This window comes from Thamnophis elegans, chromosome 14, assembly GCF_009769535.1.
Source record: "Thamnophis elegans isolate rThaEle1 chromosome 14, rThaEle1.pri, whole genome shotgun sequence".
NCBI lineage: Eukaryota > Metazoa > Chordata > Lepidosauria > Squamata > Colubridae > Thamnophis > Thamnophis elegans.
The window spans coordinates 29,810,114-30,043,110 of record NC_045554.1 but is presented as its reverse complement, the minus strand read 5'-3'; the positions used below and the strand labels follow the sequence as shown (position 1 = coordinate 30,043,110).

The following is a 232,997-nucleotide window of genomic DNA, read 5'->3' as shown; positions in this document are numbered from 1 at the left end:
TGCCACCTGTTGCATCTAAAAACTTGAAGAAGTAGCCTCTCTCTAGCCAACGTCTTTTCGTGTCCACGGAATAAGCCTGGCTGACTTTGTTTAACTTCTGAAATCAGCCAGGATAGGTTAAATGCCACTACTTTAAATAGCATCGGGAGCATTAGGTTAGAAACTGGGAGACCGGGAGTTCTAGTCCCACCTTGGGACTAAAGCCAATTGGGTGAAATTTGGTTGATCAGTCTTTCCTCAACCACTTCTGAAATATCTGGCCAAGAAAATTGAAGGGACTTATCCAGGCACTTTTCGAGAATCAGACACGATCAAGAGAGGGGAAAAAAGTTGTGTAAGTGGCTGTGTAAGTGGGATGAGCCACGGTGGCGCAGTGGTTAGAGTGCAATACTGCAGGCTAATTCTGGTGACTGCTGGCTGCCTGCAATTTGGCAGCTCAAATCTCACCAGGCTCAAGGATGACTCAGCCTTCCATCCTTCCGAGGTGGGTCAAATGAGGACCCAGATTGTTGGGGGTGATAGGCTGACTCTGTAAACCGCTTAGAAAGGGCTGTAAAGCAAGGTAAAGTGGCATATAAGTCTAAGTGCTATTGCTATTGCTATGAATGTCAAATGGTGGGCACACCAGGGCAGTCAAAGCTCCACCCCTTTTTAACAGGAATGGCACACCTTGTGTCAAATGTGACTCCCATAATTTCAACAATGATCACACTGGCTGGCAATTTGAGGCATTTGAACTTGACACACTTGAATCTTGCGAGTTTAACAGACTGATGGCTTTGGGAACAAAGCTGTTGCAGAATATGGTAGTCCTGCCTGCTAGAAATACTTTGAAACCTCCTGCCAGAGGGGAGCAAAACAGAAACAGACTGTGGTGTGTGTGTGTGTGTGTGTGTGTGTGTGTGTGTGTGTGTGTGTGTGTGTAACAATGCTTTCAGCTCTAAGTACAAGGGCAATGCTTATCTTCTCCAGAGGAAAGGGAAAAATAAACGATGTTGTTAATACACAACTGCCAGCATTTCCTAGCTTCTCCGGCTGGGCGGTGTGGCGTAATCAAGGTGCGGCACACAAATTAATTAAATCCTGACCTAATTTTCCCGATACTAGTCATCCAAAGGAAGGGTCTATGGAGGATTGGCTTTCCTTCTCATTCCAAAATCAAGTTATTTCGCTAACCGGGATAAGAGTCCCCTGTCCTAAGATACTAAAAAGCAGAGACATCACCCTGACAACAAAAGTGTGTCTAGGCAAGGCTATGGTTTTCCGAGTTGCAATGGATGGCTGTGAAGGTTGGACCATAAGAAAGGCTGAGCGCCAAAGAATTGAGGCCTTTGAACTCTGGTGCTGGAGAAGACTCCTGCGAGTCCCTTGGACTTCAAGACGATCCAACCGGTCAGTCCCAGAGGAGATCAACCCTGACTGCTCTTTAGAAGGCCTGATCCTGAAGAGGAAACTCAAATACTTTGGCCACCTAATGAGAAGGACGGACTCACTGGAGAAGAGCCTCATGCTGGGAAAGATTGAGGGCAGAAGAAGAAGAAGAAGGGGACGACAGAGAATGAGGTGGCTAGATGGAGTCACTGAAGCAGTAAGAGTGAGCTTAAATTGACTCCAGAGGATGGAAGAGGACAGGAAGGCCTGTAGGAGGCCTTCCTGTTCTCTACCATGGGGTTGCGATGGGTCAGATACGACTTCGCAACTAACAACAACAACAACAACAACAATATCCTAAGATCAGAGATCTGTCTCCTCGGGTATCTGAATCTGAAGTAACTCTTTATTTTCAGAGCATTTCTAAGCATCCAAACTTCACATGCATTTGGGGGCTCGCAAATGTCAGGAATTCAGATCTGTGCTGGGTTGGTCATAACTTCAAATGGTCGCTAAGCAATTAGTAGTAAGTCGAGGACTAACTGCCGTGAATCATCCATCCAGAAAGTTTTATGCTTTCTGGGTTCTCCCAGAGAAATCTCTTTGGAGGGCAAAAGATGGCGAGCAAATTCATTGGCTGGTTGATCTGATCTGCTCACAAATACACCAGCGGAGATTCCTGTTTGAAAAAAATTAATTGGCCCAGGTTTTATGGGTTTCCAAAAGGAATGGACACGTCTTGATCAGATGCTTGCATTTCCTGGGCTTCGAAATACTTTAAATAACTTGCACAACCTGTTCCAGGGTTTGCAAGAACACCTTTTAACTTGCCTAAGTAGTCTAAGTCAGAATTCTTCTTGCCCTCTGCCTTTAATTCAAGTTTAATGAAATACAGACCGGCTCCACCATTGGTTACAGGAACAGGAGTTGTCTCATTGTTTTATCGTTTAATGAGTCCCTAACCTCAGTTCTTCCCAGATCAGCTGCAGCTCCCAGGGGCTTGGGATCCTATCCACGAGAAGGGATAGGACACAAAAGGACTTATATGAATCTATAAAGTTTATGATTGTTAACAATGTGATCAGCAACCGTTTCCTTTAAGGTGCAATTTAGGTGACTTCGGTGGAGGGGCAACTGAACAAGGCATGCTCGGGGAAATAAGTACATTTGTATTAAGACAGGTGGTTATGTGGGCATGGCATCCATGCCAATCCAAATAAATGCAGCTTGAATTTTGAGAGTTAAGCTTATCCTGGTTGTTTTTTTGTTTTTTTTTAAGGTTCTTTGTGTCTGAGCTTGTTCCCGAAAAATCAGCTGCTTCTGCCTGGGTGCGTTTTTAAGGCGACGTTGCTTTTCACCCAGATTTTGTAGGCTAATCTTGCAGCCTAAGAAACTATTGCGTGTTCTGGCAATGGGCCAGGCCGTTCCCGAGAAACCTGATCGGCTTCATTTCGTTGGGATGAGAAAGGAAGAGAGTGTCTCTTCTTCCTTCTTTTTTTCCCTTTTCTTCCCTCCCTCCCTTCTCCTTTCTTTCTTTTTCTTTCCCTCCCTCCTTTCTGTCAAGGTTCCAAGTAACACTCCCAGCCTGACTCTTTCTCTTTCTTTCTTTCTTCTTTCTTTCTTTCTTTCTTTCTCTTTCTTTCTTTCTTTCTTTCTTTCTCTCTTTCCTTTTCTTTTTTCTTTTCTTTCTTTTTTACCTCCCTTCCTTTCTGCTTTCTCTCTCTCTCTCTCCTTCCTTCCCTTCTTCCTTTTTACCCTCCCTCTCTTTTCTCCTGCTTTAACCCCAAAGTGATTTGCTGTCTTGGAACTAGTCTCCACCAAAGAAATAAACGGGGGCAGAGATTTTATATACTTATTTCTTAAAATTTATTTTCCACCTGCCTCACCAGGGGGGCTGCAGGGCCCTTGTCAAAGCGCTGCCCTTCTTCCCCTTACAATGACCCCAGGAGTTTCTGATACAACTCTCTTAGCATCCTCAACTGGCTTGGGGCGCATGGGCCCTGGAGTCCAACGCCCTGCCCACACTGCCTCTCCTGCCCACCTCTTCCTTCTTCCTTTCTTTCCTTCCTTTTCTTTCTTTCCTTCCTTTTCTTTCTTTCTTTCCTTCTTTCCTTTCTTTTCCTTTCCCTCCCTCCTTTCTTCTTTCTTTTCTTTTCCCTCCCTCCCTTCTTTCTTTTCTTTTCTTTCTTTCCTTTTCTTTCTTTTTTCTTTTCTTTTTCTTTTCCTCCTTCCTTTCTGACATTTCTAAGTAACACTCCCAGCCTGACACACTCTCTCTTTCTCTCTCTTTCTTTTTCTTTCCTTCCCTCCTTTCTTTCTTTTCCTCCTTTCTTCCTTCTTTTCCTTTCCCTCCTCCCTTCTTTCTTTCCTTTCTTTCCTTCCTTTTCTTTCTTTCTTTCCTTTCTTTTTTCTTTCTTTTTCTTTCCCTCCCTTCTTTCTGACATGGTTCCAAGTAATACTCCCAGCCTGACTCTCTTTCTCCTCTCTCTCTCTTTCTTTTCCTTTCCCTCCCTCCCTTCTTTTTTTCTTTCTTTCTTTTCCTCCCTCCGTTTCTTCTTCTCTCTCCTTCCTTCCTTCCTTCCCTCCTTCCTTTTCTCCCCCCCCTCTTTTCTCCTGCTTTAATCCCAAAGTGATTTGCTGTCCTAGGACCAGCCTGCGGCCGCCTGCAAACCCCCTGCCCGCGCGAGCGCCCGAACCTCCAAGGGCGCCCCCTGGCCGAGGTGGGGGGGCCGGCGGCCGTTCCTGCCCCCTCCGCGACGCGTCACGTGGCCTTCCCTCCCTCCGCCCCGCCGGGCCAACCTCCGCAGCCGCCGCTGCCGGAGAAGCAGAAGTGGAGCCCGGCGGCGGCGAGGAGCAGCGACCCGACCCAGCGGGTGGAGAGCCGGTGCCTCCGGGGAGGAGGGGGAGGCCAGTTCGCCGCCCCGCCGCGCATCCCAGCGCGCTCCGTCTGCAGGAACCGCCGCCCCGGGCAGGAGCGCAGGTGAGGAGAGGTCCCGACCCGAGACAGCCACCGGGGAAGGGCGCAGGGAAGAAAGAGCTGCTGGACTCGCTTTCTAGATCTGCCCCTTCGGGGGGGGGGGTCTTCGCCGCCCCCTCTGACCCGGGAATCTTATTTTGGGGAGGGGTCTCCCCGCCTATATTGGGGGTCCAAGAGACCCCGGACGAGCCTCTTTTCTTGGGGGGGGGCAGTCCGGCCGGTGGGCAGGAAAGTCGCCTCTGCGGTGCCCGGGGAGAAGAAGCCCCTCGCCCCATTTCAGAAGGTAGAGGTGGGGGGGACACAGGGGTCCTTTCTGGGTGGCCGTTGCGCTTTTGGGGTTGCCACGACCCTCGCCAGCATTGTTTCTGCAGAGAAAACGCACTCATTTCCGGGGTTTGACGACGGTCGTGGGAGCGGGCTGGGGAAGGGAGGTTTGGGTTTGTTGGGTGAGGTACATCGTGCGAAGGCAACCTTGGGCTGTGGGTGGCAATAACCTTGGCTCCGTTTGGGTTGGAAGCCTCTGGACCCAAATAGGGGAATGTTGCATGTGGAGACTCTAGAAAGAGTGCAGAGAAGAACAACCAAGATGATTAGGGGACTGGAGGCTAAAACATGAAGAACGGTTGCAAGAACTGGGGATGTCTAGTTGAATGAAAAGAAGGACTAGGGGAGACATGATAGTAGTGCTCCAATATCTCAGGGGTTGCCCCACAGAAGAGGGAGTCAAACTATTCTCCAAAGCACCTGAGGGCAGGACAAGAAGCAATGGGTGGAAACTAATCAAGGACAGAAACAACTTAGAACTGAGGAGAAATTTCCTGACAGTGAGAACAATTAATCAGTAGAACAACTTGCCTCCAGAAGTTGTGAATGCTCCAACAATGGACGTTTTTAAGAAGATGTTGGATAACCGTTTGTCTGAAATGCTATAGGGTTTCCTGCCTAAGCAGGGGTTGGACTAGAAGACCTCCAAGGTCCCTTCAAACTCTTCTATTCACAGTGGTTCAACCAACCAACCAACCCCTCCCCCCCTCTTTTGTAAAATCTCCTCACAATTAAAGTTAGCCCTGGCTTCCCCATGTTGTGCACATCCCCGGGGCAGTTGAAAAGAAACTATGTTTTCAATAACCAGGGTACAGATATAGCCAGGATGAATGAAACCAAGACTCTGCTCTTAAAAAAACCTGAAAGCCCTTGAGCAATGAAGCCCTGAAGCAATGTTGCACTGCATGGTGTGTGTGTGTGTGTGTGTCTGCGTGTGGTTTGCTGGGGCTCAGCTTCACACTTCGTCCAGTTGTGGTTAGTCCATTTCTTAATTTTCTCTTCGCTGCTGACAGTTGCTGACGATTTTTGCAGCTGCTTTGTTGGGCCTGGCTCTGCCCTGCAGGGATATTCCACCCGTTGTTCTCAGTGACACACACACACACACACACCGTCCTTCCTTTGCTGTGGAGAGTTGGCACCTTTGCCTTCTGGGCCCATCTGTTCTGCTTACTTAATTGCAGGGAGTCATTGGATGTAAAGCCATTCATTTAGCAACCGAGTTTATTTTTTATTTTTTTTGCGTGTACCCAAAATGTTTAAAAAGCCCATCATCACAATTACATTCTCAAGGAGCAAATATGAAACTGCGTGCTCTCCTTGGTGCTCTCTGAGTTTGCTTGTTTTCTTGCAGACCGTTTCATCACCCAAACTAGGTAACAACGTCAGTGATATGGTAGAAGAGAGGGGTGCTTGTGGAAGGGAGGAGGAGGAGGAGGAGGAGGAGGAGGAGGAGGAGGAGGAGGAGGAGGAGGACTGTGGGGTCCTTGGTGCTCTCTGACATTTGTTTTCTGCAAACATTTCATTATTCAAACTAGGTTACAGCATCAGTGCTTTAGAAGGGAGGGCAGGAGGAGAATTGTGGGGTCCTTGGTGTGCATTGAGCTTGCTTGTTTTCTTGCAGATGTTTCATTACCCAAACTAGGTAACATCATCCATGCTGAAAGAGTGGGGTGCTTGCAGAGAAGAGGAGGAGGAGGAGGAGGAGGACGACGACAACTCTAGGGGTCCTTGGTGCTCTCTGAGCTTGCTTGTTTTCTTGCAAACGTTTCATGACCTGACTAGGTAACATCATCCATGCTAATAAGGAGTGTTGTTTGCTGTCAATTTATGGTCCGGTGGCTTGCCCTGCCAGTGTTCATTTGGATCAGGGGTGGGTTTCTCGCCCCGTTCCAACCGGATCGGTTGGAACGAGGCCGGCGGCGTCCTCGCGCACGCACGCGGCACGCGCATGCGTATTAGCGTCTGCGCGATGCTCCAGCTGCTCCTGGAGGATCGCGCAGGCGTTCTGCGCATGCGTGGAAAGCACGAAATTAAAAAAAAACGGGTAAGGAGCGGGCGCGGGTGTGCGGGCGCGCGCGGGCGCGGGGGGGGGGGCTTCGCCGTTCCCGGAAGTTACTTACTTCCGGGTTCGGCGACCAACCGGATCGCAGGGACCGGTGCGAACCGGTTGAAACCCAGCCCTGATTTGGATGGTCTTAGAGATTCTGCGTTTGGGCTGTTTACTGCTGGCTCTTTGGCAGTTTCTTGATTAGGGTCGGATTGTTTGCGTGATTGTTGGTCTGATATTAACCTTGGAATTAATCTATGCTGATCTGGGTGCTGATTGCTGGTGGGGAGATTGCTTGGGCCCTTCCCTTTTGGACTGCGTGATAGTCTTTTGCATATTTATTTATTATTTGTTTTATTTAATTGATTTAGTTTGTCAAACATCTGCAAGGTAACAGGGATAAGTATAAACATGGGCATGAACGCAGGAAAAGAGTCTCAATAAGTGATTACAAATAAGTATAAGCATAGACATGAGATGAGTACAGATCAATGGGGACAACAGGACAGGGACGATAGGCACTCTGGTGCGCTTATTCACAGACCTCTTAGGAATGGGGTGAGGTCCACGGTAGACAGCTTAAAGTTGAAGCTGTGGGGCTTTGAGGAACTAACAACGGAGTCAGGTAGAGAAGGCCCGGCGTTGACCACTCTGTTGCTGAAGTCGTATTTTCTGCAATCGAGTTTGGTGCGGTTTACCTTGAGTTTGTATCTATTGTGTGCTTGTGTATTACTGCAGTTGAAGCTGAAGTAGTCGTTGATAGGTAGGACATTGTAGAAAAATAATTTTGAGCACTATGCTTGGGTCAGGCCGAAGGCGGCATGGTTCTAAGTTGTCTAAGCCCAAAATTTCAAGCCTGGTGCATAAGGCAGTGGTCTCCAACCTTGGCAACTTTAAGACCTGTGGACTTCAACTCCCAGAGTTCCTCAGCCAGCAAAGCTGAGGAACTCTGGGAGTTGAAGTCCACAGGTCTTAAAGTTGCCAAGGTTGGAGACCACTGGCATAAGGGATTCTATTGTGAGCAGAGGAATGGAGGACTCTTCTCCTGAAATACCTCTGGACTCACTCAATGGTATTCACGTCCAATATAAAGTGTGGATTCCAGGCAGACCAGCTGCATTTGAGGATTATAGAGATGTTATTAATGTCTGTGTGTCTAACATGAGACTATTCATTCTATTTACAAAGTCAGAGCCTCGACTTACAACAGTTCATTTAGTAACCATTCAAAGTTACAACGGCACTAAAAAAAAAGTGACTTAGGACAGTTTTTCACACTTTGCAAGAACCCCATAGATCACGTGATCAGAATTCAGATGCTTGGCAACTGGCTCATAGTTATGACGGTCGTAGTGTCCCTGGGTCATGTGATCCCCTTTTGCAACCTTCTGTCGAGCAAAATCAACGGGGAAGCCAGATTCACTTAGCAACCGGCTTACTAATTTATCAACTGCAGTGATTAACTTAACAACAGAGGCAAAAAAGTCGTAGAGCGGGCAGAACTCACTTAACAAATGTCTCACTTAAGAACAGGGATGTTGGGCTCAACTGTGGTCGTAAGTCGAGGACTACCTGTATTTATGAAATCAATACATGATGGGGTTTCCTCGATGTGCACTCAGTTTGAAGTTACAACTGCACTGAAAAAAAGCAACTTACGGCCAGTCCTCGCACTTACGACTGTCACAGTATGCCCCACAGTCACATGATCAGAATTCGGGTGCTTGGGAACCAGCATGAATTTATGATGGTTGTGGCATCCCTGGGTCACATAATTGTCATTTGCAACCTTCCTTTTTGTGGCCTCCAGCGGCCAGTGGAGTTGGCAGCAGATTCGGACAGTGAGGAGGTTGGGGAGGAAGATGGGCCAGTCCTGGAGTCTGGGGAAGACTCTGATGAGGGCTCTGAGTCGGAGGCAGAGAGGGGAGTCAGAGCCGTATGCCAGTTATCAGCTGCCTTCAGAGTTAGACATCAGTGAGGCAGATGAACAGCTGGAGCCTGTTCCCAGTATGGGCATGTGCAGAGTTGCCAGACGAAGGGAACAGTTAAAGAACAAGGGTCGACTTGGGAGTAAGGCCACAGGTGAACGATGAATGGCCCCTCCCAGAGGGAATAAAAGAGGAGCGAAAGGGGAGTGGAGTTTGCAGGAAACAATTAGTTTGCTTAATTGTTTCGTGACTCTCCGAGACTCCTTGCCGAGTTTTGCAGATAACAACCTGTTAGCTCTCCAAGCCAGATAAGGTCTGTGACTGTAAATCCACCCTTGAAAAACTTCACTGAATGTGAATGAGCAGAATTCACAGGAAATTAATAAAAGGTTTTTTTTTGTCGGGACAAGCGGTTTGCTTCATGCTCTTGGGAAGCCTCGGTCAGAATACTTCCCCGCCAGCTTCCGACAAGCAAGTCAAGGGTGAGGGGGAAGCTGGATTCACTTAAGAGCCAAGGTGGCGCAGTGGTTAAATGCAGCACTGCAGGCTACTGCTAGATCAGCAGTTCAGCGGTTCAAATCTCACCGGCTCAGGGTTGACTCAGCCTTCCATCCTTCCGAGGTGGGTAAAATGAGGACCCAGATTGTTGGGGGCAATATGCTGACTCTCTGTAAACCGCTTAGAGAGGCCTGAAAGGCCTATGAAGCGGTATATAAGTCTACTGCTAAGTCTACTGCTATTAACAACTTCATCATTAACCACTATGGTGGTTTGCTCAAGAACCATGCTGGCCGGGGAATTCTGGGACTTGAAGTCCGCCCATCTTAAAAGTGGCTGAGGTTGAGACACGCTGGCAAAGAGCGTTTTCTTGCTCCGAGGCCCAGCCCTTGCAAAAACAAGGAAGGAAACTAGTTGTCCACCCTTCTTCCTTGCTGCATTTTCCTTTGATCCGGTGGCGAGAGGATTAGCAGCAACACAAGGCCAGCTGTGAATTGGGGTTAAAAATAAAGAAAAGTAGTTGTCTGGTGAGAGAGAGCCGTTTTGAAAGCGTTTGGCTTTGCAGCAGAAATAATTAACACATTATTTCTGCTATTTCTTTTGTTCATCCCAGTGGTGGATTCCAGCCACTGGGAGCAGTGGGCGCCGTACAGGTATGGTAACTCGTTTGGCCCATCCGCCCGCCTGCGTTCCATACCTGTTCCAACCGGCCAATTGTGCGCACAGCCCTGCACGACCTCCAACAAGCAGCTGGGTGTTGCAGGGGCGGTGAAGTGCACATGCGTACGCAGTGCGCATGCACAACCAGGACGCCCATCCCCGTGCTCAGCGTACCGGTAGCGACGGGGAGAGGAACCCACCATTGGTTCATCCCCTTCTAGAAGCGAAAGTTGGAGTTTATTGCTCAAAGTCAACAGATAGGTGCCCAAAAATAGTACGGGGTCATCCTCGACTTACCACCACAATAGAATAAAATAGAATAATAACTCTATTCTCAGTGTACACTGATAGGCATATATTAAAATGAAATTCCGTTGCATGCAGCTCTCAAAGGGCTACCAACTGCAATCTACACTACATAAATATAACAAAATAAATAAATACAAAATAGAGCGCCAAGATTTTTTTGTTAAGTGAGTCAGTTGTTAAGTGAGTCTTTCCCCACTTTATGACCTTTCTTGCCATGGTTGTTAGGTAAATCAACGCAGCTGCTAAGTTAGTTGGAAGTTTTTTAAAAATGTTGGATAACCATTTGTCTGAAGTGGTGAAGGATTTCCTGCCTGAGCAGAGGGTTGGACTAGAAGACCTCCAAGGTCCCTTCCAACTCTGCTATTCTATTCTTTTCTATTCATTAAGGTTGTCAATTCAGCCCGACTTCCCCATTTATTTTGCTCGTCAGAAAGTTGCAGAAGGGGATCAGATGACCTGGGAATGCTGCCACCGTTATAAATACAAGTCAGTGGCCAAACCATCTGCATTTTCATCACATGACCATGGGGATGCAGGCACGGTTGTGTGAAAAATAGTCACGGGTCACTTTTCAACCTCCCACCTCTGCCGCCATTTGTAAGTTCCTGTAATTTCGATGATGCTATTGTAACTTCCAAGGGTCCCTAAACAATTGGTTGTAAGTCGAGAGCTACCTGTAGTTTTTAAGGTAGAGCTTGTTACATGGCTGGCTGGGGAATTTTGGAACTTGGAAGTTCGTATTTCTTAAAAGTTGCCAAGGTTGAGAAACACAGTAGAAGAGAGTTTGTAAGGGAACAGGGGCATGATGGCTCAGTGGTTAAAGACGCTGAATTTGTCAGCCCAGGTTTGAGACCCGAGCGTAGCACAGCAGAGTGAACTCCTGTTACTTGCTTCAGCTCCTGCCCACCTAGCAATTCAAATGCATGCAAATGTGAGCAGATAAATAGGTACCACTTTGGTTTGGAAAATAAAACAGCATTCAATGCACTTTGGCATATAATACAACAAGATCATACATCTGAGATCATCCATTTCTCTTTATCATAACACATTTATTCCATCATTTCAAGAGTTGGTATCTGCTTGAAAGAGATGGTTGTTCTACAGATGGCATCTGCCCCCGGCAAGATTGGCCAAAATGTTTAGTAATATGTCCCGAAAGTGTTGGAAATGTAAACAGATATATGACACATATTACCAAATGTGGTGGAGCTGTATAAAGGCAAGGAAATTTTGGATAGAAATTCATATGTGGTAGGAAAAAATGAGCAGACAACATATAGGGTTTAAGCCAGAACTATTTTTATTAGGCATTATTTCAATGGTTATGATAAAGGGACAATATACCTAATATTACACATCTTGACCACAGCAAGACTTATGTATGTGCAGCAGTGGGAAAACAAACAAACAAAAAAAACCCTTCAGGAGAGGAGACGATAAGGAAGATACTAGTCTGTGCGGAAATGGACAGACTTAACACTAAAAATAAAAGATAAAGGAGATACAGAATACTAAGCTACATGGGATAGATTCTACCAAGGGTTAGAAACACGAGATAGACGTTGGAATGTGAAAGAATCAGTTTAGGTGGACATGGAAAAAGATACTATGTAGGTATTAGAATGGAGAGTGCAAAAGGTGGCTTGAAGTTCAACATTACGAAAACTAAGATCACCCTCTCAATTCCTGGCAAATAGATTGGGGAGGAGGGGGAAATGGAGGTAGTGATCGATTTTATTTTCCTTGGTTCCAAGATCACCGCAGATGGGGACTGCAGCCAAGAAATTAAAAGACGCTTGCTCCTGGGGAGGAAAGCTAGACAGTAGACTAAAAAGCAGAGACATTACCCGCCAACAAAAGTGCGTCTAGTCAAGGCTACGGTTTTCCCAGTTGCCAAGTATGGCTGTGAAAGTTGGACCATAAGGAAGGCTGAACGCCAAAAAATTGAGGCCTTTGAACTCTGGTGCTGGAGAAGACTCCTGTAAATCCCTTGGACTGCAAGACGATCAAACCGGGTCAGTCCTTGAGAGATCAACCCTGAGGAGATCTTTAGAAGGTCAGATCCTGAAGATGAGACTCAAATACTTTGGCCCCTTAATGAGAAGGAAAGAATCATTGGAGAAGAGCCTAATGCTGGTAAGGATTGAGGGCAAAAGAAGAGGACAACAGAGAATGAGGTGGCTGGATGGAGTCACCAAAGTAGTAGGCCTGAACTTAAATGGACTCCAGAGGATGATAGAGGACTGGAAGGCCTGGAGGAACGTTGCCCATGGGGTCATGATAGGTTGAACACAACTTCGCAACTAACAACAACAACATTAGAATGATAGATAAGCTGACATACTAGAATACGATGGTCAGAAATTACTGACAACACTAGCACTGTTTAAAATAGCATATATGTCATTTTGTTTTTACCTTTGTTTTGTGGCATGTGGAACTCCAGGACAATTACACTGTATTCAATATATTTATATGCAAACAGTAAAAATATATTTAAAAAGAAAAAGAGATGGTTGTTACTCCATTGAAGCTGGATTTATAAAACCTGAGCCTTTATTACCAATCTGCCGGAGGCTGCAATGTACTTCTGTTTTGCACATATTTCATATAAGCAGGAAGACGAAGCAGGAAATTGCACTTCATGTGCAAACCCGGGATCAGGCCTTTCCAAGCAACATGGCCATGATGCAATAAGCTCATTTAAGGTCCTGCCTTCAACCGTGTTCTTTCTCTTTTGTCCTGCAAGATAATAGTTTGCATTCGGTGTCCGCCTCTTTTATCTTCTCAAGCCCCACATCCTAGTCAAGGAAGCTAGGATTGGAAACACATCTTTGCCCAGAGTTTGAAATTGAGGGATAAATACTGGCTGGTTGACCATCATTCCTAGTTCAAAGAGAGTGAGAAAGTAACTTAACTCATTCCACACGACGAAGGAGTAGATTGCTAGGAAGTGGAAGTTGCATTGGGATACACGTCTTCTCATGTGCAACCTTGACTTGACAGGTGAAAGGATCAAAACTTTTGAAAAAGTCTGGGAAATTACAGTTCATGTCCAAGCCATCGTTCAGATTTGGTATAGACAGAAGAACTACTGATTGAGGAACACGGATTTCTGTTCATTAATGGAGATGAATGTTTGGTGTTTGTTTATTTGTAGCACACTTTAATTTTTAAAAATAACTTCAGGCAGCAGGCATATCTAACACACCTCCGTCCTCCTATTTTCCCCACAATAACAGTCTTTTGAGGTGGGTTGGGCTCATTAGCAGATTAACAGAATTGGAAGGGACCTTGTGGGTCAACTAGTCCAACCCCCCAAAGCAGGAGACCCTACACCAGGGAATCAACCTATTCTCCAAAGCACCTGAGGGTAGAACAAGAAGCAATGGGTGGAAACTAATCAAGGAGAGAAGCAACCTAGAACTAAGGATAAATTCCCTGACAGAACAATTAATCAGTGGAACAACTTGCCTCCAGAAGTTGGGAATGCTCCAACATTGGAAGTTTTAAAGAAGATGTTGGATATCCATTTGTCTGAAGTGGTGTAGGGTTTCCTGCCTGAGCAGGGGGTTGGACTAGAAGACCTCCAAGGTCCTTTCCAACTCTGTTATTCTATTCTATTCTATTCTATTTCTGAGAGATCATGACTGGGCCAAAGTCACTCAGCTGGCTGTTATGCTTAAAGTGGGACTAGAACTCACGGTCTCCGGGCGATTGGCCCAAAGTCAACCAACTGGCTTTTATATCTAAAGCAGGACTAGAACTCATTGTCACTTAGTGATTGGTCCAAAGACACATAGCCAGTATTTATATAAGGCGGATCTTGAACTCATGCTTAACCACTAGAAGTAGTTTATCAGTTTCATGTATTTTTACGAAAGTGCAATTAATATAAATATATATTATAGTTTTTATATTAGTGCAATTAATATAAATGTGTGTGTGTGTATTGGCCAGCCACCTTGCATGCCTAAGGCGGGAGTAGAACTCACCATGTCCTGGTGATTGGTCCAAAGTCAACCAACCAGCTTTCATGGGTAAGGCATGTTTTGAAGTCATGGCCTCCCTTACCCTAAACTGAGTGTTGGTTTTGCTTACAATAATTGCATTTTGGCATAGCCCCTTCCCCCCCAGCCCTTGTAGGGATGTGCCCAGTTTCGTGCAGAAGTTTGCAGAAGCTTATTTCATGCTGTTTGCACCTGTGGAAACGCAGACAGGTGAGAGCATGGCGTGTAAGCCACTTTTACAGATTAAGTAGGAACAGCGGTTGTGTGTGTCATCTGTCGGAATGCATTTGCTTATTTATTGTAGTTTGCAGGTTGCATTGTGCTCGACCCTTCTTTGGGTCATTTCAGGACTATTTCTCCAAATTGTGTTATTTTTAGGTCATAATGCAAATGAACAAAACGTTTACAAAAGTGAGTATAATATTCTCTTCGCAGCCACAAGAGGCACATTTATTCAAGGTATCAATATTTACTCAGAGTTGCAGAGGAATGAAGAAAGTGACAGTTGTCCAAACTTTACTTGAAATGGATTGAGAAAATGTATTACTGCATGCAGCTGTTTAAATTCTCCCAAAGATTTGTTTCATGCCCAACCACCAAAATCCTGTTCTTCTCTTAATCTGTTTGTTTTAGAGTTGCCTCTTTTGAGACCAAGGTGTTGTTGTGCCTCTCTTTGTTGCTGCCAGATGTTCATCCTGTGTAAGCAGTTACGTTTGTTCTGCATTTTCTGTTTAGGGCACAAATGTCTTTTCAGGTGTTGAGTACATTTTTCTGGTGTGATCTCAAAAGATACAGAGAAGCTAAAAGCTTTGAGGGTTTGGAGGCTGCGGATTGAGAGAGTTGCATTTTCACTATAAGGTGTTCTTTGTCCACAAAGATTTGGAGAAGGCTGCATTGTGTGTGTGTTTTTTTCCTACTGGCAATTTGCAGTGTAGAAGACAAAGATGCGTATTGTTGTGGTTTGCTTCATGTCTCCCCACCCAACAGGGAGCAAAATGGATGTTGCACCAATATCTGTGTTGACTTATGCATTGTCTTAAAGTCACGAAAAGGTTATGTCCAGAGCTGCTTTGTGTGTGTCTCTGTCTGTGTAAAAGTATAGAGACTAAGGTGTCAATTTATTAATAAGGAAACTGAAAGGTGTTGATTGCAGGAAAGCATGAACAGTGGTAGGCAAAGAAGATGAAGAAGAAAAGAAGGGAAATGCTATGGTAGAAATGTTTTTATTGCCTTATTGTATGATCCAGTAAGGCATGGACAGTGATTCATGCGGTGGCCTAATGGTGGGGATGCTCACCTCCCACTCAAAAGGCTGAGAGTTTAAACTTAGGTAACTGCAGATATTTCTCTCCTAGGGTGCAAAGAAAAAGATATCTGCTGTGAACTCAGCATAGGCATCAGGAAGGGAACCAAGCCAGTAAATGCTAAACTCCATCCAGTCACCCCAATTCTACCGCGAGTTAAGGGATAAGAGTCGTAAAAGGGAGTTTTATTGTATGGTGTGCAGTAAGTAGAGGCTATGATTCCAGAACAAAGCATGATGCTTTCTGTTGCTATCACGAATGCATGACTCTTATATAGAAAAATCCACAGTTTCGGATGACATACAAATCCACCAGTTAGGTTTTAGTACGGTAACGATTTAAAGTTAAAATTTAATTCTGTGTCAGATATATTCTTAAAGGATGAAATTATTCTGAGCATTGAAGCATATTTTTATAACATCTGTTTTTCCAAGGAAGGAAAGAAGTATATACTGTAGCATCTTTGAAGTAGTTAGCATATACAAAGCTAATTCAGTATTCTTTGAAAGGATATATGGTTTTGTAAAGTTTAATTTTAAAAAATTACTGATTGTAATGGGAATTCGACTTCCAAAATTTGGTGCTTTTAATGTGGATCATTTTTACAAAATGATTTTTACATTTTAAAGCTTTACAATAACATAACAAAATATGAAACATATTTTGTACTTCACGTAATACAACTGCTTCTGAAAACAAATCCCTAATCTTTTAGGTTTACAATACTTTTATCTTCTGGATTTACTTTAATCTCCCAGATTAAGTGATATATAAATTAAGCTCCAAGTTAGCGATTCTGATTTGGTATGTTTAGCTCATCCTCTGAAGCATGTCACTTTCCTGTTTATAATCGTGTCTTCTCCTATTTTTTTAAAACGTTATGATCTTTTACGCAAACTTGTAATTAATGAAAGCAGTTTGCTTGAAGAATGTGTAGAGCATAGAATATAAATTAGATGACTTGCAGTATTCAAAGGCTTGTAAAGTTTTACTAACAAATAGAAAGCCAATCAAAAAAAGTTTATCCATCTCAATGTCACAAACTGTCAATGTCACAAACCATTCCTCCATAATGGATAATGTTGAATCTAACTCTGTGCATTTAATAATCTTGTTGCAGTAATCCGATATTGAAGTAATTTTCAATGGCTTTTTCTAATTGTATTTCCATCAATCTTAAAATGAAAAGTTCCTGCTTGAATTGAATGTTAATATGCAAATCCTCTGTATTAAAGTGTGTACTTGAATCAATTTTTAAAACTTTTTTACATGTTTGCCAAACCCGATAAAATGTGCATTTACAACATATATTTTGAATGCCTTTATACATTTAGAATTCTAGATGATCCCTCTAGCATCAAAAACCAATGATATATTATTTTGTAGAAATTTTCTTTAAGATCACACAATGTAAATTTTAGCCCTTTCAGCCACTTATTTTGCAATTGATCTATCATTATATTATAACCAAAATTCTTAGCCTCCGTTATCATACGCACTTTAACCTGTTCTTCTTCTGTTTCAAAATTTCAACTACAAAAATATACATTTTAGCAACTACATGTTCATCATCAGAATATTAACTCTTCCTATGTGCTTTTAAAAATTACAGTCTTTTTTACCTTGAGATGCCATTTCCTCAATTTAAAAAAATGTAAATACATTGCTAATTAGCAAGGATGAAATAGAGATTTCGTTGGATCAAGGTATGTAAAAAGAAAGATTAAATACCCCGTTAGTGTCCCACTGCTATTTGCAAAAATTAAATGAAGATTTATTTACTCTGCCCTCACATTTAGTTTGGACTTTGCTGATAATTTAAAATGGTGCTGGAGATGCGTAAAGCAGAACTTGTAAAAACTTGATGCATTTTCTTTTCCTGATTATTCCTCTTATCTTGATGAGCTAAGTACATTTTCTTTCAAACTTTATTAAGATGACTAAAAGAGACGTCTGTATAAGGCAATGATTAACTTTACGAGTGGAATTTGCTGCATTAATATTCTGGCTACCTTCACACTAATTTATAGAGCAGTCTGGTAATGTAAAGCATCCATTGACTTTATGAATTAGTTCTGTGAAAGTTGTTTACAAATTATGTAACAGTCTGTGTTTCTTTTTCTGTCTCAAAACAAAAGCAACAAAATTTGTTTTGTGTATTTCACAACAAGGGAAGCGGTGGCTCAGTAGCTTAGAAGCTGAGCTTGTCTATCAGAAAGGTCGGCAGTTCAGCGGTTCGAATCCCTAGCGCCGTGTAATGGAGTGAGCTCCCGTTACTTGTCCCAGCTTCTGCCAACCTAGCATTTCTAAAGCATATAAAAGTGCAAATAGAAAAAATAGGGACCACCTTTGGTGGGAAGGTAACAAGATTCCATTCGCCTTTGCAGTTTAGTCATGCTGGTCACATGACTATGGAGACGTCTTTGGACAGCGCTGGCTCTTCGGCTTTGAAGCGGAGATGAGCACTGCCCCCTAGAGTCAAGAATGACTAACACATATGTGCAAGGGGAACCTTTACCTATTTCCCAAAACTTGTTAATGTAGAAATATTTTTCTTTAATTGAAATATACAATTAATTGAAAGCTAGAATATATATGGAATTAGAGAATATTATGTTTGTTTGAGCCTGGGTAGTAACCAAGAAAAATATGATAGGTTGGAAAAAATACTACTATCTTAATCCAGATAACAAAAACTGAATTCAAGTAATGTACAATTTACTTGTAAGTATACAGTTCATAATCTAGAAGAATAGACAGTTTTAATGTACCATTTGATGCACATTAAATGATTCAATGAAAATATGATATATGGGGGTGATTTATATTAATTTAACATTTTAAAAACCTAGGGATTTCTATATATATCTTAGTCTTATTTTACATTTGGGTTACATTTCACCACTAATTAACTTGTTAAACACTCCAGTTTTAATTTGTAAAATTTTACCCGCAGTATTTTTTTAAAAATGCATTAAAAAAAAACCCCTCTACTTCTGCTCAGAGATGACCCTAAAAGAAAGAAGTAAAATCTGAGGACCCAGATTGTTGGGGGCAAGAGGCTGACTCTGCAAACCACTCAGAGAGGGCTGTAAAGTCTAAGTGCTATTGCTGTTGCTCTTCCTTCTATTGATCAATCGTCCGTCCATCCATGATGTGCAGTGCTTAAGAATGCAGTAATGCAGGTTAACTCTGCCTACTGCCAGAAGTTCAGTCCTGACCAGCTCAAGATTGACTCATACTTCCAAAGTTGGTAAAACAAGGACTCAGATTGTTGGGGGTAATAGGCTGACTCTGTAAACTGCTTAGAGGGAGCTGTAAAGCACTGTAAAGCGGTATATAAGTCTAAGTGCTATTGCTATAATTGGGAAAAACAGGCTTCCCTAAAGCTGGGCAGGAGAATAAATCCAGTTGTAACCATCCATGTGTAAAAGAAGGAGTGCCAGAAAGAGGAGTTAAAAGAGGGATAGAATCCCTAAGTAGTCACAAGGAACTACCGTATTTTTCGGAGTATAAAACGCACCAAGATTTTGAAGAGGCAAATTAAAAAAAAAAGTTTCTGCACTCTTCAGACCTCCCCAACACGGCCCATTTTTCATGAAAATGGGCCCATTTTTTGTCAAAAAAGGGCACGCATAGCCTTTAGGAAGCTTATAGAATGTTCCTTGGGGCTGCAGGGGGCAAAAACGAGCAAAAAACCAGCCCATTTTTTGCTTATTTTTGCCCTCTCCTGCCCCCAGGCGCTCTCTGCAAGGCTCCTAAAGGCTATGCACGGCCATTTTTGCAAAGGGGGCAGGGTTTCCGGAGGCAAAAAAAATGTATTCAATGTATAAGACGCACCCAGATTTTCATCTCTTTTTTGAGGGAAAAAGGTGCTTCTTATTCTCCGAAAAATACGGTAAGTCCAATCTCCTTTGAATTCCACAAATCCTTATCTAACTCCAAGCAGATGCTAACTGTTAGTCGAGAAGAATCCAGTGCATAGGCGTAAGTAGCAATAAATCAATTTAATTGGACCTTCATGGCCGGACCTCATCTTTCACATCTGACACCACATCAGTTTTATCCTTCCAGGACAAAATGCAACCCATAATCTTGCGGATCCATGCTGCGACTTTAGGAGGTCTCTGAATTTTTGCTGACTTGTCTGTGATGGCTCAAGTTTTATCGGCTTCTATGACAACCCTGGATTGGTCTCAATTTTTTTTAAAATTTTGTCTGACTCATATTGCTGGGCGTACACTGGATTGGTGTTTTTGTGGTCTCAACTTACTGTGGGTTTGGGCTGTCTTCAAAGCCCTGCTGGGTTGAGGGACCTCCTTCATTCTTGGAATCTGATGGGCTTGATTGAAGGACTTCTGGCTAACATAGGCAGTAGCCTTGCTGGTGCCTGGAAATAAGGAAATGGGATGTCAAAGTATACACTCCAAGCCTGAATATTCTCTTCCAAGCCACAGTGCAGTACACAAACTCCTTGATGGTTTTCTGAAGAAATGGAATAGTTCTCCATCACAAGGAGACGGTGAGAAATAAGAAAACGTATTCATTGTTTCGTTTATGCTCCCTCCCATATTTGGGCATACCAGGTGCTTTGACATAACACTTAATACACACACACACACACAGAGAGAGAGACATTAATTGCACTAATATAAAAACTATAATATAAATTTTATATTAATTGCACTTTCGTAAAAATACATGAAACTGATAAGCTACTTCCAGTGGTTAAGCATGAGTTCAAGATCTGCCTTAGATATAAACACTGGCTGTGTGTCTTTGGGCCAATCACTAAGTGACAATGAGTTCTAGTCCTGCTCTAGATATAAAAGCTAGTTAGTTGACTTTGGGCCAATCGCTTGGAGACAGTGAGTTCTAGTCCCACTTTAGGCATGACAGCCAGCTGAGTGACTTTTGCCAAGTCATGATCTCTCAGAAATAGGATAGAATAGAATAACAGAGGTAGAAGGGACCTTGGAGGTCTTCTAGTCCAAGCCTCTGCTCAGGCAGGAAACCCTACACCACTTCAGACAAATATGTTGTTATCCAAGTGTTGGAGCATTCACAACTTCTGGAGGCAAGTTGTTCCACTGATTAATTGTTGTCGCTGTCAGGAAATTTCTCCTTAGTTCTAAGTTGCTTCTCTCCTTGGTTAGTTTCCACCCATTGCTTCTTATCCTGCCCTTGGGTGCTTTGGAGAATAGCTTGACTCCCTCTGCTTTGTGGCAGCCCCTGAAATATTGGAACACTGCTATCACGTCTCCCCTAGTCCTCCCCTAGACTAATCATGCCCAGTTCCTGCAACTGTTCTTCGTGTGTTTTATCCTCTAGTCCTCTAATCCTCTTTGCTGTTCTTCTCTGCACTCTTTCTAGAGTCTAAACATCTTTTTTACATTGTGGCAACCAAACTGGATGCAGTATTCCATGTGTGGCCTTATCAAGGCATTACAAAGTGGTATTAACTCTTCACGTGAGCTTGATTCTATCCCTCTTTTTATGCAGCCTAGAGGTGGGCTACAAGTTTTGAGAGATAATGGCTAGAATACAAGTACTTGAAGTGTGGATGGAAGTAACCAAGCATAGGCCATGGACCATTTTAGGGCAGAGGTGGGTTGCTATCGTTTCGGCCTAGTTTAGCCAAAGTGGTAGTGGTATGCCGGCCTGGGTTGCAGAACGGGCAGTGACCCAGGCTGGCCACGCCCCTGAACCGGTTCCTCGGTTGCTGCCGTCACCATCATTTTTTGGAGTTCTGCACATGCGCAGAATAATTTCCATTGAACTGTGCATGTGAGCCGTACACACAAGCGAACCGGCAGTAACTCCGGCTGAAACCCACCCCTGTTCTAGGGCAGTGAATTTGGGGCCAAAGCATATTTTTTTTGCCCAGGCATCTGCTCCAGGTTGGCTAGTAGACCTCTCATAAGTTGTAACAGATCTGTTGCATTTTAGGAAATGATATCTTCATTAATTCTTAAGATTCAACCTACTCATCATTTTGCAAGAGGAAAGAGCCAAACACGATGTTGTTGTACCAAATCTGGTACTGCAGTTTGAAAAAGCACACCATCACCTTTACTCTAGATCAAGAGAGCCATCCAATTTTGGCAACTTTAAGATATGTGATCTACAACTTCCAAATTTCCCCATGGCCTGTGGGGAATTCTGGGAGTTGAAGTCCACAGGTCTTTAAAGTTGCCAGGGTTGGACACCTCTCCTGATTAGAATGAGGATGGTGGTGAGTGAGAGACAGGACCTAAAATATCATGGACAGTGATTTTCTTTAATTACCAATTAATGAACGAGAGGCACTTCTATCTTTTATTCATTATTTAGAATTGTGGAATTGTGGAGTTGGATGGAGCCACAAAAATGATCCATCTTCTGAAAAGATTCATTTTAATCATCCTTGAGTGGTGACTGTCCAGACTTCTTAAAATTCTCCAGCGATGGAGAACCCACAACCTCCACACCAGTGGTGGGTTATGATCGGTACGCCCCAGTACGGGCCCCATTGCACCGGTTGCAACAGGATCCGGAACCCATCCCTGCTCCACAGCCTTACTGTTTTATGTGGATAGATCAAACTAGCAAGAATTGTTCTTTAAAATTAAATGAATTTAGGTAGCTATAACTTAACACCTGTTATATTTTTGTCCCAGTTTTTGTGGGAGCAATGGAGAAGAGTCCTTGCCCATAATCCCTATTACACCTTTTATGTATATGAACATTAATGCCATGTCTTCCCCCCGCTCTGACTCTTCTCTCAGATTGAACATCACAGGTTCCAAGTCCTTATAGTGAATGCCTAAAATCTCACAATCATTTTTGTTGGCCTTTTCTGAACCCGTTCTACTGTGTCCAGATATTCTTCTGGAAACGAAGTGCCAGAATAGCAATCGCATTTAGACTTTTATACCGCTTTATAAGCAGTTTACAGAGTCAGTGTATTGACCCCAACAATCTGGGTCCTCATTTTACCGACCTCAGAAGGATGGAAGGCTGAGGCAACCCTGAGCCTGGTGAGCTTCAAACTGCCAAATTGCAGGCAGCCAGCAGTCAGCAGAAGTAGCTTGCAGTACTGCACTCTAACCACTGTGCCACCATGGTTCTTATCCACAATGTCCACTTTCAGGTCTCATCGGCACAAAGTAAAGATAAAGGTTTCCCCTGTCCAGTCAGGTCTAACTTTAGGGGGTGGTGCAATCTCTGTTTCTTAGCCATGGGACCCAGTATTGTCGGAAGACGCTTCCATGGTCATGAGGCCAACATGACTATATGCCATGGTGCACGGAACGCTGTTACCTTCCCACTGAAGTGCCTATTTATCTACTCTCATTTACATTCATTTGAACTGCTAGATGTGCTAGAGCAAGTAACGGGAGCTCACCCCGTCGCAGAGCACTCAGGTCTCGAAACTGGGCTGCCAGCTGACAAGCTTTGCATCTTTTAACTGCTGAGCCATCACGCCCCCCGCAGCACAGAATAGAGGAAAATTAGAATGTTGGTTTTATTCCTGAATTGTGTTGGCTCTTTTAGCAGCTCTCTCACACTACTGGCTCGCGTTCAGTTTGTTGTCGATAACCAGCCTTCTTCTGTTTCGCTCTAGACCAGGAGTCAGCCGCCTGTGGCTCTTTCATCTTTCTGCTGCGGCTCCCTGTTGCTCAACAAAATATGTGTCACAACTGCTAATGTACGACACCCGCCAACATGCACTTTATTGACCTTTTCGACCCCCAGGAGGCCAACCATGGATAAATCCAACAAAAGAAAAGTTTCAAAAGAAAACAGAACCTTTAAATTCAAATAATTATGCTTGTTTTGTGGGAGCTCAGGAAATGGTCAGGCGAGGGAAGGATTTTGTGGCGCACGGTGTTTTCTTTTCTGTGGGAAATGGGTCGAAATGGCTCTTTGAGTGTTTAAGATTGCCGTCCCCTGGGCTATACGTTAATCAGCATTAGAATTGTTTTATGTTAGCCAGCAATTGGCTCACTTCTGCTTCTATAACAGCAAGGTGTTGGCATGTTTTTCTTTTCTATGGCACCGAATTTGGATAAAATCTTTGGTTGCAGTAGTCCGGGACCGGAGGAGAACCTTTCAACCTTGACCTCAGGAGCGATTGGTTCACGCAAGACTAGTTTCACTTCTTGAAATTCTTTTGTCTTTTCAAGAGGAAACTACAGCAAAATCGTTTGTAACCCCAAAGGGCCAGGTTTAAAATAATCTCATCTCTCTTCCTCCCTGCTTCCCTTCCAGCCTTGTTCTGAAGATCGGCTCTCTTCAACCTGAAAATGTCCAGCCGAAGTATGGAGTACGGGCAGCTCCCTGAGTATGAGAAGAGTCAGATCAAAAGGACCTTGGAGCTGGGGACTGTGATGACTGTGTACAGCCTGAAGAAAAGTAATCCAGAGAGAAGAACAATTCAGGTCATTATGGAAACCAGGCAGGTGGCTTGGAGCAAAACGGCAGACAAGATAGAAGGATTTTGTGAGTATCTGCCTTCATGGCATCACTGTAAATATTGGAACTGATCATGTCAACCGCCGCGGGGAGTGCAAGGATTTATTGCTTTTATTTTTTAAATTCTCTATAAGAATCTGAACTACTAAGGTAACAATCAAAGCAAATTGGCAGTATATAAGAGTCAAAGGAATTCAAGGTGGGCTGGACTTAGATCTCCTCTGGGTGCGAAAGGACTCATGACTGATGACGCGTTTGACTTCTCCCTCGGGCTCAGCCTGGTCATCGCCTATAGATTACTTGCAAGCATTCTTGGAAAGGATGAGAGGAAGACAATAGATGTTGCTACAGGTAGTCCTTGACTTATGACTGCAATGGAGACTGGAATCTCTGTAGTTAAGCAAGGCAATTGTTAAGTGAGCCATGCCCAATTTTACGACCTTTTTTGCCACAGTTGATAAATGGATCGTGCAGTCAGTAAGCAAATTTGGATTCTCCCCTTGACTTTACTTGTTAGAAGCTGGCTGGGGAAGCCACAAATAATGATCATATGGCATCAGGATGGTGCAAATACAACTGGCATGCATTTGCAATCTGTAAGTATATTTAAAATACACACTAGTTGCCAAGCGCCTAAATTTTGATCCCGTAACTGTGGAGATGCTGCAATAGTTATAAGCACAAGGATGAAGTTGTAAGTCACTTCTTTTCAGTGTTGTTGTAACGTCGAAGAGTCCCTAAACAAATAGTTGTAAGTCAAGGACTATCTGTACCATAGTCACCAGCCTCATGCTCCTAAACTACCTGTCCTTTAGCATAGAGGTATGGCTGCAGGTATACAGTGGCTCAGACGCTGAGCTTATCGATCAGAAAGGTTGGCAGTTTGGCGGTTCGAATCTCTAGGTAACGGAGTGAGCTCCCGTTATTTGTCCCACCTTCTGCCAACCTAGCAGTTTGAAAGCATGTAAAAATGCAAGTAGAAAAATAGGGACCACTTTGGTGGGAAGTTAACAGCGTTCTGTGAGCCTTCAGCATTTAGTCATGCTGGCCACATGACCACGGAGACGTCTTCGGACAGCACTGGTTCTTTGGCTTTGAAATGGAGATGAGCACTGCTGCTTAGAGTCGGTAACGACTGGCACATGTGTGCAAGAGGAACCTTTACCTTATGGCTGTAGGTAGCAGGAAAATGAATTTTCCCCGAGATTACAGTTTACTTTAGTTTACAGTTTAGATGTGATTAGGTATTTTAATGTACATCTGTTTCCAGAATTGACACTGCTGTGCATTTGTGGCTTTAATGACAGCCAAAGAAATTCTGTGTTCATGCTTCTCTAAATTCCAGAGCACCTCTTCTGAATCAAATTGAAAAACATTGTGCAACACTAATAAATAATAGACTGAAATACAGCTTGCTAATGAGATAATCCATGTGTAATGGAAAAAAAAATGGCTTAATGCACTGGTTCAGTTCAGCTATTGCATCATATCATGGTTAAGTACCGTATTTCCCTGAAAATAAGATGGGATCTTATTTTCTTTTGACCCCCAAAATAAGCACTTGGCCTTATTTTCCGGGAGGTCTTATTATTTTTGAGGTGCAGGAGGCAGTAAGCTTGGTCACTTCATGGCTGCTGCTGTGTTGCAATATTTTCCAAGAGGGCTTATTTTAGCGCATGGGCTCAAAAGCCCGATTGGGCTTATTATCCAGGGAGGTCTTATTTTTGGGGAAACAGGATAAGCTTATTTAGGGTTTGCGAAAGCATTAAGTGTCTCCAAAATTACATATCCTGGCTGATTGTAATTTACTTAGTCAAACGGTGCACTGTAAATGAGGAATATAAACTATAGTATAGTTATAGTATAATATCGTTTACTTGCGGCATCTGAATGGAACTGTCTCATTGTTTCGCTTGTTCCTAAGATACATTTGCCATGTTTTGAGGCTATACTAGTCTTAACAAAAGCAATTGTGCATTTGCTAAACATATGTAGTAGTGTGGTGTACCAAATAAAGTTGTCATTTTATTGTTTTGGCATTTGATGCAGCCCATAGTTAATCTCCATAAAGAAGAGCCTGTGATGTTAAAGCTTCCTTTAATTGGTGAGAATAATTATTAATCAGTGGCTGTACATGTAAAACATAATTTAGCATGCATGGCTTGGTCCATCTACTACATAAACTGGAAGGAACTTCTCTTTTCACAATTACTAGCACAGTTGTTAATATCTCAAAATAAGATCAGAATATAGTCACATTGATAAGATATTCATCATGTCTGTACAAATGCTTCGAAATCAGATGATATTTATATGTTGCTCGTTTGCTTATCCATCCATCCATCCATATATCCATTATTCCATCATTTCATTATAGCATCCATTATTCCACCCTTCCACCCCATTCAATATTTAACCTGTCACAATAGCTTAAAATCATGTTAATTGGACACTAGAAGTTATATCCAGTGTGTTTTTATGAGTGGTCCTTGATGGGCTCTGAGTTTGATTGTTTCTTGCAGACTTTTCATTACCCAAACTAGGTAACATTATCGGTAACACTGGGAACCCTGATGATACTACCTAGTTTGCAATGAAATGTCGGCAAGAAAACAACCAAGCTCAGAGAGCACCAAGGACTCCTCATGTCAACCCTGAGCTACAAATATTCTCCTTTAATAGTGCGTGTTTTAAAAGGGTAGCTAAAGAATTAAGTTTTATAGGTAGTCCTTGGCTTATATCCATTCAGTGACCATTCTTGAGCCATGGTGACGGCTGCCTGCAATTTGGCAGTTCGAATCTCACCAGGATCAAGGTTGACTAAGCCTTCCATCCTTCCAGGGTGGGTAAAATGAGGACCCAGATTGTTGGGGGGCAGTAGGCTGACTCTGTAAACTGCTTAGAGAGGGCTGTAAAAGCACTGTAAAGCGGTATATAAGTCCAAGTGCTATTGCTATTCCTCCCTCTCTCCCATCCATCCATCCATCCATCCATCCATGACGTGCAGTGGTTAGAAGGCAGTATTGCAGGTTAACTCTGCCCACTGCCAAGAGTTCGATCCTCACTGGCTCAAGGTTGACTCAGCCTTCCATCCTTCCAAGGTGGATAAAATGAGGACCCAGATTGTTGGGGGCAATAAGCTGACTCTGTAAAACCGCTTAGACAGGCCTGTAAAAACACTGTAAAGCGGTATATAAGTCTAAGTGCTGTTGCTATGGCTATTCAGAATTACAGCGATGCTGAAAAAGGAACATATGACTGATCCTTGAGGTTTTGGCCATTGCAATATATAAACTGGGCACGCAGGTGTCAGGCTCATGATTATGGCATCACAGAGAGCCGTGGTTATAGGATCACCATTGTGAATTTCCTTGCTGGCCTCCAACAAGGAAAGTCAGTGGGGAAGCCTGCAGGAAAGTTCACAAGGGGATCTGGTAGGTACCTCTCATTCTTCTGTGTTTGTGCCACTTACTAGCCTGTCCATGTTTGCGTGGCATTATGCCCAACACCCCATGGCCTTCCTGTACTTGCACTGTCCTTCCTCGGGTTATCCTAAACCATATGCAACCTGCACAGGGCCTCTTCTGTCCTTACGAAGCCCCCTTGTGCTCCTTAACTGGTTAACAAAGCCCTCTTGTGCTCCTTAACTCCTTAACTTCCATTTCTCATTTCATAACCAGTGCATCTTGGGGTTATGACAGTAACCGAGACTGCTGGGATTAATGTCGCTAAGCAATGTGGTCCCCAGGACTTTGCACTTTCAAGACTCGCTTAGCGATGGCAATTCTTGTCTTGACGGCAGTCATAACCTGAGGACTACCTCTACCAATGTTACCATTTCTAAATGAATTGATTTCTTTTTGATTCAAGAGGAATCAAGTGGAATTTAAGTGGATCTCAAAGAGTGGATTTCAAACTGAACCAGATTTTTTTTCATCAGCATGCAGGAAGGTAGAATTATCTTGGTTTCATGCATGACTGCAGTTTAAAATAACTTTTTAAGAAGTGCTAATGTATTAGTAGGAACGAAATTCCCTTTGCAAATGGGCTTACATTCATTCTTTAAAAATTGCAGTCTTGAAGCTTGTCTCTCTCTGTGTGTGTGTGGTTGTGTGTATGTGCATATATACCCTGTTTCCCCAAAAATAAGACCTCCCTGGATAATAAACACAATCGGGTGTTTGAGCGCATGCACTAAAATAAGCCCTCCCCGAAAATATTGCAACACAGCAGCAGCCATAAGGTGGCCATGCTGGCAGCCTCTTGCACCTCAAAATAATAAGACCTCCTTGAAAATAAGGCTAATCGCTTATTTCGGGGGTCGAAATAAAATAAGACCCTGTCTTATTTTTGGAGAAACATGGTGTATGTATGTATGTATGTATGTATCTATGTATGCATATCTATTTGTGTGTGTGTGTGTGTGTGTGTGTATGTATGTACGTATATATAAATAAATGTGTTTGTGTGTGTAACATTTTTATTGCTGATTTGGAAATGTATTTTTTGCTTTTGTTGTGAGTTTTTGTAGAATGCTTGTGGGAAACTACATGGGTTTTACATTTTTATCCCACGATATTTATCAGTGTAAAGGTATTCGAAATTGTTGGCTTACAATTAGGTAACTTCAAATCATTAGGATAAAAGCTGAAACTAATTACAGTAAGCATTGTGGTTGAAAACTTTGCAGTTTTCATAGTGAAAGCAGCTTGTTACAAATTGTACACTGTACAAATCAGAATGAAACCGCCTGCTAGGAAAAAAAATCACATGGAGGTCTAATAAAAATTCAACACACCTTTGGATAGGTGTCAGTAGAAAAAGAGAGCTTTATAACACAGCAGGGACGTGTAACATATAAAACATGTAAAATTCTGTTCTTGTTTTGCAGCTATGTAAAATGATGTTGTTAGTTGTGACGTTGTGTCCGCCCCATCGCGACCCATGGACAACGTTCCTCCAGGCCTTCCTGTCCTCTACCATCCTCTGGAGTCAAATTAAGCTCATGCCTACTGCTTTAGTGACTCTGTCCAGCCACCTCATTCTCTGTCATCCCCTTCTTCTTTTGCCCTCAATCTTTCCCAGCATGAGGCTCTTCTCCAGGGAGTCCTTCCTTCTCCTTAGGTGGGCAAAGTCTTTGAGTTTCCTCTTCAGGATCTGGCCTTCTTAAGAGCAGTCAGGGCTGATCTCTTCTAGGACTGACTGGTTGGATCGCCTTGCAGTCCAAGGGACTCACAGGAGTCTTCTCCAGCACCAGAGTTCAAAGGCCTCCATTCTTTGGTGCTCAGCCTTTCTTATGATCCAACTTTCACAGCCATCCATTGCAACTGGGAAAACCAGAGCCTTGACTGTACACGCTTTTTTTGGCAGGGTGTGTAAAATAATTAAATTTAAATAGATAAAAAATCCTGTTTACATTTATATAACGGGCATTCCATTTAATGGAAAATTCCTTCTATTTTATTATTCTTCAGTTGATAACTTTAGGATGTGTGGACTTCAACTCCCAGAATTCTCCAGCCAATTCTGAATGTTCACAAGTCCAAATCTTAAGAGTTGGCAACTTTGAGAAACATCATTACCTGAAAGCTCTTTGAGTTATAATTTATGTTATAATTTATTAGAACAAAACGGGTTCAGTTTGTACTATTGCTTTACTGCTGGTTGATGTTGTTTTGATTTTTTTTTTGGTAACCTGATTTTTCTGCATTATCTGACCTTTGATTGAAATAAACTACTTAAAACCAATTGAACTAATTGATTCTTATTCCCAAGGAACAGGGCATAGCATTGCAGCCTGGATTACTTCTAGATGTTTGATCTCTTTCAGAGCCGATGTCCCAAGCCCTAGCATTTTGGAAAATGTGCAAAACATCTACCATTCCAGTTTGTGGTTTTTGCCTTCCTGCCACAAATATAGAGTTGGACCATGGCCCCCCTTTTCCCCCTTCAAAGCAGACTGTTAACTGGTTCACTGCAAATTTTAGCTTGTCTTTTTTATCCAATCCAAAATGTAACACACACACACACACACACACACACACACACACACACACATATATATATATATAATATATATATATATTATATATATATATATATATATATATATATATATATATATATATGTATATATATATAATATATATTATATATATATATATATATATATATATATATATATATATATATATATATATATATATATATATATATATATATATATATATATATATGGCTCTGTGTGTGTGTGTGTGTGTGTATGTGTTCCAGCATAACTCTGAAATGCCTTGAGCAATTTCCACCAAACTTGGTACACAGATGATTTACACTCTGGAAACAAATACTGTGGGTGTAAGATACCCCTAATACCCTCGTTGTGTGTGTTGTGTTAAGATGCAGCCTGTTGTGCCTTAAAATGGCTTCTACTATACTGCCTTAATGGCTTCTACTGCACTGTGCAGTGGAGTTGCTAAGGTAATGGCTTCACAGTACTCCACAAGGGAGTTCCCTCTGCTAAGGGGGAAAATCCAACATTAAAAATTACATTTCCTCCGGACATCCCCCCCCCCATAAATAAATACCCAGGCAACGCTGAGTTATCAGCTAGTAGTTCATAAAACTGTTTAAGACAAATATCTTTTGTGGGTGATCCGTTCTGAACATACCGCAGGACTCGTGCCTATAATCCTGAATTTTGCAACATAAAAGAAAATGGTGATGGTGAATTTATTCTTTGGTTTTAAAAGAAGTTACTTGGTTTCCTCTAAGGAGAGTTAAGAATACATTATACTGCTTTTCAGCATGTCGAAAACATTACGGCTTACTGAATAAACTTGTATATTATTCCCTTTCCTCTTTGTCTTAAGATGCAAGATTTTACATCTAAGCTGCTTATAAATTTCCTTAGAATTTCTGAGTCTAACTTCTACCGTGTTTCTCCGAAAATAAGACAGGGTCTTAGTTTCTTTTGACCCCCTCAAAATAAACGTTTGGCCTTATTTTCGGAGAGATCTTATTACTTTTGAGGTGCAGGAGGCGGTGAGCACCTCATGGCTGCTGTTGTGTTGCAAAATTTTCGGGGAGGGCTTATTTTCAGGGAAACAGGGTATTTTTACAGTTTCATTTTCCCCGCTCCTATGTAAGCATTTTTGATGAATCTAGGGTCTGGTTATTACTGGAGCTGATATAACAGAGCCCTTTGAAATGCAATTCTGAAATGCAGAATTATTAGGCAGTCTTATGGTCCTGCAGTGTCATGGCTAATTTGTAGTACCTAACACTGAAAATGTGAGACAGATGAAAATTGAGATAAGGAAGGTAGGACGTTCCTTTGAAAACTTGTTAGTTATGCACCAGGTTTTGCACAAGAAACTCATCTTTTGCACACCTCTGAAGGCAGGTATCTGAGCATGTGGGAACTCCCTTTACTGCTTTCCTGGTAAGGATCCTTGGTGCTCTCTGAGCTTGGTTGTTTGATATCAGATGTTTCATTATCCAACTAGATAACATCATCAGTGCTACGGTAGTAGGGAGTGGGGTTTTTTCTCTGTTTATATATAATAGGTTGCCCTATCAGTGTTGGTGGGAGTGTGGTTTTCTCCTTGGTAGTTCCTTGATTAGGGTTTTGGTTTCTGCTTGATTGGCTGATATTAGTCCCTCACCATCACTGAGAATGTTACTTAGCTGGATAATGAAATGTCTACAAGAAAGCCACCACACTCAGAGAGCACTAAGGACTCTATAGCTCATCCCTGAGCTACAGATATTCTTCTCCATCGGTCTTTTCTCAATGTCTGTGATTATGCCACTAATAAGGTAATAGTTTCCCCACACATGTGTGCTAGTTGTTTCTGGCTATAGGGGGCGGTGCTCATCTCCATTTCAAAGCTGAAGAGCCAGCGCTGTCCGAAGATGTCTCTGTGGTCATGTGGCCAGCATGACTAAACGCCAAAGGCTCATGGAACGCTGTTACCTTCCCACCAAAGGTGGTCCCTATTTTTCTACTTGCATTTTAAGAGCCGAGGTGGCACAGTGGTTAAATGCAGCACTGCAGGCTACTTCAGCTGACTGCAGTTCTGCAGTTCGGCTGTTCAAATCTCACTGGCTCAGGGTTGACTCAGCCTTCCATCCTTCCGAGGTGGGTAAAATGAGGACCCGGATTGTTGTTGCGGGCAATATGCTGACTCTGTAAACCGCTTAGAGAGGCTGAAAGCCCTATGAAGCGGTATATAAGTCTAACCGCTATTGCAATTGCTATTGCTATTTTTTATGTGCTTTCGAACTGCTAAGTTGGCAGAAGCTGGGACAAGTAACGGGAGCTCACTTGGTTACGCGGTGCTAGGGATTCGAACCAACAAACTGCCAATCTTTCTGATCGACAAGCTCAACGTCTTAGCCACTGAGCCACCGTGACCTTTTACATAATAGATACTAATATATACCCAACATTAACTATGTAGGGATTTGTCAATGCAAGGAATGACTTTACTCTCACCACCAAAGTCACAGACCACCGTAGTTCTACTGAGTAAACATTTGTATCACCAGTGAGTAAAGATGAGAAATGGAAGTCCTCCAGTAGTTTCTATAAATCTCAGGGCCTCCAAAGCTATTCCCTTTTTGACAACACAATAGGAAGAAGAAGATGGCATGGCAAAATACCAAAAGTAGCAACCCTGGGAGCAAGAGGTCCTGTCCAGATCCAGATATTGCTGGGTCTGGAGGAAAGAAGAGAGCCTTTCTTTAAACATGAAAGGGAAGATCAAAGGCGAGCAAAGGAAGCCAAAATTACATGCTCATCGAAGCCACAGCTCTTAGGTGCCTGGCATAGGAAAGCAAAAGGGACACGGTGGCTCAGTGACTAAGATGCTGAGCTTGTCGATCAGAAAGGTCGGCAGTTTGGCGGTTCGAATCCCTAGTGCCACTTAACAGAGTGAGCTCCCGCTACTTGTCCCAGCTTCTGCCAACCTAGCAGTTCAAAAGCATGTAAAAATGCAAGTAGAAAAAAATAGGAACCACCTTTGGTGGGAAGGTTACAGCATTCCATGCATCTTCAGCATTTCATCATGCCGGCCACATGACCACAGAGACGTTTTCGGACAGCGCTGGTGCTGGAAATGGAGATGAGCACCAGCCCCTAGAATCAGGAACGACTAGCACATATATGCGAGGGGAACCTTTATCTTTACTATAGGACAACATGTGGACAGTTCACAACCAGTTAAAGCCTGCTGAGATAACTCAAGAGTCAGGATGTGGAAGCAGGAATGAGAAGAACCTTTTTATTCATTATTATACTAACAAAGGCGGGGGGGGGGGAGCTTGTGAGATTGGGAAAGCTTTCCTTGAGTAGTCTTTAAAATGGAGTAGTCCTTATATTGGAGAAATCCCAAAGGTGCTTTTTAAGGAGGCAACTGGACTTCCTTGGGTTTTTTTTTTTGAAGACGTTTTGCTTCTCATTCAAGAAGCTTCTTCAACAAAAAAGTCCAGTTGCCTCCTGAAAAAGCACCTTTGTGACAACCATGACCTGGATGATTCAGAATCTCTACAGACCTTTAGCCATATTGGAGAAACAGTAGTTAACTTGGATTATTTACCTTACTCTAGGCCAGTGTTTCTCAACCTTGGCAACTTGAAGATGTCCAGACTTCAACTCCCAGAATTCTGGGAGTTGAAGTCCAGACATCTTCAAGTTGCTAAGGTTGAGAAACACTGCTCCAGGCTGCTGTGTTCCGTGCAAAAATTGCATGCAAAAAAAAGCAATCCCTCAAGCTTCATATATCCCATCACACGATTCTCATCGTGGACTCTTTACCAAACAATCAAATGATTTAACACTGGAATATTCAAAGTGTTCCAAGTCTTACTGATCTCCCGGTGGCTGAGAGAAAGTGGTTCATCATCCTCTAGTAAGGAAGGAAATGTGGCTATTCTTGTCATCTTCCCTCTCATTGGAAGATGGTGTGTACCTTGCTTATAATCTTGTAAATAAAAAAAATACAATAGCAGAGTTGGAAGGGACCTTGGAGGTCTTCTAGTCCAACCCCCTGCCTAGGCAGGAAACCCTATACCATTTCAGACAAATGGCTATCCAATATCTTCTTAAAGACTTCTAGTGTTGGGGCATTCACGACTTCTGGAGGCAAGTTGTTCCACTGTTTAATTCTTCTAACTGTTAGGAAATTTCTCCTCAGTTCTAAGTTGCTTCTCTCCTTAATTAGTTTCCATCCATTGCTTCTTGTTCTGCCCTCAGGTGCTTTGGAGAATAGTTTGACTCCCTCTTCTTTGTGGTAACCCCTGAGATACTGGAACACTGCTATCATGTCTCCCCTAGTTCTTCTTTCTATTAAACTAGACATACTCAGTTCCTGCAACCATTCTTCATATGTTTTAGTCTCTTCCCCATATCATCTTTGTTGCTCTTCTCTGCACTCTTTCTAGAGTTTTCACATCTTTTTTACATCGTGGCAACCAAAACTGGATGCAGTATTAATGTGACTTTGGTTGTTAGAAACTAGCTGGGAAGGACTTAAATGGCCACTATATGACCCTGGGATGCTGCAACCATTTTAAATGCATGCCACTTGCCAAGTGCCCGAATTGAGACCCTATAACATGATGGCAAACCTATGGCACGCATGCCACAGGTGGCATGCAAAGCCCTCTCTGCGGGCACACCAGCTGTTGCCCCAGCCCAGCTCCACTGTGGATCTGCACATGCCTTTGCCGGCCAGCTGGTTTTCAGGTCTCTGCCGCACAGACATGGGAGGGGAGGGGCGCATGTGGGGGATGCATGGGGGAGCATGTGCGGGGGTCACTAGCATTGCATTTTGGGTGTGTGTGTGCATCCCCCCCGTGCTCTGTTTTGGGCCTGGAAGGCCTCCTGCACCAACCTGAAAGCCCAAAATGGGTAGGGCGGGCGGGGCCAGAAGTGGGGTCCCACCGGTTCTGACCGGTTTGGCCGAGTAGGTAGTAACTCGGCCTGCCATGCCCCCAAACTGGTTCTCTCCTATGGCGTGTTGCTGAGCGAACTGGCAACCGGAATCCACCCCTGGGCAGGGCGCGTGCGTGGGGATGTGCGCACATGCACTGGGATAGGCACGTATGCGCTGTGGTGCAGGGTGCATGCGTGGGGGGGGGACTTGCATTGCATTTGGGACTTGCTTGCGTTGGTGCATGCTCTTTGGGCACTTGGCACAAAAATGGTTAGCCATCACTGGTGATACGGCTTCCTGTTTGATCAGGGGGTTGGACTAGAAAACCTCCAAGGTCCCTTCCAGCTCTGTTATTCGGATGAGTTGACTTGTTGTGAAGTCCACGCCAGGCCTTTTAGCATAAAGGCAACCTTCGGTGCTCCTTGTCTTTCCCCAAGGAAAAGTTCACACTAAAACCCTAGCCATGTGCAATTTCACATCCTCCCTCCACTTGCTGTGCTCCCGAGAGGGAGAAAGTGGATTTCCTTTTCCTGCACTATCACTGAACTGTCACTTCTGCCTTCATGGGTGATTCGCGACAGAGCAAACCTAACCTCCATTAGATTCATGGACACTTCCTCTTTGGTGAGAAGCAGCAACACTGCAAATGTCATTTTATCTCTTGCTCTGTTAAGAGTTGTAACTTCGGGTTCGATCGGCTAGAAAGGCCGCCAAATTGCGAGAGTCTGTATCCCCCGGACGCTGCGTTTTATGCACCCCCCTCCAAAAAAACAGCCTTAAAAATACATCCTGAACGAAAAGCCATTTCAAAGAGAATCACAGCTTTCCCTGTTCATATAATCCAGGCTGCCATTTTTTCTTTCTTTCAGTTGTTCTTGTCTGCAGTGTCATTCATTGCTTAAAGCTAACTTCCTGACCCGTGTGTGTGTGTGTGTGTGTGTTTGTTTGTTCCCCACCCATCTTGGTTTTTGTTTTGTTTTTTGCTCCATCTCTTTGGAAATAAGCCATGCAAACAGCTGTTGCTCCAGCTGCGTATTTTACTGGGTGCTCTTCAGATGGTTTAAAGTTTAAATATAGTCCGTCCCTCTGCAAAAGTGAACGTTATTTGCTCTAAGCTGACATAATGCAAAACGTCCATTTCCTCTTTTTCCCCCACACGGCAGCCCTGCAGGAGCCCTCAAACATAACTCAGTACTTGCTGTTCCTACAACGTCATAAGGCAAGTTGTTAATCCACTGGTTTATTGTTCTCGCGGTCAGGAAATTTCTCCTTAGTTCTAGGTTTAAAGTCTGTAGAGATTCTCAGTCATCCAGGTAGGTCATGATTGTCCCAAAGGTGCTTTTTCAGGAGGCAACTGGACGTCCTTGTTATTTTTCTCTTTTGAAGAGGTTTCGATTCTCATCCAAGAAGCTTCTTCAGCTTTGAAGGGATAGTGGGGAATGGAAGGATTTTTATTCCTTGCAGACAGCAAGAAATCTGCATCCTTTTAGAGGGTCGTTGAAGCACTTTTTCTGTGGGTTTTTTTCTGTGTCCTCGGGGTCACTTGAGTAGTGCAAATGTTCCTGTAGTCTGCAATTTTTGCAGTTCTGGGTTGCTTCTCTCCTTGATTAGTTTCCATCCATTGCTGTTGTGGCCCGCCAGTGGAGCTGGCAGCAGATTCGGACAGTGAGGAGGTTGGGGAGGAACATGGGCCAGTCCTGGAGTCTGAGGGCTCTGTGTCAGAGGCAGAGATGGGGCCAGAGTTGTATGCCAGTTATCAGCTGCCTTCGGAGTCAGACATCAGTGAGGCAGATGAACAGCTGGAGCCTGTTCCCTGTGTGCACATGCACAGAGTTGCCAGACAAAGGGAACAGCTAAAGAATAGGGGTCGACTTGGAAGTAAGGCCACATGTGGATGATGAATGGCCCTTCCCAGAGGAAATAAAAGAGGAGCGAAAGGGGAGTGGAATTTGCAGGAGACAATTAGTTCGCTTAATTGGTTCATGACTCTCTAAGACTCCTTGCCAAGTTCTGCAGATATTGGCCTGGCAGCTCTCCAAGCCAGATAAGGTCTGTGACTGTAAATCCTCCCTTGAAAGGCTTTGCTGGATGTGAATGAGCAGAATTCACAGGAAATTAATAAAAGGGTTTTTTGTTGGGACAAGGAGTCTGCTTCATGCTCTTGGGTAGTCTAGGTCAGAACACTTGCTTCTTGTTCTGCCCTCCAGTGCTTTGGAGAATAGTTTGACTCCCTCTTCTTTGTGGCAACCCCTGAGATATTGGAACACTGCTATCATGTCTTCCCTACTACTTCTTTTCATTAAACTAGACATACTCAACTCCTCCTTTAACCTGCATTAATTGCCACAATGTCTCCAACTCCTTCCATTTTGGTAAATCTTACTTTGCTCTTGCCCCTTTGGAGAAATTGTCACCGGGACTTGTGATTGACCCTTCATTTTCTCTCCTACACCCCAAGTGAAAAACTAAAATCAGTTAACTTTCACCTATATGGAAACAGAGGTGAACATTTGCATAATTGGATGGCATGACGGTAGAAAGTCACAAGTGCTCTTCCACCATCATCTGACTGCCTATTTTTACCAATTTATCTCCCCTTGTGCACCTGCCTGATTAGAAGCCATCCCTGGGGAGGAAGCTTAACGTTGAAAATCAAAGGAGAAAAAGAAAAAAAGTGGCAGAACAACAAATACACCTTCCAGCAGTCCTTTCCATGAAGTATGCATAAAACCTCTAAATTCTTCATCATATCTAAATTGTAGATCTTTTTTTTTTTGCTTTTATTTCCTAGATGGGAAGGAAGGAAAGAAGGAGGAGGGAGGGAGAGAGAGGAGAGAGAAGCATTGATGGAATGAAGATATTGTGAACCTTACCAGCATTTCCCTGTCCTTCTTAAAATCTGATATACTTTTGACTTTCAGTGAAACGTCCAATGCTTAATCTGCAGAACTCTGAATATAACATCTCAATTGCAGAAAATATGACCTCAGCAACAGAGTGGTCAGTGCCTGGAATGCACTACCTGACTCTGTTGTTACATCCTCGAACCCCCATAACTTTAACCTTAAATTGTTTAGCGTGGACCTCACCCCATTCCTAAGAGGTCCGTAAAGGGGTCGTGCATAAGCGCACCGGTGTGCTTACCGTCCCTGTCCTACTGTCCCTATTTATTCGTACCCATTTCCTGCGTTCATGTCCATGTTTATACTTAGACTTGTTATCTCGTACGTGTTTGACAAACTAACTAACTAAATACTGTACTGCAATGTGCTCTACATGGGGCTGCCCTTGAAGAGTATTCGGCGACTTCAGCTAGTCCAGAATGCAGCCGCGCGAGCGATTGTGGGTGCACCTCGCTTCACCCACATAACACCTATCCTCCGCGAGCTGCACTGGCTACCTGTCGATCTCCGGGTACGCTTCAAGGTGCTACTTGTCACCCATAAAGCCCTTCATGGTAGTGGATCTGGGTACTTGAGAGACCGCCTACTGCCAATTACCTCCACGCAACCTATTACATCTCATCGATTAGGCCTCCTCCGAGTTCCATCTGCCGGTCAATGCCGACTGGCAACTACGCGGAGGAGAGCCTTCTCGGTGGCAGCTCCGACCCTATGGAACGATCTCCCCATGGAGATTCGTACCCTCACCATGCTCCAGACCTTCCGCACAGCCCTCAGAATCTGGCTATCCCGTCAGGCCTGGGGCTAAGACTGTAACCCGCCCGAATGGTATGAATGTTGTGTTTTTTAATTATGTATTGTCTTATATGTTAAAAGTTTGTCTCCCCCTCCCCCTTGGGTTGTGAGCCGCCCTGAGTCCCCCCAGGGAAAAGGGCGGCATATAAATAAACTTCAAACTCAAACTCAAAAAGTCAAACTCAAAATAAATAAATCTAATTTTGCCCAGTGGCTTAAATTTAAATTTGCTTTAAAAAACCCTGCAAAAGCCTCTCTTGATTCATTTTGAAGGATGGGGTGTGGGAAATGGCAGTAGGACTAGAAATTAGCACATCATAGCTATTAACCACAACACTGAGTATCTTGTGTGTTTTATATTTGTGTTGCTTGTTACCTGTTTTCGCTTCCTATTCTCAGGATGGTTATAGAAGCCTAATATTTATAAAGAAGCAGTTTAGCTATTAAGAAACAGAAATCCGAAGGAATAACAGAATAATAGTTAGAAGGGACTTTCTAGAGTTCTTCTAGCCCAACCTCCCTGCTCAGGCAGGAAATACTATACCATTTCAGACAAATGGTTATCCAACATCTTCTTAATAATCACCAGTGTTGGAGCATTCACAATTTTTGGAGGCAAGTCGCTCCACTGATTAATTGTTCTCACAGTCAGGAAATTCCTCCTTAGTTCTAGGTTGCTCTCTCCTTGATTAGTTTCCATCCATTGCTTCTTGTCCTGTCTTCAGGAGCCTTGGAGAATTTGTTGACCTCCTCCTCTTTGTGACTGGCCCTCAAATACCGAAATACTACTATAAACTCTCCGCTAGTCCTTCTTTTCATTAAACTAGACATATCCAATTCCTGCAACTGTTCCTCATATGATTTAGCCTCCAGTTGCAGTAAGCAAGGCATGCAAAAATAATAAAGCTGATACGCATAGCTGAAAAAAGTTTATTTTTTTCAGATTGAGGTACTAAGCTGCCAGGTGTATTTTCAGCTATGTGAAACTCAGTCTCAAGCAAGGTGAAACAAGAATTAAGCTAACAATATTGTTTTGACTGTTTGGGGTCGGTGAGACAGAATTTGCAAAGGAAACAATGGCTTTTAACATTTTCCATATCCAAGGCTGATTCGTGAAAATACTGGTCATGTTGACTTTCCGGGAAGAAAAACTCAAAACAAAATCCCATTGTTTGTATTTGCATTCTGTTTCACACCTGTATTTTGTGAACAGATGGAAAGAGTTTGGAAAAAAAACCCCAGCTTTCTTTTGTATTTTCTGAAAATATGGAATCAAACTTCCTTTGTTTCAGATGGTATCTGTTTTATTTATTCAACAGTGTTTATATCTTGCTACAGCTGGCATTGATTCAGGGATAGGGGTGTACTTAGTTAGATTTTTCCCTAAATCTCTATATAAAAATGGCTCACTCTCTCGCTCTCCCTCCCTGTGTGTGTGTGTGTGTGTGTGTGTGTGTGTGTTTGTTCCAGCATAACTCTGGAACGCCTCGAGCAATTTCAACCAAACTTGTTATAAAGATGACTTACTCACTGGAAAAAAATATTGTGGGGGGTAATTCACCCCTAACACCCCTCGGTGTGTGTGTTGTATTAAGATGCAGCCTGTTGTGCCTTAAAATGGCTTCTAATGTACTGCTGTAAAATGGTTTCTATTATACAGGGCAGTGGAGTTGCCATGGTAACGGCTTCACAGTACTCCACAAGGGGGCTCCCTCTGCTAAGGGGGGAAAATCCAACATTAGAAATTAAGTTTGGTCCGGACTTTTCCCCCCTATAAATAAATACCTGGGCAACACCGAGTTATCAACTAATTTGATATAAAAGAGGAAAAAATGGCTAGACACATCTTCTTCCCATTTTTAATCTTAACGTCAATTTTTTATTTGGCTTTAACTTGAGTCAGCCTTTCCCCTTTTCCTTTCCCTTCTCCTTGTTAATCATTGAAAGTTGGGCCAACATTCTTTTACAAACAAATATGTAGTGAACCCATCAACTATTATCTATCTACTGTGCCCTTTTATGTAGGTGCTGAAGTCTGGAGGTGCTTGAAGATGGCAACGGATATTGGCAGCAATTTGATAGTGGTTATAGTGCAAGTAGTCCTCGACTTACAACAGTTCATTTAGTGACCATTCAAAGTTGCAACAGCACTGAAAAAAAGCAACTTAGGACCCATTTTTCACACTTACGACCATTTCACCATCCCAATATCGTGTGATTTGCATTCGAATGCTTGAGAACTGGTTCATGACGGTTGCAGTGTCCTGGGCTCATGTGATCCCCTTTTGTGACCTTCTGACAAGCAAAGTCAACGGGAAAACCAGACTCACTTAACAACCGTGTTACGAACAACAGCTGCAGTGAGCCACTTAACAATGGCAGCAGGAACGGTCATAAAATGGAGCAAAACTCACTTCACAAATGTCTCACTTAACAACAGAAATTTTGGGCTCAATTGTGGTTGTCAGTCAAAGACTACCTGTACATGCTGGTTCCCAAATGCCCCAATTTTGATCAGGTGACCATGGGGATGGGGCACCTGTCATAAGTAAAAGTTATTTTTTCAGTGCTGTGGTAACTTCCAATGATTGCTAAACAAATGGTTGTAAGTCAAGGATTACTTTTCTCTCTATATATATCTATATCTATATCTATAAAAGCCAAATGCCACTCACTCATCACGAAATCTTCAGAACTGTAATGCCTACAAACTTGAAATTTGGCACGTATGTTCTTGTTCGATTCTAGATACTCTTTAAGAAAGGATTTTGCGAAATGACCATCAGATCATTAGTATTTCTTATATAGTAATTAACACATTCTGATGCTAAGGAGTTCTACTCCCCCTTCCCACCTGAAAAGAACTCTGTTCCAACTGCCAGTTGCCTCACATTCCGTTACCTCAGTTCAAACTGGCAGACGTTCCACTCCTTCACTCAGTAGCAGCCTGGGGCTCCTTACAGTACTAAACGTCAGTACCTCACCAAAATGTCTATGCCTTCCTTCCACCTATGGAACTGCTTCCGGACTCAAGGTGGTAGGAGAGATATTCCCTTATGTGTTTCAACCACCGACCACCACTGAGCCAACGGATTGAACCGGAGTGAACCGGATTTCTCCTGCATTGCCGGATCACACAGTTTTGTCACAAAGCATGGGTATCCAGCTAGTATGTATACATTTGTGTGAGCACGTATGCACATTTATATGCCTACACACCCAAGCACATCTGCATTTGCTCACACTTGCACTTTACACTTATTTGCTTACGACTCTATCATATAAATAGCATGGGAGATAATTCCGATTGTAGACTGAAACACTCAATTTATTTGTGGCTGTTCAAACTCTAACCCTTGACCTGTAGGAAGATTGTCTGCTCTTACATCCAGTTTGCATAGTGGAATGAAACCACTTCCTCTCTTCTTGAGTCAGTGTTTTATCGGAAGAACGCACACCAGTTATGTTTCAAATAAAGTTGACTCTTTTTTTGGCTTCCTTTCTGTTCCATGTAATGCAATTATGTTAATAAAACCTAGCATGAGGAAGCATTTGCGAACGTTTTCAGACAAAATGCTTTGGTGGTATTTAGAAATCCTTTTCTAAGAATGGGCATGGCTCTGAAACAGTGCTGGAAATAAACCTGACATTTGAACTTGGTGCTCTGCTAATGTCATGTTAACTTCCCTTTCATTTTTTTTATGGGGAACAACCCCCTACCCCAAACCTTTGAAAAATACAATATGGACAAAGCTGACGCCCGCCTTGGCCACTATCAGACCGAGGTTAATTTTGAAGACCAAAATTCTTACAGAAGCACCTGTCCTACAGAGATCATTTCAACACTGATGACTTTAAATAACTTCTTTAGAAATGTATGAAGAGCTGTTCCATATGAAAACAAGACTATCTGAATATAATTTATGTAAATTTTAGTCAAATATTGAAAGAACATGTAAGAAGTCAAGAATTACAATGCTGAATATGTATTTATATAAGATAGATGATAGATAGACAGACAGATAGACAGACAGACAGACAGACACTGTTTAAGGCCAAAATGCTAGATAGGCTCTTCAGAATCAAGAGTTATGATGCTGAATATACATTTATATAAGATAGATAAATATAGATAGATGATAGATAGATAGATAGATAGATAGATAGATAGATAGATAGATAGATAGATAGATAGATAGATGATAGATGGATGGATGGATGGATGGATGGATGGATGGATGGATACTGTTTAAGGCCAAAATGTTAGATAGGCTCTTCAGAATTAAGAGTTATGATGCTGAATATATATTTATATAAGATAAATATAGATAGATGATAGATGATACATAGACAGAATAGATAGATATTCAGCATCATGACTTTATGATCTATATATCCAGCATCATAACTTACATGTATATATAAGAGCTCTGAAGTGGATTGTCACCCCATAAATAGAATTCAGATGTCTTTTAACATCTGGTTTAGTGTGATCTTACACATCTTGTAATTAACTGAACCTGTTAATCATTTTTAGCACATTGTTTAGGATCAGCAGAACATTTCCAAATTCTTGGGATGAATTGTCAGTGTAGGAGTTCTGGGTACTCCATTGTTGGAGGTTTTCAAGAAAATCTTGGACGACCATTTGTCTAGCATGGCATAAGGATTTCTTCCTTGGGCAGGGGATTGGACTAGAAGACCCCCAAGGTCTCTTCCAGCCCTATGCTTCTATGATTATTACATGGTGTAATTGATAAATATAGCAATGGTAGAGTTCTATCCAGTGATAAGTTGCCACCTCTTTTAATTTCATTTAGCCAGGTTGAACCTTCAGCCTTTCTTCTTGTGCTGTGACCTGCTTGTCCTTCTTGGAGTAGCTGCTGCTGCTGCCATCTGTTAGGGGTTAAAAAAGCTCTTTTGTGTTCTGTAAACAATGTTTGAGGTGTAGAATAGCCAATGGATGAGAAGGAGCTTCCTGGTTGATTAGAGCTGCTGCCAGAGGACTTCATGATGATGGTTTGGAAAGGTGCAAAGATAAACATTCTTGAAACTCTGGTTCACATCTAACATTGGGTCACCCTTGCAAGGTAATACAGACAAGAAGCACAGCCAGAAGTACTAACTAGCCTTAAATCAGTGGTGGGTTTCAAAAATTGTTCGAACCTACTCTGTGGGTGTGGCCTCCTTTGTGGGAGTGGCTTGCCACCCATGTGACCGGATATGAAGATGCCGACGACACTTGTCAGAACCACCTTAAATTACCTCACACACAGCACTGGCATGCATAAGAATATGATGTAAACTTGTTTTTTTTAAAGGCATCTTTGGTTTGCGTTAAAACAACTTCAACACACGCAATGTTCTGATTGCACCACAAACGCAGTAGTCATCCTTACCTTTCACAGAGGCACTGAGTTTTATAAATATGAGCATGATAGTGTAGAATAATCATATCCAAGGACCAGTGGTGGGTTTCAAAAATTTTTGGAACCTCTTCTGTAGTTGTGGCCTGCTTTCCGGGTCCACTGGTGGAACCTCTTCTAACCGGTTCAGTAGATTTGACGAACCGGTTCTACCGAATAGGTGCGAACTGGTAGGAACCCACCTCTGAACCAGAAGTACTAACTAGCCTTAAATCTACAGTAAAGTTACATTAATAAAATTTTGCAAGTCTGAAGAGACATCTCTAACCCCTCACCTTTACTGTCCAAGAAACAGGGAAGGTCTCTCTCCTGAGATGTTTGCCATTCCTTCTGTAGATTCATCTGACCATTGTCTACTCTGCAGCTCCTCCTCCTGTTTCGTAGGATCGTTCCAATACATGTAGTGACTTGCTTATTATTTATCCACTTACTTATTAAGTGGATTTATATATCCACGCATCCACCTGAGAATCAGCAAACCGAGATTAAAAACAAAATTCAGATGTACAAACAGTTAAAAACTAGGGAGCATCTTAAGAATTCTCCATGGTAGAATCAATAGGGAAGCAGTGGCTCAGTGGCTAAGATGCTGAGCTTGTCGATCAGAAAGGTCGGCAGTTCGGTGGTTTGAATTCCTAGTGCTGCATAACGGAGTGAGCTCCCGTTACTTGTCCCAGATTCTGCCAACCTAGCAGCTCGAAAGCATGTAAAACATGCAAGTAAAAAAATAGGAACCACCTTTGGTGGGAAGGTAACAGTGTTCTGTGCGCATTTGGCATTTAGTCATGCTGGCCACGTGACCACGGAGACATCTTTGGACAGGGCTGGCTCTTCGGCTTTGAAACGGAGATGAGCACCACCCCCTAGAGTCGGGAACGACTAGCACATATGTGCAAAGGGAACCTTTACCTTTATGGTAGGCTTATTCACAACCACACCAGAACCCCATTAAAATCCTGGCCCCAGTGCCTAAAACTAGATGTTCACCCTTTTCAGAAAGGGATGGGTCGTCCTTATCTCAGGGAGGTGGGGGGGGGAGCAGAGAAAACTTACAGAATCATTTAACACTTTGGTGCCAAAAAAAAAATGGGAACAGGGTTGATATCACTTGGATGATGGTTGAATGGTCTTTGGGAGGTGCCTTAAGTTGCAAGTACAAAAATGATCCTTATATACAAATGCAAAGTTCTACTTGCACTCCGATGATCAAGTGAGAAATACGACTAACCAACTCTCTCTAGTTTTTTGCTGGTTAGATGGCAATGTTTTTTGGGCTGTTGTTCAACCTCAGACGAGTTTCCTATAGCAGTTTTACCCAAGAGTCTGATTATGAAATGGGATTCAGTAGCCATCCTGGAGGAAGGGGCTTGTGCTGAAATAACCCTTTTTTTAAATAATTTATTTTTTATTTTTTCATCTTTATACAAATAACCACATGTATATTGTTACATAACCAAAACTATTTTTAAAATATTTATGTCAATTTGTCTTACCATCAACCCCCAAAAACTATTATTGGCTCTCCTGCTCTCCATACACCATATTTGTACCCTATCCATCACTTTCTTCTCCTTCTCTCCTCCTCCCTATCTCCTTTCTTCCCTCTGTCGTCCTTCTCCTCTCTCTTTCCACTCCTTCTTTCTCTCTTCCTCTTCCCCCCTCTTCCCTCTCTCCTAATCCTTTCTTCTTCCTCTTGCCACTCTCCTCTCTTTCACACTCTTCATCTCATTTACATGGTGAATTTCATGCTGAAATAACCTTGACATTTTAGATTTCTTTCATTGTTTTTTTCTTTTTCTTTTTCAGTGGATTTAACGGAAATCAAGGAAATCAGACCAGGGAAAAATGCGAAGGATTTTGAACGTGGAAAGGGGGCACGTCAGAAGGAGGAGCACTGCTTCACCATTTTTTATGGCACTCAGTTTGTTCTCAACACTTTAAGCCTAGCAGGTAAAACCTATTGTGTCTGAATCTCCCCTTTAAAATATAGGATTGTAACGTTACTCCTTCCAAATGCGTGTTGGCATCTTCATATTTATTTCCAACTGCAAATATTTTTTTGAGGGAGACTGGTGCTACCTGTAAGGATAACAAATAAACAGAATAGAATTATTTTGGAAAGCTGCAAAGATCAGACATCCCTGAAATTCTGGATCACATCTAACATAGGGTCAAACTTGCAAGGTAGACCAGACAAGGATCACAGCCACAAAGTACTAAGTAGCCTTAAATTTACAGTTAAGGTTAAGTTAACAGAATTTTGCAAGTCAGAAGGTACATCTCTACCCCCGCTCACCTTTACTGTCCAAGAAACTAGGTAAGGTCTTCTTCTGCGGACTCCCCTGACCACTGAGGTAGTCCTCAACTTATGAACACAGTTGGGACCAGGATTTCCTATGCTAAGTAAAAAAGTAAGGCATTTATCAAGTGTGTCACCCCATATTTTCCCATCTTTTTCTTGCCAAGAAATCATTTATGATGGTTGCGGTATCCCTGGGTCATGTGATTGTCATTTGCAATCTTCCTGTTGTGGCCGGCCAATGGAGCTAGCAGCAGATTCGGACAGTGAGGAGGTTGGGGAAGAACATGGGCCAGTCCTGGAGTCTGGGGAAGGCTCTGATGAGGGCTCTGTGTCAGAGGCAGAGGTGGGGCCAGGGCTGTCCGACAGTTATCAGCAGACTTCAGAGTCAGAGATCAGTGGGGCAGAAGAACAGGTGGAGCCTGTTCCCTGTGTGCGCATGCACAGAGTTGCCAGACGATGGGGACAGCTCAGGGACAAGGGTCGAATTGGGAGTAAGGCCACAGGTGGATGGTGAATGGCCCCTCCCAAAGGGAATAAAAGAGGAGCGAAAGGGGAGTGGAGTTTGCAGGAGACAATTAGTTCATTCCTGCATTCTTGCCAAGTATCGTGGCGTCTGAAGGATATCGGCCTGGCCACTCTCCAAGCCTGATAAAGGTTGGTAATTGTAAACTATCTTGAAAGACTGTGGGCTGGGAATTTGCTGGAGAGGAATTCTTTTTTAAGATGTGTGGACTTCAACTTCCAGAATTAGAGTTAGAATTAGAACTAGGAATAGAACAGAACAAAATAGAATAACAGAGTTGGAAGGGACCTTGGAGGTCTTCTAGTCCAGCCTCCTGCTCAAGCAGGATATCCTATACTATTGCAGACGAGTGGCTGTCTAGTCTCTTCTTAAAAACCTTCAGTGATGAAGCAGCTGCAATTTTATGAAGGCAGGTGGTTCTGATGGTTAATTGTTCTAACTGTCAGGAAATTTCTCCTCAGTTCTAAGTTGCTTCTCTCCTTGATTTGTTTCCACCCGTTGCTTCTTTCCTGCTCTCGGGTGCTTTGGAGAATAGTTTGACTCCCTCTTCTTTGTGGCAGCCCCTGAGATATTGGGACACTGCTATCATGTCTCCCCTAGTCCTTCTTTTCATCAAACTAGACATACCCAATTCCAGCAACCGTTCCGCATATGTTTCAGTTTCTGGGAATTGATGCCCACATATCTTAAAATGGCTGAGTTTTGGAGGGAAAAGGCTCCAAAAGTTTAAAACAGTGGTTCCCAACCTTTTGGGCACCAGGGACCAGTTCCATGGGAGAGAGGTTTTTCCATGGATGGGAGGAGGCATGGTTTCACATCCTGCCTGCATCCCACGGATGGGGCTTTGACAGTGCCAGTCCACGAACGTGGAGGTTGGGGACCCCTGGTTTAATGTATCTTTTTTAATTAAAAAAAATTTCAAGGAATTCCTCTCAGACATTTTGCTTTCCTTCAGAAGTATGCAATTTATTCTTGTGCGGTGGGATAACAGATGTTTCTCATTTTTGGTGATGGTTTCCTTTCCATGGCAGCTGACTCAAAGGAGGAGGCGGACAAATGGCTTTGTGGGTTGAATATTTTGTATCAGGAAGCTATAAACGCAGGCACCCCAGCAATTACAGAGAGGTATGTGGAAGAGCTTCTTTGTATTTATATATAGCAGTGTTTCTCAACCTTGGCAACTTGAAGATGTCTGGACTTCAACTCCCAGAATTCCCCAGCCAGCATTCGCTGGCTGAGGAATTCTGGGAGTTGAAGTCCAGACATCTTCAAGTTGCCAAGGTTGAGAAACACTGATATATAGCAACAGAATAACAAAATGACAGCGTTGGAAGGGACCTTAGAGGTCTTCTATTCCAACCTCCTGCTCAAGCAGGAGACCTATATACCATTCCAAGTGGCTATTCAGTCTCTTCTTAGAAACCTCCAGTGATGAAGCAACCACAACATCTGAAGGCAAACTGTTCCATCCATTGCTTCTAGTCCCGTCTTCTGGTGCTTTGGAAAATAGGTTGACCTCCCCTCTTTTTCATGGCAGCCCTTCAAATATTAGGCTGTTATGTTACTCCTAGTCCTTCTTTCCACTAGACAGGAAAAACCCAATTATGTACACCATACATACACATGTCATTTAACTGATCAGTTACGGTTGCTGACAACGAATCATTTTAACTCAGTTTTCGGATGGGTCTGAAGTATCTTCGTCTCTCTCAGACTTAAATTCACACTTCTCACATCATCATCCTCTTCCTTCTTCCCCTTCCCCTTCTTCTGCTTCTCCATCTTCCTCTTCCTGGGCTGATTGTACATAGGTAATGCTAACATGCTGTTGATGATACATCAACTCCATGCTGAAAGTGATCTCTGTACTCGTAAATAAGAATTTGTCACATTCACATTTATAATTCACTAGCCGATAGCCTGGTGTTGTCCAGATATTTATTTATAGGAGGGAAATGTCTGGACCAAACATAAATTCTAATGTTGGATTTTCCCCCTTACCAGAGGAAGCCCCCTCGTGGAGTACTGTGAAGCCATTACCATGGCAACTCCACTACGCTGTACAGCAGAAGCCATTTTATGGCAGTACAGTAGAAGCCATTTAAAGGCACAACAGGCTGCATCTTAACAGAACACACATCCTGAGGGATGTTAGGAGTGTCTTACCCTCACAGTATTTTTCTCCAGAGAGTAAGTCACCAGTTTGGTTGAAATTGCTCGAGGTGTTCCAGAGTTATGCTGGAAAACACACACACAGAGACACACACACACACACACACAGCCCCCCCCCCATCCTATATGTATGTATGTATCAGGGGTGGGTTTCTCACCCCGTTCCAACCGGTTTGGTTGGAACAGGGCCGGCGGCGTCCTCGTGCACGCGCGCGGTGCACGCCTGCGTACTAGCATCTGCGCGATGCTCCAGCTGCTCCTGGAGGATCGTGCAGGCGCTGTATGCGTCCTGCGCATGCGTGGAAGCGCAGAACCCGTCAAAACCGGGTAAGGACCGCGGGCGGGCGTGCCCTTCGCCGTTCCCGGAAGTTACTTACTTCCGGGTTCGCCGACCAACCAGTTCGCAGGGACCGCCGCGAACCGGTTGAAACCCACCCCTGGTATGTATGTATGTATGTATACACACACACACATACACAGAGCCCCCCCATCCTATATGTATGTATGTATGTTGTATTTGTGCTGATAAATAAATAAATGGAAGGAAGCAGTATGCCTCCTCCCATATTTGGGCATACCAGGGGTTGTGACACTAAATACATGTACATATATATACATCCAAAATATTAGATAGGCTCTTCAGAATCTGTTCTATATGTCACAGAAAAAAAAGATAAATTTGGTACTGTTTGCACTTCGTAAACAGTTATGTATTGAAACAGGAGCATTCATTAATGTTTTGATGTTTCATGTGTTGAAATTACAACACATCATTAAGTCTTCTGTTTACAAAACTAATCCTGGCTGTATTTTTATTGGCTCTTTAAAGCTGGCTGAGGAAGCTGATTTATTCGGTGGATCAATCCAGAAGAAACAGGTACTTATTCATTTTGGATTCTAAAGCTGCTCTGTTCCCCCACTCCCCTCTATTATGTATTTTTGTTGTAATTAAGTCACTTAAAAAAAAAGAAAAGTCATTTAATTTCCACTATTAACTAAAGTTTGTCAGGAGCTTTGGTGTTCAACTGAGGTGGAATAGAATAGGAATAGGAATAGGAAGAATAGGGATAAGGATAGAGTAGACTAGACTAGACTAGACTAGAATAGAATAGAATAACAGAGTTGGAAAGGGACCTTGGAGGTCTTCTAGTCCAACCCCCTGCTTAGGCAGGAAATCTTACATCACTTCAGATAAATGATTATCCAATCTCTTCTTAAAAACCTCCAGTGTTGGAGCATTCACAATTTCTGGAGGCGTTGTTTCAGAATCTCAATTGTGAAAGCAATGAAATGAATCATAAAATCAAAGGACAGGAATGGACCTTGGAGGTCTTCTAATCTAACTTCCTGTTTGTCAGGAGTCCTCATTCCATCCTGGACTTTTCTGTGGTCATTAAGTGAACTGTGGCCTTTAAGTGAACTCATTGTTCAGTATACTGCAATTTTGCTAAAAACAAAAAAATCAGTGGTGGGATTCAACCTTTTTTTACTACTGGTTGTGTGGGCATGGCAGGGGAAGGATAGTGTAAAATCCCCATTCCCTCCCCACTCCAGGGGAAGGTTACTGTAAAATCCCCATTTCCTTCCAATCAGCTGGATCTCGGGAGGCAGAGAATAGATGGGGGCGGGGCCAATCAGAGGTGGTGTTTGCCAGTTCTCCGAACTACTCAAAATTTCCGCTACTGGTTCTCCAGAACTGGTCAAAACCTGCTGAATACCACCTCTGATTTAAGTGCTGGGTTTTTAGCAAAATCGTGGTAAAACTTTATTGTATGATTCTGGGACACCAGAAAGATGGTTAATGCAACAGTGTTGCCCATTTTCTGAAGTGCGATCACATGATTGTGGGAGTGGGGGCAACTGTCAGAAATACGGATCTGGGTCATAAATCCTCTTTTTCAGGTAGGTTGCAACTTTGACTCACTAAATGACCAATTATAAACAGTTTATTTCTGCAGACTTAATTTAGTAGAATGGAAAACTCCTTCCTATAGAAAGTTGCTGTTTTCCATGTAGCATTTAGTCCCCAAAGTCCTCATTTTATGTATAATAGTATACTAGCCTTTATTGTCATTGCACAACATGCAATGGTTTAGCCTCTACTGGTGCAGTCCATAACAAGAATACAAGACAATGTGAATAGTATAGGAAATAATCCTTATAAAAGCAATTGGGGAAAAAACCCCTAGTCATACGTTTCTATATGTACGTGGAGTGATTGTGATTATGTTTAGGAGTCTGATAGCCCATAGGCAGAGTCTGTTTTTAAACCTGTTTGTCTGGCTGGCTATACTTCTGTATCTTCTGCCCAATGATAAAAGTGAGAAACACTGACCTGGGTGTGAATCATCCCTAAATATCTTCCTAAGTATAATTCTTACTTGGTTCAGTGCAGGTAGTTGTCACTCCCTGCCTGCTAATCCCATGCCTGCTAATCCCACAACAAGAGTCCCCAACCTTGGCAACTTTAAGACTTTAAACTTCGCAGGCTCAGGAATTCTGGGAGTTGAAGTCCACAAGTCTTAAGGTTGCCAAGGTTGGTGGTCCCTGGTCTACAGAACACCTGAAGGCAAATTCTGATGGTGACAAAGATGCTGGTTGGAAGTTTATGAGATTCTCAACCATCCAGGCCATGGTTGTCCCAAAGGTGCTTTTTGCACAAGGCAACTGGACTTTTCTGAAATTTTGAAGCTTCATGGACGAGAAGCGAAATGTTAAAGGTGGAGGGGAAACACCAAGGAAGTCAAGTTGCCTTGTGGAAAAAGCACTTTTTGAGATAGACTGGTTGGAAAATTCAAGAAACAAGGCTTGTGCAAATGGGCACCAGTGCTGGGTTATTGTGCATCAAGTCAGAAGATGCCAGAGCAAGCTTCCCCAGGAACTGAACTGTGGTGTGACCGAGGTTGGGTTTTGAGTCTCAGGAGAAGGCTAAAGGGCTCAGCCCATCCTGTTATTTGATCCTAGACCACAACACCAAGCTGGCACCTTTGTTTAAATAAGAAACAACACAATAAAGAAAGAGTGTGATGAATGAGAGGCCCAAGGGGCAGGGGAAACTTTGCTGCTATCCTCGGCTGACTCTTGATTGTGTTCATAATACCAAATGGTAACACAGCTGGTGTTACCTCAAGGTAAGGGAAGTGAGATGATCTGCCTCTAACTTTCCAAATATTGCATTTTGTGGAAAGTTTGGGAATCTTTGCTTCAGGTAGTCTGGGATTTTTATTTTTATTTTTTAAAAATGCCATTTTGAATGAACAGTTGACCCGAAGTTATTTATTTTATTTTTTTGTGGTATGCTTCCCAGAGGCGAAATAAAAATGAGTCAACTGAACAGCCAGCCACTGTTTTCCTTCTAAAATATGGCCTTGTACAATGAAAAGACAATTTATCAACGTAGCAACTGACACGGGTGAATTAGTGAAGTGTACCTTTCCTGCCTATTAGAGTGCACTTCATGGTTTCTATTAAATTTAGTCACTGTCTGAGTTCAAGGTAGCATCTGTCATTTTTCCCTGCACATGCTGTGCAGTGTGAGCATAATGTAGTAATTTTAGCATGGCCTTTAGGCTTTTTTGATGCCTTCCTAGTGTTATTCCTTCACACCGTTAAGGGCCAGACTGTGAGATCAGAAAAACACACAGATGCCGACTGTCTCGTGGAATCAAAACTTTCATTTAAGTAGGGATTTTTCCATAAATTGTTTTTTCTGACCACTACAGCTGCTTTGCAGGTGGGAGTCAATGTTGATTCTGGCCAGCATTATAAACCTTTGAGCTGTGTTTCACTGATGTTGTGTTTTGCTGTTTTTAAATCATGGCAGTTCCATGCTGTTCTTTTGCTTTATCTGTTTTGGTCCTGAAGCAGACTTTTTACTCAGGGTCATCAGCAGAAGGCTGTCCTCTGATAGCTTTCCATTCTGAAAGCCTGAGAGTTGGTAAAAGGGACTACATTTGTGGAGCCCTTGGTGCTCTCTGAATTTGGTTGTTTTCTTGCAGATGTTTCATTACCCAACTAGGCAACATCATCAGTGCTAGAGGGCAGTGGGGATTTGCAGGAAGGAGGAGGAGGAAGATTGTGGTGTCCTTGGTGCTCTTTGAGCTTGTTGTTTTCTTGCAGATGTTTCATTACCCAAAGTATGTAACATCATCAGTGTTAGAAGGGAGTAGGGTTTGCTCTCTACAAGGAATCAAGGAACCACCAAGAGCACTCCCACCGATAGGAGAAGCCACTAGTGTATAAGCAGAGAACAAACTCCACTCCCTTCTAATGAAATGTTTGCAAGGAAACAACCGAGCTCAGAAAGCATCCAGAACACCACAGTTCATCCCTGATCTACAAATATTCTCTTCGGTTGGAGATTATATTTTCAGGAGCGATCCCTCATTTATGAAATGTGCTCTTCACCCACCTGATTGGGAAAGTCTCCATTTCTGATGCTTATCTCAAAGCCCTTCAGCTTCCTAAGCAATAGCAATAGCACTTAGACCCCACTTCAGAGTGCTTTCCAGCCCTCTTGAAGCGGTTTACAGGGTCAGCTTATTTCCCCCAACAATCTGGGTCCTCATTTTACCCACCTCGGAAGGATGGAAGGTTGAGTCAACCTTGAGCCTGGTGAGATTCGAACTGCCAAACTGCTGGCAGCCAGTGATCAGCAGAAGTAGCCTGCAGTACTACACTCTAACCATTGCGCTAAGAGATTTTTTTTACCGTCATAGGAACATCCTTTCACAGCTACTCCTCTTTTAGCGACCACAGTTGGGATGGACAACCCAGTTGGTGAATAAATAAAGTTGAGTAAATCTAGAAGAATGTTCTTAGTATTTATTCTTTTCTTTAAATTCAGCATCAGCTTGAGAGAGTTGAAAACGATACTTCCGTCCGTTAACTTCAAAGTGAACAGTGTGAAGTACTTGAAAGATAAATTTGCGGTGAGTATTGGTTTAAGCGGCATGTCCTGCAGTTTACCTATTATCATATATTTTACATAGTTCCAGAATAATCCATCTACTGGGTTTCATTGGAGAACAGATTTTTTTTTCTAACCCTAGCCCTGGATGTTTTGTTACTAGCCTTTCCTAGAACTGCTGAGAGAAGACTGTAAAGCACTGTGATGGGTGGGAATTTTAATAGCAATAGCATTTAGACTTCTATGCCACTTCACAGTGCTTTACAGCCCTCTCTAAGTGGTTTACAGTCAGCCTATTTGCCCCCAACAATCTGGGTCCTCATTTTAACCACCTCGGAAGGATGGAAAACTGAATCAACCTCAAGCCAGTCAGAATTGAACTGCTGGGTCAACCTTGAAGTAAGATTCGAACTGCCAAATTGCAGGCAGTCAGCAGAAGTAGCCTGCAGTACTTCATTCTAACCACTGGGCTGCCATTTGTCCCCCCCCCCCACAAATGAGGTTTACCTGCCATTTTTATTTATTTATTTAGGTCATTTTATAATCTGATATCTTCAATCTGAGCTGTTGAGTTTATACAGATTCTAATCTTTGAATACTGTAAACTGCTTCAAGGTTTGGGAACCAGGCAGCCTACACATTCTTCTTCTTCTTCTTCTTCTTCTTCTTCTTCTTCTTCTTCTTCTTCTTCTTCTTCTTCTTCTTCTTCTTCTTCTTCTTCTTCTCCTCCTCCTCCTCCTCCTCCTCCTCCTCCTCCTCCTCCTCCTCCTCCTCCTCCTCCTCCCTCTCCTTTTCCTCCTCTTTCCACTCCTCCTCCTCTTTCTTTTCCTCTTTCTTCCACTGCTCCTTCTTCTCCCCCACCTTCACTAAGCTCTATAGCTACAGACTTCTAAGTATATACTTTTTTTCAGGGGGGAAAAAATGTGATTGCTACTTTTTGAAGGAGCGAGCTGGAGAGTACGGCTACTAAAGATGGGCCAGGAAAGATTAGAGTGGATGTCTGGAAGATATGCTGTATTTTGAAATTGATCTTCTTCAGAGTTAATTTCTTTCTGGCTTCTTGGTGGGGGCAAAAAAAGCCCTCTCCCTCTCTCTGTCTTCCCCACTTCTTCTACTGGCAGCTCTTGGAGCCAGAAGGATTTAAACCTGTTTGCATGATGCACTGTTATCTTCAGGAAATGTTACTGTAAAAATTACAGCCCAGCCCAGGAAGGGGCTGGGAAGATACTAAACTGGCATACTTTTGATTTGTTCCTGGATGTGATTCTGCCCGTTTCAAAAGAAAACAAAGAGAACTGGCTTGCTCAATGCAGTGAAACAGCCATTGGAGCGAGGGAGGGTGGGAGAAAGGAAGGAAGGAAGGAAGGAAGGAAGGAAGGAGAGAGGATGGAAAGAAGAAGGGAGGGAGTGTGGCGGGAGGGAGGGAAACAAGGAAGTATGGAGGGAGGGAGGGAGGGAGGGAGGAAATAGAGAAGGAAGGAAATAGGAAGGGAGAGAGGAAGGAGAGAGGATGGAAAGAAGGAGGGAGGGAGGGAAGTAGGGAGAGAGGGAGGAGAGAGGATAGAAATAAGGAGGGAGAAAGGAAATAGGGAAGTAAGTAAGTAGGGAGGAAGGAGGAAGGACGGAAAGAAGGAGGGAGGGAGTGTGGGAGAAAAGGAAGGAAGGAAGGAAGGAAGGAACCAATCCACTGCAAGGCTAGGTACCATATCTATTCTGTTTGTATTATGCTGAAAATGAGATTGAAAATAATGAAGAGTTCCTCTTCCTCCCTCTCCTCCTCCTCCTCCCCCCTCCCTCCTCCTCCTCAGTGCTACTGAGTTTTGTCCAAACTGGTCCCTTAGATTTTGAAGCCACGATGTTCTTCTTCTGCTTCTGCCTCCTCTGCCTTCAATCTTTCCCTAGAGGACTAAGTGAAGGATGCTGTATTTTTCTGGGTGTCACATCCCATGTCCAAAATATATTTCACTATCTTTCACTTTTTAATGGCTTAGATGATTTCCTTTGGCTTTCCCAGGCGGCTCATTAAAGCCTCATTTCTGATTTTGTCAACCCAGTTTATACGGAACAGCTGCCTGTAAATCCACATTTCAAATGCTTCTAGTTTCTTCAAGTGGTTTTCTGTCAGAGACCAACTCTCCACTCCATAGGGCAGGATAGAAAAGGTATAAAATCTCACAAGCCTGATTTTCAATCTTAGGCTTATGTCGTGACGGCAGAAGATCTTTTTTATTTTGAAGAATGCTGTTCAAGCTTTCTCTATCCTTGTCTTTACTTCACTGATCATGTCCCAGCTTTCATGTAAATTAAAACCAAGGTACATGATCCTTTCAACTTTTTATAGTGGTATTCCTTCCAAATTTATCAGTGGTAACTTAATGGGTTGTTTGCTGATGACCATGATCTTGGCTTTTGAGGTTCAAGCCATTTTTTCAGATATTTCTGAGACACTGTTGTCAAGGAGCTGAAGGTCTTCATGCTTACTGGCAAGCAGAACTGTATCATCAGCATATCTTATATTGTTGATCTGAACACCGTTTATTTTGAGGCTGCATCAATGTTTTCCAGGGCTTCATTGAAAATTGACTACACATTTAGGCAAGCCAATTAACAGAAGCCATATTCTCCAGTTGTGCACAAATACAAAATCTTCATCAAAATTACAGACTTGGCAGGGACTTAGGAGGTCTTCTAGTCCAACCCCCTGCTGAAGCAGGAGACCCTATTTCATTTCAGACAAAATTTTCAATCTCTCCTTAAAAATCTCCAGTGATGGAACATCCACAACTTCCGAAGGCAATAACTTCATCTGTGTAAAGTTTGTGTAGATCTGTCTTTCTGCTAGGTTAGAGGGTACTATATGCCATTCCTCCAGCCTGGGACAGGATAAATGGCTTGAGAGTAGGTGTAGCTTTGGGAAAAATCTAAATGCTGCCTCCTTACTTACGGTTGGGTTATTTTATTTTATTTTTATCTGCAGGAAATAAAAGCTGCTAAAGAAGAACTTAGCTTTGAGCAATTTCATCTTTTCTACAAAAAGATTATGTTTGAGCAACAGAAATTGGTAAATGTTCTGCTCTTATCTTACTTCCTCTTTATAGGCAGAGTGTTGTTCTGTGTTGTAGCCTGAATGTAGTAATTAGCTAGTACATATGTTTTCAGTCTTATATTGAATTCAAGCATGATACCAAACTTCCTTACTTTAAATTGAGTAGATTCAGAACTGTAAGGGTCTATTGTATATACAAACACATGTGTGTGTATGTGTATGTATGTGTGTATGTATGTATATATGATAGACTTTTACATATATATATATATATATATGTATGTATACATGTATACATGTATACATGTATACATGTATATGTATATAGCAATAGCAGTTAGACTTATATACCGCTTCATAGGGCTTTCAGCCCTCTCTAAGCGGTTTACAGAGTCAGCATATCGCCCCCACAGTCTGGGTCCTCATTTCACTCACCTCGGAAGGATGGAAGGCTGAGTCAACCTTGAGCCGGTGAGATTAGAACCGCTGAACTGCAGATAACAGTCAGCTGAAGTGGTCTGCAGTACTGCACCCTAACCACTGTGCCATCTCGGCTCATATGTATATGTATATGTATATGTATAATCTATAAAACTCCTCAAGCTGGTGTTTTTGGCTTAAAGCGTGGCTGGCGCTGCCGTCTTTCTATATAGAATTTATAGAATTCTTTCTATTTATAGAAAGATGGCAGCTCCGGCCACGCTTTAAGCCAAAAACACCAGCCTGAGGATGGATATTTTCTATATATATAAATTCAAAGTTCAAACCCTTTATTGTCATTGTACATCATGTATACAACAAAATTGGTTTAGCCTCTACTGATGCAGTCCATACAAGAATACAAGACAATGTGAATAATATAAAGAATAATCCTTATATAAGTAGTCAGGAAAAAAAAATCCCTGGTAATACGTTTCCATATGTACATCATATTCTGTGCAACATGTATATTACTCTGGTGTATTATCTTATATCATGGTATATACATATTACTACACTAAACTGGCACCAGTGAAATTCATCATATTAATCAGTTTGTGGTGCTATATTCAATTCTTTATAGATATATCTAAAGATTTAAGTAGGTTGGCAAAAATGTAAGAAGAAGCATGTTTTCCAAAATAGAACATAAATAAAAAAAAATTAAAAAAAGCTTTTGATGATTTTCAGTTGTTTAACCAACCTATTTTTCTCCGGGCAATAATTGTTCTGTGCAGAAGAAAATTATTTGTTCTTAATTCATCATTTTTCTCTTCCCAGATTCTGGATGAATTCAAAAAGGATTCTACTATGTTCCTCTTAGGGTGAGATATTGCATGAAGCAATTTTATTCACATCTGCATTTAAAGTGTTTTGATCAAAATCTTCCTTAAAACGTAATCATGTTGTGTATTCTGTTTATCACAGTAGATAAACTAATGAGGCATATTTGACCACGTGTATTATTTTATGCAAGGGATCTCGGCTTAGTAAACCACACTGAGCAAATGTCCTCCTGGAGTATGTTATACCTACTCATATTGGTATAATTTACATGAACGCAGGGTTATGGCTTATTGAAACTGAACAAGCCACGATCTGTAAAAGAACTTTTAAGTCAAGAGTTTGTTGCTTCTCATTTATTTGAGCAGAAAAACATCATCGGATTCTGAGGCACAAAATTTACACAGAGCTTTTAGTCTTTGGTCTAATTATCCATTTACTGTACAGAAAAGATGGGGAAAAACAATGCATTTCCATTCTGTTTCTTTATATAGTCATTGGATAAATCCTACGATTTAGGATTTTCTGGAAATGCAATTCCAGATTTACAGGTAGCCCTTGATTTATGACCACAATTGGGATTACCTCAACTGTCATAAAAGCAGGTTGTCCTCGACTTAACAACTGTTTAGTGATGGAAGTTACAGCAGCACTGTAAAAAGTGACATGGCCATTTTTCACTTTTGAAGCATCCCCATGGTCACATGATTTACATTTGAATGCTTGGCAACTGACTCATATTTATGACGGTTGCAGTGCCCCAGGGTCATATGATCTCCACTTGCAGCCTTCTGACCAGCAGTATCAGCAGGGGAAGCCAGATTCACTTAACAACCATGTTACTAACTGAACAACTGCACTGATTTCCCTTAACAAATCCAGCAAGAAAAGTTGTGAGATGGGACAAAACTCGCTTCACAATTTTCTCACTTAGCAACATCCGGTTCTGGGTTCAATTGTTGGTCGTAAGTAGAGGACTACCTGTATGTACCGGTTGGAAAGCGCCAAAATTTTGATCGCATGACTGTGGGAATGCTGTGATAGGCACAGACCCATTGTAAGTCACTTTTTTCCACTGCTGATGTAACTTACAGCCAATCCTCACGCTTATGACTATTGAAGTATCCCCGCTGTCCTATGATCAAAATTCAGGCCCTTGACATAGTGGCATGTATTTACAATGTGTTCGAGGCTTCACAAAATCATGAAGGCGACTCCTTGTCCTGACAAAACCCCTTTTTATTAAGTTAACGTGAATTCCTCTCATTCACATCCTCTCATTCACATCCAGCAAAGTCCCGGCAAACAGTCTTTCAAGGGTGAATTTACAACTACAGACCTTATCAGGTTTGAAGAACTGCCAGGCCGATATCTTCGCAACACTGTTCAAGAAAATAATTGGCAAGGAGTCTCTGAGTATCACGAACAAAGCTTCACACTAATTAAGCAAACTAATTGTCTCCTGCAAACTTTACTCCCCTTTCACTCCTCTTTATTCCCTCTGGGAGGGGACATTCACCGTCCACCTGTGCCTTTACTCCCGAGTCGGCCCTTGTTCCTTAACTGTTCACTTCTTCTGGCAGCCCTGCGCATGCGCACATCGGGAACAGATTCCAGCTGCTTGTCTGCCTCACTGATGTCTGACTCTGAAGGCAGCTGATAACTGGCATACGGCTCTGGCCCATCTCTGCCTCCAACACAGAACCATCATCAGAGCCTTCCCCAGATTCCAGGACTGGCCCATATTCCCCCCAACCTCCTTACTGTCTGAGTCTGCCACCAGCTCCGCTTGCCTCTGACGGGACATAACACAGTGATTGCAATATCATGGGGTCATATGATCACCATTTTGTGATTTTTCCAACCAGCCTCCTACACGCAAAATCCTTTTTACAACTGCACAAATCACTTAATACCTTGGTCTACATACCAAATGAATGACGCATTGGGATCCCCATATCAAAACACCTTCTGTGCGGCTAGATCTGAAAATAACATTGAACATAGCACAGTACTTAAGCAAAATGTGGGACTGATTGGGGGTAGATATAAGGGTTATACTGAAATATAATTTCATCATATTTTATCTCTATCTCAAATTATTGCATTTTGTTCCAATTTCGTTTTAGACTGTATTTTATCCCATTCCATTTTAAATTGCTTTATCCAATTTTAGTAATAATTTGTTTCTGGAACTTCTGAACTTTGATATGGCCCAAGGGCTAATCAATAAAATGAGTGATAATGACTTAAAACTGCAGTGATTCCCTTGTCAAAAATGGTCATAAAATTGGGTGAGTCACATCCAATTTTATGGCCTTTTTTTGACAAGGGAATCATTTGACAGGGATTTGCTTGTCAAAAAAGATCACAAAAACAATGGGATTTTTAACCATTGCTCTGCTAGCAACGGGAATTGTGGTCCTACGGTAGTTTTGGTTGTTGTGCCATCATCTCTGCGCCTCCATCCTGTGAAAAGAGGCAACAACTTCAAAGAGTCACGTCTGTGTTTACAAACCCCTGATCAGAACTTTTTCAAGGTGTTGCACAGTCCTGTTTTCCTAGTGCTATTTAAAATTCAAGGGACGCAGTGGCTCAGTGGCTAGGATGCTGAGCTTGTCGATCAGAAAGGTCTGCAGTTTGGCGATTCAAATCCCTAGCGCTGCATAACGGAGTGAACTCCCGTTACTTGTCCCAGCTTCTGCCAACCTAGCGGCTCCAAAACACGGAAAAATGCAAGTAGAAAAATAGGGACCACCTTTGGTGGGAAGGTAACAGCGTTCTGTGCATCTTCGGCATTGAGTCATGCCGGCCACATGACCACGGAGATGTCTTCAGATAGCGCTGCTCTTTGGCTTTGAAATGGAGATGAGCACCGCCCCCTAGAGTCGGGAACGACTAGCACATATTTACCTTATTAAAATTCAGGAAATGAAACATTCGTTTTCTCAGATGCAATCATTCTTTGCTCTCTATCTTCCTTTCCCATCCAGTGTTTTAAACCTTTCCCATCTTTTCAACTGGCATTGCTCTAATAATTTTTCTCTTTGACCTACCCCGCAATTTGGGAGAGGGGGGAAATAGTTAAGGTAAATAGTTCCAGAAGAAGATAATTACTTTGAAATGTTGATAATTAAATCCTTTTTTTTCAAGACGTTGGAGCCGGGAGTTCGTTCAGATGTCAGCCTGCTGCAGTTGTTTTGGGTTGAAGACAAGGCTTCTCTTGTTTACCAAATCTTAGCCTCAGCTTTGTCAGAATACATTCTGAATATTTTCCCTCCCGTCAAGTTGCTTTACCTTTTTTTGTTGCAGAAACACAGATCGGCGGACGCTTCAGCAGTACATTTGCACGATTTTCAGAGATTTCTGCTACACGAACAACAGGTGCGAAGATCTTAATGCTCTTGTTTTTTCAACATACATGTATGTATGACATCGTGGTTAAATATAGTAGGATCCATTGATTGGCTCATGGCAGAGCAAAAGAGTCATGATTAGACTCTTATTTGAGAAACTGGTGCTGACAATACATTTTTATATCTGAAGGAATCAGCCTGGCTCTCCCTGCTTCTGGTATGATACCTATAATACCACCCTGCTTTAGTATAATCCCTGCTTTTAGTGTAATGCTCTGCTTTTAAGATGAGCCAGAATGGTAGCAAGGTTGACTCAGCCTTCTATCCTTCTGAGGTTGTAAAATGAGAACCTAGATTGTTGGGGCAAGAGGCTGATTGTGTAAACCGCTTAGAGAAGGCTGTGAAGCTCTGTGAAGTGGTATATAAAGTCTAAGTGCTGCCATTGCTATCATGGAGCTAGAATTATGTATGCACAAAATTGAAAATCGGAAGTACATCTACAGATGAAATGGTAATAAAGAAAATAGGAGTGTGCTGAAATGGACAGGTTAATGATGGGACTTAAAGATAAAGGAGAAATTACTCAATATGGGACTTATTGTATAAATGGTTGGATAATAGGTGGAGAGCTTAGAAAATAACCAATGAAAGAAGATTAACAAATTAGAAACAAATACAGGTATGAAGATATACATAAGAATATATATTGTAAGCAATAGTATTATCGTACTAAATGTGGCGATAGATTAAATGTATAGAGTGATAAAAGTACAGAGTGTTATGGTACAATAATGGATATAACTATGTCATAATGGATAATGGATATAACTATGTCATACAATATCATGTATTTAAAAGAGATTATACTATATGATTAAGAGAATGACAGTTACGATTAGGGTGTATAACACTACGTGTATATTTAAAAGGACTTGATACAGCCAGTGTACCGCTGTTGCAAAATTGAAATTGTGATGTAGTATAAAATGTACAATAAAACATTTATTTTAAAAAATATACTGCTTGTCAGTGGGGACAAGGTCTAGAATTTCGGTCTTCCAGTTCCTGATCCAGTACTGTCACTAGCTACTACAGCTCTTTGGCTCTTGAGCAGAGAGGGAAGGATTCACCCAAAGTCCACCACGGACCTTCTGTTGATTGAACGAGAATTGGAATTTGGGCCTAGTCCAACACTTTAACCATTGTACCCCAAGTGTTCCCATGTGGTGACATCACTGTTTGTTTCAAAGATGATAATGTTAGAGATGAACAGACATCTTTGATGATCCTCTTTGTAATTTCAGGAATCTTGGGCACAGGATCTTAATAAAGTAAGAGAGCGGATGTCCAGATTTATAGATGACACTATGAGGGAAACAGACGAACCTTTCCTCTATGTTGATGAGGTAAACAGGATTATTTCTTTGCAATATTTCTCCCATAAAGAATTTTATGGGGCTTCATCGTCCAACCAAAATTCTAAATTTCCAGTAAATGGTCTCATTTACTACTGACTCTAGCAATATTTAAATAGATCACAGTATCTCCTATCTAATGTCAGTTTTGCATTCCAAAGGTATAGTTTGAGTGTATTTGTTGTGAATATATTGCCCTCAAGATGTAAAAATCTTTTCTCTACAAACTGGCCATTGTCCTTAAAATCATCTTACTTGCCGCCATTTTTAGGGCAGCTGTGCAATTAAACCATACATTGGACCTCCCGGAAATAAAAACCATAGCAGTAATATAAAGCATCAGAACATTTTAAAATTCTGGAGCCTATTAAAAGATCTTCATCGACCGTTTTCAAAAATATAAATCAATCACAGGAAGTGTTCCAGCAAGATCTGAAGAAAAGATATTCAAAGACTTTTCCAATATTGGTGGGGTAGCAGAAACTTGCCATTTTTTCCACACCAAGGGCCCATTTTTTAATTAGTTTAGTTAACATGTCTGAAGGGTAAATCATACGATGAACGACTAAGGGAACTAGGTCTGTTTAGCCAAATGAAGAGAAGGCTCAGGGGAGACATGATGGCAGTCTTCCAATATTGAAGGGCTATCACAGGAAAGCAAGGGTTGATTCTTCTCCATAGCGCTTGAGGGCATGACAAGAAGCAACAGGTAGAAGTTTATCAGAGGGATATTCAACTGGAAATGAGGAGGGATTTCCTGACACTAGAAATGATTAATCAATGAAATAGCTGGAATTGTGGTGTGCTCCATTGCAGGAGTCTTAGGCCATTTGCCTTGGGCAACGGGTTGGGCTGAAGACCAACCTCTAAGGTTCTTTTCAACCTTAGGATTCTTTGTGATGATGGCTTTAGAGATTTTTTTGCCTTGGTTTTACTTTGAGAGTGTTCAGATGAAGAATAGACTTATGTGTGTGTGTGGGTGTGTATCTCTCTGTCTCTTTCTCTGTCTCTCTGTCTCTCTGTCTCACTCTGTTTCTGTATCTCTCTGTCTCTCTTTCTGACTCTCTTTTTCTGCCTCTGTCTCTCTGTCTCTCTGTGTGTGTGTGTGTGTCTCTCTCTCTGTCCCCCCCTCTCTCTGTCTCTCTCCATTCCTAGCCATGATACAGGCCAAATATTTATTTATTAATTAAATTAAGTATGTAATAGAATGAATTTTCATGGACTCTCTTTCTCTGTCTCCTTGTCAAATCTTCTGAAATCCCTTCATTCTTGACCTCTGTTTCCCCATTTTTATTTCTTTAAAACAACTACACAATGACAACGGGAATGATGGGGTGATCATGAATAGTTCATCCTAGGTAAATAACATTATTTACATTTCTCCATCTCTCTGTCTCTCTCTGTCTTTCTGTACTATAGTTTCTTACCTACCTTTTTTCAAAAGAAAACACCATTTGGATGAGAAGTATGCTTCTGCTGACCCGCAAGATATGAATAATCCTTTATCCCATACTGGATTTCTTCTCTCATAATACGTAAGTTGTCAGTCTTTGATCTGACTGTATTTTATGATTGTGATCATGATTTATCTCGTTGCTTGTATGTATATACATTGAAAGCTTATGCACCTGAGACAAATTCCTTCTGTGTCCAACACTTGGTCAATAAGAATTCTATCTCTTTCTATCTATCTGCTATCTGCTCACCTTTGATAACATGAAATCTGCATTTCAGGTTTTTTTGTTTCAAGTTTTTTATTTTGTTTTATATATACGGTATGTATCAAAGTTCGTGAACAGTGTGGCACCTGGGTGTCATACGTTTCTAATAAAAATAAAACTAGTAGAATTACTAATAGTTATTACATTCAACCAACTTATATATTTCTAATAATAATACACATTATATTAAGTTATAGTCTATCATTATTTAATTATTCCATGTTTTCTCTTGTTGTTGCTTTTATTTTATGTAAAAGGTATTCACGAATATTCCCACTTTTCTCTTATTTCTATTTCTTATTCTAACTTTTAATCATGTTGCCCTCTTTATTAAAAGATGCTTTCTTTCTATCCTACCTAACTTCTAATCATTTCACCTACCTATAAGAGAAGAAGAGAAAGAGAAAAAAAGCAAATCAGACAACAACAAAGAGAAAATCATCTATCCATCATCTCTTGCCCACTTCAGTATTTTAATTGTTATACTTTTTTTTTTTACTTGCCTTCCATATTCCTCTCTTGCGTTGTTATCTCTGTCTGCATCTATTTCCTGGCTGTCAATCTAAGTATTTCTCCCATTTCTACCCTCTTCCACTGCTAGTTTCCAAAATTCTGCTCAAGCCCCTATTACACAAATTCCTTGTGTGTCCAATCACACTTGGCCAATAAAGAATTCTATCTCTTCTGTCTGCTCACCGTTGATAACATGGAAAGCTGCATTTCATTTTTGAATGATTTCTTTCTGGATTAGATATCTCCATGGTGATCAACTTCGTAGCGAATCCTCCCAGAAGCGTACATCAGATGTCTCCGAATGGGGTGTCGGTGTATGAATGTGAGTAATCTCTTTCTCCCTCTTCACCCCCATACGTAAAAATTCATTAATAATGGAGAATATGTGTAGCTCAGGATCGACAGGAGGGGAATCCTCAGACTTTAAAATTACCATAATTTTAAAAGTATAAAAAAATTTGAGGGGTGCTCCCTGAGCTTGCTTGTTTTCTTTCAAACATTTCAATACCCAAACTAGGTAACATCATCAGTTACACGGTATCAGGCAACACTGATGATGTTACCTGTCTGATAATGAAATGCCTGCAAGAAACAACCAAACTCGGAGAGCACCAAGAACCCCTCATAAAAAAATTACATTTTCTTAAATTATGGTATTTATTCAATTATGGTAATGTAAAGTCTGAGGGGTCCTTGGTCCTCTCTAAACTTGGTTCTTTTCTTGCAGATGTTCATTATACTGCACTGATGATGTTACCAAGTTTGGTATTGAAACGTCAGCAAGCTCAGAGAGCACCAAGGACTCTCATTCAACCCTGAGCTACAAATATTCTCCTTTATTGGAATCTAAAATCTTTCAGGAACAATAATATTTTTTAGAGGATCATTATATTCAAGTCTTTGTTTATTAAACTAATTCTACTTTTGGTCGCTGAAATGTGCCTGCCAGTTTACCAAGGAAAGATAAACGACGGATACTAGAGTCGTTTATTAAAATAAACTAATTGCATCCATTCTTATGAATTTTCCCTGTTGAATTACTCCGGACTTTATTGTTCACAAGCAGCCACGCTGTGAATGTTTTTGTACTGCTTTGTTATCTCGTATATCAAGGAGCTAATCCTGGAGTTTCTTGCTTTGATTAGTAAATCAAGTCCTACCAAACGGTGATTCAAAAAAGCAGAAAGTCGGGCACAGAAACTTGTAGTTCCAATCCAGATTTGCACTCTGTGCTGCGGATTTTGTTGTTGTTTTTGCTGTTCTTTTGCTCTTCAAAAAAAGAAATCCTTCTTCTAAAATGATCCCGCTGACACGGAGAAGCAGAAGAGAAATGATAAGACTTTCCTTTCCACAATTCTTAGATTCTACTTCTTTGATGTCCCAATAGTTCCATTGCCTTTGAAAATTAATAGCTTTTAAGTACTGTATCTAATTTGTCACTCACACGTCTCATTTATTTATTGGGCAATTAAATATTTAACTCTGGGGTCCTTAATGCTCTCTGAGCTTGGTAGTTTATGGCAGCATTCATTACCCAAGTAGGGTAACATCATCAGTGCTAATCTTACCTCGTTTGGGTAACGAAACATCTGCAAGTAAACCCATCAAGCTCAGAGCGTGTCAAGGACCCCACAGTTCAACCCTGAGCTACAAATGTTCTCTTCTATCAATATTTAATTTTGTTGCAATTAAATATTTTACTTTTTGTTACCTGTCTTAGTGGATTGCTGGGCTGGTCCAGACGGGAAAGCCCCTTATCTATCACGGATGGACACGAACCACCCAAAATAAATTTGATGACGTTGTGCAGGCAATCAAAGTACTACGCATTTGTAGCGTTGAGTAAGTGCTGATTATTTTAATTACTTGAGAGGTAAAGCTTTTCAGAATTTTCTGCCTGCAAAAATAAAGACAGTATTTTGAATCCCTACTTACTCTCCCCTCTTTGTTCTTTAAACTTTTCAAGCGTGTTTGGCATTCAAAACATTGTCTTAACAGATTAGAAAAGATTTCACAAAATTCCTCCTTGCAAAATCAGGATGCCTCCTGGCTATTGTCAATCGCTTTAAGCAACTTACGAATTATAATAAATTAATTAAATCATCTGTCCTATTGCAACTCTGTGGTGCCGTATTATGGTGATTTTATCATAGTTTTTATTTTAACATTTTATCTCGTATATTGTATTGCCGCATTCTTTCTATCTATATGTCTTTCTGTGTGTGTCGTTGCTGATGCTTTTATTTTAAACTTATATTTGAGTTTGTAGGTACAGTGGGTTTTATTAGTATTGTGTATCAGTGTTTGCATGACCCCTGTAGATGCCATGCACTAAATAATGATAAACTTGCTTGCGTTGCAAGCTTTATTTGATTTTTGCAATGCCATATTGGTATAAAGAGCACCAGTTCTGGGAATCCAGCTGCCCTTTTCCACTGAAAAAACTCATATGACTCACAGTGGAAGATTAGATTTAAATAGATAAGTGGACAATAGATGCAAATAGATACGTGACCAGTTATGAATGGTTTATTGACTCTGTTAGTAAAGAACTGTCAAATTGTGCAAACAGATTTAAAGCCCGCCTACCATATTTCTTCAATTTACATGTAATCAATGTGTGAGAATGACCTTGGGAGAGTAGGGAAAGAGATGCTGCTTGGGAACGATTAGATGAGAACGTGCCCTAGCCCCAGCTGCATAACAGGCAGAGAAACAATCCCGAAAGGAACTTCCTATCTTACCAGGCTGTAAAAGGACAGAGGAAATTTGTGGGTTAGTTCCCCTTGATAACATGGAAAAGTGGCATTTCATTTTGGTATGCTTGCAAGATTCTGTTGATATAGCCTTAAAATAAAGCAGAATTGGGTTCAAATTCCAGACTCTTTTCAAGTTGATTAGCTATAGACCAGTGGTTCCCAATATGGGGCCCATGCCCCACAGGGGGGGGGGCCAATTTGGATTTTTAATGGGGGCAATTTGACCTTGTATAAACCAAGTTAATGGCCTTTTAGGCTTCCTCCGCGTGAGTAGAGTTCACTTTTGAGGTGAAGTAAGAATTATATGTCACAAGGAGGGCATCAGGATTTTAGAGATGCTTAGGTGGGGCAAGGCCAAAAAGGTGGGGAACCACTGCTGTAGACACAAGGTTGTAGGGCCTACTCTTATAACGGCTATCTAAACCAATCGTTCTCGCTCTCCCACTTTAAGATGGGTGGGCTTCAACTCCCAGAATTCTCCAGCCAGCCATGCGGATGGAGAATTCGGGAAGTAAAGTCCATCCCTCTTGAAGTTTCAAAGGTTTAGGCTAACACCCAAAGATGCTTTTGTCCCAAAGGCAACAGACTTCTGGTTTTTTTTTTCTTTGAAAACGTTTTGTTTCTTCAGAACTGCAGAAGCTTCTTGGGTGAGAAGCAAAATGTTTTCAGAGGACAAAAACTAAGCAATCCCAGTTGCCTGTCGGTGAAAGCATCTTTGGGACAACCGTGACCTGAATGATTTAGAATCTCCATAGACCATTAGACTAACTCTAGACCAGGGGTGTCAAACTCAAGGCTCCGGTGGGCCGGATCCGGCCCGCTGGGTGCTTAGACCCACGACCTGGAACTGCAAAGGACTGGCCCATGGTCCCTTTGCCAGCAAAAACTTCATTCAAAGCTTCATTTTTTGGTGGCAGAGGATTGCAGGAGGCCATCCCAGCCAAAAACGGATCCTGTTTCCACTGGCAGAGCACTCAGGCCACCGCAGGCGCCCCCAAGGTGAGTGACATCGAGCCGGCCATGGCCCACTCTGCCCCCCTGAGGTTAATTTAAAACCCTGATGGGGCCCTCAATGAAACCGAGTGTTGACACTCCTGCTCAGTCAAGATGTATCCAAGGGAATTCTTATTACCCTCTTCATTAGTATTTCTCTCCTTTTCTGAAGCTACCCCGTGATCTTGTCCATCGAAGAGCATTGTAGCGTGGAGCAGCAGCGTCACATAGCAAAGGTGTTCCGGGAAGTGTTTGGAGACCAACTTCTAGCAAGGCCTGTGGAAGCCAGTGCTGATCAGCTCCCATCTCCAACTCAGTTGAAAGGAAAAGTCATCATTAAGGTAAGTTTGATTTGGCAGTAAAAAATAAATAAATGTAACAGAAGGCAGAGATGTAATTGTACTCCCTCTGTTGAAGGGAACTAAGATGGAGGCAATGATGAAATTCATTTTTTTAACTACTGGTTCTGTGGGCATGGCTTGGTGGGCATGGTTGACTTAATGGGAGTGGCTTGGTGGGCGTGGCAGGGGAAGGATTCTGCAAAATCTCCATTCCCACTTCCTCTGGGGCCAGCCAGAAGTGGCATTTGCTGGTTCTCCAAACTACTCAAAATTTCCACTACCAGTTCTCCGAACTATTCAAAATTTCTACTACCAATTCTCCGAACTACTCAAAATTTCCGCTACCGGTTCTCCAGAACCTGTCAGAACCTGCTGGATTTCACCCCTGGATGGAGGTTTTCTATTCTTGAGAACTTTCTCCCTGGATGATAGAAAGTATAAGATTTAGGAAATGCCCAAGATTTTTTATTATTATTTCTCTTCTCTAGCTTTGGATTTGGGTACGGTGTTGGCTTTCTACAATTCATCCATCTGTCCGTTCTTTCTTTTAAAATTGTATTTAATAAAAAAGAACAAAGAGAAAAGGAATCAAGCAATAATAGAAAAGAAAAGAGGGCAAAAAAAGGCAATGCCACATCAAACAAGGTTATATAGAAAGGCTTTTGATGCATTTATGCAGTTCTACAAAACAGTTTCAACAAAGGATAACTATATTTCATTATAACTATCCATCTGTAAACTACATCTGTAATTTCAGCAGGTCCTTGACTTACAACTGGTAGCTTACTGATTGTTTGAAGTTATAGTGGACTACACACAAATATACACACACACACACAGACTAAAATATCTACTGCTATCTTTTCCAGCAAATGCATTATTTTTAAAATATCGTGATAATTAATCTAATACTAATAGCGCAGGATTGGCATTCAACAGAAGCGGTACGCCTTAAATTTGCTAGAGTTAAAAGCCAGCTTTCATCCAGATCAGAATTGACCATTCTTTAGAACAATTTCATTCCTAACCAACGCCCACCGTAAAACAATTCATCTTGTCCTTAATAATTCCGAGCGGTGAAGCAGGTGTACATCTTGGCAGGTTTCTCTTTCTCGTGAACAAATCCTGGAAATACAGAAAATTTCACTGGGAGTAGCAAAGGAAAGCGACTTTTGCATTTGTATGTTTCAAAGTCGAATTGTTGAGAATTAAGCACTATTGTAATATTAAGCTTGAGTGCCAGAGATCCTCAGTCATGGAAACTTTAAATTTTCCAAAGCAAGGAAACTGTATACAGTGAGGTTTTAGCCCAGGGCTGTCAAACTCGGTTTCATTGAAGGCCGCATCAGGATAGTGTTTGACCATGGGGGTCCAGGGTGGGCGTGGCCAGCTCAACGTCATTCGTGTCAGAGGCGCCTGTGGTGACCCAAGCACTCTGCCAGCAAAAAGGGGCTCCATTTTCGGCTGTGATGGCCTCCTGCAACCCTCTTCCAGCGAAAATGGAGCTTGGGAAGACCACCCATGATACTTGTGAGCTCTGTTTTGGGTGCGATAGCCTCCATGCAACCCTCCAGTGAAAACGGAGTTAGAGAAGGCTGGCCATGGCCCTTCCAAACAGCCTCTTAGTTTAGTGACTTAAGTGCCAGCCCTTAGATTATGCTACAATTTGGGTCAACAAATAATGTCTTTCTTGGTCATTATCTGGGAAAGTGAAGTGAGAAAGCAGTTGGTCTTGGGCGTGGAGCAGAAACTCTTAATGATGCTCGTGTTCTTTAAACGGCATTGTCTTCTTTAAGGGTGTTGTTTAGAGTAGAAGCTCAAGGGAAAAGTCTTGGAGAACTCATCCAAGGTGTTCGTTTCTCACGATTGCTTTCTTCATTTACACCAGCATAAAAAACTGGGGCCTAAAGGTGATGTCGATGTGAACACAGAAGATAAGAAAGAGGAAAAGAAGCAACAAGGGGAACTCTACATGTGGGACACCATTGACCAGGTAACCAATGTTCCTACTTCTCCTGTTTGGCACAGACGTTCCTTTGTAACTGGCATTCATCATGGAGAAATGAGGAGGGAAAGAGATATTTTGAGGAGTGTATTGCTATCTTTTTCTGATTTGGGAGCGAACGTGTCTTTAAACTATGTTTGGCCTTGTAGAAATGGACTCGCCATTATTGCGCTGTAGCCAACGGAAAGCTCTCCTTCAGTGATGACATAGAACAGAATGCCGAAGAAGAACCATTGAAGGTATGTAACTTATGCACTTATTTTTTATTAAATTTACGTGCCACCTGACACCCAGCAACTCTGGAAGATTAAAATCAGAATTAAACCAAAACTTAAAATAAAATCAGAAGTTAAATCTAAACTTAAATAAAAATATTAAAATTACATCAAAAATTGAAATTAAATTGATCAAATTAAATCAAAGCTAGCAACAGCTATCCCATTGCCAAAGTGGGCGGTATTTCAACCAGCAGTGAAAATGATTGGCAAACTATTAATCCTATCAAATCTGACCAAGGTGTTTATCACTACAGGTAATCTTTGTGTCAATGTTCCAACTGATGAACCCAACCAAGCAAGCACAATTGAGATGATCCAATCTCTTAATACAAAACTTTATTAAGTACATCATTTTGGCACCGATTAAGACAAAACCAGCTTTAGCTAATTCCGGTGTAACCCCACATAATTGAAGTATAGAGTTCTCCTCGCCCTATTAATGCAGGTCCAATTGAGTGTCATTTTATTGTTATGAGGAAGTGTCTTTGGGTTTTCCAAACACCTGCTGAAGTGTCCTTGGCTCTCACGGTTTGTCTTCTTGGTGTCTGGAGTCTACATTTTACCTTCCCTCCCCCCTAGTTCGTTGGCAAGCTGAGAAGCGATAATAGTTGCAACATCATAAGCGCACTTTGAACTTGACACTTTGACTTACATTCATGCAACCATAGTTCAAGTTAGATTGCTCGGGAAAAGTCTCTTCAAAGGTATGGCCATCGTACCACCACTATAGTCACATGATTGCAATTTTGGTGCTTGGCAACTAAGCCAGATCTGTTTAACCGTGTGATTCACTTAGTGACCGCAGTAAAAAAATGCACATAAAATGTGAGCCAGTCATGTGATGACTCCCTTAACAACTGCATCACTTAGTAACCAAAATTCTGGTATCGGTTCTGGTCGTATGTCAAGGTCGAGCTGTACGTGATCAATGGAAGGTCAAATTGAAGAAGGGTGAAATATTCTTCGTTATATTTTAGGAAGTGAAAAGTACAGAGCTACACTACGGTGAGAAATGGTTCCATGGGAAGATGGCAGAAGGGAGGACCACCGCTGAAAGGCTCCTGCAGGAATATTGTGCTGAAATGGGTGGCAAAGATGGGACCTTCTTGGTCAGGGAGAGTGAAGCCTACCCAAAGGATTACACCCTCTCGTTCTGGTAAGGGCTAATTTGGAACACACTTTTCCTGTTTTGGTGCACGAATCAAGTTTTGTCACTTTGGGGAAGAAGGTGTATTGGGGGGGGGGTGTATTTGTCAGGGTTCCACATAATAATCCCATAGCAAACAAAACTCCGAGGCAGGTAGATTCCTCAAAGAATATTTATTGGATATATTATATTGGCACAGTTCTGGTGAAAACCAACTCTGAAGGTTCCCGTGGTTTTCACCTAATTAAAAGAAAAAGGTTTTCCCCTTCCCCAAGCAGTCAGTTACATGGTCCAGTCAAGGTGCTGACCGATTGCCTGGTAACTTCACTCCTCCTCTCTAACCAGGTGTGAGAATGTCCTTGGTTCCCAGGAGAAAGAGTTTTATTTTGGCTACAAAACCCCAGCTATCTCTACTCCCCCATCCTTAACCTTCAACTCCAGTGTGGCAACACTGAAGTCCAAAATGGCTTTGGCCAGGTCAGCTTCAGGGTTGGCAGTACTAAAATTACTGTTGTTGCGCAGTGTTGTGTTGTGAGGCTGAATCGGGCTCAATGTAATCCACAAACGGTCCCAGATTCTGCTCCTTTTGTCAACCTTTTATGAAAGGTTATACATAATTGGAAGTGGAAAAACAAACATCCTGATTCAGATGGGTCAATTGTGTAGGGACTAAGCAAGCTGTTTCCTGAATTTGTTCTTAGGTTTTGGCTGTCTTCGAAGCAAATCTAAGGAAGTAAAACACTTTAAAGCCGTGGCTTTTCAATCTTAAGAAGTCTAGACTTCAACTCAAACAACCAGCCTACGTTTTGCTGAAAATACCAATTTTCTTCTGGTTTTTTGTTTTGTTTTGGCCAAAAGGAGCCCATAAGCAAATCATGGTTTGCTTAACAATCTCCACAAAAAAGGTTGGTGGGAAGGCAACAGCGCTCCATGCGCCTTCGGCATTTAGTCATACTGGCCACATGACCACGGGGATGTCTTTGGACAGCACTGGCTCTTCGGCTTTGAAACGGAGATGAGCACAGCCCCTTAAAAGTCGGGAATGATTAGCACATATGTGCCAGGGGAACCTTTACCTATAATTGAGTTGACCCAGTTTCCTTCCATCTTCTTTCTCTTTTCTTGATGCAAACAGTTGCAATTCCCAAATTAAAAGAAGAACGAGGGTTCTTTTTTAAAAAAAACGTAACATTCTCTTTTCCTCGTTCGTCCTAGGCGATCGGGTAGAGTCCAGCATTGCCACATCCGCTCCTCTACAGATGGGGACAGCATCAATATTACCTGACCAATAACCTCACCTTCGACAGCATTTCTGACCTCATCCAGCATTACAAAGAAGCCCATTTACGGTGTGCTGAGTTTGAGCTGCGTTTGACTGATGCCGTCCCGAATCCCAAACCTCACGAATCTAAGAAGTACGTGGAACCAAGAGGAAATTCCAGGGGGGGGTGAAATGCTATTTTTAATACTGAAGCTTTCCGTTTGGTCTTTGCTACGGTGGCTGATGGAGAATTTGATTTAAGACAACAGGGAAAGTCAGCTGAACTGACCGCAGTGATGACTTATGCCTCGACTGTGCAGCTTTAACCTCAGGAGCCTGGAAAGAGCTGCAAACTTTCTAGGAACAAGTTCTTTAAGATAATCACTTGGCCAAGAGAGAATGGGGAGACGTTAATTGAGCGGGATTCTCTCGCTTTACTTTCTTTCCTTTTGAAACCACAGTGGAATGGGCTTCTGGATGGGTTGAGTGCTTCTTCTGTCTTCACCTCTGAAACTGCTCCAGATTAACTCTTAGGATTTTTCCGTCTACACCTTTGAAATTAGGTTTAAGGGGGTAGGTTTTGGTGAAGTTGTTTCTTTGTCTTCAGTTAAGCTGGAATTGAACTGGGAGGCTCGCGATGGCGAACCTACAGGTAGCATGTGGAGCCCTCTCTGTGGGCATGCGAGCTGTCGCGCTAGCTCAGCTCCACTGCGCATGTGTGTGCGCTTCCCGCTGGCCAGCTGATTTTCGGGTTTCTGCTGCACATGCAGGAGACCATTTTTGGTCCCTGGAGGCTGCAGGGAGGCATGCTAGGCCCAAAACAGTGGGGTGTGTCTGTGCATGTGTGGGGGGCAGGGCACACAGGGTGAGTGGGTGTCACGCGCACATTGTATTATGAGTGTAGGCACATGCGCTAGCTCATGCACATGCATGCTTTCGGCACACAACAAGAAAAAAGTTAGCCATCACTATGGTAGGCAAACCTTATCTTTGTACGAGCTTCCTACTTATATTTGACCACTGGTTTGGAAATCTTTTTTTCCCATTTTTTAAAATTCTCTCACATACCATTGTAACTATACGTTCACATAATTGTTATTCTTCTTTACATTTGTCACTCTTATACATTTGTTATTCATTGAATAGGTTAGAATATACAGTTTGGGTTGCTTTATTTACCATCCCTTCTGCCTGTTGTAACATCACCTTATTTTCCCTTTCTTTTCTCCCTCCCTTCTCTACTTCCTCCCTTCCTCCTCTCCTTCCCCTTCCTTCTTCCCTTCCCTTTCTCCTACTCCTACTCCCTTCCCCTTCCTACCTCTCTCCTTCTCTTTCTCTCCTTCCTTCCTCTCCTTCCCTCTTTCTTCCTTCCCTCCTCTTCCTCCCGTTATCTCCTTCTTCTCTCCTTTCTTTTTCTGTTATTATAGATGTCTCTTTCAAATCTCAGTTTATGTTTTCTTGGGGTGGTATTTCCACAAACCCACATATCATTTAGTATCATTTCTTATTCCCTTACCTTCGCTAATCTATCCTATGTTTTTTTTTTCCTGGTTTGAAAATCTAAACGACTGGATTTAGACGGCAGGAAGGGAAACCCCCAGCAGTATCCACATTCAAGAGTACCTTGTTGATTGCAGAAAGAAGGAATACTGTCTTCCTTTCACCCCGAAGCTGCATCTTCATGAGATTAAGTTTTTTGAAACTGCAATCACCTTTTCTCCTCTCTTAGTTGGTATTACAGCAACCTGAGTCGCGGAGAAGCGGAAGACATGCTGATGCGGATTCCAAGGGACGGAGCTTTCCTGATTAGAAAGAGAGATGAACCGGATTCCTATGCCATAACTTTCAGGTAAGAATAAGACGCACGGGATAACGATTAGATGAATTTTCGGAAGGGCATTGTGGTTGACTTCACAGAAAAAAAATCAGACAATGGAGAATCTTGTGGTATCTGAAGCATTAATTCACCTATTACTGCATACGCTTCAAAAGAGCCTGCTTGACTTTGTTAGATTAATCAGATGACAATGGTGTCATGTTTCATGGGTTCTTGGGTTTCATGGGTTCTTGAATGTCTTTAATCAGCCCTCAAAGTTGCAGAGATGGATAAGTCTCAGGTTAAGCCCAGCAGATCCTCTCTCTTCTAAAAATAAAAATAGCAATAGCACTTAGAGTTATATACCGCTTCACAGTGCATTTACAGCCCTGTCTAAGCAGTTTACAGAATCAGAATTGAACTGCTGGCAATTGGCAAAATTAGTCTGCAGTACTGCATTCTAACCACTCTGCCACCATGGCATGGATACCATAACATAGCAACAAGCAATAGCATTTAGACTTATATGCCGCTTCATAGTGCTTTACAGCCCTCTCTAAGCGGTTTACTGAGCCAGCCTCTTGCCCCCAACAATCTGGGTCCTCATTTTACCCACCTCGGAAGGATGGAAGGCTGAGTCAGCCTTGAGCAGGTCAGGCAATACTGCATTCTGACCACTGCACCACCATGCCTCAACTACTTCTTTTTCATCTAATTCAGTCCAAACCTGTTAAGCTGGAACTTGAGAAACATGGCTAATTATTATCCAGGTTGTCCCAACTGCCAGTAGGACAAGAAGAAGGATGAATCCTATTATCTAGTGTGGTAGGAAAGGGTTTGGAGGCTAAGTGAACAGCCAGGAGAATGGAAACATTTTCAGACAAGAAGATCTTATAATGGCCTGTGAGAATGACCTTGAAGGGCAGGGAAAGAGTCAACCTAGACAACTGTCACACAAATGGTGCCCAGCCCACAGAAGGAAAAAGGACATAGGATGTCTCAGAAGGGACTGTCTGTAGTTTTCTGAAAAGTAAAGAGAAGATCTTTCAGACTTTCAAGACTCTGTTAACGTAACCTTACAATAAGGATAGTGTTGGTACTCATGGTTGTGGTTCTTGTCTGGTCTACCTCAAAGGGTCAACAGATCCTCTAAAACTCCCTTTGCAAATATTTTAGGCTTCTTCACCTGTGGATGCCAGGAAATGGAGTCATCCATAAACAATCATCTCTGTTTGCAAAGGCTCAGCTAAACAGAAAGCCAGTTTGGTCTATTGGTTAAGGCACCAGGCTAGAAAGTGGGAGGCTGTGAGTTCAAGTCCTGCCTTAGCTGTGCAAGTCTGTTGGTTGACTAGGGGCCAGGAGACAGTGAGTTCTAGTCCTGTCTTAACCATGCAACCATGCACCTGGGTGACTTTGGGCCAGTCTCTCTCTCCCTCTCTCTCCCCCCTCCCCTCTCTCTCCCCCTCCCCCCCTCCCTCCCTCCCTCTCTCTCTCTCCACAACCCATCACACAAAATTGTTGTAGGAAAAAAATGGAAAGAGGAAGGCGTGTTGGATCTTCTCTGCCTTCTTCAGTTACTTGTAAAAAATAATAAAGGGCGGGGTATAAATTAATTAAATAAATAATCTAAGGTTCCAAGTAAGACCCCCAACGAAAGAAGACTCCGAGGCTTTCAGTTCCTCAAAGTTCCATTTTATTAGAAGTGTCATATTGCAACATCTGGAAAAACCCGAATCTGAAAGCTTCCAGGTTTTCCCCACCCAAACGAAAGCCCAAGTCCCTGCCCAGCACCCACATGTCCATCACACGAGAAATCATGCACCGTCTCAACTGGAGATGCCTCCCAGTCACACCACTCCAAGTGCAAGGCAAGACCCCCGTGACTCTCTGAGAAAGGAATGTTATTGAGACTATATATCTCCCATATTCCATATAACCCCCCCCCCTCCCAGTTTCCCACAGCGGTAAATGTGGCAGGCCGGGATGCCCAAGGCAAAAGATGGCTTCCAGGCCTGGCACAATCTGGAATTCTGAGGGCCGTTCCTGCTCATGCATTAGATTGCTTTAAAAAGAAGCCCATTGCTTGTTCTTCTGCAGAGCCGAGGGAAAAGTGAAGCATTGTCGAATTAAGCAAGAAGGCCGCCTCTTTGTCTTGGGAACCTCTGCTTACTTTGAGAGTTTGGTGGAGCTGGTGAACTACTATGAGAAGCACCCCTTGTACAGGAAGATGAGGCTGCGATATCCGGTGACAGAGGAACTTCTGGAGCGTTACAGCATGGTAGGTCTCTTTTTAAGGAGGGTGCTAAAAGCTACCTATGGAACTACCTTAAGGTGGCTCAGGGGCTAAGACACTGAGCTTGTCGATCAGAAGGTCGGCAGTTCAGCGGTTCGAATCCCTAGCGCTGCGTAACGGGGTGAGCTCCCGTTACTTGTCCCAGCTTCGGCCAACCTAGCAGTTCGAAAACACGTCAAAAAATGCAAGTAGAAAAATAGAGAAGGTAGTGGGAAGGTAACAGCACTCCATGCGCTTTCGACATTTAATCATGCCAGTCACATGACCACCGAGATATCTACGGACAGCGCTGGCTCTTCAGCTTTGAAACGGAGATGAGCACCACTCCCTAGTCGGGAACAACTAGCACATACATGCAAGGGGAATTTTTACCTTTAATTATCATCTTATTTTTCCCCCATTCCTCTTTGGCCCTTTTTAATCCCCGAATCCTGAAATCATCCATTTGATCCTTTCTTCTTTCAACAAAACATCTGCGTAGGATTTTCAGTCTTTCAATGGGAAAAAAAAATATCATTGTGGCTTTTGTTCTCTGCCCAAACAAGTCAATTTCACCATTTCTGCAAGTTCGGTTAATTTTATCATCCATTGTAATAATAAGGTTGCCCTCCCTTGAAGGTATTTTGTTGATTTTCCAACTTTTTCCATATAATAACCTTATCATGGTTACCATATACCAGTGTTTCTCAACCTTGGCGACTTTAAGTCCTGTGGACTTCAACCCCCAGAATTCCCCAGCCAGCTATGCTATGCTGGCTGGGGTATTCTGGGAGTTGAAGTCCACAGGACTTAAAGTCACCAAGGTTGAGAAACACTGCCATATACGATGTTGGCAGAGCCTTTTGGAAGTTTTTACCCCACCTTAGGGCTGAGAGAGAGTGATTGGCCCAAGGTCTCCCAGTTGACTTTGTGCCCAAAACAGGACTAGAATTCACGGTCTCCTGGTTTCTAGACTAATACCTTAATTACTAAACAAAGCAGGCTCCTGGCAAATCCTTTGCACTTTGAAAATTGATGAAATACACATAATCACAAAATACGTTGGCAATGAAAAAGTTGATGCCCTCCAAAAACCATCAGTATTGAAGTAATATAGGAACCAATTTTGATCCTGCTAGGAAAAAAAAATCATCTTACTAATATTATGTACCAAACAGGCATAATGATTTCTTTCTAACTTCTACGTTCCTAGATAATTAATCTCTCTAATTAAGGGATATTGTCTCTTTATTGTATCTATAAAAATGGCTGGGTGTGTGTATGTTCCAGCATAACTCTGGAACGCCTCAAGCAATTTCAATCAAACCTGGTACACAGATGACTTACGCTCTGGAAACAAATACTGTGGGGGTAAGACACCCCTAGCATCCCTTGGTGTATGTTTTGTTAAGATTCAGCCTGTTGTGCCATAAAATGGATTCTACTGTATTGCCATAAAATGGCTTCTACTGTACAGTCCAGTGGAGTTGCCTTGATAACAGCTTCCCAGTACTCCACAAGGGGGCTCTCTCTGGTAAGGGGGAAAATCCAACATTAGAAATTACATTTGGTCCAGACATTTTCCCCCTATAAATAAATACCTGGACAACGCCAGATTATCAACAAGTTGTAAATAAAGTTAAATGAACAATGCTAAAATAATTATTGTAAAATCAATAATAGTTTTTAAGAGCATAGCATATTTATAGGAAGACATGCAGCCAAGGTACTCATGCAAGTAGTAAAATTATTGATCTTTTAATATGAGGCAGGAATCCCTTAAAGCTGCCATAAACACACAGCATTCTTTAGTTGCAATTCACCACTTTAGAACAGTCCTTAAAATAATGTATTCACTTACTTTGAGAGCACAAGATTGAAAAATGGAGATTTCAATTCAGCCAACCTCAGATTCTGATTAAAAGACTCCATCATTTTATACCCCAAGCAGGTAAAAATAAGCCATAGCAAAATCTTTTCTGGCTGTATGAGAAATAAATGTGTGGGAATGATTGACTGATTCTATCTTGGATTGTTAAAATTCTCTTGTGTTATATATCACCGTGGCTGCCATCAAACAACACAACAATCACTTTATGGCTTCAGTTTATGGTGGCAACTAGACAACATGACTCTGAGTATAAAGTCAGGTACTTTTTTGAGCAGAAGACTAAGAAGAAAAGAGATCTAGATCTTAAACACAATGAAATTATCAGTCATAATTTCTCTTTTCTAACTAGCTCAAATATCAAAAAAGATCCCCGAAAATTTTGCTCAAGTAACACTGGACTTTTTGGGGTCAGGGTGAATCTCAGAAGTGGGGAGAAAGGGAAAATCCAGTAGATTTTCTGGTATTTAGTTGCTGTATGTTAAAGTAGGTAATATACTGAAGACTCAAGATGTTGATGGTAATTTCATTTTATTTTGATTTTCCATTTAGGAGAAAGATCCTAACTCTTTATATGAAGTCAAGATGTATGTGGAGCCCACCGAAATAACACCTTCTGTGGTGAGTGACATTCATCTTGATCTTAGCAAAAAGAATGGGGAGCTAATTACGCTTCATCTATCATTTTTCCATTCAAACGTCAACAACATAATTCATACCTTGTGTCAAAATTCACCTGGCTTGTGTATTTGAAATGTTTTTTCCATTACTTCTTTCTCAAAGCCGCAGAGAACGGTTAAAGCCTTGTACGACTATCAAGCTAAGAGAGATGATGAACTGACATTCTGTCGAGGAGCCTTAATTCATAATGTCTCCAAAGAAAGTGGTGGCTGGTAAGATTTAGATGATGATGATGATGATGATGATGATTAGGTTAATCTTTGGTGAGATTCACAGCCTTTGAGGCTGGTTGGTATCTCAACAGCTCAAGCCCTAACCAAGGACCTAGGAACTGTTAAGGTATTATTATTATTATTTGTATTTGTGTGGCTTTGTGTGTGTGGCTTTGTGTGTGTGGCTTTATAAGCGTGGCAAAGGAATGATACTGCAAAATCCACATTCCCCCCCCCCAAACAAAAGAAGATCAGCTGGGAGGCAACAAGGGTGGCGCCAGCCTATTTTCCGGTTCTCCGAACTATTCAAAATTTCCGCTACCGGGTCTCCAGAACCTGTCAGAACTGGCTAAATACCACATCTGCTCTAAATGGTTTACAGAGTCAGCCTATTTCCCCCAACAATCTGGGTTCTCATTTTACCAACCTCAGAAGGATGGAAAACTGAATCAATATCGAGCCAGTCAGAATTGAACTGCTGGCAGTTGGCAGAATTAGCCTGCAATACTGCAGTTTAATCACTGTGCATCATGGATGGATGGAGGAAGAAAGGGAGGGAGGGAGGGAGGGAGGTAAGTAGGAAGGGGAAAGGTTACTGCAAAATTCTCATTCCCTCCTCACCCCACTAACCTGCTTTCCAGCTCCATTCTCCTGTTCAGGGCAACAAAAGAAAATCAGCTGGGGGGCAACAGGGGCGGGGCCAGCCTATTTGCCGGTTCTCCGAACTGCTCAAAATTTCCGCTACCGGTTCTCCAGAACCTGTCAGAACTGGCTGAATACCACCTCTGGTGGAGATTCTCAGTCATCCAGATCATGTTTGTCCCAAAGGTGCTTTTTCAAAAGGCAACTGGACTTCGTTTTCCTTGAAGACAGTTTCGCTTCTCATCCAAGAAGCTTCTGCAGTTCTTCAGTTTTTCAGAAGCTTCTTGGATGAGAAGCGAAACATCTTCAAGGAAAACAAAGAAAGTCAAGTTGCCTTTTGGAAAAGCATTTTTGGGACCTACTTTTGTTGAAACTGTTATATGCATTACCAGCAATGTGCAAACAGCTGGCATTATATAGAATGCCTAGAAACGTCTTCAGAATGCATGACGTTGTTAGGCAAAATATGAAATATTGCTGTTATTTTAATATGTTATACACTTTCTTAGGCATTGGAACGATCTCCCCGTGGAGATTCGTACCCTCACCACCGTCCAGGCCTTCCGCACAGCCCTTAAGACCTGGCTAGCCTGTCAGGCCTGGGGACAAAGATAATTGCCCCCACCCGAATGATGAATGAATGTTGCTTATTATTTTACTTTATGTATTGTATGTGTTATTGTTTGTATATCCCTTCCCCTCATTTTATGTAAGCCGCCCTGAGTCCCCTCAGGGAAAAGGGCGGCCTATAAGTATTAATAAATACTCTAAATACTCTAATACCTAGGCATTATGCAGAATGAGAAGAAGTATTTAGGCAAAGTATGAAAAGGGGATCATGAAAAGGGTTAGGATAAAGGTTAGCCTAACTCTAACCCTTTATTGCAAAGACATACATAAGAATCACTTTCCTTTGTTCATTTTCCTCTTTATTGTTTCTCCCGACCAGCCCACTCGATGTAGTCCAATCTAAAATTACATAAGCTTCTGGTTTTCACAGATTTCAAAGCCTTTTAAAGTAAAGAACAGTTAAAATCAATGTAGGTGGCACAATTTATAATCGGTTTCACAGGAACTGAAGCGACTTTAATAATTGGGGGGTGACAGCCTGTAAGTGCTAAATCCGTTAATCGCAACCACTTTGAAATTGTGTTTTTCTGGTTAATTATCTTCTCCAGAAATTTTTCATGCTTGGTTTATTGCGATTACATTGCACATCTCATCTCTGCTTGGAAGCAAGCAGTATGTTTTAGAGGCTGCATATATTATTTTATGATTAGATGTGATGATTGCTAAAAGCATCCTTCAAGGCTTTTCCGAGGTGGGCAGTTTTAAAAGATTTAAATCTAATAAGCAATTGATGAATAGAATGGAATGGAAGGGGAAGGGGAAGAGAAGAGAGCTGGAAGGGACCTTGGAGGTCTTCTAGTCCAGCCCCCTGCTCAAGCAGGAGACCCTATACCATTCCAGACAAGAATAGAATGGAATGGAAAGGGAGGGGGGAAGGGAAGAGAAGAGAGCTGGAAGGGGCCTTGGAGGTCTTCTAGTCCAGCCCCCTGCTCAAGCAGGAGAATCTATACAATCTCAGACAAGTGATTGTCCAGTCTCTTCTTAAAAACATCCAGTGAAGGAGTGCCCATGATTTCTGAAGGCAAGCTATTCCACTGGTTAATTGTTCTCACTGTTAGGAAGTTTCTCCTTAATTCCAGGTTGCTTCTTTCTTTGATTAGTTTCCAACCAGTGGTTCTTGTCCTACCCTCTGGTGCATTGGAAAATAATTTGACCTTCTCTTTTTTGGGGCAGCCCCTCAAATACTGGAATACTGCTATCATTTGATTGATAATTTGTGCGTTGTTACTTTGATTTTTCAAATCCCACTCCTTAGTTCTTTCTCCTCGTTACTAGGTGGAAAGGTGATTATGGATATAAGGTCCAGCATTATTTCCCATCCAATTATGTTGAAGACATGTCATCAGAGAGCATGGAAGAACTTGAGAATCAGGTAAGGAATTTTTGTTATGATCTACATCAGTGGTGGGATTCAAAATTTTGTACTACCCGTTCTGTGGGCGTGGCTTGGTGGGTGTGGCAGGGAAAGGATACTCCATTCCATGCCCACTCCAGGGGAAGGTTACTGCAAAATCCCCGTTCCCTCCCGATGAGCTGGGACTCGGGAGGCAAAGAATAGATGGGGGCGAGGCCAGTCAGAGTGGTATTTACCGGTTCTCCAAACTATTCAAAATTTCCGCTATGTGTTCTCCAGAACTGGGCAGAACCTGCTGAATACCACCTTTGATCTACATGTTAAATGTATTGCTGAAGTTCCTAATCCATTAAAAGGATTAGGAATCTGGATCTGGATTCTACCTGTACAATTACTTCCATAACTTTGTTCCACATATGAATAAAATAAGACATCTGTCTATGATTCTTAATGCTTTTCTATGTGAAAATAATTTCACGTAGATTTCTGTATCCCTCTATGCTTGGACACCTTTTTGTGTTGATTAAAATATTGACATATACCCTTTGTTTGCCAAAAGCAGGGAATAATATCCATTCACAGAACAGGAGAAGCAATAAATACATTTGCTATTTAAAAACCTGTAAAATCTTAATGCCAATGAATATTTGAGTAACTAGAACGTTATAGCTGTAGCATTTTGATTATACAACCATGCAATGCAGTTAGAATCACTAGAATGAAATAATTACAGGTTAATGGGTAAGGTGGGCAGTAAAGAGATTTCTTTCTTTGTTGTACTTTACTAATCTTATCCTATACTAGGATAACATATATTATGTTATTGTTTTGTATGCTATTAATAATAATTGTATAGTAGAAAGCCAGGAACTCTTGATAAGTATAAAATATAAGGTGTATTTTTTCTTTTCTTTCTTAATTTGAGCTTTTTAATTTTTAAACTTTCTTTTTAAGATTACAATTTGTGGGGGGAAAGGTAAAAACCTTACAACTAACAAATTAATAGATGTCCATCCAAAATATGTGCTACCTTTCCTATCACCGCTGTCTATTTAACAGGAAAAAAAATGTTACTAATTTTTCTCCAAAGCTTTAAGTTAAAAACATTGATAATAATTTCTCAGTGATTAAATTTCACGGTGAGAATTTATTATTCTAAAATGTTGCTTTTGGAATTTTAATGGATGCCGATGGGAATCGGGTTTGTTTATTGTACTCCTACTTATGAAGAGGAAAGTTTTTTTTTTAAAAAAAAACCCTTTATAATGGTATACAAATCTTTTATTTCCAGATCTTTGAGGACAACCCTTTAGGATCATTATGTCGGGGCATTCTGGATCTCGATTTATATACAGTGGGTATGTAGATGCTGGGCTCCAATATTTTTTGCTCCTTAAATTAGAATTAATGTAGATGCCATGGAAGAAAAAAATGTAGCTCTAATAGAAAACCTTAGGATCTTCCTCCTCTTCTTCTTCTTCTCCTCCTTCTTCTTCTCCTCCCGCTCCTTCTCCTTCCTCCTCCTCCTCCTCTTCCTCATGTAAGTTCTTCGTAAGGACAATACCATTGATTATCTTCTAACTAGCTTATGAAAGAGAGATCCAACCTAGAACCAAAGAGAAATTTCTAATCAGCGACTTACTTCCAGAAGGTATGGGTGTTCCATCAGTTTTTAAGAAGAGATTGGACAGCTATTTGTCCAGAATAATGTAGGGTTTCCTGCTCGAGCAGGTGGTTGGATTAGAAGACCTTCAAAGTCCCTTTCAACTCTGTTATTCTGTATTCTCTGTACTCCACCTCTACATAGATTTTTGACCTATTTACCCTAGTAGCATAGCTTTTCCTTATCATGTTTGCGGTTCAAGAGGGTGAACAATGCTTTCCAAGCTAATAAAGGCAATCCCCATGAAGAAACTTTTGAAGGCACGATAGAAAAGATACAGTTGGAATTTCATGGCCTAATAAAGCAGGCCCAGAGGCCTTGTAGAACACTTCGGCTAAAAGAATGTGGAGTAAATTCCACATTTTTTCTCATTTTCAACAGTGAAAATGCCTCAAGGAAACCACGGGAGGAGTTTCGTCTTTGTCCTGGAGCCCAAGAATCCTGAAGACCCCCCCATTGAGTTCGCCACCGATAAGGTAGAAGAATGGTTTGAGTGGTTTCAGAGCATCAGAGAAATCACCTGGAGAACTGTTGAAGAGGTAGGTGTCAAGCCTGCAGCTATCTTGTCTTTTGGATCTCAGGCCTGCCACACTTTCTATTATTCTGCTATGCATTTTCTATTGTGGGAAAATGGGAGGGGGGGATTGTAAGGAGTGAGATGCTATGTAGCCATAACAAAATTCTTTCGAGAAAGCCAAGGTCATCCTTTGTTTCTGCACCCCTGCACCTGACCGGAATTGGATGGGTGGAACTTGTGGACTTGTGGGTGTGGGGGAAAGATCTTGAACTTTCAACTGGGTGGGGAAAACTGGGAAGCTTTCAGATTCAGGTTTCCCAGATGTGCCAACATGGCTCTCTTCATAAATTGGAACTTTGAGCAGTACTTTGCCTTAGACTCTGCTTTACTTTTGGATGCTATTTAGAAACCTGACAGTAGGAACTCTGGCCCCTCACTAAGCACTACTCACCCATTCAGTTTAGTCTCCGAGCTTTGTTAGTTTATGTTAGTAAACTAGTAAAATTATTGCTCAAGCGTTTAGTCTTTTGGCTCAAAGATCAGTTTTCCAGCCAGTTACACCACTAACCAAAAGTCTGAGTAGAGATTCTCCTTTGCAGACTTATTTTCCTTAGAAGTAATCCTCAACTTACGGCCACATTTTGGGCTAGAATTTCTGTGGCTAAACAACATGGTCATTAAGTAACTCGCACCTCATTTTGCGGCCTTTTTTTGGGGGGGGGCACAGTCGATAAGCGAATGATTGCAGATTAAATGAATCATACGGTCGTTACACAAATCTGGCTTCAAAGCCCTCATTGACTTTGCTTGTTGGAAGCCAGCTGAGAAGGTCGTAAAAGATGATCACATGACCCCGGGATTATGCAACCATCTGGTTGCCAGGGGTTTGAATTTTGATCACATGACCATGGGGATGCTGCAGCGGTTTTAAGTGTGAGGACTGGCTGCAAATCACTTTTTTCATGTAAGTTTGAATAGCAATAGCCTTAGGCTTATATACCGCTTCACAGTGCTTTACAGCCCTCCAAGCAGTTACAGAGTCAGCCTCTTGCCCCCAACAATCTGGGTCCTCATTTTACCAACCTTGAAAGGATGGAAGGCTGCGTCAACCTTGAGCCGGTCAGGATTGAACTGTCAGTGGGCAGAGTTAACCTGCAATACTGCATTCTTAACCACTGCACATCATGGATGGATGGACAGATGATCGAAAGAAGGAAGAGCAATAGCACTTAGACTTATACACCACTTCACAGGGCTTTACAGCCCCTCTCTACGCAGTTTACAGAGCCAGTATATTTCCCCCAACAATTTGGCTCCTCATTTTACCAACCTCAGAAGGCTGAGTCAACCTTGAGCTTGGTGAGATTCGAACTGCCAGATTGCAATCAGCTGGCAGTCAGCAGACGTAGCCTGCAGTTCGGCACACTAACCACTGCACCACCACAGCTATGAATAGTCATTAAACGAATGGTTATAAGTCGAGGATTACCTGTATATGGTTCAACATCACACAACTGTCCTTCAATTGCTCTATTATTCCAAATTAGTTTTTACCCCCAATTGTCATTCTCATCCCACAAGGGCAGCATGGCATTTCTGACAGTTAAACTAATCAGGATACCTGGAAATCAAATAGTAGGAACATTTTTATGTTTTGGGATGATTGACAGGGAGTTGTTCTTTTTTTAAAAAAAAAGAAGATAAAAAAGTTCAGTGTGATTTAATCGGAGATATTAGTTAAAATATTGGGAGATCTTGTGACAGGATTTCAGTAGAATCCAGCCTAAAGTTGACGTCCACTGAATGATTTTGTGAGGTTTCTTTTCCTGTTAGGTGTCATGATCTAATGTATACTCTCTAAACTTCGCTTTTTTAATTACATTTTAAAACAGAAAACTTTAAAAGGATACTTGGAAAAGAAGCAGTTAATTGCCATGGAGTTATCTGACTTGGTGATCTATTGCATACCAACGAGCAAAACCAAAGACAACCTTGGTAAGCCATTTTAACCCAACGGTTGGCTTGCTAAATCCAAAACAATATTTGTTGCTTTTAGAGAGGAGAGGTGATCTTCAAAAAAACTCTTTGATATTTGCATATTTTCCAATTTTGCAAACCGGGGAGATCTGCAACCTAAGGGTTTTGGAAAGGTCCTTCTAACTATGATGTCTAAACATCCGTGGCACAATTTCTTCCTATTTGAAGTGAGATGCAGGGGGAAATTGCTGCATAAGCCATTGGAAGTCATCTCACTGTCTCTTTTCCGCCTCGATGTAGGGTGGGATCTATTTTGCAAACTTCTGCCACCAGCATATTAATTTTGCAATTTAATTTTAATTTAACCGAAGGCAGCAAACGTATCTAACTCACATTCTTTCTCTGGAGTGAGTTGGGCTGAGAGTGATGGGCTGGCCCAAAGTCACCCACCTGGTTTTCATGCCTAAGGTGGGACTCAAACTCACAATCTCCTGTTGATTGGCCCAAAGTCACCCACTGGGCTTTCATGCCTAAATTGGGACTTGAGCTCACAGTCTCCTGGTGATTGGCCCCAAGTCACCCACCTAGCAGTTGTTGGAAGAAATATCCATCTGGGTTCAGTTCCAAGTGGGGGGAAAAGACACTGGATTCATGGACGTTTCTTGGAAAGAAGATTTTGATGGTGAACAGGATCACAAGGCTTGAGATCCTGGGCAAAAAAGAGCAGAGATGCTGAGGGTGCCTGGGTTTTATGTCCTCTGTTGGGCTTTGAATTTGAGCTTGTGTTCTGATTGGTTGTCAGACTCCCATGGGGCCATGCAGGGTAGCTTTGTAGGTTGTCTTTTGAGTCCCAGGCTTGGTTGAGCTTTGCTGGGTGATGATGTAATGAAAGGGCTTTGGGATTCCTATTAATGGCTCTGCCTGAAGGAGGTAGATCTTTGTTATGTAGAATAGACTGGCTCAGACCGTAATGGCCCATTGACAAAGGTGGTGGTGGGATGAGTTTCAGCCTCCCTTTTAGCGGGATATATTCTGCCATTTTAATATTTCCTAAAATATCTCATTTTCCTAAGAGTGGGGGGGTGCTCACTTCTTACACTTTCCTGGCTAAAGTAGCATTACTACTTACTATCCTGGCGCTTTGGCCATTAGGATAAACTGAGTCTCCTATTGCAACTCTGCAGTAAGTAACTGTATATTTATGAAATTGCTTTTTCCTGCACCTTCTTTTTGTAGATAATCCTGATTTCAAAGAAATTCGCTCTTTTGTGGAAACCAAAGCAGAAAGCATTGTCAAGCAGAAACCGTCTGATCTCCTGAAGTATAATCAGAAGGGACTGACTCGAATTTATCCCAAAGGGCAGAGAGTGGATTCCTCAAATTATGACCCTTTTCGCTTCTGGTTTTGCGGGGTGCAGATGGTGGCTTAATTTCCAGACACCAGGTAAAACAAAAAGGCAAACTTCTCATTCACTTCGCAACCTGCTAAACTGATCCCACTGAGTGTTGAGAGAGAGGGGGGAGGGAGGGAGGGAGAATGCTGAATATCTGTTAGTTTTGAAATTTTCGGAGTATAAGACGCACCTAGCTTTTGGGAGGAAAACGGGGGGGGGGGGAATCTGCCTTTGCCTCCTTGCAGCAAACAGCAAACAGCCTGTTTCAGCAGCACAGCCTGATTAGCACAAGCAGCTGATTGTTGGTTGGATCAGCCTCCTGACCATCAGCTGTTTCAGGCTGCAGGGATTGCCATAGCCTATGGCAGGGAATCGGAATGGACGGAAATGGGGCGCATGGAGGCCGAAAAGTTGCACACAGAGGCAAAAATGGGTGCGGAGGCAAAAATGCGGAGGCGCAATACTTGGCGGCCGAAACGTGAGAGGCCAAAAATGGGGTGCGGAGGTCAAAAATGGGGGGGTGCGGAGGCAGCAATAGGCATTGGCAATCCCTGCAGCCTGAAACAGCTGATGGTCGGGAGGTCGATCCAACCGACAATCAAGCTTGTGTGCTGAAGCTAAAAATGAAACAGGCTGTTTGCTGTTTGCTGCAAGGAGGCAAATTGCTGGGAGGCAGAGGCCAAAGGATGGGGCTGGTGGGTGGGTGGGGCTATATTCGGTGTATAAGATGCACCCAAATTTTCACCCTCTTTTAGGGGGAAAAGTGCATCTTATACTCTGAAAAATTCAGTAATTTGTGTTTCTATGAAATATAAGCTGTATGTTCTCTATCCAATTTTGAAGTCATTATCTTCTTAAAATGAGAAGCTGGATCAGTTTCTTTGTGGCTTCTATACAATCAGGTTTTTTGAGGACTGAACTAATTCTATGTTATACTACAGTATATAGATTTTCCCCGTATGTTCATTATCATTAAGGTTTTCTTTCCTTCAGCGTTTAATCATCGACACATACATATATGTAGTTTTTTTATTGCCACATCGCTGATGTATTTTGTTACCCATTTGTAACTAAAGAAAAAGTTCTCTAAAAATCCAAACCATACTGTTAACAGTTCCAGTAAGTGGCAAATGACGTTTGTCATATTTCACTGAAATGTAATATTTCAGGAAACAAGGAAGTGCAGATTTATCCCCAGATGCATTCAAACCTGACAGTTCTCAGTTGCCAGCATTAATAGTTTTTTATTCAGTGATTCACCTAATAATTGCAGTGATTTGCTTCAAGAGCAAAAAAAAAAATCCTAAAATCTGGCACTATTTAATGATCACCTCATTTAGAGATCAGAGCTCCAGTCCTTCTTCTTGTCACATGTTGACGACTACCTGCCTATTATAGTTCTTTCATTTCCATTGAGAAGGACGATGGCTGCATCTTCTTGGGAAGTACCCCATACTTGTTCAATTGTTTCGCATTGCTCATTTTCGTCCTAAGTTGGTGTAGAAAAGCTCCACCCCCTTTTTATTTAGGAGATTTTGTTTTCCGTCAATCCTTTCCCTTGGTCAACCCTCTAACCGTCTGACTAATGTCCTTTTTTCAACCTCCCCGTTCCAAATATTCTCCTCAGATAAATACATGCAAATGAATCAAGCGTTGTTCTCACTGAACGGTTGGACTGGCTTCGTGCTTCAGCCGGAAAGCATGAGAAATGAGGCCTATGACCCCGTGCCAAATGAATGCAAGAAGAAGCTGCAGATGATTTTGACCGTGCGGGTAAATGTTTCCCCCCCACACCATGAATGGCAGACAAGGAACACGGGGAGGGAGGGGGGTGTCCATAAGAGGTTTTCCTTTGAATTAATACTTGGCAGCCTTTGTTAGATTAGGGCTTCTGCAAATACTGCTGAAGGACTGGAGCCATTTCATGGGCTGAGGGAAGAGCTTTTGTGGTATCTGCCAACAGCCTGTGGTTTTTATGCCCAAGATAGCAACAAATTTTAGTCTTAACATGTGGGCTGGGGTCGGCAACCTTAAACACCCAAAGAGCCAAAAAGGTCCTAACCGGAAGCCCCCCCTTTCAATTCTGGAGCCAACCGCAAGTCCGGTTTCCCCACCATAGAGTCTCCTCCTAGCACGGTGTCCTTTTTCTTCTACCTGTCCTAAATGAAAGCCCTATCAATTGTGGAGCTGACCGGAAAACCCGCCCCTTGCCATGCCCTGCTTCCCCCCCCCCCAACTGGAAGCTCCTTTCCAAATTGTGGTGCCGACTGGACAGGGAGCCACAGCAGAGGGATGAAAGAACCACATGCAGCTTCAGAGCCGGGTTGCTGACCTCTGATGTGGGCAAACAAATTATGAATTACTGTACTTATTGGGCCTCTGTCATCAAAGCACCACACTTTCCAAGGATCTGCTCAAATGTCAGCCATCAAGTTGATTGTCACCTTTCTAGTTATATGTTTGCTGAACCAAAATTGGCTTTTTGTAAAATCATCCTCATTAGATTCTGCGATTGTTCTGACTACTATGGCATACTTTGCCATAAGCAAGTTTCCTTGCTTAGATTTCTTGAATAATTTTTCTTAGAAGAGAACATTTGCAGCTCAGATTTGAACTGTGGGGTCCCTGATGCTCTCTGAGCTTGTGGTTTTCTTGCAGATGTTTCATTACCCAACTCGGTAATATCATCAGTGCTAGAAGCAGAGGTGGTATTCAGCAGGTTCTGAGCAGTTTTGGAGAACCGGTAGCGGAAATTTTGAGTGGTTCGGAGAACCGGTAAATGCCACCTCTGACTGGGCCTACCACCATCTATTCTCTGCCTCCCGAGTCCCAGTGGATCGGGAGGGAATGGGGATTTTGCAGTATCCTTCCCCTGCCACGCCCACCAAGCCATGCCCACCAGCCATGAACACCAAGCCACACCCACAGAACCAATAGTAAAAAAATTGAATCACACCATTGGTTAGAAGGTAGTCAAGTTTGCTTTTATTTTATATATCAGTGGCTTTCCCTGTCACTATTGGTGGGGTTGTTTTCTTCTTGGTAGTTTCTTGATTAGGCTGTTGCTTATTGTTTCTGATTGTATGTCTGACTTGATTGGGGTAAACCAAGGAAACCTCACTTTCTTCTAGCACTGATGATGTTACCTAGTTTGGTAATGAAACATCTGCAAGAAAACCACCAAGCTCAGAGATCACCAAGGACCCCACAGTTTTTATCCTGCCTTTTATAGGGTAGTAGTAGTATAACCTCTATTATTCAAATGCTTGGTGTGATTATAAATTTAAATTATTACAAAATCTGGTTTTGACAAAGCCCAAGCAGCTTCAGCGCTTAGCTAAACTGGAATCAATGGATGTGATTGAATCTTTGCTGTTGAGCTAGTTGTGCCTTAGGTAATTGGAGGAAGAAGCTGTTAAATTATTATCTGGTTTGAGTAGCAGCTTCTGGATAGGTGCACCAGTAATTCAGTATGATTTGGAATAATTTGAATATTGTCTGCTGCCTTGAAACAGGTCATTGCTGCCCGACATCTTCCCAAGACTGGCAGAAGCATTGCACGCCCATTTGTAGAGGTGGAGATCTGTGGGGCTGAATATGACAACAACAAGTTCAAGACAACTGTTGTGAGTAAGTACTGTTTGCTGCTCTTTAAAAGTTGGACTGCACTGTGGAAGAGGGTAGAGGCGGAAGGAATATCTAGTTTGAACATCCAAGAAGCAAACATAGACAGAGACGAAGATCTAAGAGGGGAACGTGGAAGGCAAGTCAAAAAAAGGATAGCAATTAAAGTAGTGTAGTGGGTAAGAGACGATGGATAGATGATTTTTTAAAATCATTTTGATTTGCTTTCCCTTCTCCCTCTCTTTCTATTAAAGCATAGCAATTAAAAGTATTGAAGCGGGCAAGAGACGATGGATGATTTATTTTCTTTTTGTGTTATCAACTAGTTATTTATAAAATAAGAAAGGTGGGTTATAAATAAATGAAATAAATAACTAACAAACATTCGGCTGGTAGGATCCGAGAGTCTCTTTTTGCTGTGGTCCCCGCCCTTTGGAATATTCTTCCGCTGGTGGTGAAGTGTGTCCCCCACACTCCTGGCAATGTGGAAGAGCTTGAAAACTCAGCTTTTGTGGGTGGGGGTGCCATGTTGACTCACGGGGTAGAGAAGATCCCTACCCTCACATCACCCATCATCTTTGTTTTATCTTTCCATTTAATTCTCCTAATTCTAATTGATGTAAGAGAAGGAGTCGCGCAGAACATGGAGGTGGTGTTCAAAAAGGGATCAACCTAGAATCTGTGAAGATTGGTATATAAGTGCTTTTACCCTTCCTTCCTTTCCTTCCTTCCCCCTCCCTCCCTCCCTCCCTCCCAGTGGTTAGAATGCAGTATTTCAGGCTAACTCTGTCCACAGCCAGCAGTTCAATCCTGACCAGCTCAAGGTTGACTCAGCCTTCCAGCCTTTTGAAGTTGGTAAAACGAGGAGCCAGATTGTTGGGGGCAATAGGCTGACTCAGTAAATCGCTTAGAGGGCTGTGAAGCGATATACTGTAAGTCTTAAGTGCTAGTGCCAGTGCTGGAATAAATGGCTGAACCACAGTGCTTGATTTGGTATTCAGATTTTCAAGCCAGTGTGTGGACTCAAGGATATAACACAACATACATTTTCTTACAGATGACAATGGCCTTAATCCAGTTTGGGTACTCCAGGAGCAAGTGAAATTTGAAATTTATGACCCCAGCATAGCATTTCTACGCTTTGTGGTCTACGAAGAAGACATGTTCAGCGACCCCAACTTCTTGGCACACGCGACTTTTCCAATCAAAGGAGTCAGATCAGGTGGATATCAAATACAACCAGATCAAACATGGAATTTTGAATACAGGTAGTCCTCGACTTACAACCTTTCATTTAGTGACCATTTGCGTTTACGACGGAACAAAGCGACTTATGACCAGTTGTCACGCCGTTCCAGTATCCCCATGGTCACGTGATCAAAATTCAGATGCTTAGCCACAACCGCCTCCTATTTATGACGGTTGCAGTGTCCCCGGTGTCGTCTGATCCCCCTTTTGCGACCTTCTGACAAGTTAATGGGGAAGCTGGAGTCACACTACAGCCATGTTACTAATTTCACGGAGGCAAGACAGGTTGCGAAGTGGGGTGAGACTCACTTAACAACCGTCTCACTTAGCAACAGAATTTTTTGGGGTCCATTGTGGCCCCATGTTGAAGGCTACCTGTATTATATTCATGTTCAGATTTCTATAACATGTCTGACTGAGGCTGAAAGAGAGAGAGCTTGCTATCTTAGCTCAGTTGCTTGGGCTGAAAGTGAGAATAGAATTGCATGGCAATCTTCGCTCTGCAAGTTTTAACAGTGACATCTCAAACACTTTCTCAGCTCTTTTTTTTTTTACCTATGGAGAGTAAAGCACTCTCATAACACTATTTCCTTTTCAGTTTATCAGGATGTGAGTCTTAAGTACGAACTTGATTGTTCTTGCTTGAGAGGTTTAAATACAACCAGGTTTTGTTATTGCATTGGCCAGCTAATTGAGGATTTTTTGTGGGAGGACGGGTGGGAGTGGGGGCTATACCACATCTAGGGCTCAGTGGCTAAGACACTGAGCTTGTTGATCAAAAAGGTCGGCAGTTCAGCGGTTCGAATCCCTAATGCCGCGTAGCGGAGTGAGCTCGCATGACTTGTTCAAGTTTCCACCAACCTAGCAGTTCGAAAGCATGCAAAAATGCAAGTAGAAAAATAGGAACCACCTTTGGTGGGAAGGGAACAGCGTTCTGGACACCTTTGGCATTTAGTAATGCCAGCCACATGACCACAGAGATGTCTTCGGACAGCGCTGTCTCTTCGGCTTTGAAACGGAGATGAGCATCATCCCTTAGAGTCAGGAACGACTAGCACATCTGTGCGAGGGGAACCTTTACCTTTATACCACATTTAGGGGCCTAGAAGCTAAAACATACGAAGAACGACGCAGGAACTAGTATGTCTAGTTTACAACAAAGATGATTAAGGGACTAGAGGCTAAAACGTATGAAGAAGGTTGCTGGAACCTACTTTAATGAAAGAAGGACCATGATAGCAGTGCTCCAATATCTCAGGGGCTGCAAAAAAGGAGGAGTCAAACTATTCTCCAAAGCACTTGAAGGCAGGACAAGAAGCAATGGATGAAAACTAATCAAAGAGAGAAGATGCAACTTAGGACTAAGGACACATTTCCTGATAGTGAGAACAATCAGTGGAACAAATTGCCTTTGGAAATTGTGGGTGCCACAACACTGAAGGCTTTTAAGAGACAAGACAGCCATTTCAGTAATAGTTTAGGTCTACGAGAACATGGGGGTTGGATTACATGAATCTCCACGGTCCCTTCCAACTTTGTTGCTGTTACATCTGAACTTTCCTCCTGCTAAAAAATAGATAAAATTGTCTGGATAGCTTCTATTCTCTTTTGCTTTTGACCTCTTGCAGAAGTGCAGATCTCTTGTGGCTGCTTGTGGTTTTTTCCAGCTCTGGGGCATGGGATTGTCTTGCGATCCTTCACGATGCCTTCTCTTTCCTGCTGCTTCCTAGTAAACTCTGTCCTTTCAAGATAAGAACAGGTGAGCCTCAGTCTGTCCCCTCAGGTGTGCAAGTCCGAGACTGCCTGGAAGTGTCCATTAAAAGGCTTTTAATCCCGCCCTTTTAGGTTATCGGTCAGTCCCCCTCAAAAACGGATACAGCGAAGACATAGAGTTGGCTTCTCTTCTAATATATGTGAAATGCAGCAGATCTTGGTAAGTGGATATCTAATTCCACCTGTCAGTAGCTGGTAAAATCCAAGGGAAATAACATTTTGGTGAAGTATTGGTGCGTTTGCCACCTTGAATCTCTCTCTCTATAAAAATGGCTCTGTGTGTGTGTGGTGTGTGTGTGGTGGTTGTGTGTGTGTTCCAGCATAACTCTGGAACGACTCTAGCAATTTCAACCAAACTTGGTATACAGATGACTGGAAAAAATACTGTGAGGGTAAGACAACCCTAACACCGCTCGGTGTGTGCTCTGTTAACATACAGCCTGTTGTGCCTTAAAATGGCTTCTACTGTATTGCCAGAAAATGGCTTCTACTGTACAGCTCAGTGGAGTTGCCATGGTAACAGCTTCACAGTGCTCCACAAGGGGGCTCCCTCTGGTAAGGGGGAAAATCCAACATTAGAAATTACGTTTGCTCTGGACATTTTCTCCCTATAAATAAATATCTGGGCAATGCCGGGTTATCAACTAGTTATTTATAAAAATTAAGAAAGGTGGGTTATAAATAAATGAAATAAATAAAAGTGGTGTTCAAAGGGAGGGTCAGCCTATAATCCCTACAAGACACAAACGAACAAAGCTCCCTTTAAATCCATGGATGGACCCTTATCTAACTCGAAGCAAGTGCTAAATGTTTGTTTGAGAAGATTCCTGCGCATAGGCTGTTTAGCAATAAATCGGTATGATTGCACCTTCATGTGTGACCTGGTCTTTCACGTTTGGCAACTGCCCAGGGTGAATGAATGAATGAAGAATGAATGAATGAATGAATGAATGGGTGGGTGGATGGATAAACAAACAAGCAAGCAAACACATTGAGCTAAAGATGCTTTTTCAAGAGGCAACTGGATTTTCTGGGTTTTTTTTTTTTGAAGACGTTTCGCTTCTCATCCAAGAATCTTCTTCAGCTCTAGCTGGATGGTGGGGAATGGAAGGATTGATACACCTTGCAGACAAAGCTGGTCCTCTGCATCCTTTTAGCGAGTTGTTAAGGCCACCTTCAGGTTTATCTGTGTCGCCAGGGTTACCCAAGTAGTGCAAATGGGCGTGGTGTCTTCTTGGAACTGCCGAAAGGACTGCGTTGTAGATTGGAGATAGTTGATGTCACATTTCTCACCCTCTCTTGAGGGGGGGGGGCGTTCAATTTTCACCTAGATGGCTTCTTTGACCCCCCTTTCAATCCAGCAGTCCTCTCTGACCAAAATGTGGACTTTGCTGTCTTCAAAAGAGTGACTTTTGTCTTTCAAATTCAGATGGACTGCTGAATTGTCTCCAGATGGGTTTGTTCTCCTATGCTGTGCCATGCGGTTTATGAAGTAGTTGTCCTTTGGGACAACCATGACTTGAGTGACTGAGAATCTCCATAGACATAAATAGATTGAACCTTACAATTCGTTCGCTCAGTCGTTGGATTAGTTTCAGGAGTGTGAAGATCTGTCCATGAATCTCAAAGACTCTGTGCCCAATCTTTCCTTGCACAGCACCTCATTTGGAAAATATTGACATGGCAGCTTTCCAAGATAAATAAGGTCTGTGGTCATAAATATCCTTTGAAAGACTGTTTGCCAGGCCTTGGCTGAATGTGAATGAGAGGAATTTACGTTTGTTTAATAAGAGGGGTTTTGTCAGGCCCAGGACTCTGCCTCGTGCTTTTTGAGGAAGCCTAGGTCAGAACATTGCTTGAGCAGCAGATCCTATAACAGCAAAGCTATAAAAGAACATAAAAAGAACTATAAGTGTGTTCATGTTGATTTGTTTTAAAATAAAAAGTTCCTGCCTTTCCAGGAGTGACTCAATCCAGCCAATGTCCGGTATGACTTAATAGCAAAAATTGAGATGACTGAAATTTGCATCCGCACAATTCTTAAACCGCCTCTGGCTTCGTCCATCAAATCTTGATTTTTGCTTCCCTGTCAGTTGTGTTCTAATGTTGCCTACACTCTTTCTTTTTCTCCTCTAAAGGAAAGCGAGGAAGATCTGTATTCCTCCTTTCGGCAGCTGCGTCAACGGCAAGCAGAACTGAACAATCAGTTGTACGACACCCGGCGAAACGCCCGGGGTACCAGTCGGGATGCTTTGCTGAGAGAGTTCAGCGCAAACGAGGGGCAACTGCAGCTCTATCAGGAAACCTGCAACAAGAGGTATGTGCCAGGCCCAAGGAACCAAGAACGACACCAGAAGTTACTTCACAGTAGTTTGTTTATTGTTGCTTGCCTATAGACAAAATCTTGCCAGACTAAAGCCCAAATCTCCATAATCTTTGGATATACCATGTGAAAGGTTAGGGAGCGTCCTCCCTGGTTCTCTTCCTGCATGCCAGGTATTCAGATCGACATGTCTCTTTCTTAAAATGATCCTCTCCGTCCTGCAACTCTGTTTCACATCTGATCACTGTATGTTGGGAACCACAGCGACGATTGAGGGATCCTCAAAGAACTTGATTAAGTAACTGAAAGAAGTGGGAATAGAATTGAATCCAAAATGACTATCCGTACTGGAAGTCAACTAGATAACAAATTCTGTAAGTCTATCCTTAGGAGAACACTCAATTCAAAGTCACTATTTTCAGAAAGCCAGAAAATGCCATGCTTTATTTGCAGCTTTGTATTCTGCTACTAGTTTGGTGGTTCGAATTCCTAGCGTCGCGTAACGGAGTGAGCTCCCATTACTTGTCCCAGCTTCTGCCAACCTAGCAGTTTGAAAGCACGTAAAAATGCAAGTAGAAAAATAGGAAGCGCCTTTGGTGGGAAGGTAACAGCACTTTGGCCAGCCACATGACCACGGAGACGTCTTCGGACAGCGCTGGTTCTTCAGCTTTGAAACAGAGATGAGCACCGCACCGCAGAGTCGAGAACGACTAGCGCATACAGTATGTGCAAGGAGAACATTTAGCTTTACCTTATTCTACTGCACTCCATATTGAGATGCTTATTAAAGACAGGAGTAAGCATTTAAATAAAAAGATTATAAAACCAATCAGGCACCTTGGAATCAGTCCAGGTCATCGTTGATGAATGACTCAAATGATGTGGTTTCTCCCACCAGCATTGGTTAGATGGTCCTGTGAGCTTATTTTGGTTGTCTGAACTGCCTTTGGTACAATAAGCTTGTTATATTGCAGTTGTTATTTGCTGTTTTTGGTGTTGTTTAAATTGCGTGCACTAGCTTGAGTTGCTTGTCAAGTGGCTCATTATATAAAATGAATACATACGTAGAATAGCTTGAAACTTCCGAAGTGTACAGTGGCACCTGCAAATTTATCTCCTACCAATTTATTACTCCATTTCTACTTTGAATTATTTGCATTTAAGTAGTTTTAAGAAATCACCGTGCTAAGGAAGAAGAGAGCCCATGCATGTTATGTTGCTTTTCTGATTTCTTTTCCCCTCTGCTTTCTTTCAGAATGAGAGAGAAACGAGTTAGCAACAGCAAATTCTATTCTTAGAAATCGGAGTTTCCTTTGACGGGTTATACCTAAAAGTGCCTGGTAAGAGCCCCTAACTTGCCCTGAAAATATTGCTTAGATTAGAAGCTCTGTGTCTTGGAAGATGTCAAAAAGCAATTTCCTAACAGATTTTTCCATTTGCAGTGAGAAGAGGTTCTAGCTTTATTATCTTATGTTCCAAACAAAACATGTATATAGAGTGGGTAGATTAAAAAATATCAGCCTTGGAGGACTTCTAGTCCAACCCTCTGGTCAAGCAGGAGACCATTCTAGCTGTCCATTCTCTTCTTTAAAATCTCCGGTGAGATTTTTCTCACAGAGAGGAAACTTCTAAATTTTAGGTTTGACCTCTCCTTCATTAGTTTCCACCCATTACTTCTTGTTCTGCCTTCAAATGCTTTGGAGACTAAGTTAGATATATAGATTTTTATATTGCACTAAACACTATTTTATCTTTTTTAAAAATTCATTAGTGGTCCGTGGGATTTAAAGTTATGAATTTAATGGTCCCTGAGGTTCTAAAGGTTGGTAGCCCTTGATCTAGTCCAACACCCCCCACTCAAGCAGACCCTACACCGTTTTTGACAGATGGCAGTCCAGTCTCTTCTTGAAAGCTTCCAGTGATGAAGCTCCCACAACCTCTGAAAATCTGAAGTTGAGCCTTTTCCTCTCTGTGTCAGCCACTCACATATTGGAAGACTGCCTATTGTCTGCCACCCCCTATTCTCTTTGTTAGTCTAGACCAGTGTTTCTCAACCTTGGAGACTTGGAGCTGGCTGGGGAATTCTGGGAGTTGAAGTCCATAGGACTTCAAGTCTCCAAGGTTGAGAAACACTGGTCTAGACATACCCAGTTCCTGCAACTGTTCATTGTACTGTGTTTTAGCCTCTGGCTTCCTAATCTTAATTCCTTATTTTAGTTGCTTTTCTGTGCGCTAATTCTCAAATCTCAGCACTTTTTTTTATTTTTTGCATCATGGTGACCAAAATTGGAGGCAGTATTCCAAATATGTCAAATCAGTAAACTCGAACACTGCATATCCACGACGGGGTCCAAACTTCCTTTTTAAAACAAACACGAACCCTAAACATAAACTTTTAAAAACATAACATATATTTTTTCCCCAAACCTAAAGAAACTCAGCATTATCCTTTTCTTGTGCCTTTGCTAGGTGACACTGTATCGCTTGCCTGACGTTTTCTGGGACAGAAGGCATCCACAAAGTGCCTCAACCGGATTAAACGTTTTTGAAATGACATCCTGAAGAGAAAAAGAGCTTAAACCTACCTGTGCTGGATTATGGACCATTCCTGATTATTCCTATGCAAGATCTAGGAAAACAAAATGTCAGAAAAAAAAAAAAAACAAGCAACTTTTTGTGTGTGCATGTTTTTTTTTTGTTTTTTTTTTAAAGTTGTAAAATCCGTTTCGGAGTTACGAGGCTGGAACGTTATTTATTTTAAATGTATGTGTACGTCAAAAGGAATGAGTGTATGTATAAGGCTGAATGGCACTAAATTTACAGAGATTTGTACAATTTTCGGGGATTAAAACATGTAAACCATAAATGTATATATTTTGACTTGGGTGACTTTGTAAAATGGCTATTTTTTGGCAGGTTTGAAGGCCTTGGTACATATTAAAATGATTATCTCATTTTATTATTGAATTCACTTTTTCTTCCAGTTTCGACTAGATAGATGATAGATAGATCAATAGATCAATCGATAGATTAGATAGAGACAGACAGACATAGATAGAAATATAGATAGATAGATTAGATAGATAATAGTGACAGACTAGATAGATATAGACAGAGGCAAGAGACTAGATAGATAGATAGATAGATAGATAGATAGATAGATGATAGATAGAGAGATAGATAGATATAGATAGATAGATGATAGATAACCTGTACATCATATACGTGTGTGTGTGTGGTGTGTGTGTGTTGTATTTGTGCTGATAAATAAATAAAGGGAGACTAGTATAGATCTATTTCAAGCTATTTAGCTCTCATCAGCTAGCCATACCCTTACTGGGATTTGAACCTGTGCTGTATATATTAGGCAGTTGTGTTAACCACTAAGCCACAAGGGTCTCCTCCTTTATCAGCTGAGCCAGGGAAATAGGTATGTATATAGTGACACAACAATAAATAAAGGGAGACTAGTATAGATATTTATTTATCAGCACAAATACAACACAAATGTAACAAAGGCAACAGTAAAAATATTGGCTTTCTGTCTGGATGGTCTCTTGTGATGAGCCGATAGACAGAGAAAGAAAGCAGTATGCCTCCTCCCATATTTGGGCATACCAGGGGTTGTGACACTATATGTATGTATGTATTATGTGTGTGTGTGTGTGTGTGTGTGTGTGTATATATATATATATATATATATCACTATATATACTATAGCACTATACACACACACACAAACAAAATAAAATTTCTTAATAATAAAACCAACCAGAAAGATTGAATAGCTTATCAGCTATCCCCAACTTTGTGGTCCAAAAATGTTTTTGAATACAGTCCTCATGTCTTCTAGCCAAAAGACAAGGATAATGGAAGTTACACAACAGTTTAGTGATGGGACGAGCCTTTGAGAAAAGCAAACTTGGCTCAATGATCTCCATTTCGACAGACATCCCAGTTTGTCCTACAGCTTTTATCCAATGGGCTGTAGGTTCTTCTAGAGTAGGAGTCAGACTGTTTAGAGAAGAGGTTTAAATTATTATGGCAGAAATACTTACCTTCATCATGATAAACAGTTCCATTCACTTCAGGTCATCCAATACAGATTCAAAAGTATGCAACGTTTTATTGGAAAAAGAGCGATACAGACTGTATCAATAAGTACAAATGAATGGATGTGAAAACTAATTTAAAAAGCTGTACGTTTCGAGTATAAAATGTCCTTTCCTTAATGTCTACACTCTTCAAACTGTATATGGTGCACTTAACATGTTTTGATAAGTGTAACCTAGTATATATTTGCCTGCAGTTTGGAAGAGAACAAAGCTAGCAGTAAACCTTTAAAAAATACCCCTTAAGAAAAACCTCTAAGCCGACAGTTGCAAATGTTGCCAGCAGGGTCTCTTTGTGCGCGACCTTAACAAATTATTCTAGGTGATCTTTTATTGCCATGGATTCTAATCAATAAATAGAGAGAAAAATAATAAATAGGTCATAGAGAGTCTATTTCAATCCGAGACCCCCAGTTTTGAATGTAACACTGCAAGAAACCGTTGTGTTATAATTTAAAACCGATGAAAGTATAAATTCTTTATCCAACACTGAAATTGTGGCTGTCGTGGGTTTACAAAAACTACACACATAACACATTTTAAAAACAATGCAGGGTTATTTTCAGGTAGAAAACTGAGCAGAAAAAACCGCACCTAGCAGTCCTATTAAAGTCCCCGTAAAATCCTAACGGAGAAATTGGTTTGTTCTAAATCCTGTTACCTAATAACCAAATCCAGTCCTCCTTTAGCACAAGGTACACAACATTAAAAAATTTTGTACTTGGTTTTTTGAAAAAAAAATAATAATACAAAAACCTCCTGCCTTGAAACTGCACACAAATCTGTCGGAATAGAAAAGCAGAAGCCAACCGGCACCCCAGCCTCTGTGATTAAATGTGTGTCCCTGGCAGAGATATTCAGATACATGGCAAATGGAAAAATTCACTGGAATTTGCGTTCACATCTGTAGTGTATTGGGGCACACGTGTGAAAACCGAGGAACAGAAAGCAAGAGGAGTCAAAGTCTTCTCCATCTGGAACGTCCTTTCTCGTGAAGCAGGTAAAATAGTAGCTAGAGAGGATCTTTTTGGATCAGGAATAAATAGTAATGACTTCTCGGCCACCTCCTCGAACAAGCAAGACTCGCTCCAGACCTTCCGTTAAAACTTCAAGAATTCCATGTCTGGATCAGAGCGTTAAGGAAAAGAAATCATCAATCTATATGTATATATAAAAATAAATGACTTTCCGTGTGTGTGTATGTTCCAGCATAACTCTGGAATGCCTCAAGCAATTTCAACTAAACTTGGTACACAGATGACTTACTCTCTGGAAAAAAATACTGTGGGGGTTAGACACCCTTAACACCCCTCGGGAGTGGGTGGTCTGTTAAGATACAACCTGTTGTGCCTTAAAATGTCCTCTACTGTACTGCCTTAAAATGTCTTCTACTGTACAGTGCTGTGGAGTTGCCAGGGTAACGGCTTCACAGTACTCCACAAGGGGCGCCCTCTGGTAAGGGGGAAAATCCAACATTAGAAATTGCAGTGACGTTCATGGGAGGAGAGTTGGGATAAATAAATACCCAGGCAGCGCAGAGTTATCAGCTAGTATCAACATAATATGGAGCTGCTATGGAATGTCAAAACGTGCGTGCCGAAAAGATATTCTGAAACTGCAATATATTGGTTAACCATTTTGTCTGAAGAGTTTCCTGCCTAAGCAGGGGGTTGAACTAGAAGACCTCCAAGGTCCCTTCCAACTCTGTTATTCTATTCTACTCTACTCTACTCTATTTTATTCTATTCTATTCTATTCTACTCTATTCTATTCGCAACATTAGCAGATATGCAGGTAGTCCTTAACTTACAACAGTTTGTTTTAATGACTGTTCAAAGTTACAACGGCAGTAAAGAAGTGATCTACGACCAGGTTTCACACTTAGACCACTACAGTATCCCTGTGGTCATGTGATCAAAATTCAGACTAATTCATATTTATGACAATTGTAGTATTCCAGGGTTGTGTAACCCTTTTGTGACCTGACAAGCAAAATCAATGGGGAAGCCAGATTCACTTAACAACCATGTTACTAACTTGACAACTGCAGTGATTCACTTAACTGTAAAATGGGGCAAAATGCAATTAACAAATGTCTCACTTAGCAACATAACTTCTGGGCTCAATTGTGGTCATACGTTGAGGATTACCTTTATACAAGGCTCATAAAATAAGCACACGCAAAACATTCGGAAGTGCTGTGGAAGGATTTTTTTTTTGCCTTTTATGGAACTCCGTGATAATCCAGTCTGCTGGATCTCGATAATATCAAGCTTTGAAATAGTGTGATGACATACAGCTTGTTGCATTTGACACCTTGTCTTTGCAAGCTGTGAAATCAATTGTTATTAAACTGCTCGACAGATCTGAATACTAGCTGAAGAAACCAACATTTCACTTGGAAAGCAAGAAAGCCCCAGAATTATATATATATATATATATATATATATATATATATATATATATATATATATATATATATATATATGTGTGTGTGTGTGTGTGTGTGTGTGTGTGTGTGTGTGTGTGTTGTGTGTGTGTGTGGTGTGTGTGTTGTATTTCAGCTAATAAATAAATAAAGGGAGACTAGTATAGATCTATTTCGAGCTATTTAGCTCTCATCAGCTAGCCATACCCTTACTGAGATTAGAACCTGTGCTGTATTACATATTAGGCAGTTGTGTTAAACACTAAATCACAAGGTTCTCCTCCTTTATCAGCTGAGCCAGGGAAATAGGTATGTATTTATTTATATGGATGGTCTCTTGTGACGAGCCGATAGACAGAGAAAGGAAGCAGTATGCGTCCTCCCATATTTTCTATGTGGCTTTTGGGTCCATCCACATGTTGTTTCTTTGAACCTCAAATACATTTTTGGTTATATACCCATGCAATGAAATACTGGGGGGCGGGGGGGAACCTTAGTGCAACATAAATTGAACTGCAATTAAAATTTACTGCAGGGCAGTTTTATATTGAAGGGATACTTTCCTGGAGCAGCTTTTAAGTGTGTAAATCAGATTGTAAGAGATAAATAACAATTACAAGGAAAAGTTGCACCAACCTGAATTATGGTCCATTATTAATGAATCGTTTTTCTTAGAAAGTGTACAGTAGCGGCCAAAATTGTGGAAACCTTTTGGGAAAAGTGTACAGTGTTTTTGAGGTTTGATGGTTTACAACACCACTTTTTTTTGGAGTAGTACCATAAAATTATCTATCAATGGAAAGAAAATCTAATCAAGAATGTAATGCAATAACTTTTATGAAGGATTTGCTGTTAGAATAGCAGTTATAAGAAGAAAAGTGAAATACATAGAAAAATGAGATATACAAAAAATTATCACCATAGAAAAACGAGATCTCAAAAAATTATCACCATGTCAGTTAATAGTTGGGTAACCTGATTGTCTCATTGCCAAAACAATAACACTCATGCTCATTGGCTACAATCAGATGAAAGAAAGCTACCTGATATAACGTAAGCAAGTGTGCTTCTTTTTTCTGTTATTTGGCTATAACTTTTCATAGAATACAGATAATTAAACAAACTTTGTTGCATTACATTCTTGATTAAAATATCTTTCCATTGATATATAATTTTATGGCATACTAATGAAAGTGGCGTTATTAACCATCAAACCTCCAAAATACACTTTTCCCAAAGGTTTCCACAACTTTGGCAACTATTCAGTGGTGAAATCTAAAAAAAATTGCCACCAAATTTTCATTTCTTATTTTCTCCATTGGTATATTTTGCTATAAACAGCATACATCCTCTAATTCAATTTCAGCATTTCTTTCAAATTTTTTCTACCATTAACAATATACGATCATTTCTTTATTTCTTAATTAGTTACGTAACAATAACAATCTATTACTATTCTATTAGTCTCTTTAGTCTACTAATATAACTCTTTTTCCCGGAAAAAGAGCTCATAGCTGATTCGCGCGATCCTCAAAGCTTTTTTTTTTTTTTTTACTAACGGTTCGCAGAACCAACAACAAGCCGAACCAAGCCGAACCAGGAGGATTTCACCCCTGCCACTACTGTATTTTGGGCTCTTGACGAATCCAAGAAATAGGAGTCCTATTGCTCACTAGCGAGTGGAGACCTAATGAATTTAGATGACTCCATCAGAAGGTTCTACATTCAGATGGTTCTACACATTTACATGGAATCATGGATTGCGTTGAAAAGGATACAGTTCTCATCCCCCTCTGTGTTTTTGGGTGGACCAGGCATGTTGAGAAGAACAAGTCGGGCATCGTGGGATCGATTTACAATGACTTCATTCAGCTTCACAGCGGTGTGCATCCTCCGGACATTTGACTGGTCCCTGGTGGGTTCAAAATTACAAAGAAATCAACAAAAGGAAAGTAGCTTACCCCAAGAAACATTGTTGGATCCAGTTTAATGTAGCAGCTAAAGGTGCCAGGTTAGAAACTAGGAGACTGTGATTTCTAGTCCTGCTGGGTGACTTTGGGTTGGTCACTCTAGTTTAGCTCTCGTAGAAGAAGAGATGGACAAACCATTTCTGAAAACGCTGCTACGATAACGTAAGAAACTTGTCCAGGCATTTACTGCCAAAAATCAAGACTGTTTTGAAAGCCACACACGGACTTTGTTTTGGGATGCTTCTCTGCCTGAAGTGTTATTTCTTCATCATTGTGTGTGTGTGTTCCATCCTATCAAAAAACCCCAAAAGAACTTGCTCAGGTGTCAACAGTTGTGCATTCAAAACGAAGTGCAAAAGATGATGGCAATGATAATTATAATAATGTATTCCACCCTATTTACATATGAAAATGATTCAGGAAACAGCTCTTTCCATTTCATGTGTTGGAAAGCAAAATTACTCCAATGCATACACTGCTCTTAGTTAAGGTCGTGTGTGATTGTATGCATGTATGTTTATGGACTCGATGCTGCATATGGACCAACATTAAACTTGGCCGCTGACAAAAACTGGAGCCAACCTTAATACTGCAGATTGTAAGAGATGAAGAAAAGTAAACAAGCAGGAATGATTCATAACAATCTATTCCAGAGATGGGGTGAAAACAGTCTTCACTTCCTGATTGCATGGAGTTAATTAAGAATTGCTTCAGATTTCAACTTCAGGCACTTTGGGAAGGGAAGGAAGGGGAGGGAATACAGGAGGAGGAAGAGAAGCAGGAGAGAAGGGGAAGACCATTTTAAGACTATCAGTAATTTACAGAAGGTCTCCCTCTCTTTTATACACATTCTAAACAGTGTTTTGGGAGCAATTACTGAAAAGTACAACAAAGCTATTATCCCTAGATCACAAAGCCCTAAGAATAAACATACCCTAATTGGCAAAGGCTCTTAGCTAGTAGGCACAGTGCCATCTGAAATTACTATCTCAAAGTTGGGTATTCTCTACGTCCAAGTTGACATTTAGAATTGCCCCAATCCTGTAAGCAGATTCTTGGTTCAGGATATGCCCTGTCAGAACAGAAAACACATGTTAAGGACCTGTTTCTGATCAGGGAAAGAGCCACTGATGGTTTTTCTGGGAACATGTGAGTACATATTTCAATAAATGCAGATTACACCCTCTCATCAGCTAGAATTTTGAATGGTTTGGAGAACCGGCAAATACCACTTCTGACTGGCCCCAGAGTGGGGAAGGAATGGGGATTTTGCAGTATCCTTCCCCTGCCACACCCACCAAGCAATGCCCACAGAACCAGTAGTAAAAAAAATTGAATTTCACCAATGGACTCAAGTTTTGGTTTGTAGCTCTTTTGCTACCAGGAACTTTAAGATTTGTCTAAGGAGGGAGAGAGCCTACACTTACAGTCTGCTTCCTCATCAAAAAGTTTCCCGTTTCCATTTATCAAATGGATGGTGATGTTTAATTAGACAATGCCACATCTTTGGGATGTTTTGGGAACTCTCTACCAATTTAATTAGCGGAGGAGAGCATGTATCACTACATAATTAAGGACTTTTGTTCTTGGCAGTATAGTGGTGATTTCTTTCAGCTGAACCTTTTCATCCAGGACAAAATAACAGTAATATGTTTAGATAGTATCAAGCAAAAAATAAATAAAAGCATCAGGATGAACATAGAGCCAACTCAAAGAAGATTTTCTGCAATATTAGTGATCCAAAGGATTTGGGTCAAAATAAAAACAGCAGAGTTTTCATTCCAGCAGAGATCTTGGATGCTTACGGTTTAAGACTGATAAGTTCTTTGAAGTGTTCCACCACATGATTTCCCATTTGATTCTCAAAGTCATGTTTAGCTTTTGTCCAAGTCATTTGGATCTTTTCAGGGATTGCTTCGCCTTCATCTTCCTCGTCGGAGTAAAGGCTCTCTAATCTTACGATCGAATGTCTGTCCTTCACCAGCTGAGCCTAGAAGAACAAAAGGTGGGAAATGGTTGTTCTTCAAAGGATTGTGCCCCGCTAGTCCAGGGGGTCAGCAACCCGTGACTCTGGTGCCGCATGTGGCTCTTTCACACCTCTGCTGCGGCTCCCTCTTGCCGGGCGGCTGCACAATTGATAGGATTTTCACTTAGGACAGGTACAGAAAAAGGATGCCACACTAGAAGGAAACTCTATGGTGGGGGAACCGGACTTCCGGTTGGGAGGGGGAAGGATGCCACCCTAGGAGGAGACTCTCTGGTGGGGGAACTGGACTTCCGGTCACCTCCAGAATTGAGCAGGGGGCTTCTGGTTAGGACCTTAGTGGCTCTTTGAATGTTTAAGGTTGCCGACAATTGCGCTAGTCCAATGGGAAATATTGTTGGGTTGTCTGCTTGGAGAATCACTGGTGGGACACAGATTGGAAGTAATTTGGGATGAGCGAAATGTCATGACCGATTGGTAGCCAGGTCAGATAGACAGAATGTCACTGCAGCCAATGACCAATAAAAACACAATCAATAAAATGAACTACAGGAATTATTAGCGACCATTTGGGGAGTGAAGCTCACAAATACCGTAGCAAAATTTTACTACTTTTAGAGAAAAGACGTTTATCTTGCTTATTTAAATAAAAGTTATGAGAGAGCCCTGGGGATTTAAATAAAAGAAGGGAATCAACTGGAGATGAATGTCCCTGTAGAACTGGCAATACAGAAGAACTTGGGCTGTGTCCCAAAGGTGCTTTTTCAAGAGGCAACTGGACTTTCTTCTTTTGAAGATGTTTCACTTTTCATCCAAGAAGCTTCTTCAGCTCTTCCAGTCCCACCATCCAGTCAGAGCTGAAGAAGCTTCTTGGGTGAGAAGCAAAACGTCTTCGAAGAAAAAAACAAGAAAGTCCAGCTGCCTCTTGAAAAAAGCACCTTTGGGACAACCAAGACCTGGAGGACTGAGAATCCCCATAGACATTTAAACATGAGCTGTGGTTTCTGTAACACCCTTATTATTGTTAGATTCAATTTTGTACAAGGATTTACAACATCTCACAATGCAGGGCATCCTTTCAACGCCTCCATGGCTTGTCCCGGCTGCCTATAGAAAATCTTACAGCCTGTTGATTTTGCCATCCTTGCTTCAAACATGAATATCTGGAACTCAACTGATGGTCACTCCGCCATCATTTTACAACGGCGATTAGAAGACATACCTCCCTGTCTCTTTCTGTTTTGGTCAGCCTCATCTGCCTCAGCATCTGAGATCTCTGTTCCATCATCAAGGTCCGCTCGTAAGTGTAGGCTGAGATGTCACTGTTTTGCTAAAGGGAGGGAAAAGACCATGTTGGAACCAGGCTCGCAATACGTAGACTGGCCCCCGAAGGACAGGAGAAGTCCATTACCATCTCCACCACTTCTACTTCTGCCTCGATTCGGAGGTGGTAAAGAAAGACCGCCAGGTCTTTCTTCATTTGGATGCTGTTGTCGTCCATCTGGGCCACGGTGAAAATTCGCATTTTGCACTTTCGCCAAACCTGCGGAGGGGAATTTTTTTAATCCTTTCAGAAACATTCAGTCCTCTCTGTAGAATTCAACGAATTTGGTAAAGCACACTTCTATGCAAGGGTTATTTGACAGCTTCATGCAACTATGCAAATACCGAATTTTTCAGAGTATAAGACGCTCCAAAGTATAAGACGCACCTAGCTTTTGGGGAGGAAAACAAGGGGGGGGGGGAGAAATCTGCCTCCCAGCAATTTGCCTCCTTGCAACGAACAGCAAACAGTACAGACAATATACATATATTTTGGTAGTGTTACATTTCAACTATACTTGTACAAATGCTGTTAAAATTGATGTGCTTTCTGGAAGTATAGTTATCCTCTGCTATTTAAAAGAAGATACAATAGCACGGGGCGTCTTCAGATCAAGCATTTATTTTAAAAAGCTTTTTCATTTTGTTAACTTTTCTAGAAAAATAATAACGCAGTCTTTAAAAAATAAGTCTAATAATTTGAACATTCTATAGGCATTTATAGTTATTGACTTACCATCTTGCAGCAAACAGCAAACAGCCTGATTAGCACGAGGAAAAAAAATCTGCCTCTGCCTCCCAGCAATTTGCCTTGTGGAGCAAACACTTTCAGTTTAAGTGCACCTCCTGATCATCAGCTGCTTCAGGCTGCAGGGATTGCTATAGCCTATTGCAGCCTCCGCAAGCCCCATTTTCCCTGTTTGCTGCAAGGAAGTAAATTGCTGGGAGGCAGAGGCCAAAGGGTGGGGGACAGTGGGTGGATGAGGCTACATTCAGTGTATAAGATGCACCCAAATTTCCACCCTCTCTTAGGGGGGGGGAAGGTGCGTCTTATTCTCTGAAAAATACGGTATATGCAGGCCCATGAATGGCATGAGAGATGGTTTGGCCTGGTGGTTAAGGCACCAGGCGAGAAAGTAAGAGACCGTGAGTTCAAGTCCCATCTTAGCCATGAAAGCTGGCTGGGTGACTTACGGCCAGTCATGCTCTCTCAGTCCAATTTACCTCACAGGACTTGTTGCCGTGGGGAAAAAATAAGAGGAGAAAGGTGTGTTGGATACGTTAGCTGCCTTGAGTTACTTATAAAAATAATAAAGATAAGAAATAAAAAAAAAACTAAATAAATAACGACAATCTACTTCTGGCAAGGTAAGTTTCTATACATTGTGAGAGGAGGAATATATCCATTGGAAAGTTGCAGGTAATAGGCCTAGGAATGAGCTTCCAGGCGTCACTGAACCAAAGTTTTAAACTAACATAATTGCAAAATGCACCAGACATATTTCTACTGTGCTGACTTGTGTGTGCTGCATTTTCTGCAAAGTAGATACGTGTAGGGATATATTTAGAGCAGGAAGAATGAGATGGTGGGAAATGAGGAACTGAAAGTAAGAAGTGCCTGAGAGCTTCAAATGCACATGGGGGTTTTCAGAGAGTGACGGTCAGTAAGAAAGTAAGAAATATCAAGGAAGTGAAACTATGGAGTGTGTATGTCAGTAAAAAAGGTCTAAGAAATGTGTCTTGAAATGAGAATGGGGTCCTTTGCTCAATAGCAGCCTTTGTAGGACCTTCTATCTGTCATAGGACCCATTGCAGTGGTTTGACAATGTGAGTTTTCTGTTGTTATTCGATCTTTTGCTTCTTTCTTTTGCTCCAATTGATTAGAAAAAAATAAACCTCTGATCTTAAAGTAAGATTTATTGCTTGTGGTTTCATCTTTGGGGTTGTTTTTTTTTTTGAATGAGAATTTTCCTGTGACAACATCCTGTATAAATATTTGCATGTAAGCAAGAACAGACTATTCCCTGCTCAGCCTTTTTAAACACCAACATTTCCATGCAATCCCTCTTTGTACATGGGTCGCAAGACACATATCATTCCCAATTCCCTACTCATAGGGCATCCGCATCGATCTTCTGGTCTGTGGGCCACAGGGATGGGTAAGATATCTAGTCTGGCCACTTTATGTGGGATTGCGGGAAAGCCACCAACTTCTCTCATTACAATAAATATGAACCCAGAAATACATACAAGTACTACATGATCTCCTGCTTGAGCAGAGGGGGGAGGGGCTTGGACTAGGAGACAGAAGGATAAAAAGCATTCTTACTTTATGCTGCTTGAGGAGAAACGGAAGCAGCATCAACATGCCTCCATCATGCACAATCCACCACACGTCGATATTCCCTTCATTGTAACGCTCATGGTTGCTGGGATAGAAGGACACATTTTTGGGTACAAGCAAGGCGAGGTGGGCTGCAGTTGTGCAACGGACAGTGTCTGAAATTAAAAAGAGGAAAGACATTATTGCTGAGAGTCAAATCTGATTGGCTGCAGAACTGGACTTTAATTGTATCTCATACTGGACAACCTGCTATGCATTGGTTATTGTTTCAGAGATATTTCCTTATATTTTCATAGATAAACAGAATCACCGTGAACGACTAGCCAAAAATACAGTGGAAGGAAGAGTGACTTCTGACTTCCTGCTGGCTTCCCCATTGTTCCTTATGGAAAGCTAGTAGGGAGCACTGGAAATAATTGTCACTAATAGTGACAGTGCAGTAGCACTGAAGCAGCTACAACTGTGCCAAATTTCAGTGCCCTACGGGGCAGGCTCTTTGATTTTAGACTCATTCGGTGAGTTACCTCTTCTGAGAGATATGGATTTCAAAATGATTGCCGCATGATGCACCATTTTGTTCCACTGAAGATTACAATCAGATACGGGAGCATTAATAGTATATACAGTAGATATGATCCCCGATTGGTTGAGATTACTGGAAGAATGACAGGACTGGAAGGAAATGGTCACCACCCACTCTCTGTTGAGTACAGAGTGACAAGTAGGCCACACAAAATTAAGAGGTAGCTAAAAGGACTGAAGAATTTTGGTGCATTGACTCCAAACAAACAGAACAAAAAACCGTATCGTTGGTAAACTTAACTAATATTTTAAAGACACAAAAACAACATTGCATGAATTTCAAGTTGGCAATGCTGTTGTGGTCCGGCAGGAGCCGTTGGAGCTGCCGCCAGACTCTGACAGCGAGGGGTCTTATGAGTTGGCCCTGGAGGAGGTGGAGGACCCTGGACAGGGTGCCGACTCCAAGCAGAGTGAGGAGAGACTGGTTAGCCACCAGGTGGCGCCGGAGCCTTAGATCAGAGGGAGTGATCCGGAAAACACTTGTGAGTTGTTTTGGGATGCACGCCATAGAAGGGCTACTCGGCGGCAAGAACTGCGTAATTATAGGAGATGATTACACTCAGCTGATGCTTATTAAGATCCTCTCCTGATTATAAAAGAGACTGCTTGTGCCATGCCCTTTTGCAGAAGTCAACATTCACGATTAAGAGAAACCAACTTGGCGAATTGGTTTGCTGTGAGAGCTTGTTGCATTGCTGCCTAGGTTTGTAGGACTTGCTGCCAGAGTGCTTATCTCTTTGTTTATTTTGGGCTTGCAGCCAACTAGAGTCTGGACTGATTAAAAAACATTCTCTTTTACGTTTGTTTTGGCTTTCGTTCCTGGACGGAGGAGCGGGGTCAGAACACAATGCTATTAACCTGGAAGAGTATAATTCTAGGATAGAAGAAATATTTGGCACCTTTGCTCTACCAGGAAAATATAAGTCCTTGACTGCCCCCCTCCCAAAAGAAATTCTGATCTATCATGGCAGTCAATCCATGTTGACAAATCTGAGTTACTCAAAATAATATCCTAACTTGATAAACAGTAGTTCCCACAGTTCTTAAAATAAAATTGTAAAGATGACATAAACCAATAATAATTGACATAGGCTAAAACTGAGATCAGCCCTTTGCTGGATTTTGGCCATAATATCCCAAGATCATTCTGTGCCCCCTTGTTTCTTGAGAAATATACAACTATGATTAAATGATGAAATAAGAAAGGATACAGGAGACTTAGGAAGCATCCCACATATAGAAACTCTTTTTTTCCGGCGGATGGAAATTTTAGTAAGATTAAAGTCCATCCAAATCAAGAGTTTTCAACAGAAGTCCTTGCAAACTCACAACAGCATCAAAGTCTGGCTATAATATACATCTGGATAAATGGCAAGAATTATGAGAAAGGAATAGGAAAATAACATTGTCAATATCGTGTAAAGAAAACTTATATAAAATGTTTTATAGGTGGCATCTTCCACCTGCGAGAGTAGCTAAAATGTTTAGAAATTTAGCACCAAATTGTTGGAAAAGTTATCATAAATTAGGCATGTACTACCATATGTGGTGGTCATGCCAAAAAATAAAAGAATATTGGCAGAAAATTCAAAGGTGGCTGATAGAGATAACCGAAGAGGAAATAGTATTCACACCAGAACTATTTCTTTTGGGAATCATAAACAATAAATATAGCAAGGGGGTAATTTAGTTAACAATACATATTATTACAGCAGCAAGAATGGTCTTTGCCCCAAACTGGAAAAACAGGGAAATTCCTCAAGAAGGGGAAATAATTAGGAAAATTCTGACTTATCCTGAAACGGATAAATTGATGTGGGAATTGAAGAATAAAGAGGAATCAGAATATTACAGGATCTGGGACAAATTTTATCGATGGTTGGGACAAAAAAGGAAAGACCCAAAATAAGCAATGATTAAGATTTATAGAATGGAGATTAGAGTTATGTATGAAACTACAATAATGAAAATGTATAAGATAAAAACAAAGCAATATGGTTGGAAATATGATATATTTATATTTGTAAATACGGAATAGATCAAAGGTTAAAAAGCATGGTGGTTGTAATGTATAACTTTATATCTTAGTATGTATGGCATTGATCTTGCCAGGATAGTTACACTGTGTCCAATGTTTTAATTTGTGTTCAATAAAAAAACTTTATTTTTTAAAAAAACAGTATCAAAGTTCTTCTTTTGAGTAGCAGGACAGCCATATTTTGAATTCTAATTAATCAATTTTAGACATTCTACTATTCACTATGGAAAACAATGCTTGAATCATGCTTAAGAAAGAAAGAAAAAACTCAAGGAGAATGCTAACCAACATCCTTTGAACTTACCTATAAAGGTTTTCCAAGATCTAGGATCTTCACTCTGCCTCCAGCCATAGGGCCACCCCAAAACCACAGTATTGTGCTTCATGCCACCCAATCCACAGGACTGTATCAAGTGGGAAATGCCATCACGGACTTTATTAGCCACAACAACTTGGCAAAATCCTTTGACCTTCTCAATTTCAATCATATTCTTGATGGCCTGGAAGGCAAGCAAGGAGATCCAGGGGTCATCATTATGGGAAGCTGGCCAGAAGACCATTGAAAACACCAAGATCTGTCCCTTTTACAGATGATCAATCAAACTGCATTTTAGAAATACCTGTTGACATCCATAAGATCACTGGTGCAGAGATTTTAAACCAATGTATACTTAAAGAAGACTATTTATTTAATCACAATAGGGTGAGAAGAAACTAAATTGAATGCACAAGGACCCCCTCAATGAAGTGAATTGTACTCATGCTATTAAAATGTAGAACCTAGAATAATAGGGTTGGAAGAGATCTTGGAGGTCTTCTTATCCAATCCCCTGCTCAGGTAGGAGACCCTATACCATTCCAGACAAATGACTGTCCAGTCTCTTCTTCAAAACTTCCAGTAATGGAGCAACCACAACTTCTGGAAGTATGCTGTTCCACCGATTAATTATTCTCACTGTCAGGAAATTTCTCCTTAATTCTAGGTCTTCCACCCATTACTTCTTATCCTGCTCAGAGGTCTTTTGGAGAATAAGTTGACCTCTATGACAGCTCCTCAATTACTGGAAGACTGCTATCATATCACCCCTAGTCCTTTTCTTCATTAAACTCAACATATTTAGTTCCCTCAATCATTCATTGCATGGTTTAGCCTCCAATCCTCTAATCATCTTTGTTGCTCTTCACTGAATTCTTTCTAGGGTCTCAACATCATTTTTTTGTCTCATGGTGATCAGAACAGTATTCCAAGTGTGGTAGCAGAATCAATTAATAGAAGCTTGTTCCTGTTTGCCCTCTGAAATTATACCACAAATACTGTACCTGTGAGAGTTCCTAGATGAGCTTAAAATACTCCACTTAGGGTACTAATAAATCTGGCTACAGTAGCTTTGACTGTTCGTTTCTGACAAATAAAAGCAATATATCCCCCACAATTAATTAGTTAAGATGTATCCAACCAAAAGTAATGTTTAAAACAAAAATAAACATGTTATTTAAGCCATGACATCTTCCTTTCACCGCAGCAACAGAAAATTTAGCTGCTGCCCACATAATGAATGGTTTGAAATGCTGAAAGAGAAGTTCATATAACATTTATGAGGGTGCTTGGTTGTTCTGCTATTGAATTTTCAAGAGTTTTGCTTTGGGGTCTGTCTGCCTGCCTGTTTTTGAAGTCTTGTAAACATTTTTTACAATGTTTAGAAATTTTGGGCTTGGACAACCTGGAACTACGCCGCCTATGGTCTGACCAAAGCATAGTCCACAAAATTGTTTAGTACAATGTCCTACCTGTCAATGACTACTTCAGCTTCAACCTCAATAATACACGGGCAAACAATCAATACAAACTCAAAGTAAACTGCTCCAAACTTGATTGCAGAAAATACGACTACAGCAACAGAATGGTCAATGCCCTGAAATACTCGACTCCGTTGTTGCATCCTCAAACCCCCATATCTTTAACCTTAAACTGTTTGCCGTGGACCTCACCCCATTCCTAAGAGCTCCGTAAAGGAGGTGTGCATAAGCGCACCAGCGTGCCTACCGTCCCTGTCCTACTGCCCCCATTTATTCTTACCCATTTCCTGTGTTCATGTCCATGTTTATACTTATACCTGTTATCTCATACATGTTTGACAAACTAAATTAATTAATTAATTTTAAAAAAATTGGTCCAAGATCCCAGAAGATAGTATCCTTCACACCTGGTTTCGCCATGCCTCACCTGTTCAGCCGCCTGAGCTTCTCCATAGCTTTCCAGAAAGTTGCCTTGTATGGCAGTCCCTACAATGGTCAATCCCTTCCCGGCTTTGAGTTGTGAGGCGAATGTCAAGAGTCTGGGGTATTTCACATGCAAATCCTCATCCAGCTTCAGCAACACCAACAGTTGGGGTCTAAGAAGGAAGACAAGGAAGCAGATTTTGAGAGACAGAGGTCAAGCCCTCCAACAACAAACCAGAATAAATTAAGCCGCTCTGCAGAGGACTGGCCCTTTGGGCTGTTCCCAAGAGACTTTGAGACATTTCAATGTCCATCCGTCCGCCCCCCCCCCCCCCCGGCCGCCACCCCGGCTCATTTTGGCTCATTGCAATTTGTTTCACGCAGAAGGTTTGGTCACAGCCAAATCCAACACACAGAGGGCACTGGTTTGATTTTTAAGTACCCTGAGACACCACAAAAGGCATCATATTAGTGCTGCAAATATTCTGTGATTCAGGCAATCCCCTTCCCATACTTATATTCTTATATTCTGTCAGAGCGTTTGCAGTGTGGCTATTTATTATGACACAACGCAGGAACAAAACACAGCACACAGAGACTTAAGACATTTAACAGTGGTTTATATACAACATATATCAGGGGTCAGCAACCTTAAACACTCAAAGAGCCACAAAAGTCCTAATTGGAAGCTCCCCATTCAATTCCGGAGCCAACTGGAAGTTTGGCTGCCCCACCATAGAGTCTCCTCCTAGTGTGGCGTCCTTTTTCCTCTACCTGTCCTAATCAAAAGCCCTATCAATTGCAGAGCCGAACGGCAAAAGGGAGCCACAGCAGATGGATGAAAGATCCACATGCGACTCCGGAGCCACAGGTTGCTGACCACTGACATATACAGATATATACATGGTAGCAAATAACTGACAAGTAATCAGTCTTCTTCTTAACCTTACATGGAGAACTTAGCAATGGATTCAGGACACAAGGAGAGAGATACACTAAGAGCGAGAAATACGTCCTCTCTTGGCTGCTTTATATAAACACCTCTTAAAGTGGTAAAGACTTTTGTGGACCCCTTCATAGTCTTAAAGTGGCTATACCAATGCTGGTTCATCTTCATTGCATCAGCCTTGCATTTCAGAAGCTTTACAGTTGCATCAGCTTTACATTGGCTGGTCAGCTTTAAGTCATCATTACCCTGGCAACCTCAAAGTTTAGCAACTGCAGAAAAAGCAGTCCTCAAACAGAGATTGACTATCTAATTTTGAATCACAGAGAAGTGGTCATGAAGTCAGGAATGCACTGACTTCCCCAGGGGGGGAAAAAAAACTACACAACATTTACAATAAATTGAAAGAACCCACCGCCAGTTCTTGGTATGGGGAGGACCTTCTTCCAATCTCAGCAAAGCATACCGGGCAGCGCTTAGAGAGAGGCCCCGAATCCCATCACCCCATTCCTTCTCTGCCCTAGTAAAAAAAGAGAGCGTCAGAATGGTTGGAGAAGAGCAGGTAGAGCTGGGGAGGGGGTGGCATTAAATGTGTCATCAGCTTAGAGTCATTACATTGCCACAAACAGTCAAAGCCCTCCTGAATTCCATTGATCTTATCCACAGCCAATTTAGCACTCCACTTTAGTTGACCAGATTCTTGTGTTTAGGCTGGAATAAATCTATGTTGCAACATAAGATTATTCAGATCCTTTGCTCCTGTCAATTCAGGGCACTATTCTTTTTCATCGATTCAATACAGGTGATAGTCCTCAACTTATAACAGGTTACTTAGTGACTATTCAAAATTCTGAACTACCTACCTTGGGAGTTTTTATGTCCCAGAGTGCTAGCTCCCCCTCTCCCTATAGACACATTATTTCCAGGGAAGCACCACTTAAAACAAATGTCTTCTTCACACCCCCACCAATGTTGACAGGGCCAGCTACTTTATATAAACAAGAAGCAAACTTCACACTTTCATTAAAAATTTACTTACCCTTGATACTCAATGTACTTGTAGATCATGCCAGCAATGAGCATGGCCACTAAAGCGTAATACCAGGAGGAGATGAACATCAGGGCAAGGCAGATGCTCATCCCTAAGAAGGATAGGGCCCTAAGAAAATAAAACTCAAATTGTTAATAGGTCTGCGAGGGTGAACCTGTGGCACACGGAGCTATATTTGCCGACACGTGAGCCATCAGCTCCAGCGCATATGTGTGCACCGGCCAGCTGATTTTTGGCCTACTGGGGGGCTAGGGGAGGCTTTGGGAAAGCCTCTGGAGCCTAGAGGGGTGAAAAACAGGCCCAACAGGCCAACCGGAAGTTAGGAAACAATTCGTTTCCAGCTTCTGGGGGGTCTCCAGGTGGCCAGGGAAGGCAGTTTTCACCCTCGCCAGGCTTCAGGAAAGCCTCTGGAGCCTGGAGAAGGCAAAAACTCTCCCTCCCTGTGTTTGTGGGGGGTATGTGCACATGCGTGAGTTGGTTATGCATGTATGTGCGGGGGAAATCGGGCACGCATGCGCAGGTGGGTGGGGCTCATTGCATTGTGGGTATGGGCACCCGTGCACAATTTTGGCATGTCTTTTAGAAAAAGGTTTGCCATCACTGTAATAGGTTATTAGGGCTGGATCCAAACATAGAATTATTTCTTGAAGGACAGCTGGAAGGATGAAAAGGTTCCAGAGAACCTGTGTTGGTGGCAATGCAAGATTCTGTAGTCTCTGTAACAGTTTATTTAGGTATTCAGGTTGCAGATATTATCCATGTGACACAATAAAGTATGAAACAAGACCAGAGAAGCATAATAGGCTAAGGCAGGGGTCACCAACCTTTCAGAGCTCAGGGACCTTAAATGCATAACTTTAAATCCCACGGACCACTAATATGATCTGCCTAATGGGTGGGCGTGGTAAGGTGGTCATGTGACTGGGTGGGCATGGCCAGCTCGATGTCACTCATGTCGAGGGGCACCTTGCCAGCCTCTACTCACCCCTCCTCACCTGCCTGCCGGGCTCCTTAGGGCCCCAATAGGAAGCAGTTGTTGGAGCTAAGCAGCCACCATGAGAAAGAGCTGGCAAAACAGCTCAGTTCAAATGGGATCTGACCGAGGAGGAGGCTCAGCAGAAGCACTCACTGAGGACTACGAGCATAGGCTTTCCAAGCAGAGGAAAGACCTGTAGGAATGCAAGGCCAGGTATTGGCACCTGGAGGCTCAGCGGGCTGAGATGGTCAGCCAGTTCCAGGCCATGATGCAGTCCCACAAGGCCCTTCAGCTTTTCACCACCAGCAGCGCTTCTCTCCAGCCTTCGCCCAAAGTCCCTCACCAGGAGGCTGAAGCAGACCCCAAGTCGGAATTTCTGCCCCCCTCCAACCCGCAGAAAAAGACCAAGAAGTGGGAGACTCTGCAGCAACACAAACATTCATTGCACGTATCCGGCCCAGGGGCTGTAGTTTGCAGACCCCAGATTTAGTACAATATAAAAAAAAATGCAAATACATTTTCTGCGCACCACCAAAATTTTCTCGTGGGCCACCAGTGGTCCATGGACCACGAGTTGGTGACTGCTGGGCTAGGAGACATTTTCCAAGCATTTCTGGTTTCACAAATTCCCAAGTGTTTTGGGCTTTTGACTCGTAACATCTCATGATCATGAAGACCATTTTAGAAGCAACTTTCCTCCTAGCTCATTTACTAAAAAAAAAAAAACTCTTACCAGTGGTAATACTTAAATCTGGGACGCCAGTTTGGAGTTCTTAAGAGAGTCTGCACTGCGCAGGCCAGGTTGACAAACAGGTAACACATTAGGAAAAACCTAATTTGGGATGGCAAAGAGGAAGGAAGAGGAGAGGAGATCAGTGCATGAAAGTTGGCAGTTGCCCATTTCTTCATTCTGAATTTCATTTGAACACCTCTTTGCTTTCTGGGGCATCTTATTGCAGCAACTCCTGCTATGCACTATTTGCAGCCAGAATTTCTGCAGGGGATAGTCAGAAATGCCAAAGGTGGCAATAACAGTGTGATGAAAGCTCCATTCATTTTCCATGGGTGATGCACTTAAAAAACCTAATGAAGTCTCAACCACATCACTACGACTCATCTTGACTTTTGTTAACATACCCTGCTGATGTTCCTGACTTGCCGTGAAAATGCAGGAAAGGAAAACAACAGAAGAATGAAAAAGTCTTCTGAGTTACCAAATATTAGATTTGTTCGAAGACTGTCACACAGCAATATGAGCAATAACTACATGAGAAATAACTGCAGTAATAGATTCCTCAGGTTTAACAGTGATGCATCAGAATCAACGCTAGGTGGCAGTCGAAAATGGTCTTCTGCCATAGGGCCCCAATAGAATAAAAACACACAATCCACTTCTTATTTTGATTGCAACATTTTGTGGTACTTTTAAAGTGTATCCCAGGAAACACTCAGAAACCTACTGAGAATGACCCTAGTTGTTTCTTCAATATTACTGATGTTCCTTTGCAATCCACTAGACAAAATGACTCAGAACAGCTTATGTGCCAAAGATATGAAGTCATATTTGTGTTTAATAAAGCCAAATCTAGTAATAAGGTCTGAAATCTCACAAGGCTGACACATCTCACGAACATAAGAGTTCTGGCATAAGCTGTCAAGAGATTTTGTGTGGGAAGGCTGACATCTAATGAAATGTTGGCCTTCACTCAAGTTCTCAGTCATTTTTAAATTCCAGTTTTTATTTTTGAAGCTGCTTCAAAAAGTTTCTTAGTGTTTATATCAAGTTTCTTCAGCTTAGATTCCTCCAGATGCATCAGTTCAAGACTTACAATCCCTTCTCCATAGGGCCAGAAATGATAAAGAATGAGCAATCTTCTAGATGTCTATGGAGATGTTGAAGTCATGGTTGTCCCAAATATGCTTTTCTGAAAGTCACTGGATTTACTTGCTTTTTCTTAAAGGTGAAGGTAAAGGTTCCCCTCGCACATATGTGCTAGTTATTCCCGACTCTAGGGGGCAGTGCTCATCTCTATTTCAAAGCCAAAGAGCCAGCCCTGTCCGAAGACATCTCCGTGGTCATGTGGCCGGCATGACTAAACACTGAAGGTGTATGGAATGCTGTTACCTTCCCACCAAAGGTGATTCCTATTTTTTTACTTGCATTTTTACATGCTTTCAAACTGCTAGGTTGGCAGAAGCTGGGACAAGTAATGGGAGCTCACTCCATTACACAGCATTAGGGATTCGAACTGCTGAACTGCCGACCTTTTGATCGACAAGCTCAGCATCTTAGCCACTGAGCCACTGGGACCCCTTGTTTTTTCTTATTCAAGGAAAAAAACCAAGAAAGCCCAATTGTCTTTAGAAAAGCACCTTGGGATCAATCCTCTAGGTATCTTCTAGAAGTTGGGAACTCAAACTCTCACCAATGATCTGGTTGTGTATTCTCATCTTTAATTCCCATCATATTCCAAAACTTCTCCAAGAGTGAAAGAATAGAGAGGCTACTTCAACCTCTTCCATCTCCACTCATCGGAGATCATAATCAAAACTTTTGATGACCACTCATCAAAACTTTCAAAATTTTCAACTTGGCTCAAAGGAAGAGACTTACAAAGCTGGACTATGCATGGTGTGCTTGGTCAGAGGCCAAAGTCCCCCTTGTATCTAAAACCCAACATCTTGCAAACTTACATAGAAAGAATTGGGGCCACCATGTCGAGGGAGGCAATTAGAATGCCCAGCTCGGCAATCAGGGCTGTGAGCAGAAGAGCCCAGGTTGGTTCTCCATTTGCCTTTCCGTGGCCAAACACCTGTTTTAAAAAAAAGTGGGGGGAGGAGAGAGAAACAGAGACTGAAGAACAAAACTATTTTATATGCCATCCTTTCATGATGAGTCACTTGAGCACCGTTCATGAGGAACTGGTTGGGTTCATCTCCTGTTTGGTCAAAACAGTGGCTTCCTCCTCATTTCTGAGAGAAACATCTGTTTTTCTTTAGTCTTCATTTGGTACCGTAGGCTGATGAGAATTAGTTTCATACTCAGGAGTACGACAACTTCCCTTGGCTTCAGTTCCAGAAGTTATTGTCTTGCCGTCTTTAGCTCAGCCTCAGTGAGAACGTTGTCTAGCAAAGCCACTTAAATCCAGCATATGGTGCTGATGTTTTGACAGAAAAATTGATCCAAATGACAGAGAAACAGCTTCTGATTGCAAGAGATCAGCATATGTCTCCATTCACACAATGACTTCCAACACCAGACTCAGAGATGGTATTCAGCAGGTTCTGACCAGTTCTGGAGAACTGGTAGCGGAAATTTTAAGTAGTTCGGAGAACCAGTAAATACTACCTCTGGCTGGCCACACCCCCATATATTCTCTGCCTCCCGAGTCCCAGCTGATTGGGAGGGAACGGGGATTTTGCAGTAACCTTCCCCTGGAGTGGGGAGGGAACAGAGATTTTACAGTATCCTTCCCCTGCCACGCCCACCAAGCCATGCCTGGACTATAATATTTTTTTTCTCTTTCCCAGCCAGTTTAAGTATATCTGGGATTCAGGACAAGTACTGGAAATTAAGTTCAGAACAAAAGCTATTGTAAGTCAGAAAGTTATAAACTGTAGAGAAACTATAACAGCTTCATGGAGATTGACGTTGAAGTGCCTTCAAGTCAGAACTGTCCCAAAGGTATTTTTTCAGGAGGCAACTGGACTTTCTTGTTTTTTTTCTTTTGAAGACATTTCGCTTCTCACCCAACACGCTTCTTCATAGTGGGGAATGGAAGGATTGATACTCCTTGCAGAAAGCTGATCATTTGCATCCTTTCAGAGGGTCATTGAAGCACTTGGGGGTTTGTCTGTGTCTTCAGGGTCACCTGAGTGGTGCAAATGGTTCCTGTAGTCTGCAATTTTTTCCTCTGGAAATCCATTCCTGCTCCCACACCATTCCAAGGGTCTTCATCCCAAATTGTATAGCTAAAACCACCTTTGGGACAACCATGACCTGGATGACTGAGAATCTCTACAGGCTTTTAAAGGAAAGATTGAGGACAAAAGAAGAAGGGGACGACAGAGAATGAGGTGGCTGGATGGAGTCACCAAAGCAGTCAGCGTGAGCTTAAATGGACTCCAGAGGATGGTAGAGGACAGGAAGGCCTGGAGGAACATTGTCCATGGGATTGCGATGGGTCGGGCACGACTTCACAACTAACAACAGACTTTTAGCTGTACAATTTGGGATGAACACCCTTCAAATGGTGTGGGAGTAGGAATGGATTTCCAGAGGGAAAAAATTGCAGACTACAGGAACCATTTGCACCACTCAGGTGACCCTGAGGACACAGGTAAACCTCCAAGTGGATTCAAGGACCCTCTTAAAGGGATGCAAATGATCAGCTGTCTGCAGGGAATATACATCCTTCCCTTCCCCACCGTTCTGTCAGAGCTGAAGAAGCTTCTTGGATGAGAAGCGAAACATCATCAAAAGAAAAAACAAGAAAGCCCAGTTGCCTCCTGAAAAAAGCACCTTTTGGCACAACCATGACCTGGATGACTGAGAATCTCTACAGACTTCGAGTCAGAAATATATTATCTTGCAAAATCTGGTCTGTGATGTCTAGTTACAAAATTAATTTGGGCTCAGAGGAATGGTGATCTTGGAGCCTTTCCTGCAAATGGGCTCTCATGATTGCTGTCTGTTCAGCATTTGGGTTATTTTCATGCCAATGACACGCTTGCTTTTTCAAATGTAATAGAAGCGCAAATTCTCAAGATCAAACATTCTAGGAAGCTCCCTTTTTTTCCAGGCAGTTTCTGCATCCTTTAGTTCCATAATGGCAAATGTCTGACACGCAGAGCCATATTTGCCGGGAGGGCAGCCCTTGGCAGCCCTCAGCTCCAGCACACTTGCACACACAGGCCAGCTGATCTTCAGCCTTCCGGAAGGCTGCAGGAGGCTGTCTTCGCCCTCACCAGGCTTCGGGAAAGCCTCTGGAGCCTAGAGAGGGTGAAAAACAGGCCCAACGGGAAGTTCGGGAATGAACTTCCAGTTGGCCCGTTGGACCTGTTTTTCACCTTCCCAAGGCTTCGGAGGCTTTCCTGAAGCCTGGGGAGGGCAAAAAACTCCCCAATGGGCAAACCAGAAGCTCATTAGAAAAAGATTAGCCATCACTGCTCTAGTTCGATGCATCAAATTATTCCAATTTTCACTCTTTAAAAAAATGGACTAACCCTGAGGAATGGAATAATGTTATCTTTGGCAATTGCTTGAAGGAGACGCGGAGCTCCAGTGAGGCTCTGCAATCCTGCTCCACAGGTAGAGAAGAAGGACCCGATCACGATGACCCATGGCGTGGGCCAGGCCAGCGTGCCCACCACTATGTTCTTGTTTACGGCATCACCGTACCTGTGAGGAAGAGGAGAGACTTTGTCATTTGAAAAGAGATTTGAAGTTGTTTCGTGTTTCCATCTGATTTTCAATTATTTTTCCAAGGATGTCAACTTACTCTACACATCAAGCAGGGGATTTCAAAGTTTTTTAGACCATGAAACATGTTAGCACCAAAAATAATCCCAAAAACCTTTAGTCATACATACATATATGACCTACATCTATCCATCTATCTATCCATCCATCCATCCCTATCTATCCATCCATATCTATACCTATACCTATCTATCCATCCATCCATCCACATCTATCTATCTATCATCTATCTATCATCTATCTATCTATCTATCTATCTATCTATCTATCTATCTATCTATCTATCATCTATCTATCTATCTATCTATCATCTATCTATCTATCTATCTATCTATCCATCCATCTCTCTATACATTCATATCTATCTATCCATCCATCCATATCTATCCATCCATATCTATCCATCCATCCATCCATCCACCCATCCGTCTATCTATCTATCTATCTATCTATCTATCTATCTATCTATCCATCCATCCATCCATCCATCCATCCATCCCCTCTCTCTATCCATCCATCTATCCATCCATATTTATCCATCCATCCATCCATCCATCCATCCATATCTATCTATCTATCTATCTATCTATCTATCTATCTATCTATCTATCTATCTATCTATCTATCTATCTATCTATCATCTATCTATCTATCATCTATCTATCTATCTATCTATCTATCTATCATCTATCTATCTATCTATCTATCTATCTATCTATCTATCTATCTATCTCCTTTCCTTTACTTCTCTTCCTTCCTCTTCCCCTTTTTGCTTCTCCTCCCTCCTCCTTCGCCTCTTCCTCCTCCTCCTCAATCATCACCATCAACACCACTTATTCTCTCCTAGAAACCCATCACTTTGAAAACCTCTCACAAAAGGGACTAGTAACCAAACTAGGTAAAAGTTAGCATGATCTAGCAATATAAAGTGCTGAACTTGGATTGGGTTGATGTGTACTGCATTAAACTCTTAAGGAAAAGGCAGAATACAAATACAAGGAAGCAAACAGCAGAAGAGCTGGTCTTTTTATTAGATCATCTCAAGTTTTACAAATTAGCCTCACTCTTTTAAAGTTCCCCCAAAACTATTCTTAGGAACCCGATAAATGCCATTTTATTCTTAGACTGCACAGGGCCAGGATCCAGAGTCTTTAAAGGCAACTTGATAGCATTGGTAATGTCTAAAAGTTCCCATTCTCTACATTTTAAGAATGTAAGATAATACCAAATGTGGCTTAGCTGCATTTTTTCCCCTTTCCTCCCATCTGTTTCCACATTATCTGACAATGATTTCTTGGAAACGTAAAAGTCTGCTACTATTTTGCAAAGCTTGGGTTAAATAATAAAAGTGCTGTCCTTGCGAAATGGCTCAAATAGAGACATTCAAGGGTATACAAATGCTTTTAATGCAATCATAGAAAGGTATTGGAAGGACATGGGTCAATTCTGCAAATTCATAGCGGCTGAGCAATTCTGGGAGTTCCAGGTGAAACACATCTGGATGTTGTCAGATGCAAAATATAAATAATGCATGCAAAGTATAGATTATTTGCATGATTACCCTGTTACAGTCACAGGACACCATAGGGCAATGTTTCCCAACCTTGCCAACTTTAAGATGGGTGGATTTCAACTCCAAGAATTCCCCAGGCAGCCGGGCTGAGAGTTCAGTCTCAGATTAATTCAGAAAGAACAGTGCAAATTCTTACTCATCTTTGATGAGTAATTCTGGCTCAATTCTTTGCGCATCTCTTGGCTTCACCTACCATAACATGCACTTTGAGGAATGACACAATTATTCTTTTAAAAGGCTAAATAAATAAAAGGGTCTTTAGTAAAAAGCTAGTTGATAGTGGAATTTATAATTCCAGGCGGGGAGTGTGCTGCCCCAGCAGTATATAGATAGTGTAGGAATTAAGAGCTGTCTCCTTTAAGAAACTACCTCCTGGGAAATGTAGGCAGAGGCTGCCTTATGGGAAATGTAGTGATCATATCCGTGTTTCTGATTGGCCGCTGGGGCGTTCTGCCTGCGCGCAGAACAAGTCAGTCATTTTAAATGCCATTGTGAACCAGAGAAGCAACGCATGTGCCTCCGCTCAAACATGGGAGCCAATTCATCATCTTTTTACACCACGTGATGGGACAGATTATGGAAAGGGATAAGTATCTTAACACTGAACTGTAAGTTTTGTTATTAAGAATGCCTGATAATAAACTTGATCTGAATGAGATTCCTAAGCGTGGAGTTAACTGCATGCCCTGAGCAAGCCTATAACGCTCGAGGCAGAACAGTAAGGAGAGAGACTAGAAAACTGCCTTTAAAAAAAAGAAAAGTGAGGTTTTAGAGTTTTAGCCATTCGTGAGCATTTTATATGGTACTTTTTAAAAGACTGCACGATATCATTCTTCACATATAATAGTCCTGTGTGCTTAAAGTCAGTAATGTTTTTTTAGGGAAAAAATACATTCCATGTAGGTTTGTCAAAAAGAAAAATCAGATATCTGTACTGCAAAGGAAAGTAGCAATAGGAATCAGAGGGAAAAAAATTGACTCCCTTCCTTGAGAGGAAAATCTGGAATAATTACTTACTTATCTCTAAGAACAATGCCTTCAATGCAAGCTCCAAACAACAACACACAGCTGAAATCTGTGAGGTTAATCAAGGTTAAGGAAGAATTTTGATGCAATGAATTCCTAAAGGTAAAGGTTCCCCTGGCTATATGTGCTAGTTGTTCCTGACTCTAGGGGGTGATGCTCATCTTCGTTTCAAAGCCGAAGAGCCAGCGCTGTCCGACAAAGTCTCCATGGTCCTGTGGCCGGCATGACTAAACGCCGAAGGTGCACAGAGTACTGTTACCTTCCCACCAAAGGTGGTTCCTATTTGTCTACTTGCATTTTTTACGTGCTTTTGAACTGCTAGGTTAGAAGAAGTTGGGACAAATAACAGGAGGTCACTCCGTTATGCGACACTAGGGATTTGAACTGCCGAACTGCTGACCTTTCTGATCGACAAGTTTAACATCTTAGCCTCTGAGCCACCGCGTCCCTCTATATTTATAGTAATCAGCCATAAATATCTCTTCTTCTTTTTAAATTCATGTTTTATTTGCAGTTTTCTTTTAACATTCCCCTTATCTTCAGCTAAGTCACAAAAATAGTCAGACTCTGCCAGTACAATTTGCAAAGTAAAATAATAATGATCAGGACAGCACAAAAGTCACCTGGATAATTTCTAACAGGCTGCCATTCCTCTTGTTTTCACACTTGTTCATGTGTTTTGTACGGAAGGAAGAGGTTGAGCAAGTGAAAAATAAGTGGAATAAACCCTGATGAGGGCTTAACACGTCTGTTTTTATATCTTTGAGAGGGGCAAGAAATAGAATAGAATAGAATACAGAATAGAATAGAATACAGAATAGAATAGAATACAGAATAGAATAGAATACAAAATAGAATATAGAACAGAACGGAATAGAATAGAAAGACAAGATATATTCGTCAAGAATCATAAGGTACAACAATGATAGTCATAGGGTACAAATAAGCAATCAGGAAACAATCATTATCAATATAAATCGTAAAGATACAAATACCTTGGAGGTACAAGAACAGGTAAATGAAAAGCATACCTACAACCAGCAGGAATACCATCCTTTGTTTTTTCCAAGGGAACCTTCATTGCTATTCTAACATTCTCTTTCCTTTTCAAGATTCATAGAGTCAGGGCAGATATTATTGGTCAGAGGAAATAGTCTGACCCCGAAAATGAAGCTTTTGAAGTACTAAAACCGTAGCATATACATTCCTATGTTTAAAGGATACAGACAAGAGATGTGGTGGCGATAGCCAGAATGGTTCCCACTGGAATAGATCTTTGAGCATCCTTGAGGTCACCTGATCGGTTGGAGCCGGCCATGATGCCTTCAAAGCAAAACAGGAAGACAGATATGACTGATACTTACAAAAAAACCACCCAACAACACACCAACATACAGCCAGAGACTTCAGCCTCTGTATCGCCTCACCAGTCACAGAGGGGAAGAAGATGCCAACAAGGACAGTGAAGGAAGTTGCTATGTCCGCATACACATACAAGTGAAGGTTGTTCTTATTTCCAGCTACGTCAGCAGAAGGGTAGCTTGCCTTTTCCAGGATCTCGCCTTTCTCCAAGTAATGACCCCACACATTATCTGGGGTGGTGGAAACAAGACTCATTAGGAATAAATGGGGAAAAAAAACCCAGCTCGCTAGGTGTCAGATCCCTAAAAGTGAACTGCCATTCAATTAGGAGGAGGGGGGCCTCGGAGTTAAATCACTAGCTGTATCTGTAATAACTGAGTTTTACAACTTTACAACTGGTTTCCTGTCACTGGAAGACTGAAGGTCCCAGCATCTCTGGAGGGATGTTTATGATAGCCGTGTGGGATATCTTACTTTAATGTCTAACTAGAGATAGCCATGGGAACGTGTGTTTTAGTGACTCTCAGGGCAGAAGAGTTAAGGAAACATCTTCACACTTGTGTATTGGTCAGAATCTGCATTCAGACAAAGGGGAGGGGTCATTATCAGCTTAATCCCACTTGCATTGCCTAAAGGTTTTCAGATGCTGCTTTGCCTCTAATGGTTTCCATCCTGACTGATTAAAGGTTCCTTTTGAAATAATCCGTTTCAAGAGTCTTTACTTTCTCAAGTTAGGAGAGGAGCCATTACACTAGGTTTACTAAGCACCAAGCAAAGTTTATACATAGGGGCTAAGCTTAGCCAAGAAAAAGTTGGTCTCCTTGGTGGTCCAGAAATGAGAAAATTCTTTACCAAACAGAATAGCTAACAACTCTGGTAGATTCCATACCATTAAAAATCTGACAAGTCACAATGGGAGATAAGACAATCAAAATAGCTGTCATAACAACAGGAAGTTCCTCCCATTATATATATGTCAGGGATCTGATGAAGACATCAGACAGGAAGTTCCTCCCGTTATGTATAAATTATGGATCTTCAAACTTGGCAACTTTAAGACATGATCTTCATTCATGGAGTTCATGATGGTGACTTCAGGGAGTTGAAGTACAAAAGGCTTCAACTGTACACTATACAACTGTACACTATCACAGCCACTATATTGTCTTTTTAAGGGGAGTTTGGTATTCCCACATTTCATTGTTGCACAAAGCCAGAAAGTATATCATTTCCACGTCTTCATGTCCTCCTCCTCTTCCTCCCTATCTTCATTGTATGTATCTGAGATTATATCATTCCTCGTATTATGCAAGACACAGCACACGGGGTCTTCATTATCTTTAAAGCTCCCTATTGTTTAGAGCATGTAGGCAATTTTGAACCTTCGTGTTGTTGTGGAGCAACAAGGCCAATGATCTGGGCTAAAGAATTGAAACCCAAAACATCTCAAAAGCATGAGATGGCTCAACCCTTAATTGACTCACAATCATTTTACAAGGTTTGGAGATTTTCTTAGCCCTAGAGGGAGATGCCAGATGTGGGATGTGAGACCTTCAGCCCAGAAATCACACCGTCCTTGAACAATGGATAAAGAGAATGTTTCTGTATTGAGGTAGTTGTTTTAAGCATTCAGTTGTGTCCGACTCTTGGGTACTTTATAGACAAGGGCTCTCCATGCTACCCTGTCAAGCACAGCATCTTTCAATTATTGGATGTTCATCCTTGTATCAGTTTTGATGTTATCAGGCCGGCGTGTTCTTGGGTTGCCCCTTCTTATTCGACTAACCCTTCCTAGCATTGCTGCTTCTCCAATGAATTTGGTTCTGTGGATTTAATTAGGAAAACAGATCCTTCCCATCTCCTGTCCTATTTAGTTCAATGGAATGTAATCAGTGTTTCTCAACCTTGGCAACTTTAAGATGTGTGAACTCCAGCTCCCAGAATTCCCCAACCAGCCATGTTGGCTGAGGAATTCTGGGAGCTGAAGTCTAGACATCTTAAAGTTGCCAAGATTGAAAAACAGTGGTGTACACCAACAGGACCTCTCTAAGGTTACAGACTCAAGTTTCCCCCCATACAGCTGCAACAGGTCCTCCATAAAGATCCCTGAATATGGAATTGGTGATATGGCAACCTTGATGTGTTCATCGATGCTCTTACTTCCTTTCATCCCCACGTTATGCCATGGTGTTAAGATTACCTTTCAAAATTCCACTTGCTGCTCCCGGGATACCAACAATCTCGGTCACGTTATTTAAATGAAAATATTCATCGCAGTGGCCGGAGGTTGTGTTATAACCTGGGCAAAAGAGGTTGGTGAGCTTGGTGGGGACTGTCTCATTGTTGATCACTGTCGTTTTGGCACACATATCAAACTGGTCCCTTGAAAGAGTCCGATTGCCCAGCATGCACACCCTAGGGGGAAAAAAGGACATCAACGTGAAAGTTTACACATTTCTATTCAAAGAAAAATATCCCCACCTCACTACCCCAACATTTCTCAAAAAGCTGCCAAAAACGGTTCATTAAAAATATGCAAGGATATATCTTTGTTTCTAATCTTATTAGACCTCCTTTTGATGAACATCATGAAGTAAAGGTAAAGGCTCCCTTCAAACATATGTGCTAATCATTCCCGACTCTAGGGGGCAGTGCTCATCTCCATTTCAAAACCGAGGAGCCAGCGCTGTCCAAAGATGTCACCGTGGTCATGTGGCTGGCATGACTAAATGCCGAAGGTACACAGAGCACTGTTCCTTTCCCACCAAAGGTGGTCCCTATTTTTCTATTTGCATTTTTATGTGCTTTTAAACTGCTAGGTTGACAGAAGCTGGGACAAGTTCACTCTGTTATGCGGTGCTAGGGATTCAAACCACCGAACTGCCGACCTTTCTGATCAGCAAGCTCAGCGTTTTAACCACTGAGCCATCTCGTCCGCTAAACACCACGAAGGTTGCAGGAATAAGACTAATCCAGCATCTGACTTCTCAAAATAATCAGCCAGGCGTGTAAAACCGAGGGTGAAAACATCAACATTTGCTGATACACAAAAAGAAACTTTTCGCTTAGCTCTTAGCTAAATTTATCCCCTTAATCAGTTTTCAGAAGAAGATGCCAAGTTCTAATATTAGCAATGAGGGATGGGGGAAAAAAAACCTTCTACCCTTTTTTGTTTTTACAAGTTGCATTCTTTTCAATTAAAGTTCCAATTTTGGTTTAGGAATTCAAACTTTTTTTCTATTCCAACCCATCTGAAAAGTTATTCAACTGGAGATATAAATATATATATTAAGACACAGAGGAGGAAATATAAAGATTAAACAGATGATAGATAATATTTTGTATTCTTATAGGGTAAAGGTTCCCATCGCACATATGTGATAGTCGTTCCCGACTCTACGGGGCGGTGCTCATCTCCTTTTCAAAGCCGAAGAGCCAGCGCTGTCCCAAAATGTCTCTGTGGTCATGTGGCTGGAATGACTAAATGCCGAAGGCTCACGGAACACTGTTACCTTCCCACCAAAGGTGGTTCCTATTTTTCTACTTGCATTTTTACATGCTTTTGAACTGCTAGGTTGGCAGAAGCTGGGACAAGTAACGTTATGCGGCACTAGGAATTCGAACCGCTGACCTTTCTGATCGACAAGCTCAGTGTCTTAGCCACTGAGCCAATGCGTCCCCTTCTGCATTCTTATACCAGAGCACAAAACAACACTGAACATTTATATATGTGAGAACTTAAACAAGCAAAACAAAGAGAAACAAATGCAAACTTTGGACTTTTTCTATGTTCTCCCCTTTTGTGTGAACATTACTTGACTATATTACCACCACACACATCATTTGTATATTTATTTATAGTGTATAAATATCATTGTAAATAAACAAATAGAATGCACAAATAATGGAAGATTCCTTTTGAACCTTACTGCTTGTACATTTTGCCCAAAAATAGTTTCTAAGCAGGTGCCTTAACAATCTGGTAAGTTTCAAAGATTCAGAAACTTTGTTGTTTTTACTTCAATAGATTTCACAAGGTGGGTCTCCTAGAAGTAATTTTGTATTAATTTAGTGCAAGAAAAACAAAGTCCAGTGACATCTCGGTTTTCTAAAATAAAAACCCACAGGGCCACTAATGACAAAAGCAAAGCCTTTAAATGACCCCAAAATAATTAATACATTTAATAGGAATTCCATTGATAGGTTCATTGTTAGGAGCTTCTGCCATTACAAGTAGTCCTTGACTTATGACTGAAGTTGAGCCCAACATGTCCAGTTCTTAAGTGAATTTTGCCCAATTTAATGACCTTTCTTGTCACTGTTGTTAAGTGAATCACTACAATTGTTCGCAACTTTTGTCAGAAAGTTGCAAAAGGAGAAGTGATATGATCACACTGCAACCATCATAAATATGAGTCAGCAGCCCAGCGTCCGAATTTTGATCACTTGACCATACAACAGTTGTAAATGTGAAAAATGGTCATAAGTCACTTGAACGGTCACTAAATGAATGGTAATGAGGACTACCTCCTTAACATCCAACTTGCCAGACACAAACAACTAGAGCACCTCTGAGAATGGGTGAAATCGAGTTCTTTATTGTTGATAATCAGTTTACAAGAATTCACCACATAGTCTTCCTTTGGGGAATCTAGATATTGACCTAAGGCTTTGACCTCAAGGGTCCCTCCCTCCCCCAAATGGGTGCCTCCTTTAATGGACTGTATGCTGGAATACCTTTTAACCAGGGGTGAAAGGCTACCGGTTTGGACCAGTTTGTACAAAAATGCTACCGGTTCGCCCAAACTGGTAGCAAAAAAATGCTATTGGTTCAGGCAAACCAGCATTTCCGACAATCAACTGTGACACATGATTTATATTAGCTAGAAAATAGGCGTGTTCGGTAACAGGCTCCGCCCATCTGCCCAGACATCATCATGTCCGTTTTCGATGCTCTGCGCAGGTGCAGAGGTGGTGTGTGTGCTCACATTTGTGAACCAGTAGCGAAGGTAAGTACTGTATTTTTCGGAGTAAAAGACACTCTGGAGTATAAGACGCACCAAGATTTTGAAGAGGTAAATTAAAAAAAGGTTTTGCCCTCTGCAGGCCTCCCAAACCCTCTGCACACCTCATTTTCTGTGAAAAACAGGGCATACATAGGCTTTAGGAGGCTTGTAGAGTGCTCCTGGGGGTGCCCCACCCCCCAAAAACGAGCAAAAAACTGGTCCGGGGTTTCAGGAGGCCAAAAATGCTGTATTCAGTGTATAAGATGCACCCAGATTTTCACTCTCTTTTGGGGGGGGGAAGGTGTGTCTTATACTCCGAAAAATACAGTAGATTTCACTCCTGCTTTTAACCCTCCCATCGTGGCCTCCTCTCTTCCGTCCCTGGGTTCTCTCAGGCACAAGCAACCTGACCCACTTGTGAATAGTCTCAAACAGAAGCTTTATTGTTGGTTACCTATATTGCGAGAATCTTGCCCAATGGACAGCATTCTCTGAGGAATGGTCAGATACGACTTCAAGGATTCTAATTGTTCAGGTGTTGCTACTTTCTGCAGTGCAAGGACTCTAAGCTCACCTCCCCCCTCTTAACACCTCCCTCCAAGCTGGCTAGAGATTTTACCACACCTGGCATTTACAAGTTGACCTCCCCAAGTACTTCTACTTACGGGAAAAAAGGTGGACTGAAGATGGATTTAATTGACCCAGCATAGATGGATAAGATGGAAATGATGACACAAGCCAAAAAGAGTGAAGCAAACTTGTTCACATATTTTACACCCACAAAGACCACAAGAGCCATGAAGCTGAGAAATAAGGTCCCATAGACTCGCATATTATTCAGTGTGGCACTGGAAGTATCATGGGCCCCAGTTGAATGGAAAATGGCGGCCTGGGGAGCAATATATGTCTGAAAAGAGTAAGAACATGACTTTAGTGTTGGCAACAAAAACAAGCTGTGCAAGGCACACATTGGGAAGTCAAGAGGTACACAACATCCAGAAGTAAGTCAGACACCATGGCCCTTCCCCTCCAATTAGGCCAGCCACTAGACGATTTGAGATGGAAGCTTCCAGAATTTCAACCAAGATGACTTCTGAACCATCATGGACCCGGGAAACCTGGGAACGGTCATCCTAACACAGTGCTCCTCAACCTCACTAAATTTAATGTGTGCAGACTTCAACTCCTAGAATTCCCCAGCCAGTTGAAGACTTCTGGGATCTGAAGTCCACAGATCTTTAAAACTGCTGTGATTGAGAAACACTGTCCTAATGTGTCTGAAAAGCTACTGCTAAAGGAACCCTACAGAGGAGATGCCTTTGCACAACCAATAGACCTTAAAAAGAAGATATATTGTAGAATTCCATTCTTACTTCTTAAACATGGATTACAATCCCATGGTACTTGAACTGGGATTATGTCCCATTCAGTTCAGAGGGTCTTACTTCTCAATAAACATAAATGGCATATCATCACCATCACCAACCCTTACAATGTACCTATAAGTGTGAGACATTAAGAGACAAGAAACTACAACTTATTTTAAAACTAGTTGATAACCCAGCGTTGCCGGGCATTTATTTATAGGGGGAAAATGTCTGGAGGAAACGTAATTTTAATGTTGGATTTTCCCCCTTACCAGAGGGAGCCCCCTTGGGGAGTACTGTGAAGCCGTTACTATGGCTACCACAACTCCACTATGCTGTACAGTAGAAGCCATTTTATGGCGGTACAGTAGAAGCCATTTTAAGGCACAACAGGCTGTATCTTAACAGAACACACACCAAGGAGTGTTAGGGGTATTCTACTGCCACAGTACTTTTCTCCAGAGGGTAAGTCATCTGTGTACCAAGTTTGATTGAAATTGCTCAAGGCATTCCAGAGTTATGCTGGAACACCCACAAACACGTAAAACACAGAAGGGCAAACTGTAGTGTTCTTCTCCAGATCTTTGAGATACCAGCTTCAGCCGGTCCCACCCAGCAGGGCGGGGAGTAAAATATGATGGGAGATGGAATCTTAATAAAAAGTAAAGAATTATGAGTGGCCTATCCTTGCTATCTAAACACCACCAAGAGCAGCATGTCAGGCCAGATAACGCTTTGAAGTTTTAAGAAAATAGATGCTTCAATTAGCAGAAGCAATAATGGAACAATTTCAACGAATCTCTCTACATGTTCATTGGTAATTCTAATACATTGTGACTTCTCTGGCAATATATTTGTTCACTACTTACTAGTAGGATCTCAATGGCACCCAGGATGTACATGGCACCTGCGAATGTTGTTCCCAAGTAGAAACACAGTCCCACTGCACCTCCAAATTCAGGACCCAGTGATCTTGAGATCATGAAGTAGGAGCCACCAGCTACCACACAAAAATGCGAACAAAAGTGAAAAGTTTTTCTTAAGCAAATAAATTAAACAAACATATACAACATGACGATGCTCACCAGGAGATGAGAAATTCTAGTCCCACTTTAGGCGTGAAAGCCGATTGGATGACCAATCACCAGGAGATGGGGAGTTCTAGTCCCACCTTAGCTGTGAAAGCCAGTTGGTTGACTTTGGGACAATCACAGGATGGGGAGTTCTAGTCCCACCTTAGCTGTGAAAGCCAGTTGGTTGACTTTGGGCCAATCACAGGAGTTGGGGAGTTCTAGTCCCATCTTAGCTGTGAAAGCCAGTTGGTTGACTTTGGGCCAATCACCAGGAGATGGGAAGTTCTAGTCCTACCTTAGACATGAAAGCCAGTTGGTTGACTTTGGGCCAATCACCAGGAGATGGGGAGTTCTAGTCCCACCTTAGCCATGAAAGCCAGTTGGGTGACTTTGGGCCAATCACTAGGAGATGGGGAGTTCTACTCCCGCCATCCATGAAAGCCAGCTGGGTGACTTTGGGCCAGTCCTTTCTCTCTCAACCCAACCCACCTCATAGGGTTGTTGTTGTGGGAAAAACAAAAGGAGGAAAGTGTGTTGGGTAAGTTTGCTACCTTGAGTTATTTGTAAAAATAATAAAGACGAGATAGAAATATACATTTAAATAAATAAATAAATAAAAACTTTCACAGCTAAAAGAAGCAGAATTTTTTCTGGAAAACTAAATGTCAGGATGTTAACAGGCTACTACAACAGACTGTCTCTGAGAGCCTGATTTGTATAATGCTGGGAAAAGTGGGCAGCAAGGAAAGAAAAGGAAGAACAGAAGCAGAGTGAATGAAATCAGAGCAGTGGTGGGTATACCTGATGAAAGGCCTAAAGGACCAGGTTGGCAATAGCAATAGCACTTAAGACTTATATACTGCTTCATAGTGCTTTTACAGCCCTCTCTAAGCAGTTTACAGAGTCAGCCTATTTGCCTCCAACAATCTGGGTCCTCATTTTATCAACCTTGGAAGGATGGAAGGCTGAATCAACCTTAAACCGGTCAGGATCGAACTTCTGAAAGTGGGCAGAGTTAGTCTGCAATACTACATTCTAACCACTGCGCCACCACATCTCTGTTCTGGGGAAAATCTATCTAGGTCGTTGATATCAGCTTGACAGCAAGTCATTCATTCATCTTTTCCCCCATTGGGACTGAGCTTCAAAATCATAATCATGGCAAATAAATCACAAAGTACCTGGAACTACCCCATTGGTTGCAATTGCGCTCATTGATATAGCTGTCAGCATGGTCTGTGAATGACAAAAGCACAGTTTAAATTATTATTATTGTACAATTGTATCACAGCGGCCAGTTGTTTCGCTGGATTTGGCATTGGTTACTAGTCGGGCCCCACCCAGGGGCCTAGGACGTCGTAACATATTTTCGTAATATGCGTGCAGATCCAAGCAGTGCGGCTTTTTGCATTTGACTGATGGTGATTTTGTCAATTTTTAACTGTTTTAAATGTAATTCCAGTGCTTTTGGAATAGCACCCAGTGTGCCAATTACCACTGGAATTACCACTGCTGGTTTGTGCCATAGTCGTTGAATTTCGATTTTTAAGTCCTGGTATCTTGCGATTTTTTCATGTTCCTTCTCGGCGACCCTGCTATCACCTGGTATTGCGATGTCTATGATTGTGACCTTATTTTTCTCAACCAGTGTGATGTCTGGTGTATTATGCGCCAGTATTTTGTCGGTTTGTATACGGAAATCCCACAAGATCTTGACCATCTGATTTTCTGTGACTTTTTCAGGCTGATGTTCCCACCAGTTTGTTGCTGTTTTAATATTATAATTTTTGCACAAATTCCAATGGATCATTTGTGCTACTGAATTGTGCCGCAATTTATAATCAGTCTGCGCGATTTTTTTACAGCATCTGAGAATGTGATCAACAGTTTCGTCAGCTTCTTTGCAAAGTCTGCATTTGGCATCATCAGAGGATTTTTCGATTTTTATTATTATTATTATTATTATTATTATTATTATTATTATTATTATTATTTATTAGACATATACTGCTTCATAGGGCTTTCAGCCCTCTCTAAGCGGTTTACAGATTTTTTAGCAAATTGAGTCAGCAACTTGCCCCCACAGTCTGGGTCCTCATTTCACCCACCTCGGAAGGATGGAAGGCTGAGTCGACCTTGAGTCGGTGAGATTTGAACCGCTGAACTGCAGATCACAGTCAGCTGAAGTGGCCTGCAGTACTACACCCTAACCACTGCGCCACCTCGGCTCTTATATTAAATATATATTATATATTTATATTATATATATTCTTATATATTAAATATATAGGAATGCAAGAATCATCAACTTTAAATACACCACATGTTTGCAAAGGGATGTAACCGAATCTTTTAGTTATTTGTCTTTCCAACCCAAAAGAATGTTATTATATAAGGGGTTTGGGATTCTGTATTGTCCATCCAACAGAAGGATAAATTTCTGGAAATTGAACAGAACAAGACCAAATTCGGTATGGATGAAAACACATATATTTTTCATTATTACAGGGAATTCCAGCAATTTTAGGGGTTAACAGATGTTTCCTCCACCGATGAGGTTACAGTTTGTGTAATGAAACATCTCCAACAAAACAACCAATCTTAGAGACAAACAAGAACCCACAGTTGAAGCGTGGGCTACAAATATTCTCCTTTAATGTTTCCTTCACTGGCATCAAATGGGCCTATTTTAATGGAACGGAAAAAGCACAGAAGTAGAAGAATGTGCCAATGGAACATCAAATTTAGTCTTTAGATATAGAATTCCTTGATTCAAAGTACATGTTTATCCAACCAATTTGTTGAGTCCTAGTTTCCATCTCGCAAGCCTTGGGGTTTCTAGTAAAAAAAGAAAGAAAAAGGAAAATATAGGGAAGAAATCCACCAAGCTGGAAGCTGCCCAGTCATAAATTTGGACATTGAGATATCTCCATCGGGAAGGTTCTGGATAAAAAGTCATAGCATGGTTGGAAGACAAGAAAGTCGGTGGCATCTAAAGGATGTTTCTCTCTAGGCCCATGATGACAAACCTATGGCACAGGTGCCAGAGGTGGCACACAGAGACTTCTCTGCGGGCATGCAGTGTCACCAGCTGCTCTTCTGGTTTCCAGCACACACATGTGCGCCAGCCAGCTGGTCTTGGAAAAACAGCCTGAAAATGACCCAAAAACGGCCAAGAACCAGGCCGTTTTTCAGGCCATTTTCAGGCTGGTTTTGGCCTGGAAAACATCTTGAAAATGGCCCAGAAAATGACCAAAACTGCCCCCAAAACAGGCATGCACATGCTGGCCAGATAGTCCTTGGGTTTCTGGCGTGCACACATGCATGCATATTCTAGTTTGGGCACTCGAAAAGGATCGCCATCCCTGCCCTAGGCCATATACTCACACAACAGCAGCAGATTAAGACAATAAGGAAGGCCTGGAAGACACCTGCTGTCCCCACTATCCATGTCAGCCGAAGGAAAAGGATGACCCCAAAGATATTTTGCATGCATGGCAGGTAGACGCCCATCAGGGTACCCATACTGGGAGACTGAAAAAAAGAAGACATCATCTCAACAAAGTTGCACGATGGACTCTTGTGGTCCAAGCACTGTTCCCCCCTCTTCAAGGATGCCTCTTGGCCAGGCAGTCATCTCCTGTGAGAAAAATTAATCATCTACACCCAAAGCTTGTCCTTTTCGTCTAAAAGTCACCTTGTAAGCGCATGGAGATTTAGCCAAGGGATTGGTTACGATTCATGGGCTTCCATCAGAGGCTGTCTTTCTGCCCATCTAAATCAAAGGTCCCCAACCTTTTGGGCACCAGGGAACGATTCCATGGGAAGGGGATTTTCCATGGACCAGAGGGGGGGGGCGTGGTTTCACGTGCTGCCTGCATCCCACGGATGGGACTTCACTTGTTTACGGGGCACGGTTTCTGGCATGCCGTGACCCAGTGTTGGTCCACGGATTGGGTATTGGGGACCCCTGATTGTCTGGGCCTTGCAAAGTTGAATCTTCACAAAGAAAAACTGAACCCCAAAACTGAAGAAAGCTACATACTTTTGAAACTTTACTTCTTGAGCCTTCGGCATTTTCTGCTTCTTCGTGTTCCTTGGCTCCCTGAGTGAGATTTGTGTAGCTGACCAATTTGCCCAATAAAGAAGACACCTTCGGACGAATATCCAGTTCTTCCTACAAAGGGAAACATGCAAGAATGCATTGGCCAACGGGTGCAGTAGAGTTTTAGCATTTTGGTCCTGGAAATGCTTCGCCTGTGTGCTTCAACTCTTGCATGGTGCTCTCTGAAGGGAGGCCTAAAGCAATCTACCCCCATGGTACTAGTTCAGCATCCTTTCTTGGCATGTCCCAGCAACATGGGCGAAACCAAAACCAAAAGATGAGGGGGATGGACCTCCCAGAGGAAGAGGGACAATCTTGGTTGCCACCAAGCCAACTTCTGGAAAGGCTAACTAGGCAAGCAGGCTGATGGGCCAATGGCAGCATCTCTCTGTAGCCATCTCTATGGAAATGAATTCACAAAATGGACCATCTTGTTACAACCCACAAAATAGCCTGGCTGCTGAGCATTTTGCTTTTTTCTAAAAAGGCCATGAGACAGAATAGAGATATAATTTGAGAGCGGGAATTATCCTAAATTTTGGCAGTTTTCTAGCATCCTAGCTGGCCAGCCAGAAAAAAACAACTGAAAACATTCATCCTAGCTTTTTTTTATTTCTATAAATGCATTCATATCAATGAATAGTTTCATTTATTTTTATTTCTCGTCTGTGCAATACTCAGCATGGGGATCAATTTTTAAATGTGATCTGTTACCCCACCAAATTTCTAAAATAAAACAGGATCTTCAGAAAAAATATATTATAGCATATTGCTGAAAGCATTCTTAGGATGATTTGATTATTTTTAAAGGCAGGGATGACAATTAAATTGGTGTATCTATGACTGCCATGGTAAACTAGTGCCTTGTGCCGAGTCAATTTTTTTAGGAAATTTAAAAAAAATCAATCATGGATTTCTAAAGGGGCTGCCCCAAAGAAGAGGGAGTCAAGCTGTTCTCCAAAGCACCTGAGGGTAGAACAAGAAGCAATGAGTGGAAACTAATCAAGGAGAGAAGCAACTTAGAACTTAGGAGAAATTTCCTGGAAGTTAGAACTATTAATCAGTGGAACAACGGTGGAAGTTTTTAAGAAGTGACATGATAACCATTTCTCTGAAGTGGTGTAGGGTCTCTTGCCTAAGCAGGGGGTTAGACTAGAAAACCTCCAAGGTCCCTTCCAACTCCTATTCTATTCTATTCTATTCTAGTCTATTCTATTCTATTCTAGTCTAATTCATTCTATTGTAGATTTATTGCCAACATTCCTCGTGATTTAGATCTTTGGTAGAGCAGTGTTTCTCGACCTTGACAACTTTAAGATATGTGGACTTCAACTCCCAGAATTCTGCCCTAGAGTCATGGATCCTGTCCAATAGAGCAGCTTCCATAAACAAGGAGCTTCCTGTCCTTCCATATGAAGCTATCTCCCCATCCTCCTCTCCCAGCCAGCTAGAACTGCACTGCCAAGATAACATCAAGAGTCAAATCCCAAACCTGTGAGTAGCCATCGTCCCAGGAGTTATTGTAAGACATGCTCATCTCATCCCATGGATAACCCAATTCTCTTTTCTGAGCTCGTATCCAGGCATCAATTCTCTACTATGATGCGAACCAAAGTTCCATTACAAGCACTGGAGCAGTGTTGCTCAACCTTGGCAACTTGAAGATGGGTGTAGGTCAACTCCCAGAATCCCCCAGCCAGCTGGGAAATGAAGTCTATTCATCTTCAACTTGCCAAGGAAGTGTAGAGCTTTCTTCAACAAATGACTTACAGATACAACCTTAAAGCTGATTGATTCACAGATAACATCACCGCATCCCTTTAAAATGACATTTTATACTTTGAAAACTTTCTAGGGATTGAAGGGATTACAATCAAATCAAGACATTTATGACTGCCCATGGTAAATTAATTCCTTCTGTTGAGTCAATTGTTTTTAAAGGAATTTTTTTTTAAAAAAAAATCAATCACGGATCTTTGGTCATTTATTCTGCAGATTTATTGCCAACATTCCTCATTTTGCAATGCAAAATATTAATTTTTCATATGTAGCTGCCAGAAAACTATGAGTTCTGGTCTCGCCTTAGAGCTGGGTGACCTTGAGCCAATCACTTTGTCTCAGCCCTAGGAAATAGGCAATGGCAAACAATTCTGAAAAACCTTGGCAACAGAACGGCAGGGACATGTCTAAGCTCAAAAAATTGGATCAGAAAAGAAAAAAAACAACAACTAGTTCAGTACCAACTGTACAAGTTTCCACATAGTCTTTAAAGGTAGTCATCAGTGGTGGGCTTCAAAAATTGTTCGAACCTACTCTGTGGGTGTAGACTCCTTTGTGGGAGTGGCTTGCCACCCATGTGACCAGATGGGAGTGGCTTGCCGCCCATGTGACCGGATATGAAATTATGAATTAGTACTTAGGTCGGTCCAAGTAGCTATTCAGAACCTCTGGCATTAAAGCATGCAAGTCTTAAAGCTGTCAAGTTACAAGATCCTTGCACCCCTAACCCTTTAGAAAAAAAAACTAGGGGTCTTCAAACCTGACAGCTTTAAGACTTGTGGACTTCAACTCCCAGAATTCCTCCTCCAGTCACGTTGGCTCAGGCACTCTGGCATTGAAGCATGCAAGTCTTAAAGCTGTCAAGTTACAAGATCCTTGCACCTCTAACCCTTTAGCAGTGGTGGGTTTCAAAAATTTTTGGAACCTCTTCTGTAGGTGGTCCACTGGTGGAACCTCTTCTAACTGGTCCGGTAGATTTGACAAACCGGTTCTACCGAATAGGTGCGAACTGGTAGGAACCCACCTCTGCTAGTCACGTACAGAGCACATTATAGTAAAGATTACTACCAAGTAATGATAAGAACACAAGAGTGATGCGGTGGCCTAGAGGTGGACTCTTGCCTCCCAATCAGGAGAGTGTGAGTTCGATCCTGGGTAGCGGCAGATATTTCTCTCTCTGGGCACAACGAGAATACATCTGCTAAAACAATCTCTGGATTGGCGACAGGAAGGGCATCTGGCCAGTAAACACTCAGCTCCATTCAGTTGCCCAAGACTCCACCCCCACAAGGGATTACGGGGTCTTTAAAAGAAGATGAGGAATGATAGGAACATGAGTTACAAAATACTTCCTAATTTAGATCAATATTTTTTTTCTCTTTTAGATCAAACTTTTCCTGAACAAAAACATTTATTATGGATGCTGAGAGTCTTTGCACATCTTTGTATGTTTAGGTAACAAACTGAAGGCATAAGGGGGGAAAAAGCTCTATAGTTTGAAGTGAGGCAGAACCTCCTTGATGTCCTTCAAAACTCCACTTGTTGGACAAGCGCCAAAATGAGCATTCTGGAATGCTGAAAAACTGACCCCCCAAAAATGAAATTTCAAGCATCGTTACCTCAAATAAGGCCAGGTTTCGGTCGTAGTAATCTCCTTTGCCTGGATCCGAGCTGTTGAGGAAGGGGCAACTCTCTTTATGGTTGCCATGTCCTGAAGAAAGAAAAATAAGGGTGGACGTCATTTCAGGAAGGAGGTGGCCAGATTTCCTAAAAATGCCCCAATTGATTAATAGGTATCGAGTCAAGTCTTCAATACAAAACTAGTCATTTATTAGGAGCATCATTAGGCAAATCTGTTCGCAGTCAAATCCATGCTTTGTTTGATTTAATCCTGAACTTTATCCCTGTTTCTTCCCTCCCCTCACTCTGTGTCATAAATCACATTCCCCTATAAGATGCACCTCTCCCCAAACCAGCTGCAGTGATCTGAGATCCGACTCCAGGCGACAGTATGCATGAAATGCACTCCCCCTCCTTCTCTCCCTATGAAAACACTGGGAGTTGACAGAGATGGTATTCAGCCGGTTGGAACCGGTACGCCGAACCGGTAGTGGAAATTGCGAGTGGCCCCGCCCACTCACCCCCGGCTCTATGCCGACATATTTAGGCACGTTTTCAAGCCGTATACATGTATACAAGCCATGTGCACGATCAAAGCACATACGCAGAAGGCTGAGTGCATGTGTGGATGCACACACTCACATTTGTTACCCAGTAGAGAAAGTACATGAATATTATCCCTGGAAGAGAAGTTCAGGAGAATTCTGAGAAACAATAGGGAGGGAACTATCCCTCCATTGCATTTTACATTGCTGTAAATTGGACTTTGGGATTGGTGGTGGCTCCTTCTCCTCTTGTGTATAAGACATGGCTTGTCAGCCAGCTAAAGTGGCATAAAAGGATTTGCCTTCATACAACCCAAATCGTTTCTGGTTTTCTATTTGATGTTGATTAGAAAATGTCTTTATTACAAAGGCTTCTAGGTCTCTTCACTCATAAAACTCTAACCAGTTTACTAGCAGTACATTCAATACATATCGTGCCTTTGCAATAAATCAAGCTTTATCCAGTGAAACGTATCAATAAAAATAAACATTGGTGATTCAGATAGTTAACCATGCCATTATAAAATTATGGTATTATCAAGCAGATTAACCTCAACTATAACAATGTTTAATTTCAGGAATTGTAGAGGTCTTGGTGTTCTCTGAGCTTGTTGTTTGCTTGCAAACATTTATTTACTTGACTTTATCTATCTTTAGGGATGAGGTAGCTCAGTGACTGAGACGCTGAGCTTATCGATCAGAAAGGTCTGCAGTTTGGTGGTTTGAATCCCTAGCGCCGCATAACGGGATGAGCTCCCTTTACTTGTCCCAGCTTCTGCCAACCTAGCAGTTCAAAAGCATGTAAAAAATGCAAGTAAAAAAATAGGGACCTTTGATGGGAAGGTAACAGTGTTCCGTGCGCCTTCAGAGTTTAGTCATGCTGGCGATATGACCACAGAGACGTCTTCGGACAGCGCTGCTTCTTTGGCTTTGAAATGGAGATGAGCACTGCCCCCTAAAGTCAGGAAGGACTAGCATATATGTGCGAGGGGAACCTTTATCTTTACCTTCTCCTTCTGTTTCTCTCTCTTTCTCTCCCTCATTCTCTCTAACTTTTTTTCTTTCTCTTTATCCTTAACTTATATTTTTAACTGTAACTTTAACTTTATCCTCCTCCACCACCACCACCACCTCCTCTTCTCTATTGGATTTTCAGAAACTCTTGCTTTATTTTCTGAGCGGTTCTTCATGCCACCCTCCACTCCCACCAGTTCTGGAAATGCTCTCAGAATTTCATTCCTGCAGAAGACCAGACTTCCCCGAGGAACCATCAAGTTCTCTACAATATTGTGAAAGTAGCAGGAGGCAGCCACTGCAACATTAGCAGACTTGTTATTGTTCCTGTGAAAATAGAGCATCAAAGGCACAGTCATTTTTTCCCCTAAGATCACCTTCATTTAAAGTTATGAGAAATCTGGGCTCTTCATATTGTTCCAGCTCATAAACCTTGTATTAGCCTGGTCCAATTTTCTACCGTCCAGGTGGCTGCCAAAACTCAAACTCCATGGTCAATAGCTGGCCAAGTTGTAGTCTCTGCGAACAACCACTTTAAACTCAATGTAAATCGTTCTAAACTTGACTGTAAAAAATACAATTTCTGTAATTGAATTGTCGAAGTCTGGAATGCCCTACCTGATTCAGTCGTCTCAGCTACATGTTTTCACAGTTTCAGTCACAAACTGACTTCCGTGGACCTTACTTCATACTTAAGAGGTGTGTAGAGGGGACGTGTATAAGGGCACTAACGGGCCTATCGTCCTGTCACTGTATTTTTATATTATTCCTGTTTTTGTTTCTGTTTGGCAAATTACAATAAATAAAAAATAAACAAACAAACTGGAGAACGCTGAGTAGGGAAATGTGGTACCCAGTTTTTCATTTCATTCCAAGCTCATTGTCTTCTTTTTGCTCTACAATTCATTTGCTCACAATGCTATGGACAATTGCAACTCCGATTTGGAAAAAAAAAGAGGATTTACAACCATTAGATTACCAGACATATTTAACAAAGCATTTGGCTAATGAAATAGAAACTCATCTGACTGTTTGCATTTTTAAAGAATTCTAACATGCACCTGAGAGTTTGGAAGAAGGACAGAAAAAATTAGCCAGGTTCACTTTGTGACTCCATTGGTGAAGTCCAAGAAGCCCACTTGGAAGAGACCTTCCAATTCTCAGGAGAATTGGAAAGCTTTGGAAGCAGAGAAGAACCTTAAGCTCAAAATCTGACAATGCAAATTTTGCAGTATGACTCGTGCAATATACTGCACAAGTCAAAAAGAGGGCTGTGAAAATATATACAGACCCTTCGCATCCTGGACATAAATTGTTTGGACTCCTACCCTCAAAACGAAGCTATAGCACACCAAGACAACTAGACACAAGGACAGGTTTTTTCCCCGAATGCCATCACTCTGCTAAACAAATAATTCCCTCACTACTGTCAAACTATTTACTAAGGCTGCATTACTATTAATCTTCTCATTGTCCCTATCACCCATCCCCTCCCACCTATGACTGTATGACTGTAGCTTTGTTGCTTGTACCCTTACGATTTATATTGATTGTTTCCTAATATAATTAGATTGTGTACCCTAAGACTATCTTTAAATATTGTACCTCATGATTCTTGATGAATGAATCTTTTATTTTATGTACCCTCATATGCACCAGAGACAAATTATTTGTGTGTCCAATCACATTTGGCCAATAAAGAATTCTATTCTATTCTATTCTATTCTTTTCTATTCTATTCTATTGTATTCTAGTCTAGTCTAGTCTAGTCTCTTCACCTCCTCCTCCTCTTCTTCTATTCTATTCTATTTCCCTATTCCTATTCTATTTCCCTATTCTACTCTATTCTATTCTATTTCCCTATTCCTATTCCTATTCTATTTCACTGTACCTATTCCTATTCCATGCTATGCTATTCAATCTGCACTGGACATCTTTTAGATATTCAAACTCCTCAAAGGAGGAATCATAGGCTGCAAGTTGTCTCATCAACTACCCAGGATCTCTCGTTCTCCAAATTTCAAATCCCAACCCATCTCGCTCCAGAGCTGGCACTTTGTCCCTTTTTACATTTCAGGTACAGCAGCTCTTGGGGGAGCAATGACTAGTGGTTAAAGACACTAAATTTGTCAGCTAGCAGGGTTTGAAACCTGACTACTGCATGACCAGGTGAGCCCCTGTCCCTTGTGCAATTCAGGACTCTGGGAATGAAGTCAGACCAATGTTTCCAACAGCAAAGTTTTCATAGCTGCCAAGTCAGATGAGGTCAAGAACTTTATCATTAACCATATTCTGTTGTTTTGTTTCCAGAAGAGGCCAATCAATTCCCAACAGCTCTAGGCTTTTGTCCTGAACTTCACAATCGAAAATGCAGTTAACACCCCATGACCAAATCCTCTGTTCCTTCCAACACCGTTTTTCACAAAAATTGATTATTTACAATGGAACGTTAATACATTCTTAAATTTTTCCCATGAACCAAGAGGCAACTTACATGTCGACCAATCATAATGTGTCACAAGCAATCTTCTAACATACATCTTCCTTCCTCAGACAGACTCTCTCACCCACATTCAATATCCTGGCTTCCTCTCCTCACCCCCCCTGGTTCCAGACAAATCACCACCCTACTTGCAAACTGCAAAGAAACACAAATCGTATATTGTCCTAGTAAGCTGTTGTCTGAAAAAGCTCCAATTTTTCCCAAACAAAAGTTGAGGAAGGAATTATAGACTGGGTTCACACATATGTACAACCAGATCCATTCAAAATTATGGTTTGTTTGACCATGGTTTTCTGCAACTGTATCACAGCGAACTACATCACAGAGTCATGTTCAAAAAATGTTTTAGCTTTATTTTACATAACACCGCGGTTGTTTTCACTTAATTTGTACCAAAGTACTTATAAATACAAAGTACTTGTAAAAGTAGGGACACAGTGGCTCAGTGGCTAAGAAGCTGAGCTTGTTGATCAGAAAGGTCGGCAGTTCGGCGGTTCAAATACCTAGTGTCACAGAAATGGAGTAAGCTCCCATTACTTGTCCCAGCTTCTGCCATCCTAGCAGTTCAAAAGCACATAAAAATGCAAGTAGAAAAATAGGAACCACTTTAGTGGGAAGGTAACAGCGTTCCGTGCGCCTTTGGCTTTTAATCATGCCGGCCACATGACCACGGAGACATCTTCAGACAGCGCTGGCTCCTCGGCTTTGAAATGGAGATGAGCACCGCCCCCTAGAGTCGGGAACGACTAGAACATATGTGTGAGTGGAACTTTCACCCATTACTTACTTGTAAATATTTTGATGGTTTAACAGTAGATATCTTTTTTATAATAAGGGAAAAGTACATATGGCATTTGCAATTTAGCAGCATTTTTAATTCAGCTGAAAACTTCTATGCTTTCATCTTATTTCTCAAAAATGTTTTAAAAATTAGTTCTGATTTTAGATCTGGTTCACAGCTCAACCATCAACATCCATTTTTTGTTACTGCCTAACTTTATGAAATTAAACTTTCCTAAAAGATGAAAAGACTTCATGGGTTGCCCAGCAAGAGAATTCTACCTAAAATACAAGGGGACTGACAAAATTATGATTGTAACCCTACCTGTTAATAAGAATTCTTTTCTATTCTCTGACATGTGGCTCATCATTCTCTCTTATTCACCCAGCCCTTGAAATCATATTGTAAGCCGATATGTACAACACCATCATGTTGCCGAGAACAAGACAGATGTAATTGGGTACTTCCCCTGGAAAAATCTACTCTGCTCTCTGGTGCTACAGCTTCACAGTATTGATCAGTAAATGGGAATTCAACAAGCAAGCATGAAACCAGCTAATGGAGCTGGGAAATAGATTCTCCTTCCCCTCCCCCACATATAATCAGAGCTTTGCTAAAATGTTAGGAAGAGATTTTGAGAAGAGATGTCATAGAGTGCAGAGAAGAGCAACAAAGATGATTAGGGGACTGGAGGCTAAAACATATGAAGAATGGTTGCAGGAACTGGATGTGTCTAGTTTAATGAAAAGAAGGACTAGGGGAGACGTGATAGCAGTCTTCCAATCTCTCAGGGGCTGCCACAAAGAAGAGGGAGACAAACTATTCTCCAAAGCACCTGAGGGTAGAACAAGAAGCAATGGGTGGAAACTAATCAAGGAGAGAAGCAACTTAGAACTAAGGAAAAATTTCCTGACAGTGAGAAAAATCCATCAGTGGAACAACTTGCCTCCAGAAGTTCTGAATGCTCCAACACTGGATGTTTTTAAGATGATGTTGGATATCCATTTGTCTGAAGCGGTGCAGGGTTTCCTGCCTAAACAGGGGGTTGGACTAGAAGACCTTCAAGGTTCCTTCCAATTCTTCTATTCTATTCTATTCTAAAAAGCATGAAAATGAAATGCCTGTGGATACGCCAGTGCAAATTAGATAGTGCTCAATCAGTATATTTATGGCAGTTGATTCTCAACAACATTACAATATATTATCACTGTGGAATGAATCATATAGAATCATAGGGCTGGAAGAAGCCTTGGAGATCTTCTAGTCCAATCCCCTGCTCAACAGCAGGTCAAAGGAGGAGCTGCTGAGGGACAGAGATGATAGCTGCTTTTTAAAAATTATGATTGAAATCGAATTGATTTAAACCAAGCCTTTTTACTGGTGATTTAAATCATGATTGAAATCAACTCGATTTAAATCAAATCCACCCTGGTCAGGATTGATTCCCTTTAGGATTGACTAGTTGGATCTCCTTGCAATCCAAGGGACTCTCCAGAGCTTTTTCCAACACCACAATTCAAAACCATAACAAAATTAACAATAATTTTTTAAAAAATAACAATTCACAGGGAAGGTTTCTTGTGGGTTGTAGTAGACTAATAGATGCTATGTATTTGCTCCTGGAAGAAAAGTGGAATAAAGGCTAACCAAAAAATAAAAATAAAATAAGAATTACATAATGTTCAAGCACAGACAAAAGTAAACATGAAAGTAACACAATATGGTACTTGGAACCAGTACAATATCTAGGACTCTCCAGAGATTTTCGGATGCCAATTCTTATTGTCTAGCCATCAGCTATGCCAGCAGCGAGTTCTAGTGTCTGTCAATCATTTACAAGGTTCAATTGTGTCCCGCAGATGACAGAAAAGGAGAAAGGGAAAGCTACTGAAAAAAGAAGAGCATCTGATGATTAGAAGGACTAATGGAAGGAGGAGATAAAGCAAAGAATATCTCCGGCTGAGCAAAATAGAAACAGGAAGTTGTGATGCTTCAAAGTATGTTAGTTTCCTGCTTGTTTGTTCAGCATCTTCATCATCCTTTGCAAACTAAAATCATTTTTAGGACTGTGGAGTCCTTGATGTTCTCTGAGCTTGGTTGTTCGCAGATGCTTTTTTTACCCAACTGTGTAACATCTTTTGTCTTTAGGAACTCTTGTTTGCTTAATAAGGGACACGGCGGCTCAGCGGCTAAGATGCTGAGCTTGTCGATCAGAAGGTCGGCAGTTCATCGGTTCGAATCCCTAGCGCCACGTAATGGAGGGAGCTCCCGTTCCTTGTTCCAGCTTCTGCCAACCCAGTAGTTTGAAAGCATGTAAAATGCAAGAAGAAAAATTTGGACCACCTTTGGAATCTTCCCACCAAAGGTGTTTCCTATTTTTCTACTTGCATTTTTCACGTGCTTTCAAACTGCTAGGTTGGCAGAAGCTGGGACAAGCAACGGGAGCTCACTCCATTACCCAGCACTAGGGATTCAAACTACCAAACTGCTGACCTTTCTGATCGACAAGCTCAGTGTCTTAGCCACTGAGCCATCGCGTCCCCTAATTGACAGTGTTAGAGAAGATAATTAAAGTTAGTTCCATCAGCCTTTTGGGTAGATATCCCAAAGGTGTTTATTTCGAAAGGCAACTGGACTTTGTTTCTCCTTGAAGACATTTTGCTTCTCATCCAAGAAGCTTGTTCAGTTCTGGATGAGAGGTGAAACATCTTCAAAAAAGAAAAAAAAACCAAAGTAAGTCCAGTTGCCTTTTGAAAAAGCACCTTTGGGACAACCACGATCTGGATGACTCAGAATCTCCACAGACAATTTTGGTAGATACCAGTCTCGGCTCCTATTTGAACAAACAGCAATTTGAAATATGCCACAGCAAGCCTCAACAAGTCAGCCCGCTAAAAGAATTAACAGGGCACCAAAAAAAAAAAAAAAAAAAAAAAAAAACCAACCCAAAACCAATTGGCTCCCATTCCCTGCTTTTTCAAATGTAAATATGACATGGGACTTTGATCCTTCGGAGTTTGGATCCAGGAAAAGAAGGGGAGCATGCTGTCCCAGGATACCTCATGCTGAACACGTTTCCTACGAAGATGCAAATACGGTGTGCAATGAACATGTTCAGCCACGTTAGGAGGGGAGTGTAAGCATTCATCCTGTTCTGTGTGAGCAATGTTTGGGTGCAAAATTAGCCAGCAGGCACAACTCAAATCTATACAGATAGTCCTCAAATCACAACCACAATGGAGACCAAAAGTTCTGTTGCTAAGCGAGATAGTTAAGTGAATTTTGCCCCATTTTATGACCTTTTGCCACAGTTGTTAAGTGAACCAGTAAAGTCAAGTGTGAGACAGCAGCCAAAAAAGCCAATGCAAGCCTAAATTGCATTAACAGAGTGATACAATCAGATGCAGAGAGATACTAATCCCACTCTATAAAGCCTTGGTAAGACCACACCTAGAGTATTGCATCCAGTTTTTGTCACTACACTATGAAAAAGATGTTGAGACTCTAGAAAGAGTGCAGAGAAGAGCAACCAGGATGATTAGGGGATTGGAGGCTAAAACATAAGATGAACGGTTGCAGGAACTGGGCATGGCTAGTCTAGTAAAGAGAAGGACCAGGGGAGACAGGATTGCAGTCTTCCAATATTTGAGAGGATGCCACAGATAGGAAGGGGGTCAAGCTATTTTCCAAGGCACCTGAAGGCCAGACAAGGAATAATGGATGGAAACTGATCAAGGAGAGATGAAATAAGGAGGAATTTCCTGACAGTGAGAACAATCAACCAGTGGAACAGAAATTGCCTTCAGAAGCTGTGGGAGCTTCATCACTGGAAGCTTTCAAAAAGAGACAGGACTGCCATCTGTCCGAAATGGTGTAGGATCTCCTGCTTGGGTGGGAAGTTGGATGACCTAGAAGGTCCCTTCCAACTCTACTGATCTGTAATCTGAATCGCTGCAGAAAATACGACTTCAGCAACAGAGTGGTCAATGCCTGGAATGCTCTACCCGACTCCATTGTTACATCCTCAAACCCCCATAACTTTAATCTTAAACTATCCACTGTGGACCTCACCCCATTCCTAAGAGGTCTTTAAGGGGCCGTGCATAAGCGCACCAGCATGCCTACCGTCCCTGTTCTACTGTCCTGTCCCCATTTATTTGCACCCATTTCCTGGGTTCATGTCCATGTTTATACATACCTGTATAAATAAATAAAATAAATAAGCAAGATTGAACAAGGACTTGATTCATTTCTGCTTCTCTTTTCCAAATGCCAACACCAAGGTAAACTGTGGATTCTACTCACGCAAAGTCATCAAACTGGGTTAGAGTTATGTCCCAGTCAAATCCAAAGATAAAAATGCCAAGAATTCTTGGATCAAGCTCTCTGCCAAGTATCTAGCAGACCCTTTCAGTCCATCACGAGTAAATCCAGTGCAGTAAAACTAGAAAACATTTGAAAACCTGTTGTAAGATTTCTCATTTGTTCGCTCAATCCCAGCACCTGAAAAGCATTTACCACTAGTTGGAATTATTGTGCTGCACTTCCCTGGGTCTCCCATTCTGCTGCATTTCGTTTATCGAAAGAAATAATGAAGGGGAGGAGAACAGGACATTAATTGGTGGAGAGGAAAAAAGAAAGAAATAATTGGTGCGTCCAGCCATATTTTGCAATTTGGCAAAGGGCCTTAATCTCCATTTAGCATTGGGTTTATTGCTGCAAACCTCCAGGTTTAAGCTGTTCATTAAAAAGTAATCACATCCCTTTATGTGTGTTTGTGCACATGTGGACTCTGTAATTTCTTTTTTAGAGCATTAGAGCTGGTTGCTGCTCTCCAAGAGACCAAACTGCACAACAAAGGCCCGGAGTTTGTATCTGTCTTTTGCCCATGTATTCAGCGAGGGCCAACAATCTACTTGTGAACCTCCCAGCCTTTTGAAGTTTTAACTTGATTTTTATTTCTATTTATAAACTTTAATCTGTTTTTAACCCATGATTTTATTCATGCAGTTATAGGGTTTCCTGATGATATTGTGAACTGCCCAGGATCACTTAGATGAGACGGTAGAAATTAAGGATTGAATGAAGGGAGGGAGGGAGAAAGAGAGGGAGAGAAAGAAAGAAGAGAGAGGGAAGGAGGGGGAGAGAGAGAAAGAAGAGGGAGGGAGGGGGAGGGAGAGAGAAAGAGAAAGGAAGGAAGAAGAAAGGAAGGGAGGGGAGGGAGGGAAGGAAAAGAGGGAGGAAGGAAGGAAGGAAGATGCATCTCATTCCAGTTAGATTCAAAAAAGGGCATAAAACCAACTTTCCTATCTAAATGTCCTAATTAACCCACTTAAGTTTTACTTCTGACTACACCAACATTCAACAGCCCAACACAGTTTGTAGGCAGATTCTGCCAACTCTGCCCTCTGAATAAGAAACTGGTGCCTTTTAATCATTTGTAATCAGTAGTCCAGACTAATAAAAATTGATTAAAGGACAATGAAATCTGATTCCACTTGACCTCCACTGCTGACAAGGCCAACCTCCAGTCTCTTGTCAAGGCAGATCTGATTATGCCAATGCCAGCACTTTGGCAAGAACCAGCCAAATTACAGAGCTGCAACCTAGCAGGAAGACAAAAATCAACAGCGGCTGCCTCCCAAATTAGATTAATAACATCCCGCCTCGTTTGTGGTTTCTGAGAGAAATATTGCCTCAAGATACACGATTTCCTGCAGAATACCAGAAGCCTTACATTTCTATCAAAAATTCCACATATAGGAACTCTCAACTTTCCCCATCCTTTATGCAGGAAGATTTAATCATTTCAATACAAGGGTTCTGGATTCTGTTGGTTGGCCAAGCGAAGCCATCACTGGGAATGGAGTTTGGGGCATCCCTCGGGATGGAGTAGATTTTAGAGTGGGGTTTGCAGTTTTTATCATATTTTCACCCGTAACTCTTCAGCCAAACCAGGCTAAAGATTTCAGGCCTGCCCCTTTTCCTGGAAATTCTAAAACTTCCCTACAAGAGATTGAGAAGCTATGTTTCCATATGTAACCACACAAAAGTGGCCACCAGTTGTTAAATCATGTTTAATGTTGATTTAGCATAAGGTGAAGGTAAAGTTTCCCCTCGCACATATCTCGTTGCCAACTCTAGGGGGCAGTGCTCATCTCCGTTTCAAAGCCTAGGAGCCAGCACTGTCCAAAGACGTCTCTGTGGTCATGTAGCTGGCATGACTAAACGCCGAAGGAGCACGGAATGCTGTGCCCTTTCCACCAAAGGTGGTTCCTATTTTTCTACTTGCATTTTTTTTTACATGCTTTCCAACTGCTAGGTTGGCAGAAGCTGGGACAAGTAACGGGAGCTCATTCCGTTACACGGTGCTAGGGATTCGAACCGCCAAACTGCCGATCTTTCTGATCGACAAGCTTAGCATCTTAGCCACCAAGCCACCACGTCCCTCATAGTTAGGCGCAGATATGAAGATCTTCAGTCATCCATGTAGATTTGCCTGGAAGTACGACCATGGTTACCAGGATCAATTTGAAGGGGTGTATTCACACATGTTTAGCTCTAAAGGGCACATACAAAGCATGGGCATCTAAGAGAACCCATATTGAGGTCACATCCAGCATATTATCATTGGGTCAGTTCCCTATGGTATTATGACACATGTGAAATCTTGCCTGCTGTTCCACATACACCATATCATCTCATGAGATGAAATACATTTATTCATCTTATGGAGTTTATAGACTGCTCTGTATAGGAGAAGGTAACAAAGGAGAATCTGGGGTGGAGTTAAAAGAGGGATCAGTCTACAATCCCTACATAGTCACAAGCGGACTAGGTCCAACCTCCCTTGAATTCCATTGACCCTCATTTAACTCCAAGAAGATGCTGTTGTTGAGAAGATTCCTGTGCATTGGCTTTTAACAATAAATCAGTTTACCTGGACCTTCACCTGTGAACCTAGTTTTTCCTGCCTGACATCTGACTGTTAAACACTCAGAGGATCATAATACATCCCGATATAAAGATTCTGTAAAGTTGAATTAATAATGGCAACATTGGCCTACGCGCTTTCTCTTTAACCTAGCATTAGAAGAATTAGAAGAGCAGGCAAAAGGTTTAAAATTAATTTGGGAATCAGATTTGGGAGAAATAAATGATAATGATTGGAAAAATATTTGCAATAGAAGAGTATATAAAAATATGTGAGTTAGAGTTAAAGAAAATGGATATAAAGTGATATGGAGGTGGTACCTACCACCACGTAAATTAAATCAAGTGTATGGCAAATATACAAATATTTGTTGGAGCTGCAAGAAAGATGTTGGAACGGATAAACATATGTGGTGGGATTGATATATGGGACATGGTTTTTAGAGAAATTAAGCACTGTTGAATGTAAATCTAGAGATGTCACTGAGGATTGCATTATTGTTGCTGGTGGAAAAAGAGGATATAAATGAAACAAAAAAAAGGAATTGATTATAAATTTGAAAATGGCAGCTAGATTAATAATGGCTAAGTATTGGAGACGAAATTGAGATATTCAAAGAAATGAGTGGTATAATGAAATTTGGAGTATGGCAACAAATGATAAATTAACAACAGAAATTAAACTTTAAAAAGGGATGATTAACGTAAATAATTATAATGGAAAATGGGGGGATTTTATAAAATCAGGGTTGGTGGAAGGCAAAGGGAATAAATCTACTGCAGGGTAATCGGAAACAATACTGCAACCCCTTGGCTAGATTTGTACCTCAAATTAAATAATGATTTGTTTAATGGGGATGGTGGGGAGGGAGGGAGACATCAAGGAAAGAATTCAAAGACTGCAAAACAAAACAAAAAAGGAAGAAAGAACACAGAGATTACAAACTATTTTTTTTTTCAAATGCAAAAGCCTACTTTAAAGAGAAAGTCCTTAGGTAAATGTTGACATTGTCAATCACCCTTTGTTGCCATTAAATGCGAATAAAATCCTTCAAACACACTCCTGTTTTCTCCAGCAATTTATTCCCCCCCCCCAAAAAAAAGTATTATTTCAAGGTTTGTAGAAAAGCCCATTTAGAGGATGACAGGAGAGAGAGAAGGCTCAAGAATTATTAACAAAACAGCATTTTTGTTTTACTTTTACTTATTTTCTTGAAATTTGGGGTTTGGACAATCTGGAACTGGGCCGGCTGCGGTATGATCTAAGCACAGTACACAAAATTGTCTGTTACGTCTTACCTGTCAATGACTACTTCAGCTTCAACCGCAATAACATACAGGCAAACAATAGATACCAACTCAAGGTAAACTGCTCCAAACTCAATTGCAGAAAATATGACTTCAGCAACAGAGTGGGTGACGCCTGGAATGCTCTACCTGACTCCATTGTTTCATCCTCAACCCCCACACAGCTTCAACCTCAAACTGTCTACCGTGGACCTCACCCCATTCCTAAGAGGTCTATAAGGGGGCCTGCATTAGCTCATCAGCGTGCCTACTTTCCCTGCCCTACTGTCCCCATTTATCTGCATCTACTTTCTTTGATCATGTTTTATGTTCATACTTATATTTATTACCTTGCACATGTTAGACAAACAAATAAATAACAATACAAATAATCTCTAGAGAGGAAACATCTTTCCTTATAGCAAAACTAATATTTGTCATTTAAAAGTCAGTGGAGATTCCCAAAACTTTTGTCACACAATAGTTAACAAACCACAAGTTTCACTGTCGCTGTTTCAAAGCTTCAACTGCCAAAGTCTATTGGGGAGACCAACTGGCCCAGTTTTTGGAAATGAATTATAATAGTTAGAAATGAACTGTGATCATTATTATTAATATGCATAGTCGTGCAGTCAGCCAGATGTTTAGGCCCGATATGGCATTTGTATCCATATTTTCAGTCCTTCCCAAGTCCTTTTAAGTACTTCTGAAATAGGCAGATATTATTATTGATGGTGTTAAAGATATCGTCGCAGGATGGAAGCTGTTCCCGTTAAGCTGCCTTTTGCAATTGACTGAGGGTGAACTTGTCAATTCTGATGGTGTTCAAGCAAAGAAGTATTGGAGTAGGATTCTCATCTTGATATAGAAGATTCTCAAAGGTAAATATAAAGATAAAACCAATAACTTTCCTTTGGATTAATGGAAAAAGACTCCGGGGGGGGGGGAGGATTGGAACTTTGATATTAAATATATACATATACATATACATATACATATACATACATACATACATACATACATACATACATACATACATACACACAGACACACACACACACATATATATATATATACATACACACACACATATATATATATACATATATATATATACATATACATATATACACACATATATATATAACCCTATTGGCTCACTGGGAGCCATCCAGGCAGAAACCCTTTTTTTATGTTGCCTTGTTACATTTGTGTTGGAATTGTGCTGATAAATAAATAAAGGGAGACTAGTATAGATCTATTTCAAGCTATTTAGCTCTCATCAGCTAGCCATACCCTTACTGGGAATCGAACCTGGACTGTATTGCATATTAGGCAGTTATATTAACCACTAAGCCATAGGCTCTCTTCCATATATATATATATGCAGGTTTTGGTGTATTCGGGTCTTTTCTCGTGTAATATTGAGAGTATCTTGGCGACGTTTCGACGAGGTCCCACTCGTCATCCTCAGGCTGGTGTCTTCGGCCTCGTGCCTATGCGTAAAAAATGCAAGTAGAAAACGAGGAACCAGCCTTGGTGTGAAAGTAACAGCAATTTTCTTACTAGTGTACAAATTTGACCAAGGGTGCATGCCTCGGTAAGCACATTCCTCCATTTTCAGTCCAGAAAATTATGACACCAAACAGAGAAAAAGAGCAGACAGGAATAATTACAAAAAACAGGTTTAAGAGGAGAATGTTAGTTATGTCTGCATTACAAATGACAAGCAGCATTTGTTTTTTTCCTAAGGCAAAAATAGCTTTTGGGTTACATAAAACAAAGGACCTGTATCATATAAAACTTGTTTTGTATAAAGGCCTTTTTGTGCCGCAGAATGGAATCGTAAGCTTGGGAAAATAAAAAAGGCAAACCAAAGTGTTTAAAAATAGCAGCCAGCAAACTCAGAATATTTTTAATTCTATTTTTAAAAACACCCGGCTGCTTGTTTCAGGATAACCATAATGGAAAAGTGACTAATTCCTGATTGTTCATTATCTGGCTTGATTGTTCTACCAGTTCTCCTTCATGGTGACAAGAATTCAGCTGCTTTTGAAACTGCTTTCAAAGGAGGAGAAAAATGTCCAGCTGAGGAGTTGGCCAAGGGCGGTGTGAAGGTCCTTTATTGAGGACCAGTAATCTCTCCAGCCTTCAGCTGCCTCCCACTTTTCCAGTAAATCTCAAAAGAAAACAAGAGGGTACTCCTAAGGGCTTTTACCCTGGCCTTCTTGTTAGCAGAAAGTTTCTCTTTTGTCCTTTTCTGTAGAATTTCCGCTCTCCAATCTCCCTGCCCCCAGGTTTGCTGGAGAACCTTGGGCCTCTACTTTGTAAGCTCTTCTCTGAGGTTTCTTCCGCATTTAAAAAAGCATTTGTAAAGCAGCATTAAGCTGTTGTGATCCATCAGGTGGAAAGCAAAACCATGCTCTAGTTACCAAACCACTGTAAAGTCAGCAGTTGCAGCCTTGAAATTACATGTTACCTTTTTCTATTTAGACAAAACTATGTCATTATTTAAGAACCTCCATTCAACAAACAAACAGGCTGTTCTTTAACTAAACCAAAAGTCCGGCAAAAAAAAATACGGATACACTTGAGGGAAGATATATTCCTCTATATCCTCTAACTAGGATATGCTGATTACATCCCTAAGGGCTGAATTTGCATAACATTCATAGCCCATGACTTGCAAAGAAACACACGATTTACACATTCTGGTCTAAAATAAAACTGGCCCACACTTTGCTGGAGTGATGATTTGTGAATGGAATCTGATGTTTTCCATTTTCATAAAGGTCTCTTTAATAATGGTACGCTTCCGTATTCTATTTCTCCAAGGAACTCCCAGCAGTTCACTCCTCATTCATAATTTACTCATGAAAATTGCAGGATATGAATTGAATAAATATTGCATGAAGTTTGGAGTTTCTAAGGAATGCTCCATCAAGAACAATGGCTGGAAACTGGAGAGAGGAAGGAAGGAAGGAAGGAAGGAAGGAAGGAAAGAAAGAAAGAATAATACAACTGTTTACTGCTGATGGCAGGAATAGATAAACTGAGACCCTCCATAAATTGCTAAATTGCAGCTCCTAGCATCCTTTAACACTGATGATTCTAATTAAGACTTGGAAATTGTCATTCAGCTAAAACAAGTGATAGATTTCCCCAACTCTAGTTTAGATTTACATTATAAAAAGATTCTAGAAAGAGTGCAGAGAAGAGCATCCAAGATGATTATGGCAACTAAAACATACGAAGAACAGTTGCAGGAATTGGGCATGTCTAGTGTAGGGAAAAGAAGGACTAATGGGTGACAGGATAGCAGTATTCCAATATTTGAGGGGCTGCCACAAAAAAGAGGGAGTCAAACTATTCTGCAAAGCCCCTGAGGGTAGGACAAGAAGCAATGGGTGGAAACTAATCAAGAAGAGAAGCAACCTAGAATCAAGAAGACATTTCTTAACAGTGAGAACAATTAACCAGGCTTGCCTTCGGAGGTTGGGGGTGCTTCATCACTGGAGGTTTTTAAGAAGAGATTAGACAGACTCCTGTTTGAAATAGTTGGACTAGAAGACCTCCAAGGTCCCTTCCATCATTGGTATGCCATTATTTTTTTATTTCTGTTAAGTGATGTCCTACGATTGGTACGTTATGGCCTGAACACAAGATTATCAACCCCTTTTAGCCACTTATGAAGAACTGGCGTTCTTCTTGGCTCTAACTGCAACATTTGGAATGCATCAAGAGCGGTGTCCTACCATTGCTACAATTTTATCTGAAACGCATAGGTTATCAACCTCTTTTAGCCACTTATCAAAAACTCGTGTTCTTCTTGGCTCCATCTCCAATTTTCAGAAAGCAAGAACACAACAAGTATTAAGGCCAATTCTTACAGGGAGAGGCATCCTCAAACGATTATACAACCCTGGGAGAATCAATCTATCCGCAGCACTGAATTGCTGATATGTTCTGTTTGTCAATGTCTGAACTTGTTTTTGTTCAACAGTAGGACAAGGGAAAATATTCCCCGAAGCTGTTTTGTTTTTTCCTTTAGCATACACATTTCCAAACTTTTCCTTTCTCATTTCAAATTTACAGTACACAGAGACAGTTTAGAGAATGGAAACCACCAATTTAATCTAAATGGTTTAGTGTCCAAATAACCTTGCCTGATGATGTGGGTGTTGGCAGAATACACATGTTGAGCTCTACAGATGATTCTGTTCTACAGAGGAATTATTGAGTTTGTCGTCTGCACCTCCATAACTGTCTGGTTTGGCTCTGCAACCCAAGAAGACAGACACAGACTTTGAAGGATAATCAAAACTGCAGAAAAAACAATGGCTACCAACCTGCCTTCCATCAAGGACCTGTATACTGCACGAGTCAAAAAGAGGGCTGTGAAAATATCTACAGACCCCTCACATCCTGGACATAAATTGTTTCAACTCCTACACTCAAAAGGACGCCATAGGGCACAGCACACCAGAACAACAAGACACAAGGAGTTTTTTTTCCTGAATGCCATCATTCTGCTTAACAACTAATTCCCTCAACACTGTCAATTTACTAAGTCTGCATTACTATTGTTCTTCTCTTCCTTCCTAGTATCTCTCTCTTCCCACATATGACTATAACCATGTTGCTTGTATCTTTAAATTTTATATTGTTTTATTTGTTTCCTAGTATAATTTGATTGCTTATTAGTAACCTATGAATATCACTAAGTGTTGTATCTTATGATTCTTGATGAATGTATTCTATTTTATTTTTCTTTATCCACACTGAGAGCATGTGCACCAAAGACAAATTCCTTGTGTGTCCAATCACACTTGGCCAATAAAGAATTGTATTCTATTCTATCTTGTCCACCACGGAAGGAAACAGATTTTAGAACCAACCCGCAAAGCAATTCTTCTGAAGACGGATCAAACCTTACCTGACTAGCAAATTTATTAGGATTTTTTTTTTGCAGATTACAATAGGTTGATGTTACACAGGTTGAGACTTGTTTGACAATACAAGTAAGATAATGCCCTTATGCACCATATTTTTCAGAGTATAAGACGCACCAAGGTTTTGAAGAGGCAATTTTTTTTAAAAAAGTAGGTAGGTAGATAGAGGGATAGAGAGGGAGAGAGAAATACAGTTGGTAGCTAGGGAGAGAGAGAGAGTAGGTAGGTAGGTAGGTAGGTAGGTAGGTAGGTAGGTAGGTAGGTAGGTAAGTAGGTAGGTAGATAAAGGGATATCGAGAGAGAGAAATAGAGAGAGAGAAATACAGTAGAAAGGTAGGGGGAGAGAGTGAGTAGGTAGGTTGGTAAGTAGAGGGAGGGAGGGAGGGAGGGGGAGGGAGGGAGAGAGAAATACAGTTGGTAGCTAGGGAGAGAGAGAGAGTAGTTAGGTAGGTAGGTAGATAGAGGGGGAGAGAGAGGGAGAAATACAGTAGATAGATAAGGAGAGAGAGAGAGTAGGTAGGTAGGTAGATGTTTCCAGGTGTAATTATCCATGTGCTGGAGAAGGAAATTGCTGACAATCTGCAGCACCTAAGACTTTGTTTCTGCTGGCACAGCACTTGATCAATATAATTCTAATCAATCGGTTAAAGAGCTTTCCAAAATGGCCCGGTTTTTTGCTCATTTCTGTCCTCCCCAGCCCCCAGGAGCTCTCCGAAAGCCTCCCCATAAGGCTATGCACAGCCATTTTGGTGAAGGGGTGGGGCTTTGGGAGGAAAAAAAATGCTGTATTCGATGTATAAGACGCACCCAGATTTTCAGCCTCTTTTTTGAGGGAAAAAGATGTGTCTTATACTCCAAAAAATACGGTAGCTGGTCTGTTCCATTTAGAAATAAGTGACCCAAAGAAGACTGATCACTAAACAGGACAGCTCTTCAGCCGGCAACATTCAGAACCCAAAATGATGTAATTGAAACAGTTTGTCAGCTGCAAATCCACCTTAAAAGAAATCATCTGGTTCAGAAGACATATCGCATAGTTTCACATTGGCCACGTTTAAACCAGCATGTTGTGTGAATCAGTTACAGGTAGTCCTCAACTTGCAACAGTTCATTTAGTGTACTTCAACTTGGGGAACTCTGGGAATTGAAGTCCACAAGTCTTCCAGTTGTCAAGGTTGGATACCCCTGGTTTAAACAAAGCACCGCTTAGTGCTGGGGTGTCAAACTCAAGGCCCGTGGGCTGGATCCGCCAATGGGCTGCTTAGATCTGGTCCATGGGGCTGCCCTGGAATAGTGAAAGACCAGCACATGGTGTCTCTGCAGCTCTTTTTTGCTGGCAGAGGATTTTAGGAGGCCGTCACAGCCAAAAATGGAGCTCTGGAGTCCATTTTTTGCCAGCAGAGTGCTCGGGCCACCACAGGTGCCCCAACATGAGTGATGTCAATCCTGCCATGCCCATCCTGGCCACCTCCCCTGACATCAAACACACCTGATGCGGGCCTCAATGAAATTCAGTTTGACACTCTTGGCTTAGTGTGAATCCAGCCTCTTTCTCTGTCATAGAGGCTGGGAAGTTTATATTGCCAGCAATTCACCTCCATCCATCTCCTTTCTTCCTCCTGCCCTCCTCCTCCTCCTCCTCGTTGTTGTTGTTAGTCATGAAGTCGTGTCCAACCCATCGCAACCCCATCCAGGCCTTCCTGTCCTCTACCATCCTCTGGAGTCCATTTAAGCTCACTCTTACTGCTTCACTGACTCCATCCAGCCACCTCCTTCTCTGTCATCCCCTTCTTCTTTGCCCTCCATCGTTCCCATCATGAGGCTCTTCTTCAGTGAGTGGCTTCTCATTAGGTGGCCAAAGGACTTGAGTTTCCTCTTCAAGATCTGGCCTTCTAAAGAGCAGTCAGGGTTGATCTCCTGTAGGACTGACCGATTGGATCGCCTTGCAGTCCAAGGGACTCAAGGAGTCTTCTCCAGCACCAGAGTTCAAAGGCCTCCATTCTTTGGCTCTCAGCCTTCCTTGTGGTCCAACTTTCCCAGCCATCCATTGCAACTGGGAAAACTAAGCCTTGACTAGATACCCTTTTGTTGGCAGGGGGATGTCTCTGCTTTTTAGAATCCTCCTCTCTCCCCACAATTGTTAAAATCAAAACTATAAGCATTCAACTTTTAAAGAAGCAAGCAAAAACTCCCCACCCGGAGTAACCCCTATTCCTTCCAAAGAGCTTCCTTAGATCAGACCCCACAAGTATTGGGGGACTCTACCCACCCAGCATCATCTCCCAAAGGATGGGAACTGTAGCCCAGACCTTGGGGGGGGGGGGGGTAGGAATGTTAGTTTAGAAAAGAGTTGGCGTGGGTGTCCTAGAAGAGGCTGATTCAATTCTGCCTAGGAAACCATCCTTAAACTTACGCCTCCTGAATTTCAACCAAGCGCCTCCCCCGCCTTCCTTTCCAGCCGGGCGGCTTCTAAAACTCTGCGTACCCTCAGAGACCTCTTGCCTCCCGGTCTCCAGGCGGGATGCAAGTTTAGCGCCCAGCAAGCCTCTTCTCCAGCGCTGGCGAAGCGCCTCTCCAAGCGGGAGCAGCCGCGCCTCTCCAAGCGCCTGTCGCTCCACCGAGTGCCCGGGGGCGCTGGGAAGCCAGCCCGCCCGACCGCCCCGTCCAGCCAGCCCAACCGCTTCCCCGCTACTCACCGTCGGAGCTGACCGAGTCGTAGGCATCGCGCTGGCAGGAGGCTCGGGGCGCGCCGTCCGCCCCGGGCTGGCTGTAGTCCACCCAGCTGAGCCCTTCCAAGGCATCGTAGCCGGCCCGCGACTGGTCCTCCACCGGCACCACGGTGAAGTGCGGCATGGCCCCCGGCGGGACGTCGGAGGAGCAGCCGTCCCCGCCTAGCTCTCCCTCCGACGCGCCCGGGGCTTGGTCGGAGCCGCTTCGACGAGGCGAGCGGGAGACGCGGAGCGGCGCAGCAGCCTCGGCCGAGCCAGGCTGGCATTCCAGCGGCCTTGGGGTCACTTCCTCCCAGGAAGCGCGGCTCGGCGACGCCCCCCACTCCCGCTCCCAGGGACTGCAGCGCTCCCGAGGAGGGAGGGTCGGGTCGGGCAGGCGCCGGGGAAGGGGCTCCGGCTGGCTTCGGCGCCAGGGGGACTCGCTTGGGCGGCGGGCTCCGACGCGCAGCCCCCACCCCGAGGGTCCTCGCTCGTCCCTTCACTTTGGCTCCGGGAAAAAAAAAGTTTTCCGCCGCTCAAAGTTGCTGCGGAGTGGGGGGTGTTCTTGGTGCTCTCGGAGCTTGGTCTGTTTGTTTATTATTTGCTTTTATTTATTTGATTTTTTATTTATTATTATTATTTATTTATTTCATCAAGCATGAATTAGATAACAGATACAAGTATAGACATGATTATGGATACATGAAATGGATAGGAAGACAAGGGAATAGTAGGACAGGGACGGTAGCCAAGCTGGTGTTCTTGTGGACGAGGTGGTGCAGTGGTTAAATGCAGTACTGCAGGCTACTTCAGCTGACTGCAGTTCGGCAGTTAGGCTGTTCAAATCTCACCGGCTCAGGGTTGACTCAGTCTTCCATCCTTCTGAGGTGGGTAAAATGAGGACCCGGATTGTTGTTGGGAGCAATATGCTGACTCTGTAAACCACTTAGAGAGGGCTGAAAGCCCTATGAAGCGGTATATAAGACTAACTGCTATTGCTATTGCTCTTAGGAATGGGGTGAGGTTGACAGTAGACAGTCTAAGGTTAAAGTTTTGGAGGTTTGGGAAGAAACCACGGAGTCAGGTAGTGCATTCCAGGCATTGACCACTCTGTTGCTAAAGTCGTATTTTCTGCAATCGAGTTTGGAGCGGTTTACCATAAGTGTGTATCTATTGTGTGCTGGTGTGTTGTGGTGGTTGAAGCTGAAGTAGTCATTGACAGGACATTGTAGCAGATAATTTTATGTACTACGCTTAGGCCAGATCAAAGACGGCAAAGTTCTACTTTCTCTAAGCCCAAACATCCCTTGCAGACGGTTCGTTACCCAAACTCGGTGAAATTGACCCCAGGTTGTCTGTCTCCCTGCCTCTTCTCAACACTTCACCCTGGATTCTCATGTCTCCCCTTGCCTGACTTGCTCGCTTTTGGAGTGCGAGCCTGGACCTAGCCTGACGAGCCCAGCATGGGAGTTGCACGGCCCTGCCTGCCTCAAAGACAACGCTGGCTCATTTGGGGTGTTGTGTGAATGCAACTGATTGGGGTTTGTTCAGCCCACCATGGCTTGCTCCAAAGTGTCAATTCAGCTTCTTATGTTTGAGCTGTTGTGTGAATGCAATTGATGGGGGTTTATTCAGCACACCATGACTTACTCCAAAGTGTGAACTCAGCCACTGTTCAGCTGCCAATAATTCCGCTATAGTAACAACATCATCCTCTTTATTTAGACATTTCCACGCTGACTACTAGGTAAATATTTTCTGACTGAGAAGTCTGTTTGCTCACTTTAGGCTGGAGTTACCCAATGGGGTACCTTACCTGTGATTGTTGAATCAAACATAGATGGGTTCACACACTGCATGGAGGCTTAACATGGTTAGTGGTTTTGGCTTAGCAGGCTAGGTGACCAGAATTGTGGCAAATCATGGTTTATGCATTTACAAGACCAGCCCAGTTTGGTTTACCAAATAAACCTTGATATAGTGTAACGTGTGAACCAAGTCATAATTTCCTCTGGGCTGAATTGAACTGGGGAGAGGAATGCAAAAGGATTTATGCTCATCCATGTTCGTTCTTGCAGATGTTTCATACTGTTCAGTATCTATTTTGGATAATGAAACATCTGCAAGGAAAGAACCAATTTCAGAGAGTACCAGGGACCCCTCATTTCTGCATAACAGTAAGATCTTGGAAGAACGATTCAGGAAACAGGTCATAGTTGCTTGGATTCTTATTTTTTGGTGTTTTCCTGGCACTGTCATAGTTTGTGTGTGTGTATGGGTGGGTGTGTAATGTCCCGCAGTTATCTACGCATTAATAATGATCTAGTAATATTAATAATATCTAGTAATTAGTAATATCTAGTAATAACATCATCTTGGTCACTCCCACCAGGTCACATGGGTGGCAGCCTGGCAGGCCACTCCCATCTGGTCACATGGGTGACAAGCCACTCCCATCCAGTCACATGGGTGACAAGCCACTCCCACAAAGGAGGCCACGCCCACAGAGTAGGTTCAAACAATTTTTGAAACCTACCCCTGCTTTGCATATAATATGAAAGCAGATTAAATGCTGCATTTGGCCTGCAGACAAATCCTTGCTCATCATTTTGCCTTGCTGGAAGAGATGTGAGAATAAATGAGGATGATTTAACCTACTGAGTTAACACTTACCTAGACAATTCAGTTAAGACACAAGCAAAGGTGTGTTTGACAACAGGCCAAACATGAGTAATTTTTAACCTTGTGTTGTTTCACTGTGGTTCTTTTTGTTGTGCAAACCCAGATGATGAGATACATGGTGGAAATGCAATAGCATTTGGGATGTTTTGGTAAACGAAGCTTGGAGTTACAATGTTTAATGTGTTCTGCAATTGCAATCACAAGCCAGTAAGTCGAACGTAATAAAAGAAGACCTGGAGCTTAAGAAATGGGTGGAAAAAGAAAACGGAGAATTTCAGAAAAGAGTTAAGAACGTGGATTGCAAGAGGCTGTTTAGAAACATTCACGCTTCTAGAAATTAATTGGAAAACCAAGACAATGCATACGCCATAAAGAATTCTCAAATTCTTCACATATTCCTCCTCAAATAAACATAATAAAAACAGAGAGCATGTAACTTTTTCTGACTCTATCTTCCTCCATCCCACGGTTTTTTCTAAATGCAAAAATGAAAATATTGGGGCTTTTTTCGTGCACAGGAATACAGAATAGAATAGAACAGAACGGAACGGAATAGAATAGAATAGAATAGAATTCTTTATTGGCCAAGTGTGATGGGACACACAAGGAATTTGTCTTTGATGCCTATGCTCTCAGTGTACATAAAAGAAAGATACATTTGTCATGAACCATAAGGTACAACACTTAGTGATAGTTAAGGGGTACAAATAAGCAATCAAATCATAGTAGGAAGCAACATAAATCATAAGGATACGAGCAACAAAGTTACAGTCATTCAGTCATAAGTGGGAGGAGATGGGTGATAGGAACGATGAGAAGATTAATAATAATAGTAATGTAGACTTAGTTAATAGTTTGACAGTAGTGAGGGAATTATTTGTTTAGCAGAGTGATGGTGTTCGTGTCTAGTTGAAACCATTTATGTCCAGGATGTGAGGGGTCTGTAGATATTTTCACAGCCCTCTTTTTGACTCGTGCAGTGGACAGGTCCTCAAGGGAAGACCATTGTTTTTTCTGCAGTTCTAATTATCCGTTGAAGTCTGTGTCTGTCTTGTTGGGTTGCAGAACCAAACCAGACAGTTATAGTGGTGCAGATGACAGACTCAATAATTCCTCTGGCACACAGAATCTCAAAAAAATCTTCATCTGCATGTATCTGTGTGTGTGTGTGTGTGTGTGTGTGTGTGTGTGTGTGTGTGTTGCATTTGTGCTGATAAAGAAATAGACTAGTATAGATCTATTTCAAGCTGTTTAGCTCTCATCAGCTAGCCATACCCTCACTGGGATTCGAACCTTGGCTGTTTTTACATGTTAGGCAGCCCAGGTTCGAATCCCAGTGAGGGTGTGGCTAGCTGATGAGAGCTAAATAGCTTGAAATAGATCTATACTAGTCTTCCTTTATTTATTTATCAGCACAAATGCAACACAATAATGGTTTCCTGCCTGGAAGGCTCCCAGGGTGGAGCTGAAAGGCAAAAGGGAAGCAGTATGCTCCCTCCCATATTTGGGCATACCAGGTGCTTTGACATAACACACACACACACACACACACACTCACACTCACACACACTTGTAAAGACTCATCTCCATGGAATTTGGTTGAAAGTGATGAAACCTTCTGATACTCCCTAAGAACAATTTCTATATTTCTCTTTTATATAACTGATTCCTATACAAGTAGTAATTGATTTATGGCAGCCTTTGAAGCCAAAATTTCTGTTGCTAAGCCAGACAGTTGCTAAGTGAGTTTTGCCTCATTTTACAACCTTTCTTGCCACCGTTATTAAGTGAATTGCTGCAGATATAAAGTTTAGTAACCTGATGGTGAAATGAATCTGGATTCCCCATGGACTTTCCTTGTCAGAAGGTCGCAAAGTGGGATCACATGATCCTCGGACACTGCACCCATCATAAATATGAGTCAGTTGCCAAGCACCCACTTTACACCTATCCTCCGGGAGCTGCACTGGTTACCGATTGGTCTCCGGATACGCTTCAAGGTGCTAGTCGTCACTTATAAAGCCCTTTATGGTATTGGACCTGGTACTTGAGAGACCGCCTGCTGCCAATTACCTCCCAAAGACCCACTAGATCACACAGAGTGGGCCTTCTCTGGGTTCCGTCTACCAGCCAATATCATCTGGCCACTACCCGGGGAGGGCCTTCTCTGTGGCGGCTCCGGTCCTTTGAAAACGAACTCCCCGCAGAGATTCGGACCCTCACCTCTCTCCAGGCCTTCCGAAAAGCCGTTAAAACCTGGCTGTGTCGGCAGGCCTGGGGGTCGATGAGTTCCCTTCCCCTCTCGAATCGTGTGGCTGTTGGTTTTTTAAATGCCCTGTACTTTTGTAGTTTTTGTGTTTTTCCCTTCCCCTCCTTGGGTTTGTGAGCCGCCCTGAGTCCCACCGGGAATAGGGCGGCATATAAATAAAATGAAACTCGAAACATCTGAATTTTGATCATGTGACCTTGGAGATACTAAACCGGTCATAAGTGTGAAAAACTATTGTAAGTCACTTTTTTCTGTGCAGCTATAACTTAAAGGTAAAGGTACCCCTTGCACATATGTGCCAGTTGTTCCTGACTCTAGGGGGTGATGCTAATCTCCGTTTCAAAGCCGAAGAGCCAGCGTTGTCCAAAGGTGTCTCTGTGGTCATGTGGCCGGCGTGACTAAATGCCAAAGGTCAACGGAATGCTGTTAACTTCCCATCAAAGGTGGTCCCTATTTTTCTACTTGCATTTTTTTACGTGTTTTCAAACTGCTAGGTTGGCAGAAGTTGGGACAAGTAATAGGAGCTCACCTTGTTACGCGACGCTAGGGATTTGAACCACCAAACTGCTGATCTTTCTGATTGACAAGCTCAGCGTCTTAGCCACTGAGCCACTGCGTTATTCCCTTTGGCTATAACATCACGAAACGATTGCAAGGACTGCATGTATATATTTGGGGAGGGATCTGCTCTTTAAAAGGAAATGAATATGGGAAAACTTGATCCTATCCCGTTTGCAGAGCTTTCTCACGCTTTTTGAGAACCCCCCTTAAAAAAAGCACAATCAAAAGCCGAGCATTTAATTACAATTTGATCTCAATCTAAATTTGCCTTTCCTTGTCCACAAACGAATTGGCAAGGGCTTCCTGCATACAATGGCTTCCCTTTTTTCCAGATGCATGACTGAAGATTGATTTCCGGCTCCTGGTTAAGGCTAATTTTGAATTATAGGGTAAATTAGATCAAATGTGGAAGTTGATAGAATTATTTTTAACCTACTTTTGACAGGAGCCTCTCCTGATTTATGCTTGTTGCTGGCTTCTGCCTCCTCCTGGTTTTTTTCCCTACTGGATCTATTCTTCTATTCTGGTCTTTATCACAGGAGTGGGCAACTATAGCAATTTCATGACCTATGGAGTTCAATTCTCAGAATTCCCAAGCCAGCCATGAATTCTGGGAGTTGAAATCCAGAGGTGGTGGTGTGGCCCGCCAGTGCAGCTGGTGGCAGACTCAGACAGTGAGGAGGTTGGGGAGGAAGATGGGCCAGTCCGGGAGTCTAGGGAAGGTTCTGATGAGGGCTCTGCATCGGAGGCAGAGATGGGGCCAGGGCCCGCCAACAGTTATCAGCTGCCTTCAGAGTTGGAGATCAGTGGGGCAGAATAACAGCTGGAGCCTGTTCCCAGTGTGTGCATGTGCAGAGTTGCCAGACGAAGAGAAGAGCTAAAGAAAAGGGGTCGACTTGGGAGTAAGGCCACAGGTGGACGGTGAATGGCCCCTCCCATAAGGAATAAAGAGGAGTGAAAGGGGAGTGGAGTTTGCAAGAGACAATTAGTTAGTGTGAAGATCTGTTCGTAATTCTCAGAGATTCCTTGCCAAGTATATAGCGTTTGGAAGATATCAGCCTGGCATCTCTCCAAGCCTGATAAGGTCTGTGGCTGTAAATTCACCCTTGAAAGACTCTTTGCTGGGACTTTGCTGGATGGGAATGAGAGGAATTCACATTAGCTTAATAAAAAGGGGTTTTGTTGGGACAAGGCGTCTGCTTCATGATTTTGTGAAGCCTCAGTCAGAACAGATGGTAAGATGGCTATAGCTGGCCGCCCCTGTCTTATCACAATTATTCCTGATGGAAATTATAACCCTGCAGATTCCTAGAGATTATTCTTTTTCTACATCCATAAATCTTAGTAAAAAGTATTATAATAGTCATTCCACCTCTTTCATATTTCTTATGATAATTAATCCAAGAGTGTAAAACGAGGCAAGACTTGGATTCCTTTGGTTGTGGACATTCTCTTGATTTTTTTTTGACCCTGTGAGACACTGTTTCTCTTTTTCTAGCCTCCTTCCTTTTTCTTTGGCCAGTGATAATTCAAGCAATGAGAGACAGATTGGTGTAGTGGTGGAGGCGCCAGGCTAGAAACTGGGAGACTGGGAGTTCTAATCACAAAACCCACTGGGTGACTTTGGGCCAGTTGTACTTCTCTCTGCCTTAGGCAGATGGCAATGGCAAACCACGTCTGAAAATGTTGCCAGGCCACTGCTGGATTTGTCTAGATACTTTCCAGTTATGTACTGTAGCGATTAAGGCATCAAACCCAGGGTTACAAACCCAGAAATCATGAGTTCTGGTCCCACTTTAGGCACAAAACCAGCTGGGTGATTTTGGGCCAGGCCCTCTCTCTCAGGTCTAGGGAGGAGGCAATGGCAGATCACGTCTGCAAAAACCTTGCTAAGAAAACTGCAGAGTCTCATCCAGACAGACTACGAGAATCAATCATGATTGAATGGAAAAAGGAGGGGGGGATTCCAGCAGTAGGCGGTAGCATTGAGCCAATTATGGAAGCCATGCATGGAGGTTGTTCCTGTATTGGATGGAAGACCTGGGAAATGGAGAGAAACAATTCCAGAAGAACTCATTGGGTAAAAGTAAAGATTTCTTAGGTCCATTCATGTACGATTTTAGGGGTGATGCTCATCTCCATTTCTTAGTGGAGGGAGACAATGTTGTCTGAAGATGCTTCCATGGTCATGTGGCAACATGTTTATATGCTGAGGCTCACAGAACCCTGTTACTTTCCCACCGAAGTGGTACCTATTCATCTACTTGCATTTGCATGCTTTCCAGCTGCGAGGTGGGCAGGAACTGAGGCAAGGACGGGAACTCACCCTGTCACGTGGTGCTCGAGTCTTTAACTTTAGCTGTCAGCTTTCCAGCTGACAACCTCAACACCTTTAACCTCTGAGCCTTTGCATGGGCAAACCATCATAATGCCCCAAATCCTGCATCAATGCACTCATCATATAGATTAGAACTCAACTTGAAGGCGAATATTTAGCAATAGCAATAGCACTTAGACATATGCTGCTTTACGGTGCTTTCCAGCCCTCTCTAAGCAGTTTACAGAGTCAGCCTATTGCCCCCAACAATCTGAGTCCTCATTTTACCCACCTCAGAAGGACAGAAGGCTGAGTCAACCTTGAGCCTGGTGAGATTCAAGCTGCTGGCAGGTGGTGATCAGCAGAAGTAGCCTGCAGTTCAGCACTCTAACCACTGCACTACCACGGCTCTATTTCTTAATAAGGTAAAGGTAAAGGTTCTACTTGCACATATGTGTTAGACGTTCCCGACTCTAAGGGGTGGTGGTCATCTCTGTTTCAAAGCTGAAGAGCCAGCGCTGTCCAAAAATGTCTCTGTGGTCATGTGGCCGGCATGACTCAACACCAAAGGCACACAGAACACTGTTACATTCCCACCAAAGGTGGTTCCTATTTTTCTACTTGCATTTTTACATGCTTTTGAACTGCTAGGTTGGCAGAAGCTGAGACAAGTAAGTAAGTTTGTAAGTTTGTAAGTTTAATTTTATTTATAGGCCGCCCAATCCCGAAGGACTCCGGTGATGGGAGGTCACACCATTATGCGGCGCTAGGGATTTGAACTGCCAAACTGCTGACCTTTCTGATCAACAAGTTCAGCATCTTAGTCACTGAGTCACCGCGTCCCTTTGGCTATAAGTTAGAACATCACTGAACAAATGATTGCAAGGACTGCATGCATATATTTGGAAAGGGATATGCTTTTTAAAAGGAAATGAATATGGGAAAACTTGATCCTATCCCGTAAAGGTAAAGGTTCCGCTCGCACATATGTGCTAGTCGTTCCCGACTCTAGGGGACGGTGCTGATCTCCCTTTCAAAGCCAAAGAGCCAGCGCTGTCTGAAGGTGTCCTCCGTGGTCATGTGTGCGCATGACTAAATTGCTGTTGCCTTCCATGAAAGGTGGTCCCTATTTTTCTACATGGTTTCAAACTGCTAGTTGGCAGGGGCAAGTAACGGGAACTCACCCCATTACTGAGCACTAGGGATTCGAACCGCCAAAGTTTAGAACAGGTTGGAATGGGGATGTATGGAGGGGCGGGGTCTTGGCTCTTATTCCCTTCTTCTGGGATGTAGTCCACTGCTTCTCATAAATGTCGTTGCCGGGAACAGGATGGATGGCTTAGCCAAGCTGAGCGAACAATGCAAGATTGTTTTGTTCAGCTGCCCTTCCAAGAGCAGGAGCTGGGTTTTTTTATTAAGACTGAACTTTCCTTCCTCATCTTCTCAGTCGCCAAGACAGACTGTGCAGGGACTCCGAATGTGAGTAATGCCTTAAGTTCTTGGCAGGATTTGTCTGGCCATCATTAATTCAATTGCCCCAAATTTTCTGGGTTCACACAATTAAATTGGTTTGAAGTGGCATTGACTCTTCTCTTCAGGAAGGTAATTGTTGCTGCTCACCATAAAAGATGCACATGTTTCCCGCTGGCCTGTATTTCACAGTATTTGACAACCACAGAGTTTCATTTTTGTGTACATCTCATTTTTTCATGGTTGGTTTAGCACTTGTTACAGATGTTTAGGTTGTAAGTCTCCCCCCCCCCCCTAGTTTATTGATTCATACATTGTATGTTTATTTCTCACTTGTGGGTTTTTAAAATAAATTCTTTGTGGTTGCTTGGTTTTGTTTTGTATTTTTCTTTGTGTTTTCAAACTTGTAATAAGTATGCAAAGGAAGAAAGAAGGAAAGAAGAAAAAGAAAGAAAGGCCCTTCAGAATAAGATCATTGACCCATCCAGTTCAAAATACTGCTTCTGAACTCCCAAATTCTTGGCTCCTACAAGCAAGATTTAAGTTAGGAAAGAAGGCTAGAAGATATCTTGCTTTAGGGGCACCCCAAGTATGTGGGTGCCCATCAAGTATGAGAAAGGAATTCTGCAAATAAATTATTTCATTCAATTGTGTCCAATTCTCAGAGATTGAGCAAGTCCCTGCAGTTTTCTTGGCAAGGCTTTTCAGAAGTGGTTGGCCATTGCTTCCTTCCTAGGGCTGAGAGAAAATGCCTGGCCCAAAGTCACCCAGCTAGCTTCATGCCTAAGGCAGGATTAGAACTCCCAGTCACCCAGCCTCTAGTCTGATGCCTTGACCAATACACCACACTGGTTCTGCAAATGGGGTAAAGGTAAAGGTTCCCCTTGCACATATGTGCTAGTCGTTCCTGACTCTAGGGGGCAGTGCTCATCTCCGCTTCAAAGCCAAAGACCACTGTCTCCGTGGTCATGTGGCCAGCATGACTCAACACCAAGGTGCACGGAACGCTGTTACCTTCCCACCAAAGGTGGTCCCTATTTTTCTACTTGCATTTTTTACGTGCTTTCGAACTGCTAGGTTGGCAGAAGCTGGACAAGTAATGGGAGCTCACTCCATTATGCAGTGCTAGGGATTCGAACCACTGAACTGCCGAACCTTTCTTATCAACAAGCTCAGTGTCTTAGCCACTGAGCCCCTTGGTACCTCCATGAAAAAGGTTTACACACACCCCTTGTAGAAGCACACCCTACCTCCTTTAGTGAGCCAACTGGGAAGAAGACTTCTTAGATGATCTTTCGGTATGGTTTGTACTTATGGAAGAAAACGCTCTTTCAGATAACCTGTTCCTCAACTGTTGAAAAGTTGAAACTACGCTTGGATTTGAAATCTGGAGACAGAGGCAGCCAAAACAGAGAAGGAAGAGCTGACATCACCCCACAAGCTTTGATTGAACAACATGTAGTGAGTTCCTTCTTTCTAAGGAGGAGTGAAGAAAACAAGAACTTGGCCACTGAAGTCTTGCTTTTTCCCATAGATTCAGCCGAAGGTCCTCACCCTCTAAAAAACCAACCCACTTTCCCTGGGAAAAAAAGAAGTCTTCGCTAAAATGCAGAAACAGGCTTTGCATGTAGCAACTCCCTCTTATCACTAGAAAGAGGAACTTTCCCAGAAAAGATTGAGCAAGACATTCACCTCCCAGCTTCAGGATGAGCTCTGGCAGAAACCAGTGGGGGTAAGGGTACTTCCACCACGAATCTTCTGCCATTAAAAGGTGACAGAGGTTATAAAAGAGAAAATGGACACATCTGGGTTCTTTGAAAAATTGCATTAAAATCAGCAGTGTGGTTGTGCAATAAACATTACATCTGAAAGAGTTTTGGACAATAGAATAGAATGAAATAGAGTAGGATAAGAGCAGAGCAGAACAGAACAGAACAAAACAGAACAGAACAAGAACGATTCTTCAATATAAGCCACAAGAGGGCACTACCATCCAGAATATGACTTTTAGACTAATTCAATCAAATGAATCATATGTTGTTGTTTTTTTTCAGTCCTCCTGGACTGCATCAGCAAAATGTCCCTTTTGATGTGACTTTTCGCAGAAGTTTCTACTACTTACACTAGATTAAACTAAGTCCTGACTAAGGGCATTTTCACCCCTGCAGTGTTCCTATATCCAAATATTAACCAAGGAAAGTGAAGCTGGCCCCGATCCTCCTATTTGCACCACATTGTAAAGTCTTTAGATTTTGCTGAGCATTGATTAATTCTCAGGTGAATGGCCATAACCATCTACTTCACAGCTACTTAAATCCAGAAATCTTTTGGCACTGAGCCTAGTCTGGATGCAACCTGATCTAAGGAGATCTGAAAGCTCTTTACAAGATCCAGGTATCCAAGTAATCCTCCCTTGGAACATGATTACTGTTAAAAAATCAGTAATCAGAAACAGCAGATAGCAAGGCACATCATGTTAAGGGTGATGATGGTGGAGAGTTCATGAGTGGATGGATGGACGGATGAACAGACAGACAGATTATTTTATTTATCAAATTTATTTGTTACCTATCTCGCAGTTCATAGAGAGATTATAGCAGATAGAGAGGATAACAAGTGAGAGAGGATGGATGGATGGAGGGAGGGAGGGAGGAGGGAGATGATAAATGATAGGTAGGTAGGTAGATAGGTAGGTAGGTAGATAGGTAGGTAGGTAGGTAGATAGACAGACAGACAGACAGACAGACAGACAGACAGACAGACACCATGTTTCCCTGAAAATAAGACATGGCCTTATTTTCGGGGATGTCTTATTATTTTGGGGTGTAGGAGATGGCGAGGATGATCATCCCATGGCTGCTGCTGTGTTACAATTTTTGGGGAAGACTTATTTTGTGGGGAAGGCTTATTTTTGGGGAAACAGGATGATGGATGGATGGATGGATAGACAGAAAGACAGACAGACAGACAGACAGACAAACAGACAGCAAGGAGAGGGGAGGCTTAGCATTACCAAATTGTGATTTATACGCATCAGCAGTAACAATAACACGGGTGGAGGATTAGATAGAGCTAAAGAATAAAAGAATTTTCACCTTAGAAGGCCATGATTTGCAAGCAGGCTGGCATACATTCCTATGGGATGATAAAAATAAAACACACAAAGACTTTCAAAATCATTTAATCAGAAGAGCGTTAATGCAAAAACGGCTAAAAATAAAAAAAAATCCACTATGTGAAAATCCCGAATTGGCTATCACCGACAGAAAGGACGACTCACCCAAATTTTATAGATTTGAACAAAATGCTAAGATACAGAGACTTAATTGATAGACAGGGAAATTTAAAAACAATTGAAGAATTGGCAGGTCAGAACATGAAAGTTGACTGGCTAACTTACCTCCAGATAGATAGATAGATAGATATAGATAGATAGATAGATAGATAGATAGATAGATAGATAGATAGATAGATAGAGATAGATATAGATATAGATAGATATAGATAGATAGATAGATAGATAGATATAGATAGATAGATAGATAGATAGGCTAGATAGATACCATATTTTTTGGAGTATAAGATGCACTTTTCCACCTCAAACAAGAGGCTGAAAATCTGGGTGCATCTTATACACTTTTTACATTTTTTGCCTCCTGAAACCCGACCCCCTTCACCAAAAGGCCATTTAGAAAAATCAGAGATTTTTCATGCTTTTACTGTGGTTTTAATATGGTTTACTATAAGTCAGAAGAAAAATGTGGGTTAAATAATTACATCAAGGCAAACAAAGAAGAATGATCACTGAGGTTTGCAAAGAAAGAAAAAAGAGTAAACAGGACCATGAAAATGGACAAGTTGACAAACTTGTAGAGAATTGGAGAAGTAAGTAAAGCATAGCATGGTCGGTAGATTGAAAACAAAGTAGGCAAGACCAGGGATTGACAGTTGCTATAAGGAAGGAAACAGATGGGTTAATTTTGCAGCGTAAGAAAAAGCAATGCAAAAAAATGTGATGAAATCAAGGATTCATTAGCGCCAAAGGCAGGTTTTTTGCTCTTGTTTTGGTAAAGGAGGATGATTTATGTTATTAGGGGATGTTTATAAATAATGACACGACAGGATAGCCACTATTAATCTACTGGCATTTGTGCTCAAACAATCATTTCCTGAATGTGGTACGTTTCTAAAATAAATTTATGGAAAATGATGTTAACATTTCCTGGGATTCCTGAATACAGTCAGTTAGTTACCTAGAACACAACAGCACATCAAATATAAACATATTCAAAAAGAACAACTTTGTAGTTGTGGCAGTATCTGGGGACAAGAGGAACAAAACAAAAGAACTGGAAAAAGTTATAAAATATAAATACCTAGCTGAGATGGAAAAGATCTTGCAAAATCATCCATAAAGCTCTTGGTACATTCAGCAGACAACAAACAGATGACACACATTTTAAACAATAAATTGAGGGGTCCTTGGTGCTCTCTGAGCTTGGTGGCTTTCTTGCAGACATTTCATTACCCATCTGGGTAACATCATCCAGTTTGGGTAATGGAACGCCTGCAAGAAAACCACCAAGCTCAGAGAGCACCAGGGGCCTCTTATCTAGACTTGTTTCTGCTTGGAAACAGCTTCTGGATTTTTGTTTGAGTGGAATGAAAAGGAAACTTTGACTTTAGGTTTTGATGATTATAAGGATTTTTTCATTAGCGTTGTGAAAGTATAAGGCAAAAGATTGAGGTTGTAATTTTATGTATTTTACTGTATTGAAAAGTGTCAGGAGTCAGCCCCTTTTTCTTCTCTTTGCATCTTTTCTTTTCTTTTTAAACTTTTGTGGGGGGTTTCTGTGTTTTTATAATGAAACTTAATAAAGATTTGAAATGCCAAAAAAGTCCTTGTTAAACAGCCTGAATGAGCTCTAAAAAATGTTATCTTCCCCAGGATTTAGCAGAGCACTGCTGTCAGTTTGGAAATCCTGAATTGTTTCTTATTTCCATTGTTTAACAGATTAATAGATTAACAGAGTTGGAAGGGATCTTATAGGTTATCTAGTCCAACCCCTAACTCAAGCAGGACACTATACACCATTTTTGACAGATGCCAGTCTAATCTCTTCTTGAAAGCCTCCAAGGATGAAGCTCCCACAACTTCCGAAGGCAACTTCTGTTCCACTAGTTGATTATTCTCACTGTCAGAAAATTCCTCCTTATTTCAAGGTTGAATCTCTCCCTGTTATGTTTCCATGATGTCAGCTTCTGCTTTGCTGTCGCTTCAGCTGCCATGAAACGGGGAGGGAGGGCATGGTATTTGGGAGGGGTTACTCATTGTGCTGGAGGAAAGTTCTGGAGTTCATCGACGTTCGGACTGCGCATGCGTAGGTGTTTCCCGCCTGGACAAACGGCACCAACATTCCATCTTCGTGATGCCTTTTGAAGTTATCTCACACCTGACACTTGAAAGACTTATGATTGGACTGGGATGGTGATGCCAAGGGGTGGGGAATGGGCTATTCTATATATCAACTGTTTTCACGCCTAGTTGACCAGACTTCGCTATGCATTCTCTTTAACCATTTTTAATTAGTAAAAGTACATTTGATTTCTACGAATGGAGTCTCATGGTTTTCCTTTCCTAATTAATAAATGGAGAAGATCTGACACATCCATTATTCCTTGTCTGGTCTTCAGGTGCTTTGGAAAATAGTTTAACTCCTTCCTCTCTGTGGCAGCCATTCAAATATTGGAAGACTGCTATCCTGTCTCCCCTTGTCACCCCCTTGTCAGTCAAATGGTCTCATTTGCCATCAGATCCCTACGCCATCACATGGATTAACAAAAAGAAAAAAAGAAATTCACAATACTAATCCATTCGTATTTACTTGAAGAAACAACTTGGAGGAAGTCCCACAGAATTTAACTGGAATTAAATATCATCGTGAATGTGACAGGATTTCATTCTGAGCTGAGCATGTAAGTATGCATGTACCCAGATGATGTGTATGGAAAATAAGAATCTGTTAGAGCAGGTCTTCCTTTGGTACCCCCAAATCTTCTCATGCTTTTAGTGAACATCTATGGAGAGTCTCAGTCATAGAGGTCATGGATGTCCCAGTGCTTTTCCAAAAGGCAACTAGACTTGGTCTTTTTAGCACTTAGCAATACCACTTAGACTTATATACCACTTCATAGTGCTTTTACAGCCCTCTCTACAGAGCCAGCCTATTGCCCCCAACAATCTGGGTCCTTATTTTACCCACCCTGGAAGGATGGAAGGCTTAGTCAACCTTGAGCCTGGTGAGATTTGAACTGCTGAATTTCAGGCAGCCGGCAGGCAGCAGAAGTAGCCTGCAGTACTGCACTCTAACCACTGCGCCATCTTGGCTTCCTTGAAAACATTTCGCTTCTCATCCATGAACTGAAGAAGCTTCTTGGATGAGAAGTGAAACATTTTGAAGGAGAAAAAAACCCAAGAAAGTCCAGTTGTGCAGAGAAAGCACTTTTGGGTCATTCTTTTAATGTTTTGTGCAAATGAAGCAGGGAGCATTGACGGTCTCAGAGTTAGTGGCAATAAATAGTGTTGTTCTTCGTATCTGTCTTAACTTTGGAAGAAGCAGCTCTTGGCACTGTGGCCGGAATCAACATCAGGGTAGCATCATGTACATTCCTAGAGTAAAGACGAAGATTTCCAGTAGCCCCATGCGAATCAGACTGCAGGAATTGTTCCTTGATGAAGTTGGAGGCCTCAGCTCTAGGCGACAGGTGTGAGCCACCTGTTCAAGTGGGATTTCCACTTCGCTTGCCTTCTCTTGCATGCTCTTCTTCACCTAGGGAAGTTCAGAGTTAAAGCCAAACTCACAAATCCCTTCTCAAAAATACAAACATCTGAAATCGTAATTATTGTGTTTGTGTACCACCCACCTCCCTCTTTGGGGCCACTCTAGGCCAGTGATGGCTAGCCTTTTTGGTGCTGAGTGGGCAAAGTGTGTGCGTGAAACTCCAAAATGCAATGCAAGCACCCTCCGGCATGCGCCCTGCCCCGTTCACCCGTTTTGGCTTCCAGGTTGGGGAAGGAGGCCTTCCAGGCCCAAAATGAGGCACAGAGGCACCTTGTGCCCCTCCCACATCCCGTTTTGGCTTCCAAGGTGGTGCGAAGGTCTTCCAGGCCCAAAATGGCATGGGGCGGCATGCATGCACACATGTGCTCAAACCCTCCAAATGCAATGCAAGCACCGCACGCACATGTGCACACACATCCCCCGCATGCGTCCCGCACATGCGAAGCAGAGACCCGAAGATCAGCTGGCCACTGGGAGGTGCACACACATGCACAGTGGAGCTGCGCTGTTGTGACTGTTGGCATTCCCGCAGAGAGAGCCTTGCGTGCCACCTGTGGCCATAGGTTTGCCATCAGGGCTAGTTCATCAAACATCAAGCTCATTACCATCCTTCAACCAAGAGAAGCAGCATTTTATGATGTCCACCGACAATTTAAGATTGTCACTGTGGGCGCCAAGATCTATCGGGGTGTTTGCCATCAGGAATTAATATTGCTAAGGAGCAAAGCTAAGAATCAAATGTCCTCGAACGAGAAGCGCTTACATTTTCTACTTCTTTGAAAACACGAAGTAAGTTCCCCCTCAGAATGCCTCGGAGTTCATCCTTGGACCAGCCTCTCCTCAGCAGTTCTTCAATTAAGTCTGGATATTTTGAAACATCTTCCAGTCCCGTAGGAAATCTGTCAGTCAAGACATGAGCGGCACAAACTAAATGTCTATTTCTTAGCAAAACCACAGCCAGATTAGGAAGTAAGAAAATTCATTGTCAGCTTTTGCTTCTAGTAAAATGGCTGTTCATGAGAGACTCTCAAGCATTCTATAAATGTATTTTTTTTTAAAGGAACTGGACAATTCCAATAATTTTATCCAGTTGTACCTTGTGACTTTTTTCCCATCTGATCTAAATGATTTTTGATGCTAGGATAAATACAAAGGGTTCCTTCTGGGTAGAGCAAGGTTATTTTCACACATATTTGTAAAGGAGAAGTGGAAGATAATTCACATGTACTATTACACTGCGAGCTATACAGAGCTTGTAGGTCTGCATATATTCTCCCCTTATTAGAGAGATTGCCAGGGAGGGCAGACAATTTTTATCTAGGCTTTCTCCTCCAGGACACTAACCCGGTTACCACGTATGCAGTGGCAAAGTTCTGTGCTGCTGCAATGTCCATAAGAAAAAAATTGGCTAAAGTATAGTACCACCTTGTACCAATTATCTGGACATACCTTTAACAATCTTTGGGCCATAATGTTATTATCCACTTTTAATGTAAATACTTTTAATTATATTTTAATGTTAGTATTTTTAATTAGTGTAAAGACAAATGTATATTGCTGGTCTTTGACCGTAATAAAGATCTTTCTTACTTACTTACTTACTTACTTACTTACTTACTTTACTTACTTACTTACTCACACATATTTAAACATCTGCAGAACATTCTCACACCATAAAACTACCATTCATTTAATGATTTTTCTGAAAAGAGTTGTAGCAATGCTGTAACTAGCCTGCTCTCCATATCTACCCTGTGGAGGGAATGGACAAAATATGCTGTCCCAGATAGAAAATATATAAAGCAAAAGTAGTAGTGGGTGAATTTTAATTTGAGATGGGTGACAGGACAAAATGCCACAGTCAATAGTTGATTGTCATATGTGTGCAGTTCTGCTTAGCTATTACTCATTGTTTATTCAAGAAGGGTGCCAGCTTTTACCACAAAGCTTGCTATTTGATTTAAGAATGCAGTTGTTGCAGGCTATTTCTGCTGACTGCTGGTTGCCAGCAGTTTGGCAGTTTGATTCTCACCAGCTCAAAGCTGACTCAGCCTTCCATCCTTCCGAGGTTGGTAAAATGAGGACTCAGTTTGTTGGGTGGGGGACAATATGCTGACTCTGTAAACCACTTCCAGAGGGTTGTAAAGCACTGTGCAGTGATATATAAGTCTAAGAGCTATTGCTACCTACCTGCTCAACAGGACAACTAAGTGCCACAAGAACCAACTAACACAGTGTTTCTCAACCTTGGCCAACTTGAAGTCTTGTGGACTTCAACTCCCAGAAGCTGTGCTGGCTGGGGGATTCTGGGAGTTGAAGTCCACAGGACTTCAAGTTGGCCAAGGTTGAGAAACACTGATAACAGAATGAAAGTTCTCTTCTATCCTCTGGAATTTTGTAACTTAGATTGACTGCTCTTTATTCTTTGCCTGCTGGGTGGAAACATTTTCCCAGCTGCACAGCCTATGAGAAATTGGGATAGACCACTAGGCCAAACAGCCAATGCCAGGTGACCCACAGGCTCAGAAGGATGAGGAAGAGGTCAGAGAGCATGGGCTTCCTAAAACGAGGAGCGTGCCGCTCATCCTTGTCAGGCTAAAACCAAGCACACTCATCTACTTTGAAGCCTGATGTTACAACATAAGTAGCTGCAGCTGGTGGTGATGGGGAAATGCTTTAGGAAATGGTCAAAGCAAGCCAAATGACTCTCTGCAAAGGAAGTAAGAGTAACATTTTAAAATAACTTTGGAGTCCTTGGCGATCTCTCTTTTTGGTTGTTTGCTTACAAACATTTCATTACCAACCAGGTATCATCCATGCTTGTGTAGGCTTTGCTCCCTGTTTATATACATACAGTGCAGAGCAGAGGTGGGTTGCTAATTTTTTTATTGAGAGACTTGAGAGACCGCCTGCTGCCAATTACCTCCCAAAGACCCATTAGATCACACAGGGTCAGCTTTCTCCCGGTTCCGTCCACCAGCCAATGCCATCTGGCTACCACCCGGGGGGGGCCTTCTCTGTGGCAGCTCCGGCCCTTGGAACGAACTTCCCGCAGAGATTCGGACCCTCACCTCTCTCCAGGCCTTCCGGAAAGCCGTCAAAACCTGGCTGTGCCGGCAGGCCTGGGGTTGATGAGTTCCCCTCCCCTCTCGACCTGTGTGGTTGTGTGATTCTTGGTTATTTTAATCACTTGTATTGTGTTCTATGTTCCCTTTCCCTCCTTGAGTTGTTCGCCGCCCTGAGTCCCTCCCGGAAAAGGGCGGCAAACAAATAAAATAAATCTAAATCTTATTACCGGTTCTGCATGCGCAGGAGCATCCGGGCAGGTGGGTAGAGCCTCCCACCACCACTATTACCAGTTTGGCCAATCTGGGCTGAACCAGCAGCAACCCACCTCTGTTACAGAAGTGCTTATCAGCCAGTTCTGACAGTTCTGGAGAACGGTTAGTATAATTATCAAACTAAACATATTAAATGCTAAACGTGGCAGTTGGAGCACTTCTTTAGGTTTCCATACATCTGGAGCCTAAAGCACACACACAACAAAGTGCCAAAAAGTTCAAAGGTGGCTCATTTGAATATAAAATGTTCCGTTTCCTTTAAAAAAAATGGTTTTGCTTTGAATTGGGTTGGTTCAAATGTCGCTTGATGGTCTTTGGGACTCAGCAAATGGAATTATTGTGAGTTCAAAAGCACTTCTCAAATGATTGAATATGAAGTACATTTCAAGCCCTAATAACTTGAAAGGGAAATGTTTTGCACATCACCAAACAGTACTGTATCTACTTACTAACCGAGTTTCTCCATCATAGTCACCACCAATTCCTATTGAAGATGAACCTGCAATTTTCTTTATGTGGTCAAAGTGATCTGGAATTTTTTTTTTCAAGAAAAAGAAGAAGAAGAAGAAGAGATAACATCAGAACACAGCATGGACAAAGGGGAAATGCTTCTGTGCGAGGAGCAGGCAGAGTTGGAGGGTGGAGTAAACATGTCATCAGTTTAGACTCCTTATATTGGCACAAACAACAGTCCAATCCGTCTTGAATTCCATTGGCCTTAATCTTCATAATACTTAATAATACTCGGGCAAACAATCGATACAAACTCAAGGTAAACCACTCCAAATTTGAGTACAGAAAATAAGACTTCAGCAACAGAGTGGCCAATGCCTGGAATGCTCTATCTGATTCCATTGTTACATCCTCAAACCCCACACAGCTTCAACCTCAAACTGTCTACTGTTGGACCTCACCGCATTCCTAAGAGGTCCGTAAAGGGGCGTGCATAAGTGCACCAGCGTGCCTACCGTCCCTGTCCTACTGTCCCCATCTATTGTATTCATTTTCTTTCGTTTATATCCATGTTTATATTTATATCTGCTATCTTGTACATGTTTGACAAATTAATAAATGCAAATACAAATCTAGTGCCAATTTAGTGCTGACAATTATTTACTAGATTCTTGTGTCTAGGCTTCAATAAATCATTTCTGTTGCAACCTACACAAATGGTTCTAAGTCTTTGCACATGAGAATGCTTTATCCAAGTTCCCACGTTGACTTTACTTGTCAGAAACCCAGCTGGGAAGGTTGCAAATGGTGATCATGTAACTTTGGAGATGCTGCAATGGTGTTAGGTGCATGGACCAGTTGTAAGTGTTGTGGGGTGCTGGCGGCCTGCAGAGCTGACAGCAGAGTCAGACAGGGAGGAGGGTGGGGAGAGAAACATGGGCCAGTCCTGGAGTCTGGGGAAGGCTTGGACAAGGGCTCTGCATCAGAGGCAGAGAGGGGGCCAGGGCCATCTGGGGTTATGTGCTGTCCCCAAAGCCTTCAGAGTCGGACGTCAGCAAGGCAGAGGAATAGGCTTCCCCTGTTCCCAGTGCATGCATGCGCAAAGCTGCCAGAGGCAAGAACAGTTAAGACAAAAGGGACGACTCAGGAGTAAATATTGGCCCCTGCCATAGGACATAAAGGAGGAGCAAAGTCATGTGAGCCTTTGCAGGAAGCAACTTGGTGCATGCTGGTCAGTTACCTTCTGAAGCTCTATTTTTACTTTACTTACTTTACTTTACTTTACTTTACTTTACTTTACTTACTTTACTTTACTTACTTTACTTTACTTTACTTACTTACTTTACTTTACTTTACTTTACTTTACTTTACTTTACTTTATTATGATTTATAGGCCGCCCTTTTCCCTGAGGGGACTCAGGGCGGCTTACAATACATGGGAACGGGGGTGCAAAACAAAAACACAAGACAGTGCATAAATAAAAATAAAACAATAAAACACAACTTTCATTCACCTTCGGGTGGGGCAAATTAGAATCTTATCCCCAGGCCTGACGAGGATAGCCAGGTCTTGAGGGCTGTGCGGAAGGTCTGGACGGTGGTGAGGGTACGAATCTCCACGGGGAGATCGTTCCAAAGGGTCGGAGCTGCTACTGAGAAGGCTCTCCTCCGTGTAGTCGCCAGTCGGCACTGACTGGCGGATGGAACTCGGAGGAGGCCTAATCTGTGCGATCTAATCGGTCGAAGGGAGGTAATCGGCAGGAGGCGGTCTCTCAAGTACTCAGATCCACTACCATGGAGAGATTTATGGATGGTGAGTAGCACCTTTGACTCTTTGGTCCATGTGCCTTGCCAATTAAGTCTTTGGCAGCGTTTCAAGGAAGATAAAGGTAGGTGCTTATCAGCCTTATCCGAAAGACTTTGGCAGCCTACTGTAGGACTCTTTACAACTATTTGGGACTCATTACAAGTTGTGAATGAAACTAATTCACAGCCTCTGAATAAAAAAGAGAGTTTTTGGGACCAAGCATGTGCTTTTTACTGTATCAGGAAGCCTAGATTAGAACTGTAAGTCACTTTTTTCAGTGCCCTTGTAACTTGGAACAGTTGCTAAATGACAGTTGTAAGTCAAGGACTACCTGTATATAGAAACAGCACAATGTTTGCAACCTGCAACAGTTGCAATGTTAACTGTCTTACTTCCACAAGCCAAAAACTTCATAGGGAACGTCACCATTATAATTCCACGGTTCTCTTTCTAAAACAAGGGAAAGATTAAATAAATCAAATATCCAATTCTGAGCCTGTGCAATGCCTTAGATTTGTTCCCAAAAATTGTTTTGCCGCACATGGGGTACAAATATAGCAAGTGTCTGGAAAGTCTTTGAAAATAGCTGGGTTGTTTTTCAGGAAACTTGCTAAGGGGAAATAAAAGTAGGTCCATGTCAAGGGACGATATCTGGAATGGGTTTCACCTACCATGGAAGCCTCTCTTGATGCCTATCAAGGTCCCTGACCCAACGCATCAGAGAAGTTATACGTTGCAAGCAAACCACTTCTCTTACTATAAGGGTCTTTCCCAAGTTGGCAACTTTAAGACTTGTGGACTTCAATTCTCACAGGGTGGAGAATTCTAGGAAGTTCCAGAAGTCTTGAAGTTGCCAAGTTTGGAGACCCTTGGTCTTCCATCAGCCATCGTTTCCAGGAATGCCTTTCGGTCTTACATCAACCTCTGGCATTATCTGAAATTAGGCAGATCAAGTGGTTTGTAACCTGTGAGAAGTGAGAATTATCCCTGTAAAAGATAGAGCAGTGATAATGCCATGTTTAGCCTCCAGGTGACCTAAGACACTGCATTGGAATATTAAGTAAGACATTACATAGAATGTTCCCGGTAGTTACAATAACAAGTTTGTTTCGCACAACCTGGTTAACAATAGCTGGCAGGTTAGGCTGTCTGTAGTCACACTAAAAGTAACAATGCTGACTATAGTAGTAGCTGTCAAACAGGATGTAGAATACATCAAAAGGGTTAGAGATTACTGGAAATGATTGGATGGAAGTTACAGGAAGAGGACCCTTACGTAACCAGAATTTAGCCAATTGGATGAGTGGGCAATAACAAGGCTGAGCTTCTGAAAATGTATATAACTATCATGTATTCTATGGAAGATGCCCTCCTTTGCTCTGCCTTAATGAGTATGGAGGTCCCTTTTGCAAAAGATAATAAATGGCTCTTTATTATTGTTCAGCTGTCTCTTCGTAATTTCACACCAAAAGGGTTATTCTCTAGGGATTATTCTCACATAACCCAATGTTTTGTTTGACAATATGCAATTTAGGTGACCAGGAATATGGAAATCCAGGACTTTAAAAGGGTCTCTGGTTGAGGGATCCTTTCCTTTCGTGCATGATCTGGAAAACAAGACTCACAAGCTGTAGGAGAATGTCATCTGGACATTCCTGGCATGGTGGCAGGACAGAGTTAGCAGAAGAATGGCTGAAAATGACAGGTGCTCTGGAGACCCTAAGAACAGTTTTTGCTGGTCTCTTGAGAGGTGTGCGATAGGTCTACCCTCATCCCCAGGCGATTCATCTCGCTCACCACTTCTAGAGAAAATACAGTAAATATTGTGGTACAGTGACACAGAGGACACTCTCTCACCAAAGCTGGGACCGCACTATCCTCCCAAAAAATCACACTAAAATGTTCGTGCTGTTCAAAGTTTTCTTCCAAACAATGTTAGGGTTAGAATAGCATCCAAAAATTAATTCAAAGTTTGAGGCAAAGTATTGCTCAAAGTTCCAATTTATTAAGAGAGTCATGTTTGGCACATCTAGGAAACCCGAATCTGAAGGCTTCCCTGTTTTTCCACCTAGTTGAAAGTTCAATATCTTGCCCACACACCCACAGGTCCATCACATGGTCCAATCCTCCACTGCCATGGTGGCCGTTTCACCCATTCAGTTCTGGCCAGTGCAGAGGTGCAAAGCCAAAGGATGACCTTGGCTTCTACAAATAATTTTGTTATGGCTACATAGCATTTAACTCCATCAATCCCTCCCCCCCACCAATTTCCCACAATAGAAAATGCATAGTAGAATAATAAAAAGTTGTGGCAGGCCAAAGATCCAAAGGACACACATCTCCAATTCAAGTCGTCTTCTATTTTCTTGTTGGGATGTCCAATCAAGAGGGTCAAGATTGGCATGTCTGCCCATGCGCAGATCTTCTACAAGAAGAAATGCTGAAGGAATATTTCTGGAGGCTAGAAGGGTGGGAAAGACTGAATTAGGATAATGGTTGCTAAGGGATGTGGAAGAAATTGGAAGAAGAATTTGGTAAAAAGAAATGGAAGAAGAAAGATGTCAGAGAGAAGGCAGAATCTATCTTTAACTCAACTTAATAGACGATTGGGCTTAATGTTTCTTCCAAATATCAATGAAATAAATTGCAAGGCCGAGGATAGGAACTGCTTCATATTAATGAGATATTTTGGTTAGAGAGAAGAATAAAAATGTTTCTAGATATAAATGGAATGGAAATGGGCACTCTGTATTACTTCCAGGTAAACAATGCAACCGATACCTTTAAGAATGTATTTATTCTAAATTAAAATTATTTATAACTTGCTTTCAGGCTATGCAATCTTTCCAAGGAGACTTTTATTTTAATAGGAAGAATTCTTCAAAGCAGGAGTGTCAACCTTGGCACTTTAAGACCTGCGGACTTCAACTCCCAGAATTCCCCAATTCTCCAATGGACCATCAAACAATGGACCATCACTTGAGGCACATATGACCAGGCTCACATATGTGAATAGACAAGGCTTATTTCAGACCTATTATGCCAAGACCTGACTCTTGGAGAAGGCTTTGATACTGGCATAGATGGAAGAAAAGAAGAGAGAGGACAATTGGCAGTAATGTTGGTGATAGATGCACTGTTGGAAGTCTTGAAGACTAGATTATAGACAGATTTTCGTGAAGATCTATTATGTACTCTCTAAGAGTCAACAACTTGATGGCATGTACCACCACGATCTTCATTATAATTAAATACTGGTTATGGTGGATTTCTCATCAAGATACCCTTGGTAGATTAATTCCCAGATCTCCCTTATGTAAGAGGGACGTCAGCAGGACCAATATCAATTCAAGTCACTTGTTAAATTACACTTAAAACTTTCTCTTACGATGCCGAAAGGAGTCAAGCCTTTAACATCAGGATAGAAATTATTTCTGCCTTTCGTTGAAGTTCTGCCCTAAAAATAAACAAAAAATAAGGACTTTTATTCAAGTGAAAGGTGAAAGGTTGAAAGGTATTCAAATCAAAGGTTGTACAAGCATCATGAAAATATTTCAAAGTTTAGACAGGTCAAATTTTAACATCTATGGAGATTCTTGGTCATCCAGGTCATGGTTGTCCCAAAGGTGCTTTTTCAAGAGGCAACTGGACTTTCTGGTTTTTCTTGAAGACGTTTTTGCTTCTCACCCCAAGAAGCTTTTTCAGCTCTGAATCTTAACCAGTATTCTGGAACATGTAACAGTATACAGGAATTTTAACAGTATTTTAAAATATACAGTACATGTAAAACAGTCACAATTTATTTATTTAATCATATTCTTATTTATGTAACCCTCCTCCAATAAACTCCAGACTTCATCCATTTAATTTATCTAAAATATGATTGGCACCTGATTTTACTACTTTTTTTGCCACAAATCACTGGAGTTGATAAGTGACTCACCAAGTCCTTAAGATAATCCAACTTCCCCCATTATTTACATGGTTTATTTTCACATTTTATATTCCACATTTTTTTTTTTTAAAAACCCTCCCATTTCCCTCTACCATGCTTTACTTGTCGAAAGCCAACTGGGAAAGTCCCAAATCATCATCAAATGACCCTGGGGATACTGCCATCATTGTTGATATATACCGGTTGCCAAGTACCCAAATTTTGATCGTGTGATTGTGAGGATGTTACGACGCTTGTAACAGTGATGGGATTCAAGTTTTTTTTACTACCAGCTCCGTGGGCGTGGCTTGGTGGGCATGCCTTGGTGGGTATGGCAGGGGAAGGATACTGTAAAATCTCATTTCCTCCCCATCAGCTGGGATTCAGGAGGCAGAGAATAGATGGGGGGGGCCAGCCAGAGGTGGTATTTACTGGTTCTCCAAACTACTCAAAATTTCCACTACCAGTTCTCCAGAATTGGTCAGAACCTGCTGAATACCCACTTCTGGTTGCAAGGTGGTTTCAAATTCTTACTTTTGCATTTTTTCTTAATCTAGCTTTCTACAAATACATATCATCTGAATCCATTGAAAAATCCTGCCATTTTTGGCTCCCCAGCAGAATTCACTCCAGCTAGGAAAAGTCTGGTTTGCCGGCTGAATACCACCTCTGGTTTGTAAGTGTGAGAACTGGCCATACATCATATTTTTAATGCTGTTGTAACTTCAAATGATCACAAAACAAATGGTTTTAAGTTGAGGACGTCCTGCAATTCATTTTCTTAAACCATACAAACACTATATTTGCAAGGGTGTCCAACACAATGCCTGCAGGGGTCAAATTTGCCCGCAGGGTGCTTACATCTGGCCCACAGGGTCGCCCTAGAAACAGCAAGGTGTCTCTGCCAGTGAAAATGGAGCTCCGTCTTCACTGGCAGAGGGCAGTAGGAGGCCATCATGGCTGAAAACAGAGCTCGGGAGCCGGTGGTGAGTTATGGCAGCCACTACTGCTGGTTCGTTGTACTGCATATGTGCAGTACAACAAAATTGCTCTGCGCATGCACAGAAACGAAAAACAAAAGGGAGATCCAGTTTGGGAGCATGACAGGCCTGGGTCACTGCTGGTTCCAGCAACCCAGGCTGCCAAGTTACTATGGTTCATCTGAACCAGTCCGAACTGGCAGGAACCCTCCAATTTTGGGAACCCATTTTTGCTGGCAGAGCTCTCGGGCCACCACAGATGCCCAGACACGAGTGACATCAAGCTGGCCACACCCATCCTGGCCTCCGAGGTCAAACACAACCCTGATATGGCCCTCAATGAAATTGAGTTTGACACCCCTCATTCAAAATAACAGTGGTGATGTCATAACAATCCATCTCCGAAAGAACATTTTTATCCGTGGATTACCAGGGAGTGTTGCACACATGCGTCAAAGTCATGTACCGGGCGCCCAGATCATAGAACATCCTCAAGGTGGCCAGACTGCTGTCCATGGAATGACCGCCTTCAATGCCGATCAAGCATCCTATCTTCTCGGGGCGAAGACTCTCAATGCCTGGAGTCGAAACAGAAAGAGAGCATTCTACTTTAAAAGGCAGATCCTCAGAGGACACATATGGTTTAGAGCAGGTGTGACCAACTTTGACAACTTTAAGACTCGTGGACTTCAACCATGGGGATTCAGTGCCATCATAACTTCAAATGGTCACTGAGCAAATGGCCATAAGTCAAGGACTTCCTGGATCTTGGGAAAGGGCACGGCCAACTGGAGTTCTCAACAAAAGCATTCAAGATGGCAACGTTTTGATGGAGATCCCCCTTGCATAGGTAAAGGTTGAGATCTGTTTCCAAAATCTGAACTTCTGGTCGGACACTACTTCCTGTTCATCCATAATACAACTATGTGGTCTTCACCAACAGCATGGAATAATGGTCACCCAAGATATTTGTAACTGGACTAGGGTACTACATGGAGGGTAGGAATTTTGGGTAGATATGGAGAGCCTCAACTCATACTTCATATCCATGTGATGTATTGAAAGAGGATGAATATCTGCTTATCCAGCCTTATGTTCCCATCAATACTTATCGGGCTACACATATGCTGAAAGTGTTGTGCCAGGTTTTATACAGGTGGCCCTTGGCTTACAACAGTTCAAAATTACAATGACACTGAATCTCCATGGTGATTGATCACAATTCAGATGCATGGCAACTGGTCCCTATTTATGACGGTTGCAATGTCCTGGAGTCTTGTGATCCTCTTTTGCAACCTTCTGATAAGCAAAGTCAATGGAGGAAGCTAGATTCACTTACTAATTTAACCACTGCATTGATTTGCTTACTAAATGTAGTGAGAAAGTTCGTAAAATGGGGCAAAACTCACTTAGCAACAGAAATTTTAGACTCAATTGTGGTCGTACATCGAGGACTGCCTGTAAAACAGCCTCTAAACCAGGAGTGACTAATGTTGGCAGCTTTAAGAGTTGTGGACTTCTGGTTTTGCTGGTTATGATCAGTTCTTAGACTTTTGGCTGTTCTGATATCTCCACAGTCATGTGATTACCCCCCACATTTATATTTTACAACTGCATCTTTTAGCGATGGAAATTCCAGTTCCAATTATCACCATGAGTCAGGGACTAACTGTAAGTTGCTTCTCCTTCTGGTTAACTTTCTCAACAGTCTGCATTCTATCTCAGATGAATAAATCCATCCAGTATGCTTCATGGTCACAATAGGTAAAGGTAAAGGTTATCCCGCACATGCATGCTAGTCATTTCCGGCTCTAGGGGGCAGTATTCATCTCCGTTTCTAAGCCGAAGGGCCAGCGCTGTCCAAAGTCGTCTCTGTGGTCATGTGGCTGGCATGACTAAACATCCAAGGCACACGGAGCACTGTTACCTTCCCACAAAAGGTGGTCCTTATTTTTCTACTTGCATTTTTTACATGCTTTCGAACTGCTACCTTGGCAGAAGCTGAGGCAAGTAACGGGAGCTCACTCCATTATGTGGTGCTAGGGATTCGAACCGCTGAATTGCCGACCTTTCTGAGTGACGAGCTCAGCGTCTTAGCCACTGAGCCACTGCATCCCTTATGGTCACAATAACTAAAGGTTATTATGATTTCTACCCCACAATTTTTCCTCTTAAAGAAGAAGCAAACAACCCATCATTGAAGACGATATATGTATCTCCAGCCTTGGGTTGCAGATTTTTGCAAATCTTTACACCTTTAAAATTAAGGAGATAAAGTTAATCTCCTCCAAATGAAAAATTGTATGCTATAATTTTTGGCTGTGTATGTTCCATCTTCCCACCTACTGGGAGGTTTTTAGTGCCTGTCCTGTTCTAAAGTTTTCCTTTGATACTCCTCCGAGCCTAGCGATACTCCCCCCCCCCCGGTAAATATTTTAATGATTAACTAAAGGGATTGCAAAAGAATGAGTTTGCTACATATTCTTGAGTTTACAAACAATTGCATTCTTATGCTGTTAGGTCAATTATGTTGTTTTTCATGAAAACGGGAAAAGAATGCAGGTTTCTTATCCCTTATATTTCTGTCTAGGATTTCTTTCTCTGAGCACAGGAAACCAAATTTACCCTCCGAAGATGTCAGCAGTTCCAGTTCTTCATAGTCGTCACACATCCGTTTGACTACATCGATTTGTTCTAGTGTCAAACGCACAGCGTCTTTGTTCTGTGCGCCACAGAGAACATAGACTGACCAAAACTGGGAAGATTTAGAAAACAAGAATGAGTATAAACTATGTTTGCCAGCTTGAGTTATTTATAAAAATAATAAAGGCAGGGTAAAAAAATCGAATAAACCAGTAAAATAAAGATAGCAACTGCTTTTATCAATTCAATACTTTGCTTCTTTGTGTCATGTGAAACACCACGTTTTTTTTCACCAATGCGGATGTAGGAAGTTAGCACCCACCCCTCTACTAGAAGAATGAAATAGTTTGAGAAATATTCAAAGGGCAGAATATTATATTCCCTGGGATGATAAAAGAAAACATGTTTTAAAGATAGAAAGCAGCTCCCTGCCCCCAGCAGATATTTGGTACCCCTTAAGAAAGACTGAGCCAGCCTGTCTACAAGATGAAAGACCTTCAGCAGGGTGATGGGATTAAGACATGACCCTCCAGGACATAATAGGATTAACCAAGGGGTGAAATGCTCTGACGTTTGCTACCGGTTCACTTTGCTACCGGTTCGCTTCACACGTCAAACACATGCTTTGCACGGACGTGCACCACAGGCACTACTGCGCAGCCCTGAAAAAAGAGGATTAAGAATCCTTTTCTGAGTCTGAAAAGGTAAGTGGAACAGTGAGGGGGGAGGAAACAGCTGTGTCACATGATTTAGATTTGCTCAGAAGCAGGATTTCCTGTTTTTTAGAGAATATAAATCACGTGGCACAGCTGATTGTCAGAACATTTAAAAAATGCTACCGGTTAGAACGAACCAGTAGTTTTGATGATCAGCTGTGCAACAATCAGCTGTGCCGTGTGATTTCTAATTGCGCAACACAGTTGATTGTTGCACAGCTGATCGTTGGAGCTACCGGATTGCCCGAACCGTTAGCATTTTTTATTACTGGTTTGGGCGAACCGGTCTGAACCAATAGCATTTCACCCTTGGATTAACCCATTTAAGCAGCAGAGCTCACCACATGGCACAATCTCCATTGCATCACCCAGCAAACTTCAACCAAACTAGCTCAGACAAACATGATCCCTACATGGCCCTATGAGAGTCTGACAACAGCCAATAGAATACATGTTTTTGCACAGGAACAAGAAGCTCAAGTGCAAAGCCCAAGAGAAGGTATAAATACACCCCACACATACACACTCAACTCCTTGTGTTCAGCTGCACCAGAGAACCATGTGCTTAGTGGTTCTGCTTCATCATTAAACCATCTTTCCAAAGCCTCAATGTTTCTAGTGTCTTTTCCTCAGCTTGGAATTGAACCATATGGATATTTCTTCCAACGCTGCCCAAGCTCCATTCTGGTATGTATCTACTTCTTAGCCCTTACCTTAGCTTGAAACTCAGGTAGCGCTTACCTGCACCCCAACATGGCCAGCCTGGAGTTTCTCAATGTTGGTGTTGGTACCGCCGAGTGTCTTCAAGTCAATTGTGCTGAGCTTGTTGTGGTGAAACCATCTTAATTTCAAGGGCAGATCATTGTGTCTGAAAGGTAAGACAGAAATTGTCACCTTCCCTAAAGCTGATCTTGGATTGATGGACTATATTTTTTTTGGCACTGAAAATTTAATCTACTACAAGAATGGTTCCTTGAAAGGGCTGCAGCTGGACATTTTCCTCTTCCTAAACATTGAGAGGGACATGGTGGCTCAGTGGCTAAGATGCTGAGCTTATGATCAGAAAGGTTGGCAGTCGGCAGTTTGAATCCCTAGCGCTGCATAATGCAACTTAGAAGTTTGAAAGCAGGTAAAAATTCAAGTAGGAAAATCGGAACCATCTTTGGTGGGAAGTGTTCCATGAGCCTTTGGCATTTAGTCATGCTGGCCCACATGACCACGGAGACGTCTTCAGACAGCGCTAGCTCTTTGGCTTTGAATGGAGATGAGCACTGCTCCCTTGAGTCGAAACAACTAGCACATATGTGTGAGGGGAATCTTACCTTTAACCATTGAAGAGTCACTTCTGATTCTTACTACTGCTAGCACATACATGTAATCCTCAACATTGTTTAGTGACCACTTGAAGTTACAAGGCGCTTTCACACTTATGACTGTTGCAGTATCCCCATGGTCACATGATCAAAATTCAGACATTTAACAACTGATTCATATATATGACAATTGCAATGTCCCTGGGTCCTGTGATCCCCTTTTGTGAGCTTCTGATGAGCCAGTTAATGGGGAAGCCAGATTCAGTTAACAACCATGTGACTCACTTAACAAACTATGTGTTCCCCTTAACAATCATAGCAAGAAAGGTCGTAAAATGGGGCAAAGCTCACTTAGCAACTGTAATCACTGAGCAACATAAATTTGGGTTCAATTGTGGTTGCAACACTCGAGTATTACCCTTACCAGCTTCCAACAATATCTAATTCCCTCACTAGTGTCAAACTATCCACTAAGGCTGCATTACTATTACTATTAGTCTTCTCATTGTCCTATCACTCACTCCTCCTACTTTGACTGCAGGACTGTAGCTTTATTGCTTGTATCCTTACGATTTATATTGATATTGCTTGTTTACTGATTGCTTATTTGTACCCTATGACTATCATTAATTGTTCTACCTTATGATTCTTGATGAATGTATCTTGTCTTTTTATATACACTGAGAGCATAGGCACAAGACAAATTCCTTGTGTGTCCAATCACTTGGCCAATAAAGAATTCTGTTCTGTTCTGTTCTGTTCTGTTCCGTATTCCATTCCATTCCATTCCATTCCATTCCATTCCATTCTACTATTCCTAAATCTAATTCTAATTCTAATTCTACTCTATTCCTATTCCTATTCTATTCTATTATAATTCTACTATATTCTTATTCTATTCTATTAATAATTCTAATTCTAATTTGATTCTATTCCTATTCTACTCTATTCCCATTCCTATTCTATTCTAATTCTACTCTATTCTTCTTCTATTCTATTCTAGGACAAGAAATGAACATGATCAAAATCACTTGGAAGTGTGCTGCGATGCTTGAGGCTTGATTATAGAAAATCAAGGACACCACTCTGAGAGAAAGTGATTGATACAAGGCCAGCCAGTTGGCTTTGTGTCTAAGGCTTGACTCAAACTCACAGACCCCCCCCAATTTTGGCTTGATATCTTCCCCACTACTCCAAACTGGCTCTCAATACAATTACTGCCATTGTACCACCCTGTGTAAACTGATTGACATGTGTAAAGGTAAAGGTTCCCCTCACACATATGTGCTAGTTGTTCCTGACTCTAGGGGGGCAGTGCTCATCTCCGTTTCAAAGCCAAAGAGCCAGCATTGTCCGAAGACGTCTCCATGGTCATGTGGCCGGCATGACTAAACGCTGAAGGCGCACAGAATGCTGTTACCTTCGCACCAAATGTGGTCCCTATTTTTCTTCTTGGATTTTTACGTGCTTTCGAACTGCTAGGTTGGCAGAAGCTGGGACATGTAACAGGAGCTTACTCCGTTATGCGGCGTTAGGAATTCAAACCTGAACCGTAGACCTTTCTGATTGATAAGCTCAGTGGCTTAGCCACTAAACCACCGTGTCCCTTTTGACATGTGTAGCCATCAGTTTAAAGCCAAGTATTAAAGAAAGTGAATTTAGTATAGCCAAAGGAATAATCTTGGGTCAGTCCCTCTCTCTCAGCCCTAGGAAGGAGGCAATCCCCTTCCAAAAAGCTGCCAAGAACATTCTAGGACTTCCCTAGACATCATGAGGAGTTACTATTTACTTACTACTTGCTCAACACTGACACAAAGACACAAAGAGAGAAAACAAATAGAAAGTTATCAGAATATGCCAATCATTAGGCACTGTTCTCATCTCTTTTCAAGGCCATTGATCCAATGGCTGTTTGAAGACATTTCCATGGCGTTATGGCTAGCATGGCATCATGGAGCACGGTTACCTTCCCACTGGAGTGGTACCTATTAATCTACTCGCATTTGCATGCTTCTGAGCTGCTAGGCGAGCAGGAGCGGGGGCACGGAACAGGAGCTCACCCCGTCAAATGGCACACGGGTCTCGAACCTAGACTGCCAGCTTTCCAGCTGACAAGCCCAGCATCTTAACCGCTGAGCCACAGCGCCGTTTTATCAGACTATGATTCTGGTACAAATCGTGGCTTTGCTGTTATGTGTCTGCAAGGAAGGAAATCCACATACCCATCGATTAGCCGAGATGCCGCATGAGTTCAAGAACTTCACTTCTTAAGGTTCCTCCGTAGCTGTGGATTCCAAAATGTCCACAAACAGAAAGAGTAGCCCCAGAAGCATCACCATCACTGGGTCCCAAGGAAGTCCACAAGCTAAATGAGATGCCTCCAATATATGTATATTTTCTTGGATAAAAACGGAGCACGCTGTTTCCTTCCAAGTTCTTCAGGCAAAGGGTTTCAAACCCAGCGAAAAGAAGTGATCAATCTCTGAAAATCTTCACTCAGTTGGCCTGCTGCGGACAAGGGAAGAAAAGAGAAGACGACAATGTGGACAATCTCGTGATGCGTTAAAAGGACACAATATACGTTTCTCTCAGGCTTTTCAACACAGAGAGCTCAGATCCAGAATAACATTACATAAAAACTTCTGGGAATCTCTCCCACACAGAAAATGCACACCCACGTTTTCCTGCAACTTTGCCGAATATTTTTTTTTTTACTATTGGCCAGATTTTTGTCTGGGCAGCCCTAATATTTACAACAAACAAGCCACATTGGCACCATACTCATCAAAATGTCAAGGAAGGACACTTAAGTTTGAATACAATCCACACCAGGATTGTCGAGCCTAGGAAATTTGTTTTCATATATATATTCCAAACCCACGCATCCTCCCTTCCATGCACAAATGTGTCTAAAGATCAGGGCTAAAAAAAGCATTTGCTGGCAAACGAAATGTTCTTTCATCTTAAAAAGAAAGAAAGAAAGATAGCGAAGCTTTTCCTCCATTTGCAGTATCAAAAATAACTTTTCTTTCATCATATTAAGATCTCCACCTCAGATTCCCAACCACGCTATTACTGAGTGTTCTAGGCTTCAAAATCCACACACAAGTAGTCCTTGACATACAAGAGTTCATTTAGTGACCATTCAAAGTGAGCATTTTTCACACTTAACAACTATCACCCTTGGTATAACGTGATGAAAATTCGGAGGCTTTGCAACTGATTCACATTTATGACGGTTGCGGTGTCCCGGGGTCATGTGATTCACTTTTGCGACCTTCTGATCAGCAAAGTCAATGGGGGAAGCCAGATTCACTTAACAACCGTACTACTACCTTAATAACTGCAGTGATTCACGTAACAACAGTGGCACAAAGGTCTTAAATGGAGCAAAACTCAAGTTAACAACTGTTTTGCTTAGCAACATAAATTTGGGGCTCAGTTGTGGGTCGTAAGGCAAGGACTGCCTGCATCTGAAAGTTCACAAGACTAAGAACCCTTGTGAAAATTTGCTTTTTGGAAGCAAACCAGACCTTCCCTAGCTGGAGTGAATTCTGCTGGGAAGCAAAATGCGAGGATTTCTTCAATGGATTCAGAGGATATATATTTGTAGAAAGCTGGACTAAGAAAAAAATGCAAAAGTAAGAATCTGTAAACACTTACAACCCTTAAGGGCTAACATCTCAGAATGCTAGTTAAATGTCACGACATAACATCAGTTGAAATTCTGTGGATATTGGCTCACGAAAAACTGCACTGTGATAAAGCGGTTGGGTTGCTGGAGGTTTGCAAGGGTTCTGGAGAACCTCTAGCTAAGATTCTGTGCAGTTCGGAGAACTCCCAAATCCCACTCCTGGCTGGCCCCACCCCATCCTGTCCACCAACCTCGCCCCTCCCAGGAGTCCCCATGTGGCCCATTTTGGATACAGGTAAGTACAGGGCATGTGCAGAGGCTTGGAGAGGGCGGAAAATGGGCCCACCGGAGGTTCAGGCTCGTTTTTGGCCTCCAGAGGGCCTCAGAGCCTGGGAAGGCCGTTTTCACCCTCCCGGAGACTCGAAGAAAGCCTCCAGAGCCTGGGGAGCAGAGGTGGGTTGCTCCCAGTTTGGCCCGGTTCAGCTGAACCATTAGTGGCAGTGGTGGGAGGCTCCGTGTATGTGCACAAGCGTGTGACTGGTGAGCGTGCGCACGAGCATGAGTGAACTGGTAGTAAACCAGTTAGTAACCCACTATGCTGGGTAGGGCAAAAATGGTGCAGGAGGCTGATTAGGTCATGCCACCATAGCCACGCCCAGCCAGGAATCGGACAGAGAACCCCTTGCTAAAATTTTTGAAGGCCACCCCTGGATAAATGTGTTTGTCTTGTAAGAGTCACAACACCGTTTGCACAACTTTCTGTTGTGCTTTTTACAAAGGCTGCAAATGTCACATTTACTTTGGCATCTATTTGGGACATGTGGTTTATTTTTGGGAAAAGGCACTTGCTTTCTATCCATCAAAGGTTGTGGCAATATGCGTTACTATAGCAGAGATGTTTGTAATATTTTACAATAACATGCGGAACTGATTGTATTAGAGGAGCCAAAAATGGGCGGTTTCTTCAATGGATTCAGAGGATATGTATTAGAAAGCTCAGATTAAGAAAAAAAAAGGCAAAAGTAAGGATCTGAAGCCACTTTAGAACCCCTAAGGCAGTGTTTCTCAACCTTGGCAACTTGAAGATGTCTGGACTTCAACTCCCAGAATTCCCCAGCCAGCGAATTCTGGGAGTTGAAGTCCAGACATCTTCAAGTTGCCAAGGTTGAGAAACACTGCCTTAAGGGTTAACATCCTACAGTGCTAGCTAGATGTAATGGAAAATGCAAATATGCAAGCAACAAAAATAGTTAAGAAAAACAGATTATGCAGCACGACTAAAATCTATAAAAGGAAATGCGGGGGCAGGTGGGTGTGTTTAAATCGTTTTTTCGTGCCATTAAATATGGATTTACTTGGAAGGATGTTGAGGGAAGGCGATTGGGCAGAGAAAAGATATCTTAATCATTTCTTCTAGAGCAGGGATTGTGGGCTGGATCCGGCCCATGAGATGCTTAGATGTGGCCCATAGGGCCAGCCTAGAAACAACAAAGCACCAACCCGTGGTGCATTTGCCAGCAAAAGGCGCCCCCCCCCCCCACGGGCTCCATTTCTCTGGCAGAGGGTTACCAAAACAAACTAAAAGCTAAACAAAAGGAGAAACGTTTCCCCTTTTGCATGTGAGCATCCAAGAAGGGGCAGGAAAGGAGAAAGGGAAAGAGGAAAGACAAAGGAAAAGATGGGAAGAGAACAAAGAAAAAAACAAGGAAAGAGGGGAAGGAAGAGGAAAGGAGAAGGAAGAGGAAAGGAAGGGAGGGAGGGAGGGATTAAGGAAGGAAGGAAGGAAGGAAGATTATAATGAGAGGGATGTGGGTCTCAGGTAAGTCCTGCCACCACTTGGTCACCACAATGCCCCCAACACAAGTCCTGTGTCATGTACTATGCCACACCCAATCCTGGCCACACTCAACATGGCCTCACCCCCAGCTACACACACACACACACCAGTGGTGGGATTCAAAAATCTTTACTACTGGTTCTGGGGGCATGGCTTGGGGTGTGTGGCTTGGTGGGCATGGCAGAGGAAGGATACTGCAAAATCCCCATTCCCTCCCGATCAGTTGGGACTTGGGAGGCAGAGAATAGATGAGGCGGGGCCAGCCAGAGATGGTATTTATTGGTTCTCCAAACTACTCAAAATTTCCGCTACCGATTCTCCAGAACTGACCAGAACCTACTGAATACCACCTCTGACACACATCCAGCCCTCCGAGGTCAAATGATGTGACCCTCAATGAAATTGAGTTTGACACTTCTGTTCTAGAGGATTTTCTGGACCGTATTTCTTCTGCAGAATTTTAAGTTCCAACTGAGTCTCTCATGTTCATTATCCTGTATCTCAGCTGTTTTCAATCTGTCCTCCAGTTGTATTTGAGATTACACTTCCCATAATTGTCAACAAACAGCTGAAGGGCACCAGAGTGGAGAAAGCTGCTACAGTTCCTTGAAAGCACGTTACACAACATTCCTCTGAAACAAATTTCTTGAACAGAAGATTGTATTGCAAAAACAACAAAGATGAGGAGCCTGGAAGTTGAGACGTGCATAAAAATAACTCTGTGAATGGGAACCATGTACCTCTTTTAGATGTTTAAAGAGGGAAATATATAGGATAATGGCATAAACATCATGTGAAATACTGTGGAAAGCTGCACTTTGATAAATGTGTTAATCTTTTAAGTCACAACACCCTTTGCAGAACTTTCTGTTGTGCATTTTACAAAGGCTGCAAATGTAAAACAGATTAACAGAGTTGGAAGGGACCTTATAGGTCATCTAATCCAATCAAGCAGGAGACCTACACCATTTCTGACAAATGGCAGTCCAATCTCTTCTTGAAAGTCTCAAATGCTGGAGCTCCCACAACTTCCGAAGGCAGCTTCTGTTCCACTGGTTGATCGTTCTCACAGTCAGAAGGTTCCTCCTTATTTCTAGGTTGAATCACTCCTTGGTCAGTTTCCATCCATTATTCCTTGTCCGTCTTCAGGTGCTTTGGAAAATAGCTTGAAACTTCCTCTCTATGGCAGCCCCTCAAATATTGGAAGATTGCTATCATGTCTCCCCTGGTCCTTCTCTTCACTAGACTAGCCATGCCCAGTTCCTGCAACTGTTTTTCATATGTTTTACTCTTCTCTCCTCTGCTCTTTGCACTTTTCTAGAGTCTCAACATCTTTTTTATAGTCTGATGACCAAAACTGGATGCAGTGTGGTCTTACTAGGGCTTTATAGAGTGGTATTAGTAGCTCCTTGATCTTGATTGTATACCTCTGTTAATGCAATTTAGGATTTACTTAGGCATCTCTTTGGGATATGAGATTTATTTTTGGGAAAGGCACTTGTTTTCTATTAATGAAAGGATCCAGCAATATGTGTTGCTATTGCAGAGATGTTTGTGATATTTTACAATAATATGTAAACCAGGCCTAGTCAACAAACAAGCCCCACCCACCACGTAGGCAGTTTCAATACGAAACAACAAAGGACACACAGCCAGCACCAATCAGCACCAATCTACCAATCATTATACAACCACACAACCAATCATTCCACCTACTGAAACAAAGCCAGCACTCCACAAACCCCAACCAAGATTTTTAGAAAGACGGCAGCTCCAACCACACTTTAAGCCCAAAACCCAGCCTGAAGATGGTGAGTGAGACCTCGCCGAAACATTGCCAAGACAATCTCAATCTTACATGGGAAAAGACCCTAATATAACAAGACCAGCATACCTACACCTGTGAAAATCTATGAAAACAAATATATGTTTGTTATAATATAAATATTAATATAAAAAACAGCCCTTCAGCATTATATTTCATACTGCAAAATGGATATCAAAGATTAAGGAGTGTCCTAAAGAGGCAGGCTTTCTTCTCCTCAGTTCTCACCCCTGAAATCATCTGCCCTTACTTTTGATAGTGCTTGTTCTATTAGATTTGGATCCTTCCTACCATGAAATTCTACCATTTCTAACAAAATGAAATTCAATGCAGAGAAAAGTAAAGTCTTACACAGGCAAGAAAAACCAAAAGGAACACATATAACTGGGTGAAAACCAGGCTTAAATAGCAGTGACTCTGAGAGGGATCTTGGAGTCTTAGTGACAACAGGCTAAACATGAGCTTGCTGTGTGCAGCGGCAGCCAAAAAACCCCCACGCAATCCTAAACTGCATTAACAGAAGGATACAATCAGATCCAGGGAGATACTAATACCACTCTATAAAGCCTTAGTAGACCACACCTAGAACACTGCATCCGTTTGGTCACTACACTATAAAAAGATGTTGAGACTCTATAAAGAGTGCAGAGAAGAACAACCAGGATGATTAGGGGACTGAGACTAAAACTTAGGAAGAATGTTCCAGGAACTAGGCATGGCTAGTCTAGTGAAGAGAAGGACAGGGGAGACAGGATAGAAGGGTTCCAATATTTGAGGGGCTGCCACAGAGAGAAGGGGGTCAAGCTATTCTCCAAAGCACCTGAAGGCCAGACAAAGAATAACAGATGGAAACTGGACAAAGAGAGATTCAACCTGGAAATAAGGAGGAATTTCCTGACAGTGAGAACATCAACCCATGGAACAGAAGTTGCCTTCAGAAGTTGTGGGAGCTTCATCACTTGAGGCTTTCAAGAAGAAATTGGACTGCCATTTGTCAGAAATGGTGTAGGTCTCCTGCTTGAGCGGGGGGGGGGGTTAGATTAGATGACCTATAAGGGCCCTTCCACTCGTTAATATGTTAATCCGAATTCCAAAACGATGACCTGCGGAGTAGTCATCATTTCTCCAAGACAGATACATCAACAACAGCATATTAAGCATAGACCCTACCTTCAGACGATCCCGTTGCCTCTTCACAACACAGATCAGTGAATGGAAATGCTGTCCCCTTTCTGAAATCCTACCCTACCATTAAAATATGTCTATATAATCAAAATGCAGATCCTTAAGATTTTCAATAAGTTATCCAAAGTCTAAACCTGATCTACTTTCTGACCGCTTCCATTTTTCCATCACCCAAAGACAGAGGACTTCTTTCAAAACGAACCCATTGTTTGGCTTTAGGCTTCATTTGTTATTATCTGTCTACAGTACAGATATTTTAGGATGTGGTTCATATAGCCTTCTCTTTCTTTCTGGCGTGTCTCAATAGTGGGCTAAACTCCAGATCCTCTGAAGGATTAATGTATGGTTACCGCCACCACCTCCCACAAAATGCATAATTTCCCTTCCCTTATTTGTAGAAGGGGAAAAGCTCGTGCATTGAATCTTACCAAACAGCAGTATTCATTGTCCGCAACACTATGACGCATAATGCAAGTTGAAGGCACGTCTGTTTCTGAAGGATCAGCATGTGATCATGAGGACAGATGATGGGACGGTGGATTAGGAGGGAGTTCCCCAGTTGGTCTACTATCTATTCCTCACGTTTCAGCTCACCAGAAAGGGGAACTAGTAAGATAGCAAAGGGCAGGCTAGGGCAGAGAGAGAAATCTGCAATTGCGTTCCCATTTTCTTTAAAAAAAAGCTAATTTTTCCTTCTTATAAGCCCACCAAGTATTCATTCATTCATTCATTCATTCATTCATTCATTCATTCATTCATTCAGTTTGTCACTCATGTACAAGATAACAGAAGTAAGAATAAAACATGAATAAGAACACAGGAAATGGGTATGAATAAATGGGGACAGTAGGATAAGGACGGTAGGCATGCTGGGGCGCTTATGCACACCCCCCTTACAGACCTCTTGGGAAAGAGCCCACGCTAGTCAGTTTAAGATTAAAGTTATGGGGTTTATTGGCAGGGTAAGGAGACACAATGCCAGTCAAGGAGATTGTCATCCTTCCATTCCAACTCTGACAATTCTGGGAGGAAAAGGAGTTGAAGCTTCCAAAAGCTAATGTACAAGGGGAAGAAGGGGAAAACAGAAAAGAAAATACTAAATATACAAGTATATATTCAGGAGCGGGGGGAAAAACACAGTTAGGCTAGATTAGTGAAGGTAAGGGAATAAAAAATGATACTAAATTATATGTGGGTTTGCGGAAATACCATCCCAAACATAAACTGAGGTTTGAAAGAGACACCTTTAACAACAGAAAAAGAAAGGGAGAAAGGAGAAGAGAATGAGAGGAAGAGGAGGAAAGGAAGATAGAGGTGAGGAGAGGAGGATGGACAGGAGGGAAAGAGAAGGAGAGAGGGCAGGAAGGGGAAGAGTAGGGGAGAGGTAAGGGAAGAAGGAAGGGGAAGGAGAGGAGGAAGGAAGAAAGTAGAGAAGGGAGGGAGAAAAGAAAGGGAAAATAAGGTGGTGTTACAACAGGCAGAAGGGATGGTAAATAAAGCAACCCAAACTACTGTATATATTATAACCTATTAAACGGAATAACAAATGTATAAGAATGACAAATGTAAAGGAGAATAACAATTATGTGAATGTATAGTTACAATGGTAGAGAAGAGAATAAAAAAATGAAAAAAATGAAAAAAAAACTTAAGACCATAAGTGAGCCCAACATTTCCATGACTAAGTGAGGCAGTTGCTAAGTGAGTTTCTACCCCTCCCCCCATTTTACAACCTTTCTTTGCCCCTCTTGTTAAGTGAATCACTGCCGTTGGTAAGTTCGTAACACGGTTGTTAAGTGAATCTGCTTCACAATGCTTATACGAAAGATGACCTCCCAGAACACTGCAACCGTCATAAATATGAGCCAGTTGCCAAGCACCTGGATTTTTGATCATGTGACCCTGGGGATGCTGCAATGGTCGTAAGTGTGAAAAATGGTCACAAGTCAGTTTTTCATTGCTGTTGTAACTTCAAATGGTCACTAAGTGAAATGTTTTCAGCTGAGAACTACCTGTAGTTTTTCCTCTTTTGAGGAGGAAGAGGCTGAAGTTTGGAAGAGGTTTGAAGCTTCGTCTCCAAATGTTTTGGGAGTCCAGAAACTTATGCTGGAAGTAGGGAAGAGTCATATGGATCAATCTTTCTAACAGATATTATTTTTCCCCTTTACAATACAATATGCAATGGCAGAGTTGGAAGGGACCTTGGAGGTCTTCTAGTCCAACCCCCTGCCTAGGCAGGAACCCTATATACCGTTTCAGACAGATGGCTATCCAACATCTTCTTAAGATTTCGAGTGTTTGGGGCATTCACAACTTCTGGAGGCAACTTCTGTTCCACTGATTAATTGCTCTAAATTTTCTTTGCTGGTACTTCATATTTTCTTTCCCCTCCTCTTTTTCCTTCCCTTATTTCCTATTGTTTTATTTTTCTTTAGATTTTATACATTGATAAAACAATATTGATCAGTCTTTCGGTTACATCGCCAAAGATTAAAAGTAATACGTTTCTAAATATTGGGAAAATGGGAATACCCCACAAAGGAGGCTGTAATCCCCCAAAATTTTTGACTGTGCCAAAATGGTTAGATTAACCTTTAAAATTAAAGATACAGACTATTATATGATTGGAATAAATTCTAGGAACAGTTAGAAGCAAGAGGTAGGAATTAGAGAAAAATAAGGTCTTAAATGTTAACACTGAAAATAAGAAGGTAAATAACTACAATTATAACAATCAACCAAAATGTAAATATTTTAATGTAGGAAGAAACTGAGCTAAAAGCTTTTTGATTATATTATTACTATGTTACTGTATCATTATTATTGGTATTAGTTTGTATTTCAATGTTTAACACCACTCTTAGAGTTAGAGTTTTATTGATTAGTATGCCGCCCACTCCCGAAGGACTCCGGGCGGCTTACAATAAAACAAGGGAGGGGGGATAATACACAAACAACATTTAAAATATACAACAGTCACAATTTCCAAGGGGCTGGATATTTCGAGAGCCTCCCGGCCTGCTCTTCTCTTTTTGGTCTTTTTTATTTGTAAATGGTGCACTGTTTTTCAAAAAATTGTTTATGAATAAAATTTATTTTTTTAAAAAAGAAGTAAATACGTTTCCTCAATCCAGATTTTGCCTACAGCTGAAAGTCCAGTATCCTATCAATAGAAGAGAATGTTTATAGCTCAGGGTTGACCTGTGGTGTCCTTGGTGCTCTCCGAATTTGGATATTTTCTGGAAGAATACAGTATCTATACTCGTGGCATTCAGCTTTCTTCCTAGTTTAGAGTTGCATCTATCACTGACTATAGCAGTGGTTCCCAAACTTGGCAACTTTAAGACTTGTGGACTTCAACTCCAGAAGCTCTGCTGGCTGGAGAATTCTGGGAGTTGAAGTCCACAAGTCTTAAAGTTGCCAAGTTTGGGAACCACTGGACTATAGATAAGTTCATCAGACCATAATTTTTCTGGCACTTTAATTTATTTCTTAGCCTTTAAGGCACCATAAGCCTATTTGTTGTTTTTCTAGCTTAGATCACTTCGCTATTTTAAGACCCAGTTTTCACAGCTACCTCTTGACATTTCTAAGGTATTTCTCATATGGAGTGACAAAGATCTTGAAATGGGGGTGGGGGGTGGACTGAACGTGTTAAAGGTAATAATGGATAAGTATTTGTTTAGACTTTCTACCTTAGCCTTTTCTTGTTTTGTTAAATATTTCTTTTGCTATAGTTTTTTTTTAATAAACTGAAAACTACAGAACTGAATTCTCCTTTTCCAAAGCCCCTGAAGGCCAGACAAGGAATATTGGATGGAAACTGAACAAGGAGAGATTCAACCTGGAAATAAGGAGGAATTTCCTGACAGTGAAAACAATCAACCCATGGAACAGAAGTTGCCTTCGGAAGTTGTGGGAGCTTCATCACTGGAGGCTTTCAAGAAGAGACTGGACTGCCATCTGTCAGAAATGCGGTAAGATCTCCTGCTTGCAGGTTGGACTAGATGACCTCCAAGGTCCCTTTCAACTCTGTTAATCTGTTAATATTAATATATTTTCTAAAGGAATTAAGGTAGTAGCCAAGAGATTATAGTTACCTTTATATCTGGCTATCTTCTGCGATCTAAGCCAGCCTACGAGCAAAGTCTCTCTTTGTTTTATGCCTGTGGCTTCAATGAAATTGCAGAGGAGGTTGTGTGGAGAGACACACCGTGCTTATCATTTGAGCACGGTGTGCAGTGTTGCAGGCTACTTCTGCTGACTGTCGGGTGACTGCAATTTGGCATTCAAATCTCACCAGGTTCAAGGTTGACTCAGCTTTCCATCCTTCCGAGGTGGGTAAAATGAGGACCCAGATTGTTGGGGGCAAGAGGCTGACTCTGTAAATCACTTAGAGAGGGCTATAAAGCACTGTGAAGTAGTATATGTCTAAGTGCCATTGCCTTTCCTTCCTTCCTTCCTTCCTTCCTTCCTTCCTTCCATCCATCCATCCATCCATCCATCCATCCATCCATCCATCCATGACGTGCCGTGGTTAGAATGTAGCATTCTGCCCACTGCCAGTAGTTTGATCCTGACCAGCTCAAAGTTGACTCAGCCTTCCATCCTTCCGAGGTCAGTAAAATGAGGACTCAGATTGTTGGGGGCAAGAGGCTGACTCTGTAAATTGAGGACAACCTGCACAATTGTTGCCATAGCTACAATTTCTAAAGGATGATGTATCAAGAGATAATTAGCTGGAATTGTTTACACTTTTTCTACTCACCTATGGAGATCCTCAGTCATCCAGGTCATGGTTCTGCCAAAGATGCTTTTCCAAGAGGAAACTGGACTTTTCTTTTGCTTTTCCTTGAAGATGTTTTGCTTCCAATCCAAGAAGCTTCTTCAGTTCTGAGCAAAGAAGCTTCTTGGATGAGAAGTGAAACATCTTCAATGAAAAACAAAGAAAGTCTAGTTGTCTTTTATAAAAAAACACTTTTGGGACCTTTTCTACTCACTTCTTAGGATGTTTACTGTTAAATTCTGCTTACTCTTCTGTTATTCCCTCCCTCCCCTGGGATGGCAGTTATGGTCTATTTTTTAATTTTGAGAAATACTCCTTAGAGTTCTCTGGAAATAATGATGACTGTCAAAGCTGGGAATAGTTTTGTAGCACGTCAGGAATCTGTATTTCTTGGAAACTCATCCCCCTTGAACAAAATTATGCTGAATTTCTGGAATTCTTTAATGCTTTGTCTTTGTCTTCCTAAACTATGAGAAAAGGGGCTGAAAGCTGAGAAAGTTTGATATCAGTCCTAATGTTGGCAAAGCATCAACATTTCATGAGCTTGCCTTATGGAATAAATTAACTGTGAAAAAATAAAGGGCTAAAAGGTTATGTAAGGGAAGAATCTGCAAAGTAGTAATGAACAAGTTGTTCTGAATTATGAAGAGATAGTGAAGTCCTGAACATGTTTTTCCTGATAAGACTCTGGAACATCCCACATTCATCCTGTGGGCAAAGAACATTTGTGGAAAAGCTTATCTTGATCAGATGGATAATGACGAGACTTTGATGATTGGTCATGGCACTGAGACATTTAGGGGCACTGGATCATCCTAGACTAAGCTAAGTGAAAAAAATGCTAGAGAATTCCTGAAAGCCGGGCATTCAGACAAATCGGCCATCAACAGGCACATAAAGATAAACAACATCTATACACCATTCAAAAGAGATAACCAAGAAGACCCAAAAGAAACAAAAAGACCAAAATACCTCATCGTCAGCAATTAACACCCAGATTATTACCATTGATGGAACACCAAGATTAACACTTGACCAAGCTGTAAAGAACATGCCAATCAAGAAACTACCAGTTGAGGCAACAATCAACAGTAAACCACAACCGAATCAACAAGACCATTCCCACCAACACTGATAAGGTAATCCACTTGTATGTAAACAGAGAGCAACCCCGCACCCTTCTAGTACTAATGATATTACCTAGTTAGGTAATGAAATGTCTGCAAGAAAACAACCAAGCTCAGAGAGCACCAAGGACTTCACACCATGGTGGGCTACTGCCAGTTTGGACCGATTCAAGTGAACCGGTAGTTGTAACCAGTGGCTGGACCTGCCCACCCACCCACCGTGGGGCTTTCACATCCTATATAATCGCCAGTTTTTCAGTGCCGTGCGCATGCTCATATTTTTGATTCTGGGTGAACCGGTTGTTACAGGATGTGATGCCCACTTCTGACTCCACACACTGGGGTAATCCAATATTATTATTATTCCTTAAGGACAGCTGGTAGGGATGTGGTGGCTCAGTGGTTAAGACGCTGAGCTTGTCGATCAGAAAGGTCAGCAGTTCGGCGGTTTGAATCCCTAGTGCTACATAAGTACAAACCAGACCTAAAGATCATCTAAGAAGTCCTCTTCCCAGTTGGCTCACTAAAAGAGGTAGGGTGTGCCTCTACAAGGGGTGTGTGTGAAACTTTTTCGTGGTGGTACCAGGGGCTCAGTGAGCTTGTCAATCAGAAAGGTTGGCAGTCCTAGCACCTCGTAATGGAGTGAGCTCCCATTACTTGTCCCATCTTCTGCCAACCTAGCAGTTCAAAAGCATGTAAAAATGCAAGTAGAAAAATAGGAACCACCTTTGGTGGGAAGGGAACAGCGTTCTGTGCGCCTTCAGCATTTAGTCATGCCGGCCACATGACCACAGAGATGTCTTTGGACAGTGCTGGTTCTTCAGCTTTGAAACGGAGATGAGCACCTCCCCCTAGACTTGGGAATGACTAGCACATAAATGCAAGGGGAACCTTTACCTTTAAGGGCAGCTGGAAAGAAGAGAAATCTGAAGATTTTTCGTCACTCCATCCAAGTTCATCTTGAAGACTATTTCAGGGATCTTCCCATGCCTTTTAGCCCCCTGGCTAGGCACAAGAAAAATGTGAGGCAGGTAAGGTTTGGAAGATGGAGGATGCAAATGTGAAATGTTTATGATATATCATCTGATTCTCATGTATACAGAACCTATTGGACAGAGCAAATCTTGGGGGAAATATTCAGCCCCTATTTTAAATGGGTTTCCTGGAACCTAAGAGAAAAAAAGGTAGTCACTTGCAAGCTATTACAAGCAAGAAAGCTCACATATTGTTTCTTTTTATTCAGCAAAATGAGTAGCCACTTCCCTAATAGATCAATGGGTGGTTAGTTAAGAGGATTAAGAAAATCCCACCCAATGAATGGAGAGGTAAATTAATGGCTAAAGCAAACATATCCAGTTGCCAAGAACTTCTGTAAGTTAATTCCTTATTCCTTTCAATAAAGAGGTTAAATAAATCTGCTTTTTATTGTCAGCAGCTGTTAAAGGCTTAGCACTAACTTTCTTCCTTTTATAAACCACTGTTTTTCTTGGCTAATAAGCAAGGGGGTTAATCCTTTCCTGCTTACTATTTCATATACTACTCAGAGACATGTGCTCCTGCTCATGCCTCTGATTGGGATCAGACAGGCTACCTTCCATGAAGATAGTTGCCCATCTCCATCAGGTGGGACCCGGGCAACATGCCTTTTCTGCTGTGGCTCCCTCCCTCTAGGACATCATTCCCCCTGAGGTGTGGTTAGCACCATCTTCGTTAGCTTTCTGGAAGTGGTCTGACCGAGGCTTCCTGAGAGTATGAAGCAAACTCCTTGTCCTGACAAAAACCCCTTTTATTAATTTACTGTGAATTCTGCTCATTCACATCCAGCAAAGTCTTTCCAGGGAGGATTTACAGTCACAGACCTCATCTGGCTTGGAGAGTTGCCAGGCCGATATCTGCAAAACTTGGCAAGAAGTCAAAGAGTCAAGAACCAATTAAGCCAACAAATTGTCTCCTACAAACTCCACTCCCACTTCGCTCCTCTTTTATTTCCTCTGAGAGGGGCCATTCATCGACCATCTGTAGCCTTACTCCCAAGTCAACCCCTGTTCTTTACCTATTCCCTTCGTCTGGCAACTCTGTGCATGCGTACATTGGGAACAGGCTCCAGCTGTTCATCTGCCTCACTGATGTCTGCCTCAGAAGGCAGCTGGTAACTGGCCTCTGACACAGAGCCCGCATCAGAGCCTTCCCCAGACTCCAGGCCTGGCCCATGTTCTTCCCTGGAGTCTGGGGAAGGCTCTGATGAGGGCTCTGTGTTGGAGGCAGAGATGGGACCAGGGCCGTCTGACAGTTATCAGCTGCCTTTGGAGTCGGACATCAGTGGAGCAGAAGAACAGCTGGAGTCTGTTCCCAGTGTGTGCATGCACAGAGCTGCAAGGAGAAGGGAACAGCTAAGGAACAAGGGCTGACTCGGGAGTAAAGGCACAGGTGGATGGTGAATGGCCCCTCCCATACAGAATAAAAAGGAGCGAAAGGGGAGGGGAGTTTGCAGGAGACAATTAGTTCAATTCATTAGGGCGAAGATCTGTTCCTGAGTTCTTGCCAAGTAATTGCCGCTACAGCGTGGTCTTTGGAAGATATCGGCCTGGCAACCCTTCCAAGCCTGATAAAGGTCTGTAGCTGTGAAATCTCTTGAAAGATGGTTGGCCTGGACTTTGCTGGAGAGGAATTCCCTTTAACCTAAACAAAAGCGGTTTTATCGGGACGAGGAGTCAGCTTCATGATCTTGGGAAGCCTAGGTCAGAACAAAAATCACTCAAGAACCGGGAGGGAAAAGCAATCCCCTCTAACCTGGGGCCTTCCAGATGTAACCCAGCCTATGGGAAACCATAGCTGGTCACAAGCCCGGATAAATGGGGAGTGTTGGTTCCCGTGGCGACGGAACCGTGAAACAAGCTGAGAATCCAATGGCAGGACAACACACGGATAAACAACTCTGTAATCCGTGACGTTCTGCCTTTGGCCTTCACAATGCAACGGTCACTGCCTTGTGGACATTGACATTTACGAAGATTAAGTCCAAGTCCAAGTCTTCCAGATGTGTTATGTTTACCACTTTCATCATTCCTAGAGAGCAAAATCACAACAGGAAGTTTATCCTTGCTTGCTTGGATGGAGGCCAGGTTATGGAAGACTGATAATAATAATGGGTCCTTTTGGAGCAGGGATTTCATTCAAGAAAATCACCAGCACTTTGTGATCTGTCCAAGGTCCTGCAATCTTTTCCCTTTGACTTCTGTGCTTTTCCTAAACTTTGGAATTGTATGGATTGCCAATCCCATGGCTCTGCTAAACCATGCCTGTTTTAAACTGGGACAGCTATACCAGCTACAGTGGCCAATCCTGAAACTATAACCCCTGGTTAGCCATGGGTTCACCAATATTTATTAGTGTTCTGCATTAAACAAAAAGCTAAACAAAGCACATTATGTGCTTTGTGTAGCATAAATCAAACCTGGATATGTGTGTATGTGTGTGTGTGTGTAGTCAAACTATTCTCCAAAGCACCTGAGGTTGCCTCCAGAAGTTGTGAATGCTCCAACACTGAAAGTGTTTACGAAGATAACCATTTGTCTGAAGTAGTGTAGGGTTTTCTGCCTATGCAGGGGGTTGGAATAGAAGACCTCCAAGGTCCCTTCCAACTCTATTGCTCTATTCTGTTCTAATATTTTTAACCACAATACAAGTACAATATGTTCAACCAGATCAGCTAAAAACTTTCAGACTGAATTTGTACAATGTACAAAGCTTAAAAAAAAAAAACCATCACAAGAACAAAACAAAGAAATGATGAGCAGGGGAGAAACCAAATCCTGGTGTAAATTGTTATTTTTTCTCATCAACTGTACCAAGCAGGGAAACTGATTGATAGTTCTCTGAACTCCACAGCACAAAGTGGCAATTTAAATGCATGTAATGTCTGCCCTGTGAAATACATCCCCTCCCTCACTGCAAAATGTCACTGCCCCCATCTCAAAAAAAGCAGAGATTGTAGAGATCATGTTTTCCCATCACTGGAGGCCTTTAAGCAGGAATATGTGGGCTTTGATTTCTGCTTTAAATTATTTTCTAATAAATAAAACCCTTTCAAAAATCTTAATGGGTTCAAAATGTTAACGATGGTCAGTCATTAGCTGGTTTATGATGGCTTAAGAAATGGTGGGGGCAATGCATCTCTAGGTTTGCAGGCTTGTGGACAAGAAAGCTTGGGAGATGGATGGATGGGCGGGCAGACAGACAGACAGAAAGACAGAATGCATCTGTCTCTTGTCTAGTTGAATTAATGCTTTGCTTATTTTGATTGATAATTTAGAGAGGGAGGGAGGGAGGGAGGGAGAGAGAGAGAGAGAGAGAGAGAGAGAGAGAGAGAGAGAGAGAAATCCATTGCAATAGCACTTAGATTTATATACCTCTTTTCAGCGCTTTACAGCCCTCTCTAAGCGGTTCACCAAGTCAGCCTATTGCTCCCAACAATCTGGGCCCTCATTTTACTGACCTCAGAATGATGGAAAGCTGAGTGAAATTTGTGCTTCAGGTCAACCCTGAGTCAATTTTGCCATGAGTTCTATCAGAATCGAACTCATGGCAGTGGCCAGAATTAATCTGCAATACTGTGTTCTAACCACTGCACCACTATGGCTCTTAGAGAGAGGGGGGAGGGAGAGAGGGAGAGACACACAGACAGAGAGACATAGACAGACAGACAGATTGATAGATAAAGGGGGGGGGGACAGAAACAGAGAGACAGACAGACAGACAGACACACACACACACACACAGCATGTAGGATGGTCTATCATCTAATTGCATTAATAGTTTATTTGTTTTGATAGATAACTAAGAGAGATAGAGATAGAGATAGAATGAAGAAAAACAAAAACATGGAAAAGAGATGTAATTATAAGAAAATAAATTGTATACACGGGGGTTCTTACACATATATAAGTGTATATGTATGAATGTTTAATGTAATTGTTTCAATAAAACATTACCTTACTTCAATGTAATTGTCCATATATAATCTTGGCCTACAAATATAAATCATTATATTTGCCTTTCCAATGTTGAAGAAATGTTTTGTTAATAATAAGAGTCTGGGGAACCTATTTCCATCGTTCAGCTGTCAATGTAGTAAGCATGAAGTAATTGATTTAAGAGGAAAAAAATCAGTGATTTTGGTTTTGTTCTAATGTTGTTGTTGTTAGTTGCAGTCGTGTCTGACCCATCGCAACCCCATGGACAACATTCCTCCAGGCCTTCCTCTCCTCTACCATCCTCTGGAGTTCATTCAACCTCCCATCAACTGCTTTGGTGACTCCATCCAGCCCCCTCCTTCTCTGCCATCCCCTTCTTCTTTTGTCCTCCATCATTCCCAGCATGAGGCTCTTCTCCAGTGTGTCCTTCCTTCTCCTTAGGTGGCCAAAGTATTTGAGTTTCCTCTTCAGGATCTGGCCTTCTAAAGAGCAGTCAGGGTTGATCTTCTCTAGGACTGACCAGTTTGATTGCGTTGCAATCCAAGGAGTCTTCTCCAGCATTGTTCTAATGTAGGATAGCAAATATAGAAAGAAACTGCTCTTCCCAGCTTTGTTATGCCAGAAGCATTTGAATTTCTATTTTCATCCAGGATTTTTTTCTCTTCTGCACTGTTTATTGTTTATTAAGGATTGTTTATTAAGAAGCAGAGGCCAAAGATTCAGCCAACATGTCATTTTAGCTCAATCCAAATCAAATGTTTTTCCCAAGAAGAATGTATAAACTGTACTCTTTAATGCACTGTACGTACTAATGTATGTAACAGATTCAGTTTTGCAATATTCAAACAAGGATAGGCAGATTTTCTGCTACTGGAAACCACTGTGTTTTTTTTAAATTAAAGTTTTTTAATTTTTAATTTAAAACAAATACAACATCCTTCTTTACATGCTATAGAAAGTGTATCAGTTGGTTACAAATAGACTTTTGCGCATCTCTTCCGCAGTCAAGAAACATAGTTCATGTTAACTCGAGCATTTTAACTCAAATATTCATACATGTCACCATCATCATATATCCATTTTCATTTGACTATAATTATTATTTAAAAAAAGATAATGATAATAATAATTTTTGTTTCTTAAACAATACATGCCGACACCAGTGGGGAAAAAAAAAATTGAAGAAAAAGAAAAAAAAAGAAAAAAAAAGAAAAAAAGAACAAAACAAAAAGCAAAAGAAAAACAAAAAAAAAGTAACACAGGTATATATCATAGAAAAAAAAGTATATCAGCTGGTTACAACATGTTTTGGTGCATCTCTTGCATTAATTCATATTATAATTAATTCATATCATAATTCATATTAATTCAAATATCTTAACTCATATGTTTACCATATTGACATCATTATACCTCCACTTTTAGTTGACTACAGTTATTTAAACATCCTTCATCCTTAACTATGCCAAAGGTTTAGTCCATAACCACATGCTGACATCTCATTTACTTGTTTGTAAAATCCTCTATTAACATCAAATCCTCATATCCTGTTTTAGCTGAACATCCATAATATTTAATACCAAAAATTCCATCTTCCATGCAATGTAGTTTATTATCATGTTTTTAAAAAGGATTTATTTTTCAATCTCTGAATTCCACTGAAAAGGAATAATAACAAAGCAGAAACCAGCAGTCAAAAGAAAAGCAAGTTTTTGTGGCCTCTTATTTACTTGCCCCCCAAAATAGGAGTGTTCCTTAGCCTTTCTAAATTGATGCATGGCTCAATACACTGTCCTTTCTTTGTTTTTATCTAAAATATAAATATCTCTAAGATATAAATATCTCAGGGGCTGCCACAAACAAGAGGGAGCAAAGCTATTCTCTAAAGCACCTGAGGGCAGGAAAATAAACAATGGGTGGAAACTAAGCAAGGAGAGAAGCAACTTAGAACTAAGGAGAAATTTCCTGACAGTGAGAACAATTAATCAGTGGAACAACTTGCCTCCAGAAGTTGTGAATGCTCCAACGCTGGAGGTTTTAAAGAAGATATTGGATAACCATTTGTCTGAAGTGGTGCAGGGTTTCCTGCCTAAGCAGGGGGTTGGACTAGAAGACCTCCAAAGTCCCTTCCAACTCTGTTAGATGATGATGATGATAATAATAATAATAATAATCATCATCATCATCATCTTTGGTGAGATTCACAGTCTTTGGGGCTGGTTGGTAGCTCAATAGCTCGAGTCCTAACCAAGGACCTAGGAACTGTTAAGGTAATGTCGGAGGATATAAGCTGTTCCAAGTAGGGTGGTTTTTTTGTAGAATCAGAATGTTCAAGTCCGATAAATTTAGAATTTTCAAATAGTGAGGTAGCCCTTTAGTTATTGCTCCAAGGGCTGCTATTATTATTGTTATTGTTATTATTATCTTTTATTAATTAAACATGAAACTCAGTCAACTGAACATTTAAAGATGTGTCACAAATACCATTGACTGGCATTTGTGGCACATCTTTCATCTAAGTTGTATGTTTTACATAACGACCAGTGGATTAATTTAGCAACTCGGTTGTGTCTAGCTTTGCAATCAGTTTGTGTGATTTTGCTGCATTTACACATTAAATGTGAAACAGTTTTGGATTGTCAGTGGATGTTTGTATCCTCCCGACCCCTGGTCCAGGAAGTTGCCAAGAGTCAGACACAACTTAGCAACTGAATAACAACAAAAAAAACCTATGAGAAAAGAACAGGGCTTCAGTTGCGTGTCTGTAATTGCCATCTTGATCTTTTCAGACAACTCCCTGTGCACACCTCTGTTCCAAGCTTAATAACAACTTCAGTCATAGTAGACTAGTTAGCAGTGGTATCAAAGGAAGCACCACTTTTTTAATGAGATTACAGCAGATGTTACGTGTTCTGCTAAAGTCAAGACTGGCACAGAAAGGTTTGAACTGCCAACCTCCTAAGAAAAGATCCCACGGGGAAGAGCAGCAGGAGAGGAAAGTATTGACTTTTCAGTTTCAAATCAGTGGCAAATCTTTTGTTTCCATGGCCTCTGAACCTGCAGTCAGGCTGAAAAACCCAGGCTGCTCTTTACAGATGCTGTGGGTTTCAAACACTGCTTGTCAGGTTTCACTACGAAAAGTTTGAAAAGACTGGGAAAAGAGCCACTGGCAAACTGGGTTCTGAACATGTCAAATTCCACTCCTATTTGGGAAGTAAAAGATTTGTGCCCTTTTCCCCGCACATGATTCATGAATGCTTTCAAAACAAACCTTTGCACAAGAACAATCTGGATGACAAAAAGCCAGGGGCATTTTTAAAGCTAAAATGTTCCTCACATTTGTCATCTGGCATTGTTTGCAAAGAAATAAAGGAACCTTGGAGAGGAAAAAAAAATCTGAGGGATCTTTGCAAAATCTCTGGTTAAGGCTGGGAAAAGATCTTGGCTACTTAAAAAGCAATAATCAGATATTATTATTTCTTTTATTCATTAAGCATGAAACTCAGTCAACCGAACATTTAAAAATGCATCACACATACCATTGACTGGTGCTAAAGGTTGATATGGGTTGCTGCCAGCATCCTCAGTATCAACCAAGTATCTTCTTAAAATATATGATGGTCCTAGTAGCAGAGTTTTTTGCAGTTCCGCTGGTTTTATTGCACGATGCTGCAATTTGTTGATTTATCTTATACAATTCTTGGGCATGGTACCAAGTGCCCCAGTGACAATGGGCATCATGGTTACATGTTTCATTCATAGCCATGTATTTTCAATGGTCACAATATTTTGTGATTCTTTATAGTTTTTTTCTTCAACTCTGGCATCTCCAGGAACAGCAATATCAATAAACTGTACACTTCGGCCCTCTACAACCATGATATCTGGCATGTTGTGTTCCAAATGACGATCTGTCTGTATTCAAAAGTCCCACAAGATCTTCACCTTCTCATTTTCGATAACTTTTTTCACTTTGTGCTCCCATGACTTTCTGGATACAGGTAGATCGTATTTTTTACGTAATGACCAGTGGATTAATTTAGCAACTTGGTCATGTAATCAGTTTATGCGATTTTGCTGCATTCACATATTAAATGTGAAACAGTTTCAACTTTGTTATTGCAAAGTCGGCGTTTTGGATTGTCAGTGGATTTTTGTATCTTCACTTTCATGGCATTAGTTTGTAGTGCTTGTTCTTATGGTTTTCTTGTCAGGCTGTTGTTGTTGTTGTTGTTGTTGCATGGTTAATCTTTGGTGAGATTCACAGCCTTTGGGGCTGGTTGGTAGCTCAACAGCTCGAGTCCTAACCAAGGACCTAGGAACTATTAAGGTAATGTTGGAGGATATAAGCTGTTCCAAGTAGGGTGGTTTTTTGTAGAATCAGAATGTTCAAGTCTGATAAATTTAAAATTTCCAAATAGTGAGGTAACCCTTTATGTATTGCTCCCAGGGCTCCAATTACAATTGAGACAACACACCATTTCTTTTTCCACAGTCGCTCAACTTCAATTTGCAAGTCCAGCTAGTTTGTGATATTTTTTTTGCTGTTTATCTTCAATTCGTGCATCTCCAGGTATTGCAATGTCAATGAACTATACTTTTTTCTTTTCAACTATTGTTATGTCAGATGTGTTGTGGGCCAAGTGCCTGTTAGTCTGGATTCTGAAGTCCCACAAGATCTTGACTTTCTCATTCTTTAAAACCTTCTGAACCTGATGTTCCCAGTGGTTTTTGCTGTACTCAAATCCAAACTTTTGGCACAATTTCCAGTGAATGATCTTAGCAACACGGTCATGGCACTGTAGGTAGTCAGTTTGTGAAATTTTGCTGCACCCACTGATCAAGTGGTCGACTGTCTCGTCTTTCTCATTACAGAGGTGACATTTGCTGTTGGTGGTAACATGTTGAATTTTTGCCTTCATGCAGTTTGTGGCTAAGGCTTGTTCTTGAGCTGCCAAAATAAAGCCTTCTGTTTCTTTTTTCAGTGCTCTTAACCCAGTTCCAAGTTAGCTTTTGGTCAGCTTTACCTTCAATACTTTTCAAGCATTGGCTATGCATAGCTTTGTTTTTCCAATTTTCAGCTTGTTTCTCAATTACTTCTTTCTTATATTCAGCTTTTGACTTAGTTGTCTTTAAAAGGCCTCCTTTATTTACTTCCTTAATCATTGGTTCTTCACTTTTCTCGATGTAATCATTCAAGCTGTGTTTTTTTTCTTACACAGTCTGTTTTACTTGTAGAAGTCCTCGACCACCCTCTGCTCTTGGTAGATATAATCGGTCAACATCACTTTTAGGGTGCAAAACATGATTCATTGTCAAAAAATTCCTTGTTTTTTCTGTCCAAATTGTCCAACTCCATCTGGGTCCAGTCAATTATTCCTGCAGAGTATCGAATCACAGGTATAGCCCAGGTATTTATGGCTTTTATGTTGTTTCCTCTAGTCAATTTGGATTTTAATATCTTGCGAATTCATTGAATGTACTTGGCTGAAGTTAATTCCTTGACTTTATTATGCATTAAGTCAGAGGCCTCTAAAATCCCCAAGTACTTCTAGCCTTCTTCTGGTTTTACTGCCTTTATCATTTCTTCATTCTCAAGTTCTATTCCATCATCTTCTATGACCTTGCCTGCTTTGGTTGCCATTGTTGCACATTTGTCAATTCCAAACTGCATACCAATGTCTTGGCTAAATTCTTTTGTGATTTCAATTAATAAACTCAGTTCAGTTTTGTTTTACCAAACAGCTTTGAATCATCCATGTACACCAAGTGCGAAATTTCCAGTCCGTTCTTTGCAAGTTCATATCCAAAGTTCATCTTCTTCAAAATGATTGTCAGCGGTAGCATTGAGAGTATAAAAAGTAGGGGTGAAAGTGAATCTATATTATTATTATTATTATTATTATTATTATTATTATTAGTAGTAGTAGTAGTAGTAGTAGTAGTATCATCTGTATTATTATAGTGTGTGCAGTCAGCATGGGTGACTTTCGGCCAATTACCAGGAGACTGTGAGTTCTCAGGTGCATTAAGGTGCATAATGTATGTTTATTACCTTGAGTTATTTATTTAAAAAAACCAATAAAGATAGGATATAAACAAACAAGTTCATATATGTTCTCTGTGCCAGAGAAGGGTGGGCGAGATGTGCTTTCACGACTTGCAAGATTAATATCAGCCTTGTGTGGTACTCCAGACGAGAAGATCACTCAGGAATCCTGGCTGTCCCTTTATTGTAAGATAACCTTAATAGAATCTTGTACACTGGTCTGTGTGAATTAGCCTGGTGACAAGGCAAACCACCTTCCATGGTTTCAATCAATCTGAATACAGCTGGAAGGAACCTTGGAGATCTTCTAGTCCAACCCCCTCCTCAAGCAGGAGACCCTATGTCATTCCTGACTAATCTCTTCTTGAAAACCTCCAAGATGGAGCAATGGAGCATTCACAGCTTCTGCAGGCAAGGTTGTTCCATTGGTTACTTGTTCTCACTGTTAGGAAGTTGTTCCTTATTTCTAGGCTGGCTCTCTCTTTAATGGCCTTCCATCGATTACTCCTTGCCTTCCCCTCAGGTGCTTTGGAGAACAGATTGATCTCTTCTTCTCTTTTACTGTCCCTCAAGGACTGGAGGACTGTTATCACATCACCCCTAGTCCTTCTCTTTGTTAGACAAGACATTCCCACTTCCCTCAACCTTTCGATTTAGACTCCAGTCACTTCTTCATCATCTTTTTTTAAGAAGTTTTTTTTTATTTCCATATAAGTATCCACAAATATACCATTACATCTTAACAAACACTATTATGTAGTATCCATTATTATATCAATTCTTCTCACCTTCTACCCACAATAACTCTCATTTGCTCTTCTGCTTTCCATACACCATATCATACCCTTTCCCACACTTGCACTACCTCCTCTCCCTCTCTCCTCCACTCTCCCTCCTTCCTTCCCTCTACAATCTCTCTCTTCTCTACTTCCCCTTCCTCTCTCCTTCTTCTTTCTCCTCTTTCTGCTCCTTCTTTCTCTCCTACACTTTTCCTCTGCTTTCCTCTCTCCTCTCTTCCCTTCCACACTCTCCACTTAGCTTACAGGGTGTATTTCAGCATCTGAGCAGACTCAGTTTAATATTGATGCTGTTAATAATCACATTCCAATAATCATCTTTCATATTAGTAATTATACATACATCCTCCTTTTAAATGTATACATATATAGCAATTCCATTATTATTACCCACCCACCCCCTTCATCATCTTCATTGCTCTTCTCTGCACTTGTATTTTATTAGCTTGTAGAAAACAAACGTTATAAAACAAAATTTAAGGAAGGAATTTTTTTTTATCGACAGAGGTAAACAGTGTGCCCCCCCCCCACAAGAGACAAAACTATATGGATGTGTAAGCATAGTGGATGAAGTATAGGTTATTTTCCAATAAAAAAGAAGAAAATTTTAGTGAAATGATAGAAGTTTTGCAGAGCCAAAAATACAGAGCCAATAAACCCCAATGGAAAAGAGCATCGATTACATGAGAATGCTGTGTGTTTGTGTGTGGGTGTGGGTGTGTGAAGCCAGAGGAATAATTCTCTCATTTTCAGTTCTAGGACACAGTGTCTTATGCCTAAGGATATTTATCCATGTAGTAGAGCTGCATTACTATTATCATTTGATTTTTCCTATGAACTATACTCCTATTGCTATCTTTTGATTATATCACTTCGGTGTTTGTAGGTATCTTAAGAGTTTATGCCCTGGAGATAAATTCCTTGTGGGAGGGTGGAGATTCGTTCTCTGATCTTGTGGGTTGGTTTCCGAACGTTTCATTACTGGGCTAGGAAACATTACAAGCCCCCACCCAGGGGTGGGTTGCTCCCAGCATTATTGCCAGTTCGTTGGCCGCAAAAAAAATTCATGTGTGCTCGCTTTGCTCAAGCACCCATTAGAGGCATGCTCTGCGCATATGCGCATTTGCACAAAAATAGGTCTATGCATGTGCAAAACATTAAAAAAAGATAAATAAATAAATTTGTGCAATTACAATTATTCTGTGCATGCGCAGAAATGAAAATCAAGATGGCGGCCCCATAGGAGAACCAGATTGGGGGCATGGCAGGCCTGGGTCACTGCTGGTTCCAGTGACCCAAGCCATCAAACCACTACCAGTTTGGCCGAACTGGTTCGAACCGGTAGGAACTCACCTCTGCCCCCACCCCACCCCAACCAGCACTTTATCTCCCAATGACCCTCACCTGACGTAACCTCCCCATCACCAGACTCACCACAAGACCCTCACTTGACACACCCACAGTTGACCTACCACAAGACCCATCACAAGACCTGGACCTGATGTGATCTCCCATCAGAAGACCTATTGACCACGTGAAATCCTTATAAACAGAATAAAACTGGCACTGACATCTTAAATTCCACTGAAAATGTTACCTAGCCTGGTAATGAAACATTTGGAAACCAACCCACAAGCTTGGAGAATGAACATCTGCCTTCATCCTACACCCAAGCTACAGATATTCGCCACCGTCACAAATTCCTTGGGTGCCCAATCCAGAGGTGGGTTGCTCCTGGTTCGGCCCGGATCGGCCAAACTGGTAGTAGCGATGGAGGGAAGCTCCGTCCATCTGCCCAGCCGCTTCTGCGCATGTGCAGAAGCATTGCGCATGCAAGAGAGAGCATGAGTGAAATGGTAGCACCAGGAATTGAAACCCACCTGTGGTGCAATCCTATTCTATTCTATTCTATTCAACCCAACACTACACTACACTATTTTCCATTCCATTCTATTTTATTCTATTCTACCCTGTCCTATCCTACTCAACACCACACTACACTATTTTCTATTCTATTCTATTCTATTCTATTCTATTCTATTCTATTCTATTCTATTCTATTCTATTCTATTCTATTCTATTCTATTCTATTCTATTCTGTTCTGTTCTATTCTGTCCTGCCCTATCCCTACTCAACACTACACTATTTCCTATTCTATTCTATTCCATTCTATTCCATTCTATTCAACCCAACACTACACTATTTTCCATTCCATTCCATCCCATCCCATCCCATTCTATTCTATTCTATTCTGTCCTGCCCTATCCTACTCAATACTACACTACACTATTTCCTATTCTTTGCTACTCTACTCTACTCTACTCTACTCTACTCTACTCTACTCTACTCTACTCTACTCTACTCTACTCTACTCTCCACAGTTTATTTCTTCTTATTGAGTCTTCTGAAAGTTTATCTTCTGCCCGGAGTATCCACTTGACCATTTCCCCATTGCCCCAACAAATATACACTGAGTCATTTTTTCACTCAAGCCCAGTGAATTTGTTTGATGCATGATTTTAACGGGTTTTTGAGAAAGCCCGATGCTACTTTGCAAAGCCCGTAATCAAATTCAGAGAGAAGAAGAAAAGCTTTGTTGAAACACAAGCTCTTGGCACTCAGGCATATAAATCATACCTAAAAGACTCTTGTGCTAGTGGTGTAACTCTCTAATTGACATCTGTTTTGGAATGGTAGGTTGACCCAGCCAACAAACCTGTCTTGATATTCTGTCCGAGAAGCCAAAGAGACATGTGAGGTCCTTGACAAAAATTTGGACTTCATTCTCTTAACCTTCAGGTGGTTAATGTTAAGGAACTGTTTTCTTTTCAATGAATTACACAGAAAGCTTTGTTCAAAGGTAGCATAGGGGGGGGGGGGAAAGCAAATGTGTGAAGTGGAATTAAGAGGACAATTGTATCCTTTTTCAGGGCTCTCTTCCGAAAGTTATCATGGACCAGGATTACGACTGAATCATACAAACAGTCTCTTCAGGGCGAAACAGCATGAAAACCTGTTTTGTCTGCCCTGAATATTATGTCAATCACTGGGTGACTCAAGCACCTGCAGCTTAAAATTACTTCAAGTTGGTTTTCTGCTGATCTACTACAAGGACTCCATCTTCTGGTGGAGGGCTAGAAAGCCAACTAGAACGAAATGCAAGATAAAAGGATAAAATGATAATTGGAACAAAGCAAAGATATTCCAACAATCACGACTAAGGGTAGTGATGCTGGAGAGCTTAAGTAGATTTTTCTGTACTGTTCTTTTAGCCATCTCCACCAAATTGCCCAGGGAGATAAACAACTGTATATTATTTCATGACTACAAGCTACCAGTTGTTATCACAAAAGTTATTCCCATGCAATACACTACCTTAATAAATAAATACAAACAAAAATACCAAGCAATATCAAGCTAGGAATCTTTTTTATATTACAGATTTCGATGTCTCTGCTGTGGTATTGTTGATACACAGATGAACTCACATATGTGAGTTCATATATATACTTTTGCTTCCAGATTTCTCCTGCTCTGATTTCCTGAACAATTTTTTAAGGAGAAGAGGGAGATGTTTTTGGGAGGTTTTTCTGCTAAAGATCCTCAAGAGAACCAAGAGTACAATTTGTAATAAATTGTTCTGGATTTGTGTGTGTGTGTGTGAGAGAGAGAGAGAGAGAGAGGGAGGGAGGGAGGGAGGGAGGGAGAGGGAGGGAGGGAGAAGGGAGGGAGGGAGAGAGAGAGAGATGATAGATGATAGATAGATAAGAGGGAGAGATGATAGATAATAAATAGATTAGATAGATAGATAGACAGACAGACAGACAGACAGACAGACAGACAGACAGATAGATAGATAGCTATGATAGATAGAAAATGCAAGTGGGAGAGATGATAGATGATAGGTAGGTAGATAGGTAGGTAGAAGATAGATAGATAATGATAGATGATAGCTAGCTAGCTAGCTAGCTAGATTGATTGATTGATAGATAGATTGATTGATTGATAGATAGATGATAGATGATAGATGATAGATGATAGATGATAGATGATAGATAGATAGATAGATAGATAGATAGATAGATAGATAATGCAAATTTAGAATCCAGTCCAAATTTAGGGATAGATCACTTATAAGCTCAACTGTCAAAATCAAAGATCAGCATCAATACCTGTTTTCCCACCAGAAACTAATATTACAAATTGTTTGCTTGTAAATCTCTACAGGAGTGTACGTTTGCCATGGGAATACAGTGCTAGCATTAAGATAAATAGAAGGGATGGAGGGAAGGATACAGGGAACAGGACGGGAAGGAAGAAAAGGAGGAAGGGAGGAAGGAGGAAGGAAGAAGGAAGGAAGAAGGAAGAGGCAGGAAGGGAAGGAAGGAGGGAGGGAGAAAGGAAGGAAGGAAGGGAAAAGGAAAGGAAAAAGGAAAAAGGAAGGAAGTAAAGAGGAAAAGAAGGGAGGAAGGAGGAAGAAAGAAAGAAGGAGGGAAGGAAGAAGGAAGGAAAAAGAAAAGAAATGAAAGGAAAAAGGAAAAAGAAAGAGAAAAAGAAAGAAAGAAAGAAAGAACGAAAGAAAGGAAGAAAGGAAGAAAGAAAGAAAGAAACCCACTAGATGGCCATAAAGAAATACAGAAAGTTCCTGTCCTTTTTTTGTCATCTAGTGAATATTTCAATTTTTTTCTGCTAAGATCTCGTTGCTCTGTTATGGTTGCTGATAATGTCATGGTGATGTCCCTAGAGCACACCGACTAATTCTAAAACAGAATGTTTTTGATCCTGAGCTTGAAGCCGGAACAGGTTTATAAAGGCACTGGTGCTCCCTCAGTAAAGATGGTTTGCCATGTTACGGATTTGGAAGAAGCTTTTTTCCCTTGTAGCTGTGAAACTTTCAAATGAGTTTGGCTGTCAGATAGTTTGCCCTTGTTTGCATTTCATGCATTGTGATTTTTGGGGCACAGTCTTTGTTTTTATTCCAAGCTTTGTAGCTGAAAGGTTGAAGGGAACGGTCCATCTCTTTAACATTCAAACCAAAGCTATTCAAGTGGGAAACATTGAAAAGGATGAAGGACAAAGCTTGCAAAAGAAGGAATCAAATAAAAAGAAGAATAAAATAAAGAATGAATATGAAAAGAAGAAGAGGAAGAGGAAGAAGAGGAAGAAGAAGAAGACGAAGAAGGAGGAGGAGGAGAATGATAGAATGCCACATTTGGAGTATGTTTTTTTTTTTTTACTAGCTGGCTAGTATCCTGATCACACAGCTCTACAACCTGGCTTGCAGGCTTCATTTGCTACTTTAATAACTGCCAATATATTAATTTTGACACAGTGGCTCAGTGGCTAAGATGCTGAACTTGTCAATCAGAAGGTCGGCAGTTCAGCAGTTCAAATCCCTAGCGCTGCGTAACGGAGTGAGCTCCTATTACTTGTCCCAGCTTCTGCCAATCTAGCACTTCAAAAGAAGGTGTCCCAAAGACCTCAAGTGACATTTGAACCAACCCAATTCAAAATCAAAACCATTTTCTTAAAAAAAGGGAAACGGAACATTTTATATTCAAAATGAGTCACCTTTGAACTTTTTTGCACTTTTGTTGTGTGTGTGCGTTAGGCTCCAGATGTATGGAAGCCTTAAAGAGGTGCTCCAAACTGCCACGTTTAGCATTTAATATGTTTAGTTTGATAATTATACTTAACTGTATTTAGCTGATAACCTTTTAATTAAAATTTAACTGAAATTACACTTGAAAAGGGGCACAGTGGCTTAGTGGCTAAGATGCTGAGCTTATCGGTCAGAAAGGTCAGCAACTTGGCGGTTTGAATCCCTAGCGCCATATAACTGAGTGAACTCCTGTTACTTGTCCCAGCTTCTGCCAACCTAGCAGTTTGAAAGCACGTAAAACATGCAAGTAGAAAAATAGGGATCACCTTTGGTGGGAAGGGAACAGCGTTCCGTGAGCCTTTGGTGTTTAGTCATGCCGGCCACATGACCACGGAGACATCTTCAGACAGCGCTGGCTCTTCAGCTTTGAAATGGAGATGACCACTGCCCCCTAGAGTCAGGAACAGCTAGCACATATGTGCAAGGGGAAACTTTACCTTTTAATATATTCATTTAGATGCCTCAAAATGTCTCATGAAGTTTGTAATCATGGCAGGACCAACAGTGGCACCAGCCAAGAGTGTCAGCTGGATATGTGTGAATGCATCAAATAGTCAAGATGTGGCCAGAACCATAGGACCAAAGACCTATTAATTTTTAATGTGTGTTGAGTAAAAAAAAAAGAGAGAGAGATGAAGCTTTGATTCTAGTTTAATGAAAAGAAGGAATAGGGGAGACATGATAGCAGTGTTCCAATATCTCAGGGGTTGCCACAAAGAAGAGGGAGTTAAGCTATTCTCCAAAGCACCTGAGGGCAGGGCAATAAGCAATGGATGGAAACTAATCAAGGAGAGAAGCAACTTAGAACTAAAGAGAAACTTCCCGACAGTGAGAACAATTAATCAGTGGAACAACTTGTCTCCAGAAGTTGTGAATGCTCCAACAACTGGAGGTTTTTAACAAGAGATTGGACAACCATTTGTTGAAATGGTATAGAGCAGCGATGGTGAACCTTTTTTGGCTCGCGTGCCATAAGCGGGGGGAGTGCAGGGGGGTCGTGTGTGGGTGTGCCACACCCATAAAGCAATGTGTAAACCCTCCAGCACATATGCATGCATGACAGGTGCTCCCCGCATTTTTTGCATGCTTTTTTCTCCCTCCCCAGGCTCCTATAAAGCCTCTGAGCCTGGGAAGGGCGAAAACAGCCCCCCACGCTCCCCGGAGGCCTCCGGAGGCTTCAGGAGCTTCCCTGATGCCACTTGAGTGCAAAAAAAACGGCCTTACTTCTGATTTGCTCGTAGGGCCGGTTTAAGCCCTCCAAAACCTTCAGGAGTCTTCTGGAGGCTTCCCTGAAGGCTCAGGTGGATGAAAAATGACCTTATGAGCAAAACTGGAGGGTTTGTCTGTTGGGTCATTTTTCGTTCTCCGGAGCTTTCAGGGAAGCCTCCGGAAGGCCCCTAAAGGCTCCGGAGGGCTTAAATCAGCCCTACAGGCAAACCAGAAGTCCATTCCTGAACTTCTGGTTTGCCAGTAGGGGAAATTTTTTGCACTCTGGAGGCTTCAGGGAAGCTCCTGAAGCCTCCGGAGGTCTCCGGGGGTGGGGGCTGTTTTTGCCATAGGTTCGCCATCCCAGGTATAGAGTTTCCTGCCTGAGCAGAGGGTTAGACCAAAAGACCTCCAAGATTCCTTCCAACTATTCCTATTCCATTCCATTCATTTTCTAGTCACAACTGCCATCTTGACTTTTTGACCCCCTCCTCATGGACATCCCTACACCACCTCTGGATTTTTTTGATTTGCTGCCTGCTCAAAATTTGTACCGAAAGATCCCTCTCTAGTAGATAGGAAGACAACGATCTAGAAAAACCCTTACAATCCATGTGCGTAAAGCTCCCTTAACTATTTGCCATTTTGTTTTTCCTTATAATACGCTTCCATTTCTTTTCTTTTGGCAGGCTCAGATATAATGCAGAGCTGCAAAACCAGCGACGTCTCTCAGAAGAAGCTTTCTTCCAAGCTTTCATCTATCAGCTTTCTGCCCCGGTTCCAGATCAAAAAGCATTGAGGATGGAGAATGAAGGCTGACTCCTTGAGTCAAACCCCCTGGGATTAATCCTCCAAAATCACACTTCCAAGCAGATGCACGCAGGTTTGAACTGTTAGATGCTACCTCGCCCATGAAATTAGTCTGCGATGCTTCTGCTATCAACAGGCTGGCAGGAAAACGACAATCATTTTCGTGCCGTCTCTCATATCAGAGGGAACCGTTCAGGGAGAGAAGCAAAAGAAAACATTCACTTTGGAGTTTTGCAGAGGATCTAAATGGCCATGACGGAAATTAAAAATGAACAATCTGCTGCAGAGTAGCTTCTTTTTTGCCACATATAAGGGAAAAGAAACTCAAGAAATAATCATTTCAGACATCGGGATATTTATTAGTGGAGTTTCCATAACGTACTTTAACCACTCACTCAATACTTTGACCATTGGATTTGGCAGCCCATTATTATGCTAATCAAGTCAAGGATCACATTTAAGGAAGCGTACTCTTTGCTGACATCTTCCATCTTCCCAACCATCACCTCCTCCTCCCTCCCTCCTTCCCTCCCTCCCTCCCTCCCTCCCTCCCTTCCTTCCTTCCTTCCTTCCTTCCTTCTTCCATCATATCTGACATCAGACATTGCCGATCATGTTGGTGATCCTATTTTTATCAAAAGCCGCAAGAAAAAGTGCTGTCCAAACCGGCCCCTTAGATTTTGAAGCCATGATGTCCTTCTTCTGCCTGGACCTCATTTGCCTTTAATCTTTCTTTGGAGGATTAAGTAAAGGATGCTGCATTTTTCCAGGTGTCGGTTTCCCAGGTGGCTTATCATGTCCTCATTTCTGATTTTGTCAACCCAGCTTATACCCAACAGCCGTCTGTCAATCCATAGAATACAATAGCAGAGTTGGAAGGGACCTCGGAGGTCTTCTAATACAACCCCCTGCCCAGGCAGGAAACCCTATACCATTTCAGACAAATGGCTATCCAACATCTTCATAAAGACTTCCAGTGTTGGGGCATTCACAACTTCTGGAGGCAAGTTGTTCCACTGATTAATTGTTCTCACTGTCAGGAAATTTCTCCTCAGTTCTAAGTTGCTTCTCTCCTTGATTAGTTTCCACCCATTGCTTCTTGTTCTATCCTCAGTTGCCTTGGAAAATAGTTTGACTCCCTCTTCTTTGTGGCAACCCCTGAGATATTGGAACACTGTTATCATGTTTCCCCTAGTCCTTCTTTTCATTAAACTAGACATACCCAGTTCCTGCAACTGTTCTTCGTATGTTTTAGTCTCCAGTCCCCTAATCGTCTTTGTTGCTCTTCTCTGCACACTTTCTAGAGTCTCCACATCTTTTCTACATTGTGGCAACCAAAACTGAATGCAGTATTCCAAGTGTGGCCTTACCAAGGCATTATAAAGTGGCATCAACACTTTACGTGATTTTGATTCTATCCCTCTGTTTATGCAGCCTAGAACTGTGTTGGCTTTTTTGGCAGCTGCTGCACACGGCTGGCTCTTAATACGTACTGAGGATCGAAGTAGGCTGAGACATAAAGCTTTCTCTTAAGGTGGCATCTTCCTCTCGCAATCATTATTCCATCACCGACTTGCAAACATGTCTTGTCTACTAAATGAAAAAGACAGACTTTAGTCCCCTGCAGAGTGGACTAAAGTGGACGGAGTGACCTCCCATGACTTGCCCCAGCTTCTGCCAACCTAGCAGTTTGAAAGAAGGTAAAAATTTAGGTAGAAAAATAGAGACCACCTTTGGTGGGAAGGGAACAGCATTTTGTGTGTCTTTGATGTTTTGTCATGCTGGTCACATGACCATGGAGACATCTTTGGACAGCGCTGGCTCTTCGTCTTTGAAACGGAGATGAGCACCGCCCCCTAGAGTCAGGAATGGCTAGCATGTATGTGTGAGGGGAACCTTTACCTTTACCTTAGCCCCTTGCAGTAGTTACAGTCTGTTAGTTGAACTATTTTTCCACAGCATCCAGCTAAGGAGAATGTATTGTTTCTCCACATCAATTTCCTTGTTAGCAGAGCTTGATAAAGCCATCAAGCACATTCTTAGAACAAGTAGACTCAATAGGAGCTTTGGGGCATATTCAGTTTGTTGGAAGAAATGTCCTTCTGGGTTCAGTTCGAAGTGGGGGAAAAGACACTGGAAACATGGAGGCTGATCGGAAAGATGCTACAATGCGGGACAGGATCACATGGCTTGAGCTCCTGAACAGAAAAGGGGGGATCCCATGCTTCCAGATGTTGGGTGAAGAAGAAAGGAGAGAAAAAAGGAGTTTGCTGAGAGTTCCTGGGTTTTTTTTTTGGGGGGGGGGTTAAAACTGTTTTATTTCATTTTCATTTTGTACCATCACTTATATACTGTGCATTTAAAAAAGGAAGAACAATGAACACAACTCATCTTCCACCATGGGAAACCAACATAGCACTTCAATCCTCCATACACCCTTTCTTCTCCCCCTCCAACTTTCATTTCTCCCCTTCAACATTCCCCTCTTCTACTTCCCTTCCCCCTCAGACATTCCTTTCTCCCCTTCCCTCCGTCTCACCCTCCTTGCATTCCCCTCTCACTCCCTCTTTACTTCTCCCTCTTCTTTCCCTCCACTCCTCACTTTGGTGTATCTCTACTATTCATTAATCTATTCAGTTTATATTTTACACTAAAATTAAAAAGAATGAAAAAAAGAAAATAAAAGAAAAAAAGAAAAAAAAGAAAGCGTTTCTGTGGAA

At 41.9% G+C, this 232,997-nt stretch overlaps 3 protein-coding genes across 3 annotated transcripts; 1 reads left to right on the top strand and 2 right to left on the bottom strand.

Moving 5' to 3' along the window:
• Positions 1-4,137: 4,137 nt before the first annotated feature.
• Positions 4,138-100,630, top strand: PLCG2 (phospholipase C gamma 2). The gene is given in 42 exon segments (XM_032230806.1): positions 4,138-4,351; positions 23,685-23,915; positions 45,756-45,899; positions 47,806-47,899; positions 49,776-49,823; positions 53,793-53,877; positions 56,833-56,916; positions 58,162-58,205; positions 61,477-61,487; positions 61,490-61,548; positions 62,825-62,926; positions 64,355-64,391; positions 64,394-64,454; positions 64,456-64,470; positions 65,408-65,439; positions 65,442-65,495; positions 66,890-66,912; positions 66,914-67,011; positions 69,094-69,262; positions 71,151-71,255; positions 71,417-71,506; positions 72,523-72,701; positions 73,908-73,963; positions 73,966-74,107; positions 75,683-75,802; positions 77,867-78,047; positions 80,482-80,550; positions 80,713-80,822; positions 83,370-83,466; positions 84,740-84,806; positions 85,493-85,650; positions 87,521-87,623; positions 88,842-89,028; positions 89,030-89,049; positions 90,627-90,772; positions 92,515-92,629; positions 93,681-93,845; positions 95,717-95,779; positions 95,782-95,804; positions 97,783-97,961; positions 99,223-99,307; positions 100,437-100,630. Coding segments are annotated over 40 exon segments (3,774 nt in total). The 5' UTR covers positions 4,138-4,351; positions 23,685-23,719; the 3' UTR covers positions 99,266-99,307; positions 100,437-100,630.
• Positions 100,631-102,073: 1,443 nt separating this feature from the next.
• Positions 102,074-165,377, bottom strand: SLC12A4 (solute carrier family 12 member 4). The gene is given in 25 exon segments (XM_032230554.1): positions 102,074-103,191; positions 103,194-103,202; positions 106,286-106,419; positions 108,283-108,467; positions 109,684-109,791; positions 109,873-110,004; positions 112,114-112,283; positions 115,053-115,248; positions 116,973-117,141; positions 118,330-118,434; positions 118,954-119,073; positions 120,675-120,773; positions 122,636-122,754; positions 125,168-125,342; positions 128,014-128,071; positions 129,247-129,345; positions 129,450-129,614; positions 131,585-131,799; positions 135,056-135,297; positions 136,627-136,757; positions 138,012-138,066; positions 140,218-140,364; positions 140,876-141,007; positions 144,334-144,425; positions 165,046-165,377. Coding segments are annotated over 25 exon segments (3,294 nt in total). The 5' UTR covers positions 165,203-165,377; the 3' UTR covers positions 102,074-103,111.
• Positions 165,378-180,823: 15,446 nt separating this feature from the next.
• On the bottom strand, positions 180,824-205,362 carry LOC116518115 (dipeptidase 2-like). The gene is given in 15 exon segments (XM_032231373.1): positions 180,824-181,186; positions 181,962-182,097; positions 184,993-185,068; positions 187,162-187,249; positions 188,425-188,535; positions 188,537-188,598; positions 190,178-190,256; position 192,037; positions 192,144-192,291; positions 194,339-194,468; positions 195,814-195,940; positions 198,608-198,629; positions 198,632-198,658; positions 198,661-198,893; positions 205,295-205,362. Coding segments are annotated over 14 exon segments (1,254 nt in total). The 5' UTR covers positions 198,725-198,893; positions 205,295-205,362; the 3' UTR covers positions 180,824-181,003.
• Positions 205,363-232,997: the final 27,635 nt, after the last annotated feature.